Here is a 288,358-nt window from a genome sequence, read left to right on the forward strand (position 1 = left end):
TAATATGGTAAAATATTATGCCCTGCCAAAACAGATTTAAATTTAATAAGCTTAAAGGGATAATAACTCTTTGTATGAGATCTATATTTCACAACAAAAACATTGTGAATAACTCATAGAAATATATTATATTCTGTTTTACCAAAAAAACGGCAGTTATAGCTATTATTCTGATATCTGAGCTCGTCTTTAGACCACGTGACCTCCATTGATGGCTATACTCTGTTAAAATCTCTTAAGAGATTTTAACAAAAAACCAAACCTTTTAGAAAAAAACCAGGGACTAAATTTGAATGTAAAAATGGATTCATTAACCACTGGTAAGTATTGGAAAATTGTTGTTTACTCCAGGAAAAAAATTTTTTTTGCCCGAAACGAAGAGTTATTATCCCTTTAAGAGTCCTTCAAACACACAAACCCCACCCTTTGATTTTATATTAAGTAACTCTTAATTACTTGTTTAAGTTCTAGAACATCTAGAAATTAAGTTTAAATCTAATGACTTAGAATGATCTAAATCATATTGCACCTCTTTTATTAAAAGTTCATAAAAGTTGTTCAATATTCAAAACTGTTCTGTCAAATTGTTTCAACTAGCAATCTAAACAGAGGGTCAACTATATGTAATCAGTACTATTCCATTTATGGCACACAGAATCAGCACAAACATATTGGAATCTTTCTAGTGTGAAAACAGTATTAATAGTATTTGTACCTTTTTAGTGCATTTCTCTGGAGTTGCACGGTCATTTCAAGCACTCATTTTAATTCAATTTACCCCAGCATTCAATATCATTTTTAAAATGCATTTGCCAATTTTTGCTCCATTATATTAAATATATATAAATTTTAACTACTAAAAAGTGTCACCTTTATAAGAACAACTAGCAAAACTTGACCACAAAGTTTGTGCATCCCTATAATGAAATACCTTAAATATATTAAAGAAAAAAAAAAAAAACATCTAGATCTTCGTTGCACACATTTCAGTGATAAGGTAAATAAATGGAATTTTGGCAAAAGAAAATTTCTGACCCATTCATAATCTAGAGCATCCAGAACATAGCATATTCTATCTCTGTGTAAAAAAGTGGTTAAATTCTCAACACTACAAATTAACAGAAAGTTACTAATTATCATTATGTAAATTTAATAACTGGTATATTTGAAATGGATCACAATTTATTCAAGAAAACTGACTTTAAGCACACAGGGTGTCTTTTCAAATACTCATTTTCTCAGACCACAAAAATTTCATCCTAGCTACCACAGTTTTGGAAAGGTCATTTTGACAAATTCTTGGTTTTTCCTTGCATCCCAGTATTTCCCAGAAAAAACAAAGTGCTCAGAACCATCCTCTCCTCTTTCTCTCCTGTAAATTAATTTAAAAAATAGATAAATTTTATTTATTAAAGATATTTCTGTATATTTCCAATTAATTCTACAAAGTGTCTGGCACTTTATTCTAGGGCAATGCTATTTCTAATAAATCCTTTTAAAAAAACTTAAAACAAAAATCAGATCATAGAGATAAACATCAAGGTAAATTGAAAGAAAAACATCTGCATACCTGAACCACATAGGCTCAGCTTTGATTCCTTCCGCTTCTCTTTGTTTACGACGATCTCTCTGTAGTTGTTCTACTCTCAATTTTTCTGTTTCTGCTTCTGCTATGTGTCCTTCTTCTAAAAGCCTGTAACAGATAAATGAATACAAATATTAAAAAAAAAACTGTTGACTGCACTGACTCAAAATTTTGATTTGATGGAAACATTTCTGAATCAACCATTTTTGTTAAACAAAACTTATGCTCAAGAGAATAATTTCATCAACTGTGTTGTGTTATATAAGAATGAAGTTATTTTTTTTCCTCAACCAACAGCTAAATATTGAAATATCCCTCATGAAGATGCTCTCACAGACATTGAAATATTGGAGGTAAACAATTTCAATATTTACCTATTGATTGAAGAAAAAAAAACTTTCAAATTATTCTTAAAACTAATGCTGGAGTGAGGCCTGAGAGTTCTTTAATACAAAACCAATGGCAAACTGTGCAACTTAGGCTCTGTTACTCAAAAACCTGCATAGCTACAGTGCACCCACATCTGACATGATAACAAAGTGGTATCAGTTTTTAAAGCAAAAAGACTTTACCTTTGGTCAGTTCTGAACCTGGTATCTGTGGGAGGCAGGACTGCTTTAAGGCTAGGATTTAGCTCATTTAACTCAATTGCAAACTTGGTAAAACCATAGTACAGTTCATAGTCATCTGGTAAAGCACCTGAAATAAAAAGTACTCCTGAGGGAATGTTCACATACATGTATCAAGTAGATGCTTCTTCCTGAAGCAGGAAGCAATCATGCCTTCATATTTTTCCAAGCCTTTAATATATTTTTTAGAATTACAATAATTTTAATTAGGATATTTTAACATCCACCTTAAGTGGCAAAATAAAAATAATCAATATAATTAATTTAAGCTGGGTAAGTTAAAAAAATTATGCTTTCATGACAAGATGATCAACTTTCTACTGCAGGAAGATGTAAGAAGACAAAATAATTAAAAACCCAGGTAAGTTCAAGTCATTACATAATGCTTCTCATCAAGATATGCACACAATATTGGTAATATTGCAGTTTCTATCACAATATTTTCTTCATATCCACCATACCTGGTCTCCATATACATTTCACAGAGGGCGCTTTTCCACAGTACAAGCCCTCTGTCCATTTCCCAAACAGGTACTGCACAACTTTACCATCTTTGTCAGTAATGTTCCCATAAACTTCATTTTTCTTGTTGGACCAGTATGAAGCCTGCAAATGAAACAGCAGATTTAGAGAAAATACACATTTTACAGGATTCAAGGCAACCCTACATCGCTGCAACTTGAGACATATATATATATATATATATATATATATATATATATATATATATATATATATATATATATATATATATATCAATTTCTACTTTAGTATAAGTTCTCATAGCATATTGAATAGAGCAATGAAAGTGTCAACTATTACAGTATTATGACCTGCAGCCAATTTGTTTTTTCATGACGAATGAAAACTACATGCATGTATATACAAGTCTTTGTATCAAATCACCTTAGCAAAAGTCAGTTTGCAAGTGATGGACCCTGCAGTGATGACCATCTCTCCATATTGCTCAACCCATCTTTGGCCACTCAGAATATTATGTATACATGAGGTCACTTTGTTCCATTGGTAATGGTCACCATACCTACACAATAGAAAAATGTCAACTTTCATTTCTGTTTGGAAAATATAAATTGAGAAGAGGTAAGCCGTTTGCACATTCAATTCTCTCTTACTGAATTTCTTCTTTTATATGTAAAAAGGTTTTACAGGTATGCCTTAAATGGTAGTAACATGTGGCCAAAAGTTAAAATTTTTTAACTGTACAATAAGTGAGAGTGTTACATGTGCATTATCATATTGGATAAAGAGCTTTACACTTCTACTCATCATGGACAAACTGAAAAATCTGACTAAAAAAGAGTCATCATCCTGTTTAAGTGTGTTCTTCTGTCTCCTGGTTTTTGATGTTAGTGTACAATCCTTTTTAGACAGGGAGAATATATTTTTGGAACATTTAATTATGAAAACCTGTAAATGACGATACAAATGAAATGCAGCACCTACTTTGGCAATACTAAATGCACTGTTCCTACAGGGTGGATTTCCATGGATCTTCCCCAAAACTTGTTTTTAATACGAGATTCTGAAATGAAACACAACAAACAATACAGTTCTTTTGCACCTTCTTGGTTCCTTTGTTTTTTTTAAACACCAAATCATAATTAAATTTGTATTTAACCATAAAGCAGTGTAACTATGTAGTAGTAAAAAGCATTCACCTGTGGTTCTTTTACTTGAACAAACCTACCTTGCCAAAATATAAAGTTCGGGGAATCACAGTGACATGCTGAGATTGGAGGATGATGACTGACCTAAGGAGAAAACAATTCAGAAAAAAATTATTCACTGAAAAAGTGTTCCAACAGTAAGTGATTGAAAAAAGGAAAAAAAAACTTCAGTAGACTGCATAAGTTAAATTATTTTTTATATCCAGCAAATCTTTGGAACATTTTTCTTTAGTTTTAGACATGCCACTAAATTGTGTGGGAATACAATTTACAGTGGTAGAGACCACTGTGTAAACTGGTCATGTAATCCGATCAGTTGGCATAAAACATAAAACTGTAAGCTTAGTCTGATCTAGTCTGAAGTTCAATGACGATTATTAATATGAAATTTCCAGTAAATAAAACCAATGCTGTGGTCCTTACAGTATTTACATACAACATTTCCTTTCTTTTAGAAATAAAAAATGTACATAACCACAAACCCCCAAAAATCATCTGAGCAAACAAGTTTCATAACACATCTGCAGTTTTTACCAAACAAATTAACGAGCTCTCAATTGTAAGTTAAATGATTGCTAGTCAATTTGGCCAGGCAGCAAGGGTTTTCCCAGCAAACCATGCAGCCGTCTGGACAGCCACAAGCATCACTGGACAGCCTATATTTTCAAAGACAGCTGGATGGCTTAGAGATTTTTTGGAAATATGATGGCTTTAGGCATACTTGGACTCCCTAAAATTTTGTTGGAAATTACAGGGGGTAATTTTGGACGGTCTGTACCCCAACCCTTAGAAAAGCCCAGCCAGGCAGGAACTTACCTGCTCTGCAATGAACTTCCATCCCTTGTCTTCTCTAACGCATTCATATGTCTCTCCCAGCAGAGGGTTGAAAGGTTTCTGTCCTGCCCTGCAGGAGGATGAGGCATATGCGCTAACAGCAAATGCAGCCACATAAACCTGGGCAGGTACACATCATATTGTTAAAATATCAAATAAGCAATAGATGTCTAAGAAAAGTGTAAGAAGAAAGTCTAACAGTGAAAAAAAAAAAAACTTGCAAAATGCAAAGCATTCTTGCAACAAAATTAATTGATGGATTATTAAAATCACTATTTAGAAAAAAAAAACTGAATGATCAATTTTTCTTTAATGTTTAGTGTAAAGAATTTCAATTCCATTACACACTTAATCATTATTTGTTTATTATCATTATTTACATTATTTAAAGTTAATAAGTTAAGCTTTATGCATGTTAGAACAACCTACAGAACCTACCATTCTATCAATTGGATCATCAGTCTGTGCAGCCTTGTCCACAAGCTCACTATACTCCAACTCTTCACACAGCCACTGAAATTGGAGCAAAACCATGCCCGTAAAATGCCATGATCCCATCTGACACTACAATTATGTGCTTGTAATTATGTCCAGGCATAAGTTTTATCATTTTTGCCAGAGCCGTGTAAATAATCTCCACTCTAACATCGACAAAAATTCCTACAAAGTACCGCTCTAAAATTTTATCCATGTTTTTGAAATCCGTAATGCTGAAAGCAAATGTCAAGACCCACTGCTCTATGCTGATATTTAATGAAAATTTCAGGAAATTGGTTCTAACTGAAAGAGCATTCAGTTGACTATGGCTGAACCCACCTGTAGTATATTAAGAGGTTCATTGAGGGTGACTGGCATTGAGATTTTGGACAAGTCCTTGCCAATATTTTTGCATAAGAGATTCCACAAATTGAGGTCTCCAGCGTCTGTTTTGGGAGCAGGCAGTTTTTCTCGATGGCCAGTTGCTTTGGCAAGGTCTATGTCTGGAATAGTAATTCATTATGTTATGTATTAAATTTATGTTTATCACATACAGATGTATTTGATCTCTAAAAATAACTCTAAAAGCATAATATTTTACAACATAACCTGATAATCCATTCAATAACCTTTTAATCATTACCTACTAGTAGTAGTGTTCATTGAAATTCTATATCATATTAAATTCTTTTTTTAACATTGCAAGCATATTTATCTTCAGCATTAAACTGAACTAATCCAACAACAAAAAGAAACTCATATTTGCAATACTGTACTGAGGGCAGAACATTATCTACAAAAACTGCCACACTGGTCAGACTTAAGACCTCTCTTAGCCATATGGGTCAAATAATGATGTAATTTAAAATTTCTCCTTCTTTAAGCAAAAAAAAAAAAAAAAAAAAAAAAAAAAACATCCATCAGCTTGCCACCCCCCCCCCCTTAACTTAAAAGTTAACTAACCCTTTAATGAAGTTTTTGAATGTCATCAGATAAACAGCTGACATAATACACAAATAAGTTTTTTAACCTATTACTGGACTCGAAAATGTTACAACAGTGACAATGTTACATCCATTTAAGGGGGATATCTGCTGCTCAGGGACTCTTTCCATATCATTGCTCATATAATTGATTGAGCATAAGTTATCAATCCATCAGTGACCTGAAAATTCTCAAGATGAGGATGCAACTTTCTCATGTTGTAACACTTGATAGTCCAATAAAAGATGTTACAAATATTCTTACGTACTTTAAATGGAAAAGATGTGTCTTAAAACAGAAATACTTTCGTACATAAACCAAAGTGCATGACAGACCTTCATTCAAATAAAAACCATAAATAAATGAAATTGTGAGATAAAATAAACACTACCATTTCCTTCTTGGATATCTCCTGCAGGAAAGAACAGATGTCCCTTAATATTTTGAAACTAAAATCTCTGAGTGAAGATCTTTATTAACTTGTATCTATATTTCTTGGCATTACCTAGAATCTTATATCTTATTTTCTCCTTTTTTTCCAATTAAGTTTGATGTCTAACTATTTTACGAAAAGGTTAAAATGACATTTTCTTATAAAAATGGAAATGATGTTAAAACACTCCTATTGTATTTAATAGTATCTTTTCATAAATAATATATAATTACCACTTGAAGGAGGAGTAAAGTCAAACTCTTCTCCATCTTCTACTTCACTGGAGTCTGATTCTTCATCAGAACCCTGTACAGAAAACCCAAGTAAAAATTTATAATTTTTGATTTATATGACAAGTTTAGAATATCTAAAACAAAATATTTACAAAAAAGTGCTTCCAAATAAATCTTAATAAAATTATGTCTAAATTTCAGGTTAAGTGACCAAAATCCATGATTAGTTTTCATTTTCTACTGCATGTTATCGAGGTTTAATAAATCAATTAAAAAATGATAAATAAAACTAAAAAATTTCACACTAGTCTTTTCTATGTTAGAATCCATTATCAATATCACATTATCAGTAACTTTTATCCAATTTTTCTTACCTCTGATGAAGAAGCACTAGGTGCTATATACTCAGCTGCATCAAAGAATTCTGATATAGAGGTGCTCTCTAAGGACAGTGATTGGGATAATAATTTGTTGCCCTGGAATTTGAACCAGAAACTCAATTGAACTGGTATAAAATTCATACAAAGCGTAACATCTTTTAAAAGCACTTAAGCAACATATGAACACATATAATTATAATCTGAAATTCAACAGAAAAAGATTTTGCAATGTGAGAGAAGAATTTCATTCTCAAAACAGAGACATTGTGAAACATTTTCACTTACAACACAGTTATAGAATCTAAATACTTCTATGATAATGTATCAGATCACACCAACAGACAGCATTACCATCTCTGACATCATATTACAGCCTAGATACAAGGAAACTTACTGCTTATAGCAATAAGTCAGATCAGATCAACTTAGTACGCATTTCAGAAACCATATTTAATTTGCTTATTTTTCCATAATCTATATATTTAATCTTCAAACTTCCTAATTTTGATTAGAACTGGTAGTTTTTTTTTATTCCATTCTGAGTAGACTGGTCACAATGGTAATTACCTGATCACTGTCAAGGGTGCTCTGAGGAGAGGGCAGGACAGAGAGATCAGACTCTCCATGGATACGGGCTAGTCTTGAACGCAACTCTTTATTCTGCTGATGAGCCTGGGAAAAGAGACATCTGGGATTACTCATGGATTTATTTAAGTTCGCCACGCAAAGAAGGAATTTATTTGGTCATGAAACCCAATATCTTATTTTATATGCTTAAGCTTTTCAATTTCTACACTTACTTGAACTGTACCTAAACAAAGCAGACTCAGAGGAACACACACTGAGGAAGGTCATAGTAGTGATCAAAAGCTACAGTTCAAGTAAGTGTAGAAATTGAAAAGTTTTTGTGTATAAAAGAATAAAAAATCTATACAGATGAATTTCCATAAAAAAAACTAGTATCTGTTAAGTTAAAATAATTACAAATTATACATTTTTGCTTTTTGAATTTGCTTTATTGATTTCTAAACACAAAGTTAATTAAAAAAAAAGCAACATGGCAAATAAGATTTTCAATTTCAAAAAATTAAAACAAAAGCATGCAAGCTATGTACTTCATCAGTATACTGTATTTGCAGTACTGCAATTACCAGTATGGCATTTAGTTGAAAACAAAAGAGAAAAAAAACTATTTACCTCACTTAGTGCCTGCCGCAAAGTCTGAATATATGCAGCACTACCTTGCACATTGGCAACACCTGCATCCTGCTCCAATGCACACTTCAAACGATCTCGCTCAGTGTTCAGGGTTCTCACTAGTGTTTTTAAAGTTTCACCAACTAGAACAGGAAAGCATAACCAGTGTACAATTCACAAAGACAACCTTTTTTGTTTATGAAGATAATTTTAATGTAAGAACAATTGTATGCACACATCTTTAAAATTTTTTTCTATTTCACTTTCACAACGAGTTTTAAATTTCAGAGCTGTTATCAAGAGGAGAGAACTTTTAGACAAATACAAAAAATTGCATAAAAGCAAGAATAAATATATATAATTTTTTAAAGAAAACAGATAAAAATTTTTCACTAATGTTTGCATTCTTCAGGCTGGAAGAGACATAAAAGTGTCACTTCACCTTCTCGAGCACTGGACAAGAATTCTTCCCTAAGCTCAACTTCCTGCAGACGTTTATCAGAGGAGATTCTCTGCAGAATGGACTCTGGCATACTGGAAGGGCGCAGCCTGTCCGTCTCGTTGGCAGCCAAGTTGGGATTGGATGAACTTAGATGGGGTGTGGCACTACCCACAGGAATGCCTGCTACGCTGTTCACCATAAAATTTGAGACCTGAAATGTCACATCTAAAGTGTCACACTTGCACTAAAATTTCAGACTCATTAACTCCAAGAGATGGAGGAATCCCAGTCTTGCATACAAAAAAGAAACATAATAAGCACTTGTCTGCCATCTGCAAAGTAAATAGCTGGTAAATCTGGCTTACGGTAAATGCAGAGGTTAAAGCAAGGTTTGGCAATAAAAAGACAAAGCAAAGCCAACAAGTGGAAATGTGCGATCTTCACTGTCTCTGCCTCAACGCTTAAGCAAGTTCTGAGGAGAATTTTAACGGGATACACGTCTGGTCCTGATCAATTTCAATGCTCATCATGGGAAATAATGTTTTTCACCCCAGGTTACACTTTTAATAAGCTTAAGCTCTTGCCAGGATTAGTAACACTGTATGTAAGACAAAGGCAATGATTAGTGACAGATGATTACTGCAACTAACATCTCACAGATAGATGTGTTAATATATCAGACAGGCTACCCTCACATAAAGCACATCATGAAGGACATAAGCATTTTTAAAAAATATCCTTAGATGTCAAATAGAAAGGCAGACAAGCTTGAAAAATGGTTACATTTTCAGTAATTCATCACCTTTGACACATACCAGTTCTAAAAACTGTCAAGTTAGTTCTTTAAGATTTGCATGACACAAGTCCTGTAAAAATATGTTACGCATAAATATTTGCCTCAATGCAAAAGAAAAAATAAGATGACATATGCAGGGAGAAGCACACTTCAGTAGAAGGCAATCTGTTAAACTGGGTTCCCATACCTAGATCGATCTAACAGGATCGATCCATCTCCGGGGTTTTTTTGGCTAAATTGCTTTCAGCTTCAGCGGCTTAGATGTCTGACACGCCTACTGAAGCTGCTAAACAATAATTAATTATCCCAAGCAGCTTCATTGTTTCTCAATTTAGCGAGAATCCCCTCAGAGATAGCTTGATCCACAGTCAGTACGATAGTGTCTGGGAATGGTCCCTTAGGTTGAAATTTAGTTTCTGTCACAGCAAAGGGCACATGTACTCACTAGCACAGCAGTAGTATGGCGTCGTTCACGATGGCGCTGCGTGCAGAAACGGGGCAGATAAAAGGTCAGACAAGTGCATTTAAGTGGTGCAATTAAAAGCTAGGTCTGCATTTAAAAAAAACTAAATTTATATCTTTACTTCACATAATTAATACCTGTCATGGCCAATTTCCAAATACATTTCCATAACATTATCAATAACACCAAGATACAAATATGATTTACCATTTTTTTTAAGTTTACCTAAAAGAATTACTAAATACTTATTCTGGTGATGGTTTACCTTGAACAAGCTCAGAATTAATACCATAGTTTGAAAACAGAAAGAACAACACAGGAAAGTAAACCAGCTCACTCCCCAAAAAATAAAAAATGATAGTCAATTAATTTCAAGTAAGTGGTAATCTTCACATACAATGCTGAGCTTATCAATAATATATATCCCTGAAGAAGCTTATCAGAAACGCGCAGGGGAAGGTAGGATCAATACCACAAAGGCCTAATTAGCCTACATATCACCTACACTGGATGACGTGGGAAGATCTGCTCCACCTTTGTCCTTTTTCCCTCGGCGAAGAAATCCTTTTCCTGATTTTTCTTTTTTGGTTGGCGTGTCTGGTTCCGTCTGCTGCTATAAGGAAGGTGTTAGTATAAAAGAAGTTTAAGATGACTGAAAGTTGCAGTGTGAGTGTGTAATTAAGTTGAAGCCACTCATAAGCTATATAAATATGTACATGCAAGAAGGTCACATGAAATGTACACTATTGTAAAAGAAAAAGTGGTGCAAATAAATAGCTTTGTAAATCAACCGTCTACTAAATTGTGGTTAAAGTGTCATAAAAAAATTTAAAACTAAAATTTTTATTGTGCACAATATTTTTGATTATTATGATCATTTCAACACAAGATACATGCTGGATATTCCATTTAACTTCATCTGTTAAGACTTCTATAATTATTTTTCAATCTTACAGTAACAGATATCTATGATTAATATTGATTTTCCTAAGATCTTTCTTCTTCACTGTTAACAGTTTTCCCAAACCAACAGTGACCAAACTAACCAATGATAAGGTAAAACAGTTAACAGTGAAGAACAAAATAATAATAATAATAATTTAATTAATTGGATCAATAATAAATTAATATATAAATATTATATGAAAGAAAGAAAGATGGATTGATTGTGAGTGAATATTCATCTACAAACTAAGACCCAATGAACCTCTTCATTCATCCCCATTATGGACTACCAACTTAATGAACAAAATAGCAAAGATTTAATCATTCCATGATTAACCCCCCTCCCATTTTCAATTTCAAAATTAGATGCATGCAAAAGAGTTCTCTCACCAAGATAGGTTTTGAACTGATAATAATAATCATAAAAAATCTCAAGAACTGGAAATACACAATAATCATACAGGCCATTAATGTAGATTGTGTTCAACAATGAAAAATAAAAATGCCATCGACTCGACTGTACTTACAGCAACCATTTGATCACTAGTGGCTTGAATGTCATGTAATTTGGCTAGAAGGTCAGTCAGATCAAAGATGCGGCTTTGAGCCTTTTGAAGTTCTGTAATAAAAAAAAGAAATGAATGCCATTTGATGAAGTCAGAGATGATTTTAATCAATCAGTGCTGCCCTTAGAGATCAATATTTCATTTATCTCTAAAAGGTTGTTAAAAGAATTTCATCAGATTGATGAAATGATATTAGTATAAATATTCTTTTGTCACAAACTACAAAATTACCCATGAGATATTTCGATGGACTATCAGCCTCCTACATACAATGCAAAATGAACCAAAATTTGCATAAAAATGACGACATTTCAAGGCAAAGCTGACAAAAGAAAACAGCTGATCACCATCAGCTTATCACACAGTGTCTGCACATAAAAAACATTAACCAATATAATAAGCATGAACCACAGAGTAGTATTGTGCACCTTTATTGCACTGCTCTATCCCTGCTGAATCCATCAACCAGGCCGCTACTCGTGGAGGCTGCGTGGTGTGAAGGAGACTCGAGGTACGCCCCTTAAGACTGGCATTACGCTGGAGGGTCTGCTGGCGCTCAGCAAATTGCTCTAGAAAAATACAGATATAAATTGATATAATTTGTATGTCTATGTGGATAAATATAGAATAAATAAGAAATGCACAAAATGATCTGGCTTACTCTGTGTGTCACACTATTTAGTAAATAAATTAAAAAATAAAAATAAAACTTCAGTGCTATAGTACTGCTTTAGACTTTTATGTCAATTTGTAGCCATAAACTGTTGAACGAGCACTGTGAATATCTGCAGTCCCTCATATATTTTCCATCATGCCCAACTGTAATCATCCCTCAATACATCCCCCTGAACAACATCTCCAACAGTCATCCTATTACAGACAGCACTAATACTGGACACTACCCTTAGTCTAGAATATCTGAATCTATTTTTGAATCAACTTTTCCTGGAGTCTACTGTGATTTTCATAATCACCTGGAGACATGGGGGGCAGGACAGTGAGCTCCTCCACGGGACTAGCGATCCCAGTAAGTTTTGGCACATCCCTGCTTCCAAAGGCGATCTCATGTTGCCGGTACAGACGATGTTTCCTCAGATTCTCTACCCATTCCTCAAAGAACTTGGAATGTTTCACCTGCAGGGTAAGCAAACAAGGGGGACTGCCAAGTTAATTCAAGAGCAACAGGTACGGAAGGGAAACTTTCATCACTTAAATATATGACACATTTAAAAAAATTACAGATTAATGAGAAATAGATTACCAGAGTTGGTCAAAGATAAAAATCAAAAACACATTTAGACCCTTTAAATATCACCATATCTATACTATAATGCATAACAGTTATCAACTATCAAAAATTCAGACATTTGCTAATGAGTCAAACACTCTTTTATAGTTTGCAGACAATACACAGGTGTAAAAATTATGCACATCTGGAAAATAGTACTGTCTAAGAATAGTAATATATGAACAATACAACACTGCCTACCTTGAGATGGAACACAAGGTCTTCTGCATCAATGTCTATTCTCTTGCCATCCCTCTTATAGGACAACACTGACAAACCTATATCTATTACACCATGGAGCTTACCCTTTTGAATCTGAAAGATAAAAAAAATGAACTGCTTATCTATGATTCTCTTGGTTGAAACCCTCAAGACACTTAAAGATTAATTTGTGTCTTGATATAAGGATTTTGGGTAAACTGCATATAAAAACCCAAGTCATTTTTGTTTAAAAACATGAGGAAAAAAGAGCAATTGTTTGTAATACCCTCTTTATAACATGTAAAAAGCAAATATCAGATGTGAAAAAAACATCATCTGGTTACCACTTAAGCATCCTTCATTTACGTATATTTTACACTATTTGGGCTGAAAATTCCGACTATTTACATTCTCTTAATGAAATTTCTCCTCGGTGGTATTATAAGCTTTTTGCATCTGCACTGAGTTAGTGGCACTGGAATTCTCCATTTCATTCTAATCACCTGATGCAACCTAACATGCGCTAACAGTAACAAATACCATTAGAGAATAGTGCCATGGGTCTACAAGATAGTCTCTCTCTCTCTCTCTCTCTCTCTCTCTCTCTCTTTTCAAGTACATTATACAATGTACATGTATGATGCACAGAGAATCAATAAATTTTTCTTTTATTTTTGCACAAATAAGAAATAAAAAATCAGCAAATAAATGATGAATTGAGAAGGCATAACAGAATCATGACACTAAAATGATAATTTTCTTTGTCCAAAGTTAACCATACTACACATTTATCACCAGGCCAAATAATTATAAATGCTAGAGTAAGTCTAGTGAAAGGATGTAGGATTATTTTATTTTTCCTGTGCATATTACATATAATATACATATTTCCTGTGCATATTACATACAATATATATTCTACATATAACATCTTTCCTGTGGATGTTACAGGCGATGAATAATTAATATAGATAGGCTTTGAAAGTCACACCACTGAGCAATTTGAAATAGTCTGTACATCTTATGTCAGCCCATGGTCTATATATATTATTCATACCTGACTAGGGCGGGGATAAGCTACAAATATTATATAATGCCCATTCCGCAAACAGTATGGAGTATACAAACAAATACATTCTTGAAGTCTGCAAACAGAAGAAATACCTGGCAATGGCACTCTACAACAAAATTATCAGCATACAAGATATGCTACATATGTTTATAAAGATAAGAAGTGACAATAAAGATAACAAGGGACGATAATTGTAAATTTAATGTGCAAATTGATGTTATGTTGCGACATCAGTCCTTAGTAGAGATGACGAGTCATAGCTGTGTGATTCAATTTACTTATCACCAATAATACCTTGAGGCTTTAGTATTTCACTATGCTCACTCTATTATTTGCAAAAGCTAATGGTACTGCATTTTGGCCAATAATTTGATATTTGAAAAAATTTAACTTCATTACTTATTGTTGTTGATTTGAATAAAAAATCATTTGGCTGAAATAAAAAAAAAAGTCATGAGAGATAGAGAATAAAATTCTCAATTGAATAATAATGATAGAAAATTTACTTACATCTCTTGGGTATTTTGCATAGCTTAAAATTCCATTTTCCAGACTGAAATATCTCTGAAATAGTCAACAGTGATTCCATAATCATACATATTTCAATATTATATCAATAAAAATATGATGAAAACACAGTGAATTAGCTAGGTTAATGCACACACTGGGTAAAATAGATATGTACTACAAGTATCATTGGGCTTTTGTATAATCACATTATAAAGCACTTAGCAGCAATATAACAGCATGTATAATTTAAAATATGGACATTCGGCTCCTTAATTTGATCAATACAAAGTCTGTTCATGTGAAAAACATGAAAAATGTAATATAATCTTATAACCATAATGACTGTCACAAACCTACTTCAATTTTTATTTTCTCTTTGGTGCCTTGTAACATTCATATATGTTTACTACGCATAATTTTCAGACTGAAGGCAGATTCTCAGAAGTCATGCTACTGAAAAGGGAAATCCAACTACTAGCAATTAAATGTTTCCCTTGCATGATGCTTTGATAAAAAATACTCTAAGATGGTAGTTTTGTATTTCTGTGAACCTTGAGAAGAAAAGGTTAAACCGAAAACCATTCACCACAGAATTCATCTTTCTAAAACAAAACAAAACAAAACAAAAAATTATCTGTAATATTTAGAAAAAAAATTGTCGATGATCAATATAGCAGGTGAAGTTAAGAGAGAGCAAAATAAATATAAACAAAAAATTTATAACAGATACAATAAATAAGGAAGTCTAAAAAAATAACTTAACTCTGTTGTAGGGATATGGTAAAGCCATAGATGAAAATCAGAGGCAACAGAAAAGTTCCCTAATCCCCTGCTGATGGCAACTATGAAGGATAGAACCCTTAAATGGCTCTGCAACTGATGGGCATTATTCAAAGGAAAAAAAATCAATCTTTTTCGGAACAGAAACTTGCAACTGTGAGAAAAAGGAAAGTCTCATAAAGGTCAAGGCATGGGTTCTTAAAAAGTGGTCTTATTTCCTAAATGGCAATCATGGTCAGGTATTGTCTGGACCCCAGGGTTGGCATGTGTGGTGTGGGTGGGTGTGGGGGTGAGGGTTAAATAGAAGCAATTAATAGGCCTCTCTCCAATTTGTGCTTTCCACATGCATCAAAATATAAATACATAAAAAAAGACAAAAAGACCAATGTATCCAGTAAGACCGCAGTTCATATTTAGACAAGTGTTTTGCTCATGTCTACACAGCACTTTTAAAAACCTTTTCACACATTATCTTAGTCAGACATTTAAGTTTCAGTTGTTACTGAGAATCAGATCTACCAGTTCACACACTCATGTACTGACTGTATAGGGCAATAGTTGCCATCTGCTAAAGTATAGACAGAAAAGAAAAATCTAAACCACAAACTGTAAATGTATACAGAAAGACCCTTGCTCACATCTTTGTAAGGGTTTTGTTCAACCTGAGATATAAAAAAAGCTCAAGATGCTTCATTAAAATGTTCTAAGTGAGCCAGTGACACATTCGGGTACTATAGTTTCTCTAGCCTATGTAGTGAAATATACTTCAGTCAGTGGCCACATGCTAAATTATAGTACAGGTGGCAACCACCAAAACACTTTTTTCTCTTAATGTAAAACAGTTACAAACACAACAAATAAAATATATTTAACCATAAATCAATAAGATGGAAATAAATCAGCCCATATTTCTGTAAGGATTTTCTTCAGCACATGATATCTTTAATTAAACAAGCCTTAGTGACCAGTCATTTTCTTGGCATACAAACAAGCACTATAGATCAGTGGTTATAAAAATTATGCAATAATATAGGTATCTTTTTGTGACCTACTTGCAAGTGTCTGTGCAGTGTGTTATTAATAATTAACACAGATATACTCTAGCATAGGATATATATATATATATATATATATATATATATATATATATATATATATATATATATATATATATATATATATAAGTTTTGTGTTCATTGTCTACCAATCTGAATCATGCCTTTACCATCAAATCTGATTTTATTGACAAGGTGGAAAGTGAAGTCCTACATTAATTCATAAATTTAAACATGGTATATGATAATTAATACATTTAGCTGTATGCTGCCCAGTTATTTAACAAGCTTACTCACCAATAATGTATGTGTATATATATAATATAAAAAAAGAACAAAAATTTTGGACTCCACAATAATTCTGTCTCACAAAACTGGAAAGATTTCAAGGCACATTAAGGTATTGTATTGCAACGTCTGGGAATCTTTGTGTTAATTTGAAGCGGATATCTTAAACCCCTTGGTGAGAGTAATTAGAACCCCATAAAAAAAAACTTGCATAGAGAACTGGAGTTTGGCCAATAAGGTTGTTGTTATTAACAACATGAATATGTACTGGAGGAGGATTACTTGATGTATTATCAGGCTATGTTTTCTTCAATCAATAGTGAAGATTGCCAACTTAAGGTTTAAATCAATTTCACCTAACAGACAGTACTTGCACAGAACTAGATTCCTGATCCAAAAGATCTTCATCACAAATGAAATACTTCAAATTCATCAGGTCAAAACATGCATATCATAATGTGAATGCATGAAGATATATGATAGATATATATATAGCTCATCTATTGTACATGCAAACTATAGCCAAGTGGACAGGGAATCGTATGCCAGAGTTCTAGCATGGATGCCCTATGACAGAAATACTGACGCATCCTATATTAATAAACCTTGCAAAATGATCTGTACACTAAGAACACACAGGAGTTAATCTCCTTCAGGAAATATGAAGCTCATTCTAAGCGTATAGTTGCCTCTCCATAAAATAGATACCTGTAAAGAACTGTCAGAACAGGAAATTTATAGGCATTTCACAGGAGGACACAACCATTTCATATGGGTAATAACATTAAAACTAGCTAATTTGTTAGACACATATAAATGTTTTTCATACCACATACTACTACCAGTAGTCTTCATTGATTTATATTTCATTAGGACTGAAAATCCTATTGAAGGGCATGTAATATTATGAACTCTTTTACAAACATTGGGCATTCCATGTAATAATAACAACGTACACTTTTATTGATGTTTATAAAGTTAACTTCCTAATATAATCAGGCTAAGCTAATCAGACTAAGCTAATGAGTTGTCAAAAACAAGGATCAACTGTTATACACAGCTAGAGCAGCTGAGGTCATGTTTCATGTAGATGTAACATTCTAATTAGTTAAATTAGAGTACGCCATGTATGGGGGCGTGAGTGCACGCATGTGTGCGTGCATGTGACATAACTGGAAATTAATATTCCTAATACTGTTACAGAAATCTTTTAAAATTAATTAAAGGTAAATTTATAATCTTAAGCTACAAATAAACATAACCATCTACTTTCACCCTAGCTTTCTACTATGAAAATGATCACAAGTAGCATATCTGTGCAAAAGGTCATTTTTGAAAAACATAAAAAAATCAAATATGGCCACTGAGATGAAAGGGTTGTAAATGTGCTTGTTTGCTCTTAAATTCATTTAATTTAAATGGTCTCACAGAACAAACCAAAAACCAGAATCAACATCTACACGACGTAAGGGGTGGGGGGTGGGGGGGTGGGGGGGTGGAGTGAGGGGGGGGGTCACCCATAACCAGCTCACCTTGTGCCAACCTTTCAAAGGCCATTTTCTAGTTTTCAAGCAATACCCGTCGAATTTTACAGGCTTGCTGCGACCATCAAACTTCTGCCCGTCCCTGAGTCCCTCTATAATGATCCACTCTCCCTTGGACTTCTTCACCTTGGCGGTCCTGGGTTGCCTCCCCTCCAGGTCCAACATAGTGGAGGAGGAGACCGACAGGCTGTCATCACTATCCTAGAAAGCAATAAATCATGTTATGAATAATTATCATAAGTATTATAATTATCATTATTAAAAATGCTGCTATTTGGAGATATAATATAATGTAGATGTCTGCTCCATCTTTATACAGAATTTATGATAAAATGCCATGTACGATTGCACTTCATATGCAATATGCTGATCAATCATACACTGGGTATTAACTATTCAAAATTCAACAGTTGTAAACAGTTGTATTCCACGCAGCTAAAATTTCACCTGTCTTTCTTCATTCATATAAAATAAAAAAAAGATATACTTCTAAAGCATAAAGACACAGAAAAAAGATTTTTCAAACTGACAAGATTTGTACCTTAGGAATACCTTAAAAAAGCAACAATACCATAAGTGTCTGATTCTAATCTTTATACCCTAGAATTTCAGGTCCACCATTGATTTAATCCAGTATCATGAAGGTTGAAGTTTATCTACATACTATCTAGCCTGTCACTAATATCAAAGTTAAATGGAATCATATAATTATCTTCTTCAGAAACACATTACTATCAATCTGAAAACTTCCCTATGTAATGCAATATATTCATATAACAAAATCAATAGAGTTCATTTTAGGTCTGAAAACCATAAAGAAGTCAGAGCAATCAAAACCCTAGCTGAAGAGATATATTTACAGAAGCTCATTTCCTAATGACACAATTGTGCCGCTAAATGCTAAAACCATTTATTAAATCTACTGATAGCAGGTGCTGATGCCTACTTACCATTTCTTCGATCCTTACGATTCAGGTACAATCAAGTGAAGACCTCACTACTACAAAGAACGAACACCAACATATTTATCTCCTTTTTGGAATGACTGTCTTGTTCCGACAAGATCACAGAAGTACACACAGGAGTAGTCTCCCGGAAGCAGTAAGGCTAACAGAGGTGGCGTAACCAGACATGCACTTTATCTCTCTGTTTGGACCAAGCCACCGTGCCAAGGATTCTGTTCTGTTTACCCCTACTAGCATGCAGCATGCAGCAGTTAAGCAGGTCTGTTGTATTAAACCAGGTTATTCTGAGCTTCTCAAGGGAACCGAGAACCAGGTGTCCATGTGTAGATATGATTACTCTAATTAAGATGTTAACATGGTAAAACAGGCTCAAAATTCGGTGCCATGACCAGACCAGCAAGAAGCAGTCAAATTAAAATCCATTCTTAAAAAAGATTTTCTCATAATTTCATTGAACAAGGGACGTTATGCATACACTGATTCTGATACCTTCAATGCCTTTCTTTTTACTGGCTGATTAAAATTGCATTAATACCTCCTAGGGGTAAGGTGATTATATAGAATGCCAAATAGTACATGATACTGATTAATTATGATATTTTCTGTAAGATATATCTTGCAAGGAAACCTGTTAAGTTATTTAATTTCAGATTACATGAAAAATTAATTTAAAGATGTGTATGTCACTTAAATAGTCACCATTAAGGGTCTACAATCATTCTAAATATTGACTTAGATTGTTTACTCTATGTCATTCAATTTAAGCAGGGAAATAGATCTTCTCATTGCCCAATCTAAAGTTATTTAGTCAGTGTCTAAACTAAAAGGCAGCTTAATTAACTCTTTTTTTAATGAAACTATGCCATGGTTAAAAACCTTCCTGCATATGATCCATTTCCTTAAAACCACCCAGAATAATTTCTAAGAGGAAGTTATATCCACATCCCAGTATTATATCTAAGATTAATAGCTGCACATTTCCAATTAACTTCCTTTGAATTCTATGGTTAAAATATCTATGATTGCCAAGGATAACTTGGCTTAGCTTGTAATTAACTGTAAGTCAATCTGGGGTAGCACTAGCAATTTTTTTCGCTTAGCCAAATCACAACTTTTTTGTCAATTTGTTATCCAAATGGTTATAATTTGACTAAAACAAGTCAAATCAAGCCCTTTTTGTCTAGCCAATTTATGTCAGTTTTAGCATTTGGCTAAAATGGCGAGTGTTAGCGCTACCCCAGTCAATTATTCTAACTGAAAATTCTATAAAACTCCTTTAATACTGTTTTATCACGAACAGGGGTTTACCCAGGATTTGGAGTAAAGGGAGTACAAAATGAGAATCATGAATTCACAACCCAAGCAAGGCCAAAAAAAAACAGCCTAAAGATTTTGTAAGCCATCCATCAGTTTTTGGAAATATAGATCGTCTTTTGAGGCTAATGGCCATCCAAATTAAGGCTGGACAGCTTTCTGGGGAAAGCCTTGATCACAAATAAACTTAAGATATTAAAGGCATAGGCTCAATACAAGTAAGTACTTTCTATTTGTAATTATTTGCATAATCACACTATAAGTCCAACAAGGCTTAAAACTACCGAGTTTAACACAACAGTAAAATAAATAAATAAATAAATAAATAAATAAATAATTATTTAAAATCTTAGATAACTTTCAATACCATTGTCTCATCCATGTCAGAGGAAGTTTAATTCTTTAGATATATAAACAAACTGAGGGCATGATAAAGAGCAAGACATTAAAAAAAGTTGGTCAACAATCCACCATTGGAAATCGACACTTACAGAGTCTGATGCATCTGCTCGTTGTAAATGTTGCCTTCTTTCCTTTACTGATTTCTTTGTCGTTGTTCTACCATCTGGTGCAGGAGATCTTTCAATGGGCCTTTTTGGTGTCACTGCATCACTTGAGGAGGACATCCTGCAATCACAATATAAGTGTATGTTATAAGTTCTGTAATAAACAGTGTGTGTGTGTGTGTGTGTGTGTGTGTGTGTGTGTGTGTGTACACAGACGTGCATGGTTGTGTTCGTGCACACCACATGCAAATACAGTACTATTACTACTGTAAATATTTCACAACTTCCCATTTGATATATATGTCATATTGTAAGCACCTACATACATTACAATATACTAGTATGTCAGTGATCAGTCGTTATCAGAAAGATGTACAGTTTGTCACCTGAATGAATATATATATCAGTGTCCTATACCATATTCACTAATTCAGGTGCATGTAATAGTAATAGTAAGTCAGCCCTTTACCATGATAACCATCAAATGTCCTATGACTCATCCTGTAACCTTGGATAATTTATGTTTCTCTATTGTAAAATAGCGAGCAACATATCATATCAGTGTCACTTTAAAAGTATCCCATCATACAAAGAAAAATAAAAAATATATAACATACAGGTGAGACATTCAAAAAATTTAATATGAGGCTAAATGATGCCACCACCCACTCTTTCACATTTGTAAATGGTGTGTTTTTCTGTGCAAGTGAATAGAGCTTCATCTTAATATGAACAACATGGGTGTAGTCCGGCTTTTTCGTTACAACAATCACTCCAAATGTCATTTCGCAATCCTTGTATTACTTTTTGACTGTCCCATATCATAAGTGACACTGACACACTGCCAGCAGAGACATTAACGATTAAGCCTCGGTTCTTGTATGTGTCAGCTGTAACTGCGGCACAAAATTGCTTTTAGAAAGTAACCAAAGTTGTCACTTACTTACTTCTGGTGTAACTCTACTCTGGGTTTTCTTAACGGGTTGTTATTTCCTGGTATATCAGGACTTGACACGGGTGACGAGCTCCATCCAACTTCATGACTAGTGTTACGTTCTCCGATTGTTGTCGTGCACAGACTGTCAGAGCACAGGCTGTTCGGCGAGGCGTTTACTTTTTTCAATGTAGAACTTTAGATTGAAGAAGTTTTGATCATTACAGATTATTAAGCACAAAATAATATGCTAAGGATAGCTTTAAAACTACTTAATAAGCGGAACTGTGTCAAAAATCAATAGTTTATCCAGGTAAATTTCAATTTCAGTAGGGAACATGTAAAGAACGTCACACGAGTTCATTGAATGCTGGGATAGCCGGTGACGTCACAGGAGGGAATCGCCTCATAGTTGTCTTTTTCCGTCTATATTTATTCAAAATTCGATCACTGGTCTCATGTCGATGCTTTATTAAACACTATAATTTTGAACAAATATATCATTTCCCTGTCGCCAATAAGATTGTTCTTCAAGAATAATGATAGCATTAAAATACTCGACACATCCTTCCAATATTGCAGCAGGTGCGCCAAGAAGCAATCGAGGATGAGAAACGGCGGACTTAATTTTTCATGGTAAATTTTCCACAACTAACAACCTTCATTGTCATTAACATTCTCACACTGTGATCTAACAATGTAATATCCCCCAATATGTGAAACCCCAAATGCTACGGGTGTTATGACCAAGATTGACAAAAGGCTTCAACAGCTGCCCACTTAAAAATTTAGAATGCTTTTCCAACATTCTCCCTCAATCAATTAAACCATCGATTGGGTATTCACATCATGCCACTTCTTTTTGTTTTGCTTTGCATACTGTAACAGACCGTTTGAACAGGAAAAATGCCCCCTAAACCAAAAGCATTATTATTAAAGTACTTCTTGACTCTGGGAAAACACTGATGGAACACACAAGATTATCTGGAGTAGTCATTTATTTTCATTTATAGCCAACAGTACATAAACAAAACCTTGCATTTCATATAACCCCAATTTAACATTTTGTGGTATATTTTTTTGTATCATGTCACTGTACCTCATGCATTTTATCCCTTTATCAGCCAGTTAAATGCAGGCAGGACTACCACTACAATACAGCTAGCAACAATGTCTAAGTTATCTTACATCTGCTTAACACTAAAATCTGTACAAAATTTACAATTTAAAAGTTTCGGTGATGATAAATAATACCACTTTCAAGTATTACCTTTCTTCCCTGTGACATATGATAAATAGATACAAAATGCACATGCAAATAAGTAGGGAAACCAATTGATCTTTCATGTCTACCCAGTCAAATATCAATGTTAAAAGACCAGCAAGCAGAATTATTATACTGTGCACTTCAACAGGAAGATAATTATTACATACATATTTATTTATGCTGGACAAAAAAAAAAAAAAAAAAAAAAAAAAAAAAAAAAACTTTTACTTGACCAGCTTCACCACAGTTAAACTTTAATTTGTTCAGATATTCAGACAGGGTATCATAACAATCGAAGTGCAGCGATGAGAGAAGTTTAAACCTCTATAGCAGGTCTTTGAAGTGTCACACAAAATGGCACCTCAAATCTATGCCGTCTACTCATGAGGACAGTTTTCCACCGGAGCTTTAGGTTAACAAATATAATGATATTAAAAGAAAAACCTGGCCTGTTGACCTTATTTCACAAAGAACTGAAAAATGAAGTATCGTGAACTCTTATTTTACCATTAGATGACCATTTAGTTTTTGCTTTGCTGTACATACAGTAAAGGTTGCACATTATATCTGAGATAAACTCTTTGTAGCAAGACTGCTCATGTATTTCACAGCACTGAATAAAATGCTGCAGTCCTTAACATTATAACAAAATCACCTTTCCTAACCCTAAAAAAAAGAGCATCCTTTAACAAACAGCTATGGCTCTTTGAACACCCGTGAACATTTACTCAAGTCACAAAGAAATGCAGCTCGACCTAGCTTCATTTGGCACTGGTGGTAGCAACTGCCTTCTATCCATCAATCCAAACCCCTGGGCTTCAACTCTAGTGTTAACCAGTACACATTCCTTTCAGGACAGTGATCAGTGTTTCATAATGCTGGTCACCGAAAAAAAGAAGTCCCATATATGGACTGTAGCTATGTGGTTGATGATGATGTCTGATTTGATGACATAAATGAACTTGGCCCTTTTTCCAACTCGAGCACTTGTTGCCTTAGGAACAGTATTCTACAATACAAGAAAAGAAGGTATATTAGAACAAGGCAGCAAAGCTGTCAAATGTACAGACAAAAAACAGGAAATAACTATGCACAAAATAGGCTACTGTCAATTCTGATGCAAAAATACATTATGTTAAACTGCAAATTCAACATCAAATTTTAATTATCCTCAACAGGTAATACCAATGTAATTAAAATATGTGACAAGTTTACACTTTGAAAATGTATAACTTCCAGAAAAAGAAGTCACTTAGACTGCTTTTCCAACTCAGACTGCATTTTAGTCCTGTATTTCTTTTTTGAAAGTTTGGCAATCATAAGTAACATGGTTTTCCCATAATGGTCATCATGGCAGCAGCACCCAAAATTGTGTTTTCTTCTATTCTGATGCCATATTACATAATGGTTAACAGCATAATGACCATCAACTTTAATAAAATATTAGTATTATGGATATTCAGAAAATGTGACTAGCAAAGGTCTTCAGGCCCATGGAACTTCAAAGTCACAACTTGAAAATGCCAAAATGTAAACGAGACAGCACTGTTCTGAAATGTTTTTTTTTTTTCCATTTTTAACAATTTTTAACATAAAACAAAATTAACAGTTTTCTGCCGTTTTTATATGATCAACTAAGAAAATTGATGAGATGGGAAAAATATCAACAGAGCAGTGTTAAATGTCCAATCTCTTCCATTCTGAGATTCTGAACATAGTGAATGATTGAATCTGACAAACTGCAATGATATGAGTTTATTTCCATTTTTGAAACTTTATTACACAATACACGATAACAAGTTTACCATCATTTTTACATAATCAACTAATAATGTTGTTAAATTGCAGGAAATGCCAAACAAACACTTTTACGTATCTTATTAGTTCAATAATGAAACTGTTTACATGCCTAAGAATTGAATCTGAGGAAATGTGAAAAAACTGCATTTCTTTAAAATAATGGCCCGATTATGCTGATTTTTGAACTCAACCTGCGTTTTAGCAGGAATGACCACTCCTGTGAGTTTAATGACAATTGGCCTATCTGTTTTTCTTATATTGTGTTTACAGTGTTGCATATATGCTGAAAAGTGAAAAAAAAAGCATAACTACTAAAATAGTGGCCCGATCATGCTGATTTTCGAACTTGACCTGCGTTATAGTAAGATCGATTACTCCTGTGAGTTTCATGACAAAAAGCTTATCGGTTTTCCTTGAAATGTGTTTACAGTGTTGCATACATGCTGAAAAGTGAAAAAACAGCATAACTTCTACATTAATGGCCCGATCATGCTGATTTTCGAACTTGACCTGCATTTTATGAATATTCATCAGCTCTGTAAATATAAAGCCAAAAAGTAAAACTGCCTTCCACTTATCGTGTTTACAATGAAAGTGCATGGCGCCGGCGACAGCGACGGCAACGACAAACGCAGGTGATGGCAATATGTACAGACACATCTGTACATACTAACTGTACTGTTTGAGAACAGTAAGTGACATGGTTTTTCTTAAATGGTCATCATGGGAGCAGTGCCCAAAATAGTTTTTTTTCAATTTTTGATGCAATATTACATAATGTTTAACAGCATAATGACCATCAATTTTTAATAATAAAATATTAGTATCATGGACAAATAGTAAATGTGACTAACAAAGGTTTTTAGGCCAATGGAACTTCAAAGTAACACCTTAAAAATGCCAAAATGTAAACAAGACTGCACTGTTCTGAAATGGGTTAATTTCCATTTTTAACACTTTTTTAACATAAAACAAAATTAATAGGTTACTGCCATTTTTATAAGATCAACTAAAAAAATTGATGAGATGTGAAAAATATCAATAGAACAGTGTTAAATGTCCAATTTCTTCCATTCTGAGATTCTGAACATAGTGAATGATTGAATCTGACAAACTGCAATGATATGAGTTTATTTCCATTTTTGACACTTTATTGCACAATACACGATACAGGGCTCGACATTAGCGCCTGTCCGCCTGTCCGGGACAGGTAAAAAATCAGTTCGGACAGGTGAAGTTGCAGGGTTGGCTGTCCGACGGACAGGTCATGTTTTGTGAGAAATTTGGAGCAAAAGTCTTTAAAAAAATATATTTTGTTGCATACTAACGTCTTTTATTCCTTTCCTAGACGGCATTGAAAAGAGTGACCTACTTTTGGCACAAAACACATGCAGTCGCAAAACGAAGTCTGAGTAAACTTACCGCCAAATTATGAAAGAGAACACCCTCCAGAACTTCATCAGACAAAATTTATTCACTTATCAGGTTCTTTACTTTATATTTATTTAGATCAAAGTCTACGTGCTCTAGTAATAAAGACCGTTCCAAAAACAGAAACTACACAAGTACTGTGCTGCCTGGGTACAAAGCCAGACTGAACTGGATGAACTGGCTATATCTAGTTTGTTGTCAAGGCAACATACTGCCTGTCAATCAAATACGTTGTATGCTATCTACTCACTACAGAAAGTGAAATCTTTTGGACTGAAGATCTTGTTGAAATGTTGTTTATTTGCCAAAATGTAACCTGAAATTTTGTATGATGTTTTCTTTAATGTTTCTAGTATCACCTTTGTTATTTACAGTTAAAAAATAGTGCTCAGCTGGAATATGATAAATTAACATTGCTGTCATATACCAGTATGATATTGATGTAAGGAAGACATTAGTAATAACAAATATGAGAATTTAAATAAAAAGAAGGAGAACATTTTATACTTATTTAATTCATATATTTAAAAAAATCAAACACATGATAACCCAAAAAAGAAGTTAAATTGTTAACATAGATATAAGTATTATAAAATGAATATTATTTAACTTTTCATTGAACTATACTCAAATGTTATTAATTTTGAATATTTTAATAAAATTAATGTAACAGTACCCCCTCCCCACTTCCCGCTCAGGGTATTTTTTTTTTTCTTTTTTTTTTTTTTTAGCTGTGGTTAAACTTCATGTTATCTGTTATCAAATTGCAGATTTACAATTAGTAGACCCTGTACCCTAAATCCTAGGAGAAGCCCTGATTGGAACTTTGTTAAATCAGACTTAGACCCCATTTCCAGAGATTAGATCGATCTACTTTAGATCAACCTAACTCCCTGGGGGTTCACACAAAATAGCTGTCAGCCGAGCAGACACGAAAGTTAATTACCCCCTTACAGCTTGTAGTAGGTGGGACAGACATTTAAGCCGGATTATCTGACAGTAATCTAGTGAGACTCCCCGCGGGGATAGATCAATCTAAAAGCTCTGGGAATACAGCCTTATATGCAAGATTTAATCTTCAGGAGTTCACAAGTATGAAAAAACAACTTTTTACCTGAAAATAAATGCACTTTGAGGTGCATTTTCCCAGCTCACTTGATTGAGTATTTTGGTAATAAGTACATTAAATGTATGACTACACATATCAATTTACAAAGTTCTGGGTATGAATAGAAAAAAAAATTGGTTTTGTTGGACAGGTTGGTTTGAAAATCGGACAGGTCAAATTTGTGACCACCTGTCCGAAGGACAGGTGCTCATAAAAGTTAGTGTCTAGCCCTGCGATAACAAGTTTACCATCATTTTTACATAATCAACTAACAATGTTGTAAAGATGCAGGAAATGTCAAACAAACGCTTTTATGTATCTTATTACTTAAATAATAAGGCTATTAACATGCCCAAGAATTAAATCTGAGGAAATCTGAGGAAATGTGAAAAAACAGCATAACTTCTAAAATAATGCCCCGATTATGCTGATTTTTGAACTCAACCTGCGTTTTAGTAAGACTGACCATTCCTGTGAGTTTAATGACAACTGGGCTTTCTGTTTTTCTTATATTGTGTTTACAGTGTTGCATATATGCTGAACAATGAAAAAAACGCATAACTACTAAAATAGTGGCCCGATCATGCTGATTTTCGAACTTGACCTGCGTTTTAGTAAGATTGATTACTCCTGTGAGTTTCATGACAACAGGCCTAACGGTTTTCCTTAAAATGTGTTTACAAGGTTGCATATATGCTGAAAAGTGAAAAAACAGCATAACTTCTACAAAAATGGCCGGATCATGCTGATTTTCGAACTTGACCTGCGTTTTATGAATATTCATCAGCTCTGTAAATATAAAGCCAAAAAGTAAAACTGCCTTCCACTTATCGTGTTTACAAGGAAAGTGCACGGCGACGGCATCGCCATCGGCGACGACAGACGCAGGTGATGGCAATATGTACAGACACATCTGTGTCTGTACATAAAAATATCAACCACTTAATTACCAGAATAAATACTTCCTTAGATTTCACACATGTGCAGAATATTCAGAAATTTTACAACAATATTACTTCATATGCTCAACTGAACATAAAAATCAGATACATTATCAGAATGTTGCCTCTACAAAGTTTCTTATAATTCAAATTGATGCATACCTTTGTTCTTGAATTGTGGCTTGAATTTCATCAACCCTGACTAATGACCTGGCCTTCTTCAACTCTGTTGAAACTTTGGTACACAAAAGGCTGCCAACATTATGAGCTTCCTCAGCATAACGATTTGCCTAAAGCAGAAAAAAGAAGTAGGCTTATAATATTTGGCCAGAATATAATATGGATTAGACAGTGGGTTAGAATTCACATATTAAAGTTGTTCACTTTCACGCAAAAATTAATACAAGCATCTGTCACTTTGATTGAAACATATATCAAAATATGTACAGGTCAAGTTCACTTACACCTGTAGCATCTGTACTAATCAAATTCTGAAGAAAAACAAAATATTCTCAAAATATGACAGACAAAATATTCTCAAAATATGACCATCACTGAAATCAAGACACCAATAACTGGTATAAACAATTACACCATGTCTATAACTGAGAGACAAAATTCAACTTTCCAACTAAAAGTTAAAGTTTGGCTTTTTTTAAACAACCTCATTAAATTACCTGTCTTTCAGCATGATCTGCCTGCCACCCTTTCACATGCTCAGTTAGCTTTTCTTTGTAATAGTTGGCTAAAGAAGGTGCCAGCTGTGGTGTAGAGGACTTGACAGCTGACAAGGATGGCACAGATACACCCTGGACACTACTGTGGCTGGGTGTAGGACTAGCCCTCCTAGAAATGTGCAGAAATGGAATCATACAGCTCTTAAAGATCCAATATATAACTCAGTGGATAATGAAATTTCACATCAATTGTTAAATCTACTGTCTCCATGAGCTAAATAAAGAATACATCAAAGGAGAGCACGTTAATTGTTAAATCTACTTTCTCCATGAGCTAAATAATATAATATATAAAATATATAAAGAATAAAGAATACATCAAAATGAGAAAGTTAGTCCCAATATTTCTTGACCATCATTCCAGCTCACTGAATTTCTAAATGAATTTTAAATAATAAATATCAAAATGTCTTAACTGTGTTACTGGCAAACCGAATATGACTGAGATTGTATTGTGTTGATTTAATTGATAAGATATACTTACCCTGAAGACCGTACACTATGTTCTGACCGCGGGCTATCTCTCCCTCCCCTACTGTCCTCTTCAGGCTGTAAGCGGGAAACTACTGGCTTCTGATAAGAGCTATTAACTGATGGGGATTGATGAACTGATGGGTGGTATGGGGATGAACTAGGAACATCAACTGCACTTGTCCTAGGGGAGTGGCCTGGAGCTGAAAGTGGAAGATACAGAGTAGCAATTTTTCTTGAGGCCTCTCGAAGCATGCCATATTTAGAACAGCACTGACATGTCCCAAGCAAGAAAAAAATAATGCAATACAATATGACTCAGATTCATTAATTACTAATTTCAAATAAAATTTAAGTTTGTGCAGTATGTAAAAATAAATATCCTAAAGTTAGGAACACACATTGGTTACAGAGATCCTGAAAATGAAATGCCCCTGTGAAACTTACTGTTTTGTGCTAATGTAGTCTGTCTGCTTAACAAAGCCTGCTGAAGCTTCTGAAGCGTTTGCAAAGCTGGAAATATAACACCATATATTAAATGAGAGCAGATATTCAAGAGCATTCAAATAAGGATGTAAAGATACTGTAAAATATATTTGAGAGAGAGAGAGAATAGCAGGAATGCATACAACACTGCTACAAACAGCCACAGACCTACCTTGTTCTGTCAACTTTTGCCTATCAATATTCTGCAGGGCCTTCTCTCCTAGCTGGGATATTAACTGAGGTAAAGCATTGACACCAGCCCCTAGATGTTGCTGATTCATTCCAGATCCAGGACTGGAGGTGGGTTTGCTTACGCTACAAGTGGGGGTGGCTGAACTTGGTGTGCTAGCAGCGACAATTGGCGTGGTGGACCGTGAAAGGGGTCTAGAGTTTGACTGAGAGTTGCTGGGAGAGCTCCCTGGAGAAATGTCCATGTCTTCCATTTGTCGGCTATCTATAAAAATGATGATAACAGAATGCAATTGTTGAATAAAACGACCATTTTATATTGTTATACATCATAGGTATTGACAGTACAAGTGCAGCTACAAGAGAAACCTACCACAACTCATTTCTTAAATGGCTCACAACTTTTCAAAAGCAGCAGTTATGACAATTTAGCAATGAGCTCATTTGAAAAAGTTTTCAAGTTGCATTAGCCTTACTTTTGTCTGTCACAAAAAAAGTTATACTTTTTCAGCTCACATTGATTTTGTCAAGAACCAATCAGCTGCAACCATATCACAAAGCATCTGTCCCTTAACAGAATAATTACAAATGTTGCCTGTTCTTTTCTATCAAGCTATGCAGTGAAATCTTAACAAGAATTCATCTTAAATATCCTCTTTTCCAACAACATGCCCCACACATTGTTTCACATCTCAATTAACATAACCCACACTTAAATCCAGGGTCTGATTACAGAAAGCGCTACCAGTTAAAGAAGTGATCTCAATTGGTTAATAGTCTGGAATTAAACAGTAAACAGCCGCATTTTGACAGCAAGGGTGATGGTAATGTAGTATTCAATACAAACATCAATGATGGTATTTTGCTTTTGTTAAATGTATACCTACTTGGTAAGCAAACACTTCACTGAGTGCAGTGACTCGAGAATGGTATCAAATGAAATTGGCACTAAGTCAATCATGGAAAATGTTCTTTCTTTTTTCCAGAGGTCTTCCATAAATACAATCTATTCCACAAAAGAAACATGTTCTGTGTTCCCCTTTCTATTAGTATTTTCACAAAAATTTAATATCCGATGCATGAGGTTCCACTTTTAACTCCTTTAAGACTATTGACAGAGGCTAAATAAGAGGGAAAAGTTATTTTACATTTTTCTGAAACATCTCCCAAAAATTTTGCAGAAAAAAAATGAGTGGCCAAATTACAGTTTATACTGCCATTTCTGTGGCCATCACTTGGGAGTTGGGCCATGCTCTGCTCAGACCCCAGGCTCCATCAAAGGGAATTACATGAATTTTTTAAACACAAAATGGCAAATATCAAAACTAGTAAGTTATATATATAATTATTTCTGAACTCAAAGTTGGGGCAGCTTCCTAGTCTTCTTAGTTATTTGCACATCTAACAAAATACCCATTTGACATTTTGCCATTACTTGATGTAAACCAAAACATTCTTAGAATATAACCAATAAAATCAGTGTCATTGAAAAAAAATTGCTAACGACAGTCACTCATACACTGCACTGCAAAAAACTGGGCATCTTAGAATACCTAACAGGTCCTGAATGAACAATATGGTTTTGTTTTGGGCGTATGTAAGTCATAAATTAAGAAAATAATATTTGTTTTTATTATTTTAGATAGGCACCCTACTCTATATCTTAAGGGACATTTGTTGTAATTTTGCACCCTCATAGGTACATCATGCCTGAAAATGAAGACAACACTTGAACGGCACAATGGTGCAACACTGAATAACGCTACATACAGTAAATCTACCATCAACTGAGATATATACCCTATATGGAGGAGAAATAAAGGACCAAATCTGTCAAAAAGCTTCCAATAATGCAAACAATTCTTTTCTTTTTAATAGCCCAATGTTCACTCAAATGATCTGAAGCCCCTGTAAAACAAGCTGCCTTACTAAAATCATGAGCCACCTGTTTTATTTTGACCCAATCCCTACCCGGCTGCCAAATTCTAAACCAATTCATTCCACTTTGGCAATAATTTGCTATGGTTCAGAAATGGATATATGTGTACTCATAAGTGTTATTTTAGAGACAACTTTTCGGGTATTTTAAGTAAGACAGAAGTAAATACACACTATCATTTTGCCAAATGATATATTTTAGTATAACAAGCCCCTTCTGGTATGGCATTGTGGAGAAAACCATATTCTCTAACCTTCAAGAAATCCCACAAAAGCAAAATAAGTAAATCCCAAATAACAAATACAGCAAAGCAAGACAAATCATGCAAAGAACTAATTTACTGGACAAATATATCAAGCAAACAGATGCTATAATAACACATTACCAAGTCCTTACCTTCATTTTCATTCCTCCTGTTTTCTGTACTTGTATGAGTGGGTTTTGATATAACAGTAGGAATCCTATTGCCATTAGTATCTGCAGGTCCATTTTGATCCTTACTAGACCACCCTCTTGAGTATGGGGGTGTATTTTTTCTATAATCTGCACTTGACTGGCTGGGCACATGTGCTGAATAGTCTGCATATGTTCCAGTTCTTGACTGATGTGATGAAACAGGCCTTTGTGCATTGTTCTCCTGATTACTACTTCTAGATTCCATAGAGGAGGAATTTTTGTATCTATCGTGTGAATTTTGTCTGCCCGACTCTGGATGCCTCGAGCTGCTTGAAGATGCAGTCTGTGTATATGATGGGGAGGGTTTATGGTTCCTTTCATAAGGTCTATCATTTCCATGGCCACCACCACTACCACTTGTGGAATGTTTATAACGGTTTTCTGTGGCTTAAAAAAATAATAATAACTTTTTCAATTCCAAATAATAATAATAATAATAATAATAATGCACAAGTCCAATTTTTCTCTACATTATGCCATTAATTCTTTTGAACATAGAAAGCTTTCCTCACCTCTGTTAGTTGGTGCTGTTTGAAGGGGCTTATCATTACTACACTTTTCTGCATCTTTACTGGAGCTTGGTCTGAAAAGGCAAGCAGTTTATGAAACATATATCAGAAATCATGAGAAAAGAACATTTCACATGCCAAGACTCTAGTAATATTGTTCTCTTCCATTTCATGCAGAAATATAATATTTTCATTGCACTGCTTTCATAAAAAGCAATTTCCTTCAATACTTACAGGTCCAACCATTCCTTTGGTTTTTCCCACTGTGAAAACTCTGTCTTGCAGTTGTAATAGTATTTCTTGCCTGAGGAGCTAATATGTTCTGACCAATCCCCAACTGTTTGCAATGCTGCTTTTTGCACCTGCAAGATTAAGATGACAAATGTTATAGATGGCTTCGTCTTAAAATACAAATCAGCAACTTAAGCATGTTCGGGATGATATCAAATGAAAAAGGTCAGTAAACAGGATAATTAAAACTTACTTAGGTAAACATTCAGCTATTATTGTTATTCAAAGGAGGAACACAGGCCTATTTAATAAATTACTATTTTCAGTGATTATAAGTCTCGATGATATTCCAGTGCACTTAGCATAGACTAGTATATCACTCTGACATTTTCTGAAACTAACAACTGCAAGTCCTAACTTTTGTTTTAAAAGCCATCAATATGGATCAGCTTTTTAAAACGCAAGTAGCTCACATTCAGATCACTATCTGACATTAAAAAATTCAGTTCTGGTACATCTATTCCTGAAATACTATTGCAGATACCAATGACACATATTGCAGTGTTAGAAAATAATCATTTCAATAAACATTGTAAGACTAATTTTCAAAGATAGGTCTCGGGGCCCATTTTTCATTCCTGTCCCCATCAATGAACACTTTCCAAATCATAACAGAGATGCTGCCCATGCCACATATGTAGAAACAGACCATACTTTTATAACTATATAAGTATTTATAAAATATTCTCAAGAACTTTAATACAACAGCAAATAGTTACAAGGATTCAAACATCCCCCCCCCTCCCCCCACCTCCAAAATAATGGAAATCTTGTGGAATGATTCTTCATCAAAAATAATTTAAGACTGAGCCAACACCCAATACTCTAGATCAGTTTGATCTTTAAAATTTTTATATGTCGCTCAGAGAGAACAATCCCTTCTTACATGGATGCAAAGTTGAGGAGGCTAAATCATGAAAGACTAAGTGTCTGAAACCAAACATTTGCTACATATTTCCCCCTTTTTCATTTTCAATTATAATGTAATACTCATTGGTCTCTTTCATAGTTTATTTCCAGTATTCCAATCATTGGCGAACAAGAAAAATCAGCTTTCCATGTACCTTTGTATAAACATGCACAATGAATGATACTGAGGGCATCCCTGTTATCAAACTTACATCCTTGTCCTTCTCTTTCCTAGGCTCCTTGTCTCTGTGATTCCTATCAACATGATTGCTATGCCTATCATCATCTCCTCTATCACTGTACACCGCATTCTGCCTCCTGTCTGGTGTACCACTGGATCCTGGACAAATAAGTTTTTTTTTCAAATAAATGTAACTGCTTTCATACTTGCCCTGCACTGGACCAGTTTTAATTTAGCCACATCTTTCTGTACATTTCAGTGGAAACTGGACCATATTAATTCAATGATTTAGCCACGTCTTCCTGTTTTATTCAGTAGAAACTACCCAGGTATATAAATATTTGAGGGGTTTTATAGTTTTTGAAGCCTGAATTGGGTAATTATTAGCAATTGGGTAATTATTTGCAGAATATGTAGGCAGAAAATATGACTAAGAGAAAATTTCAAACAGCTAAAGTATACTTTTAACCATAAGCATTTTTAAACAACTCAACCTTACCCCCCTCTTTTTCTCTTAAATATTTTTGTGTCATACTCCGGCATACCTCTTTCCACTCTGTCTTTTTGTCTTTCCACGTAACTGGATTTGTTGGCATATCTTGGACTGTCCCTACTATCTCGAGTATTTGGACTGTCGTTCCTGTATCTTTTAAAGTTTGGTGAGTCTCTTCTATCACTAAAACGGTCTCCATAATTGGCTGATGCATTGCTTGATGGGTATCTATCCATATTCTAAAAGAACATATATTTACGTGTTAAAAAAAACATGAAATTTTTAAACTATCTAAGTAATTTTCTCACGTAACAAATGGTGGGACTGTATTCACCAAAATATTAACCAAGATGACAAAATGGCAAAGCACAGAACACAACTACAAACAGTTGGTTTCACTCATCCTTTTCACTTTGAATTTCACTGATCTATGTTTCTCCACATTATTGGTGATATTATCATTCTCTTTGTAAAAACTGTCGCAACAGGCCTAGTCTGATCATTGCCATTACAGTTCCTTTGCTTAAGAAAAAAATACCAACCATACTTTAAAACCACCAAAACCACAGAAATCAAATACAGATTTCTGAGCCTTTTCATCTTAAATGCAATACTAGGAAGTGGGAAACACTACTGCATCTATATTGTAATTTCTATATCTTTTTTATGCATGATATCACAGTTGCAGTAAGTATATCATGTTCAAACTTTTAACTTTTTCTTATATACAGACATGCTGAAACTGTTGGTCCGATCGGTCATGACCAGGAAAATTTGTCTGGACCGGTAAAATATTGGACTTGGTCTGGCCAAAAGGCCGATAAGAGTTTAAAGGGCTGCATTTTTGAATTTACAGTCATCATTCGACATACATCACTAATAAAATTATATGAGACCCAAAGCGTTTTTTTCCCTTCCATTTCCAACCTATCACATTCCCAAACAAAGCAAGCTACCCTAATCGTACTGGTAGCATCTGTTTCAAATGAATAGGGCGATTTTCAGTCCGACAAAAATCCATTCGGTCCGGCAAATTTTACATTACTGCCGGTCCAAATGTCCAACCATTCTGAAAAGTTTTCAGCATGTCTGACATTTCTTATATATTTATCAGTGCATCAACTGAAATTAAATGAGACGGGTCGGACTAAAATCATGTGTACCTCGAGTATCATGCTGGTGGTACAATTAACCAAATCACATACTTTCCAACGAAAGAAAAAGCAGAACCTTCCTAAGACATGTTTTCTCCTTTATAGTGCTAGTGTAACATTAACAGGAGCTTAAAAATGCCTTCTTCTGTACATCTCAACAAAAAACAAATCATCATGATAGCTCGGAAAGCCTTTTCAATATAAAAATATTCTAAGGCTGGGGAATCCAACTTACTGTATACAATGCACATACTGTGAAGCCTACAGAATATCTCAATTGCTACATGTTTATTAGCAAGTTACCCAAAAACCATGCTGTAATTAATGCCTAGCCAATGATGATCAGGAAAATAATTTACAGGGAAGTACAAGAAAAAGAGATAGGCTTCTATAAATAGGAAGTATCTTTTTAGATTTGAAAATGGGCCACTCTTTATCACTTTTGCTTCAATGACCATAAGCAAATATTCAGAGTTCTTTAACTTATATCTGCTTTTTCTCGAAAGGGGTAATGTATCGCTTTTACTAGTTTTAGTGATTTAACCAAATCTCAATTTGAACCCATTCTTACTATGTGTATCTAAAGAGGACTTTTGAACGAAAACTAATAGTTCCCAAATCACTGTTTGTTTAAGGTGAATCTATAGCCAACTTAATGTGTCAAAAGGGGAGGGGGCTTTCCAACTTCCATGTACTTCTTTCATCAAACACTTAATGCAGTGCAGTGGTTGCAATGAAGTCATCTCTGCAGTCAGCTGCCATTCCCTCATTTACCTGATATGGACTCGGTTTGTTTCTGTCATAGTACCTGTAAAGGCGAAAAAACAGACATGTTATACAGTAAATGCATGGATTTGGTGTTTTGAAATCGAAATCAATTGCAGGGCAAATTGACAACAAATATGGCGGTTCCAGCCTTGAAAGTGGCAAGGGATGTCTGACGAAATTACCCATCATTAAGTCTTGGATGTTTCCTTCCATACATCACCATGAATACGAGGTTTCGTGGAGTAATTTACAGCTTTGATCTCCCCAAAACCGTGCATCAAAGCACAGTTATCACTCCACTTCACATAATCTGCACTCTTTCACAGTGAACGCCATGATAAAATACGGGTATTTATCACCAGCGGAAGTCCACGAACATCAACAACAACACTAGTTTTTCATATTTTCAGCTGTTAAATCAAAATCATAACAAATATAATCATTAAGCGAAGAAATATACATAAAAATATACATATTTATGTATTTAAGACAAGATACATTTATTTTACGGAAATATACGGAATGCAGTTGGTGTTCACGTGACATATAAGTAGGTCAGATTGTAATGAGTTCAAGTCTCATGGCTTGCAGTGGTTAAGTTGCTTGTGCAAGTAGAGCATCTGGTAAGGTTTCATGTCATTCAATTTGCACAAATGAAATGCATTCATTTGAACAATTACTACAGTAGAGGAAAATGAGTTAAGATCAAAAGTGAAGTAAGACAAATGTTATATTAACGCGAAAAAGCCTTAGTAAACATGGGTAATATTCTGTGTAAACAAAGTACTGCATTGGTCAATCTTGCTATGGCTTATTATCAGCACTGCACAAGTGCCAAAGTTAACATTTTAATAAATGGTGGGCTTTCTGTTTTGTTATATGTTTTATGTACTTCAACAGTCTTTCTTTGTAACAATCATTTTAATTCCAGTAAAAAAGGAATTAGATAAAACTCTCTCAATGGACCCAGGTTCAGGATTAAGAAGTAAATGTGTGTGTGTGTGTGTGTGTGTGTGGGGGGGGGGGGGGGGGAGTTGCACATCGTTCAACTTGCAATTCTTGGAGGCAGGAGGTCATACCACCAAAAGACCCCATACATGTTTCTATCAGAAAAGTAAGATTGTAAAATATGACAAAATATTTCGTACTTTCTTCAATATGAATATGAGCAAAGTGCAAGTCAGAATAGTATACTCTGTTGTTGTTTGAAATATTTACATTATGTATATAGCATTATATACAGAGTAAGTTTGTAAGCTTTTGGATAGAGATTGTCAAGGCCTTAGCCAATCCATTGCATATTTTAAAGTTCGTTTATAAAATGTTCATAAAGGTTGGATTTCTTTATAATATTCTCATATACAATGTAGTATGCATATAGAAACATTTTGGTCTACAGTAATTGTACAATTGCTTTCAAATGAAGGATCAGTTGCCATATGATATCAGCTAAAACAATTTCTTTGCTGATCTGCTTTAGTAAGGCTATATGCCTGAGGGTAATTTGTAGAAATGCTATAGTTTATTGTTGCTAGGCTGCAACCAGTAGTATTATCAGGTACATTCTTATGTTACATCATCTAACATATCCACTGGGTAGAGGGAAATCTGCATGTAAACAGCAGTGTATTCTATTACAACATAGAATAGACCAGCTTTATTATCTTTTGTGATAAGATTATAGCTAGGCAAGTGTTATGTTATCTTTGACCACACAAGACTTCTCGTATTCTTTAGCTCTGTGGTTACTATAGTAGTCTGTTCATGAATACAAAAATATTAGTAGTATAATGATAGCCAAGACTGGGTTCCCATGCCTAGAACGATCCATCTGGATCAACCTAACTCCCTGGGAGTTCATGTTAAAATGCTGTCAGCTTAAGAGGCTTAAATGTCTGTCACGCCTACCGAATCAGCTAGAGGGGTAATTAACTGGGACTTGCCGATAACAGACAACAATTTAGTGAGGCTCCCCGTAGAGATAGATGGATCCAAATATCTGTGGGAATGAATGAAATGAAACAATTTTAGACCAGATCATCATTGGATTGGCAATTATAGTAATTCAGATATTAATTTTGCTACTTATTGTTTCAGATTCATGCACGATATATATATATATATATATGCATGATTCAGAAATGTTTTGAAGTATTTGGAGTTTAGATATATCACTTTGAACCTCAGTTGAAAAATTTGAAGATCTGCATTTTATTTAGTGTCAGAAATAAAAGGAAAGACAAAGTATGCCAAGAATATACCCAAAATATGTGCCAACTGAAACCCTATTGAGAAAGATGTTTTTAAATTTAATGCCATCTTAGTTTTATATCAATACATATTAAACTTGTATTTATACAGAGTGAGCCTGAATTGCAAAATAGTTACAAGTACTAGTACTAAATTTCAAAGAAACAGATAGTTTTGCCCAAAAATGTTACCTGTGTCACATTCAAGATTCTGAACTTTATTATAAAATTTGTAAACTTATAAAGTTGAACTTCATTTCATGTACAGATCTGTGCTCAATATTGGAACTTATAAACCTATAGAATATGATTCTGTACATAGTGGTGGGCTTGGGACTTGAAAACAAATGAACTGAATATAAACAACTCTTTCTTATGCAACCCAGTACTAGTACATACGAAGGAATATATTTGGAGAGGAAAATAAAAACTAAAAATATAACATAATTGACTTAATTACTAGTAGATACCAAATAGTTAAATGTAAAATGGAGTTTACTCTACCTAGCTATTCAGACCACTGAACAAAGCAGGATTGATTCATCTTCAACCAAAACATGTAGTCATTTATTGGAAGCGATTTGTAATTCCTTACATGCATTTGACGATTAATTGTATTGATCATTATGTCAGGAGTGCTCTTTGTTTTCTCTCTTTAATGTAGTGAAGCAGTTAGAACATGGTCGCAATGTAAAACTATCATGTAGGCAGAATTAGGTTTTTCTTTGGAGCATCAGATATAAAACACAGTCTGTCCATTTCCTGTGGAAAAAAGTGGAAATGAATAACAATGCATGCTCTCGGATAGTTCAATGAGAATGGTCACAGATAGGTTTCTGGTAATTTTCAGTGTTGAGCGGGATGTTGATGCGCTTCCTGTTATTGCCTGTTTTGTCTGTGTGGGATAACTTGCAAAGGGGCCAGAAATCAATATATTGCTGTAATTCACTGATTTCCCAGCATGGTATTACTCGGATATAGATAAGCCAGTAACTGAAGGGAAACAAAAAGGATTAAGGATAGATTTCTAAAGATCTGACTCCAGCATATTTTGAAAATATTACTGAGCTAGACTGATCTCATTTATTTTGAATGGGGTGTCTTATTAATAAAGATGAAATTTATGTTTGATTTGCTTTGATGCATGTGTTTCTGAGGTGTCTTTTAATGTGGGTTTCAGGTGCTGTCTAGACAAACTACTACCTGAGAGTAGAAGCCCATATGTTGGTAGCTTCTACGTGAAAAAAGATGGAGAAGACACTCTTGCAACTAGCCATGCTTATTAGGTAAATATCAGCCGTAACATTTTTTTAAATTTTGAAACGGCACTGCCAAATATGAGAATGTAGGTATGATAAGCCTTTTTTCTCCTGTTTGATATTAGTGGGTAATATTGTACATTCTTGAAATTCATAAAATGCATGATATCTAATGAATGAACTGTAGTTGCCACTAATAGATCTTGAAAAGATAATTAATATGCTTATACTGATAGTAATGCTAAAATGGTAAGAATTTCACCTGTATTTTATGGACCAAAAATTCAAGTAACAAGTGTCAGATTGAAGCATGAATAATTGTGCAAACCAACAAGATACCACAAAGGAATTATGTGAACCTTATTTCATTGTCTCCTGTGTCATTAATGATGTAGTGTTTTATTCTGTATGATTTGCATTAAGACATCTGCTTACTTAGTAAGCTGATTTACATGGAGACTAATTGCATGCCTGGGTATATAAGTGCTTGACAGGTTAGCACATTTTATGAACTTCATGAATGTTGTGAGACTTGCACTGAAAGGAACTGCCTTTACATATGTTTCATATGTGATGTACCTTTGCTGGTACAGAAATGAGTGCTGCATTTGAGTAAAATACAATTTGTTTTTAATTTGATTGCAGAGGCACGTGAAACTTAACCTAGCTGAAAGAATTTTGGCACATACAGGTGAGTGCAAAGAAGTCTACTAAGAGTGACAGCTAGGTAGAAGGGATGCAGAAGTATAACAAAACTGAGTGGGTCTATTTGTTACATTTTTTTTTTTTTTTTGTATATATACAGTTTTTCAACAAAATTTCCATTTGTAAATCAGGAAGGATACTTTAGATGTTCCCAGACTTTTGCTAAATTATTTACTCTTTGGTCAGTATGATGATGGATTTATCGACACTTTTGGTATCTTAAGATTATGCATTTATCTAGAAAATTAAAACTATAATTAACAGCAATGGGACTTATTGGGAATTCATTTATTTAAGGCTGAAATATGCAAATTCAGATATGTGCTATGGTATTATCATTCTGTGGTTACCATGTACACAGTGTGCCAACTGGCTCAATCTCAATCTTCATTTCCTTGCCATGTGCTTTTTTTTTACTTTCACATTTTTAAAGATTCCTTTTGATTTCATCCTATAATGCTGATTTTTAAGTATATAATAATTTCAAATTGCAAAGATTTCAAATTGGTTCTGACAACATTTTATGAAACTAGTGGTCTGTTTTGTAGGTGCTGCATTTATAAGTACTAGTGTATGTGTTTAGAGTTTTATTTGATTAGATATGTTTGGATACTGAAGGTTGTCTAGAATTAGAATTTGAACAGATGGCTGGCTAAGAGAGGATGATAAATAGTGATTAATTGGTAGAGGATATTTTGGGTTTGATGCAAGACTGCTTCCATATTAATCTACTAGCAGTGCATGTCCACTTGATCAGAAAATATGATTTATCCATATATACTGTAATGTAGGCATTAGCCATTTACAGACTGTGCCTAGTTGGGGAGAGAGAGAGAGGGATGTCTTGGGGGAGGGGTTCTTGGTGCATTTTACTGGATTGTCTGTAAATTTGTTGAGGAGTATGATTTCCCATACCCTTTATCATGCCAATAAATAGTCTAAAGTTGAGTGAACTTACTAGAATGATAGTCGGTGAAATAGCTTTCATACTGTATATTTACCATCGATTTTCCACAGAGTCTTTATTATACTAGCGAAAATACAGCACATTACATTCTCTGGGCTAAAAAGAAATAATTTGGGGGGTGGAGTTAGGCCCATAGCCAGCAATTTCCCCAAAAATTGACCTTTTACAATGAAACCCTTGCGTACCTAGATCAAATTTTACCCAGAATGGACCTTTTCCTGGCAAAAAAAGGGATTCTTTTGAACCCTTCATGGCTAGGGGTCTGTAGAATGCATTGCCTTAATCACAGACCCAAAAAAAGAGAGAGATCGGGAAAATAGATGTATCCCCTCTTGGGAAATATGTGACAAGCAGAAAACCCATCTATTTCAGACAAGAATCTATTTTTCTCACTTAACAGCTTGTTGGACTATTGGGATATGTGCTTGGCATTAAACAGGATAGGCTCAAATCTAATAGTGTTGAAACTCCATCTTGCTCAGTGTAAATACCTGGGGGAAATGGAAAGTAAGTCCGCTGTTAGCTTAAAAAGTGGGATTTAGCAGAAATTATATGCAAAATGGTACTTATACATCTTCATAAAACCTATAAGCAGACAAGATTTTTTCCAATTGGTAGAAATATAAGAGTTGTGCTTGCAAAACATAGTTCCATTATGACATCTTAACTGTAACATTAATACTATAACATTTTTCCTTTATGTGCTCTTTTAATAAAAGTATGTGTTTAGGGCTGTTTTCCCCATAATGGTAACGTCTTTTCCTTTTCTTTACGTACTTCTGTACACACTTATTCAATTGACTGTAGGAAACATTAAGCACAGGTGCTAAATATGTTTTTCTAAGTGGATTTTAAAAATATAGAGTGAAGAAAATGTTTGAATAGTAAAACACCCTGTGTTATAACATATAACATATAAATATACGCTGGGTTGTTTCCTTTAAAGGAAAAAATTATTTTATAATGCCTAAAAATAAATGAAAAGGTAATGTCTAGTCATTTACTGTCTTTTTCTTAATATTTTGGAGTTACAGAAAGAAGCGTCAATTAACCCTACTGAAGTCATTGGTGCAAGATTAGATCTTTGACTAATGAATGAGACATCTTTGCAGTTGTTCATAAAGCATTTTGACATATTAAAACCAGGCATTCATCATTATCCCCAGCATATTTTGTTCTGTTTTAGGTGTACACTTACTATACACAGGTGAACTAGCTTAGCCTTAGGCCTCAGATTGTGGTAGTTGGCATACCACAGGCATTGCTGTAGGTTTCATTCACACCATTTAAACAGACTTTTTGTGGAAACCGTAATACTTGTAGCTTATATTTCTAAATATGTCAAGAAGTCTAAGATTCATTGAGGACTCTAAAATTTTATTTCTTTGTTCAGATTGGTCAAACCTGATATATTATGTAAAGAATAAGAGGCTTGATAGCAACCACCTGCTGTCCTATCTCCTTTATAATCTTGACCTCTGCTTATGTGCTGATGGCCAAACACAATGTTCTGACTGCTGAACTCAGGGAAGTTACATTGTACACCTTTGACATCATTTTAGATGAGTAAGACTGGGTTTCCATACCTAAATCGATCCAAAAGGATCGATCCATCTCTGAGGGGTTCCTCACTAAATTGCTTTCAGCGTAAGTGGCTTAGATGTCTGGCACGCGTACTGAAGTTGCTAAACAATAATTCATTACCCCCTATAGCAGCTTCAGTAGGCAGGACAGACATCTAAGCGGCTTAAGTTATTTGCAATTAGGTGATAATCCCCTCGGAGATAGATCGATCCACAGTTAGTACAATAGCTGGGGTAGTGCTAACACTCGCCAATTTAGCCAAATGCTAAAACTTACTTAAATTGGCTAAATAAAAAGGGCTTAATTTGACTTGTTTTAGTCAAATTATAACCATTTTGATAACAAATTGACAAGAAAGTGGTGATTTGGCTAAGCGAATAATATTGCTAGCGCTACCCCAGAATAGGGTCTGGGAATGGTCCTTAAAAACCCTCTACCCCCCAACTTCACACCCCACTACACCCCTCCCTACCCCACCCCACCCCTGTTTTGTTGATGACACCTAAGAAAGCATGCCATGTATTAAAGACTGATCAGATGATCCTACCTTTTCCATATATTTCAGAGAAATTATTTTCAATAACTTTGACCAAAAGATTTGCTTTTAACTGTTACAGTTTATAGGTTGTTAACACACCCACTGGTGTATTGTTCCATTAACTATTAAGTGGGCTTATATTGATTTATATATAGCCATGGGGATATTTATCTTTCAAAAATGTAAAGCTAGGGAGTATGGCTCTCACACAAAACAGCAAATATAAGTGGCATTTGTTGTTATACTAATAATTGGAAAATTTGGTATAAAGTAACTAGAGGGTTTCTCTTGTGAATTGTTAATGTTCAAAAGAAAATGGTCTGCTGAAAATGGTCTGATGTAATTTAGATAATTCCAATTGAGACCTGAATGGTAGATCTGTTTTTCATTGATTTATGGAATAACTAAAATTTGATGCATTCTCTCCAGCAATATATTGCCTTGAATAGAAAAAGTGATGGTAAGATGATATCAGGAAAGTGTGCTGCAATCATGCTGTGCTGAAACTGTATTTTAGTCAAAAATCCCAAGCAAACAGCTGAAACAACCAAACTTTCTCAAGCTCGGCTGCCCTGTTGCCAACGAAATCGGAATTTCATAATTGGAAGTATAACAGCGTTCAATTATTCACCAAGAGGTCCGATGGTGTGCCTGTGTTCTCAAAGGAAATTAGGTTGTTTATATCTGACAGCCAAGCTGTGTAACAGTTTTTGATGTCGGGGCAAGACGGCAGAGGTTGAAGCGAACCCAGAGCCGCAGAAGATGCTCCTTTCTCAGAGAACTATCTGTGGCAGCAGTTAATTCTCTCACCATTGATTAAGGATGATCTCTAAGTACAGGTAATTAGTGGTTACATCTCTTGCTCGAGGGAAACATTAACTTAAATCTTTAACAGCAGATGAGTAGATGCTGGCAGTGATTTTTGAATGCTCACTTCAGTAGACATGAGTAAATGTTTTGAATAAGGTGCGTGAGCTAGGTCAGCAAGATATAGGGAAACATATTCGCTATTGTTGTTCATTGTTTTGTTTTTGAGAAGAAACGGTAAAAAGGTAAAATATGTAGTAGCACATGTATAGTTGAGAGAAGTATTATTATGAGGAGGCATATTTATTGTCTGTAGCATAGTGCATGTGTGCAGTGTTCTTGTTTAAAAAACATACATATGACATTGAGGTTAAAATTGATAACTTAATTAGTACTGCAGCCTTGAAGTTACTGCAGGAGAGGTTCTTTCCAGAATAAGCTATTCTGTTTATGATTTACCACTTAAAGAAACATGACAAACTTTTATAGTATTGGCACATATTTGGAAGAGTTGGCATTTGTATACAGTAACAGTATAGCCGAAGTTTAAGATTGATGAAGTTTCACAAAAGCAAACTTCATCCATGGACACATGCTCCCACAGGTGAGGGTTGTTAACATACACAGGTGAACAGCAGGTAGGTGTAAAGGTGAACATATTTTGGTAATTTTCCTGAGATGCATGCTGTGTGTATTGACGCTTGGTTTTACATTTTCCATGAAAGACATGAAATAATGCACTCTGAAATATTGTTATTTCAAAATTTGGGTATGTTTTTAATATACGTAAGATGCACACTTATGGAAATAATGTGATTTACAGCAAATGTGTTGTGTTCTCTCTCTCTCTCTCATTGTGTGTGTTCTAAACATGTTACCATTGCACACTAGAAAAGGAAGGAAACATCTAGATAACAGTTAACAATAAAAAATGTCAGAATTCTTATCTTCACCAATGGCCTGCCTGTCTTTTCCTTTGAGAAAAACAAGGCTCTTCCTGTTTGCTTAGAGTAACTTTTCATAATGTGGCTGAACCATTTGGCCTATAACACTAAGCTATTAGTTTGCATCCCTTTTATGCATGGCTGGTGGAAAGACAGATTCCATTCTGCAGAGATGAATTTTACTGAACACTGGTATAATAGCATCAGAAAGAATTTTGCACATTCATGGCTTCATATTTTGTACTTCACAGATATATTAGCTATGAAATATTACATAATGATAATCTCTGGAAAATAACGTCAGCAAGGATAGTCTTGCTGATAACTCATTATTTCTTATAACTGACATTGAATTATAATGCCTTATTATATAATTTCATGACAACTCTTAGATCATTTTTGAAGAAGAAAGCTCATATTTCATCAGTTTCATTTAATGTATTTTAGAATATTTCTTATTAAGATTATAATGTTAATAGAAACACTTTTCCCCAGCTTTCAATCAACTGGTCCGGATAAAAATCTTCATGACAAAATCATAATTAAAGCATAAATAGATCTTTTTAGTTGAAATATTTATAGATAATGATATTTTCTGTTCATTGATGTGTTACTGTTCACAATAGATGAGCTTCTTTCTTATGCAAATAAACTGCTGCGCCTTATATAGGAAAATGGAATGGCATCCTAAAACAGAGCAGAAATTCTTTATTTATTTATATCTTTAGCTAATGATAAAATGCCTTATTTGTTCTGTCTGGTAATCTTCTCTCAGGTAAACATATATATATATATATATATATTCTCTTCTCTCAGGTGTGTGTGTGTGTGTATATATATATATATATATATATATATATATATATATATATATATATATATATATATATATATATATATATATATATAAAGAATTCCTTTGGGCCAGTAAAGCTAAATCTGCTGTATTTAATTATTGGCTCAAAACCAGCCAGTCGGTGGTTATTTTTAAAAAGTCCATCTTATCAGTAAAAAGAGATATGACCACTTGCTCAGGCCTGGCAAAATTTTGAAACCATGCTAAATGTTTTTATGACCAAGTGCAAAAAAAAAAAAAAAACATCTGCAGACAAATTTTTATATGGAAGACTGCCATAGAAATTTTCTTCAGAGAAAAAAATAAACAGCTCACAAATTTGTGTTTATACGAGAGAGTCACATGTAGGTTTGACATTTGATTTAGATAAACAGTTGGCTTCAAATATTGTAAGGGTTTGTCAGTACTTGCATTCTTTGAAAGTAAGTAACTTGTATCTCTGTCAGTGATTTCAGATTAAACAAACTCTCCTGAAAACATAAAGGTGTAAATTAAGTGAAAACTCCACATTCATTTGGAATGGCCCTCAGGTCTGCTTTCCTATTATTATTCAACAGTTCCACTTTGATCAGTCAATTACATGGACGGGTAAATTGAAAGGAAATCTCTTTGACATCCTGACTGATAGATGGAGGAAATGAACATGGATATCTGAAAGTGCCAGTATTTTATTGTTGTGACATTCACAAGCTCTCTCTTATTTCTACCATTATCAGTGTTGTGCTCCAGTTACAGCTTATACAATTTGCAGAAAGTACCACAACTGGCCCCTGGAAGTATAGGGTGTTTTCTTAGATGTAGGATGTTTAGGTTGTAGAGGAAAGAGCCAGCATTTATGCTCTCTGTCCTTTTCAATGTGCATTAATAACACACATGTAAACCAACGCAGTTCAAAGTCCAACTTTGCTTGGTTTGGGCTTAGTTTCACTTGGGCGCAGTTTGTGCAGTTGAGAAGGAAGACGAAATACATGGAAATAGATTTTTGCCGTGCCCAAGGATGGCAGCATACTCCTATTTGCAGTGTCAGGTTGCGCTGATTTTGGAAAATGAGAGGTGTCAAAGAGCAAAGGGAGAAGTAGCAAAAAGGTTGGTTAATTTAGAGTCTTTTTGATCGAAACCTCGAGCAGAAGTTTCTGGTTTTCAAAAACTAGTAGTTTCAGTTGGGTATTCCATTACTGAATTAAAGCATGATTTTCAGCCACGGGAAAGCAAGGCCTAGGTACATTTGCAAATAAAATGCTTCTGCAGCACTTACTAGAAGTATTTACGCTGAACCAAAGCTGTCAAGTGAATATTTCCTCTCTTTTCACACAAAAAAGTGAAGCATAGGAATAGATTAACATGATATTGAATTCTTTAAATCAAAACTACATTCACCATTTACTTGTTTAATGATCTTCCTGTACATTTTTATATTCTGAAGTATGTAATGTGTCAAGCCTCTTTCTAATGAAGTAATTTTTGAAGGCCAACAAACAACAAGAACATAATTGCAATTGATAAGTGCCACCAGGAAAAGACTGTTGTTCCTGCATTAAAGATGAATATGCTGAATGTTTTATAACAACCTGTGCAGTAATTGCATCAGTAAATGAAATATCTTAATTTCAGCAGTGGAGTTTTGGTGCATTTCATTGAAGTATTTATCAAATACTTAATGGTGGCGTATGAGAGCCATATATGGCACATGTGAGGGGGTACAATATGTCTGTTTTGGAGAGAGAGAGAGAAAGAGAGAGTGAGAGAGAGAGAGAGAGAAAGAAAGAGAAAGCAATATATTGCTCAGTGGTGTAAACATATCCATGTATATATAGATGCATTGTCCTTTTCTGAGCATTTGCGATTGGAACCAAGCAGGTGTGTGAGTATGTTATCTGGACACTGCTGTCTTTTATCATTGTAAACCAAGAATTCTGCTGTGTTTTCCTTGTTAATTCTTTACAACTGTCCAGAATACTCCCTTTACCATTCTTCCGGAATGAATGTTGTCTTAGTAATAAATATATTTATGCCTCTCCCTTTTTGTGAATACACAAATGTGCAAATCAGTGCAAACAAACTTTTTCTGTGACAGCACAAAAGATGGTTGTTTATTTTGTGGTAGCAGTGGAAGTGGTTGGGTCATGTGTTATATCATGGTTCAGGGATGGGACGATTTTGTTTATGGTGCATCAGAGGCACTAATGCATGCCAAAAACTTTTTGTCGTTGGAAACAAAAAAAATTTTTTTTGGGGGGGGGATGTGGTTTATTTCACATACTAGCACCAGTAAACAGTGTAATTAAAACCTTACAGTAAATATGGGACAATCTGTGTTGTGTTTAAGGAGAAGTTATGTCTCTATTAAGAAAAAAGGTTAATCAGGATACAGGGGTATATTTTGTAATTTAACTTAATGATAAAGTTAAAACTTGTAATCGTTGCTTTATACCTCTGAGAAATGCAATGGTTACATTACCCATTGATTACAGAAGACTTAAATGTAATTTAATTTGATAATATGCTGTTTTAGTTAAGATTTTTTATGATCAGAAACTTATCTGATTGTATATGATGTTAAAGAACTTGAAAGTCTTTCTTTTTCTTTTTTTTTAAAGTTTCTTTATCATTTGCATTAAAGTAGTATCTTTAATATGATCAGTAACATTTTTAATGAGAAAACCACTTTTAAAGTGTTAATCATCTCAAATTCATGACACTAAAAAGTTGGTTTCTAAGATTTTACGTTTGGCAAATTTATGGCATCACGTTCTGCTTTCATGTCCATGTTTTTGTGCTATGCTAGGAGCCGTGTTTAAAATGTCCAAAAGAGTGAGCAACAATGTTGGATTTATTGCAGGTTGAAGAAGGCAGGTGGTTCCAGAAAGCAGACCTCCCTGTGCTGCGTCATGCCTGCTGCAGTGAATAACACCAGACAAGGGGGACCAGAGCCTGGTGAGAACGAAATTTATTTATTTATTTATTTATTTATTTAGTGGCAGGGGAGGGGTTGTACAAAATCAAAATGATTGTTTATTGAGTTGTAAAAAATGACCAAGTTAAACTCAAATTTGACAGGGGGATTAGATTAGTCGACAGGAAATGTATATGTTGATTAATTGTAAAAATAATTAAATAGAATGTTAAAATTATCATTGTGTGAAGTGTTCCTGTATTCAACAGGTTGTGATTTTTTAACATTTTAAATGTTGGAGTGGATAAAGCAGTCACCCTAGAAAAGCACATTATTTGTTTTCTTTAAGGTGCCAGAGGTTTTCATTTCTGTTTTTTGCCTTCGAGGATAACAACACTGAATGTATTCAATCAGGCTCGACTGATCATAATTTAAACATATTGATCATTATGCAGCCAAGCAGGTGTTATGAAATTGATTGATAACCGCAGGAGAGGGCAAAATTGAAGAAAGGTGTGCTGTTAAAAGTGGTCAAGTGCTTAAGAAGGGTCAGTTGGTGGTATTTTGTGAAAACGTTTTTTTTTTTTTTTTCAGGAGTGCAGCGTCTGCTGAAATCTCTGGATCAGATCAGCAGCAGAGGCACAGGCAAAGAGAAGGATCTTATGTTTTTGAGAGGAATGTTTCAGAGTCAGGACCTCCAGGCCTTATTACAGGTGAACAATACATTAAACCAAGTAACAAGTGATAAACAAAGCCTATTTCAAAAATTAAGAAAAAGTTCGAGTTAAAAATAATAAATGTATGAGGTTATCTTTACCTGTGAAAATAAAAGGGAGAGGTTTATTACCAAATACTTGAAAAAAAAAAAGCTGAGTAATTGGCAACTTGGAACAGGTGGCCTACCTAATGAAGACATGACTTGTGTTATCATTATATTTGTTGAACCACAGGTGTGAATGAAAAACAAGAGGCAGTTTGCATTAGGATAATAATAGGATATACTTACTGGCTGAAGAACTGAAGCGTCAGTGGCAATGCCAGAATGTTATGATAAGAGCTAATTTGTAAATGTATACTTTCATAATCTAGTTCTTCATTATTGTAGCAGAATATTTAATGTTGGGCGTTGACATTTTTTTTACCCAGCATTATTTTGTAGGCTAGCTTAATTAAATATTTTTCTACCTATATGTAACTGTTTTTGCATTCTGTATCAATTTTTACAAAGGTGGTGATTAATAGGAGTACTTGCCAGTCAGCCAATGTCAGTATATTTCTATTCTGTACCTCTTTTTTTTTTCTTATGTCATTTGATAACATTTCCATGCCCAATTTAATGGGAAGTGATCAAATTATAAAAAAGTTGTGCACCTCATTAGTATGATAATTTGATAATATCACATATTCCTCATAGGTCCACCACAAAGTGTCTTCCCAAGAACACCTGGACCTCAAACCTATGGCCAGAAATAGCTTCCAGATTGCTGCTCAGGTATACATAACACTATATGGTAGTGTACAGTTCAGGAGTTTACAAGTAACACACAGTTTTTGGCGGAGTTGTCAGCGTTGGCTTATGCCATCATATAATACATGCCAGTTCATTATGTAGATGTTTAACATCTTGAGATAAAAAGGACAAGTTATATAGTTGTCTCTTAATGTATTCAGGCCTGTAGACAGGGGACTTTGGAAGGGGGGTGTATGAACTTCCCCTTTAGCCAGTAAACATCCTTCTTTCCAAATAGGTTCTCACATTGGCTAGATTAGAGAGATAAGATGGTACACTTTTTCAGAAAAAGACACCCCCCTCTCAACTTTTGAACTTATGAAGTTGCATGCCTGTCAGTATAATGCTGTTGGTTTTGTACATGTCAGCATTTACCCAGACAGGGAATGTGTGATATTTGAATTATCCGGATCAGCTTCAGTGCAGTATGAAAGAGATGCACTATTGCCCATCCTATGTAGTTGACAGTGCTCTCTCTGAATAATGGCCATCTGGTCCTGAACAAAGACTGCATTGGTCTAAATCAACTAAATCAGTACTTGCTTTATGGGCTCAGTCATGCAGCAGTAACAACTACATTGTGAACGATGGATTGATTGATTATCAATGTTAACTATCAGTTGTACCCGGTGCAGTGCTTCACTGGTGGTGGTTACAGTACATGATTGCGTTGAATGGAAGCTTTTCAGCTGGCTATACAGTGAGATGAAACTTAATGTTGTCTTTGCAATATTGTAAACATTGGCTTCTGAATTTGAAATCATGTTCCTTGCAAATTGATAAGAAATCACTCTATAAAATGAGTGTCTTGATAAGGTTTAAAGACTCCTTCTAAAAAAAACTTTGGTTTGTGGATGCTTACTTTTGCTTTATTATTATTATTTATCATATTTTATATTTCTCACCTCAAAAAGCTCTTTGCAAGTTCACAATTATAGTTAAATATATGTGCACTCTTCCTGGGGAAGGTCCCAGTATCTTATTTCATTCATGTGTGTGTGTGTTCCCTGTACTGTAGGTCTATGATGAGCTGAGGACGCATCCCCTGACCTCTGAGGTTAGACAGCTGCTAGATCTGTTACTCAGTCCACACTTTAAGGTAGATACATTTCACTTTTATATGGTATTTCAATGTTATTTTGAGATATAAAGCAGTGTGAACCAAATAAAGGGTGTTTGAATGCGTAAGGGGTATTTGAATAAAAACAAAAAAATAGCGAATAACTTGGAGGAAAATTTAGTATTTTTTAGTCATAAATCAGAATTTTGGATTTTTTTTTTTTTTTTTGCCCAAGTTAGTAATACAAATCAAAGCAGTAATCACCTTTGTCTGACAGTAAATTATATTAAATTTTACTACTGGGCTGGATGAAACTGTAAATATTATGTTCCCATTGAAGGCTTTGCTGACAGCCCAAGACAAAGTTGCCTGCCAGGACTATGTGCCACAACTGCCTTCCATTCCACATGAAGTTGATGAAGATGAAAACCGTGCTGTGAAGATTGTAAGAATCATGAGGAAAAATGATCCTCTGGTGGGTTTTTAATGCATTTTACTTAACAGATTTGTCTTTAATATGAATTTTATTGTGAATTCGATAACTCCATATTAAATAAAGAAAACACTAAAAAAAACTCAGAGAGTGCAGACTTCTGCTAAGAAAGATCAATCCCCCTTATTAGTTTAATATTTCTTTAAGTAATGGATCATCTAGTTAATGGCTGTTAACTAACAAAGGTAAAAACTTTTAATATGCTAGCAAAAGCACACTATAGCACTGTACATAGTATTCAGTGAACATTTGTGTTATATTATTAACTATGAATATCAAAAATAAATCATGAGTAATATTTATCTGTACAGGGTGCTACGATACGATTGAATGAAGAAACGGGTATGATTTATGTTGCTAGAGTGATGATGGGCGGAGCAGCTGACAGAAGTGGTAAGTCATTTAAGAACCCATATTTCCGTATTTGTTCACATTTCTTGTAGTTCTTGTATAGTATTAAATTAGACTTTGTAGTGTGGTATTCCTAAATAACATGTAACACACAATCAATCAGAATATTTTCATTTTCCCTTGTAATGTTAGTTCTAGATATTTTTGAGAGTTTGTCATTGTTGGTATATTAATCACATGCTTTCAACTGACTACTTTCGATTTTTATGTACAGACACAGATGTGTCTGTACATATAGCCATCATCTGCGTCTGTCGTCGCCGTCGTCGCCGTGCACTTTTACCGATAACACGATAAGTGGAAAACCATTTTACCTTTTGACTTGAAACTTGCAGAACTGATGAATATTCATAATACGCAGGTCAAGTTCGAAAATCAGCATGATCGGGTCACTTTTAGGGAATTTATGCTGTTTTTTCACTTTTTTCAGCATATATGCAGCACCGATAACACGATAAGTGGAAAACCATTTTACCTTTTGACTTGAAACTTACAGAACTGATGAATATTTATAATACGCAGGTCAAGTTTGAAAATCAGCATGATCGGGTCACTTTTAGGGAATTTATGCTGTTTTTTCACTTTTTTCAGCATATATGCAGCACCGATAACACGATAAGTGGAAAACCATTTTACCTTTTGACTTGAAACTTACAGAACTGATGAATATTCATAATACGCAGGTCAAGTTCGAAAATCAGCATGATTGGGCCATTTTTAGGGAATTTATGCTGTTTTTTCACTATTTTCAATATAAATACAACACTGATAACACAATATAAGAAAAACGGATTGGCCAATTGTAATTATACTCACAGGAGTGGTCAATCTTACTAAAACGCAGGTTGAGTTCGAAAATCAGCATAATCAGGCCATTATTTTAGAAGTTATACTGTTTTTCACATTTCCTCAGATTCAATTATTAGGCATGTTAACAGTCTCATTATTTAACTAATAAGATGCCTAAAAGTGTTTGTTTGATATTTCCTGCATCTTTACAACATTGTTAGTTGATTATGTAAAAAACATGGTAAACTTGTTATCATGTATTGTGTAATAAAGTGTCAAAAATGGAAATAAACTCATATCATTGCAGTTTGTCAGATTCAATCATCCACTATGTTCAGAATCTCAGAATGGAGGAAATTGGACATTTAACACTGTTCTATTGATACTTTTCCCATCTCATCAATTTTCTTAGTTGGTCATATAAAATGGCAGTAAAATGTTTATTTTGTTTTATGTTAAAAAAGTGTTAAAAATGGAAATAAACCCATTTCAGAACAGTGCTGTCTTGTTTACATTTTGGCATTTTCAAGGCGTGACTTTGAAGTTCCATGGGCCTGAAGACCTTTGCTAGTCACATTTTCTGAATATCTGTGAAACAAATATTTTATAATTAAAAATTGATGGTCATTAAGCTGTTAAACATTATGTAATATTGCATCAAAATTTGAAGAAACCCCTATTTTGGGCACTGCTTCCATGATGACCATTTAAGGAAAATCATGTCACTTACTGTTCTCAAACTTACAGGAAAGAAACATGGGACTAAAATACAGCTTCAGTAGGCAATGCAGTCTGTTTGGTATTTTTATTTATTTATTTTTTTTTTTGGCAGTTAAACAGTTTTTTGTGAAAATTTAATTTTTCACATATTGGCATTTACAAGGTGTGACTTTAAAGTTCCATGATCTTGAAGACTTTTGCTTGTCACATTTTCTGAATGTCCATGTTACTAATATTTTATTAATAACATTTGATTGTCATTATGCTGTTAAACATTATGTAATGTTGCATCAAAATTTGAAGAAACCCCTATTTTGGGCACTGCTCCTATGATGACCATTTAAGGGAAATCATGTCACTTACTGTTCTCAAACTTACAGGAAAGAAACATGGGTCTAACATACAGCTTCAATAGGCAACGCAGTCTGTTTGGTAAATTTTTCTGGCAATTTAACAGTTTTTTGTGAAAATTTAATTTTTCACTTATTTGCATCTTTATTTTCTGTTCTTTGTCTGTACATTTGACAGCTTTGCTGCCTTGTTTTTTTTTTAGGATCAATTCATGTTGGAGATGAAGTCCATGAAGTAAATGGAATCAATGTCCGTGGCAGAGATCCAGATGATGTCGTACAAATACTGGTATGCGGCTTTATAAGGTTTATATGACAGTAAAAGTTGAAAACCATTTTCCAGATAAGTGGTAAAGTCGTTCATACATACAAGAATAGATCTTAAATTATGTAAAGATATCTAAAAGAATTCATCTATTATGCAAAGATTGTATCTAAAAAATACATTTCTCATACATTCCCCTGATGATTCCACAATCTGATGCAATTCGAATGCTTTGACAAAGATAAATGCAATAGTTGTTTGCAGAGAGCCTAGCAGTTCTAAAAATGAGTATTGAGAAGCGAGGGACTTCATCACTTTCATTTTTTGATGAAGTGATTGTTTGAGAGAAATGCAGATATTCTCAGTGATTTACAACTTTGTGATTTTCAGGCAGCTGCGCAGGGTCCCATTACTCTTAAACTTGTGCCCAGCAATGTGGATAGTAAAATATACAGAGAAAGCAGGGCAAGTTGTTCTTTTTCATTGACGTCTGCCCTTGTTTGTGTAATTGTTGTATCACAATATACCATACCCCCTAGAAGTTGACTTTGTGATATTGCACTAATTTTGAAGCAGCAGGATTTCAATGACTATCATTTTAAAGACAAGATCTTGTATATCCTATAAAACACTATAATGCAAATATGTGTGCATTAAAAAGTGAGGCAGAATTGAAAACCTGAATCTTTGAATGTAACTCAGTCTGTGCAATTTACATATATTTCTACAATGTACATCTCACAACTCTTTTTGTAACATTCATCATCAACAGCCAAACGAATGTCTAAGAATCGAAGATAGAATACATTTACATTCATGACAACTGCTTTGGCTGCTCCTATATTTTGTATGTCCACTTAAAGTTAAATGTCCACTCACAATACACTAAGTTAAAGCCATGGGAATATCTTGGGCATATTCAGTTCTATTTACAATCCGCAGCGATTAACATCCATTTTCTTTTGCTTCCTCAGGTTCGAATGCGAGCTCACTTCAACTATGACCCCTTCAAGGACACCCTTATTCCCTGTCGAGAAGCGGGACTGCCCTTTAAGAAGGGGGACATCCTGCACATAGTGGACCAGACTGACCTGAACTGGTGGCAGGCCAGGAGGGAGGGGGACAAGAATATGAGGGCGGGGCTCATACCTGGGAAACAGTTACAGGAAAGGTGGGAGATTTATAAGTTTTTAAAAAAAGTGAAGTCTGGTTCTTATGTATTTCTCTGTACTATTTCTCAGTGTGGTTTACAGTACATCACAACAGGGCCAGTTTTTTTTTTTTCTGCAGACTGGCTGAAGGTATTCTGTCATCACAGGGGAGGATACAGTAATAATAAAATATGCAAATGATAGTGTCACTTTTTGACGTTTGTTTCATAACACACTGTTTTGATTAACCTTACAGTATGATGGTTAACTATGTTGGTTCTAAAATTGACAGCTAGCTTTATCATTTTAAGTAAACAGGTAACATTAGACAGCCTATTAGTATTTCACATACTTGAGTATGCATTTACTACAAAACCTGAATGGTACTGCTCAAGTCATGCAGTCGAGTATTCAAATCTAAATGTGGTCTTCCATGTTTCAGAAAAGAGGCCATGAGACGGACAGTTGGCACATTAGATGGTGGATTGTACAGAGAGAGAGAAAACAAGGGCATCAGGAGTTCAACAATGAATGGCTCTTTGGATGGTAGGAAAGCAAGGAAAACCAAGAAAATTATGTACCAGTCTGAGAATAGCTCTGGTAAGAAATGTAGAATTGCAGTTTCATCACAAAATATTTTTTTCGTGGTTGAAAGTTTTCAGGATTATGCCTGATTTCCAGATTTTTAGTCTTCATTTTGATCGTTCTTTTTCATATGGCCTAAATGACATGAATTTTACAATATGACATAATTTTTACAATCTTCACCCATGCTTTTTCTGCACTGCAGAATGAAAAACAAAATCTTGCAAGAAGGCCAATTTTTATATCAAAGCTTGCATGCAAAGAAAAAAATTCTTTAATAAAGACTTATTATGGAAATATGCATCAGCAGTATGGGTTTAAATTGGAAATATGAAATTTTATCAGCTGCTTTATAAGTTATTTCCAGATTTTGACAATGCTGAAAATATATGTGGAATTTTGAAACTGTAGATGATTTATTTCCAGATTTTGACAATGCTGAAATTATCACCTATGAAGAAGTTGAAAAATATTATCCAGAATCTGGCAGATACAGACCAATTGTACTCATTGGTGAGTTTGGATTTGGATGTTTCATTACTTATGGTATTTTGGTATTTGTAAATTAAACTGAATTCAGCAGAGAAAAATAAAATAAGCTTGTGTTGATTAGTACGTATTATTTTAAATGTAATGTTTTTATTATGCTGTTTCAGGGCCTCCTGGTGCTGGGAGGAATGAATTGAAAAGACGTCTTATAACTTCCAACCCAGAACATTTCTCAGCCACAATACCACGTGAGTCGACTTTATTACATGATGCAAAGCATTGCTTTCATCAAAAAGACACTGTACTTCAGGTTCTTCATATATATTTAGTCTGCAAACTCACAGAGGACTACATGGAATATGTAATAATGATGTCTGGGGTAGCACTAGCAATTTTTTTCGCTTAGCCATATCACCACATTTTTGTCAATTTGTTATCAAAATGGTTATAATTTGGCTAAAACATGTCAAATCAAGCCCTTTTTCTTTAGCCAATTGAAGTCAATTTTAGCATTTGGCTAAATTGGCAAGTGTTAGCGCTACCCCAGGATGTCATTTATAAGTTTTGTATGCATACCAAAGAATGGTTTCATTTGATATTAGAATAAGGGTTCCTATTTGTATGTGTTATAGACACTTCTCGTCCCAAGAAAACATCCGAAGTGGATGGTAAGGAGTATTATTTTGTCTCCAGAACAGAAATGGATAGGAGAATAGCAGAAAGAAGGTTTGTGTGGCATAAATGAAGTTTATTTAGTCTTTTATCTTTGAAGTATATTCAGTATTGTCTTCACTGCCTTACAAGCTATATAATAATAGTTTTTAATGAAGTATCTTAGCTTGACAAATGCCAGCTAGCTCATGTATAACGTTGTCTGGACAAGTGCATATTTAAACCCCATTCCCAGAGATTAGATCGATCTACTTTAGATCAACCTAACTTCCTGGGGGTTCTCGCTAGATAGCTGTCAGCCGAGTGGGCACGAAAGTTAATTACCCCCTTACAGCTTGTAGTAGGTGGGACGGACATTTAAGCTAGTGAGACTCCCCACGGGGATAGATCGATCTAAATATCTGGGAATACACCCTTAGAAAATCAAAATTATACCATCAATACTAAATATAAAACACATGTATTATATTTTTTCAGTAATAGAAAGATTCTGAAGCAATGTTTGTTACACAATCTTCTTTTTATGAAATTTACTCTGATCAGGCATCATTTAGCTCTTAACTACCGGTACTTCATTATGAGGTTGTGTTTACAAACGGTCCAAAGTGGACCAGTTGTGAACACAGCTTTTTTTTCTCACTCATATCATAAATGCTGATTATGTTTTGTTTTCTCAGATTTGTTGAGTATGGAGAATACAAGGGCAACCTGTATGGTACTAGTATAGAGAGTATAACCAGTGCTCTCAATGCAGGAAAGGTCTGTGTACTCACACCACACCCACAGGTAAGCTGAAAGAAATAGATACTGTATTTATGTATATGGAATTGCATGTGCTTGGGAATTAGATTACTGTGTGTGTGTGTGTGTGTGTGTGTGTGTGTGTGTGTGTGTCAAAAAAATTCACATTTTTATTGGTCTGCCAATTCAATTTTTTATTTATGATACTTTGATTTAATTAAATAATCTGGATCTCTTTACTTTCTTAAGTGATAATATATGCTAATAGTTGTGCACAATTTATGCATCTATAGCCAAAGGATGTTCACAAATAAAGTAGTGAAATTATTCAAGTAATTTTAATTATAACTAGCTTTTGAGAGGTCCTTGATACGTGAACACACTCAAATTTTATTTTAGAAAAAAAAATGCAGTTGACTATTTTAGTATTAGCTTCTTTCTCTCTCTCTCTCTCTCTCTCTCTCTCACACACACACACACACACACACACACATACGCACACACACACTGTGATTTAGGTGGTAGAAATAAGTTGTAACAGAGCATTTACATGTTGAGGTTATGTGAGTTGTAAACATGTAAACATAAAATTCAAGAGAATGTGCAAATTTTTTTATTTAACTCAACAACAATAACATCAATAACATAAATATCCTAAGACTGAAGGCATGACGCCTCATACTTGGTGATCTGTAGGTTCAATTATTTCAGAGGCAGGTTTATGTTCAGAGTAACCTGTCACTGTCATGAAGATGATTTAGAATAAAATTGAAAAATTTTCTTTCCCAAAATGCACAGTTACTAGTACATTGTCCAGTAAATGTTTTAGATACATTTTGACTTCCATCATTGACATTATCATTTACATATTTTATTCAAAGTTTATGCTGTTGCTTACTTTGAAATCAGCGATTTGACCTTCAGTTTTAATTTTGAAATGCCTTGTTTCAGCAAAGATGCTTTCAGTTTTCTAAGAGCAAGTTTTTGCAGCAAATGAAAGTCATCTTCATTTGCATCTAGGGCATCCATGTGATAGATGCCTGCTGCTGATTCTTTAGAAGATTCTTTATGAAAATTGACTGCAACACCAAAATTTTCCAACATTCTCTCATAATCAACTCCTTCATCTTTGGATCCAAAGAGCCAGATGAATTTTGCCTGGACTGCAGAAAAACCTTTCAATTTTCGTTTGTGTTTTCCTTTGATCTGCTGTTGTCTGGTAAGCTGTAAACCAGCGCCCTCTAGAGTGGGTTCTGGTTGGACAAGGGGCTGGACCTCTGCTGGACTGGTAGCAGTTTGCCACGTTTTCTGATTGAAAGGTGTGGTTCCCATCGGTGGCAGGGGAGATGTAGAAGAGGATGGAATAGGCATATCAGGCAAAGAGAAATCAAGCCTGTCCTTCAATGTGGTTGCATCGTCTAAGTTTCCATCATTTGTGCTGTAGGGATTTGTTGAAGTGCTAGTACTGGTAGGATCTGTAATTAAAATCCAGTAAATAAACTCAGATAAGATCAAAGAATTTGAACTCTCATCAGGTAGTATTTCTAAGATTTCCTTTGTGGTTCCATACTGTGGAAAGTATGCTGATAATGCGAGATTGAGTCGAGGAAATAATAGCCCTACTTTTTATCATTGTGTAGACTTTGATGGAGCTTAAGATAATGATAGTTGATGTGGAAAATACCGTTATTATTAAAGCCTGTAATTTACATGTAGAAGAGATATGAAGAGTACCTGTGGTATATTTTGAATCAGGATAAGAATTGATGACAAAAGTGGTGGCTGGATCTACCAAAGTCACCCTCGTGGAACAGAGTGCAATAATCACCCAGCATTTTGTAGCCTGAATGAATAAAAACAATAGACGAAAAAGAAGTTTATTTTAATAACAATAATGGAAATCACTTATTTCTATTTGAATAGAATTGTCTCAGTCAGTTGTTCATTGTAATTCTCCTTTGTATGTGCATAAAAAATAACTCATTATCTATTAGGTAACATAGCAAAAAAAAAATGAATTTGTAATGAAAAGGTTTTCAGCTTATTATAACCAATAAAAAATGTTGAAATTAATAATTAATAAGTGTAGATTAGCTCTCATGAAACACATAACACTGGGCCATGATAACACTGAGAAAAGAAAACGTGCTTAGTTTCCTATCAGACCATATATATTCAATTTACAATGCATGGCTTCTCCACTTACCTGCATTATGGATCTCTGACTGCACCCTCAGCAGTAGAACTATACTGAGTGTAATGTGCACTAGCTTTGACAGTTATATTGAATATCCCTCAGCAGTAGAGACTCCTTTCAAGTACAGGGCATTCTGTCGCTACCTTTAACTGTCTTTTGGATATATACAGGAGGTTAAAAGAGACGATTAATTACGAGATGAGTGGTCCTGATAACCCCTCAGTCTGTTTCATGCTCTCTGACTCTCAAATGACTACCTAGGCGAGAGCAATTTTACCACTGAAATTAGGACCATTATTTCTGGCCAGAAAAATGAGCCATGTTGTCAGAAATATTTTTTTGTGATAATTAGGATTTCAGCTCTTATTAAATGGCAATATGCATGGGCTGATTGTGGAATTTTTTTTTCAAAAAAGCAATTAATACATTACATGCTAAATGTACATCATAAGATAAATTATCCAGTTATGTGACACTCCATTTAAGATATCTTAGATTAAAATGAAAGGTGAGAGATGTAATCTTCTTACAGTCATTTCAAAGCAATTTATTTTAATAACTTCATCAATAATAAGTTCACATTTCTTGAACAGAATTTAGAAGAAAAAAGGTCAGGTTAATGAGGGAAAGATATGGTATTGATTTTTCACTAGGATGTCATTTCAACAGTAAAATGAGTTTGATAATCAGTAGCTAGATGTCAAAGTATTGAAAGATTTGGGACGGATGAGCATCTTTAAGAATAGAATAACCATCAGGGCTTTTATTATGACATTTTTATATGCCCCAGTATTGCATTTAGCATCAAAGTTACATAAAAGAAAATAGATTTTCACTATTAGTCTGTCATTCAACGCTAACTGGTAATGGTTTACTTATATAATATGTTGTGCGTACAGATGGAATAAAGGGAAACATAATGGCTTTCCATTGTCATGAAGATCAAAGGAAATAAAAAAAAAGTAATATCTAATAAACCATGGACGTCAAGGTAGCCCATGTTGTTTTAAGGCTGGAGAAACTCAACTTTATGGGGGTGAGTGGGGGGGGGGGCTGGCGTCAGCTGTTGGGAGTAGTGCCGTCTAAGTGTTGCGCCGGGCGTGTTGGTTTCAGAGAGATGTGCTGACGCCAATCCCTGACATGGTACCCAGAGAAGAAATACACCAAATGATTTGGCAAATACTTCAGCATGTTATCCCTCTTTTTCTAAACATGAAAAAATAATCTTTGAATTAATTAAGAAATTTATTTTTCTAGGCACTGAAAATGCTGAGAAGTGCAGAGTTAAAGCCCTACGTGATCTTTATCAAGCCTCCTTCCATTGAGAGGCTTCGAGACACGAGACTGGTCCCTACCACCAAGGGCAATACAGATAATGGAATGATACAGAAGACATTTTCAGTGAGGGGTTGTTTTTTTTTTCACCTTTGATGTTGCGAGGGAGAAATTGCTTCATTTATGTTGGCTTTCGATATACACTAGTTCAAATTACTAAATTGCTGTTGGAGTACTTAAGTGGTTTAACCTTTCATGTCGTTAGGAAAATGACAGTTGTATTGGATTTCATAACATTTTTTCATTACTTCTGAATCTAATTGAATTATTAAACAGAACTGGTATTTAATACTTTCGTATTCTCAGTTGCCTTTATCATTGAAAGTATTTTGATTATTCTAGATACTCTATACACCATTCTTTCATAGTTTCCAAGTTTAGGAGGGAAAAAAGTCTTGTAAGACTGCTGAAGAATTTAAGTTCATTTGCTTGTAGCATATTTATCTATTCCAGGATGAAGAACTCCATGAAATGATTCTAAATGCATCCAAGATTGAAGAAAATTACAGTCACTTCTTTGATAAAACAATAGTCAATGATGAACTTACTACAGTGTTCACTGAACTTTGTGCTGCTGTGTACAGAATTGAGCATGAACCGCAGTGGGTGCCCATCTCATGGGTACGGTGACATGACAGAACATGAACCCCAGCGGGTGCCCATTTCATGGATACAGTGACATGACAGGACATGAACCCCAGTGGGTGCCCATCTCTGGGTACAGTGACATGAAAGAACATCAACCACAGTGGGTTCCCATCTCTGGGTACGGTGACATGAAAGAACATGAACCACAGTGGGTGCCCATTTCATGGGTACAGAGGCATGACAGGACATGAACCCCGGTGGGTGCCCATCGGATGGGTTTAATGCCATGACATAATGTGAACCCCAGTGGTCTGTTTTAAGGTTTTAGGAAAGCGTTTATAATACATTGACATAGTAAATGAAAATCTATTTAATCATACAGAAAATGCATGAACTAATGGTCTGTAGTATTAAATGGGCCTTAACTGGGATACAGTCAGATGAGAATGTTGTAAAAAAACCAAACTGCCTGAAACTGTGTTCATTATGCTAAATACTTTATCTTTGATCAATTTTGATAATCTAGATGCAATAGTCTAAGAAAAAAAAAAGAGAATGCTTATTTTTAATGACAAGGACTGCAATATATTGGATGAGGAGATTGTGACAATCTGTTGGTTAGAAGATGTTATATTTGTATTGGTCTTCCATCCCTTGCCTGGTTTTAAGTCTGGTTCACGTTCACATTTGCCCTTTTTGAACTGTTTAATTTCTTAACATGATACTGTTTGTAGAAAAGGGCTTAGGGTTGATTGAAGGATAATAATCTTGCACATGATGTACAATACATATAGTTTCTATCAAATGCCATCTTCAGAAAAATCAAACACCTTTTTCATAAAAGTTGCACGTGGTTTGTCCCTTGTTAAAATTAGTCATTGGTTTGATTTTTATTAAATGACATCTGCATACATACAATAATTCATTCCCATTACCTGGGTGTTGATTCATTCAGCAGTTTAATCCTTGGATGTGCCATTGAATACTCTTGAGAGATTTTTTATAGTAGGGCAGCAAAGTGCAATATATTTGATAGAAGCTTGTTGACAACAATCCATCAATTTAATTCCTTCTCTACAGCTATGCAAATTATATGTAGCCAACACATTGATATTCACTCCTCTTTTTTTTTTCATGGTTACTTTGAAATTGCTCAATTTATTTGAAATTTCTTAACCTTTAATAGACTATAACCTTGTTATAATTTTAAATTTCCTTATTTGTTAAAAGCTGTACAATCGCCTTATTCTTCAAATGTGCCAGTAAAGCATGACGTGAAATTGATTAAATTGAATTTTTAATTGGGACATTTGATATTGACACAATTTATCTTTTCTTTTCAATTGAAAGATTTTTGTCATATAGATCTTACATGAGGGGAAGTATGTTTATTTTTCTTTTTTATGTACAGACACAGATGTGTCTGTACATATTGCCATCACCTGCGTCTGTCGTCGCCGTCGCCGTCGCCGTCGCCGATCATGTCGCCGTGCACTTCCAGCGTTAACACCATAAGTGGAAGACAGTTTTACTTTTTGGCTTTATATTTACAGAGCTGATGAATATTCATAAAACGCAGGTCAAGTTCGAAAATCAGCATGATCAGGCCATTATTGTAGAATTTATGCTGTTTTTTCACTTTTCAGCATATATGCAACACTGTTAACACATTTCAAGGAAAACCCATAAACCTGTTGTCATGAAACTCACAGGAGTAATCAATCTTACTAAAACGCAGGTCAAGTTCAAAAATCAGCATAATCGGACCATTATTTTATAAGTTATGCTGTTTTTTCACATTTCCTCAGATTCAATTCTTAGGCATGTTAACAGTCTCATTATTTAATTAATAAGATATGTAAAAGTGTTTGTTTGACATTTCCTGCATCTTTACAACATTGTTAGTTGATTACGTAAAAATGATGGTAAACTTGTAATCATGTATTGTGTAATAAGGTGTCAAAAATGGAAATAAACTCATATCATTGCAGTTTGTAAGATTCAATCATTCACTGTGTTCAGAAACTCAGAATGGAGGAAATTGGACATTTGGCACTGTTGTATTGATATTTTTCACATCTCATCAATTTTCTTAGTTGATCATATAAAAATGGCAGTAAACTGTTAATTTTGTTTTATGTTAAAAAAGTGTTAAAAATGGAAATAAACCCATTTCAGAATAGTGCTGTCTTGTTTCACATTTCCTCAGATTCAATTTTTAAGCATGTTAACAGTTTCATTTTTTAATTAATAAGATAAGTAAAAGTGTTTGTTTGACATTTCCTGCATCTTTACAACATTGTTAGTTGATTTTGTAAAAATGATGGTAAACTTGTTATCATGTATTGTGTAATAAAGTTTCAAAAATGGAAATAAACTCATATCATTGCAGTTTGTAAGATTCAATCATCCACTACGTTTAGAAACTCAGAATGGAGGAAATTGGACATTTGACACAGTTCTACTGATATTTTTCACATCTCATCAATTTTCTTAGTTGATCATACAAAAATGGCAGTAAACTGCTAATTTTGTTTTATGTTAAGAAAAGTGTTAAAAATAGGAAAAAAAACCTTTCAGAACAGTGCTGTCTTGTTTACATTTTGGCATTTTCAAGTTGTGACTTTGAAGTTCCATGGGCCTGAAGACCTTTGCCAGTCACATTTTCTGAATATCCATAATACTAATATTTTATTTTATTTTATTAAAAAATGATGGTCATTATGCTGTTAAACGTTATGTAATATTGCATCAAAATTTGGAAAAAAATATTTTGGCACTGCTCCCATGATGACCATATAAGAAAAATCATGTCATTTTCTGTTCTCAATCTTAGAGGAAAGTAACAGGGGACTAAAATACAGCTTCAGTAGGCAATGCAGTCTGTTTGGTAATTCTTTCTGCTAGTTAAACAGTTTTTTTTTTTTTTTTTGTGAAAATTTAATTTTTCACATATTGGCATTTTCAAGGTGTGACTTTGAAGTTCCTTGGGCTTGAAGACCCATGCTAGTCACATTTTCTGAAAATCCATGATACGTATATTTTATTATTAAAAATTGACGGTCATTATGCTGTTAATCATTATGTAATATTGCATCAGAATAGAAGAAAACACAATTTTGGGTGCTGCTGCCATGATGACCATTATGGGAAAACCATGTTACTGATGATTGCCAAACGTTCAAAAAAGAAATACAGGACTAAAATGCAGCCTGAGTTGGAAAAGCAGTCTAATTGGCTTCTTTTTCTGGAAGTTATACATTTTCAAAGTGTGAACTTGAACTGCCATGGGCCTGAAGCCTTATGCTTGTTACACATTTTACTTACATTGATATTACCTGTTGAGCATAATTAAAATTTGATGTTGAATTTGCAGTTTGACATAATGTACTTTTGCATCAGAATTGACAGTAGCCTATTTTGTGCATAGTTATTTCCTGCTTTTTGTCTGTACATTTGACAGCTTTGCTGCCTTGTTTAAGTTAGCCAAATGACCTTTTGCCACATAAGGTATACACCCAAGTATTACATTTCCTTTTACATATGCTATTATTGTTAACTTTACTAAATAGAATGGATATCACAATCATACAAAATAAATTATATTTTTTTAGTATGTGCCAGTTGTTATTGTTGTATATAGATCTCTACTTACCAGACAATGTCATTCAGTAATATACCCAGAATAAAGTATCTGAAAATATACATCACTCAATTAGCTGATTTACATACAGTGCTGAGGGTCCACGACTCTCTACCGTACAAAAGAAAAGACCAATGCATACAAAACATCTGAGAAGTGTGATTTTGGCACCATTGAGATTTTTTATCTTTAAATGTTGTGAGCATTTGATTGAAGCTAGTCTGAACCATTCCTATGCATAAAAAAAATTGAGCCAAGGGACTGAATTAGATCTAAGGATCACAGTAGAGCCATAACAAGTACAGGAACCGAAAATTGTAGTCATTTCTCTGCTAATTGTCGAATTGTATGTTATCCCAGTATCACTCACCAAATGGCCTTCTGCTCAAAAGCACTTGTATAAAATATACGTTTATGAACCTATACTGCCTGTACAGACACATATATTTTTTTATATTCACAGTAAATGATTTAAACTTTACATTAATCATGCAGTCTTACAAAAAATAATGATCATCCTGTGAAAAAAGGGCCCATCATTATTTAGTTGGCATATATCATATACATACCTAGGGTATGTTATATACAGGGGTCCGCCATATAGATAAACGTCCCAATAAAATATTCGTTCCGATAGATACGTCTCTATACATACACGTCTCAATAGATTTACGTCTCGTTAAATTTACGTTCCGATAGATCCACCAACAGTTTCCTATAAACCGACGTATCTTTAGATCCAGGTACCGCTAGATCCATCTATCTGACATCGTAATTAATCGGCTAAAATGCCGATATAAACTTGAGATACAGGTATGAGGCTTTCGAGAGATAGTCTGGATGCGAGTACTGACCCACTCAGTGAGATATGACTTAATTACAACCTGATATTTATTTATTTATATATTTATTAGGTGTTCAAACAAGATATAGGCCTACATGTACGTTCGCGTCTACACGTCTTTACTATCGTTTACTATCATTTACTCCATTCCGCAATGTACGCACGTAACTTCATCAATGTAAACTACTTGGACATAAAAACGACACAAATTCGTTATTATGTCCAAGATGTAAGTAACTTCTATATATATACAGTCGATTTTTGCCTGCAAACATTGGGTATGTTTGTCAACCATACAGTAATGGTTTCTATCAAGTAGGCCTATACAAGACAGTTATCAGGCAGAATCATTCATGAAATGCCCAAATAAATCATACACAGTATAAGAAGAGTTTACTTGTAAAACTCTTAACATTATTTCATCAACTTTTGCCGAGTTCTTAATTGACGGGTGTGTGTGTGTGTGTGTGTGTGTGTATGTGTGTGTGTGTGTTTTCTTGGATTAATCGCTATGAAAAAATATATAATCTTAGGTTCCTGTCAGAAGCCTTCGTAGTCAAAACTAAATGAATGTAACATGAGAATAACAAAACATCTAGTGAAATCATAAATTTCTGTCAGATAATGCATTAGTAGGCCTAATGTAAATTACCCGAGTATTGCGTAAAAACGATCTATAGTAGAATAATAAATTGCTGAAAGGATTAATATGTGTACTCTCGTTTTAAACAGTGCATTTTATCAAGGAGTTGTTATAACTCCTTGATTTTATGTACTGAGTAGTATACCAACCATTTTGAGCAATAGTGTACCTGTAATGGATCTATCGGTATTTGGATCTAAAAGTATGCGGATTTTAAGGGGCGTGGGTTTATGAGGACGTCGTATCTCTAGGAACGCAAATTTATAGGACGGTGGTAAAAAATCGGATCTATCGGTATTTAAATCTAAAAAGACGTTTTTTCAGTTTTCCCTTTATGTATCTATCGGTAACGGGAGTATAGGGACGTGTAATATTTTGGGACTAAATTTTATCCGTACGTATGACCGTGGCGATATAATGATCACTGAAGCCTGTCCATGTAGCCAAGCTTCAGTGAAGATCGAGGGCAACCTCGAGCCGCTACCCAAAAATGTCTCGCTTCACTCGACATTTCTGCGTAGCGTCTCTCGGAAAACTCGGATTTAACCTAGATGTAGTCTAGAATTTCACGACTACATCTAGGTTAAATCAGTCGAGGTCTCTTAAATACTGAAAGCCAAAAGACAGTGTGATCATGTGACCTTCTTGGCATCAAGAGAATAGTGACGTTGTTTGCGTTATATACCTACCAGTAGACAAATTTAAAATCTCTCACACTTTTAGAAAAATTAGCATAAACTTTTCACGTTTAACAATTATTATCTATCATTTTATGACACTAAGTCATATCAAATGGGTATGGTTTGAAAACGGGAATTAGTATACATTTAAGCCACACGTGCATACAAATTATTTGTAAATCTATAACTTTTTAACGAGGGTTGTGTTATTTACCTTTTGTTTTTAAGCTGTTCATTCTTCCTCTTTATCAGATATATCGGTAAAAGTCAAATGTATTCCCCCTTTGAACTTGTAATTACATGTAGCACATGAATGCTCTGAAAACCAGCACATGTACTGAGTATATTCCAAAACCGCCTCGTAGTAAAAAATGTCACCAAAACGTAGAATTATTACTCCTGTGGACTTGAAATAAACATCTATTTGATTTGGACTATATTCCGTAACCGCCTCGTCGTCAGAAATAACAATAAAAAAACTAGAATTATTACTCCCGTGAACTTGTAATAAACATCCGTCGATTTTGACTATATTCCGAAACTGCCTCGTTGTCAGAAATATCACCAAAAAGTAAATTTCTTTCTCCTTTGCACTTGTAAAAAATTAGTTTGACTATATTCCGGTCCGATGCTCCTTTTTTATCAGAAATGTCACTAAAAAGTAGAGGTTTTGCCTTTGGGCCTTTTTTCCGCAGCAGTCCCAGCCAGGTGTGGCTCAGCTGAGACGCACATGGTCAGAGTCGACGGTTGAACGTCCACGACAAGTATTTAGCAAAAATTGACCAAATTGGTCAGACATTACGTAAGAATTTGGCGGGAGTTTATTCCGTATAACATCTCTAGAGCGTGATATAGGGTCACTTTATTCGGTTTTAGGGGTGTTTTAGGATGAAATGACTGTATTTTTTCTCGGTATGTATGTCTCACACTTATCAATAAAATCCACATCATATGAAAAAGTAGTCATGTATCCATTCACATATTTTTATTTGATCATAAATACCATGTTTATTTTCCCCTCTTTGGGCCTAGCAACCAGTCTGAAGTATACTTTCTACAAACTGACTTTGTACAGCCATATCCTATCAGTATGTTTATTTTGTACAGTCTTCAATGGACACTTCTATAATAGACCGTTTGAAGTCTAAGAGTGATTTCTAACCAATAATTAAGATTCAAGTTGAGAATAAACATTTACGTCTAAGCAGAGTGTATGGACCCAATCCCCATGAAACTATGAGACCATTTCCACAGATATTTAGATCGATCTATCCCCCTGGGGAGTCTCACTAGCTTGCTGTCAGCTTAACCGGCTTAAATGTCTGTCCCGCCTACTAAAAGCTGTAAGGGGGTAATTAACTTTTGTGCGCACTCGGCTCCGGGAAGCTGACAGCAATTTAGCATGAACCCCCAGGGAGTTAGGACGATCCAGATGGATCGATCTAAATCTGTGGGAACCCAGTCTATCAGTCTAGATAGATCAATCCAACTCCATGGGGACTCTCCCTGAATGAATCAGATTAAGACATTAACACACCTCCCCATTTCCAACATACTCGTACCAGCTTTTCTGTATTCTGCTCAACGCCAGGAGGTACGTTAATCTGATTGCACTTAGTGAGAGTACCCACAGAGTTAGATTAATCTACGTAGAATGAAAGTTCCATCGGGAATGAGCCCTACATAAAACGGCTCTTGACCAGAACTTATACTTAATGAGAACATTTACATATTGCACAATGCAGATCATCACTACTAAACATTTTTTTAAAATTGTCACTTGGTACACTTGCATCTATTTATTCTTATTCATTTTAATTGATAAATTTATAATGTTTTCACATTTATTTTTATAAATTACAATGTTTCCAATTTCTAAAATGTGCACAATGTGCATCAGTTGTTGAAAGGTCTTTAAAACTGCCATAAAGAAATCAAATGGTACAGTGTAAGCAATCAACAAACATCCAAAACTTGCCATCACATTTGGAGATACAGAAATTTTTGGAATGATTTTTCCTTTCTTAAGGGGTAACTTACTTGGCACAACACACAATGTTTTAAATCTACTGTGTACCACTGAATAATCTATTTCCTCCTCCATCTCGACAGTAATAATTACATGAACTTTTCAAGAGATCAGAGGAACTGTTTCCTTACACTGAAAAATGGAAGCTTGAGTTCTTCACAGTTTGTTCAGTTGATTAATACATCAATCCTCTAATCCACCTTCCTCTTGTAATAGAGTAATCAGCTTTGGGACTCTTTCACCCTCCTCCGTCTGAAAAAGAAATATATGCTAGCTTTATGCCATCTTATTCAATGGAATGCCTTTCACAGCATATCAGTCTGTGGTGTCAGCTTAAAGTTATGGTCCAAGGCAACTGACTCATTGATTTGGCATCAGACTAGTAACAAAATAAGATTTTTATGTTACAATATTTGTCCCAAAGGACTATAATTTTAAAAATCAGCAATTTTTTTTAAATCATACATTTTCATCTGTGATTGTTATCTCTGGACTTACTGATTTTAATTTAAACTTGTAACTTTCTGAGGACTACCAGTTAATCTACTTTACAATTTTAAATATTTTCAAAAATATTTATTAGATATTTACAAAAAATATTCCTCAAATATAAATGTCATCCTAATACATTCAGAAGAGTAATTGATTTCAGAGGTTCTTACAAAACATTTAGGTGCATAACTTTTTGCCAAAAGTTTTTGCCATGTGTTTTTTTAGTTTGTGCCAATAATACTTTCAAATACTACTAGTAGCACTTCAGATAATAAAATGGCTGATTAAATGAAATCAGCAGATTTCACTAAAATTTTATCCTGTTCACCATTTTTGACTGCTATTAAAATAATGTGATTTTAATAGAGAGGAAAGTAATATGTACTCACTTGTCTTGCCATTTCCACCAGAACCTGTAACTTCTTGATAGCAATGCACAGCCTGGAATAAAACGGACACAATCTTTATAAAAGGCTTGTTTTATTATTGTACACAGTGCAATTTAAAAGAACTTTCATTACAATTATTATTATTATTATTATTATTATTATTATTATGAATTGAGGTAATAAACATACAAACACAATGAGGTAGTGATATACTGTGATGTCACCACTGTTTGTGTAGGCATAATCGCATAATCTTTTCAGGTAAAAAAATACCATTTCCCTTCCACCCTCATAGTAATCTCTCTTCCATCTTTCATTTTGTTAATAATTACAAAATTATTGTTATGTATCTTAAGTAAACATGTACCTTAAGTTACAAATAATACCTTTTGCCATCCACTGCTTTGGTAATCTCCTCCATCTCCTTTTTGGTGAAGGCGTCCATGCCGTCCAGAGCTGCCAGCAGCTGTTCCCCAGTGGACAGATTATACGCATGGATCCTGGCGTTGAAGACATTGGTCATCTCCAGGTCCTGCAGCACATCTCTCCTGCTGCTGGTCGCTATCACAAGCAGTTTTCTGCCCTGAAAAAAAGAAGTCACAGAAATTCTATTTTTAATGAACTTCAACATGTAGGTACTTACAAAACAACTTTGGAGTAGAAATGTATATATTTCATGTTCTAACAAAATCATGGTAACAATTCATATACCATGTATTTTGTGTACTAATGACTGAGAAGCTGCTCTATACACACTCTACCCAAAAAAGTAATAATTTAAAAAACTATGTAAGGAAGTGGGAAAATCTTCAGTGTATATAAAAAAGTGCATTATCCACCAATATTTGGTTGAAATATTTACCTTAGCTCAAATGGTTATTTTATAATTAAATAATCATTTCAGTTGTTTCCAAACTTTTTTGGACAAGTGGATGTATAAAATGTATTATATTTACATTTTACACTATATACTATTCAATAGAGGAATAACCTACATGTGGTGGCACTTTCTTTAACAACACCAGCAGGGCTTGCAGAACCAAGTTGGAGAAACGGGGGCCAATAGGAGCATAATCTGGAAGCCATAACAATAATTATAATCCTTTAGTTTTAATACGTGATCAAGCCCAATTTCAAAAACTCACAGCAAACCATTTCATACTTATCTGTACTTTAAACATTAAGAACTGGTATTAAAGTAAAACTGGTAATTTACACTGTATTGAGCTCAATATAATAAAAGCTTTACCTAGCAATCTCTCAATATCATCAACAATAACACAACTGAGCTGAGACTTGTAGGCATCATCAAATATCTAGAAAAAAAATCAAAATCCAACAAATACGATTTAAATTGCACCATCACATCAAAAGACAATCTACTAAAATTACACCTAATTTATAAGCTGCCATATCAATATTGATTACGTATTCTCTTCAATGAATCTGATACAAAGCTCTGCAACTTTTAACTGTTGTACTGTAAAAAAATCCATTGTTTTATATGCTCAGTTTCTATTATAACAGTTTCTTCAAAATAAAAGTTTCAGTCGGAGTAAGTTATTTGCACTATTATATGTCAGTGTATATCAAGTCACCTTCAACAACAAAAAAAAAAAAAAAGATGGGACTTGAGGAATTAATTTTTCCCTGCAGATGACATCTTCATATCCACAGAAATATTTGAGTACAAATAAGTATAAATTTACTTTTTTGTTTTGAAGAAACTGTTATAGCATCCTGCTGTTCTACCTTTTTGATTTGCTGACATTTGGCCGACTCATGGAATCCTATCATGTTTTCTGGGGAACAAATCTTGAGGAATGGAAAATCTGAATTCTTGGCAATTTGTGCTGCCAAAGCAGTCTTCCCACTGCCAGGGGGACCTGTAAGAATATGAATGAGAAAAGTAATGCAAGGCAACAGGATATAAGTTGTTTAATTGCAAGTCTGAATGAGATCTTCATATAAACATAATTAATTTGCCACCTTGATTCTCATCTAAATTGAATTTAAAATCTTGGAAAATCTTCCAGGCATGTTTCATTTTGTGGATTCAGATGCCAAAGAGGCTTTTCAGGGCACATCTACTATTTCACTGTCATCAACCTCACGAATCTAGTTTTTTGATCTTCTTAATTTGAAAAAAAAACAACAAAAAAACAAAGAATAAACTGCAACCTGTCCCATCTTCTCTTACCCTCTAACAGCACTGCAACCAATGGGGTTCTTTCGCTTTCCTTCACTTGTTTGGCCAACAGTTCTCCATCTTCCAGAATGCGTGCCACTGGGGCTCCCCAGGGTATTATACCATTGGCCACATAAGCACTGACCTCTGTGGCACTGGTACCAAAGGCCTTAAATGTTTTTAAAAATACTGTTATCTGTCTATATTGAAAAAATTTTATTCATGAAGATGAATATAAAAAGGAATGAACTACCCCCCCCCCCCCCACACACACACACAAGTTAAGTACTTAAAAACACTGAAAAAAGATCATATGAAATGAGAATATAGCTATAAATACTTAAAGAGGTACTGTCTTATAAAAATTTCCCCACAACCATGCTATAAAATAAGATATCTATCTAGTCTAATTAAATTTCACTGCCTCCCCCAGCCCCCCCCCCCTCCCCCCCCCCCCCCCCCACCACACACACACACACCACTTTTTCTGATCTTTTAATATAAAAATAGTTCAACTCACTGGCTTGACATCATTCTCCAGGGCATTCATAAAGTCTGCCCAGGTGACCTTGAGCCTGTCAGGAGCATCAGGATCTATCTCTACCTTGTTTGAAGCCTGGATCATAAACAGTACAGTAAACAGTAAAAATGTTCATACATGAAAATTATCAAACACAAGCCTAAATATTTCCGCACTGTTAGCTTATGGCCAACCTGGTCGAAGGCCTTCGTCAGACTGATGTGAGTACATGTTCACACTAGGTGGTATAGCGGCCAGGACCCTCTTATAAATGTCGGGCAGATCAACCCCCCATCCCTATTCATGGGTGGCTGGTGATGGCTGATGTTTTTGCTCAGTAAAAATGTTCACTGACTGAAAGCTTTTTCATCTCATTTAAAGTTAAACCACTATAAGCAATCAAATATCTCAGTTTTGAAGTTTTATTACAGTATTCAAAATGTTTAAAATGTCAAAAGATTTCACTTTTAAACATACAAATAATTTTACATTAAGAAAATTACATATTTTTTTATGAACCTGAGCTTAATATCCAGTAAGTGACTGCATTAGGTTTCAAGAATTTCCACATATTTCAACATGACAAACCTAACAAGTTCTTATTAATGTCTTATTTACCTTTATAAGTCTGTTCATTGCTGTTGATGTGGCAGCTCGTACCAATCCCTCAATCTCAGCCCCACTGAAATTCTTTGTTAGTTCAGCCAGCTTTAAATTATCGACATCATTGGCCAGTTTTCCATTCTCACGCATTGTAGCTGTGTGGATATTCAGAATCTGAACACGGCCATTTTCATCAGGTAAACCTAAGGAGGTAAAAAATCATTCACTTAAATTTCAAAAGCATTATATATATATATATAGTGTGTGTGTGTGTGTGTGTGTGTGTGTGTGTGTGTGTGTGTGTGTGTGTGTGTGTGTGTGTGTGTGTGTGTGTGTGTGTAAATCATATTTCTTTCTTTCTTTCTTCATACAAAATAATAGGAGTTCATTTAATTCATATTTCAAATTTTGCTTTTATACAAGAAGGATACTATCATATTATGAAAAAAAAAACAATCATGGAAAAACATGTCAGCAAAGTTTACCTATTTCCATCTGCACCTCCAATCTTCCAGGTCTTGTCAAAGCTTCATCTATCATGTCTTTTCTGTTCGTCATACCTTAAATGAATATATTTGACTTATGGCCAGAAATGGTAAATTTAACAGCATATACATATAAATAAGAGTAAACATTGTGAAAAGATTATAACTCATGGTATAAATATATAAGAATAAACACTTTTTCATAACTGTAATTAAGGCTTTATCACATACACTCACTTATATTCATCTAAAGTTCACAAAATAAGTTAAATAAAAATAAATTAAATAAAATATAATAAATGAAAAATACAATGTTTATCATATACTAACTCACCAATGACAAGGATATTGTTCAGTTGCTCGACACCGTCTATTTTGGCCAGTAGCTGGTTGACCACAGTATCATGGACACCAGTGTTGCCCGCCACGGAACCTCTGGACTTGCATATGGCGTCTATCTCGTCAAAGATGATGATGTGTAATCCACTGTTGATTCCACACTGAAGAATACAATGTAAAGTGGGAATAATTAATATGCACCCACACACAAAATGTATTTTGAACATTCATCCACATGTACATCATAGAAGGTTCTATTGTAAAGAAAATGAAGGGATATCTCACAATATATGTTTACTACCTGTTCGATATTGTGCCTTTTACTCATAAATACATCAATTCAAATTACTTGTGATTAATAATGTAAATTTAACCATGAATTCCCATGCCATATACTGAAGGTGAGTTGATCAGTATTTACTCATCATTTTTTTAAAAATCAAATTACTTTTACAACCAAGGCAAATCTTCAAATTAGTTGAAGTGTGTTAATCTTAACAATTATTTATTAACTGTCTGCTTTTCAATATCAAAATGTTTACCAATATATTTACCATAGAATAAAATTATAGGGTAGTCTGCTTTTTAATTTTGTTGTAACCACTCAATAGGAATGTTGTAATTTTCAGAAATTATGACTAACAAAATACAGTAAATAATGTAAAATTCACAGTTTTCTCCCCATTGAAAAGATTGAGTAATTACTGTATGAAATTTTTATCTGCACCTACCCTCTTTTCCTCCTCCTCTGCTTCCAAGAACAGTTTCCTCACATTAGCCTCTGATTCACCCACATATTTGTCCAAAATCTGAGGGCCGTTGATGATCTTAGGCTCCCTAGCATTCAACATTTTACCTATTTGTCTGAAATATAAATATATTAACAGTGTCACAACAAATACTTTTGTCTTTTAGATCTGTATATTAGGCTATAGGGACATCAGAGCAAGCTGCCATAAAGACATATGGGCAGATGACAGACTATAAAAACTTGATGAACTGTTCCTTAGGCTGTATTCCCAGAGCTTTTAGATCGATCTATCCCCGCGGGGAGTCTCACTAGATTACTGTTAGATAATCCGGCTTAACCTACTACAAGCTGTAAGGGGGTAATTAGCGTTTGTGTCTGCCCGGCTGACAGCTATTTAGCGTGAACCCCCAGGGAGTTAGGTCGATCTAAAGTAGATCGATCTCATCTCTGGAAATGGGGTCTTAAACTACTGTTTATCACATGGTAATATAAACTAAATCAATGTTACATTTATCAATATTATATAATAAAATTAATATATTCTGCAAATATTTTATATCAGCAGAGATGCATACTCTACCTGGCCATAAGGGTCTTTCCTGTACCAGGGGGTCCAAACAACAATATACCTCTTACATGTTTCATGCCTTGAAATAAAGAGAGAAATATTCAGTTGATGCACTTACAATGATAAAATATAAAATGACTTTAAACAACTATGTACATGTTGTTGAATACAAAGAGTAAACAATTGCATAACAGAAATTGTACACATAAAATGTAAAATTACTTCAATTCGTAACTGCTTACTTGTAAGTAATAAAATATTAAGTATTTAAGTAATAAAATTATATTAAGTAATCAAGTATTTTAAGTATTAAAACAGATGGGATAGAGACTATTTGTAGAAGAATTTGATCTGATAACCCACCTAGTTGTTCTACTACCTCAGGTGGAAAAACCCTGGAAGCAAACGCTCTCCTAAAGATAGCTGAGAATTCATTGTCCAGGCCTCCTATACCCATCTTGGTGAAGTCCCAGTCTGGGTTTATGATAGACTGGAAGGACTGTTTTCTAAAAGGCAAAACAAAACAAAAAATAATAAATAAATAAATGTTTATTTTAAAATAACACTTCAAAGGTTTACCAACAATATTTTAACCTTAATTTTTATTTCAAAATACCTGGAGTACTATCAAAACAATGGTTTATAATCTTTCATAAATTAATGATGACAAATAACCTATTTTCATGATCATTTTTCTCATAAATGATAACACCACATCATACTCACGATTTTGCTTTGCCAGTCAAGTTGACTGCAGAATTTTCTGCCTTTTCAAAAAACACATTTGTGTTTGGCATAGTAATACCAAGACGTGCCTGAAATATTGAGAATGTGAAATTTTACTTTCTTAAATGGAAGATATAATGGCATCATCTGCAATTGCCCAAAGTTTGGTGAAGTGGCTTATAATCAAGCAAGATTTAACAGATTTGGAGGAGAGGTTAGAATTAATGGCAGACTAGCGAGTGCAGTACGACAATGAATAAAAAGTGACAAAATTTATCCATGGATGTATTTTTTTCTTAGATTGTATTGTTGCTGTCCATTGCACTACAGTATGAATTCATCATGTTTTGTGTGCCATTTTTGTATTGCTCTCTACGACAACATAACCAATGCATAGAATTTTAACTGTTTATATAACAGCTTCCTCCACTATTTCCCAATTCTGGCAATTATTCTAGACTCCAATGGCATCACGCACTGCCATCAGCCTCTTTTTACATCTTGAATGATGCCCATTTCATTACAGATATTTTAGACTTAATACCTTATTTTTTACCTTATTTCACAAGCATTTATGAAAAATAAGAAAGAGACTCGGCTCTTGTATTCACTTACTTGTTTTGGTTTTCCAGATCCCATGTCCATCACTGGAATATGAAAAATGTTACACGTGAAATTCACAGTTGACTAACTAATTCTAATTAACTTGTACAGTGTACTACAGCAGTAGATGCTAAGAAAGCCCATAACTGAATAAACTATATTTTGTAATAAAATAATATGTAATGTACGGATTAAAAAAAAACAACTGTAAATAACAGTTGAAAAGAATTTTAGCGATTTTCTAATAAAACTAGGACAAATTTTTGTAACTGAGAGTGCCTGCTGCAAATATTTCAAGGGTAATTCTCTCACCATCTTTGGCTTGATGGAGTGCATCAAGTTTAAATCAAATCTAAAAAGACGCACTGTAAAATCTGTTTACCTTCAAGTTCTTTGATTGTCAGTCCAAGTAATTTCTTTCCCTGAAATTCAAAGACAAGCTGCTGACCCTGTGTGAAGGCTTGCTGTGGAAACTGCATTAGAAACTCCATCGCCATCGTTTCCGTGTTGTAGGCTTCTGTTGTGGTACTAAGAAAAGATGAAAAAAATCATGAAATCTTGAAAACAAAAGTGTAGGGGTAATTTTCATCCCATCACTATTTATCATGCAATCACTTTTCTTTACACATAACTATTAATGTACAGTCACATGTAAAAAAAAACAATACTGCACTATATTTCTGCTTATATCATTTTATCAATTAATGATACTTGATACACTTCATTATATGTTTACAAACATTTTGGACAACTTAAGCACTTCTTTTATTACAACTCACCCAGTCAGCTATGGAAAGGTTGTATTTCATTAATGCTAATCAAAAGAGGAACAAGGTCATAGCTGGCAAATTGACCACTCAGAAATACACTAAAAATGACCAACTGACCAATTATTTACTCTCTAGGTTAAGAATAACTTATCTTATCATCTTACATCTGGACACCATAAATATATTTTCTGTAGCACCTTCCATTAACTTACTTTTTCTTTTGTAAGAAGTCAACTTCTAAAGTTATGCTACTGATATACTGAGTGTTGGGGTCAAACTTATACGGCATGACTCCAATCTCCTGATTGAGGGACAACATGGCCCACTTTCTCTGAAATTTGGAAAAATAAAATATAATAATGGTTAAGAGAAAAATCAATATAATTGTATTACTCTGTCTCGTTTTCAAAGAGTAATGCATACTGCAAGTTGGATGACATGTTGATGAGAATTGCTTATAATGCCAGTGTCATAATCATATCAATAAATGGCTTTTCACTTAGATGTAATGTTATGCATTGTTACGAACAGTAACAAATTTCACCAAATAATTTAATTACAACATGCAAAGGCTCTTTGGCTCTTTGGTGCCTAGACCAATGTTATTTTTGGCTCCCAAGAAGTCGGATATCTGCCAAAAGTCAGATATCTGCCTGCATAATGGACTTTTCATGGTGTTACTTTGTATTACATACTACACGTTATCTCCATGGCACACACAGTTATAACACGTATCCCTTACCTGAGGCAGACTAAAGCCCACAGTTCCCGGTACAATGGCATTGTGGCTCTTGATGGTAAATATATATGTGTGGTTAGGTGTAGGGTGAACCTTGATATGTCTGAAATGTATAAAAAAAATCATTCACAAGTTGGACTCAAGATGCAAATAGACAGAAGATCTTCATTCTCACATTGAGCATTATATCTTAAGAGTTACACCTTCAGAGCCACTTCATTACACTGCACAGCACTTAACAGTAATGGCTTGACCATTTCAACTGGGGAAAATTGTGCATTTTACAGACACTGTATTTTGTTAAGTGATACATTCTTAAAATTAGAAGTACCTCATGAGTGATTGCAACACAATTGAAAAGCAAACTACCTAATAGTTTTATTCATACTTGCTTTCACAAGTTCAGTTCTACTGTTTTGATTAAAGTATATATATATATATATATGCTCTTTGAGACAGTAGCAGTATGGTGGACAATGGGCAAAGTATAAGTTAATCAAATTAGCTTTGTAAGAAATTACTTTATTTAGGTGATTTTTTACATAACAGCAGCTATAAAGCTGTCAATCTCTCAAAACATTACCTTTTTGATGGAATTCTAGGACTTTTTTAACAAGTGGCACATTTAACAGGACTGGCCAACTATGAAATATTGACAGCTTAATAATCTGGCTATTACAAAAGAGAGTCGATCGCCTAAACAAATCCCCCATGCTTGAGACTTCCAATAAAATAAAAGGAAGCAAACTTTTGGAACACCTGTCGAAGGGAATAAAAACCTCTGGTAGTGAAATTACATGTTAGGACCTCTCAAAATGGTCTCTCTCTCTCTCTCTCTCTCTCTCTCTCTCTCTCTCTCTCTCTCTCTGGTGCCATGGTTAATATAACCCTCGACAACTTATGATGGCAGTTTCAGCATCTAACTCCTTGTTGAGTTCCATATTTTTGGTCCAGTAAAATGTATTGCTTGAGCGACATGAGAAGTGCCTTAGACAGATTGCTTAATGTGAAAAGGCTTAGAGAAATAACTGTCAGATAAGACACTTAGACTGCAGCTCTTATTCAAAATAGATCTCATAAATTGGATTTTCTTCTTCAATATTCAGTTGTTTTTTTTTTCTTTTTTGCTAAGTTGAGAAGCAAGGGATGGAGAACCTTTTTTGTTTGTTTGTTTCTGCCATGTGCTAAAAAAATATAATAATAATAATAATAATCTTTATTGGAGAAATCGCAACCCGAAGGTTGAAGTTATACAATTACATATATGAATATTTAAGTCAAGGAAGCCTGGTCATTTTTGCACTGGTGCACTCCGTAGGCGGTCTCACCTCCCTGGGGAGCATACATATGGGGATAAGAGATATATCCATGTGGTATTTTTGTGTTTGGAACTCACCAGTGTGATAGTATTGGAAAGTACAGTGCATGTGTCAGAAAATTTTTCCAATGATACATTAACTCAAACATATGTGCCCTGTATACTGTCTCTGTAGGGTTTGCTGTAAAGTGGAAGACAAATTAAACGGGAATTTTCCTGATGTCATCACAGGTGGTTGAATGGGCACAAGAAAATGCATCCTGACTATACTACTCAGTAGTATTGTCAGGATGAGAATTTTCCTGATGTCATCATGAAATTTTCCTGATGGGAATTTTCCTGATGTCTCATCACAGGTTGTTGAATGGGCAACAAGAAAATACATCCTGACTATACTACCCAGTAGTATAAACCATGGTCAAGGACATGGTCAGAGGGCAATCATTTTTGCCCCAAACACAGCAGTGAATTTTCCAAAGTTTGTCATTTTGGGTCATTTTCCAGCATTGAATGTTCGAAAGATGTTTCTATGGACCCCGGTATTTCTTTTCAGCCTTGCTAATCCTGGTGATGGATTTGGGCTGAATGTACATGTATCTGTACACTACAAATATCTTAATTAAGACATGACTGCCACAATGTGGTCCAGATACAATGCAGTCAGTTCAAACAATTGTCTAAATACAGTATTTGTTATAGATCTATTTGATCAGCAATTGTTTCAAGTTCAGACATCTAAATAAACTGCAATTTTCTTTTATGGTGTGAAACTAACTTGCTGCTAGGTGCAACCTATCCTTCTATGAAAGATGAATGAATAATATGAGCAGAAAAAAATTAAGATTAGAATTCTGTTAAAATCAATACCAATGAGCAGATGAAAGTGAACAAATAAATCTGAATTTCCAATCAATTCTTCCTTGTAGCTACCAGACTGATTATCAGGATTTATATTTGTGTGCAATGGTTCCACAATCCACAAAGGAGCAACAATATCGGACTGGTAATTTAGTGTTAGTGCAGTGAAGGTAATGGCTGAAACCATGTGGGATTTCATCGCTGAAGTGTTTCAGAGCCAATGATATGTGCCTTGGAGACTTATACAATGACAAAAATGCAATAAATCTTCAGCATATGCCATTGATTGATCAGATTGTTGGATATTGCCATTGTGGAAAAAAATGAAAAAAGTATGAGATAGGGCCATAAATCATATCATATCATTTCACTTTACAGTTAAAAAAATAAACTGTGTGTGTGTGTGTGTGTGTGTGTGTGTGTGTGTATCTCCACATTTTCTAGGAATTTCTAGTTGTAATCATGCTACAAATCATTTCAGCCAAGTGCTGATTATACTGACAAGCATTGTGCAACTGCACATGGTCTTGAAGCCCATAAAATCAGAAAGGTTTTATCTCGAAATTAATCAAATTGATTCATGCACTCAAGTTTTTAGATTACAGTCTGGTACTATATTCATAATTCAACACAGGTTCGATATTTACACTCAGCCGGAATACATGTACATCACTGAATGATAAAAATCTTTTGTATACCTAAAAAAAATCTGTTTTTCCAAAAATAAAACTATGGTTAACAAGAATAAATTCTATGTTTTCTCATGAAAATCTCAATTTTCAAATCTGTGTTTTTGTCATTTTTTATTCAGAAATATTGCCACATATTGATACTTAACAGTCTATTTATTTACTGGGCAAAGAAATCAATAGAGAATCCAGTCTCTGGACACATCATTTTGGTCAATAAATGGAGCTACAATAACCTTCTAAAGGCCACTCGCTTGGATGAGCTTCCACACGCTAGAAATGAAGCAAAGTAATTTAGGAAATCACTTTCATTATTCAATCATATGTTAAAGTAAATAATGAAATGAGTTTCCATCCACAAATGTCAACTGCCGTTGTGAAAAGTGTGCAAAGAATAAAATGCTCTCAATTAATTAATTAATGAATCAACAACTTCATGACTGCAAAGCGGCAATTTCACACCAATAAACAGGTTGTGAATGGTCTTTGATATCGCGATAAGTACAGGTTCCAATTTAATATCTTACATTACATCTAATTTACTGGGTAATTAAGATCAAAATTAATTGACAGAAGAAATATAAAGTAAATAATTCAGTGTGAACAAATTCTTTGTCTTGAGCCCTGTAAGGGTTTTTTCAAGGCAAATTGAATGAAAATGAATGAAAAAAAAAAGACAAATAATGAAGAATATTTTTCACAGTTCTCAGATTGTTAAGATTGGATGCAGACCAGTGGGTTTTTTATTTACACTAGGAAATTGATCCAGATTTTGAGGCATAATGGGATATTGGGAAATCAATAGCACCACAGCTGAAACGCTTTCTAGCCTTGCATCTGGTAGCAAAACTAGCCTTTCCCAACTACTAGTAAAAGACTACCAGTAAATGCTTGGATGAATCTTTCTTTCCACTACTTTAATTAAGCCTTATCCTGTGTGTAATGTATCAATATAAATTTAAAGGGATAAAAGCAGTTTATTTTGGCCAAAATGGAGACAATTTCACATTCTTACCAATGGTTAATGAACATTCAAAGTAAGTTCCTGTTTCTTTAATAAAAAAAGTTTTGACTTTTGTAATAATTTCTTAAGAGATAACTTCTGTTTTGGTGGTACAATAGAATTTATTATATTTTTATGAGTTGTTTACAATGTATTTGTTGTGAAATATGCATCTCATATGTATTGCTTTTATCCCTTTAATAAGTAAACAAATGTTAAGTGCAGTGGATTAACATTTTGTTAGTGTCTTTTGAGCATAGGTTATATATGCCATTTTTGAAAACCTGAGAGAATTAAGAGACTGATAGGCAAAAAGAGCATCCTGGAAGCCCAACTTCATTCAAAATGGCACTTATCGCATCAAAGTTTGTTTCAAAATATTTTGCTGCCACATGCAAGCGCCAGCAAATTAGATTACTAGTAATACACTGTATCCATTGATTAATGTACTTATCACCACAACACCAGAGAGCAATTAATTGTGACCATCCATTTGTCTGGATGCAGGTCAGCAAAATTCAACAAATGCTACTTGTATTATCCTGAGAACGCAAAATCATTTAGTCACACAGCTTCCAAGACAATACACTACCAATGTTGTCAGCATGACAGCACTCAAAATGCATATATATTTGTTGTTTATCTTTTTTAATAGAAAAGAAAGACAAAGACAGTCTATCCAAAATAACATATTGAATATGTGCACTCTGAATGAGTGGAGTTGGCAACTGTGCATTTGAAAAAAAGCAGGTCACTAACAATGATCTATCTGTCATTTTGCTTTCATGCTCCGTACTGATGCCGCTTGGGGAATCATATTCTGAGACTAGTATCCAAGAACCCAAATTACTCTGAAGCATGATCTGGAGAATAATCCATCGGGGAAATAACAGAATGAAAATATCATTCAAAGTTTAGATTACACGTTATATGTTGTATAAATACGCTGTATTCTATCAGCAAAAAATATGTGAGTCAGGCAGCCTTTCCATTCCATGTAATCAATGTATATGACCGATGGAGAAAATAATCAGGACATCCATTAATTTCCAGCACTTTAACCACAAGTTTTTGCACTTCAAGCCTGCAGTGGTTAAGGCAGTGGTCTTGAAATATGTTAACTGCTTCAATTCCTGTGGGTGAAACTGAAACCAAGTTGTGAGAAGTACCAGTGTGCAAAATCAATTTTCTCTAGGTGGTTTGAGAGACATGACTTGAGAAAATCCTGGACGGAATGTTAAATATCTGTTCGCTTTCAAAATGACAAAATTCAGTTCACGGTAAAACTAATGTTTTCACAAGGCTGCAGGGCAAATTCATAAGTACATATCCACTTCCTCAGCTTCCAAGTGATTGACAATAAAATAAAGAACATCAGGCAGAAATGACAATGCTTAGTGATTAATAACTTGACTTAGTCGATATAACATTAGATTACTTGCTGAAAGAAAATGGCAGAACTAATCCAATAAATTCACAAGGCACAGAACCCATTTAGAGTATAAATGAGCACTTGCAGAAACTATGCAGACTTTCCTAGCTCTGAGGACAAAACTGCCTCTAAGATCCAGGCTAAGATAACATTAGCTTCACATCAATATACAAGGCGAGTAGTGCACATAACGGGTTCTTATCTTTGTGTGCAAATAACTGCATGGAAAAACAGCTCCGTCATCAGGGGGTGTGTTCAGGGTTCAAACAGCTCTTTTATTGTTCAAAATAGCTTGGTAATGCCAGAAATCAGTTTATATATATTTATATGTAAGTTTCTACTGAATTCGTGGATAGGAGTTGCAAGCTGACAGTTCCTGAATACTTAGTTTGTTCTTACATATATATCTAGGGTAGCTGAAAATAAACTGATAATCGCTATGGCATAAGGTGGTTTATGCAAAAAAAGGCCTTTATCCGGGAAAAGGTCTACTCTGAATCAAAATTTGATCAAAGTTCAATGATCATACATAGTAAACATTGTGAAAAAGGTTCACTAATTCAGAAAAAGGACCCCCCCCTCTTTTTGAAATTTCTGGCTTCAGGCCAGAAAAAAAAAGATAAAAAAGAAAAAAAAATTAACTTAATGGTACTTTTACAATATTTTACAATTGGGTACTTACTTTATTTTAGTAACATCTAAGTCCTTATCATTGACTACAGCACAGTTGGTGAGTGACAGCTCATCCGTGGGACAGCGAGCAACTTTCATGGTCTGTAACATAAAATATCAAATAAATTACAATACCAGTAAGTTGTTAATACCTATGCATAAGAGTTGAGGATTGTTAAATGAGGGTGAATTTAGTGTCTTATTAAGGTTTTTAGCCTCATTCCATGTCCCTCATTCCACTTATATATTACTGTTAGAATGACTTGGTGCTATAAATAACAAGAAGTCATAAATTTGTATGTGAGCTGGAACAAAACTGTCGTCAGATTATCGATCTTCAAAAGATTACAAAAAAAGAATATCGGAATTGGATATAAGGCATGTTAATCACAAATAGATATAATTGTTCGGTTCAGAGTGCCATCACACTTAGTACAGTATATTCCCGTCTTTACTGTGCTTTTTATAAAACAGTTCTTTTTTTTTTAAAGTTGTACGACAATGTGGATTGTAAATAACAGCTATTTGGATCCACCGGTATTCTGTTACAGCAAGATAGTGCAAACATTGGACTGTCGAGAGATCATAAACACTGTAAAATCTAAAAATTACAATTAAATCAAAGCAAAATCAAAGGCACGTATCCAACTTCTTGTCCATGTTATCCACCGCTCAGTGTCAGAGAAAGACGGAAGAACAACACGAAGTGCTGCAAATATTGACTGATATTCATGTCTCTGTGTGATAAAACACCTAAACAGATTTTTATACATGCACAGACGTGATATGCCAAATACATATAGAAAGTCATTAGCATTTTAACACTCAAAGACCAGCGATAACCTGCTGGTAACGAAAGCCGACTTACCAACGTCGCCATTTTGGATCTCTATCGTGGAAGTGGAGTAATGACGTCAGCTAGGAATCCCCGCCTAAAAATAGCACACTGGTAAATTCCACGTGGCATATTCCACGTCACAATTTCCACCTCTCTCACTCTTCCAAGAGCCCCAGCAAGCCCCAGCTAATCGGTTTTTGTATGGTCCTTTTGTTGATGAGATCAATAATTTTCGTAACATCAGATTAATTTGGATGGGTTAAAGATCTAACCATGGACTTCTTATTTTAGTATATGTTAAACAGCATAACAGAGCGAACATGTAGTGTGTGTGTGTGGGGGGGGGGGGGGGGGGGCACGGTGTGTTATGTTTTGCTTTTGAAGTTGTAGACCTACAGGTCTCTAGTTCACAGAGGACTTTTTTTTTGGGGGGGGGGGGGGGGAGGGGGATCAAAATAAAGCCATTTATGTGAGTCATATTTGCCCAGCATTAACTGAGATGAAACAGAAATTCGATTTCACACAGGGGTGCTCGTCAAAATGTAACTATGAATTATGCATATCGTTAGGACATCTGAAAAAATGGACTAGGAAACGCACCTGTACAGTGTTTTGAATGGATTAAGTGAAGTTTAAATTGGGGGTTAAAAGAAAGTGAACAACACAACAACAACAACAACAACAACAACATCAAAACATTAATTTAGTAGTATAGGTCCTATAAGTGTAGTATAGGTCCTGAGTTTGGTATAGAAAAAGACTTGCTTGTGTTTTGAGGTTTTGGTGAGACTAAATTTTAAAAATGGCGCCGTTAAAATGCAGCCAAGTGCCTAACTTCCACATTTATCATCACGTGGCAAACTGCAGCAAAAATGGGAAATTCCAATTTCATGAATTACGATTACACGAAGCATACTTTCCGAGAGACTGCCTGTTTTTCAGTTGATTGATCAAAGTAAAAAATGCACTATCGAAATTTCAAGTATCACCCCTTCAGGTTCTCGCCACCCACTTTGACTCGATTTAACTACTAGAGTAAAGTCGTGCGAACCTAATGTTTTAATTCGCAAACATAGGTAAAGCGAATATGCAGCCGAATGTGGTAGGTGAGACAGCGTGGTTGTGCTTTGCTGAAACATCTGGTAAAACTTACATCAGCCACTTATGTGCTTTAATCGCACTTGAGCTCCTTTGATCAAGGCTGGATTTCAAACCCTATCACCCTTAAACTGGAAAGATTGCTAAGTTGTTGCTTCCTTGCTACAGGAACGTGCAGGAACACCCCCACGATTTGAGGTAATGTTAAAGCACGAGTGATTGAGTGCCGTGCCTTGGTCTGGGTTCACTTAAAAAGCTCCAAAACCTTTTACTAATTGGCATGTTTAAAAGCAAGGTAATTTTTGCGGTCATAAAAACGGTACAGCCGTCTTGGTACGTGTGAATAAGCGTCTTCCCTCTCTTTTTTGTCCTCAATTTTTTAAAGCATATGGAAAATATTATCTTAAATTTTGGATCTCTGACCCGTTCTTTCTCTTTTTTTAATGATACAGGTGTTGTGACATAGTGATCCAGATGTTCTGGAATTCTGGACAGGGAAATGAAAAGAAAGTAAGGAACTGAATAAGATTTAAAAAGAACTTAGCTAAAGTTTTACTTAAATTTTATTATATTTGTCATTAATTGATAAAACACATGTTCCGGGTTATTGGCGGAGAAGTTGAGGTTATCTATGTCAAACCGTTTTAATCAATTTTTAACAAAAAATAACTCACAGGTTAACAAAGCATTGAAAACGATACTTAATACAAAATACCAAGCATGGAATTCGACACTATGATAGGCGATTTGCATAATCTTTATTCTTTTATAAATACTTGTATAAAATTGTAAGCTTTTTGCTCTCAATATTTAATATTCATATATTTACAGCATATATAAAATAGTTTAACTATTATTAAACTAATAACGGCTTTAGCAGAATTCATGTACAAATATTGCAGAAAAAAATAGTCATATTAATTCAAGTGAATAGACACTCGATTAAATTAACGCATTAGATTTATAACTAAAATTAACAAACACAACCTAACGTTACCATTTTAATAACAGATTCATACAGGCTTCACCTGCGGTCGTCGCCTCATGTATAACAAAGTTACGACAGAAATAGAATCGACAAATCGAATGCAAAATAATAAGCCATTGTGCGCTCCTGGAATATTTGCTGTTGACGTCTTCCAAAGCCTTCCAACTGAGAAAACGTGTATTCTACACTCGGAGTAACGCTGTTTTACTTGAATAAGATGCTAAATTTGCCCATAAAACGGGGTAAAACGTGAGGGCATCACTTCGAAAGAGGTGAATATACCTGCTGCAGCAAGGGTCCCCATAATATTTATCAAATGATTTCTTACACTACGTAAATTATACTTCAGTTAATAAGCTTTGCATTCATTTTACTTTGATCAATTTACTCATTGAGCACAGTAAGTCTGAATACATACATTTTTCATCTCACGGTTATAAATATTTCGATTTCTAGACTTTATACTGCCGGAAAATAGGTTTAAATTCTTTTAAGAATTCAAATACCGCTGCACCATCTTCATTCAAAAAGATGTCTGCGAACAGATTGAAAGCGTTATAGTTATTTCGAGATAACACGGTGTTCACACGTCAGCAGAACTAAGCAGCGTAATGTCTGCATGACAGCAATGGTCGCACTATACACTTTGCTCCCCGATCTTATGATTGCCTACGTTTACATGTTTTATCTAGAAAATGAAAAATAATTCAGTTTGAAAAATGAAAAAAAAATTCAACGTACTTGGTACGCATGTACATGTTGCAACTCGCGGGGATATTTTTGTTTTCGGCGGGCCGTTCAATGACCCAAAAGATAGGCAATATCATACAAACGTTACTCTAACATTATGGTAAGCCTACCCATGAAATTTCTGAACAAACATCGTGATCTCCCGCTAAGACATACAGTGGCGTAAATAAATATAAATATGACACTCAAAAGAACGGTCCATGATGCCATTTCAAATGACTTCTTAATCTTAAGCACATTGTATATACATAAACATGGAATTAATAATACCTCTTGATAACCTGTCATTTTGATAACACACATTTCTTGATAACCTGTCATTTTAAAGATAAGGGTCACAATCTTGACATTGTAATCTAAATCAACTTGTCTAATGGTATATTCTGCTGTCTATGGTGTGGAATTTCTTTACGTGCTACGCACAGTTCTTCATTTCAGCTAGTTACGGTATACAGTCACAGCGCATTCCTTTTTTTGCTATTCTATTCTTTTTTTCAGTGAGATTTAAAGCTGCGACGTGGCCTAGGAACGTCGGGCCGAGTCACTTGACAAGGGAGACCAAAGTGTAAAGCGTCTCTCTCAGCAACTTTCTGTAAGGGGATCTATTTTTGGAGCGGTGCCCATGGCATTCTTTGTTAAATATCCCCACAAAGAGCATTTCTTCCGAATCCCACTTCATTTAAACACTGAACACATCGGACTATTGTGTCCGGTATCAATAAACTGACAGCTTTTAATGTTATCGGGTCTATTGAATAAAATATCCGACAGATAGGTTTCAGATTTTTGGGGTTCACCTCCTCTTTATTTGCACATATGAACGTCCATTTGCGTCTCGCACTGTTCGCACTCTACGTAACAGCACCACTGGACTTGGCAGCGACAGGCCTTCTTCACCACATTGCTGAGGACGTTGTATCCTCGCCCACAGCACATAGCGTCACAGTTCCTTGTCTCCTTCTGGCATTCGCGGCCCTGGGTTCCCTTTGAGTACTTAGACTTCCGGCAAAAGGACGGCGACTCCTCGATGTGGACCAGTTCTTTACTTTTGACGCGCACATCGGCGTCATTCGGGTTTCTTTTCTTCCGAACTAGCTGAGTTTTTCCTTTGGCCTTATTGTTACTTAGTTCAACTTTGACGGATTTGTCATAGCGGTCCTTGAGTTTATTGCCCATTTCGTGAAAAGGGGCCAATTGTCGCCAGCAAGTCCGCACCGTGCAAGACCCTGACACACCGTGGCACTTGCAAGTGGTGTCAACCCCATCTTTGACGGCCTGTAAATACAAATAAAATTAAAAATATTATAAATTATCAAACCAAAGATAATGACAGGTCTTAAGATAATAATAATAATAATAACATGCTTGTTTTAATGATTCCGTATCTGTGAAATATTCTTACTATATATAAAGCTAATCCAAAAAGATTCTTTACAAATATTATGATGAAGCAACAAATAAAATAATATGCTTATTGGAAGTCCAGAAAAATAAAACATAAACGTAAGTCAAAAAGATAGCATGCAGTAAAGATAATAAAAAAGAGGCTAAGTACCGAAAATATCAAATTCTTTCTAAAAATGACCTTATGGCAAATATTACGAAAACAAATCGCTTTGGTATCGTGAGGGCCACGTATTGCGGTTGACTTAGGTCTCAACCTCTGACGTTCTGAGACTTTAATCCGCAATTCTTTGCCACTCGACAATATAATAGCACCTATTTATTGCCTATTATGAATCTCATTTTATTATAGTTTTATTGGTATTCACGACTATAATCTAAGGATTAACATTACTCCTACTGATAGTGTACAAACAAGGGACTTGACCGACCGTCTAAGAAGTAAAGAAACGACACAGAGATTATTTTAAACTGGAATGTACTGGACAACTTATTCTACTTGGACTGGGGGATAAAAAAAAACTTAATGTTCATTGAATAAAGTTTAGAATTATTTTTAAAGTCACATGTTTTAATTTTCACCAAAAAATAACAAAATTTTTCAAGATTAAAAAGACAGTCATGGATTGATCTAGGTGTAAAGGGTGAGTCAACGGCGCGAAATACTCGATTGAAAAATATTATATTGCGTTTCAGTCTCTTTTCACTAACACCCGCTGTAAACTACACCCTATTAATTCGTCTAAAACACTGTAATCAAATGCATTTTCCGGATCTTTTTTTATTTGTTTCTGTCCCGAATGATATTCATTACTATTTCTTGTCATTATAAGCGTCTGCGAGTGTTATCGAATTTATTTAAACAACTAATGAAAGTAAAATGCTGTAAATTTCGGATGATTAAGTCAAATGTTGCTTATCAAGAACGAAACTCGCATCAATTTGATACATAAAGTTTGCCACTTATTACGTTATTAGGGGGAATTTATTAGTATACGGCACGCATGAGTGTATAATTTTTATCGTTTATTATCAATAATCGCCTTAAAATATAATCCCTCAACAAAATGATGTTGTAAAGCTCAGCGGCGACTCTAAACAAAAACATCGGACAAACGTTACGAGTATCAGTAAAGAAACAATATGGTCCATCAGTAGAATTTCGCTCTCCCGTTCCTTGAACGTGCCCCGCCGTCATTTTCTCAGACACGAATCAAGTATGATCCATACATATAACACGTTTACCACGGGAAATCAAAATAAACCTACTAGAACAAAGTATGGTTTTTGGAAAGGTGGTGGGCTCTTTAAGTGCCCATCTGTAGCCGTTTTCTACTCCCATCCATCAAATGACGGTGTTTCACTCACAGGTTACTGTAATCATCATATATACCAACTGTGGTTAATTGAAGTGAGCAAGGCATAAATATCATGCATTCAGATATTTCGGTACGTTTCTCCCCCACCCAAACCCCTTTTTAACTTGATCGTCTGCAGCTGATATTTTATTCTTTTTTTATTGTTTTCATTTTTATCGGGAAGTAGGTTTAATAACACACAATATTCTGATGGATTGACAAAAATACTTAATTCACTTAAATCAAAATTCTTGTGTAGCAAATAGATTTGGCTTTGATTACCAATTGTACTTTGCATATGTGTTTGCATAAATATATATAGACGCAATTTATTGCTACAATTTTATCACCTTTGAGTTAAGTATATGCCTGCAATGGTCTCAAAATTCGCAGATTTAAAAGAAATTAAAATTAACTTTCATGTTTAAAAATTCTTTTAAAGTAATGGTCATCCAGTGGTTTTGAATTAACAAAATGAAAGAAAAAATCAGTATCATTTTCTTCAGTTAAAGGACAAAAACAGACAAAAAAAAGCTCTTACCTTAATCCCAACATTGCTATTATGTTGGTCCATTTTGGCACGTAAATCCTGACCAGATTTTTTGGCCGCTTTGAGAAATTTCCTTGCAAATTTGGAGCCAAATTTAATATTGTCTCCACAGCCACCCCAAAGCCACGCCTGCCTGGTCTTCTGGTTGTTGAAAGATTCATCACAGGTACATCGGTCCAGCTGACCTCGGCTGCAGGCGCGGGAAAAAGCGTGGACGAGGCCCGCAGACGATATTGCATAAAGAAACGATGTTTCCTTGAAACCTAAAAAAAAAAGAAGGAACTTGATAGAGGTTTTACTTTTATTGGCGATTATTATGGTTATAGAGTGGACTGATGTATTTTTAAAAGCTGAAAAAATAAAATGATAGCCTATTAGTTTCGATCCTCTTCTTATATTTTTTGCGCTTAAACAAAATTTATGGAACAAAGAATAAATGACAAAATTGCAATTAATTAACGTTTTAGGAAAAACGGTTTTTGCTTTTTACGACAGGGGCTATGTCGAAAAAAATCAAACAGATATTAACTGTGAGTGCCGAAAAAAAAGTTACCATATCAAGAAATATTTTTTATTTGTAAATATTATATATCGTGTATTAATGAAAGAAATCAAAAAGATTATCCTTTTTTTTACATTTGCAGTTAATACGCCGCGTGTCTACTTGCAAAGCTTTGAATTTCTGTTTTTGAATATTTTATCAAAAAGTGATATATCTGTACGTAATGACCAGATCAGAAGACTTATTTTCCACTCAATATCCTCGTCTTAGTAAGATTTGGGTCTAAGAAAACTGCGTGGCCTCTTCTCTCATTGGCCGACGGTCTGGTATTTCATTGATATTTCTGTAAATTTTGGTAAGAAAACCCAACTTTTACTATGGAGGCGTAGACTGAACATGGACTATCAGCCGAAAGCCATGGGGTTTTTCGATAAAACCTTTACTTAATAACCTGCCCGGACTTAACTGAGGTAAGCGAAAAAGGAAATAATTTCCAAAACTCAAGTCGGACTGATTCACTGACAAAGTCATTGTCAAATTGTTAGATGTGAGAAAGGTGGAGGTTTTAAGAAAAACGCATTCTTTTCATTTATTGGCATTATAATCTGAGTCTCAGACGGATCAGTTACCGTAAGATAAACAGATTGGCAGGTAACAGATAAAGTTTAAAACGAGCCATATCGGATTGCTTGGCTAACAATTATGTTGCGAATGACTTTTCGTAGCGGCAAAGAAAGAGCAGCATTCTGTTGCTACGTTTTCCCAAAGTCTCAATGCACAGTTCGTGATGATTTGAGACAAGCTAGACGGAAACACCAAAACTCCTTCATTTGCGTCTGAGACATAATTCAATAGACACCGACCAGTGAAACTATACCAAGCTATTTCATCATTTACAAACCTTTATCTAGCAATTAAACAGTAGAGAAATCTAAACAAATCGATTAGACTTAATTCCAGGACTTAACTTCGCTGTCACTAATGGGACAAGATCGATACCCCCAACTGCGACGTGAAAAACCGAAGAAAACTGCAAGTAAAACGTTGCAGCGTCATCGGCACATTTTTTGTTAAATAGCCGGGGATGTGGTTTGGCCTTAGAACTGTCCACCAACCCCTCGATTTGCCCGTGCGGCCACGGAGTGCAGGAACTGCCCGGCAAGTCAAATCGCACTAGACACCCCTCCATTATTTTAAAATACAGTATTCACAATTGTCTCAACACACGAGTAGCCCTACTTCATGTAGCACCAGCTAATTATGTTTAATTAAATAGATGTAGCTATCTTAAGTTACGGCAGCTAGTAAAATAAAATAGCTGGTTTGTGTTCATTAGATCAAGGTTCACGAACAAGTTAGAGTCTTGCATAAAAAAGTACTCAATTGTACTTAAACATCAAATGCGTGTATCTTATGTTTTAGTATTTAAAAATAACTTTTTGACTGTCAAGCAAGAGGTTTTGCGATGCCTTCGTGTTCCACGTTGTCTAAATATGGTTTTGGAAACATGTATCTACCATTGCATCGTTTCATGGATGTGACAAGTTAGTATTTTTTGTTTTCCTGCTACAAAAAGCTAACAAGGTTAATCTCATCTGGTTAAACAAAATGTGTATCATCTGAAGATTCCCACGAAGATCGCCTGATTATCAAAAATAAAGAGATCTTTCTTAGCCATTTTAAACGAACGTGAAAGCCCGGTAATGTACTTACGCAAGGAAGATATTTTCTACGCAAATAAAGCATAGAAGGGTGGGAAAAGAATAACTATTTATATTTAAATGGGAGGGAAAAGCTTTGGGATGACCTTATTAACATGTAAAATGTAGCTATCTAGAGTGTGTATGTGAGTGCGTACACGCGCGTGTGGGTGTGCTTGCTTGTTCACTACTGTGTCCAGCTATATATATTATATTTATTTGACCATTTAAATTAACAAATCTGCTTTCGTGATATGTTGTAGGCACTTTTCTTCAGGAAAAGCTACATGTATCTACCTGGCGCGATCATTCTCCAAGCACGGTCACTTCGAGGGCAAAGAAGAGGCTACCACTACCCCTCATTCGCCATCCATCAGTTCAAGCGCTTGTCGCACAAAAAACCACAAACATGGCTGAGGAACTGAGTCAGGTGCAAAATTACACCTGTGGATGACACTTGTTCATTAATTTGAGTCATCGTGGGCTTAATTCGGAGACATTTGAGTTCAGCTTGACTTGTTATTTTTTGTTGAAACGTGCTAAATTAATGATTGGATTAATAGAAAAGACGGAGTTGCTTTGGTTGCGTTCTAAACATGACAGGACCGTTACCACAAACGTTCGAGATTTGAGAAATAAACACCAGGTTTGCGGAATTACAAAATGAGAAATATTATCCCGCAAAGATTAATTTTATTTCCTTTTATGCTCTAAGTGAAAGATGCACAGTTACTGGTATTTTACGAAAACAACCACAAAGAAGAAATACACTTGGTGGTGGCATCTTGCGTTTAAATAGTATATTGCCATAGCATTGTCTTTCTATCCTGTGATGTGGAAACTCGGTAAAAGAGAGATATTGGTGTTCATAAAAAATATGATTGACGGGGACTTTTCTGTGGAACCTAAGTATACCTACCACAAACTTCAACCTGCGTTCACCAGGTAATCGATTTATAGGTAAACAGAAACAAAATCTGGGGGTTGGACAGTGTTGAAGTGATTGATTCCCCCCCTCTGAAGTCGACGCCAGGGATGTTTAACATAGGATTATGTGTAGCAGAAGACAGTCAAAAACTTCTGTGACGGAGGGCAAATGGGCAATAACAAACACCTCACTTTGAGAGGTACATTGACGATGAAGTCTGGGTAGACCTTGCTGCCAGTCGGGTTGACATGGACGACGGAGGTGTTCTACAACATTGGGGCATACTGCTCTGCGCTGATCGGGGCGACGACAGGATTCACTTCATTTATCTACATATTAAGGGAAATATTTGATAAACAAAATGTCGAAAATACTTCAATAAACCCCCTAACCCCTAAAAGTGATACTGTTGTAGATCGAAACCAATCTTCAACCTGTTTTTCGATAGAAAAAAATTCTTTTTGATAATCAAAATTGGCAGGCATCACCTCTCTATTTAAACACCGATGCAGTCATAAACCATGTCCAGATTGTTGAGAAACGAGCTTTCGATAACGCAATAACATTTTTCATTAACTTTCTTTATAGCACCTTTTTAAACATAAAACACCAACATTATTTAAGGCGTCTAAATATTTACTTGCTTGTAGTTTTTAAGATCAGTTAACAGGGGAGGCAGTTTAAACCAGTCATCAGTCTCAGCAAGCTTAATTCAACTTCATAAAACAGCAATAACGTTGTGCTTTATCAACTCTACATTGTACAACGTCAAGTGCACCGATAATTCAACTACTCCAGTTTGGTGCATTAATTTCAAAGAATTGTCTCGGATCTAGATTAGCGTCTTATATACAAGGCTATAAAACAGGCCCGTCAAAAATCAAAGGACTTTGGCAAAAACTACGTTCAGTCAAAGGAAATGCGTTTCATCCGATTCCCTAAATCAAAACGTTGGTAATTCGTTGACAAATATTGCGCTATATAGTTTCCAGAGTTTCTCACAGCCCTAATTTACTGGAGCAAAACATGCGCAGCAGACAATATTGGAAAGCTTCCGCGATTGTCCGTACGCATTTAGCATCCCTTTGATCAAACAACTATACAAGTAACATTGCTATAAACGCTTCTTTTTTTACGTCACGAGATTTGCAGTTTTTGGATGCCCTTTTCTCAGAACGTATTACAAGTGCAGTGTGATTTTTTTTTCCTTTTGTTTTTGGGGCGTTTTTGTTTTCTAAAATTAATTCCGTCAACGACTGTGTATTGTTTGCCTTTGTCCAGAACTACTTAACCCCTCACCCACAAATGTGTAGTTTAAGTATCAAAGGGAGCTCTCCTAGAACTACTTTTCGAAACCACACACCGGCATATTAAAGGCCGTGAACATGAACAGAGATATGCTTCCTTTCTGTAAACGATTACCATTAAAGAGAAAGCAGAGAAAGATATAGCACAGAACATTAAATGGTATTACAAAATTATTTATGAATTAAAATATTAATTTGATTCTTTCATTTTACCATGTTCTATCGATTTTTACTGATGTTCGATGAATATGAGTATCTTAAAACATGTGAAAATTCCCATTGATACTCGTGAAGTAACTGAATATCCAATCAGCAATAAGAATGCATACTTAACATCATATATGGGTTTTCTTCAGCATCGATTTTCATCACACCCTTAAAACACATAGTGGATCGCACTTAATTTAAAATTGCATGCGGCATTCAGCTAGCTTGGCCCCATTAAAACGCAAAGTTCTCGAAAGTATCTCATGGTTTCAGCAGCAAATGTTGCTTTAATCTTATTTTTTTAAAAAGCAAGACCTAGTCATATGTTTTCCTTTGATATGACAACTAATGGATAAAAGCCACGAAAAAGGTCGACCGTTCGGTGTAGTTGAGAATGTTGCCGCTGTAGCATTCAATCTGTTAATGTGAATTAAAGACCATAGTCAAACGTCGTCTTCGTTCAGTGTTTCAGCCCGTCTGTCATTTTCGTGTTTGTGTTTTACGCTACAAACATCCCTCCGGTTGTTTTTTATTTCCAAGACCTATTAATTCTGGGCAAGTTCCCTAGAAACGTGTTAAGACTATTTATATTTAAAAGCACAAGAGGTTGGCTTTCATTTATTGAAAACTGGTTACCTTTTAAATGGTTTATGAAAACTGGAGTATTAATGATAGTATTTGTCTTTTTTTATTCTGTAGTAGACAATAGAAATTTTTAAAAATGCATTTAGAAAAGCATGCAGATATTGTAACAAACCTCATTAACCGCGAGAAAAAAACTTCCACCGTTTGAGTTACAGTGAATTAAATTGATCACTCCGTTTTCTCTAGCAACAATACACGTGATAATTTCCGACTTTAACCGCTCAAAAGACCACTAATATCTTAGTCACCTGTTGTTTTTAAGGTTAGAACAGAAGCTTTCTAATATATTTCAGCAGCAGTATATGAACGCGTGGCCTGCTGGTTGGGAACTTACTCAGCCTGGTTATCGCCCAGGAGTTTGATACAAGCTCCTATCAATGTACATTCTTTTCTGTGTGAGGTTCCTTCAAAGGAGACAAACAACATAAAAAGAAACGATATCTAGCCATGATTGGCGGCATTTTCGGGATTTCTTTTTTCTCTTTCCAACTCCTATCACTGAGAAAGGTCAGTCGTGTATAGAATGACTGTGTGATTTCTAGTGAAACAACACCAAAGGGGATTTTCTATTTTGCGCTTTGCTAGTCAAGATCTACTCACTTATATATATATCTTGTTGCGTCAGAACCGCCTTGAAAAAAAAATCAACTATAAAAAAATGAAAATAAATAAGGTCAATGTAGGCGTTTGGACTTATGAAAAGGCTAAATACCAAAACCCATAGAAAAAAAGATGAATTAAAACTAGACCAAAACATGCGTTTCTCCGAATGATTTACACATGTACAAAAAGGAAGTTAGCAGATACGTACTTGTTTTGTGTCTATCTTTTTCTATGTGGGAAGTTAGCCGTGTTGTTTAAGTGACTTGGTCACTTAAAAGTTATTGCCCAGGAAGTAACTAAACGGGGAAACGGTGGGTAAGGTCGATTATCTTCAGGGGTCAAATGATGCCAAAGTAGTGATTCGCGTTTTGTTAAACTTTAATGACATTTTAGCAGGGCAATATTTTGTATGATAGTTATTTAAGTCACTGCATAACGAACACAGGGGTTGGGTACATTAAGTGACTAATGTCGTAAAGGGATATTAAAATCAACAACTGTCCAGCTTAATCAATGGCAAAGTAACCAGCGTGTCTTGCGTTTGGATTCTTTTTTTTTTTTTTTAATCACTTTAAAATTTGTTGAAAGATAGGAGTGTAAAATGAGGGGAGGAAACAAACAAAAAAACCCCTTACCGTACAAGATCCAGTTCAAAGGTCGACCCATACGTTCGAATAACAATTAGGAACATCAAGCTCTTAACGTTAATCAAAGGGGAATGCACCGGTGCAAAAGGCCCAAAGATGTAAATGGCATAAATATCTATATAATTTGAGGTCCATCCCAAATCAGAGCCGAATTAGGCCAAAAACTGTTTCGGCTTGTTTGTTAAACAGTGCTTGATAAATCGTCTTACTGCACTGAGGATCCTCTCTGTTTATTGCTACACCAGTTCTTGCTGAAGATAAATTGCTCATAGTATTGCACGTTGGGCGATTCGGTAGATAAATCTTAAATGTAATTACTTCTCTACTCGCACCCACGAGCAATGAGCATAATTCAAATGTTTCGACTGAGTAACAGCGTGTAATTTGCAGCAATTTTAACTGTACTTTTTCAGTTGAATAAGATGCAGCTCGCCTTGCTGTAGTGAATGCTTTAAATTTTGAACAGATCGCGTCGTTTCGAAACAGTTCTTTAAGACCTGATACAAAAAAAGAGACTGAGAGTATGAAACAAGCCCAATCGTCAAAGAGATCCTTGTAGTATTTTATTATTTGATTTTCCCATAAAGAGAATGATAAATACAAATAAATATCTTGTTAACATCAAAAGTTCAATTTGAAAAAAAAAAAAAAATACGGCGCCTTCTGGACGCAAAAATCCCAAGGACCCCTACCTTAGTCTGTGGTGTATTTGATACATCGTATTCTTAAATAACGCCTGCACTAAATTTCCCATGCCTTCACCCTTCTCATTTCCTCAATCACACCATTGTCATCCCCCTCCAGACGGGAGAATAATCCTGTATCAAAAATTTGTTCGTGTATCTCAGTTTCATCCATTTTACATAAAACAGATATAATTTTTCTTCCATCTCGCCACCCTAGTTGTTTTCTATACAAGGGCTGGACGTAACGGAGAGAAATCAAACCGACCATTTTTACAGAGAATAATACCGTTCGGTAGACAACAAAGGGCCGTGTGTATCAGACTTGAGATGAAGATTTATGGTGCCCACTTGATAGTATGTAGTACTGATTCTCACTCCCTCACAACTATTTTTTGTCAAAGGCTCCACTTCAGTACATAAGAGCCCAGCCTAAAATCACACAGTTCTCAAGGAGACTAGGAACTCCAAAGCATTTTTATATCTCCAAAACCGTGGGTTATATAAGGACTCAGATGTGAATTTGCCAATACGAAACCGGCGTTGTTGCTATTCGGTATAATTTTAGATGTAATAAAATATAAAAAGACAAAAACAGATTCTTTTTCGTGCTGTCAGATATATTAAGTTCCAGCTCAAATTTAAATTAAAACCTCGTCGAGCAGAAGCCACTACATGGACTCAAACATGTACTTCCCGATTGACTGATGCACTGAAGATTCTTTATGAAGAAAAGTTTATTTAACTAATTAGCTAATTAGTAACAGCTGGATTCCTAATGGAATTACTAGTTTGTAATCATATGGAAGAAGTTGCTGCTAGCTGGGCGTTAGGCACGTGCCCAAGACGAGAAATGTAAACTCTCAAATAGCACGCTTCCAAAGTCAAACGGTAACCCGTCACTTTGGTTGTTTAACTGGTTACGACTGCGGAGAGATTTACATGTTTTTCCGCAGCTACTGTGTGTGTGTCTTGTAACATGAGTTGTGTGGTTTGAAGTTTGGACATGGCTTTGATAGTTAGAGCTTCCACTTCAATCACTAACCCACCTTGATACCAATGTTTTGACTTTTCTCACACAGGAACAGAGTGGTTTTATCCTAGTTCTCAAATAATGCCAAATACCAATATGTTCGACACAGACTATATTTACCTAGCAGAGCATCACGATCTCCCTGACATGTCTGGCGCGAAAAAAAAAAAAAACGCGTGGCCTAGCTCTCATTTTATTAACCATCCAATTTCGTGTCCTTACAGGCAGTGCAAAATTGACACTTCAAAATTGATAAATTTAAATTAACAGAGGAATTTCTGGTATGCATAAAAAAACTACCCCACCTGCAATACTTGTGTTTTTTTACCACAGACTGTTGTAAGATTATGGCAGTGTGAGGAACTTTAGGTAAGCCACCAATTTTGATGACCACCGATCCAAATTAATACTATAGACAGGCAATGCAAATAATTGAACTTGACACAACAATGCCCGGAGAACAGAGCTCTAGCATTTTCCTTATCTTTTGTGATAACTGAAAGTTGTAAAAATGGATATATTGAGGAAGAAAAACACAACAAACTTTTACGCGCCAGGGTGATTCGGTGGACTCAATAAGCAAGCATTTGCAAGATGCTGCATACAAACACTTACGGAAATGATATTTGAATTTTAAGCAAATCTTATGTGGGATATTCAACATAAATAAATACATCAATGCGTATGGCTACCTACTCCAATTTGCGCTACTTGTCCAGGAAATCTGTCCTGAAATTTGAACTCTGTTAATTGTGGTCAAGTGGCTGCCCTCACTGACCCAGAACGGAACAGGGTAGCGAAACCAACCGACTTAGGCGCCCTCGGGGTGTCTGACCACTTACTTCAACGACCTTTTTGCTCAGAATGCCCTAATATAAAAATGTTCGACAGACATGCTGTGCATATTCTGTTTGATAAATCGTGAACTGAGAGTATCGGTGAGCTTCTCTCGGGAAAATGAAAAATGAAATTATTTCATGCCATCCTTTTCTTCTATTTTCGCAGTGTGTGTTTGTGTGTGTGTGTGTGTGTGTGTGTGTGTGTGTGTGTGTGAGAGAGAGAGAGAGAGAGAAAGAGAGTAAGAGAGAGAAAGAGAGGAAAAGAGAGAGAGAGTATTTAAACAAAACTTTAACACGTCGACCCTATCATAACTCATCGATGCAGTCCCAGCACGAACCACGAACCTATTTTCTGTCAGATTCGCCGTCAACATCAAGCGAAAAGTATGGTCCCCGTGTCAACTCATCAAGTCTCAATGTCGAGGTGATAGCGAGTGATAAATAACGGGGAGTTGGGCGGAATAGCTCGACATAAGCAAACAGTGTAGGAATGAGAAAGCAATGGTTAACTCGTTTGTTCAAGATAAAGACTGGGTCCAAATCTGCCTCCTTTTTGTAATAAAGTTTACCTCAATAAATCACGGATTATCTCCCAATTATTGCCAGTCTATATAAGCTCAAAGAAATGGCGAAAAGACAGCGAATGAGGTGTTCTGAACTTAATACACAAATGACACGAACCACATGAGAGCATGTCTGCCTAATACTCGATACACAAACAGTATACGTTCTGTTTTTCTCTGACCCCAGTACGTAATCTACGACAATTTTGTCTAATAATCCAACTATATAAACCCATTGACATTTAAAGCTTATATATTTAGTGCGGCGTGTTCATGATGTACTTTTTTTAACACGTGTATTCTACATAAAGCCACTGAGGTTATAACGATAAGGATACTATTGCAGGAAAAACAAACTTTTTACTTGCCTTTTTTTAGAATATTCAATCGATACTGGCCAGAGGAACAGTTCCATCGCTCATATCGGAACTGAAATTGGCACTCCAGCGCCGACAGCCTCGTGGCTTCCACAAGTGTATCGGCGACTCCTCCGTTTTTGTCCCTTTTACACATCCTTTTTTGTTTCGTGTTCAGTTTTAACATTTCGCAAATCTCCGGGTCTGTCTGCGGGCCGGCGGAATTTTTGTGGCGGGGTTGACCACTCCCGGACACCCGGTTAGAGACCCCTAAGTCCAGCTTGAACGTGAAGAGCGGCTCCGACGCGGCCAATCTGTGGAGAGATGACAGCAGATACAGTAACAGTATGCAAGGTGGAGTACTGATGGTGGTGTTGCGGGTGGCTGGTGGGGGGAGGAGGCGAAAGATTAACATCTGCGACGACTACTGGGGCACAACATACGCAACAGCAGGTTATCAGGTCCGATACTTCCTTTGAAGTGGAGGTGGTGGTGGTGGTGGTGGTAGTTGCGGTGATGATAATGGTAATGTTGTAATATGGTGCAATAAAAACAATAGTCAGTGTCCACAGAAAAATAAATTGATAGATTCTATCAATAAAAGAGTTTTTTTTTTTTTTTATTTTTGTAATGTCAGTTTGACAGGAGGAGGAGAATACACGGCACTTTACTCACCCAAAGTAGGCAATTGTCTGTGGAAAGAAGCAGAGTGCCAGCCAGAACCCGCTCAGGCCTTTAGCCAGCCATGTGCTCAGCCTCATCCTGGTGGAAGAAGTCCCTGTCCTGGCATACTAACGGGAAAATGTCATGTTCTACCGAGGCTGGTGTATATTATCAAACACTTAATGGGCTTCGTTTTTAGCTCCGCTGACTAATTAAAAATCCAGAACGTTTCCGCGTGTTAATTCTCCAAGAATGCCGGGTTTTTGATCCCCTACTCGGGTTCATTCACACGCTGCATTCTTTGGCGTTTCGGAAGATGGATGTTTACCCTGCCTGTTTTCAGCACGTTAACTAGACAGTGCTCTCTTCTGGGACTTTTTGCCCTTTGCCAATCAAAACTTGAAAAACGTCGCACTTCTTAAACGACAATACGTGGTGACGTAGCTCGGCCTGCCCTTTGACCGCTGACGTAGACCCTTGCCAGGCAACTCTCGAAAATCTTATCTCCAATATTTGGCAATAAACTTCACTCAGAATTATATAGCTGAATATTACCGCAACGCATGCGTTTTTGACAAGGCGATATGACAGACTACTCGAGGCCAAGCTATCTTCGTCTGGGAACGAAGCGTCTTCAGAAAAAGGTTCCTTCCAAAGGTTTTCAACAAGGCGCAAACTTCCTGCGTTTTAGTAGGTGTATCCGGCGGGTTCTTGGAACTAAGACAACAAATATGTTGCTTTCCAACTCATCTGTCGTTTTTACTTTCCACTGCAATCCTCAATGTACATAATTAAACTCCGTGAAATTCTTCGTTCAACCACTACATGGTACCTTCCGACTGACTGACTAAGAATTGAAACTTCAATTGATTGGTTTCGCCACGCGGTTTTAACATGCAAATGCCTCCCAAACGATTCGCTCTCTCTCCTCTCTCTCTCTCTCCTCTCGATTCTACCACGGCGGTGTGGTGTGCTCTAAACAATCTTACAAGAAATCCATCACTTCGTGACGTAGGAAGTAGCGAAGTCTTTGAACTTTTGCCGCACGGAGAAAACGGACACGGTGGTGGGCAGGTAAAGAGGAGGCACGTTACATATGCCTCTCCACTCACCACGAACGTAACTAATAAACACGGAGGGTGCACCCGCTATCGCACGCTTCCAAGTTTAGGAATATACAAGATGTGACTTTGGAACCTATGTCAAAACCTTACTTGTCCCGATTTTACATTCTTGGGCGCAATCTAGTTGTCAGATAGCAAGTCTACAGATAATCTCTCTGGTTATTGAAGTATCATCCACATATCTTGACATGCTTTATCGACATCGGTTTTTTTTCTTGGCGAAACAGTTCAAATATTGTTATTGTTGACAAGAAAAATATTCGATTTCGGGCTGCATTTTTTCTCTCGTTGAAGTTGACTTAATTCGAGTGAGTTGAGTTAAAACGTGTTAATGTGATAAGTGGTCATTAAATAGGAATATGCCAGCAACATATCTCATTAAATCTTTTTGATGATTACAGCAGTAATCCAGAGTTTCTCCTGATTTCAAACACAGGCGACCACTCAGCTAAATTACCTTTAATACTTTGCTAAGCCCAGTGCGGTTCCCCTTCATATGTGAAATACCATCATTCACACTAATGGCGCGGTAATGAGGAAACTCACCATCACTGAACAGAACACTCAACTAATTCACAAGGAAGTGGAAGCTACTTCTGTTCGTGTAATTTATCTTTACCGACATTCGTAATGCTAAATTTTCTCCCTTTTTTGTCATCTGATTCATTTTATGTCTTATACATGCGTACTGTTTTTTTTTTTATGTATTCATAGTCGAGAGCGTGCCTCCAGTTTACACCACAACGGCTGCTCCTCCCACGCCTCTCCCTCTCCCCCCCCCCCCCCCCCCCCTCCACCAACAACCTCAAACTTAATTTTCCCTTATCAATATCGACAAAAAAGACTTAAACTAATAAAATCGGGTCAGTTGCATGGTTTATGGAGTAAAAACATCAAAACGATGACAAGTAAAATTCCGGTTGTTTAGATGTTTAGCCACTCTGTTATATAATACAACAAATTATGTCTGACTAAAATGAAGACAAAGTAGGGTTGGTCAGCACCGGTAGGATGACCATTCATCACCTGTGTCTCATGTAGGAGGCACCTGAACTTAGCACACGTAGAAGAGTCTTTTGATGTTCCCGCAATGTGTCTGCGCATAGAATGTCTCCACAGACAGGCGTTCATTGAAACAAGTACCCCACGCCTACATCGTTTTCTTCATTCACCCCTATCGGCTTCCATTACAGTTGTACCGAATAAAGGATTATGTTACCAACCATTCAATTTGTTCGTTAATTAATGCTTATTGCAACACTTTGACAGTTTTTCTGTGCTATCATTTTTTATGTGCTATCATATTAATCCTATGGCGGAGACCGAGAACATTTATAAGTCTCATTTTTGCACTTTTCGCATTTTCTTCACACATGCAACAGTCTCGCTTACTGATTACTTAATACACGAACCCCGGTGCAACTATTCTAATCCCCCCCTTAATACGCAAAGTTGTTTAATCAAGACCCTAGACAAGGAAAGAGTAAAGTCAGATTCGTGTATCCAATCGATCCAACAGGGCAATTGTCGCCTTGGCTGTGATCAAGGGCGCATAATATTAAGTTTTTCACTGGTGGACGGGTGTACACATTGCAGGTTGTTCTACACGGTGGCAAAAATTACACGCCGCACACCAAAGCATTTTAAGAGACGTAGTGGAGCTGGACTAAAACATCTGCGGTTGACAGTTTTAAAGTATTAACTACTTCGACTAATTAATCCAACAGGAGGAATATATCAGACGCATTTTAAGTTAACGTTGAGTCAGGCCGTGCTGAATTCGGGTATGTCGCACTCGTCCCACTCGTCTAGGAGTTATAATTTACAGCAAAAGGTGGATTGTTTCATGCCATTCAGCATTTTGCCGAGCAGAATGTCATGATCACCTCCTCCTGATGAATGCGCCGTACGGAGACCGCTACACAACGCCTATAATTTTTCAAGGTTGTTGAAGTGCTAATTAATCAGAATGTTGTGCCCGACATGATGGAGAACTGCGAACTCAATGACATGGGCCCGTCCATGGCGGCATGCTGACCCGAAGCACGTGAGAGTGACACAGTAATAAGATAGCTGAATAGTTTTCAGAAAAATGAAGGGCACGTTTTAACCAGTGGCTAAGCAATTAAACGGGTTCTTCTGATAGTGAGGTGGAAAGACAGTCAGGATCACTTCCAAGGACACACACACACACACACACACACACACCGAGAGCGCACCCTCACTCACATAACACGACTTCAATAGATATATGCAATAGAAAATGTGATCGATGCCCGACAGCATAAAGATCTCTATACTACATAGCTTTATTGCCAGTGTTAGGAGCTTTGGAGAGGTCATATCTTTAACAGTTGCACAGAGATTGGACACTTAATTTTCCTTTCTTTATAATGTGTAAAGCAATAATAAAAATGCGCCTACGGTGGCCTTTGTCGAGATATGGTTGGGGCAGATGTAGACACCAGTAAAAGGACATTTCCTCGAGCTGCGTTTGTTCATGTGTGTTCTAGGCTATGTAAGGACGTTGAATCAAGCTTTAGAAAATGTGTTCGTAGAGTGAGGTGCGTTCCTCCGTTATTTAGCAAAAAAAAAAGGAAATAAGAAGACTCCGATGCTTGTTGAGTTCACGAAAGATTAAAATAAACATCTGCAAAATAAAAGAATATATATTTTGACAGTTTAAAACCAGATTACCACCAAAAATTAATCACTTCTAAGTTAACCCATTTCTGACCTACCCTGAAAATTTCATCAAAATCGGTCCATAACTTTTTGAGTTATGTTGATGATTGATTTTTGATCACTGATTATTGATTGATTATTGATCCGGATCACCACCAAAAACTGATCATCCCTTCTTTGACCCACTTCAGAAAGTTCCTGAAAATTTCATTAAAATCGGTCCATAACTTTTTGAGTTATGTTGATGACAGACAAACAAACAGACAAACAGGGGTGAAAACATAACCTCCTTGGCGGAGGTAAATATGGAACTTCCTTTCAACAAACCTGTACCTCTAAATGTCTCAAAACCATGTGACAATAATGTAAAATATCTTTATATGATTTTAGTAATATAGCAGTAGTATATTTTCTTAAGTTACTTGCACATCCATTCTACATTGACAAATTGGGCCTATCCGTCATCTACAAACAAAATCGTTTTCTTATACATGTATAAGGAAATTAAACAAGCACACATTTTGCGTCCGTGATATAGCGACCATGCAATACACATTCTACGTATATATTATGATCGCCTGTGTCTGAAAATTTATGTATATTATGTATTTTGAAAAAACATACCTGCCACCTTGTTCAAAATTTATTTTCTCAAGCTTTAAGAATAAAAGCCATATACTGTGTATACAGTTGAAGAAACTCAAGACGTACCCATTGCAGATAATTTTATGGTCTCAGATCCCAAAATCAATCACTTTTATATGTAGGGCCTACCAATTTTTCGATGTACAGTTAATTCTATGTTTCTTTCGTATGTGTTTGGTCATAATGATATAATTCGTTATGAAAATCAACATGGCCCTCTGACGAAGTCTCAGTATGGCGTGAATTGCGTTAGATGAGACCACCCCCATGGGCACAACCATTGGCGTATCATTCCAAAGAATTAACATTGTGCCACTGTTCTTGGAAGTCTTCAAATAAATCTCAACATAGGCCTATGTCAAATGATTCAATATTTTTTTTATTTAATTAGGAAGTTTTACTTATATCTTCATATTAACATGCTTAAATAAAAAGTGTGTATCTCTTTAAACCTTTTCAATTTCTAAAATATGCTCCAAAAGACATATGTGAATGACAAGATGTTCTATAGTAGGCCTACCATATTGTTATGTTGTGCTATGCAGTTTTGCCTGTAACACTTATTTGTGTGTGTGTGTGTGTGTGTGTGTGTGTGTGTGTGTGTGTGTGTGTGTGTGTGTGTGGTGGGAGGGGGAGGAGGGCTCTTGAAGCCTTTTCATATATACAAGTAGGCTATGTATGGCTCTGGTGGGATGGCAGAAAAGAAAAGGCTTACACTTTGTTGTTCCCTACAAAAGTTGAAAATGTCCTTTGGGGAGGGAACCCCCTTTCCGCAGCACTAATTACCATCGAAGAAAGGTAGGGCCTACTAGGCCTACTTACCATCAATTTCTGAGCATTTTATATTATCATGATCTAAACAGCCCCATGTTTTCTATAGACGTAAATATTAACAAGGAAAAAGAAACCCTTAGACCGTGTAGGCCATAATGTCATAGGCATGCTACTGTCATTACTGATTTCCTCTTCAATATAGGGCCTATACTTATCACTACCGAAAAATTATTTCTAATTTTATAAAAGCGTCAGTGTAGCAAGTAGACATATTCTATCCATTTAAAGCCAAATTAATGGGATGAAATAATATTTGTCACTTGAGAAAGGAAAGACCGGGGACAGGGCGTTGGCATAGGCCTGCGCCCACTGGATCTCTTTGTGAATATTCCTGTTGTGTTTTAAAATGCACAGCATGTCACAGTGGCACTGCTAGAGGCACTGAGCTTTCCGTTCTTCTATGACCGGGGCGTTTATTTTTTATTTTTTATTTTTTTTTATTTTTATTTTTTTATTTATTTATTTATTTTTTTTTTTATGGAATCTGTTCGTGCGGTGGCTGTTTCAGCGACATTTGAACTGGTTGTTTTCGTAGAATCTACATTTTTATATAAATAATGCCCCGGTGATAGGCCTATCGTGTGCCATCGTACATGAGGTACATGTATATATTGTTATTCGATAAACACCGGCAGGGATATTTACGTTTTGGATATTTCGCGGATAAGGAGGCAGGTGCGGTGAAAGTTTTTTCATTGGAAAACAGGGGATAAGGGAACTTGGGATCACACACGCACACATGCGCGCCTGCACGCACACTCACACACACACATATACTCACAAATCCCTAATATCCAACATGGTAGATCAGACCTCCCTCTCCACGGACTAATATATCTTTTCAATCAATCAAACTCCCACATTCTTGGATATGATGGAAAGGATAAAATGCTGCCATTCGCTACTATAGTCCCATTGTATTCAGGACAAGCCACATTATATCCCAAGAGAGAACGGATATCGGCATATAATTTTATCGAGATTCTATCAAATCAAATTATACATGGAAACAGAAAATGGACTAACAAGCTCGACTTTGTTGGTATTTAGACATCAAATCAAATAAATGTTGCTCATTCTACAAGTAACCCATTTCATTTGCTTTTCTGGTTGTGCACAATAAACAAATGGTTATCATGATTGCACCTATTTTACAACCCTCAACCCACCTCCTCCCGCCATCGCCAGCGCAACACCCACACATGTATAATATGTGAACAAACCCCTACTCCAAAAGCTGGGGGGATACATTTCGAGCAGCTATTGAGACAGTTCGCGCGGCGCTTTAAAAGAGGATCAAAGCTATTCAAACAAAGATTTGACTAGATAATCAGTGAATACGCTGTTTGTTACTTCATCAGTGTAAACGCCGCGTATACATAGTGTAATCGCAGTACAAGACCGGTAACACCGAGTCCATTGATAGAAGTATTACAAACATGTAGGTCTGTGCTACGTATAGATGCACTGGTACATATACATATACATATATGTACACCACACGATGGACGCACCTGAGAAGATCACGACTGTAAAAAAAGTCGAACTTCTGGAAATGCCAACTTCTTGTGTATACACAGGTGAGTGCTAGTTGGCTCTATTGAGAAAGTGTCGTTTTTCATTATATATTCTGGTCAAACTGGGCTAAAAATTCGGTTCTAGGCCCTGTACTAGTACTGTTAATCGGGGTACCGTTAGTGAGGGCTTTTTAGGGTCATTTTCTGAGTAATATATGTATAATGTTGCGTATCATACGCCACTCAGTTTGATCATAGGTTGAAACGCAGTTATGTTCGTATATCAAAATAGACCGACGTTTATAATTGTAAACCAGTATTAAATTTTGAATTCCACCAGTCATCAGAAAACACCTAAGTTCGAAAATGCACAAGATGGTCTATAATGACAAGAGATGACACTGGAAATAATAATGATAAGAAAAATATATTTAGATACATTGCTTCAAATGAATTAATAGGGTGATCTGGCATTGAGGTAAAAGTACCATAGTGTACTTTTTATGGGGTTTTCCAAGGCAAAAAGTCGAGCTTTACACAAATCGTTGTTTATGGGAGTTGGTAACTACGGTACAATTCGTTAAATCGTTGGCAGTTACGGGGTAAGAACGAAAGACAATAAGAAGATGCTAGGGGATGAACTAGAACACCATACAAAACATTTATCATCTGTGTATGAATTCCCCATAGCTTTTAGTTAAGAAGGGTTCTTTTTTGTCTATCTCACTTATTCGACAATCATTCGGAATCATTTAGAAAAAATGTTAAGGGAAGGCAGCGCAGTGCCCCCCCCCCCCCCCCCCCCCCTCCAGCACACTTACACAAACACATACATAAAAAAGAGCTAAGGCTGATTTTTGGTCTATCGCCTATTAATTGCCTGAAATCCATACATTAGATATAGGCGCACATAATTCTTTTATTTATACATATATAGGGTTTTTTTTTAAGTGTTAAATATTTTTCGTCTTATTCTTTTTCACGTTTACAGCATATTTCGAGAGAACAGCTTTTGCTAACACTTATACATTACACTGTAAAAAATTGCAAAAAAAAAAAAAAGACCTCAGAACATAAGAAAATAACACATTTAATCTTATCAACTCAGCAGTAAGATTATTTAGGCATGTGTAAGTTATCAGTTCTATCCCATTTTGTTATCGTCATTGCATTGCGCCCGAACAGTTGTACCGGTGAGATTGTGTTAGGAGTGACTGGTTGAGACCACGTTAATTGTGATTTTGTGTGCAGACACCGAACCCTGAACAGACAATATATCATATGCGGGCGTGTAAATAATCCCCATAAATGGGCTACATTTACCCACATTCATAGGCTGTATAAAAGCAATTGGCTTCCAGTGACTTGTTATGTGGCTTGTGTATCACGGAAAACTTATATATTTCTTTCAACTGTCTTTGAACGGCAACAATCTGAAAATCACAACCAGTGAACCAGATAAAGTAAAGAAAGAAAAAATATGTTAATAATATGCCAATGTATCTATTTCAATGCATTCCAGTTTTTATATACAGGCGCTTAGAATAAGACTTTTTCACCTATGAAAAGTTATACTTTTGACACATATGAAAACGTATTCTTCTGAACAAAACCATTTCGTGTGAGCTATATGTAGAACTAAGATGGTATGCTGAGTTCTTATGGGTTGGCCTTACTAGACATCGGTTGCTGAAAAAAGGATACACAAAACAAAAGGTACTGACCACAAAATTCGCTTTCATTTTACGAAGTTGTAATCTTTCATTTACTGTAGTAACGCCAGGCTAACTTTGATATGATAAAAACTACACGTATTAAGACACGGATGTACAATGCTTAACTAAACATAAAGGTTAAGTGGGTAAATTATTTGTGCTCAAAGTAATGGGTTTCTGTAATTTTAATCCACATTTGTAACTATGAGACACCTTTCTAAACAAGTGGACTGTGAAAACAGATGAGAAACAAGGCCACGCAGGGGATTCTAATGACAAAATCAGTTGAAATCCGGTTGACCGAAATTTAAGCAATTATAAAGAAAAAAATCAAGGAATAGCAAAAAAAATTAATCAAAATATTTTTGCATGTTGTCCGCCAACATAACGCCTACATTATCTTCATGCAAGGCAGTGTTTGGATTTAAGATTGCTTTGAAAGAAAATCAAAATGCATAACATTCTTGTCCAAAAATTAAAATAGATAAAAAATAGACAGACAGATACAAAGGTGATCAATTAAAGATTACAAAAAAAGACATAATTTTTTTCGATGTAAATAAGAAAATTTTGCGTGGGTTAAAAAAACAAAGAACTTATTATGAATTATGCGTGCTATAATCAATATTAAGTAATGAAAGAGTGGGAGTTGAGACGGGGGTGGAAGATAGAAATCGTCTTTACCTTCACATCATTTGATTAGCATCAAACAGCAATCAAGTCTAATAGTTACATATCGCATAAAGGTAAACTTAATTAGTTAGCAATTGAATCATCCAAGAGATGTGATAAATTCTCTAATGAAGTAGAAAAAATTAATGTTTTTATCGTGTATTAGGGTGATTCAATTACATGTCTCCATTGGTCACACAGATATGAGTAATGGAGCAAAGGAAGAAATGGCAAATAGCATGCGACACTGCGTAAACCATTAAATCTGTTTATTCTGCAACAGGTTGCATACCGTGACGAAATAAACCAGCTATCCCGATGCGCGCTAGAGCATGGTGGTGCTGCTCTTCCTCGCTCGCTCGGTCTCCGGTGGAATTTTCTCCTGCAAGATGATCTCGTGGAGAAATGCTGAGTAGAGAAAGAGAGATACTATTAACCGGGTTAACAGGGTCTCATCAATCACCGCGGCAATCTTATATACAACACCGCTACTACTTCCCCCCACAGCACCGTCAAAAGACAGGGACCACCGAGAGCACACAATGTAAATGGTTCATCACTCGGGAGATCAAACGCCGTTCAGGTAACCCAAGTTTTCATTCCTCAGCGTGGCGTAATGTACTGGTTCGGAGATTTAAGGCCTGTAATTAGAAAACAGGTAGGCACCGATGTGGCCGCGTGCTCCGTCGGTTTAGATCCCCAGTGGGCAAAAGCCCCCTCTACAGTGCATATTTAGTTACCTGTAGCGTCTGCCTTCTGCCCGACTGGTCAGACAGGGGCAATGAGGAAATTCTATTAAGAGAGGCGGGGACTCTTTTTACAAATTAAGGCATACTAACAAGGCGTTTGGTTAGATTCAATTATACGGCTTCAGTAAATTCCGTTTTACTCATATTGACACATTGTTGGATTCAATTCAATGGTGACAATTTGTGCACACAGGTAGAATAGTAAATTGGTTTTGAATTAATCACTATCTCTAACAAAAGACCACATATCTAACTTTCCTATATTACATATCTTTCCGCACGCCATTTAAAGAGAACGTTACAGAGCATCAAAGTGTAGGCAGGTTATTCGACAATAGGCTTGAGGTAAGGTAGTGCACGTTTAGAGGGATGATATACGGGGAGGTTTCATTTGGGGTTAAATGGTTATAAAATTGAAGCAGTTGTTGTTAATTTCTGCCGACAATGGGCTGTAAAACTTTCGGACAGGAAGTCTTTTGCAGATCCAATCAAGATAGAGCGGGGATACAATTAGTTTAGAGGAACGATATTTGAGTCACAAGACGGTAAGAGGCCATAAAACCCGAAGTTGAGAACTTTCGAAAATCGCTACAAGATTTCGCGGCACCTCGTAGGCGGGGCTTTCTTGCAGATTGAATCAAAAGTGTGACGTTGTATTCATGCAATTCCGGTGTCTGGTGTCCGCTCTTTGAGGTGGATAATTACGTTTGTTAGGACACCATATCTTACCTTTTTAATAAAACAACGATCAGCTTTGCTATTCACTATCCTATTTGTTTTTAACAGGATTACAAGGACGTTCAGCGGGGGACCTACAAACACCGGCATTGATACCCCAGTACTTTAAGTGATTCTAAATGGCATTAAGAGGCACAAATGCGGACCGGGTAGAATCCAATGTATTTCAATGCATACTTAATAATCATTGGTTCGAGCCGAGGCTGTCAAGCGGACATAGCCTATTATATTCGTACAATTTATAGTGTGTCATCTCCTGGCTTAGCCAATAAACCCCTCAGCTGATTGACGCACCACCGGGGACCTTTTGAAGAAAAAAATGATAGACAGACAAAGTGCGAAAAAAGGACATTAAGCTAAAGACCCCGGTGTTAGATCAACGCTTGTCGATCCATGGTGACTAAACGCGACCACATTGGAGTTCACAAGGCGAAGAGACGTTTTACAAGAATATACCTTCTTACTCGCTGCTAGAAGTATTATCAGCGAAAGGAAAGTCTACAGGCACTAGGAGATTATTTTTCGGTGGATTATATGTACATGTATATATATTCAGCATTTTTCTTAATATTATCTTAAATTGTTCTGACTCTTTTGAGAGGACATACGGCCAGGTTTAAAAAACAGTTGCATCATGAAGCTGAATAACTTGATAGTTTTTCTCTGTTTTCTAATGGCACACATGTCAGCGACCAAGAAAAGCCGGCTATTAAGAGGAGTACGATGGTGGTAAGTTTTTTATTTATATTTTTTTTAATATAAATTGGTAATTTTGTCACTGTTATTTTTTGGCTTTATTTTTTATTTAATAATATTATTATTATTTTAATGTTTTACATTCAATACACACGAAGAAAAAAATTCACTGAAGTTCTATATTTCCAGTTTGATAATACGTATTATGTGAAATATTTTCCTCGTGTCTCAGCGCGCCAAAGTCTACATGGGCAGTGGCGTAGAACGAAGCTTGGTACATTTAGATATCTTTTTGTCCTTCTTTTAAATCGAACACCCTGATCATGGGCTCAAATCTCGGCGTGGAGAAGGCTTTCAATTTGAAGGTGTATTGTTCCGTTTTGGCACTTCCATATCATGTTATCCTGATTTTCCCCTGTTTATTTAAGAACTTGTATGAACGCAGTTCTACATGTCGGGTTCAATTTAACGACCGAATTGGAAGATTCATGGTGTGAAGAAAAAAGTTGTCCTGTTTGTTTTTCTCTTCCTTTTTAAGGCGATACTTAGTTGTGGTATCGAATCGCTTGCCGACCATAAATGCGCGTAAACTGTCGCACCGCATGGATTTGCTACATTCCAAAGCTTAAATGCTTTTGTCATTTTATTTAATATTTTCCGTTTGTGTAGTAAAGTTACAGAAAGTAAATAATCGCCGACATTGTACACACTTGGTTGACTAACTTAAGAAAATATTTTGCCCATTCAGGCACTAAGTCAAGAAACTTTCGCGTTTTTCATTTCTCAGGCTTATCAATAATAAGGTGTTGTGAAAATTTTGGATACTTGCGGTCAAAGATTTCACCTACCGCAAACGAAAGGTTTTCATAACTCCTGAAAAGACCGGAAAGATAAACAAATATTGCATTCATATTTCTGTCCTTGCGTGTAAGCAGGCCTGAATGAGCGTTAGTTATCTATTTACTAACATACACTAAATTAGTTTTCTAAAGGAAAGTAAACGTCTTCAAGATTGATATTATAACAAAACAGAATAGTACGTCAGGAAACGTAAGTCGACATGAAAAAACGTGCGATTCTTGGCCCATGTCCCCATCTACCGGTGGATGTCCTACATATGTCAGATTCTGCGGTTTGTGCTTATTTATCTGTTTACTCAAAGTTGCTACCTCGTACCTATGGAAAATATAAATGCGCTCATTAAAATGCAAAGTTTCAAGCCAGGTAGTTTAATCTGAAACACCGCAATTTTTTTACCTGTACTCTGCAATATTGGCTGTGTAAGTTAACCGCAAATGTACATGTGCTTTGGCATTTTCACGGGCCTTTGAATGGACAACATTCTTCTATTTTGTAGTCTGGCAAGTATTTTGAATCATAACTTCAATTTGGCGTTAAGTTTTGTTTAAATTTAAATAAAAAATTGTGTTGTATTATTTATCGACTAAATTTAAAATAAATAAATAAATAAATAACTCTTGATAAATAAAGATTTATGTCTAATTCAGACTCTGTAATTTACCGGTCAGTTATGATTTGAACCTTACGACGGTTAAAATACGTAAATCAGCCTAAAACGGACTGATAAGCTTCAAGGCTATTCGTGCATTTCATAAATGATATTGTGAACTTACAATATCCCTTTCGATCAAAGAAGAAAGTCAATTGGATAGTCACCCAAAATCCGAGCATTGTTTCCTGACCTGTAAGAAGAAAAAAAGAGCCCTTCCTTTACTTGTCCCAACAAAGCTTTGATCAGGGAGGCGTCTATTGAAGTGGTGAAACGCATTTTCATGAAGAAAAACCCAGGAACAATATTTATCTGAAATATGTCGCATGTAAGAACCCGTCTTTACATGCCAAGTGGCCCGTGCTACGGAGAGGTTTGATTCAGATTCTATTTCAAAAGCAGGTCCGCGCAACCCCCCTCAGTACATATTTGATTTGTGTTTGCTCACAGTCAATAGAGTTATGCACGCTAAAAAACTCTGTGTAATATTATCACACTTTCATGTTTTTATACACTATCACATCCGTAACAATGCTAACACCGGAAATTCAGTAAACGCCGCTGCTTTCTTAGATTTTCTACCCCACGCAGCAACAATCCGGGTTTCCATTTTCAATGATCTTTAATTTATCTCATGTGCCAAACTAGCTTATAACTATATTTCACGTTATCTAAAGAGTTATCTTTAAATTCAAACTTGATTTAAAAAGGCATGCGACAAACCTCGGACAAAGATATATATACAAACTGGGAAATCATTTGAATGTTACTGACAAAGGCGGTTTTGTTCAGAATCTTCTTTCTGTAACCTTATGATCTGTGCTTTGCGGTACTCTATAACCGAATCTAGTTAATGACTCAGAGCTTATTATTTTTTCATTTGATTATAATCTATCCATTTTTCTTTACATCTACATCTATCTATTTAATTTGTCGGCGATAAGCATTTCTAGTGAATAGCTTTTATTTGCTTCTTTGATACGATCAGTTTAACCCTTCCTTCATAGATCTGCAGAAATGATAATCCAAGATCACAAATGTTCTCTCTCTTAAACGCAAGAGACTTAATATATACAAATAACTCTTATACATATGCTAACTATCTTGGTTTGTGATTGAAGGCAAACTGGTGCATCATTTTCATTTTTCTCATGTCAAGTATTCCTGTAATTCTTTCTTATTTGTATGTAAACTTTCCAACATGGCTGAAATGAAGATGCAACTATGCTAGTTATTCAAATAGATTTACCGGGCACCTGATTTTTCTCTTTATATTAATGTATGTGTTTGCTAGCAGCTTATTTGCTTACTAATAAGATGTATTTTTGGCAAAGACCGTTTATCATATGAGTATTATATGTAAGGCATTCTTGTTTCACACACACACACACACACACACACACACACACACACACACCGAGAGAGAGAGAGAGAGAGAGAGAGAGAGAGAGAGGGGGAGGGAGAGAGAGAGAGAGGGGGGGGGGAGGGGTGCAGACGGTGTCTCTGATCTTAAATTCCGGAAACCGAAGGACCTCGTATGAGCGGCTTATCTAGATTGAGTAGATACAGTGATACCGAAACATTGTCAGTAATTGTCAACGTGATTAGATTTCAGTAATAACGATTTTCGTGCACGCACTGTTCCCTCATAAAGTCCGGACAATGTGTCTGCTCACAAAAATTATATGATTATCGCTACCTTTAATGAACCCACCTAAACTTTTATGACACATCTACTTCTTTATATACCGTAGATTATCATAACTGCTGAGTATACATGTAAATACTGCACTGATGTGCCTTAAATTGTGTCTAATTCTCTCATGATGTTAATTCTTTTTGAAACCCAGACGTACGTAGAATCGTGTGGAGAAGGTGATGGTATTGGTGAATGGTGGTCCCTTCGTTTTGCGTATTACAGTGGGGCGGCTTTACAGCTCAGTACAAATGTGCTAGTCACCTGTACATTTTGACTGTCCCACCCAGAACAAACAGTATGACCAAAAACAATTATGTTGTCTCTTATCCCCTTTCAACTCCTCTGACCACTCGCCGCATGTCGTGTAAAGGACATTGTGTGCTTTGTTTTTGATGCTAGAAGACATCATTAAATCGGGATCGCAATGTGATATATGTCTGTCGTACCTGCACCGATTGTGCAAGATCTAAGCAGTGAATCTGATAACATCGATCTTCGCACGAGAGCACTGGAACTGTGTTTGTGGGAGATAACGTACTGATCAAAAACAACTACAAGATAAGCTAAGCCCCTTTCTCTCTGATTGTTAGCTGTTTCAATACACAATTAGGTGTAAGTCCAAACCGGAGCTCGCGAAGTACTTAAAAGACTAATACAGCCAACATTTACAAGCTACAAGATTTTATCTTGAAAATCGGTATCCTCATATATTTATTTGTTTATTTGTTATCGCAGGGCATTCTCAGTGTTAACTTGATAGACACCAGCATGATTTGTGTACAGTTTACAATCGATAAACGATTCAAATGTCACACCTTAAGAGTGGTTCTTTCGCAAATTACAGGGCTTTGGCAAACGTGCCGCAACCCCAGAACACACTGCTGAATCCTAGCTCTACAGTCCTCTTTAACCCCAGTCTACAGCCCTTATCGAGGAAGCAGAGAAAGCTGGTCGCAGAAAACCAAGGGACAATCATTGCCATAGCAAAAGGCGCGCGTCTAGCCGTCGACGAATGCCAGCATCAGTTTAAGAACAGAAAATGGAACTGTCCAACTTCAGACGACAGCCATGGCGGGAATATTTTTGGAAAAATTATGCTCAAAGGTAAGATATATTTGTGTATTTGATGTCACTCTTATTTTTCTTTCTTTGTTTTTCTATTACTGACAAGGTATTTGCACTACGGGAATTTCGTTTGAACACTAGTACTAGTATTAGAACTATCTACTGGACACCCCGCAAGCAAAATGATGGAAATCGCCACCCTACAAAAGTGTTTGGGTTAGAAAAAGGTAAAAAAACTTAGCAAAATAATTTAACGAGATGTGCATGTGACACTGAAATACTTTATCTGTTCAATTTAGTTGACCCCAGAGCTCTCACTGTCACACACAAACATACTATGTTTATTGGAAGAAAGACATATTTATATTGGTGTGGTGGCCTCAGTACTTACCCTACGGTTTAACAGTGAAACGTCACTGTCATCGGACCTAGGGCCTGCCTGAAGTTTTCATAATTTTAATACGGAGATACCAATTTTATAGGCGACACGAGAGAGGAAGTAAATTACGTGAAATGTTGTATTTACAAGTTCAACACGTCAAAAGCGAAGCAAAAAACGCCATTAAATTAAAAGTTTTGATTTATGAAAACCGCAAAATTTACATTTGATTAAACCACGACCATCATTTCTACTAGGCATGCCCTGACAGTGGGACATAAAAACTGAAACTGGTGAGGTGTGGACATACGCTCGCCCATAAACCTCTGATATATATACACATATACATGTAGAAACACAGATGAGTGTAAAATTAACTTTGATATGTAGGTCTATTTTTCAAAAGAAGAGAGAATCTATTGGAATAGAATCACACGTTGTGAGACAACTTTGCAACTAACACAGTTCGTCGTTTCAAAATGAAAATGTTTTGGACCTTACGTCTTTTAACGAATAGAATAGAATCCATAGTGGCATGTGAAATAGTTTGCCTACGTTGATTTTGAAATGAAAATGATGTTTTGTGCGCGCCCGTATTACCGTTAAGTATCACATGCAAAACAAATGCACAGATTATAGCCCATGTTCTTACCTTTGGCTCAAAGTACACATTAAACGAAAGAATTGACAACACGCTGACAGAATATGTGAACATTTAATGTGAACATTAAATAGACATATCTTGAATATGACACCCGGGTTAAACCGTCCTCTGTATCATTCAGACGTTTAAATGAAATGCCCTACATAATAATGCGCGTGAGGATATTAGATTGATGACTTTTAATTGCCTAAACACCCAGAGAAATAGATTTAAATTGGGTTTGTGATCAGTGCGCGAGGCGACCTCTGCACTTAATTCCCCAGGCCTCAGATTTTTTGATTGCAGACCTGTCATTTCTGCTGGGACCTCGTAAAACAGAGAACAAGTCCTGCATTTGTCTTAAAGTATGAACATATGCATGTGTGTCGAAAAAAAAAGACAACTTCGTATGCTGTCCATGAATGTGAAATGAAGTACAAATTGATGTACAAATGCTTATCAAACACTCGACATTGCCCCATCGAGTACACGAAGGTTAAGTCGTTTAACCACACAAATCTTGATATTTACAAACAACCAAAACCGCTCCCGACTAGGTCTCTTTTATCTATAATATTTATGATGCTTAAGTTCTAGTGGTTTTTACAGCCTCAATGCTGATGAATTTAACACAAATGATTGGTCTTGCATCTCACATCATTCGTTTTCTATCTTGGGGTCTATAACTAGCAAGGGCCCACTGAAACACGTTGTTTAGTGGTTCTAGGTTCGAGCGTACTATAAAACTCAAGGGGGCCTGAAGGAGAATTCACAAATTTGTTGTTTCCACTATCTTAACTCCTGCTATCTCTCACGTTTCCCTTGCTAATCACATGTCTACCAAAGGTATTTCTCCCATTATACTTCTACGTTTAGCCTAAATAGCGATAGATATATATTTTCTTTTTTAAGGGGGCAATCGGGTTAACTTTGAAGAAAACTAGTTTAATTGTTTACCTTTATAGTTAAATCGCTTTTTAAAATGAGTAAATAAATGAAAATATGACGAATAATCGACAGAAAATTCTTAATTCGAAGCGGGAGTGTCCCCCATTGCAGTGCATTCGGTAATTAAAGCGGCTCATTTCTTTTAAGACGTTCACTATTTCTCATAGTTAAATTATCTAGTCATTACAAAGCGTTACATGTGCATCTGTACATAGGCAAGTAGAAGTTTGTGGAAAAATGCTCCATAGGTCGCGTGTCACAATATATGTACCATGCCCATATAGAATAACACTTTGAGGTGGTTTGAATTTTTTTTTAATTTGCTGTTTAAAGTTACGCGAAGAGAACGACGGCTAAGGTGTGATTTACTCTTATTCCAGACACCTGTTGCTTGAAAGAATTCACTGAACACAGGGAAGGGTCCCTTTACAACCTGTGTACGCTAATGTAGAATGTAAGACTTCAATTTTGAATTGCAGCAGGCAATGTTATACGCCCAGAAATAAAACAAACTGGTCAACGCGATTCTGTGCAAAATTGTAAGAAAACAAAATCACAAATATCAACATAAAATCAATCACTTAAGACGAATCAGAATATTTTCTGCTGTTCTGCTTTTGAAAACAAACTAAAGCTGGATCGCCAAAAATCTTTTCAGCTAATACACTATTTGCTTCTTTGTAGTCTATACAGTACTGCATTTTATTAACTTGACACAACGAAAGCTTTACAACTTGCATTCCAACATTAGCTGGCTCCACTACCTCACAATAGGCTGGAGCAACGCAGGACGAGGTAGAACTCCAGTAGGAATGCTTCAAACAAAACCACAAAATTGACCATTTATTTAAGGTTTCAAGTGGCCAGCAGACCGCCACCAGCTAGGTGGGCTTTCTGGTGTTAACAGGTACGGCGTGGACACTGGTCACAGACGCTTCGGACCATATTTCAATTTCCCACGAAGGGTGCCCAGAAAGTCCCCCCTCCTCAACGTTGACATTGTTGACTGCGGTAATCAAGTCACCTCCCTTTGAAGATCAACACCCCCTAAACATCGTGCTTACCTGTCGTGCTTTCTGTTCGATTAAAAGGGACACTTAATCAAAGATGACACGTTGACATCGTTTGTTGATCAGACGCTTTGAAGATGACATTAAGCAAAAATTTAGGGCGGCCTTTTAAGAGACCTCGACTGATAATTTTCTCAGTTACCTGAGCTGTTGTGGCTTATGGGGAGCGGGTTTTATGGCAGTAAATTCACAAACCTCTTAAAGAAAAGCAGATGCGGCAAAGTGTTTTTAAATCTACCTTAATGTCACCCGAAAGTGAACAAGTGATTTGGGCAATTCTTGTTTGACGTAACAACCCTTTGGTGACTATAGGATGACGGATCCCTCAGTTTTCAACATTTTGAATTGGTCTAGTGAAATTAATTGAATGTTTTCTGTGGATTAAAATGGTTAATGTGATTACAAATAAATATATTCTTTACGATTTCTAATCTTCTGGTACATTTTGGTGATATAACGTTCTTATATTCCATTTTTAATTTGATTCTTTACAACAGAAATTAGACCATTGTTGCCAGATGTGACATGGATATTTTAAACGGGAATTTGATGGCTAATTAATGACGCGTACAAATGTATTTCTAGTTATTCTCCTTAAAGGATGTTATAAGGTAGAAATTGCGCACTTCTTATGTCACTTAGCATGCAAAGACTGAGGCATTATTCATTATCAAAGTATTTAGGGTAGGATCGTTATAGGCGAATAATATGGACGCTGTGATTGGATTATAATTGTATTTAAAATGGCAAAACAGACACAACAATGCTCTACCATCACTTTAGAGGCGTGTGACTTCAACTGAATGTGTGTTCCAGTGGCTTTGCATTCTTTCTTGTATGAACGCTTGTGAAAGAATACAACCTGGTCAAATATAGGAGAATAGCGAGGAATCTAACTTAATTTTCTCCCCGACTGATTTAGTAAAGAACAACACAGCACCTGACATGGTCAGATTTGTACATCAGATAAAAGGAGAGTCTTTAAGTCCACTTTAGTATCAGGAATGATCATTTAATATACGCACATACATACATGCATACCTATATACCTAAAGCGCGTAGCCAAAACGGGATGACGTAAGCTGTTGTGAGACGCGCGTAACCAGCAAGCTGACGCATTTAAGGGGTCGGAATACGTGTATTTTGATCAGCAGAAAATAAATAAAATCAATGACAATAAGAATATCAAATACTCAAGTGATACATATTTCTCCATAAATAAATTTCTACAAATAAGCAGCGATTTTGCTCCGAAGAATGGTCTTTGTGCTATGCTGCTTCTTTAAAAAGGGATCGATTTCAACCATCTATATCGGTGTCACAGTTTTCATGTCATCTGTTACAGTTTCACATAAAAGAAAAAATACTTTTGTCGATTCTTTTCACCATTGTTGCAATTAAGTTATTGAAATGTCGCCAGACGACCTTTAAAAATGTTGCCAAAGGTTTTTTTCTGGTGTGTTGTGACCAGTTATGTTATTTCGTTCTATATACAGGCAATGAGGAAAATTGGCGTGTCAGATATATAGTTTCTGGACATAGGAAATGACCCGAGCGTACAAGGTGACGGTCAACCACTGATGGTTCAATTTCGAGAGCTTATTTTTGTTAAAGACTGAAATGCTTGGCCTATGAAAAGGACAGACCAGTCTAAAGCAGAGGTGAATAGTAGGGAAAAGGAGAGCACGAGGTATAGGTCGTCAACAAGGACAAAAACAAAAAAAAAAGCAATTAGCGTCCGTTCCCTTTTGATATATTTCAGACTTCTTGTCATATTTTAAGGAGGGTTGTGAAGAGTAGTGGTGGTACACCCGAGTTTTCTTTCTAATCAGGCGATATTTGGGGTAGAATTTCGTGTCATTGAAATCCTGGGTCCTCATGACATTGATTAATGGGACCGACTCAATGTGAACCCGTGGAGACACCGAACGATTTTAAAAACCCTCATACGGCAAACAGCTAGCAATAAATAAGAGGCACTAAACTTTTACAATTCTCTTCAAAAGTTGAGATATCATTACACACAAATTTCTCTGATTCACTGTTTGAAACGGGCCTTAGTGTATCAGTGTTTTTTCTTCTCCCATTGTCTGGGGGCTAAATTTGATACTCCGCTCTAGCAGATGGTCTAAAGGTAATGTCTTCGCATACTATCACGACCATTACACAACACTTGGCATAGCAATATTGATGTGCGGCAAAGACGTTTGTTGTGCACTGAATTTCCTTGGAGTATGATTTCAGAACCATCCTAGATTTGATAAAGAACTTAACCTCAATTTCAACAGTTTTGCTCTCTCTCTCTCTCTCTCTCTCTCTCTCTCTCTGTGTGTGTGTGTGTGTGTGTGTGTGTGTGTGTGATGACGGAATTGAGCTTTAAAGACCAATAAAACATTTAAAAAAGCTTTAAAGACCAATAAAACATTTAAAAAAGCGGCCCATATTCGACAATCGGCTGATAGTATACCGGGACGTGTAACAAACATACATGAAATGCCCTTGCAAACGTATTTCACTCCAGATACTTATAATTAAAGGAAATTTAAGGTATAGACCTGCTAATTTGCTAACTAAATTGTGATCAGTGCAAACTAGAGCACTCTCTTACTGCATGTTTTTATATATATTTTCATACAATACCCGCACTGCATAATTTTTTTCATTATTGAAAAACAAAGTTTCAAAATATGATCAGATTCAGACCACATTTAAAATCGATTTACTCTACAAATACGGTAAGAAAAACAAAGACAACAACGGCGGATAAGAAAAGCCCCAAGGAACAAGTTTTCATAGGCCATTTCAGTAACTCGGCGATATAACCATTCAAAGGTTTTACAAGACACATGACTCGCACTTTAATGACCTTGGTAGTTTTCACCTACAGCAGCACGGCGTTGCGTGGAGTTATTCTCCTACTGGTATAAGTACGCACCTGGTTGCCGTTCATCATTTTTAGAACTGATAAGGCTGACAAAAAACAATTCATAAAACAATGAATATATTTTTGGGTTCATTTTATATAATGCGACACGGAAGGAAAGCTCTTTATGGATATTCATTTAGAAGAGCCAACTTTTGAAGTTGCCGAAGTCGTTGGCATAAATAAAGTTATTTGGTGATGCTGATTATCTGAATTTTTTTCTTTGGGATTTTTTTTGTTTGTTACCAGAATGCAATATAAAAGTACTTATCTCGCATGCCCAGTGATATTTATAAATCCCTAAGTATATTTAAAATAAACACGGAAATAAACCAAAGGTAAAAAAGAGGTTTTGCCAATCACAATGATAATGTCCTCTTTTGTTTTTCTGGTTTACCATATTATTGACTTTGTGGTCAGGCCCGGAAATCTTCACAGAGGTTGTATCACATCAAAGCGTACTTATATACTGAATAATTACTTTTTACATTTCCGATTTTCAAACGAGGAAAAATGTAACCGCGCGTTCAGTGTAGGCCTATCACTTTTTTCAAATGCATACATACTTTTTATATACTAAGACGAAAATCCTTCTATTTTTAGGATGCAGAGAGACGTCTTTCATTTATTCTATTACAAGTGCGGCAGTGACGTATCAGCTCGCACGGGCGTGCGCCGAGGGCATCATCTCAACATGCACGTGCGACTACAGGCAACTCCGGTACCCGAGTGTAGACCAGAGTGGGAAACCCTGGGAATGGGGAGGTTGCAGCGACAATATGGAATTTGGTCTGCGGTTTGGGAAATCGTTCACTGACGGCGTTGAAAAGGGCAGAGACTTGAGATATATAATGAACAGGCATAATAATGGCGCTGGACGCCTGGTAAGTATTTTTTTCCAAGATTTAAGTTGTAACAAAGACAAATAAGATTCCACAAAACTTTATAAACAACGACAAAAAAATTGAGGCACCGCTCTATGAAATATCGAGAGAGATAAAACATGTTTAGTTTTCGATTTTGATGTAAAAAATACTTCCAACGGAAATTTATAAAAAGAAAAAAAAACATTGACGCCCACTACAAACTGCCATACACCCACCCACTGTGTAATAGGCCTAGAGAACGATGGTTATAATGAAGCACAGTTAGAATAAATGTTACTTCAAATTAGATTATCCGACGAGATAGCCACGCCTTTTGTTATGTGGTCCCAAGACACGCCAAACTCCCATATATTTTGTCAACGTACAACCATGGTCTCGTTTTCAATCCACTACAGTCGGCTGCAGATGAATGGACCCAGCGTTCGATTCTCTTCTCTCTTTTCGCTATAACCATTCATCATTTGCCCCATTTACCTGTTTTGTGGTGACTTCAAATGTTGTAACCACATGCCATAATATAATGATTTTATAAAAGATGATAAGATATAAGATAAGTTAAAAATTATGAATGGGTCCGTCTCTCTTTTTCAGTAAATATTTTTCATGAAGTACACGTATGGGATTTATATACACAATGATTTTACTGAAGTTATTTCAGTTACATAAGCCCCTTCTGATTGCGGATCTTTTTTTATTTCACAGCTTCAGTTTTGTCGAATGCTTTAAGTGGATAGCTCAGTTCGCAATGGGCTGTTTTCGATTGATCTAATTGGACGCCAAATGGATTGATGATATTAATATATGTCATAGGACAATTAAGTTCGATTACATTTGAATTTTTGTGTATTTTTGATTGGTAAAATGGTCTACATGTACTCTGGCGAAAGGGGGGGATTTGGCGTTAGAATTTCATCAATGTATAACTGAACTAATGGCAAATTCGAATACTCTAGGAAGACAAAACATAATGAATTAATCCAAAAGCTTACTGGCATTATTTTGTTAATCATCAGTACGAATACGATAGTAAAACAGATGAAAATTAGACCTGCATGCGCGGGACCGCATCCTCTTTCCACCGTACACATACCCCCCCACCCCACCCCACCCCCCACCCCCGTAAGTCCGAAACTATTTTGAAGAAGGTCCAAAATTAGTCTATTAAAAGTATATCCCTCATCATAAATGCAACGTTAGCCAATTTATTCGGGGATATATATAATTTATTCCTGTGACCGGACGCTTGTCTGGCCTCGTTAGCCGCTTCAAAGACAAAGGGAGATCCCAGAGATGCACCTATCTCTTTGAGACGCTACACCTTCAGACAGGGTGTCGGGGAATAATAGTAGTGTAAGTCTGGCGTGGACTTAACTGGAAGGACAATCAAGCGTCGTGTCGCCAACAAGCCCATAAATTTTCAATTAATTTCAACATTGAAATTCTTTCCTGTCTTAGGCATATATCACCACGGTATTAAAACAAATTAAACGTCTATGCTAAACAGTACCAATTAACAACTTCTACGTGAGAGTGTAAGAGATACCTAGATAATGGCTTTTGATGAATTGCATCAATTTTTATTCTCGGCTACCTTTTGTTCCCCCTTAAATTACACATTCCATTTCTTTGGCCATAACCCTCTTTATCTAGAAGATAACATTTTTGACTAATAGGGTATAATAAAGCGAAAACCTATTCTAATGTTTTGTCTCAATGACAGACATTTTGGTCTTTTCGCCCAACGGTTTATTGCCCTGTAAGAGACACCATAGTGAATCAGTTGCGTCATAAAGCTTACACACCGTGAAGGCGTCAATAGCGGCGTTAAGACATCCTGTAGAATAATACCAGAAACTGTAAATCAGTCTCATTGATTACCACTTTACAAAAAGGAAAATGCATTTTGTCTGAGGTTATTGCTTACAGCTTTATTTATACGATAGTAAAACAGGGTGTGCCCTTTGCTAAGAAAATAAAAAGGCCCGCATCCAAACCCAAGGTGATTAGAATTCTGAAATGTAACTCGTTGTGATCAAATTATCAAGAGCGATGAATAATAAATTAACAATAACTAGAATGGTTCTGGCGAATTTTTAAAATTGTTTAATTGTAATTATTTTAAGAAAGGAAGAAAAATTGGATAAGGAAGAGAATTTGCAAACAATATAGCTTTTTGAATTTCTTTTCGGGGGGGGGGGAGCGGGTCTTTTTTTCGAACGCGTGAAGCACTTTTGTTGTTGTGGTTGTTACTGCATCAACAACAACACACTACTATTAATAAAACGCCCAGAACTTATTCCTTGATTCTGTGAATATATATCATAGCGGTAGAACATCTACGAAAAAACTATAATTTATTAAATGCTTAATATCCTCTTAAATATGTTTGCATATTTCAGTTACGTAAAATATTCACTTATCTTGATTTTGACAAAAATTTTGATTGTGATTAAAATGGTTATTTCAAGACTTTTAATTGTGAGATTACAGGACCCAAAATGATTTTCGGCTAATATATAGTCAAAGGAAAGGGTCCTTGAAAATGGCGATAAAAACGTTCAGCTTAATATTTGATCAATTTTACATAACAGCTATTCTTTTGTAATATTGTGCATTATGCATTAAACATTTTTTTTTCATTTTTTAAGCATGTACAAAATCAAATGGAGAGAGACTGTAAATGCCATGGAATGTCAGGAAGCTGTACAGTAAAGACATGTTGGATGAGATTGCCAAAATTTAGAACAGTGGGCGATTTAATAAAAGGACGATTTGACGGAGCATCGAGAGTTTATCAAGGTAAATCAAACGATGGTCGATTGTTTCTCCTTTTCTTACTTGAAGAAGTAAAGGGTTTGTGCAGTGTTTTTAAAGTAGATGGTTTTGATTTATTGATATTCCTAGTACTTTTAATTTCAGTTTCATTTATGGCTTAAAAGCACCGGTGTAGGGTTGTTTAAGAAATTCTTATGATTGTTTTATTTTATGGATTGAATCTGATATCTTCGTTGTTGGATACATATACTTGATTAACAACTCTATGATAGGTAATGTGGACAAATATTAATAGTTTTTTAATGGGCAACATATCCAACCCCACCGTACAAACCCGCATGCGCTTTGTATAGCTTAGTATCAAGCTTTACTCTTGTCTGGCAGGTTTGGTCGGCAAATAAATAAATTAATTTGGGCTTGGGGTTTTTCTAAATTTAAATTTGCGTCCACTTGATACCTAGGCCACCACGAAGAGTCGCCATTAGAGCATTTTTCATAGCTGCGGTGGCCCATGGTTTTGACGACGCATCTTTCAAGAGGTGACGGTGTCTTGGCTAGTAAAATAACGACTTAAAATGGGCTCCCCTATTAACAACGGGCAGAACTAACCAGATAAATCTTCCTTCCTATTAAAAAGAGCGCCGAAATAAAACAATTTCTGCCATTCCCTTTGAACTTTGCTCGCACTAGGGGTCTGTCTGTACATCCTTCATTCAAGCAAGCATGTAAAATGCTCCCGCTTTTCTTCCCACACAAAACCGTGGTCAGGGATGAGGTATTTTATTATCAATCAGGGGTAAAAACGGTTTTAAAAGTTCACCCCACTTTTTTTACAGTAGATAGCTATGATCTCTGGTTTGGTGGCCACGCATCTAGAGGCGGGGTCTCCCTGTGGTCAAAAGATCATTAAGAGCTTGAATCTCAACATCAGAAGGATAAACACTTCACACAAATACACTGAGTGGACAATGGGCGACTTGGAGCCACGCCGTTGCAATTTAAAGTCAATTGGAAGAAAGTATACCCTGCACACGTATCAGGTTTTCTTTCAAGGTCCTAAGACCCCGGTGGATAAAGTGAAATATGAAAGGATGAGAACACAGACAAGTTACAAAACGAGCGCCATGCACAATGCTCGATGATAGGGTATTCTGTGTCATAATGATAGCGTAGAGTTAATATTTGAATTAGGAAGATAGCTCTCCTTTAACTTCAAACAAGTGCCGATATAGGTGACAAAACTGCTGTCTGCCTGTTGAATCAGCGTGGTTGTTTATGCCCTTTCCGTGCGCTAGGGGTGGGGGTGGGGGAAAAAAGGACGGAGATAAAGCGATTGAATATGTTTACTTTTCCATTTTCGTCCAAACCAAAATAAAAGCTCGGGTTTTATTTGCGTTCCGTCTGTTTGTTATTCAAGACCAAAATGGCCCGTCGTGTACGCTAAAGTGTACACCGTTCAAGAATGCAGCCTTGTGATTTTTCTAAGCGTGTAACATTTCTTACTTGTCCACTTCTTGTATCCGTGTTTTCTGAACCAGATTCCCCCTGTTTGTCACTGTCATTCGATCTATCTCATCTTACCTTCGTCTTGCTTGCCTACACAAGCAGATAAACTGCTCTTTCAAACTTACTCATGTTCACATTTTTCTTTCTGTTCTCGGCGTAAATTTCGCCCTATCTTAATTTCAATCAAAATTGCCAGGTACAAAATTCTTATAACAACGGATACGGGTGGGAGATCAGAGGCATTGAAGGCTATGTAACTATTCACTTTGTGTTTATTTTGATCCAAAAGTAACACTAACATGTATTTAAGTGTTCTCGGGGGTGGTTGATTATCCTGAATACTGGCAGATGAATCTAGCAGGGGTATGACAGCCCAGGTATTACAAAAAGAGGATTATAATCATGCACAACAGGTGCCCTTTAAAGGATCTTGTTTGGGACGAGCATGTATAACCCCATAGAACCATATATGTTAACTGGCTTATGTGAGCAAGAAAGGCGCCATCGCCGCACCCAGCGCGGTAGAACAGGAAGATGTCCGCCTGAGTGAAGGACATTAGACAGTCCTTCAGGCGGCCCAGTCGAACGTGATTCTCCCACATATAGCACACTTGGGTGCTATCGTCTAGCACCCATGCTATTTCAGTAAAAATCAAATGCTGTCGGCTTTGCCACCTTTAGATTGTTGGACTCGTTTTGAAATTTCAATTGATATGCCTTTCATCTTATAAGTTTGGACTTGTTTTACCTGTCATCAACATGATTGCTTGATACGTAAGGTACCCATTCCCTGCTCATAGTGCTACTTTAATACTAATCATTCAACTAAACCCTGTTTGACTCATACGTCATACTTTTCGATCTGAACTAAAAAGATGGTACAACAAATTTCTCAGTGCATCTTTTAAGCGCCATTTCTCTCCATAAGAAATTTCCTAAGATTTTCTTTCTTGGTTGTTTCTATATAATGCCATTAATAGTTCTAACCAGTGGGTGTGGTCTACTACATTGAGCTGGAATTGTGCACAGGGTATATAAGCTCTAAATCGTTCTCAACAAAAAAAGAGGACGCTAACTTGACGTTATTTTATCATCTCATCTAACTGAAGCTAAAAACGTATATTCACGTATATACAGTTGTGCACATTGCCAAGCAGAATGATGGCTGAATATAGATACTAGCTGTGGTAGCAATGTAAGGTTTGTTTTTTTCTTGTGGGGCCATGTTAATTTTCACCTCCAAGCCCCTTGGTTTCTGTAGAGGAAGGTTTGCTCCTGCCTGATAGCAAAGTGGCGGTGCGCATGTGTATGAAACTAATACATGTACAAGTGATTTTGGTTCAAACATGCACGTGAAATGTGGGCTTTACTAAACCCTGCCATGCTATATGGACTTATGAAAATAAGTCGTATGCATGGGGTGGAAACATTTGAATTGAAAGAAAATTTTTGGTCCTCAACAAAATGTATTGGTTTTCTTTACCAGGAAACCAAGGGGGCTTGGAACAAGGTTAGTATGGCGCTGGACATCCCTGGTTTTGCTGGGAAGTCCATGTCTTCAAGCTCAGTAAGACTATGCAAATGCATTTGTAGTGGACCGATTAGAAACGGTTATAGCGCAATTAAAAAGCACAGCAAATGACCGATCACTCACACAAGAAGTATTATCACTTAGTATGGCCACATTTCATCCCCCAAACCAATAATAATAATAATAATAGTGATATAACTGCTTTTAAACGATACTTTGTTTCCTACACTGGTGTTAACAGAAATACTGCTTTTTCTTAATATGACTACCTTATATATGCTCTTATATATCTGCTTCATTTATTTCCTCTATTTTTGCAGGGAACTCCGGTCGAGGACGAGGACGGAAACCAAATCTGCTTCCAGTCAATGTTAACCACAAAGCCCCTAGTAAAAAAGACTTAGTTTACTACGAGGATTCTCCATCTTTCTGCGAATACGACCCCAGCACCGGGTTCAAAGGAACGACGGGAAGGGAGTGTAACGCAACGTCCATAGGGGTAGACGGCTGCGACTTACTCTGCTGCGGTCGCGGACATAAAAGTGAAAGTTATACTTCTCAAGAGAGATGCAGCTGCACGTTTCAGTGGTGCTGTAAAGTACATTGTGAGATATGCACGAGGGTGAAAATAAGACACACGTGCAAGTAAGACAACATGACAATGCGTGTGTGTCCCTGTGATTTTTTCATTCCGATTGCCAAAAAAACCCCGCAGCGACGGCGAAAAGTGAAAGGTGCTTAACTGTAGAACTGAGACGCACAAGACTTTACCAGAAGCTGAGAGCGTCGACAAGTGGAGTGCATTTTTATGTGAAACTAGTTTCGAAATCAACGGGATTGTCCTTTTATTTTCTGCCAATGTAATGTTGACGATATTTGGAAGTGGCGACACAGGTCATTGACTTCACACGATCGCCGATGTTTACCTCGAAATGGCCACGTACTTTAGAAGTAAAGGGAGTGTCATAAGCATAAACCATGGCGGCGTATAGTGCCTTAAGTACCATCGTGCCCACCAAACCATTTCACCTCAAACGAAACACAGCTAAAATGTTTTTACGAAAAGGTAAATCGAGTACAGAAAATGATGTTGTGGTTCAACCGTTTATCAAGTACTTCATTAACCTCCTCTGTTTCTCTATATCCTGTCATGTGGAGAGGAAAAAAAAAAGCAGTAGTTCCCATTTATATTCAGCCGTCCATACCTGTTGAGAAAATTAATGTTCAAAAGATTTGCTGCTGTCCATTAAGACACGACACACCAAGCACAAGTTTGGTTTTCAAGTAAAGAGGGGCCTGTGGAGGCCCCATTAACCGCACCATAAAATCGAGAAGGACTTTGCAGCCAGGCGGAACGCCGTAGAACAGGTACATGGCGATTGTTACGGTGAGTTGACGTTTAAATGCAGAGACGAACTGATTCCACCCACAAAAAAAGCCGATACTTTAAATGACAAGAAAAAATAACGTGGGTTATTTTGTCACAAAATACTCCAATATTCCATGAACCTTGTCTGCGTATGTAGGACACGTGCGTTCTCTAGTCTGTTAATGCTGTTCGCGGCAGCGACATCTCTAGCATACCGCAAGGTCATTGAGTTAATTGTGACAAAAGGAAAAAAAAAGATAACGCAAAGTTGACCACCGGCTACATACAAAGCACTACAAACGTCGCATCATTTAAAGATTTGGGTGACCCTGGGCTGCATTATCGGAAAGGGTATCAGATGAAGCCGGTATCTCTTTTGAAGTTTGCAGTAATCGTTTTCATCATGAACACTGATGAAGTATTTCCAAAGTGTTGAGTTACTTAATGGTTTGTACATACTTCCCCCCTCCGAGTTATTTTTGCTCACCTGTAGTGTTCACAGATGTGATATCTGTACATAAGCATGTACTGTATATACAATTATGCATAGCGCCTAATAATTTTTAGACAAGTTACGCGTGTTAAATTATATTTATTGTCATCAAAACGAGACTAAATGGCCCTTGCCGACGCCTCTGATTGCACAGTTAATAGTGTAAAAATGCATTATTGGCATACAGTAATTTATTGTATATAAAATTATTTTTATATGTTGATTTTTGTGATTATGTACATAATCAAAATGGAAAACATTTAGTAGTTGCATATGCATACGCAGTGCATCGGTTGCTTGCATATGTATATAACAGCACAGTGAAGGATGGCGTACTGTGAAATGTTTTGGGGTCGAGTACTAGCCGGGTGCGCGTGCAATTAATAAGCGCATCTTCTTTACACCAGACCTTAGGTATTACAGTTCGGGTTAATCGGAACATTTATCTTCACCAGAAGTCAATTCATGTATTTTCTTCCAAGTGCTTAATTTTCAAGATATGTACATATATCAAAGCCCATGTTATTACATGTATCATCGGTAAGCTTATCACAATGATTAAATTTCAACTGGTTGTGTCTGGGTTGTGATGAGGGGTACCAAAAACTCTGTGTTGATATTTTTTTTGCATTATTATTTTTTTGTAATTATGGAGTTGTAGCAATGTGAACGCAAGGCTACTTGGGGGTATAAAAGGTAGGATGTAGGGGGAGGGGTGGGAGTAATGCATGTTTTGGTTTTTGGAAAAGGCGAGTCCATTAAAAATAAACTCCTCCTATACTGTTAAGCTATTCTTGTTTTAAAAGTAAGCTTAGATGAGTCGAACGCATGAAAGTTTTGCCAAGAATGTACAGTTATTTAAAGATACCTGGGAATCCTGTGGTTGTATTAATATTGGAATTCTCATCTGTAGCCAATGCAGCGCTGATGTGCACTGATCTTGTCAATTTTAACTTAAATATTATTTTAATTTTTGTTCACTATCAATATCAATTTACAAATCGACCAATAGTATAATTTATTTATTACTAGATTTTTTTCATGGGAGTTTAGGACTAGCTGTGCATGACCAGTCTTTTACCTTCGATCTATTAGCCTATGAATAAGTTAAAGAGTGTGTGACTTTGTTGGTAAAACCGATAGGAGCTGTACAGGATCTAAATTATTTTGTATATTTTTAAAGCTAATCAAACACGACATAGCTCATTTCTTTCAGTGAGGGGGTTCCAAGAGAAATTAAAGTAGACGTACATGTAAATGCACTTCATAATTTTCCCTTTGCTAGTATAAGCAACCAATATTGTCTTGTCTCTGTTATGTCAATTCAAAGTTTATTATTTATTCATTAGAAAAAATACTTTTTAGAGAGATGCATAGCTTAATTTAAATCCTGTGTTAGATTTCAAAATTGTTGGTTACGTTAATGTGACGCAATTATTATATCGTAGAGAGTGTTCAAAACGCTTACAGCCGTCTGTGTAGTGTAAGTCTTTTCCTTTTTAGACCTTATAGACATGAAATAATATTGTTGAAGCTAATTTAATTCTAACTGCTATATATTTATTGATAAATACATAAATTGTTGAAATAAAGGAAACCCCAATTATGTGATCACTAGTCGTCACGTTTTTTTAATTTATATTTTCAATGAGGTAAACAAAGACACAAATGCGTGTCCATTGTGCTGTATATGTACAAAAAAAAAAAAAAAAAAAAAAAAAAAAAAACAGGAAAATGCACAATAGATAAGAAACATATTTTTAATGACATTTTGAAAATTTTCTGCATACAATTGCATACTATTGCTAATATGATCTCGAAAGACCCAGCCAGAGAAGTTTCTCCGAAGCTAAAGGATTTCAAGATCCTGTGACTGGTAATGGTAAGCTTGAGCTTCTCTACCGCACTTGTCAGCTGTGCTTTGGCGAACATGCCGCTATTTCGATATTGTTTTACGACTGATGCAGCCTCGGTTCATTATTGCACTTACAAAATTACTGGCCCTTAACTAATACAAGGTAGTAGACGCGGTAAAGATCAGGTGATGCAGATTCTTTAACCTTACTTAAACATTAGCAGTTCTACTAGACCGAATTATGCCTAACCGAGTTGTGCCTATTAAAAATCAGTTAATACAATACAGGGCGTTGTGTCCTGGGTACAAAGGAAAATTTTGGACAGACAATTGCAAGATGAGGACAGAACTGATTTGAAAAAAGAGAGAAAAGGTTATTGTATCTTATACCTAAACTGTTCTTTCTACCGCACATGGCGTTACTTAGCCCCAGGAACCGTTCGTTTACCTTGAACCAACGCCAAAGGTAACAGATCTGAATGCCAGGTTTTCCACCTGTACATTTTTAAAACACAGAGGAGAATAACGGCTGGCTAACTCATAACAATATATTCATAAATGTCTTTGCTCTTTTACGTACATGATAACTGATAGTACTAGTCCTTTAATTCCTTCTGCTAGAGTATTTGAGACATAAATATGGAAGCTACGTTTAACCTACTTAATGACAATGAAAGGACGTATCTCAACATTTTAAACTCCATTTTCTGTTACTCAGTTGTCTGATTTTACTTATTAAAATATATCGTAAGGATATTAGCATTGGCATTTGATGTAAGAGTAAGCACTTTACAGGCATGCGGTATAAGCAAGCGAAACTAACTCGAGTCCCCTGAAAAAAAAAAGAATACACTGCAATGTACAGGTTAGATTATCACGATCAATATAAATTTGATTTTTGACACAGATGCGACTTGGATGACAAGTAATGGATATTACATGGAATAGTGGAACTAGAGTACTCTTGCCCCACTATACGTATACCATGTGCTGGGTAAAAGGCATAACTAAAAGCTTTGAGATGGTTCTGTCGTCAAATTAAATAATTGATGCACAAATCCTGGTCTATATCAAGGGACCCCAGTCTACGAGATCTCATGTACCGTAGACGTAGAGCTTATAAACAATCATGGTTAGAACGAATTTTCGAAGGTCAGAGATTACACGTGAAGGAAATTAGCTAATATAAAAAGGCTTGCCCACAGCTATGGTAATTTCTGAGGCTAAACTTTCGAATAAAAGTGAAAACAACTTTTGATCATGTCATTTATAATTGCATTAAATAAAATCAAGGGCGGACCAAGGGTCTCAGAAAACAAGAAAGGGCGCACAAATTGATTGTATGCTAAACGATTCCAACCGAAGGTTGAAAGATCTTGGGGGCTCTTTACAAGTTTTAAAAATACAATTACGGTATTGTGCAACCTGTGTTACCAAATCATCGTGTAATACAACGTAGACCAATCTGCAAATATAAATAACGATAAAGGTACAACAAAGGCAAATCAATTCGACCAAAGAAGAATGCCTTTGTTTTCAATTAAGACAGATGTTTGCAGATATTATCTTAAATGAGGCACGTTAATTTGCGTTTGAAAATCCTCTGCTATTTTTTTTTTTGTAATATATACCAACGGAATTGATTCATTGGCGACAGAAGGAATATGTATTACGCTTATAGTGCACTCACAGTTAACAATCTAAACTTACATTTATACATATGTACAGTCAATAAATATGTGTCTACGATCTCTAAATACATGTATATCAATATTCATGTTGTGTAGACAGTCACGCGAAGTAATTACGTTGATTTTCAGCACAAGATAGAAACAACTGCGACAGTTAACAAGATCGTGTCGTTGTTTGTCTCCAAAACAGATGGAAGCGACGATTTCTGTCAAGTTCCATTAAGAAAAGTCATGTGCAAATTTCCCATGAATAATGACGTTCAAAGAAACCACTGGCACTGTTTCTCAAAGGTTTTTTGCCGCTGTTTTTCACAGTCTTGGCCTTAAAAGAAGGACACCACAGAAAAGAGTGTCCAGACGTCAACATGTATTTTACCTTCTAACTAACCAACGTATTGGCCATGAATAAGTCATGAACTAAACACCAGTCCTTACTGAAAGTGGCAATTCAAATATCAAGTAGGCCGTTGGCATGAATTACCAAGCTCGTCGTTAGCACAGAAACATAATTAGGTCCTTGACACCCAATGAAGGCCACAAAAACCTTCCATAAGGTCACTGTGTGAACGTAGGTCACAAATAGCTGGAAGCAGGTCACAGTTACCTGTGATAGTGTGTCAATGGCACATCTTTTAATAGGTCATAAACACCTGTATATTGTTTTCACCGTGACACACGTTTTACAATTCACTTCACAGCACCATTTGAAAACGCATCTGCAATTTTCTCTAACTGTCATTTGGAATTTCTTGAAGCCTCTTCCGCAGCACAGAATATCACAACCGCCCACTCCTTTTGACAGTGGGTCACAGTCTCTGTCGCGCGTCCCCAGGGACCCCACTCTCCTGTTGGGTTTGCAAAAATCAGGAGAGTTCTCAGAGTATATTAAATCTTCCGACGCTGGATGCTTCACTGTTATGTCCTCCGGCATTAAGCTTTTGCCATCATTCGAGCCAATCATTTTCGTAGCACCATCAAATTTTTCTTTTAATATATTCCCTACATCGTTAAAGATGGGCATTTTCCTCCAGCATGTCTTTAATGCACAAGATCCAGAGAGACCATGGCATTTACATTCTTTTCTCATGTGGTTTTGAACGGCCTGGAACAAATACAAATATAGTTTGTAACATTTCAAATGGATATTAGATTTATGCTTAAAAACTGTAACTCAAAGTGTTGATGTGGAATACTGAATTTTAAAATAGCGTAAAAAATCATAATACATTGAAAAACTGAATAAAGTCAATAAACGTGAAAAAGATAAGATAAACTAAGATAGAATAAAACGATTTAAGTATATTTGATAATCTATGTAAACACATAAAAATGCATTCCTAAAACATTTTATCTTTAAGAAATTAATTAAAAGCATGACTTATTGGTCAGTAAAATTAACACCGTTGGGTATATCCTGTAATTTGTTTTTCGAAGGGGAACCTGGAAATTTGAATAACATGCTCCTTACAGACAACACGTGAAGGTAACTATCAGCAAAATCAGTATAACTTTTGAAGTTAGGTTATTGTTGACCTGTTTTAGCATCAAAGGCAAATGCGTCAGAGAGGGAATTATACAGAAGGCTTGTATTTGAAGTTTCGCTGGGACAAAAAACGTAAATGTCATGCATAGTTTTTACAAATCATTTCAAGAATATGCAATTTTTTTTCGATTAACGTGCAGGCCAAGTTGGAGATACTTTGCGGTCAAATATTATCGCTTTTTATAATAAGCCATTTTTTTGCTGCATTAACTGACTTAGGCAAACATATTCCCCAGAATATTAGCGTTATAAAAGGAAATTGATACCAAAGTTAGTTGTAATCGGATGAATTGGCAACTCCGCGAATTCACAAGCTTCTCGTTGTTGTTCTATACGGGATTGGGGGCGCAAAACGCTGGTGTTTATCCAGATAAATGAGATACAGAAGTGCAGGCCACAAAACCTACTGAGCGCGGGAACAATGATAGATAGGACTCGTCTGCTTGCAAACGATTGTCCGCCAGCTCACAAATGATTGGCGGATTGTCGAGACTGACGGCAGGAATCTATTGACGTGGGACCAACTCTTTTCAATCGCAAAGGTGATAAATAGATATAGATTTTCAATTAAAATACTTTGGTTTGGGATTCAGAAGAAAGAAATGAAGGGTCTCTTTTGTACTGCGTTTCTGATCGTTCTCTGGAACCAGGGTTTGGCCATCCGACCCCGTGTGAATGTTCCTTTTTTTGATGTTTATCGCCAACCCAAGGGTCACGTCGAGCAGGGAAACGGCGTAGGGGAGCCAACCGCAACGCCAACGACTCTCAGCAAAATTACACTGTGCACTAACTGGTAAGTCTTTATTTTATTTCTCTATTTCAGTTTAAGATAATAAATTCTTGCACGGCGTTAGATTCAAGTACGCAAAACGTCAATGGCCGCGTTTTTGCGTTTAGCTACGTTTTCTCACGGGCAGACAATCGGCTTCATGGTAAACTGTTGCACAAACCTAATAAACAATCATGGGGATCTGTCCAAAATGACAAGATAAAGGTTTTTCGAAACAGATGTTTAACTATCACAGGAGTCAAAGTAGTGATCGTGCTCGGAACACATCATGCAGAATGCGACTCAACAACATTTATAGTTTCCGTGGGAGTTGGCACAGTTTGGATGCCAGAAAAATTGGTTCTGTTCGAAAGCCATCTGCAAACAATACTAGTTGCATATACGCCAACTGTGGCAGTAAAGGGAAACAGACACAGCCGCAGGTGATATAACTGTGTAAAAGTTCCTGCTTGCGTGTGGGTAGAAGGCTGGGAAGCAGGGATACGCATGCTTTGGTTAGTCGATCAATTTACTTCCTGGAAAACGGAGTCTGGGAAAATTTCGTACGTAATTAAACTACACGTTGTATATGTACTAATGACAGTGAATGATCAGCTATAGCTGTAGCAGACGCACCATAGCCTTTTTCAAAATGATCCTCTGTGTACTAAGGTGTGGTTATATCCAAGTCCCATATTGCCCAACACATGCTCTTGATTTAGGGAGCGGGGACGTCGTTGGCGGGCTACCTTAAACCGTGACTGCCCTCTCTAGGAATCCACGACTGTGTAAACCGGTTTGTTTTGTTTGGGGTGTAGAAGCAGAATGTGAATACAAGTGCGATCAATACTTGATTTGTTAGTACTTTAAATGCACTATGTATGTTCTTACGCTCCCTCCTCTTATCATTTAGAGTATTTTCCTTTTCGGTGGTATATTAAAACGATCGTACACAAACTTATATTTGTTTTCTGTAGAGTGTCCGCAGAATTAGAACCCAACATAAGAACATTAAAGAGTTTTGCCACTTTGGTGTTATTTCATCTTTTTTGGCACATTTATGAAAAACAATTTAAAAGTTTGTATAAAGTCTGGTTAAAACTTGCAAAAGTATTGCATGATTACCTCTACTGTAATCCAAGTTTTGTTCGCACTGCCATCTATGTGGCGAGGTGTTATGTCACTTAATTAAGGGACGTTATAATGAGGCTTTCTAAAGTGATATCTCTTAGATATTAATATGACACCAACCCATAGCAAAACGAAAAGTTTGCAGCAATATTTCAGCAACGAGTTTGCAAGAATTCTATTGCCGCTTATTTGCAGTCATATTGCAGCAAATTTGCAAGAAAAAATTGCAGTTTGAAGCAATATTGTAGTATATTTGCTGCAAAATCGCTACGAATTTGCAGCAGGTCTGATATTTTGCTAAGGGAATTTCTTATTGTGAACAACATCGCAGTTACAGTACTTGCAACACTTCTATAACCTCTATTCAGCATCCTTTAATCATGGGGAATTGTAACAGATATATGCAAATTGAAACAAATATTAGTTTGATTTAATGAAGCGATTAAGTAAAGTCTAGTTCATTGTGGCAAGACTCGTTAACAGATCGATTTTCTATTCATAAAATGACCATTTGTCTCAGTGTGATTTTATTGACATTACAATAAAAATCTATTAACCGAACTAAATAAGCAATGAGAAAACTCATAATTTTTTAACGTTACTTAAAAATAACTGCTGACAAAAAAAAAAAAAAAAAAAAAAAAAAAAAAAAAAAAATCTAGTAAAATAATTATTTTAACTGTTCAGTGTTTTGGACAAAATGCTGGTTAAATTTAATCTTTCGAAAACTTTTATAACAAAGCGGCATCTAAACTGTCATGTGATTTACAATTGAGACGAACAAAAGATAATTCAGATTTTAAACGGATAAATAGCATTGCTGAATTTCTTTTGAGATTAAACTTCATTGCAGTGGTGAGGTATATTTATCAAATTGATATATGAATGAAGGCTCCCTGGTGTCCAAACAAATATAATTTGGAAGGATTTCTTTTAAAATTTAGGCCATTAGGACCATTTCAATGAACTTAATTTGTTACAAACGTCACGGGATTCCAATTCTATCCCTACCCATATTACACTTGATGAAATGTTAGAAATAAACCCGAGTCATCAATGTCTTTATACCTCTTCAAGCGGAGAAAAGGCAATATTGAAGTCAGTGGGTAAAACATTTTGGCATTGTTCAAATTGAAAGAATCTTTCTCTCGATCCCTATTAAAACTATTACAATAACCCCTCGGTTGTAAATACCTTCTCTGAAGCGAATGAATTGTCGTGGTTTCAAATTTGAACCCATGGGAAGCAAGCATCTTCAGCTGGGACTATTTCTTATATACTTATTATCCTCATTATCCTCATTTTTATTTTTCCACATATGATTGTACTTAGTTCACGAATTTTCGTTTTTTTTTTTTTATCTGTTCAAACATGTAAAAAAAAAAACGGGATCAACAGAAATACCACCCATATGTCACCGGACTATTACTCACTAAAAATTCCTGATGTTTGACAGAGTGATGTCAGAAATTGATAGCTTCAAAGAGGGTCTTGGTGCACAAGAAAGTGTCAGTTCACGTCAGTGCGCCTCCGAAATCCGCATTACAACGTTTTGGTTGTTCGCCCAAAGTGGTAACTCATCCCTTCGTGACGCACCGTGCTCCTCACCCACGCACCCCAACTTTGCAAACCACAACACAAAATTATAATCTAAAACCCCAGTTTAAATTTCATTCACCACTGCGTTGCTAAATATAAATTCCTGGGAATATAAATAGGCTTGCTTTATCTGAGGCGCATCCTGTGAGTAAATATTGTGTTTGAAGGGGGATGTGATAAGGCTGTTGCATCAGGTTCATTGTTACATGCGTTTTGACGTATATGGCCGTGTCGGACACTGTTTTACTAGTGCGCTTTGTAAAAAGCTCTTGCATTGAGGTTATGCATTACAGGGTGTAACGAATAAGCGACTTGGGCGATCTCTTCAACTTTTTTAAAAGTCAGATCATGTTTTGACACGAGAAACAGGAGTTTCCTTCCATGGTGAAATTTATCAATCTTGTTCCTAGGTCTCTGTTTATAATGTTAGCAGACATTATCAATTAGTGCTGTCCGCATCGAGCACCCCGCTGTCTAGTCCGTACAAGAAATTAGCTATATTCAGGAAAGTCTTTTTTTTTACGAAATAATTTGTGTTCAGCCTCCCCCTACCCGCCTCCTGATTGGCACTGCTCCATGGTCTAGCCATACATCAAATACGCAAATCGTCTGCCTGTATAATTCTGTCAACACGAAGGCGTAACCAAGCACAGGCAGCACACTGCTAACATGAGAAAGGAAATTTTGGGAGAACAGGGCAATATAAATCAGACGCTTGATGCTTGCTTCTTCTAGCCTTGTCGAAAATTATATGCGCCACCTTTTAATAAGATGCTGTCAAAATGAGAATTAAATTTTATTTTAAAACACAAAGTTAAAACACAAAGCGCATATGAATTGCATGTTTACGCGTTCCGTTTATCGGTTTCAAAGATTTTGAAAACCTGAATTTTGAAATCGCCTCAGCATTTTTTCAGTTCTAAAATACGTACCGCTTAGTCACAGTAACTTAATTCTTCTGTCTCTGACTAATATCATCATGACTAGTTTTAATTCATTATTGGGTTCGGAAGGGTGTGGGCGCTCAAAAGTTTATCACTCTTTGAGGTAATTTTCACTTTATCAACATCATTCTTAATTAATGATGGGATGAAAAGCAAGTCAACATGTTTTTGTGGGCAATACATTTGAATCAAACATCAGCTCATGGGCAATAAACTTAAATGTTTGAGTGTTATTATTCTATATATGAGATAATCCATATCAAGACTTACTGTATGCCAGGCTCCACAATATTGTCATAATAATGCAAAACTGCATTGACATTGTAAAAGTGAAAAATAAATAAGAAATGGTAAAAGGAATGAATAAGAAATAAGAAAAGTAAGGCGGATTTAAAGTGGCTTTTTCAAAGGACTTGCATGTTGCAGCAAGGTGAAAGACGATCCGAAACAAACAGGCCTAGCCTAAATATCATAACTGAACGCTGACAGCTACAGCAATAAGGACCTGTTGATGGATAAATTCGCAGGGTTGCCAATACTTAAACGAAATGTCAAGATTTTTGGCAGTAAAAATATAATAAAATACTCGGGCACTTAAAAAGAATCGAACGGCGGCATATTAGAGCAGATTGGGCAGCTTGCCATTTTATTTTTTTTACTTACATGTAGAAGGGTTGGTAGGGCATTTTGGATTAAAGAAAAAGCCTTTTGAATTTATAATGAACCATAGGTGGGGGGAAAGGTAACTGAAAAAGAGACGTTTAGCAAAATCCCATGTCTTATCTCACTCACCAATCGACCTGCTTCGTTATTATGTAACTGTATTAATGTCCTCATGTCGTTTTGTCTCTTTTTCCGCCTGGCATCCATGAATGCTTTTGATTTTAAATATCCGAATTCCACATTGTCCCCGCATCCTCCCCACTCCCATTCTCCATCTGTCTTAAAATCGCGTATTTTGACGTCAGCGCACGTGCACTGAAGTAGCAAACCCATGCTGCACGCTTGTGTCACTGAATAGACCACGCCTGCCGCCGTTACTGCAAACACAAATGCAGTCTCTCTAGTATCTGAAAAAAATATTTGAATATTTCATTATAATGATACAAATCAAACTCTCTCTCTCTCTCTCTCTCTCTCTCTCTCTCTCTCTCTCTGTGTGTGTGTGTGTGTGTGTGCACGCACGCGCGCGAGCTTATGTGTGTGGGTGTGCGAATGAGGAGAGATGAAGTGAAGGTCTTATTCGTCGCACCTACCGCATTTGTAAACTAAAAGCAAACTCTTTAGGTTATACTGTATGTGGTGCATTTCCAGAGTCTTCAAGGTGAAGTATAAGAAAATGAAATTTAACAAAATTACTTTTCAAATGTAGACACTCGCCCAACTAAAGAGCTAACATAAAGGTATTAAGGAATCGTCATAAAACCAACTGGAAATTAGCTACATAAAAGTTGAACATTTATGTATGAAAATGCATCGGGATATAGTTATCATACAGAAAGTCAACAGAATCATTTTAGACGTTTACAATAATAAATATATCGTGCTTCGTCCTGAGCGATGCCACTTTTCCTATCACATCTTTTCCTTCGAACTTCTGACTGTTAAAAAATAGAACAGATGAAAAAATGAAGCACTTCATCCTGCAACTTGTTTTACACGTTTTCTAAACTATTTCGTTGCCCTTTCCAAAGTACCATGTGTGCATTGGCTGGAGAGTATGAGGGTATATGTATGTGCATTCTTTCGAAGCTTCTGGCCAATGTGAGAGCAAAAATCCCTTGTGTATCACACGTGGAATGAAAACCTTTAGTACAATATTCACTGTAAAAAGTTGGACAAACTTCACAGCAGACTTGGAGAAATTCAATAATTGAATACAATCTCAAAGAAAAATGTCTAACTTAAATGATCAAACAAACAATTCCTGGGATAAGGATTGTTAAACTATTCAAATATGCTCTCTAGTCCCGTGTCAGAAACAATGACCATAACAAATATAAAGACAAAATTTTACTCGTATAATGATAACATTAATAATAAATCACCGAAACGAATGTTTTCTTTTTTATATGAAACTTCTATATGAACTTCCAATAGGCCAAACAGAATAAATGTGCACATATCTAACCGAGATCAAGTAGGAAAAATTATTTATTGCTGAATAAAATAACATTTTACTATATTGTTAAAATATATATGAATAACCAAACTAACCAATATTTCAGCCCAATACGACTGCCCATACTTCTTGAAAGGAAACATAAATTAATTTAAATTAATTAGTCGGATTCCGGGACGCCTCTCGGTTTTACATCCGGAAGACCCGCAAATTAACATATTTGATTTATCTTCTCTGCTTTTAAAGTTTATCATTAATAGCTTGTTTATTTATGCCCAACTCTTCGCCCTACGATGTAATTGATTGGGATCATGCTCATAATTGAATTCCGTGGTTGCACTCGGATACAGAGTACAACATTCGGAGTACCCACAGGCGTCTATTAGAACTTTATGGAAAAAGTGTGTATGGGTTGCTCGTTAAAAATAACTCCGAGAAGAAAACATCCTTTGCCTTCTAGCAGAAACGAGCCTCTCCCAAACGACTAGGTTATGATTTTGCAGCTTGGCGTTGCGCATTTGTCTATATGACTTTTTTAAATTAACACCGTTTTCTAGTTTTCCTGGCTGTTTTACTACATGTACAATTTCTCCTGTTTTTAAAATCATGATGTCTTTTTTTTAAGTGCATTTTTTTTCATGTTTGGCAAAAATGAGGTGTTCTATTTTGAAACGTATATTTCCCAATATCTCAAGTTTCAATTCAGAATTTGTGCATGCTTAACTAGTTTTAGTTATATTGGTTAAATTTTATGAAATAACCAAAGGGCGGACTTCATATCAAAATATCAATCTTGAATTTTATTTCACAAATATTTATCTAGAATTAAATTCCTAAAATTCCCCGTTTCATTAAGAATTTTCTTCAACATCAAACCAGTAGAAGTCAAGGTGCGCTCTATATTTGCAGATCCTAATTAAGTTAATAGAAACGAGCAACAAGTGAGCCGACCATATTGCACGGCCGACTGCAGAGTGCGCTACAATCAGATCAATTTAATTTAAAAAACATGTGAGGGAGTTTTCAACCTGGCGTGAATCTTGACTTGCAGCGTGTATAGAGAAACAAAGCGTGTTGCTTGTCTAGGGCGACCTGCGGGCAACAACAGACCATGTTTTGAGACAGTGAGGAATGCGGCTTCTTGCTGCGAAAAGGCAGTGTTTTATTATTTTATTTTCTTTCATGTTAACTTATCGAATCAACCCTAGATAAATAGTTGCGTGCCCGCGCTGGTGCAACCAAATGTTTATCTTCAGATCGAGAAGATATCTTGTATCCCCAATTGTTGCGTTAAGTTTTTCTACACCAAATGTATCAAAGAATGAATAGATTTTTGTAAGTGGATTCAATGACGGATAAGATTGCAAATAGGCGAATGGATATGAGAACAAATAAGCCCTAGTAAAAGTTTTCTTTTAAGAAAAAAAGTCTCGCAAAACAAATATCGATTTAAATTTGACAATGCTGCAATATTATATCGGGGCCAGCTGAGTAAAACAAAACAAATAAACAAATACCATTCACCAAATATTTGTTTCAGGTCAATATTTCGAAATTAAAAATACCCCATTCGAGTACGCTAACAACTGCCCTGTATATATCACGCTTGCATATTTTAATACGTCTCCTCAAATGAAAACCAGATCAAGTGCATACGTTTTTTTTTCTACTACAGAATTGTCCCGCGGGGAAAGAGTCGGCAGTGTGCTTGTACAACACGCTTTGTACACAGTTTCTCTCTGACCACGAGTAACCTCAAAGCATATGAAAAAATCAGCAAATTTGATACAGCGTAAACTGAAAGCAGAAAGAGTAGGGAGAGCCCGGTGGTAACGCTGCTTGTCCTACTTCTGCCCTGAAGTTTTACGTCCAGAAAGATTCGTGAAGTTTACGTCATATTTTCATTAAAAAGAAAGCTGCTAAAGCAAGTGTGTTTTCCACCACATGGTTGAGTTTAAGGGAATCCAACTCTCCAGAGAGTCATACCGTTAAGCACTTAATTTCATGCAAGCTTAATATTAATCACTTGTTGCATCGATAGTTGCGTCATAGTAAATACACATATTTTTACAATTAATTGGGAGAGAGAGAGAGGGAGAGGGAGAGAGAGAGAGAGAGAGGGGGGGGGGGGACGGGGGGCAGAAAGATAACGTGGCTTGACTTTTTACATTTGAATATTTCACATTTGCATTAGGTTGATAAATTTCGTTAACACTCTCATGATAAATGGCCAAAATGAACAATAGAAATATTTTGATCACAGTAATCGAGCGCTCCTAATTAGACGTCAGTTGTAACTTCACAAAAAGCATAAATCGCCCATCTGATTGTTCTTAATAAGAGTAGGATATTAATTGCTTCCAATTAATTAGGTTTCCATGCCTTGTTCTGGCGACTGGTAAGAAATAATTTGTATTATAGATGCGTGCAGACATATTCATTACATTCAACTGCCCTTCCATTTACTTGTGATGTAACAGGTAATGTAATACAGTATTCCCCAGATATTTGATTTCCATTTTGATAGGGAGGGATGAAGCCAAAAGACGAATGATTATGAGTTGGGACCAGTTCTCATTCCTCTTCAAACTAATTTTTCAAAATGTTTGCTTTCGTTTGATGTAATCGGGCACATTTCTTTGACTAAAGACACAGAAATAAATGCCAAGGGAAATAACCAAATTTAGCTTCGTATCATTAAATTATCTTATTTCTAAATATCCAGATATGATATTAAAATGTCCACCACGATTTTCAGGTCCTAGTTTATATTGACAGGCACTCATTAAAAGAGTCAGGCTTCGTATATAGCTTTATTCACACACTTGAAACTAAGCAGATCTCACCGAAGTTAACAAGGCGAAGGGATTGTTGGCGGAGATTTGACAGCCCCGTGTCAACACTAGACAGTAGCTATGTGTGGCCCGGCCATAGAAACTTTCAATTTAGAGCAATTAACAAATCCACACGAGACCCTAGGGCAGAATTGTGTGTACATTTTTCAGCTGATGTTTCAAGTATGATACACATCTAATGGACAATAGCAAACTATCGGAATTAGACAAAATGTAAACTTTGGTAAGTGCGTAGATACACAAGCACTACGACTGTGGCGTATGGGAGGTTCCAAAGTCGGACCTTTGTATTATGGAATGAAGTTTCTTATTAACTTTTTGAAAAAAAACATTGAAAAAAAACTCGTTTGAGATTTCATCAGAAATTACAATACTGCGCAATAATTCGACAGGGGGCAACTGAGATGATGTGGCAGAAACGCGTGCGGCCGGGATTGCTATAATGGGTGGTCGGGCCTTTTTCTCCAATTTTCTGAAATTGCAGTGAGACTGTATCTGAAACTTACCGAAGTAAGTTCACAACGCCTACGGCACCGTTACCATCTAACCCACCACCATATGTCGTTGTCAATAATATCTGTTGTGAGCTTTGGGTAATTCACCTGACTAAGGAAGTCGAAACAGACGTTTCTGTCTTGTAATAAACCCCAGAAATGAAAGGGAAAAAAAGCCGAAGGATCCCAAATTCCAGACCCATTGCATGGGTCTACGGTGTACGCACTCAAAAATATTGGAGCATTCTGTGTCACGAAGGACACGGCTAAGAAGTTAGTTTTAATACTGAGTGACAGCAGCAAACTGAGCGCATTTGAATCGTAATCCAAAGAATGCATCTAGGATTGGTTATGAAGAACGATACTATAACTCTTCAGTAACAAAAACGACAAAAAACTTTTTAACATAGAACCTTCAGTCAGTTCTACTTGGCTTGTGGCTTGACTTTCTGACTTGCCTCTTTGTTCTTCTATTTTTATTTCATATATTTTTTCATGGATGATTAATACATCAATATATCGTTTTGCAATATATTGTTCGGATATGATTATAGCATTATCACATTAAATCTAATTTCATTCTTTATTTACTAAAGACAGCTGCATTGTTGAAAGCAATGGGTCTTTTTTAATACAAACGATTCGACAAAGATAGAAGGGTGTCTTTCGGTCTCCTTGGAACATTGTCGAACGAATTTAGTTTTTATCTCTTATGAAAGAAGTGTACGAAAAACTGTTCACTTTTAAGAGTACCTTCTTTCGCTTGGCCAAAATATTTGATCATAATTTTTGGGGAGCGGTAACAGTTCTCTAAAACAAATAGAATTTCAAAACGAACCACCAACTTCTTATTTTCACATGTAATTTAGGTACCTTAAGTTTATAATAGAATTCATTCGTTCCTATATCTCACCAAATAAAATGCAGTGACTGCAGTTGGAAGGCATAAGGAAAGGATGTTAGGTACAGTCAAAATATAACCTAGGCCATAATAGGGCCTAATTAGCTTTACAGCTCAATCACTAAATACGAGAGAGAGAGAGAGAGAGAGAGAGAGAGAAAGGTGACAATTTCTTAAAGACGGTTTTAATAACAATATATATACATGTATATTCTTAAAAACCTGACTTTACCTAAATTGAGTATGCGCCCAAATGACTTGTGCTGCGTAGAGCAGTTCCACTTCCTGTGGCGAAACTGAAATTGGCACTGAGCAAGGGCGAGTTGGGCCCCCTTGGCCACCTGCGAAACCACTTCGGGTTCTTTCTGGCAAATTTCTTGCTGCTTGCCGACCAGTCTTCGGGTTTTCCGACAAATACTGTTGGGGTCCATAACCAGTGGGCTTCCCACCGCCCTGGAATGTATAAAAGACCTAGTAAAATAAAATTAAGTCTTATTTTATCATAATTACGCTCTCCCCCACTTCTCTCTCTCTTTTAATTGAAAACAGTCCCAAAATCTCTCTTTTAATTGAGAACAACCCCCAAATCTCTCCCGCTTTCTTATCAAACAATCATTCTTATCATTACCTAAATATTAAAAACAAATTATTCAGAATGCAGTCATTGTACATGTAATTTGTCTGTGTGTGTGATTCTTATTTAACAAAATACAAGAAACCGCGTGATTAATTTTGATTGTTTTTCTGTCTGGTATGCACAAAATAAGGCGGCCCTTTTCAAGTGACAACTATGAAATATATTAAGTATATCGCTTCACACCTTCTTAACCCGAGATATAAAACTACTTCATAAATATTCTTCACTACTTCATAAAGTGCTTTGATAGTCTGTTTTACCGCTAAAGGACTGTTATAGTACCCTTCCCTTGGTTAAGTGGTGGTTAAGGAAAAGATGCAAAGATGAATATTTTATTGCCATTTCCCAAACCATTAATCAAACCAATGTTAGGTAAGTTGGCTTTGTGAAAGTTCTATTTCGTCAACGCGTACCCGGGACTTTTTGATAGATTTTATATCTGTCGTTCCCATTCAAACATAATTGTATAAGTATTCCATCGCAACTCATTACAGAAAAGTCTGTTGGGAAAGCTTGTCTGTGTTTGATGTCCTCACCCTGCTAGTCTTGTAAATACCACAGAAAATCATCAAGCACAACTTAACTAAGTCTTTATCTGATTTTACAAATTACAAAATCAATTCATTTCTAGTGAAAAGAAAATACAAGGAAGTATATTATTTTAGTATCGTTTCTAAGGTGTGTATATATACGTATGTATGTAAAAATATGTGCTAAAATGTTTATTAGCCTTCCTGCTATTGAAAGCTACAAGGTAGAGTGTAATCTAAGTTTCCCTGGTTTAAAAGAAGCTACAGTGTGATATTTCATAATATTTAGGTCTCAAGACTCCATTCTATATATACATGACGTAACTCTTTCTTTAAGGGGAGTCGTTTACAATACGTAATCCGCCATATTGAAAGTCTTATACATGTAGATGTAAGTCAATGGTCATAGGAATCATACATCTAAGGGACTGAAATATAATTGTCGACACATATTTATGGTTGAAAGTCTTCCACGAGTCCATAAATGTTTAAATGTTTTTGTCAGAAATGAGTACAGATGCGAGGCGGTTTTGATATGAAGGGTTGTAAACATATAATTGGATTTGACGAGAAACCGTGCAGTTCGTGGGCCCATGTTGCCATCGCTTCAACATTATTTGGTTGTTACTCTGGCATACCATGCGATTGTGTAGTCTATACTGTTGTTGCATACATTTCGGCTTTACCATCAGCCCCCACATTTCCCTCTGGGGAAGTTCTCTGATTTGGGGCTAATTTAATACTTCTGTCCAGTAACAGGGCTTAAAATAACAAGCAGTGCTTCCTCGTCGTATGCATCTGTGTCCACTACGGGGCATGCCGACGTCGTATCGCTTTTTTTTGGTTACCGCCATCATTTTATGTGTACTCTTAACATTTCCTTCTTTTTTTAACTGTTCTTCCCTTCAAAATCGGCTCGGGAGTAGAACTTTTGACACAAGGTGCTCATAAACAACCAGTTACTTCATACTTTTCATAATTGAATCAAGTTCAGCGAAGTCCCTCGATCGCTACATACATAATATATAGACTGCGAGGATTGCATGATATTGCATCGGTACCAAGTATAAAGAACATTGCCAGGAGAAGAGGTAATCAAATATGGCCAGATACTCAAGGGAGTCTAGGGATTCCAATCTCGTCTCTCAGAGTCTGAGGATTTACGCTCGGGCCCTTGCCTCCGCTTTTAACAGTCTGAGATAACGGGTAATTGGCACAGAATTATCTCAATTTACGACGAAGCGCTCCTTTCCTTTTTGCTGGGAAAGAGATTAAAATCAGCCATCCATTATTAAGGGCACTTTGCTGTACTTGACTATGAATTTAAAAAAAGTCTACATTAAGGCTACGGGGATCGCGTAAATTTCTAAATTCATCTTTCATAAGATGGTACTCTGCTCGAGAAGAAGCGTCGTTTTTCAGGATCACAATCCGCCCGCCCGCGGCATCAGAGGCAGAAAGTGTATCTCTAAAGCTGCTTCTTTCCAACTTGTTAATTTCAATTTGCATCTACCTGTTACAAAAAGGGCGCACAATTAACCAGTACACGAAACGCATGGCAAGACAGTATAGTGATACCCGATGGGAAGATAGATACATTTAACAAAATACTAGATTAAGGGAGGATATAGACCAAACAAACACTGCTACCTGCTAAAACGAGATTACGGAATCCCGCAGATTTCTCAAGTAGATAGAAAGGTCTACTTACCACCAGACACCTCCTATGTTATCCGGGCACATGAGATAAAAGAATAAGCACACTAAAACTCCCTGAAGATGCATTGTAATCAATCAAGTGCCGTTATTTTTTTCTATCAGAAACCCATAGTCAAAGATAGATCGACCTGAAGACGTAGATCCAGAAGCGCCAGTGCGCCATGAATGTGGTGGCAACAGTAACACATGTAATCATCAGAGCCTGCGGGTCCGCTTTGATGTGTCGAGGAGCCTCTCAGCGAAATCTCTCCAATCTTTCTCCCTGCCTCTTCAACTCCCTCGCCCGCTGTTCTTCGGTTTAGTGCAAATACAAACAAATTATGGTAGATGATTGGCCTAACGGAGTGAGTTTCGTAAATATGCCAATCACGGGAGCACGTCGATGAGCCAAGCGAGGAGACAGTGAATGCTTGATTCAGTTCCGGGAGGTCAAACACTTCGTCAGAGCAGGCTGGAATTCATTCCTGTCAATTTTACTACCCCATATTTTCATCAAAAGCCTTGGAATTACGTAATTGTGCAGCAAACGGTTTTGCCTGAGCAGTGCTGCGTCTTCTCAATGTCAAATACCTAGGGACTTAATGCGCAGCGTCTTAACATTTCTAGGAGGCCGATTTGACCTGAAATTCACGTGGTTCATTATCAAATTAAAATGGCGCGCGGTCCTAATCGAATTCTACTCTTGGAAAGGTTACCCAATGCAATGAACAATGGATAGTGTTTTCTACACAGAAAAAAAAATTATCGGAGAAAATAGCGGAAAACTAATTCGTATTCGTAGATTCGGTCCCTTTATTAATGTCTTTTGTGTCTGGTTCGTGTCACAGTAACGTCCTTTTCACCTTATTATTCAAACATTCCCGTTTCATGCTTTGCGCTTAAATCATATAAACAGATCTTTTATTACAATTGGTGGTATAAAAGAGTCGTTGTCTATTCAGTGCGAAAGGGCCATTAAACCTAGATATTGTGGTAAATATCTCATGACTTTTATGTGAACATACCTGACAAAGCAGCAGCATCTAAAGGTGCAGCACCGTTTCAATCGGCCTGTTTGTTTCAAGTTTGGCCTATGAATATTCCGTCCTATATTTTAATTGTTTACAGTTTGTAAACATCAAAATATAAGCAACGAGAAAAAATAATTACAGAATATGAAATGAGAGAAATTAATAGTTAGGGTATTCAGTTGAATTCAAATTAGTGGTTGAGTTGAATTCAAAATTGAATATTGACCAATCAAAATAAATAAAGAAAGAAAGAAATAAAAACTAAGAAAAACAGAGAAAAAAGGAAATCCTCTGGAAAATTAAGCAAGTTTATTTGTCAGCGAAATTTGAAAAGGAAGACTTCATCAGGTGAACTGTGCTGTACAACCTGCACTTCGAGAGCAACCAGTACAGGTGCGTTGATGGATTCCGATCATTCTCTGCTAACCACTTGTTGAGCCAGTGATAATTGTATAAAGCAAAATAACACATCGAAAAACTGTAGAAATGAAGACGGCATGCGTTGCACGGACTCAGTTCTGGACCCAAAGTTTGCTTTACCAATCATATTAATCGTGTAACTAAGCAAATCGGTTTGGATGGGCTAATTAGGTAAAAGGGCGAAAAAAGAAAGAAAGAAAGACAGAGAACGAGAGGAGAGAGAGAGGGGAGAGAGTTGAATGTCGAAGTATTCCAAAACGTTTCATACAACAATGTATTTTCGTAGTAAATTGCGAAAGGCTATTAAAGCAGAGTTTCCCAGTAGCAAAACACTTAATCACGTGGACTTTGTTTGGTAAAATTAGGTAAAAAGTATATCAGTCCTTTAAACACAATGGCAACTGGAAATCACGCTGGGAACTTACGTTTTATCTTGACACGGCCAATTGAAATAAACATGCCTTATGAACCGTAAATGTCGCGGCCTTATGGTCATTAACCATGTAAGTACTTTAGTGAGGCTTCTCTTTCTTCTTTGGTTATAGATACTTAAACACAAGATGCTCACCCAGGGTTAAAAAGACGAGGACCCCCTGTGTAGTAACATGAAAGAGCACAGCGCACGCGCGCTAGGAGACGCGGCGTGCGAAGATGAAAGGTGCACAGTCGCATGTGCGTACTGAGCGATTGATGCAAATATAAAGACACAAACTGCCCATATACTCTTGCGTTGTATTGAAAATAAGAATTACCGCTCCAGCCACTATCATATGTACACGAACTGGAATACTTTTGGTAGTCAACAACAACAAAAAAAAAAAAAAAAAAAAAAAAAAGAAAAAAAAAGAAAAAAAAAAACAAGACTGAAAGACTATACGAGAATGATTTTAGATAATACAAGCAGGGTAATATTCTTTTGAGTTTCCTACCTATATAGAGGGTAATGGCTATTATGTCTTTTTTCATATCGATTTCTGTATGCAATTGAAAGAAATATACATATTTTACCTGTGAATTGAATTCCATTTCATACTAAGCTAAAAAGATTTTATAAAGCACACCTGAATAAAGATAAAGTAATAAAATGTCAGTTTTTCTCCATTATATTTTAAAAAACATATTGCTGCGGATATGCAATAAAACACGCACAAACAGTATATAGCAGAATTTTTAAAAAAAGCTGTATTGATTTGGTAAATTGTTTTTAGAATTGATATGCTTATTGTAATTTCGCATTGCTTCATTTCGTATAAAACAGAGCAACGTCTCCTATCTATTTATTGAGCATCAATTAGTTGGTAATGACAGTATGATTTGATAAGGCAGGCACATTGAGTAGTTAGCCTTAAGATGTGTTTCTTATATTTTTATGGTAATAAGGTTTGTGGATCGAATGATACACAACATGTTTGATATAGAACGAGACAATCCATTCCAACGTTTAGATTGATCCTCTAAGCGTTGTGCAATTTCAGGAGAGGGACACACGTACACTAAACCTTGTGACACCGTTCACGGACATTTTTCTTAAATATTATTTCCTTTTACATAACATTGTTTACAAATACGCAGCAAAAACAGAGAGGTAAAAGAAACAAAATGAAGGTTATAACTTGAGTGCTACAAGAAGTCCAAACTGTTTAGTCCTCGTGCTAGAAAAACCTGGTAAAAACTGGATATGTGATGATATAGAGTTGCGTCTATCTTAAACACAGCGGCTCTCAGTGTTAAGAGTTAAGCTTTGCCTAATGTGCGTTCAGTAACATTAACCATACCAGGCCAATAAAGCTATCACTTTGACTGTTGCAAATGAATATATCAGATGGGTAAAATTGATGTAAACCCGGGGTGTGCTGCAAAGCTAAGGTAAATAAAGGTCCTTTACGGCTACCGTATTTACACCATAAATCTAAGACCGACCCTGCTGCGCCGTAGTAAAAAAAAACGCGGCTGATCTGCTTCGGGGCGATTAGAAATGCACTTATTGACCTTTCAAAAGACTTAAACAATTGGACGAAAACCCTTCTTCATGTTGACAGCGCAGAATCAAAACTGTGCGTCAACAGATATGATAAGATTCAACATATGAAAATTATTTCACAATCGCGTCAAGGAGAAGACCGTGCTGCGCCCTATCGATGAGCGGCGTCACCACAATTGATATTTAATCCCGTTTTAGACATGTAACTAATGATAGTCATACAGCTTTTAATTTCCCACTAAAGATACTTTAAAGGTGACTGGTATTGAAAGAAGAATGTTTAAATATTGTTCATTGACGGGCAAGACTGAAATGATCGGTGTTCTTTCGCTCGCAATGTATAGGCCTACTGGGCGAAACAATGCGCTTAAAACTTCAGCTAAAAACTTACAGTGTTTGTATTGGGCTTGAGTACTTTGAATTTTTTTTAATTTTAAACTTTTCATTTTCATTCTGATCTGTTCATTTTTCCATGACGTAAGAGAGCAAGATAAATTGTCTTCCACCCAACATTGTTTTCCACTTGTCACCCTAAAATAACCCTCTGTTTACATTTACCAAGGTCAGTTGGGGCTGTCGGTGATTTTAATGCAAAACGAAAAACGCGTTGTGTATTCGATTATGGTGAAACGAAACACAATGCTGTAGCAGTTCCGGCAGGATATCAAGAGGGATCCTAAGTCGTTCTCCGTCAAAGAGGAGATACGTTTGACCCCACAATTACACCAAAAACAGATAAATTATTTAAATTCTAATCATCGACTAAATGTTTTATTCTAAGGAGTCATCTGTCGTGTGGCACATTTTCACACGCGCGTATAATGTGTTCAAACACACACACACACACACACACACACACACACACATATTGAATGTTTATTAAAATGGATGGCGCAGGGAGGGACACCTATTCCATCTTCTTTCTTTCCCACCCCCCAAAAAGGAAGAAATAAAAAAAAAAGAAAATAATCCAGTACAACAAGCGAATTGTGACAAAAACAAACACCTTCCCATCTCTATGCCCTGCATATAACAGTAGAATTGTGCTTGCTTCCTGTTTTTTATTGTTTATTCCTATTTTAATCATTGCATCCCCTCCTCCATTGGCAAAATCCTGAAACCGCCAAAAGACAACGAAGGTTATTTTGACGCGACGAATTAAATACAATTAACGATTTTTTTAGTGGTGGGGGAAGGCTTCTTCGATGTTTTCGACAAATGAGTTTTGATTTCAAAATGCTCTATCTTACCCTGCCCGCATATCTAAATTTTATATTTATTCTTCGCGTAGAAACGCAGAGTTCAAGCTGGGGATATTTATTTTCCGACTGCGTGCGACTGTCATCATCGCTTACTATTTAAAAAGTGCGAAGTTACCAGCTCGTAATTGAATTCATTTAGGGTAGATAGATACGTCAAATCGACTAAAAAGAGGAGGATATATGGTCGCTGCTATCACAACTGCGCTTAACTTTGTGTTTTTTCTATCCTGATTGAATTATCCACTGTTGGGGGCCACAACGACTCTGAATTTTACCGATACCAAGGATAGAAGAAAATATCTCTAACTAACAACTTATAGCCCAACTGCTACTCCTTTGACCGCATAGACCTACGATACTTTGAGATTGAAACCGTCCCTATCGGACGGAAATAACACTTGATGTTCTGTGAAATCTGTTCGACAAATATAGCGAATTTCAAAGCTACTGCATATAGTAAGTAATTGTGAAGTATATATAGATCTATACGGAATTTAAATCACTCAAAATACGTCAATAAAAGTTTATGTGTACAATTACAAATGAGTAGATAAAACTTCACTCGACAAACGAATCCGTAAGGGGGGGGGGGGGAGAGAGGCAGTGATGACTCAAGCAGACGCACCCTTCATGCAATTTTTTTCATAAAAACTTTTCAATTTTATTTACAGTTTCTTGTTATCGTTCTTGGATTGCGCCCAGAATTCGAGGAAAGCGATTATTCATTTCCGTTTCTTGTTATAGCATTTTTTTCTTTGAGCGACATGCACCAGGTACCAGGAAAAGGCTTATTTATTTCTTGCTGTTTACCCAAAAATCTGTTGAGGACTTGTCACCTGTCCAAAACCAAACCGGGAGTCTTATGATTAATTCTACTAACGCCCCTATATATACTTTTTTGTTTTAGTTCTACCGCATACAGCGTTTAAGCACCATTGTTGTTTTAAATACTGAAATGAGATTGAATAACGAAGATTAACGATACTTAACGCCATCATTATTTAATGTGTGCCAAGCAGAAAATCATTTAACAAATGCGACTGCTTGTAAATCAGCCTAAACATGCCGGTAGTTGTATGAAAGGATAAGCAAAACAGGCACACGGACCAAGCTTTTCACTCAACTTTTATTTCTCTCTGTCATAAATTCCCAGCAGAACTTTGAACCGACCGTAAATTCTGCTGAAGTACAGCGTAAAAATACCCTTTATTGACTTGTATGTTTGGTTGTTTGTAAAATCACCTATGTTGAATGACTTCAGCCAACTGGTTTTAAACTGAGAGATTTTTTGGGTTACATATAACATGGAGCTGCATTGAACATTTGGTCTCATTTTCTGTTGCTGAAAATATACGGTTGATTGCCTGAAAGAGGCATTTCGTGTTAAAAGTATCGATGAACAATTTTTGTAAATGAAAAAGTTTCAAGGGACCGTTCGTAAAATTTTGTTGCAAAAAATGCCGAATCCTCCTGGCTTCATTGCAAATATTTTTATTTAGTTTCACTTTTTAGAGCTCAAACTTTAGACAGAAGAAAAATGCTATCTAGACAGAAAACAGAGATTTACAACTAAAAAAATCCACAAAAGCTACGATACTACTAATCATTTACCAATTTTAACCTGAGATTTCATGCTAGTTGGTAAGTCGTTAGCCTTTGATACGTAGTGTGCAATTCCACTTAAATACTCGGGCAAAAGGATAAAGGATAAAAGTCATATTACATGTACCCCTACTCTCTGTCCCCTTTGACTGGGCAACGGTTAATTTAGAAGATGAATGCATTGTGTTCATATAAACACGTGGAGAGAGAGAGAGAGAGAGAGAGAGAGGGAGAGGGAATTGCTGATGTTCGTGAAAGCAAACGTTCACACATTTATATGTGTTTATATTTCACAAGTTAAGTGATATTTCTCGATTTTTTTACACATAAAATGTTGCAATGCTGTTTGACGAACAAGTCTAAACCTGCATCATTTCGTTTGAATTCTCTGTCCACTATATGCAAATTCCTCTTTTAATTACGCAGTATTACAAGGGTACGAATTTCATTGTATTGAACACGACCTCTCACTCCCTTTATATGTATCATTGTTCAGGAATCTCTGTGCATACTTTGATTATCGCCAATCGGAAACGATCCGGATTAACTGAAGTTCTGCAGACGATTGAATTACACTGTTAATTACTCGGTTAATTTACAAGCATGTTTGTATCTATTAATTACAAAAAGCCATGTTTAAGAGGTAAGGGTTTTGTTGATTTGTTCAGGTATTTGAACTTTTAGGCAACGAGAAATAGATAGCGAGGATTAGCTGCTTGAAAAGGTCGAAATATTAAAAGTGACGTTCTTAAGATTACACAGACCCATCTCTTGCTTTGAGAAAAAAGAAAGCAATAGTTTACAAACATTAATCCATTGCAAACAAATTCGTTTGTATATCGGTAATCCTGCGTAAAAATTCCACTCTGTCATCACCCGGAGAGTAGATCAGAGATCGTCTGCCATTCTAACACATCATTTTCGCTCTATTTTGCGTGTTAAACTTGTGGTGCTATTCGCGCCTTTTCACATTAAAGGGCTTTCGTCCAAGAAGAGACCCCCTAAATGGCTTTTATTTAACAAATAATACTATCTGCTTGACGTCTGCTGAACGAGGGACTGATCTGCATACAATATACAACACTGATCCAATTTCAAACAGACGACTGAAACACAAGCAAATTTTAAAAACAAACCATACTAACGGGGAATTTTTAACAGAGGACATTTCTGACGAAAACGTTGTGGCAGAAGTTCATAAAACCACTTACACCGCTGACAAAACTCATACAGCGCGTGGCCTTAGGGTCCCTCTTCAAAGAAAATCGATGTTTATTTTTTTCTTAAACAATATATTTCTTTAACGTTTCTGTGGCCTGTGTGGCACAGACCATGAATTCCAACATGCCAGCAACTACGAGTCCAGCGCAATAACCGTTCTAATCATGCATGTCGTGCCTATTGTTTGCCTACGCTCTAAATGCCTCATCTTCTAACTGAACGTGACGCGGCTATACACGGAGGCAGGGTACACCGACTTCTCTGTGTTCTCGTTGTGACGACAAGCGCCTTGACAGCCGGCTCGACCTCCTCCCTCGCGGTTGAGCCAACACCCCCATTTGGAAGCTGCGCATCATTGATAAAGGGACGGCGCTAGGGTGCAGCGATGACAAGAGAGTGCACGAGCAGGAAATAATCAAGAGGGCAATTAAGAGCAATTTGCGGAAGCGATTCGGTTACCTGGCCCCAACCGCGGTGTTTTCATGGGGTTTGGTTCATAGGGAGTGCTGCGCATAATCAACACCGCTAAAAGTTCCAGAAATGGGAAATATTTGCAACTTGTGTAACCACGTTGGACCATGATGTTGTTTGCATAGTTGAATCAGTAACAGGCACAAAAACAGACTATTCCTCGGCTTGCCCACGTGATGCAGTTCAGATGGCATGCGCAACTAAAAGAACATCAGCGGCAGAAACCAGTGCACGAGAAACATTTTTCATTGACGGCCTCAGGAGGGGGTTCCAAGATTAGAGACGAGAAGAGAAGAAGAGACGAAAACGACTGAGCTACGCCTGATTAATGCGTGTTCTTCTTACGCACGATGTAGATGAGGGAGCTTCTCCAGGCTACACCACCATAATCCATCTGATAGTGCGGTACTATGTTTATGACAGAACTGCCTGTTGTGGTTGCAAAGAACTTTAAGTGCAGGGTCAGACGACGAACTCTGGAGTTTCAGCATGCAGGCGTTATGCCCAATAATTATATTTTTAACAATACTGGGTCAGACAAGAATGAGGTAGGTTCCTCCATCTTCTTTTACATTTTGCGCGCCAACAGCAATTTTTGCTTGTCTGCCAAATTACGGCGATACGCTAGATTAGACTTAGGTCTGGGCCAAAATGTTCTTAAAATGAGAAAATTTTGGAGCTATCATCACTTATCAGGGGTTAGCCATTAACCATGACTTTCGGCAAGACGATCAATAACACACCATAATTTGCTTCCCTTACAGGCTTCGGGCACTTTGCTCTTCAAAATATCACCTCCCTTAGGAAACTTCTACTGCAACAACCCATCAGCTTCTGCATTCGCTATTAGATACGATTGCTGAATGCTATAAAAACGTGCCAATTACATAAAGTAACCCTTTACTTAGCAATTTAAGTTTTTTCCCTGAGTGGATCGAGAATATTTTCTAAATGCGAAAAACAGAATGTGAAAGGAAAATGCTTCTTACTAGAAATTGGGCGACCATGAGCGACAGCAACGTCGTCCATCAATGAGCCGAAGACGTGAGCATGTCGAAATTTATGTTCAAAAATGACCCCAGGAGTGCCAGAAAACGTTCAGTATCCATGAACAAACGTAATAAATAGCGAACTTTATAGAAACAACTATCGTAAGTTCAGATACTATGTGCAAATATTTTGACAAGACCTCAGACTTGCTACGGGCGAACAGCATAGCAGAGGTTTTTCATTCACGTAGGGAAGAAGTACGGCAATAATTATGGTGCAGAGTTACGGGAAGAAATTAAACCACGTGTTCTGGGAGGTAAATTTCTGTCGACGATATAAGAAAATGAAATATCAGCACTGTCACATAAAAATCAAATTCGCCGATTATCTAATTTTTCTATGTCTTGGTAAAGATAAAATGTCCAGTGGGTACAAATGATTAACGCTTATCACTTTGATATACACGTTTATAGAAGCGCCACGTACTTTTACCTATTTTTTCTAAACATCATAGACGGTGAAGCGTATATTTAGTAAGTCTCATGGCCTCTGCCTAATGTTTGAAGGCACAGCACACTGAGATCGTCTTCAGAAGTGTAACAGGAATTATCTGACAAGATGGTTTTTAATGTAACCAGTCCCAAGTTTGCTTGAGGGGGTGTACTTTACGTTAAGGTGCGGTACTGAGCAACTAGAAAACTTTATTTACTTTGGCATGTGCTCTTTTGACACCTTTTTGACATCCTTTTTTTCTGCAATTCCCAACAGCCACCTTCCAATATACCCTTAGCAGGAGGTCTCAGGATTTTTGGAAGCGATGAGAAAAATGTTTTTACGCTTATTTAATTGTCCAGGAAACGGTTTACTGACTAAGAACGATTTTATTGTTATTTATGTTGCAAGGCTGAGTTTTCTCATTAGGCGCTGAATAAAGATCTAGACCACCTTGTGATCTACGTCACTGAACGTAACTGCCTTGTAACATGTCAAGGGTGGTTTTCTATTAATTGGTCATTTTCTGAAGAGGTCAGCTGCATGTACTGCTATGGCTATTGCAGTTAACGTGTGACTTCGGTACATATACATGCAGATAATATATTGCGGTAATTTATCCTTACTTCAGAGTTCCGCGAAGGGCACAGTAATTCATGCTTATGTACCTTTGCTTGAACTGGTGAAAGGAAGGAGAAATAAATCCAGCGTTTATGTCAGAATACCCCTCCAACAAGCCAGTTTGTCATGTAGGTTCGGTGTTCATTTCATATTTGGGATCAGCAGGTGCAAGACCAAGTATTCCAGACTTAGAGCACAACAATACAATATTCCCTTGCCAGAACGATCAACTTCTTTTTTTTTTTTTTTCGCGCGCGCGGTTTGCCAACGTTAACGTCACAACGTAAATTAATGGACAACAGTTATTCGTATTTTGGAGAACTATTCCCTTGATTACGTTAATGATATAAGTCACGGGCTTAACAGGTGAGAAAACAATGTCAAGCACTTATAATCCCCCGTGCTACCTCTCCACCTCCCAAGTCTCTTTCTAGACGTATAAGCAACTACTGTACCAGGCAGGGGTTACTATGGTCTTGTTCTACCTCTGGTACAGTAGGCCGAACATATTGCTTAATTATGAAGACGCACAAAAACGGTCAAACCAAATACTAACACAACTTGTTCTGTCAATCTGGGCTATGTCCGACTGAGAACACCACGGGTTTTCAGCCTTTCCGTGCCATGTGTTGAAGGAAAATTTTAAACGAGCCCGGCCCAAGGTTGCCTCCCGTTAAGTATTGGTGTAAGCCCAACGGATGGGAACTGTTATAAGGTCAAATAAAGATAACTGCCTTTCGTTTTTATATTATTTTTGTTATCATTTAGTTGACAAATGAAAATGTGTGCTTTCGTGCTGCGTTCGATATCTGAATTACCGAAAACAAGAAACAACGTTAACTCCACTGCGCCGAGGTAGGACGAGGAGAATTCAGTTTGATGGAATAACAGAAACCTAAACGAGCACACAAAACGAAAACTGTGTTGTCAAGTTTTTTTTATCTCACTTAAAAATAACATGCTTACTTGTCAGTTATGTTACAGTTCAGAGAATATTAATACACATATTGCTAAGTTACGCCTTATGGTACAAAAAACGTACCCCCATTACTTGAATAACATTCGTCATTAAGTATATTTTCATGTTAAATTTAACTTCAACGCCCATCCCTGCAGCCCCGGTTGACCCCCCCTTGTAAAACAATGTGAGGTAGTAGGCCATAGCCTTTGCTCGGTAATCAATAGCAAATTGGATGTGATTCCCATAGCTTGGGGTCGGCGTGAAAAGCAACAGCATTACATAAGTGACAAGTAGCGGCTGAAATCTACACCATATTTCGCTGACAAATCGCATCGTGTTTGCCGTCTAATCACTGGAGAGCAGCGCGTTCTGATGCCCCTCAGTTGCTCAAGTGTTAAATGTTATGCTAAATATGATAAGACGTGGCATAGAGCTGGCGTTTTTTATGTTTTCTGAAGTTGCTTCTCGGTTTTACAGTGGCCGACCACAGCTCCGTTTACAGGTCTTTCTACATCATTTACCTTAGGCAATCTTTTTTATTACCAAACTCTAACTATTTAAGTCTGGAATAAATGGTAAACAAGAACTTGTTATATGACCTTAAAATGCGCCGCTGGACCTGGCTTATATATGTACAATATTGAAAGGGCCAAGATAGGGACATTCTTCATGAGGAAATACTATGTACTATGACTTATATTTGGAAGTACATACATAATAATAATAAAGCACAATACTAATGGTGTTATTAAACTTTTAGACTTCTCCAATAACAATCAATTCCAATATCAACACTAAGCTAATGGTCACAATCAACCTGCACGGTGGATATTTCAAAGAAAAATTGTAATAACTAAAACAACTTTTTGTAAAATACCAACCTGAAGCTTTTTACATGTAAATGCCGCAAAATCTCTCCAAATATCGTTGAGTAAACTCTTTTACTGATCGACATATCGACACGCCCGGTGGTTCATTTTTAGGGACACTATATACACGTAAGTGTGTTTAAGATTTATTCCAACGCTTGAACCCATGTAATGTTATAACTCTTCAAAAGACGTAAAAGAAGATATAAAGAAGAAAAATATGTTAACGGCGAAAACAAACAATTTGAGTCACTGAAATAGCGATGCCAACAACAACAACAATAATAATAATACTGTTAATAATAATAATAATAATAATAATAATAATAATAATAATAATAATAATTATTATTATTATTATTATTATTATTATTATTATTATTATTATTATTATATGTAAAAGAAAAGGTTACATGTTAAAAATATAAGTATTTATTTAGTTCTATTTTGTTTGAAACATCAATTTTTTTTTAAATAGTCTCATGCAAGATATATGCAATCTTGAAATGCCCAGGCATGACACATCTACACAATGACAGTGAATACAGCGTGATTCCTATTCCTGTTTCTTTATTTTTCAGAAGACTGAAAGCAATGTATAGCTATGGTACTGATTACTTATACTCACAACAAATGTCTTACAAACCATTGGAGGCATAGCAAAATAAGAATGAATTTGTCATTTATCCAACATAATAATTTATTAACACTCAGTAAAGACTTTGGTACAGGTTGACTGTGGTCATAAGGCAGACTCTATACATTACAACTTTCTGTTTTATTTTCAGTTCCATGCGCAATGATATTTTAAGAATTCCGATACCAACAGAGCCCGATGATCCCAAGTTGGACCCGAACGTCGTCTGTCGAACGTATCCGGACTTGACCCCGGAACAGTTCGAAATGTGTCTCCAATACCCGGATGTAGCAGCGTCTGCCATCCAGGGGATCCAGATCGCCATGCATGAATGCCAACATCAGTTCATGGATCACCGGTGGAACTGCTCTTCGTTAGAAACTAAGAATAAAAACCCGCATTCTAGCCCGTTCTTATCAAGAGGTGAGTTTAGGCGCAATTCATTTATGTCTTCCTTTTTCCATTGAAATAAATTATATATGCAATCAGTGAATGAGTTTCAGGCATTCGGGTGACATGTATGAAAATCATATTCTGGCAAATAAATCGTAGAGGCACTCCATTACCAAAAGGGGATTGCTCTTCATCCCTATTTAAAACTGGAGATTGAACAATGCCATATGGGAATTTGGATTAAACCGTAATTTTCACAATTTGTTCCTAAAAGCACAACACAAATAACTTACAAAGGGTTGTCAAAACTAGTTAAAAAAACAATTCGATTGGCGATAGTACAACTCTTTAATCGAAGATGAAGAGCTGGAAAATATCTTAAGTCTGAAGCATCATACTCATATCTGCTGGTAATTTAGCTTCAAAATGTGTGCATGTACCTTCGAGGAATTGGTAGCGTCACGAACGTTACTTAGCCTAGGGGTGTCCAGCATTTCAAGGTAAAAATCACTTTTACTAAATTCCACCTGGGCTATGTGATGAGATTCAGATTCCAGTCCTTAAGTCTCATTATCCACTTTAAAACAATAACACCTAGTTTACAGAACCCTCTTCGGGTTCAAGTGGCTTCCATGTAAGAAGATCGTAATCAGGCAATCAGTTACAAAGAATGATATTTTTTCCATGTTTATCCCAAATAAATAACACAACATTCCACACGCAAAAGTGAGCACCACGACAGGTTCCACTTGTTAGGAGATGATTTTTTTTTTGTCGAAAGAATGAAGTAAATGAGGTGAGAGCAATGTTGAAAACTGGGCTGGCCTACTAGGAACGTCGCTAACAACTTATAGAAATGTACTACCTATGCTTTCGTTTGGAAGTCTTCGTAGACAAGGAAAGCAATTATATGATGATATCTTTCAAAATTGCAAAGCAAGCAACGCCAACCTTGAAATCGTATAATGCTATTTCATTGAAAAGTATTCGGCAAAATTTTATTATGAGAAACTTACAAATCCAAAAAAAAAGTAATAATAATAAATTTCAAATTAAAAGAATGTTTATTGTCTTCCTTTTTCAACTAGATAAGAGAGGACGAATAACCTTGACTTTCTTCTTGACTTTCTTCTTGTCCGACTTCAAGGATCAGGATTGCTGGCACGACAGTATGCAGAGGCCCTTTAACCTGCCAGATTCTTTATATTTGTGTGACTTTTCCCCTTGTTCACATAATCCAGAGATTGGTTTGATAAGTCAAAGGAACAGTTTAACAAGGAAAACTGTTTTCCAATAACCTCCAGTTTAGATATGCTACCATTATAAGTGGTTTGTATATTCGAACGTCTGAGCCTCTGTGAAGTTTGCAAAGTGCCTGGGTTGAAAAAGTTTCAAACTTGATATTATATTGTTCTTAACAAACTCACTTCGTGGTCTTTAAGAATGTCGGAGAAATGAATGCCCAAACAAGAAATTATGGGAAATGACGGCAGTAGATAATTGTTTTTCACTTAGCAGCGTGAAAATGATTATTGTAAGTACGTAGTAGGAAAGCTCAACGAGCTAGCTTTAATTTAAACCTCCCTGCCGCACAGAACTCTTTGCCTTCCTGGGCCTGCGATCCCGGGGCTATTGTTCGGATGTTGAATTCAATTTAGTTTTTCTTCCAAGGTATGAGGAAAAGACCCAGTTCATTTATCTTATTAATCAAAAAGAAACACAAGACGTTGACCATTTTGTCTACAGACAGGCCTGGTGAAGTCTGCAAAATGGAGACGTGTTTTCACAGTAGAGGCGATCCAGTTGTCAAGGGAGCTTTTAAAAAGCAGACATATTACACATCAATTAGCTAGGAACTCTTTAATATTTGTCCAGCTTTTTTCTTTTACGTCTGCTTTTCTTACCAAAATCATGGCAGACGTTCCCACCTTCAAATTGTTTTTGCTAGGCATGGTTTCTATTTTTTAATGACGTAACATTTTTGTTTAATAGTGTGATGAATTAAACGGTCTTGTTAAGTTTGTGCGACCTTGCATGGTACATGTATCATAAAGAACATACGTATTCTAAGCAATACACCAGTGCAAGCAGATACCACAAAAACACGTTTGTGTTTTCGTCATATCATTTTAAAATTATGTTATACGGAATTCAAACCGACAGCGCAATTAAACTGATGTGATCCCTACAGTAAAAAAAACCTCTTTATACCTCGAAGAATATATAACTGAGATTGGAAAGAACAATCTAGAACATACATGTAAAGGCACTGGCTGCTCTTGTGCTGGTCTACCGAGATAGTCGCTGTCTCTTATGTATTGTAAAAGGACAAAAAACATAGGATTCAGGCTAACTCAGAAAAATACACAGTTTTGCCTCATCGTAGATGCTAGCAATTGGACAGAATATGGTTTTTGTACAGCAGTTCATGTAGGTTTATAGACACAGCCCGAAATTCATTGAGTTTGTTCATATTTGTTACAAGTATTTAACTTTTTTATCTCTGTAATGCCAGTTTTATGTAAGTCTTTTAAGACAGTTTTATAAAGCCTACTACCTTAACTGTTACTATTATGTTTGTTTCTTAGTTTTAGAAATACATAATGCTTTTTTGTCGATATATTGATATTTTGTGTGTTTAGTGGTAGGTTTTGGTTGTTGTTCCTAAGCAGTCATAACAATTCCAGAGTTAAGCACAAAATACCCACAAAAAGAAAACATTTCTCAATTTGTATCAAGGTCCAAAAGGACCACCTCCTAGAGATGGAATTGTTTGTAAATAACTAACCAATCACACATTGGGTTTCAAGTCTTGCCGGTACATGTACCTGCTTGCGCTTATTTTTTTAATTCATTATTGGTCAATTTCCGAATTTGCAAAAACAAAACACAATTTATTTATACAAGAAAGCATTGTAAGCAACCGACGTTGAGAATGAACTTGAACGGAATACGGTATAAATGGATAAAACGACTGATTTTTTTTTTTTTTTTTGAGGTTTTAATAAACTAGTATGTGTGTCCCCTAAATGACACCGGAGTGGTATTATCAAATTAATTTAAAGATTAGAGAAGTACGTGATTGAACGCAAACAGAAGGTTTTCGTTTCCGAACTTTAACCCTACCCTGGCCACACAGTATGTGAATTTGTCTGCAGCCTAGTAGACTTCAATAGCACGGTCCTCCCCTCACCAGAACCAATTCAAGGTATCACGAACCCTGTAACAAGCTGCAATTCAGAAACGCCTTTACAGCGGCGCCAGTACTTTTTGCTGTTTCTCCCCTTGATAATTTGCCATTTGTATGTGTTTGCAAGTTGAAGACAGTAAATCGTTTTGATGGCGTATGGTTACAATTGTGCCTGCGTTTCATGAACGCAAGGTTAAGCAAAAAGGATGGTTTACCGCCAACGTTTTTTTTTTCCATTTAATTTGGTTGACCAACAAACAGAATGGACTTGCTATATAAATCTACTAAATGTTTTGCATTATTCAGCCTCGTACTTGGCCAACGAAAAGCTTGAGTACTGGAGAACATAAATGCCCAGAAAACTCGGTAAACGACCTTAGTTTCGGAGAAAGGCAAAGTAATTTGTGGCGCTTGCCCCTGGCATTATTCTGAGTAGTTCAAGGCAAGAAAAAACAGGCTAAGTTCAGGTGACTCGCGATAAAACACAATACAAGACTCCATAGAAATCACCCAAAGCAGTAACGATCTTAATGTGCTCTCTTTAGCTTAAGTGCAGTGCTTGAACCGGTCACTGCCCTCCGAAAAGTGTGCAGTTCATTCTCCGTTCATTCGACTGTTTGATTTATTTGCAGTATTTTTCCACAAAAATAAATATATTCTCAAGAAATGTCGACGGTACTTTGACATATTTTTAAAAATTGCGCTTACTCAGTGATATGTTCATGACATAATCCCTGTCTATAGGTTCTCGCATAAATCTGACAGAGGATTTTTGGTTTAGACGTCTGATAATTCTGATATTCACAGAACTCGGTGAATGCTAGAACTGTTCTGCCTATTTGTCTAAACTTTCTCTGCCCCTCTCTCTCTCTCTCCTTCCCTCCCTCCCTCTCTCTCCCTCCCTCCCTCTCTCTCTTTCTCTCTCTCTCCCTCTCTCTCTCTCTCTCTCTGTCTCTCTCTCTCTCTCACACAAATGCGCGTGCGGTCACACATACGCAATCCCACAAACACACTCTCACACACACACACACACACACACACACACACACTTGGAGAGAGAGAGAGAGAGAGAGATTAAAATTTCACCAAATGGTAGACAAAGAAAAGAGTAGATTCCGATATCTGGGTTTGGAAACGACTTTCGACAAGGGAGATTTGTTAAAGTCATCGGCGAATCATTTTCATTATCTAACATCCTATTTATGGCAGCGAGGATGGGTCTTTAATTGACTCAAGATTCCACGTTTAATGAACTGGCGATTTTAAAGGGGAGTCGCGTCCATTTTCCATGGCGAATCGGCTACTTCCGTGGCGCTTGCCCCTAATTATCGTCAAACGTTGTAAATATCAAGAACATACGATGAACCGGTGTTTAGCATTTCCAGAATATTGGAAGGGGTAGCTAATTCAAAACATGAAAAACATAGAATGTTATTCTAGAGAATTGCCCCAACAGCTATTACAATTTTGTTCAGGTCGCCATATTTGATTTGAACGAGCTAATAACAAGGGCAACACGACAGAAACAAGAAAATGCCATCCCCTTTTTGATAATTTTACAAATGCGTGATCTGATCAAAAACATTTAAATATGATGAATGAAAATAGACATTTTGGTCTGCGATCAAAAGAAAGCGAAATAGGGGACAAATGGAAAATTAAGTCATGCGTGCCGTTACAAATAAGAAATATTGATTTAACAACAGGCTACAGAAAACTTTGCCAAAACTTAATTCTACATTCAATAGCGTTGTGTGAAAATTCTAAAATATAAAGTCACTGAGAGTGTTTTTTTTTCTGATGATTACCAAATGAATCTTGAATACTGTTTTTTTCTTTTTCGAAATTACGTTTATGTCGTCGTCAATTTCCTGTGTTATCATTCTAAACACAACATTCATTTTAATGTAAGTCCTATTTCAATAAGTGTTCTTAACTGGTAAAATACTCCGTTGGTGTATTTTATTTTAAAACGTTTTCCCATGGACGAAAAGGAACATATTTTTGGTTTAATTAAATCTTTTGCCTCTTTAGATATTGATCTGAGCTACAAAATAACTTATTGATTAATAGTTAATATAACTTTTTCACCTTTGTTTCAATCCATTGTTTCTGTTTTATATTCTTTGTAGCAGGATTCCGAGAGACCGCTTTTGCCTATGCTATCTCTGCAGCGGGGGTGACCGCACAAGTTGCAAAAGCATGTGCCATGGGAAAACTAGTATCCTGTGGATGCGACAGTAGAATCCAAGGAAAAATAAACCCTACAACCAAAAAATGGGATTGGGGAGGATGCAGTCATAACGTCAATTTTGGAGAAAGTTTCACAGAAAAGTTTCTGGATTTCAAGGACATTGTTCATTCCGACATCCGGGCCCAAATAAATTTACACAACAATAGGGCCGGGAGACTGGTAAGTAATTTTGTGTAATCCTGTTGGTTATTATTATTCAGTATTTGGGCGACTCACAGTGTAGAAAAATACTTCTTATATAACGATACACTACAGTATACACCCGGAGTAGCTTTGTAAATTTGTTATCAAATCCACAACCAACAAATTAAAAAACGTACACGTATATTGTACCTTCTCATGCTACCAAAATACATGTTACAAATCTTCTTTTAACAACCCTATGCGTTCTTAAGCGTTTAACCTCCAGCTTTTCATCTTTTATCTTGAATGAAATCAAACGATATCTTTATTGCTTAAAAAAGAACAAATTAGAACGGAAATAGGAACAACTAGAGAAATTGCGTCAGCGCGCCTATGGCTAATGCACAGGCGGTTTTCATTTGTGGAAAAACATAACGAAGATTACGAAACATCAGGTGCGTATTTCAGTGAGTTTAACGCACCCACGCAGGCTTAACGATGATACCACGACTAGCTTGCGGTTCTATTTCACTATAATTCTTAAAGGGGTTGCACATTATACAAATTTAAATTAAAAACCTGAAAGAAAAAAGGTTAGAAAAGTTTATTTACTGCGGTACGATGGACTGCAATAAAAGGTCTTGAGTCTGACTTCATCACTGTCATTCACTGCAAACCTGTGATTGCTTTTTTTGTGGACGTTAGGGTGTACCCTTGTTGTCAATTCATCAAAAGACGGTTTTCAAAAGCCGTATGCGTGCGGCGTCCGATTCAATCACATCTTTCGACATTCGTGAGCAACGTTACTTTTCAATCACTCTTGGATAAATGACTGCCTCGGTCGATCTTTTTTACCGGAGTCCCATTACACGCATGTCTAAACAAAGTCAACTTTTAAAAGAGGGTGAAAGGTTGGGCGAATATTAGATATGGTTCAATTGGGGCGTTAACTGAACTGCGATTTCAAAAAGAGAAAAATGTTGTTCATTAGAACAGGGCTTTTGCTTCCTTCGTTCCCAGGCGTGTGCTGCTGTTTGCCTTATTGTTTCTCTTTGATGGGCCAGGCTTTTGACATACATTTTATAACCAAGCATAGTTACACGGCAGCTGTTGCAATACGAAGATCTTATTCTTATTAAATACGCGTTCGCGTATAATGTTACAGGCATAAGTTTTCATAGAAAGACAAAGTATTTTAATAATTAACCAGGACAAGAAAAAACATTGACATTACCGTTTTCGCGTGCATGTGTTTACATGGTACCTGTCTAATTCCTATTTCAAATTTGAATTTTAAGATGTTATTTTATTTACGTGGCGTTACTAAAAGTGACATGACTATTGTTACGCAATATAGGTTAAATAATTTTGACAGTGTTTTTAACTGCCTTTTTTAAATTGTAATTAATGAACTGTGTCAGACAATTGTGGTTAAAAAAAGCGATCCCATTTGTAGTAAAAAAAAAAAGTAAATGCACCTCTCACGGGAACCCTCTGCCTCTAATCATGCTATAGAAAGCAAAAAGGGTTTGAAACACTCTCCGCTTCTCGCTGAGATGTTTGAGAGGTGTAAGATTTGGATACTTAATTCTATTGTTTCTCTTCCAGTTAGTGACACGTGGCGTGCGGACGCAGTGTAAATGTCACGGGATGTCAGGGAGCTGTGAGCTGAAAACGTGTTGGAAGGCTACCCCACCGTTTCGCAATGTCGGCAACGAGCTCAAGCAAAAATACCACATGGCTACTAAGGTATTCCAAAACAAAATTCGGCATTTTATTTAAAAAGCATTGCTTTTTTTTTCTTCGTCAAGTTACAATGCTCTTCTTGTTGTTGTGGATACTTTTGTGCTTGAGCTTCAAATATTGGTCATATACCATATGCCAAGTTGCTGGATTTCACACTTCTATGTACGTTGTTAACACAAGCTAAAATGGGGGTGGTTTACTTGATTGCGTTAGCTGTGTCAAGCGAACTAGGAAAGCTTTCCCCACTGTACATCATGGTTACGGTTCGTTGAGTTATTAAAATTTGAAATGAAAGAGCGATTTCTTTAAATTCACGTCGAATTAAAAGTAAATGCCTATCGGAGGCACTCTTAAACACACACACACACACACACACACGTGTTTTAGGTACATGTACATGTACGCACATTGCACACGGCTAAGCACACAAGCAATTGCAGTCATCTCACATAACACATCAATAAAATTAAAATCAGTTTAATCACCACTGAATATTATTATTTTTAATAGGTTGACACGACTAATTCAGCAAAAGGACGCCTGGTGCCTGCTTATAAAGGATTTAAGCGTGGTCCTTTCAAAACGGACCTTGTGTATATAGAAAAGTCCCCAACATTTTGTGAACCTAACCCAAAGCTGGACTCTCCAGGTACGGTGGGGAGGATTTGTAACAGGAGCAGCACGGGGATGGACAACTGTGACTCTCTCTGTTGTGGGCGAGGTTATGACACTGTACGGATGAAAAGGACGGAGAAATGTGATTGTAAATTTCATTGGTGCTGTTATGTGATCTGTAAAACGTGCACGTACAACGACTGGGTAACAGTGTGCAAGTAACAGGGACTCCCATAGGAATTACTTGTGCGCCATCAGTTAAACATTTTTTCAGTGATATTTGGCACAAAGTGTATGCGGTGGCGATTCACTGCTTTATGGAGAGAACGGATTGTCGTGTCTTTTACCGAAAATATCATGGATCCTGACAGACTATATGCGCCACTGGTAGAGATGGGGGAGATTTCACCTGAAAGTTTTGAAATGTTTTCTTCTTTTCAAAGGGACATCGTTTATGCCTTACGCACCATATCAAAAGTGACTTCGTTCGAAGAGAGATCTCTATTCACAGGGGAAATAAGTCCAGGCGAGGGTTTTTTCATTCACAAGCAATAGAACTGGAAAAGATTTACATGGATGAATATTTCCTAATGTGTCGAAGTTCCAGAAGATGGAATATATTGTTAGAACTTGGAGAATTCATGCGAATTCTAATACGAGTTTTGGTGGACGGATGATGGGACGTCATAAAAGCGGTGTTGTGCGTATGCGTTTGCAATGGATTTGTGACTTCACCGTTTGAACGCATGAAAATATAACCTAAACCTAAATATTTTATATGTGTATATTATACATCAAGATGCTCAAGGGTTCAAACACATATTGTTATATATTGTAATGTTATTTGAGAACTGCCCGTTTATTTTTTTCTTACTTCTCACTCTTTGTGTTTTTGTCGACAAAAGGTGACTCGCTTATGTCATCTTAAATATCTGTGTTTTACATTAATTTTGGTTTAAGAGGAATGATTACAGGATTCATTACACGTGCATACTCTTCAAACTTTTCCATGTCCAAATCACTTGTACAGTCTAAGTCGTCAAGGATAAACAGTCCATTTCAGTACGTTGAAAATAATAGACTTTACTACGTGAAACAGTTGTTTTACAGATTCAACGTTCCTTTTTGTATAATTTCTATTAAGTTATACTCTGTACAGACACGTTATTTATTTGCTTTTTACTGTGTACAGTTTGTAAATAAAAATCTTGTATGGTTGATGACTTGTTTTTTAGTGGGAAAGATGCCGCCATAGTGACGTACAACGTGTCACTTACTAGTCTCAAACTTACAAAAAAGAAACATATAAGACTAAAATACAGCTTCAGTCTAAAAACCAGTGTGATTGGCTTACAACATTGGTCAAAAAGGTTGTCCCGCCCCCATTTCCATGTACTTTTATTTACAAATGATCACCTTACAGCTGTAAATTGTTAGAAATAGTGTTTTTTATTACGGATACCGTGTCTAACATGATTAATGGTTTAAAAAATACAAAATAGTGGTGAAAATATACATATTTTATACCATTTAGTAAAATATATAAGAGGTACCCCCTCAAATCGACTGTTTCACTGTGACTTCCACAGATGTAAAGAAATGTCTATAAAATTGAAAAGACGCCATCAAATGTCACCAAATTCACACACAATTAGCATTAGGGTGTGCTCGTTAAAGATCACGTGCCTAACAGCGTGTGCGTCTACCGTGTACTGCAATTATCTCCTGTAGACGGCGCGACAAGCCTTCAACATGGGTAACAATTCTGTTTCGACAAGAGGGGGGGGGGGGGGGCGGAGGGGGGGGGGGGATTCGGCTTCGCATCCGCGGACCTGCCCTTCAAATAATCCTGGATCCGACCCCTGGACTACATCCCATTTTTTTATTTTCGTTGGACATGTATGACTATTTCTTGTTACTTTAATGGTGTCTCCAATACAAAATTAAAGAATGGTGAGTCAGTAATAATGATGTCGTTCATAAAGATGAGACATTATTCATATTTTATTCCTATTCTACACTTGTGCATTTTCCAATAAATTTTCTGCTGACACTTTCAATTTATAAATCAAAACTTATGTAGAAATTCACTGTGAAAGTCTGAATGTTTAAAACAACAATTTGATAGATCTGCAGCAGGATTAAAGACATTTTGAAATTGACAATTGGTCCAGGCGTCTGTTGTTGGACCGCTTAAAGTTACATATGAATTAAGGAGCATACATTCCATGTAACAGCATATAATTTAAATCACTTCTTCCAGTTTCTTAATCGACTGACATAAAGTCCGTCCGCCAAATTATAATATACATTATAAGATACACCAAAATAGTTATGCAGTCAGTAAAAAAAGCTTTCAAAATATACCTTCATCGAATTTGTGGTTGTTAATTCGACCTATTTATCTGTCCCTCTAGTTCGTAAAGGTCTGTCAAATGACGTAGTAATGTATGATATGCAATAGCATGGGTAATTCAAATTAAATGATCTGGGGTTACCGTGAATATAAAGCACAGAAAGTAAGCAAATATCCAAAACGAAACCCTTCAGTGTTTCTATAAGTTCTATAAATTATATTTGGAACATTATGGTGGCATGTGATATGAATCAGTGGCAATGATTTGACATAACAACTTGCTTCAAATGCATTTAGTCCCTTATTAAGGAATATAATTTAAGGAGGGGACAGTTTGTCTGATGGCTCCTTTGTATAATGAATCTCAACGCACTAATTATTTTTTATGGTGGAAGGTGCATTTACATAACCCCAACATACCTTTACATTTTTTTAAATCCCAACTTATAAAGTGAACTAAGATCCTGTACATGTATTTGGTGAATTTGTGGTTGGGTAAATGCATTTTACTGCATTATGAGTTAGCTTGGCAAAAATGTTTGGGAAGGGTAAAGTTTCAAAGCTCGGTGCCGTGGTGGTAAAATTCAACCATTTACAGGAGTTGGATTGTAAAAGAACATGACACCATATAGGTGTACATATTCAACAGACTGACACACAGAGAAAAAAAGAACTCAGAATTGAGATTTTTTCATGTATCCTCAAATAATAGGGGGGAAGATGATGTCACTTTGGTGAATCGTCTTTATTCAGCTCACAAGACGAATCTTACGTGCATAACACAGTTTAGGCGAAGTGAAGTACACTATTCACAGACGAAGACGGCTTTGAAGTTGTCTTTAATCACAAAGGTAAGTAAAAAAAGAACTACTTGGGTAGCTTAAATTCAACTTAAACATTTGTTGTGCCTGAAGCAGAATTTGAGTTTGTAACCAGAAGGAATTTTTATTAAAAAAACTCTCCTTTGACTTTTGTTTGGTTTTGGATTGAGAGTTTCTTTTAGCAAAATGATATAATCCAATTAATACACATGAAAAACATCTGTGCTCCTATGTCATGTTAGGTGCGGCTTCTCAGCAAAACTATAGGTAAAAAGATAAATTGTGTTTGTAGTTTGTTATCCTTGAAAGGGGTTTCCTTTGATCAGACAACACTCATAAGTTGATGAGCGACCTGTGCTAACTTTATTGCGTGCGTAACGACAGTAGTGTTGTAAAGTTAATGGCTTACATCTTCACTAATTGCAAATAACTGTTTAAGGACAGTCAAATCAGTAAAAAGATAGGGAGTAATTGAGTGCAAGTTAAATTTCTTTAAGAGTCAAAAAGTGTAGAAATTGTTTTCGTGGTAGAAAAAATGGAACACGTCGCAGTCACATATAGTTCGATTTGATTGGTTAATTTCTCAATAGATTTGCAAGTTTCTGCCACGTGTCAAACACATGCAAACGAAGGTTGGATATGGTCCAAGCATGAGTAATTCAAATAATATTTTAAATATTTTTAATTTTAAACAAGTCTCTTATAAATTACCTAAAACGAAAATGTTGAATGGTGGTTTGCCACAGGAGAAAAGAGAATTCCTTGTGGCTGGGCCCATTCTTTATGGCGTCTTTGACAAATATCATGCCATACAAACAAACTGGCAGCTTGGCTAATTAACTTAGTCAATTAACTTGGTCATTTAACTTGCCCATTATGCTGTTAACAATGCAAAGACACCATAAAGAATGGGCTCAGCCAGGGCGTAATAAACATGGGGTCTGGGCTTTTTATGCATGGGACTAGATTTGGTCCAGGCCTTTGACATATACACACACTGGACAAAAGAAGTGTCACCCCCTAACTCAGAGTAATAAAAGTAGGCAGATCTTGGGTACTTATTATGCCTGGTCTACTTATAATGTGACTAAGGAGTATAAAACCGCTATACCATTGAATTGTATTGTTGGTCTTGTACATGTACAGCAAATGTTATTCCTGTCTTCCTCCAATATGGCAAGATACAGGCAATTATCTAACGGTTATAGGTTATTAACCTGAAGAGGCGGAATATAAGCAATGTCAGATTATCGATACAATTGAATTGTTCAGTCAGAACCGTGCAGAGGGTGTGGTCTCGATATAGAAACACTGGATCAAGAGACAAATTGCCTCTGATAGGTCGTCCAAGAAAAAATACTGGCCGTGAAGACCGACGACTGATTTTGATGTCCAGGTTGTCTAAGTTCGACACTGCTTGTCAGTTGACAACACAGTGGAACAATTCCACACATAAGAATGTGTCTGTGAAAATTGCTAGGCGTCGGTTACATGCTCAGAGAGTGTACAGCAGGGTAGCAAGACTGAAACCTCTTATATCGTTACAAAACAGGCAACGTAGAGTAAACTAGGGTCAACAGGATCTGGAACTGGACAGTTCATGACAATTGGTCCTATATATTTTTCTGATGAGTGTCGCTTTGGTCTGACCTCTGATGACAAACGAGTATTATGCTGGCAAACTGCTGGTAAAGCATTTGAACCACATGCACTGAATTTTCGAACCCGGAGCAACATATTCATCATGGTGTGGGGCTGCATCAGCATCCATGGCTTGGGCGAATTGATAGTGGTTAATGGAAACATGAATCACTAGAAATATATCGATGTTTTGGAGTCAGGCTTGCTACCATCTATTACTAACATGTTTGGTGACAGGAATTATCCATTTGTTCACCAGGATGACAATGCTCCTTGTCACAGGCCCAGAGCAGTTGATGATTGGTTTGACCAACAGGACATTCGCAGGGTGATGTGGCCTGCCCAGAGTCCGGATGCAAACATAATAGAAAATGTGTGGAATGATATGTCAAAACTTTTTACAAATGCCCGTCTAACCAGCAGAGAAACTCTGTTATATTCAGTTTTTCATGCTTGGGCCAGCATAAGCCCTGAACGCATCAGACAATAATATGAAACCTTGCTTCGTAGACTGGCACCTATTATTAGGTCACGTGGCTATGCCACTAAGTATTAATTTTGGACTTGAAACTGCATATTTTGGTAGAATGTATATTTTGTTCTCATTTTGTGATTTTTTGTGAAATTTGATGTTAATAAAATGATACCAGGAGCATATCATTCCACAGTCATTTATCTCCCCATAGTATTGGCTCAGTAGGGGTGACACTTCTTTTGTCCAGTGTGTGTACATTCATTGTATTTCAGTCTTTAATTTATTTATAATTTCATTATTATAAATGTATTTCTATATTTTTACTTTTCACCACAACCAATACCAATAGCACTAGCACTTGCACTAGGTAGCACTAGCAGTATGTGTTATCACGTGCGTGAACAATAGATAAATGACTTGAAGGGCATGTTTGAGATTTCTTGATGTCAGCGGCAACTCAGACTAATCTATTTTTGTTGTTTCAGAGACATTGCAACAATTTTAAGTGGGGAGAAGGCTTAACGATTCAGATACAGGCTTAAGTTTGTGTATGTTTGTGTGTGTGAAAGGGGGGGGGGGCTTTTCTTCCACTCCCATGTAAGTCAAAAAATGGTGGGGTGCGCCTTGAAATGTGTTTTAATTTAAAAGCAGCAGCAACTCAGACTAATCTATTTTGTTTTTTCAGAGACATTGCAACAATCTTAAGTGGGGAGAAGGCTTAACAATTAGATACAGGATTAAGGTAGGTGGGGTATCGCACATCTAGATGAAAAAATTGTGTGTGTGTGTGTGTGTGTGTGTGTGTGTGTGTGTGTGTGTGAGAGAGAAAGGGGGGTAGCTTTTCTTCCACCCTCCTAAAAATAAAAATATGGTGGTATTTGAGGTGCGCCTTGAAATGTGTTTTGTTTTAAAACCACTGAGAACACGGCATGAGTCATGTAGTAAAATCCTTACTGTTTCAAAAATTACTAATTTTAATTAAAAAAACACATATTTATGATCATTTCTATTTATTATACTGCAAAGACTTTTTCATATATGGAGTGCTAAAGGCTAATAAAGTCTATCTTCACTCCAGCTTAATCCTTAGATTTGATTCCCAATCTGAGAAAAGAAATTTGAAAGTTATACTGATAATTGCTCTGGAGAACAGAGTTGATGGTTCAGCAACAGGGCCAGGGTCTTTAACTCATAATAAAGTTATATTTCGATTGTAAATTGAATTTCTATGTGAGGCAGAACAAAATAAGGATCGTACATAAGGACCCTAAATAAGGATCGTAGTCAGTCACACCTGCACAAAAACCAAACTAAAGTCATTATTTTGCACATAAAATACACTGAATAAAAAAAAACATGCATCATTTTGATTAATATGGTTCTCATTTATTAAATTTTCTCCATTTCTTAACATTCAAGATAAAACTTTCACTTGGCAAATAATCTGTCTGCAGGCGTTTCTATGGAAATTGTACCATGTGATTTCTTGTAGCCTACGATTTGGAGGTGTTTAAAAATTTTTGACCCAGATTGAAATTTTGGAAGTCCTTCCACGGTGAACCACCAAACAAACCTGTTACAGGTGTAGATGTAGCGTGAAAAAAAACATACATTTACTTTGAACCGAAAAAGTGCAAGACAGAAGCTTTTGGAGGCTGCTACCCTGCTCCAATATTATTATACCAGTAGACACAGGTTGAATAAAATGTCCATCTGAAATGACAATGACAATCAATGACAGAAAAGAGAAAAGCTTCATGCCTGGATTCTACTTCTACTTCGACCGCCGCATGAAAGTACAGTATTATCGAGGTGGCATTTTAACATTAGTTTCGCAGTGGTGTGGAGACCTTGTGTAGTAGAGATGCAGTATAGCATACTGCACGTTTTTTTACGCAAAAAAACTAGAAAGTTTAAAAAATGAAGACTTAGATAACGTAAATCAAGACGCACCTTTTCGTTTTCCTCGCTTTTTTACTCACACCCATTTTACCTGTTGTGCATAATTAAAATTTGGTGTTTGCTGTTAAGCATAATGTATTATTGCACCAGAATTGACAGTAGACTATTTTGTGCATCAATGTTTTCTGCTTTTTGTCTGTACAATTGACAGCTTTGCTGCCTTGTTGAAATTTTACATACATTTTTCCTAAACAACATGAACAAAGAATCATTGCTATAGAAAGGTTGGATTTGAGTTTTTTTTGGGCATTTCCTGTCTGAAAAATATAGATAAAAGCGCAAGTGATGTTTGTGGACGCCCCCCCCCCCCCCCCCCCCCCCCCCCGATATCTGTCACCGCAATTTTCTTTCACACGTGCAGTTGCTTTAACAACTGAATGAAAACAAATTCAGACGACGTCAATTGATCGTACGTCATAGCCCTAATATTATTCTGTTAATAGATGTTTTCCCAATTTAAAAGCAATGAAAAGCATTATGCAAAACGGTCACTATTCGTTTTCTAAACCATAATCAACGCAACAAACCGCAACGACTGAATAAAATTTAAATTTATTAAGAGAGGAGCAAAAAGACAATATCCCTCAATACATCTGTTGTGCCGCGAGAGTTGCCAACGTTATTATCATTAGCTCAGAATATTAATTTTCACCATTTTTTTTCATTTTTGTGCCCAACAGACGGCGTTGCATTTCAAGCGGAAATTGTTTAGAAAATCAGAATTAACTATAGCGCGAATTTTATTAGTCATCCAGACCTTGAATCAACCTTCAAGACCAGCAGGTCCACGTGAGGACACGCGGGTGCCACGTTGCAATAAGCTGGAATCATGGCGATTGTCACCGTGCTTTTATGTCTTATAACTCTGATTGTGACCCCACATCAGACAGCTGCTATAGGGATGTATGAAGAAAGTGCTGTCCCGAAAGAAGCGTACCCGTTACCACCACTGCCATATCCCTATGGTGGTCTGGAGCCGCACATGGACGAAAGAACGGTTCAGGCAAGTGACGTGATGTATTACTCTCCACATCCCTTCCAACTACTAGTGGGCCGTACGTGATTCATGTTGCAAGTGTTTGTTTTAGCAAAAAATAAATAGATAAATAAATAAAAATAAGAGAGAGAGAGAGAGAGAGAATATTCTCTATCTACCTCATAGATAGATAGATAGATAGATAGATAGATATAAATATATGCTATTCACACTATAAAACGGAGCTGGATGGTGCGTTATGATTGCAAATGATACCGATATGAAGATGTAAATTAGTATATCACGTACATGCAGGTGCATTACATATACCGGAACATGTCAAATGTAAGCATGTTCATCCTGCCTTTCAAATTGATATTTTTCTCTCGTGTATGCCCTCATGATTAATGCGTTAATAACAGAGCAACTCCATTTGATGTCGAGAGGATAAGGGTTGTTATCATTATCATTATTATGTTGTAACTGCATACACTGTTTTTTTTCTTTCTTTTTTTTCAGATTCACCACCAGGGACATCATGCAGCTTATACGACCAAGATGAATGCCGCATTAAAACAATGGAGAGAAGAGGTACTGTTTAAACGATTTCGTAGAAACATTACACTAAACAGATGTGTAGTTTTGTGTGCGTTGGTGACTTGAAGAATCCTCCGACAGTAGCGCCATCTGCCGCCCTAAATTGGCAGCCGTATATTTAGAGAGAAGATTCAGCTGATACTCTTTTGTCCACAGATAAACATATAAGTCCAATTGAAGAGATTTAGATCTTAAGATGTCTTAAGATGCCACATGATTTCCTTCAACAAAATACCAAGCTAGAGATTCAGATAGACTATGGCAACGTACAGTGTACGTGCTAATACATGTACAAGCGCATGGTGCTTTATACTGCACTGGATGGAGGAGACCTTCCCAATTTCATTTTTAACACCGTAGTCTGAATTTTTCATCACAAAAATTACCTTTTTACTGTCCTTTCCTGTAGTTTGCATCTTTATACAGCAACAACATCTGAATTTAATCTTAAGTGTGCAAAAATATATGGGAATGCATTTTGGAACGCACTATTTCTGGAGTACAGTACCTTGGGCTTCGATAGCATCTCCTCTTCGTCACCGCTCCTCTTCGTCACTGCGACGATTTTGTGGCCTAGCGATTGCCATCCATAATTTTGAAAAATGAATTTTCTGGGGTACCTGTACATATTTCCCTCAACCTGATGGGATCCATCATTAATTCTAGTTTGTTAGTGTTGTTAGTGATGAAGTGACGGAAAATTACAAGGAATCACTCACCTTGGTCACAGTCACAGTCTTGGTCAGGCTATTACCTTGATCAGTTAAAGGCATAATAACTCTTCGTATGAGGTCTATATTTCACAATAAAAACATTGTGAATAACTCATAGAAATATAATAGATTCTGTTTTACGACAAAAACAGCAGTTAAAGCTATTATTCTGATACCTGAGCTTGTCTTCAGACCACGTGACCTCCATTGATGGCTATGCTCTGTTATAATCTCTTAAGAGATTTTAACAAAAAATCAAATTTAAAAAAAACAAAAAACAGGGACTAACTTTGAATGTAAAAATGGATTCATTAACCATTAGTAAGTACGGGAAAATTGTTGTTTACTCTAGGAAAATTAATTTTTTGGCCAAAACGAAGAGTTATTATCCCTTTAACAAACAAAACAAAACGACTTAAGAATACTATACAGGTCTACTACTAAGCAAAAAATCGCTTTACAGAAGACTATAAAATAATGGAAGCTTCTGAAGCAAAAACTCGGAACACGCGCGATAAAAATTCAAATAAAAGAGAAAAAGCCGTCAACTTACCCTGAAACCAAGTACACCAATCCTAAATAGCCCATCTACGTTGTCCCAGTGCCGGCTTCGCTCGACTACGGAGAGTTCGACAAACAAAAAACGAAACTTTTCTTGGAGCTGGGATTTACAAACAAAAAGGGAGACGATACTTAAGGTGCATGTTCTTTGTTTGAAGGTGATTCTTTTGGGGTGTTTGTATCTTGCTTGAATTTTCATTACACGTGATCCGAGTTGTTTCCAAAGTTCCCTTTATTTACAGTCTTCTGCGGCTTATATGTGGCGAGTTTATTTAATTGATTAAAAATACTTAACCGATTTTGATTTTTTTTATTTTGCTTCATGGTAGACCAGTATGGTATTCTAAAGTCGTTTTCAGATTTTTTTTAGTTTTTTAAACTTTCAAGGTAACAGTCGAGTGTGGCCGTGGTTCTCGTGAATAGGGGAATATGCAAAAAACAATTTACAAATAAATAATTTCCAATTTTAATAGAGGCAAGTGCACAAATAAAAGGGGGAACATATCCTAGAATGGCTGAATATCTCTTTTTGGTATTTCTTTATTGCAGGATCCCGGAAACACGTTCGCCAAGAGCTCCATTTTGAACATTCTCCAAAATGTGTCCAATGTTCCTGAAAAATATAGGACAGCTTTGAGAAACAATGGGGGCGGGTGAGAAGTACATTGTCTACTGATTTCCAGCGTGGTATAGATTTATTCTATGCAAATTAATAATCTTGATAATATGGCAGTGCATTAAATATCTAGGTGTTTTACCTTCAGTCTTAAAGTGGTAAACTTGTAGATACACTGTATCACATATAACACTGATCAATTTCGAGTTAAATCGGTCCGATTTTTGACTTACAAGTACCTTGAAGTTTATGCATTGATTTAGAGTATATATACTAAGGCAAAGCATATTTTGGTACAAACAGAATTTACTATTTGAATGTTAATATGCATATTTTTATTCAAATTGGGGAGGCATTTGGTATTTTGAAACATCTGTTTGATATTTGAACATCTTATCATGGTTGAACAGAGACACAAACAGTTGCAAGATGGTACCTGACCCGTGAGATACGTTTATACTGCCTAACAAACGGTTATTATTTCCCACCAGGTATTTCAACCATGCTATATACTGGGCTTGTATGTCCCCCGGAGGTGCAGCTATAACTCCAGATTTGAAAAGTGATATAATACAGAATTTTGGGACATACGATAATTTCAAAGACCAGTTTACAACAAAGGCCATGGCATTGTTTGGTTCAGGTGAGGTTAGCACATATCCAAGTCTACTGGCACATACATGTATTTACTTAACGGTGATTATTGGCATACTTGTATCTATTAAAAACAAAACGGTGCATTAATCGCTTTTGTATATTAAAAATCCTGCTAGCACAGCATCATATTTCTCTAAAGCCATTCCTGTATGAGGCCATTCGAACGAGAAAAGTCAATTGCTAGCTAGGCCACGACCTTAATATGGCGGTCCTACATTTAAGGAAGATCGCTTAATCCTGTAATGGTCTCTCCGCCTCCCACACGGCTCCCCACGCGTCGTCCCTCGACCGGTTGAATTGAGCCGAGATTTAATTACTGTGCCCCTGCAGGGACTACCTAATTAGGTCGTGGCCTAGCCAGGACTCGGCTCTTCTCATTCTGAATGGGCTCATTTCTATTCAAGGATACGTGTGGCTATCAAGAGGAGAGAATGAACAGCTAGTCATTTCCACAACGGCAAATCAGGACTCGCCTGTGACTGAGGATCTCCACCCAATTCTGGTGATTGACATCTGGGAGCATGCGTACTACCTGAAGCACCAAAACAAACGTGCAGACTTCGTGGCAGATTGGTGGAAATTGGTTAACTGGAACGCTGTTCGGGATCTGGACCAGTGGTGGAAGAGGATCTAGACTCGTAGCGATTGATGGACTATCTGCACCAGGCCCGTAGCCGGGGGGGGGGGGGGGGGGGGTTCAAAAGAACCGCCCCTTTTGCTGGGAAAAGGTCCACTCTGGGTAAAATTTGATCCAGGTCCATGATGTTTTTACGGAGAAAGGTCCACTTTTTCAGAAAACGAACCCCCCTTTTGAAATTGCTGGCTACGGGCCTGTGCACTGATAACATAAATGGACTGATTGACTAAGGACTTTATAATTTCTGCCCTTCCTGAGACATAGGCTGTGGAGAGAGGGGGGGGGGGGGGTGGCGGGGGAGTGGTTGAAAAAAGTTTCTTTTGGTCTTAATGCTAGTAGGTGTAGTACCTTTTTCTTCCCCTCGGTCCAACAGGCTTTTTCCCCGTCTCCTACTTTTCCTTCAGTCCTACTAGAGGAGTGCTACAGTCGTAAGGTTATTATAGACCTTCAACAACTAGCTGCGCGACCCCAAGTGTGCCTACGGCACTAATTTACATTCGAAATATTAAAGGGATAATAACTCTTCGTTTCGGCCAAAAAATGAATTTTCCTGGAGTAAACAACAATTTTCCCATACTAACCAATGGTTAATGAATCCATTTTTACATTCAAAGTTAGTCTCTGGTTTTTTTCTAAAAAGTTTGGTTTTTTTGTTAAAATCTCTTAAGAGATTTTAACAGAGTATAGCCATAAATGGAGGTCACATGGTCTAACTGCCATTTTTGTGGTAAAACAGAATATATTATATTAATATGAGTTATTTACAATGTTTTTATTGTGAAATATAGATCTCATACGAAGAGTTATTATCCCTTTAATTGGTGTCAATAAAAGAATGTCTGAAATTTTAATATCGATGAATGTTACAACCTTTAATGGAAACCAGGAAAAAATTACATGTAAGAAAAAAATGAAATTTCTTCCCAAGAGTCACCCCCCCCCCCCCCTCCCCCCCTTCCATAGCTCCTGGGCTATATAAGCCAAATTCTAACTTGTTCAATTATCAAAAACAACAGACACTGATTTTGGAATTTCACTTAAATTGTACACGATATTGTATTTTGGAAGTAAAGCAACAGATCTGTCAATATTGTGGTTTTTGTTACTCTACTAGTAAATGTACCAACAATCATTTTGAGAGGTAATGATGCGCTTTAGGCGCATATATAAAACGTAAAACATTTTATAGAACCTCTCAAAGAAGGAATAATCAAAAGTAAATACACAATGAAAAAATTAAAATAAGATTTGAAAGAAGCAATTAACCATGTGATTACTCCTGGGCCCTGTTTTACAAAATGGCCAAAGTCAGTTTTCGGGATAACATCTTAGCCTACTAACATTTGGTTGACTACACTGCGTTTCACAAAAGAATCTTAAATGCCGCTCAGCTATTTTATTGTGATGATCAAAATAATCTAATTTTTACTGGAAATTTAATTTCGACATTGTAGTATACTAGTTGACCGCTAAAATATTTGACTGTTTAAAATCTCTAAAGATCAGCATTCGACAACTTTTTTGATAGAGATCTGGAATGAGTTCTTAATTCTCACTCAGTCACGCAGGAAAAACTCCAATACTGTGACCATCTTATGATAGGCGCATGGTTGGCAAGGCACTGGTTTCTGCCTACCATCATGCCTGCTACTGAAAGAAAAACTTACGCTTAGCAGTAAAAATTAAGTAAAAATACATTTTTCATTTTAAAAAAGATTGCTACTGCGGGTGCCATATTTCGTTAGGTAAATTGCATAATTTGAGAAAGGCTATTACTGGTAATCAATCAACTTCAAACAATTATCATTTATGAAAATAACAATTTAAAAACAAATTAAAATTTAATTGGAACAAATAAAAAAAGAATAGGACGCTCTCTGGTGAAATGGGCGATGTCCCCTGGTTATTAGGCTACTAAACAAACAAACAAACAAACAAACACATAAGCTAAAAAAGAATTCTCTATCTCTCTCTCTCAAAAAAGAAAAAAGAAAAAAAAAATATATATATATATATACAATCTCCACTATAATCGTTTGGATAGGATATTAACTTAAGACCAACTGTAGTTGGGTTTATAACGGAGGTATGCTGAATACGCGACAGTTATGGCCGCCGAGCCGATGCAGCAGGTCCCTGGTAGAATTTCACGGTGGAAGCTATATTATTGGAGGAAATGCTCTGAGGAACTTGACTGATTATTTTCTGTTATATTTGTCAAAGCATTGGTTGTGGATACAAATTATTCCATTCGTGTTGTTGGGTACGCGTTCCACTAAGAGCTGTTCACTCACCAATTTTCAAGGGAGGACCAGTGTAACGTGACAGAGGGTCCCCAGGATAGAAAGTCCGCTTTCCATTCATTTGTACAGGTGAGCCTCGACCTAGATTTTGATCCACTTAGCTCAGGCTAACCCTAACTATTATAACTGAATGGAGGATGGACCTTCTGTTACACGGACCCTCAGTTCCGTTGCACTGGGCATAAGAGTAGGCTGTAAGGTGCTGACCCCTATTGCTGATAGGAAGTATTAAGTAGCATATAGTTTCTTTTGATTGTCTTTTAATGAGATTCCTTGAGGGGGTTTAAATTTCCTAGCCAGAGAGCACAGCACATTCCTTTGTTCTGTTCTTGTCGAGAAGAAAACGTGTTTTCATAATCCCAGAAGTTATTCAACCCTAGTGTATACCTTTCGAGAACCCTGTCCAACCAGGAATGTGAGTAAAATTGTTTTTAATGTCATTTTTTGAAACTAAGTGAATTGTTGTTTTTGGCTTGTTTTTGAGTTTAACGCTTACAGAGAAGCAGTTTGACCCACATTGATTTTAATTGATTTATCTACACTGTACTAGTTCTTTGCTGTGAAATTAAATTGTTTTTATGACACACCTTGTCTTATGCGGTAGAATTTTTATAAGTAAAACATGTTTAAGGTTCAATTAGATATTCTGAAGGAGTAATGCGCTTCATGCTTTCTCTGCTGTCTCATGTTACACAAATTGTGCTAGTTGTCTCAAAGATGTTGGGCGCCTAAATTGTGCCATATTGTGCTATTGCAGATTTCTCAATTACAGCATTCTAGATTATTCTCATTGTAATTATTGCATTAAAGTAGTTAAGTATTTTATTTATTTATTTATTTATTTATTTATTTATTTATTTATTTATTTAATTTTTTATTTCAGTTTAAACCGTCGTTGATTGACGACTATTTTATGACTGGTTAAGACAGAGAGGAGAATAAACATCATATACTATTCCAACAAGACTCTATTCCTTATCTAACACTTCGGGTGTTACACTACCAATAATCAACGCAACAAACCACAACGACTGAAATAAAATTTAAATGAATTAAGAGAGGAGCAAAAAACAATTTCCCTCAGTACATCTGTTGTGCCGCGAGAGTTGCCAACGTTATTATCAATAGCTCAGAATATTAATTTAAACCATTTTTTATTTTTGTGCCCAACAGACGGCGTTGCATTTCAAGCGGATGCGGAAATTGTTTAAAAAATCAGAATTAACTATAGCGCGGATTTTATTAGTCATCAAGGCCTTGAATCAACCTTCAAGACCAGGTGAGGATACGCGGGCGCCACGTTGCAATAAGCTGGAATCATGGCGATTGTCACCGTGCTTTTTTGTCTTATAACTCTGATTGTGACCCCACATCAGACAGCTGCTGCAGGGATATATGAAGACAGTATTGTCCCGCAAGGAGCCTACCTGTTACCACCACTGCCATATGCCTATAATAGTCTAGAGCCGCACATGGACGAAAAAACGGTTCAGGCAAGTAACGTGACGTATTATTCTCCACATCCCCCCTTCCAATTCCCGTACGTGATTCATGTTGAAAGTATTTGTTTTAGCAAAAAATAAATAAATAAATAAATAAATAAATAAATAAATAAATAAAGAGGAGAGAGAATATTCTCTATGTAGATAGATAGATAGATAGATAGATAGATAGATAGATAGATAGATAGACATAGATATAAATATATGCAATTCACACTATAAAACGGAGCTGGATGGTGCCTTATGATTGTAAATTATACCGATGTGAAGATAAATTAGTATGTCACGTATACTGAACAAAAATATAAACGCACGAAACTAAAATAGTCAGTCAAAATGGATAATTATGATATATGCCAAAGTTGATGGTTTATTTGTGAATTGATGGATTTGTATTGATCAAGTGTAGTGGTCTGGCTTCACTTGGATGCTCCCCATGAGTATACTTTTAAGGTTTAGTTTTTCCACCCATAAGACTAATGGAGCATGACCGAGTGGAGGTCAATCTGCATGACCAATACACAAACACTCCTTACAGTCTAGGCAATAAAAGGACACACATTTCTGCATTACATTACATTCTGCATTGCATGCAGGTGCATTACGCGGGTACCGTACATTAAGACTTGACATTTAATATGGAATATTTTTTCCAAGTCATTTTTCATTAGTTTTTTTCCTATTTTGCTGACTGATAAATGAAAATGAGGATTAAAATCGTGCTTTAATAATTTTAAATTATCTCTTTAATGTCATGGTGACATCAGCTCATTGGTTGAATTCGACATTGAAGCAAATTTAAACAGAAATGCATTGCCTATTCTATGTCATACGGCATCCATTAAAAGAGATATTTTGGATCTCCATATTTTATAAATTATCGTCTGTAAAAGAGTTACACGCTCCACAAAGGACCCTCATGTCAATGTCTAGTCATAGTAACGGTCGCTGTTACGCCTGGCCTCTTCTGTCTGTTACCAGCGCTCTCAAGCGGCAAGGCATTCCTTGGGCTAGGTTTTTAGAGTTCAATCTGGAATATTATTCCAGGCATAGGTCCAAAATTGTCCAATTTGGTCCAATTTTGATGAAGGGCATGTAGGCAGTTGATTCGTCGAGTAATGGCTTATTTTAATGACCAGGGTAGCTGCTAATTCCCTTGGTTCTGTAAGTTATCTGCTGTTAAAAGTGCTCTGTGTAAACTGGCAATCTCACCGTGCAACCTAAAATTGTTCCTAAGGTGCCCCCTATCAAATGATAGTCAAGTGGTTCCCAGATTATTCCTTTACTTGATCTGGTTCAGGTTTTCGTCAATGACTACCTTTGGTGTTTTGGCACCAATGTGGTATCCACTCCAAATACTGACGCTGTCAATGACCCGTGTCACTTCCGACGCGGCACATGCTTCGTCGTAGGCCTCTTCTGGATGTCTGTCAACTCTGTTTTGACTAGTTGGGCGGTACAGGTGAAATCTGACCTCAATAAAGAAAGCCACGTGGTTTCAGTCAGAAACGGTCATGGCCCCCAATTCATTAAAGAAACAGACGACGATGTTTTGCTGTTTACAGTGGGTACCTCGGAGGTCGTCTGGTATTCTAACCTGCTAAAACCAGTTTGGTGTTCGTTAAGGGCCTTGTAAAACGCATTTTGGTGGCAATTTGCCCCTCGTTCTGAACGGACTAGGTGACTTTTGTGAAATGTCAAATACTGGTACAAGCATGTTGATCGTGCCTTTCAAATTGATATTTTCCTCTCGTGTATGCCCTCATGATTAATGCGTTAATAACAGAGCAACTCAATTTGGTGTCAAGGTTGTTATCAATATCATTATTATTATGTTGTAACTGCACACACTGTTTTTATTTCAGATTCACCACCTGAAACATCATGCAGCTTATACAACCAAGATGAATGCCGCTTTAAAACAATGGAGAGATGAGGTACTGTTTAAACGATTTCGTAGAAACATTTCACTAGACAGAGACGTAGTTTTGTGTGAGTTGGTGACTTCAAGAATCCTCCGACAGTAGCGCCCCTAAATTGGCATCCGTATATTTAGAGAGAAGATTCAGTTTACTCTCTATTGTCCACAGATATATATATATATATAAATCTCTTCATTTGGACTTATATATATAAGATTCAGTTTACTCTCTAATGTCCACAGATATATATATATATATATATATATATATATATATATATATATATATATATATATATATATATATATATATATCTGTGGACATTAGAGAGTAGTTCTGAATCTTATATATATAAGTCCAAATGAAGAGATTTATATATATATATATATCAGTTTACTCTCTAATGTCCACAGATATATATATATATATATATATATATATATATATATATATATATATATATATATATATATATATATATATATATATATATATATATATATATCTGTGGACATTAGAGAGTAAACTGAATCTTATATATATAAGTCCAAATGAAGAGATTTATATATATATATATATATCTGTGGACAATAGAGAGTAAACTGAATCTTATATATATAAGTCCAAATGAAGAGATTTAGATCTTAAGATCTCTTAAGATACCACATGATTTCTTTAAACAAAATACAAAGCTAGAGATTCAGGCAACGCACGTGCTGGTACTAGCGCATAGTGCTTTTTACTGCACTGGATGAAAGAGACCTTCCCAATTTCAATGTTAACACCGTAGTCTGAATCTTTTATCACAAAAATTACATTTTTACTGTCCATTCTTATAGTTAGCATCTTTATACAGCAACGACATCTGATTTTGATCTTAAGTGTGCAAAATATATGGAAATGCATTTTGGAATGCACTATTTCTGGGGTACCTTGGGTTTCGATAGCATCTCCGCTCCTCTTCGTCGATTTTGTTGCCTAGCGATTGCCATCCATAATTTTTTAAAATGAATTTTCTGGGGTACCTATACACATTTCCCTCAGCCTACTGGGATCAATCATTAATATCAGTTTGTTAGTGTTGTTAGTGATTAAGTGACGGAAAATTACAAGGAATCACTCACCTTGGTCACAGTCGTGGTTCTCGTGAACAGGGGAATGTGCAAAAAAAAGTTAGAAAGGAATGATTTCTAAATTTAATAGAGGCAAGTGCACTATGGGGCAACGCATCCTAGCATGGCTGAATATCTCATTTTGATATTTATTTATTGCAGGACCCCGAAAACACGTTCGCCAACAGCTCCATTTTGAATATTCTCCAAAATTTGTTCGATGTTCCTGAAAAATATAGGACAGCTTTGAGAAACAATGGGGGCGGGTAAGAAGTACATTTTCTACTGTTTTCCAGCGCGGTATAACTTTATTCTATTCAAATTAATTATTGTTGCAATACGAAAGTGCATTAAATGACTAGATATTTTACCTTCAGTCTTATCGTGGTTAACTTGTAGATATCACATATAACACTGGTCAAATTCGAGTTAAATCGGTGCGATTTTTGACTTACAAGTACCTTGAAGTTTATGAGCTGGTTTAGAGTATAGTAAGACAAAGCATATTTTGGTACAAACAGAATTCACTATTTAAAAATGTTAATATGCATATATTTCTTTAAATTGGGGAGGCGTTTGGTATTTTGAAACATCCGTTTGATATTTGAATATCTAACCATGGTTGCATAGAGACACAAACAGTTGCAGAAAGGTAATGCACCTGACCCGTGAGATACGTTTATACTGACTAACAAATGGTTATTATTTCCCACCAGGTATTTCAACCATGCTATATACTGGGCTTGTATGTCCCCCCGAGGTGCAGCTATAAATCAAGATTTGGAAAATGATATAACAAAGGATTTTGGATCATACAATAATTTCACAAACCAGTTTACAACAAAGGCCATGGCATTTTTTGGCTCAGGTGAGATTAAGGGTGCATTCCCATAGATTTTAGATCGATCTATCCCCGTGGGGAGTCTCACTAGATTACTGTCAAATAATCCGGCTTAAATGTCCGTCCCGCCTACTACAAGCTGTAAGGGGGTAATTAACTTCCGTGCCCGCTCGGCTGACAGCTATTTAGCTTGAACCCCCAGGGAGTTAGGTCGATCTAGTTGGATCGATCTGATCTCTGGGAATGGGGTCTAACACATATCCCAGTCTACTGGCACATACATGTATTTACTTAACTATGATTAGGCCTATTGGCATACTTGTATCTATTAAAAACAAAACGGTGCATTAATCGCTTTTGTATATAAAAAGTCCGGTTAGCACAGCACTATTTTTCTCTAAAACCATCCCTGTATCTGTGTGTAACATTTCTATCCAAGGATACGTGTGGCTATCAAGAGGAGAGAATGGCCAGCTAGTCATTTCCACAACGGCAAATCAGGACTCGCCTGTGACGGAGAAACTCCACCCAATTCTGGTGATTGACATCTGGGAGCATGCGTACTACCTGAAGCACCAATATAGACGGGCAGACTTCGTGGCAGCTTGGTGGAAATTGGTTAACTGGACCGCTGTTGAGGATCTGGACAAGTGGTGGAAGGTTATCTAGACTCCTAGCGATTGACGGACTATCTGCACTGATAACATAAGTGGACTAATTGACTAAGGACTTTAAAATTTCTGCCCTTCCTGAGACATAGGCTGCGGAGAGTGGGAGGGGTGGCGGGGGAGTGGTTGAAAGAAAGTTTCTTTTGTTCTTAATGCTAGTATGAGTGGTACTCTTTCTTTCCCTCGATCCACCAGACTTTTTCCCTGTCTCCTACATTTCCTTCGGTCCTACTAGAGGAGTGCTATGTACTTTTTATTTTGTTTTGTTAAATATTGTATTCTGCTCGGAGATGGTAAAAATAAAAAACTATCTATCTATCTACAGGCGTAAGATTATGATAAACCTTCAACAGCTGCCCGACCCCGAGTATTCTAATCAGCCTACATGTACGACACTGACTTCCTTTCAAACTGGTAATCAGTGTCAATAAAAGAGTGTCTGCCACCCTTTCTGATGTTTTGATATCGATGAATGTTACAACCTTTGATGGAAACCAGAAGTAAATTAGATGTAAGAAATATGAAAGGTCTTCCCAAGAGTCACCCCTCCCCCCCCCCCCCAAGCTCCTGCGCTATATAAACCAAATTTCTCAATTCAGTTATTTTAAGTTAATATTGTGGTTTTTTGTTCCTCTACTAGTAAATATACCAACGATCTTTTTGAGATGTAATGATACCGGTTTAGGCATGCACGAACGCGTAAAACATACATGTATTTCATAGAACCTCTCAAAGAAGGAATAATCAAAAGTAAATACGAAATGAAAAATTAGAATAAGATTTGAAAGAAGCAATTAAACATGTTCAAATGATTACTTCTGGGTCCTGTTTCCAAAATGTCCAAAGTCAGATTTCGGGGTAACATCTTAGCCTACTAACATTTGGTTGACTACACTGCGTTTCACAAAAGAATCTTAAATGCCGCTTAGCTATTTTATTACAGCATATTGCCCCTGAAATTAACGCCCACAAACCACAGATATTAGCTTACAAAGCAGCAGTCTAAAGTAGCCGCCCACTGAAACCAAACAGCTGAGAGTATTTTTAACCACTTTTCAATTTCAATTCAATTTATTAAACCTTTGAGCCCTACGGCTCATCAGAATATAAAACAGCGACAATATAAAGTTATATCTAATCAACTACCATTACTACAACTACTACTGATACAAACAACAACAACAACAATAATAATAATAATAATAATAATAATAATTCATCAGATTGACATATAACATATTCAGCGTCAGTCTATAAGTGATGATCAGTGATGGCTAGGCACTGTTTTCTGCCTACCGTCATGCCTGCTGCAGAAAGAAAAACTTACACTTAACAGGTTTGTCATTAAAACACTCTCGAATTTAGCAGTCTATAAGCTTAGTCCGTAGACTTAAGCCTTTTTTAAACATTAAACAGAGTCCAGATCTGCATTTGAACAAAGACTTTCACTAGGGCATGCAAGTACTTCATCAGTTGAACTAATTAAGCACATGTATGTTTGATTTTTACAATTCAGTATTCAAAATTGAGCCAATTTAATGTCTTATGATATTTTAAATTGGTGATCGGAGCAACTGTAACCATATTTTAAGTAAAATAAAATTTTCATTGAAAAAAAGATTGCTACTGCAGGCGACATATTTCGTTAGGTAATTCGCATAATTTGAGAAAGGCTATTACTGGTAATCAATCAACTTCAAACAATTTTCATTTATGAAAATAACAATTTGAAAACAAATGAAACTTTAATTGGAACAAATAAAAAAAGAAAAGGACGCTCTCTGGTGAAATGGGCGCTGTCCCCTGGTTATTAGGCTACTTGGTGAAGTTTTAAACAAACAAACAAACAAGCACACAAACAAACAAACACACAAGCTGCCAAAAACTCTCTCTCTCATAAAAAAAGGAAAAAGAAAAAAGATGTATATACATATCACACACACACACAACAAATTAATAAGAATAGTTAGGTTTATAACGGAGGTATGCTGAATAAGCGACTGTCATGGACGCCGAGCCAACGCAGCAGGTCCCTGAATATAATAAACCTTAGCAAAATGAATTCAACTGGTCATTGTTACGTGCACATTCAGTTCTGCTCATGAGATTTTAAACAGTGTCGGACAGACCGCGGCCATCCCCGTATCTTCATAACATACGAATATCGTACTCGCTTGGGCATCTCTCAATACTTCAAATTAGCTGCACCTTGCACACAAATAACGAATGCTACGCAATTCTTCGGTGCTACGTAAGAGCAAAACCACATTTATATAAGATTTAACGTGGAGGTACTTACAAGCGTGCCAAAAATTAATGTATAACATGTACTTGCATGTATTTGTTTATTTTGTTAATTTTGAATATTGAGTTGCACTGCCTTTCATTAAGTTGTTGTACCATCAACGTGTGTACAGGTATTATTCGGCCTGGAACCGCATATAGTGGAGGATTAACTGAAATCCCATTAGATCTGGACGATGATATCTCTTCTGTTTCAAATCATTTTGAGTTCATTTTCTAGAATTAAATAGAGAAAGATAAAGATAAATATAACTACGGAAAGATGAACAAAATGTGTTAAGCGGTATTTTAGGTGTAAAAATTATGCTTCCGGTAAGTATGATTTAGTAGTTTTCCTCATTAAAGCTTGAGATACACACTGGTAAAGTATGTAGGCAAGCAAAAAAAGGTAGAATTTGTAAGCGGGATAACGTTGTTTATAGCTTGGACCAAGATAATGTTTCGCATTGCGTGCGTCGCTTAACAAACAACAAGGGCGACCTGATTGCGTCACAAGAGAATATTGCATAACGTAAGGTTCCATTCCCAGACGTCTTGGAGCAATGTTATCCAACTCGTACCTAGTTTTTAATGCGTTTGCACAATATCTTGTAACACTTTGTAACGGACGTGTTTCGGTTAAATACATTCATTATAATAATTGTTTTCAGTCTGTACATCTGTCTTTAAGATTTTGTGCAAATTTTAGATAAAAAGGGTAAATGATACATGCGCTTACACTGCAGTATCTAATAACACTTTGTAACGGACGTGTTCCGGCTGAAGACATTCATTATAAAATTGTTTTCAGTCTGCACACCTGTCTTTTAGATTTTGCGTATATTTTAGTTGGTAAAGATAGATTATTTGTTGCTCGTAAGATTATAAGTTTAAACACTTCAACTCCATGGTGTCAATTAGTAAAAATAAACATTGTTAAGTGAAAAAAATTATTATGCAAATAAGAAATAATAGGATAACGTGTTAAATTAAAGTGAAAGTGGATTGATTTAATTGATCTTACGTGTAGTCATTAGTAGCTAAAATGTCAATATCAGAATTTACTATATGTGATCTTGGACAAATAAATGATTTAAACTTTTTTATGGGCGCTTGGAGAGTCAGGGAAATATAGTAATGAATGAAATATAGTAATGAATGAAATAGGCATTATTCCATTTGTTCTCTTTTGAATATAAGACCGCCTTCAACACATGATAACTGATTGTTTTATTACATTTCAGCATTGTGTTGTTAAGGTGTGTAGAGTGAGTATTGTATGTTTGTTTGCTAGTCTGTGATGTCAATAAAAAAAGAAAAGAAAAAAAATAATGATAATATTAATAATAATATTCACGTTATAAACGCTTGTTTTCCACACAATCTTTGACAAAAACGTACTACCGCTTAATCGATATTAATTATGACGGATGCAGCGTTATCGAAAGACAGCCTTTTTTTTTTTTTTTTTTTTTTTTTTTTTTGCAAAGCCGCTTCAAAGATGCATCAAATTCTATACACATTGGGCTTTATTCACACCGTATCGGTGACGCGAAAGGTTTAAGAAGCAGGGTGATGAAATAAATTCATCGGTCACTCATACAGTGTACATGTACCGGTGGATTCCTTAAGTCCGCTGCCGAATGTGTCAAATCGAGTCGTCACGAGGAAAGGGGTGGGGGGTACGATCACCACAAATTGCCATTTTGATCAACTGGAGCGAATGCTTTGTACAGAAGATTTATCAACGAGTTCAATCGAATGTAAGAGTGGTGAGGTAACAAGTATAAACCAGCTGAAACGCTGGTCAGTTGTGAAAAATGTTCACATTGCTCGAAAAAACTTTTAGTATTTGGGTATACAGCTGAAATTTAAAAACAAGGTCAATGCACTGATACATTTTTATTTCTAGTTATGAAAGCAGCGTGTGGCAGAGGGAGGGGGGTGAATAACAGGAGACAAAAAGTATGTTGGCACGTGCGCGCACGTGTGACAGATGTGCTAGGGACCACAGAGTTGGAAAATAATTTATAAACAACATTATTAAATCCTCATGTTATTGATTCAGTTATTATAAGTGGAAGTTTAAGTTTAAGTTTTGTCTCAATGCATAAATGATAATATTGCAATTTAGCATGTGTAAGTAGCTTTAGATTACATTTCATACCTTAGAGGTTCAAATTTTACTGTCGTTGTTTCAAGCCTAGTGGTTCATTGGATCTAGATTATATGGAGCTCTTGTGTGTGTCCACCTTGCCAGCGGACTTGGGTTTGAGGTAACCAATCGGTTTATGATTGATATGATTGACATTTTTATTTGATAATGCTGCATAAAATTTTAGGAATACTGAAGAGAAAAAAGGGAGAGAGTCTTGATTGAAGCTTAGATTTGACCATGCTCGTGCCATGCAACTTAAAGTTTAGTAAAATATAATGTGTTGGTGTTACAACATGAAGTCTTTTCATTCTTTTCCGTGTTCAGAGATAGAATATGGGAATCTCAGTAGCAGCATTAAGGATCGCGTTACCCAAAGATCAAAGCCCGTAGTGTTCAGCCTCTAGGGTTAAAAGTTTATTTATTAATTTGTTGTCGAAGGTCCAAGGTTAGATAGGGTTGGAAGGATATCTTCACAATGTAGTGACGAAGACCGAAGAGAAGTCAAGGTTATTGAAAACATGACGAGACTAACAGATCATGCAGTTCTTGCGTGAGTCCCAGTTTACCACCGATAAACACGTTGGGCGCTAGACATAGCTGACCAACAAAACATCAAACTCAAATGAATGAAAATAACCAACCAAGTGAGAAAAAATTTGGCGGTGGGAACTTACGGGTATAAATACCCAGGGTAGCCTAATTTTCTCTCATCACTCAAGACGACCAGATAAGGCGTAAGAAGAAATAGTGAGTTATTTGCTTTTTTCTTTTAGCGGAATATATAACTACTGTAACAGTAAATGATGCAAAGGTGTTTTAGCTTATTTTCATTTTTACCCTTTCAGCTGCAGATTTTAATTTTTTTTCTTAAAACTTCAATTTTCCTTTATTTTTCCTTTTCCTTTTATTTTTCCCTTATTTTTTAGCAAAATATACAATGATAATAATTATTATTATATCTAAACACTGCTAGTGTTTTTTGATCATGTGCATTTGATAGCTTTGAAAGCGTTTAGTGATATTTCATTGTTGAAGATATTTTTGTGTTATTCGACATTATTGCCTCTCTTTTTTGTCTCTATATAATGACATTGGCGCTAGCAAATATAATGGCAATGTCCATAGTTTGTTAGCCGATCTTTCACTGATCTTTATTTTCATAACGATACCAATATGTGACTAATTTGGGGAAATTCTTCAATTAAAAGATCACCCCTTTCTACTTTTTTAATGACGATATCGCATTTTCATCCGTTCAATTAAATAGGCTGGACGATACTGTTCTGAAATTGTTTTCTTATTTACTCGGCTATCTATACTCGGTTTCACACTGTGTGATAGACAAATGTATGACGATATATTTCAAGGTGGTCATTCCATAAAACCAATAGGCCGTGACATTGACAGAGAGCACTTTAAAAATCTATGAATCAACCAACAATATTACTTTCAATAAGATAATTTTGAAGATTAGAAGCAAACAATCATTTCATAACCATAAGTGAAACAGTCTATTTTCTGAACTATTGCTTCAAAATTGCTATATTGGGAGTCTTTGGGCGTTCATATTTCTCTTTAAATTTTTCTGAGAATAACGAGATTTGCCCTGTCTATTAAAAGGTATATTTCTATTAGTCATATGAAGTCACACTTGTATTATTCCAATAAAGGCCGTGATGTTGGACTTCAAATATCGCAAATAACAATTTTGGACCATCAAGCAACACTTTTTTCTTTAACAAAAGCTTAAAATTGGTTTGTGTCACACAATTAATCCTCGAAGTACAGGCTAAATAATTAAATATATTAAATATTTAAAATAACGTAATTTGTCATCAAGACATATATTCATATTTTTCATTTAAAGTTACACTTGGGAAAGTAATGCATATCGCAATGCCGCATTTCAGCAATTTTGACTTATACCTGTACAGTGGATAACTAATCAATGGAACTTCGAACAACCTGAATACATATACCAAGCCATTATAAAATATACAAAATATTATTTTTGAAGAAAACATCACACACAATTAAGTCACAACAAAGTTAGCTTGTTTGGTGTTGTGAGTTTCGTGTGTGGTGTTGTAAGTTTTGTGAGTGGTATTATACGTTTTGTGTGGTGTTGTGAGCTCGTTTGGTGTTGTGAGTTTTGTGTGGGGTGTTGTGAATTTTGTGTGGTGTTGTGAGTTTCGTTTGTGTTGTGAGTATTGTACCGGGTATGTGCTGGTGTTGTGAGTTTCGTGTCTGTTGTTATGACGTTCGTGTGGTGTTGTGACCCTTACACGCTTCCGTACCTTTCAGTCTCAATGCAGTTGTCATACGCCTTCTGTGCGGTTTCTTTGAAAACCGATCTGTTGTCGGTACAGCCCCCTACAATTTTAAGCACCCACGTGGTCATAGTAAAAACAATGAAGGAGCAAGTGCCCTTTGCGTGTTGAGTACGGCGCACGCCCTCACAGCTAACGAACGAAGCCGAAAGCACACCGGGAATGCGTCGCACGTGCGTCACCCCATCGCCTGGAGTATATAAAAGGCGTGCTCACGACACACGCTCGTGTCTCGACAATGAACGTCGATTGTGCAACGTGTACAACATTTCTGTCGAGAATTAGGGGACCGTGACTGCCCATTTACGTTTCAGAATGATAATGCTATACTCCACGTACAGCTAATGCAACAGTAGTCTGGCTATATGCAAACCAGATCCACACTCCCCAATGCACAGCTAAATCTCGAGATGAGGAACTCATTGAGGATTTGTGGGATATCCTTGGAAATGGATAACTGAAGGATAACCCTGCAAACAAAAATGATCTCATACAAAGTAAAATCTTTGTACCGTTTGTGGAACGCCATCACTCTGCGGACGTTACAGAACTTTTTTGACTCCACACACCAACGCGTCAATTGCGTCTTCTAATCCAGATGAAATTGTACAAAATATAACAACATGGCTTTGATTTTTCTACTCTGGTTAACTTATTCATTGGTTGCACAATTAGTAATACAGTTTTGTGTAAAAAAAATCCCTTCATAAGTTGGTGATGACATGATTATTTGTATCACTTTATGAATTGCATAAGGTGTGATACTTATTGCTTGGAGAGTAAAGATTACTAAACTGGCTAAATTGTGACACAAACGCCCCCTTCTCTTATTCAGTTATTTTTCATCAAAACAGCAATTGCACACACGATTTTTAGTAAAAGATATCTTGTTTTTGAAACAAGAAAAAACTTCAAGTCTTTCCCTTTCCTTTTCCAAAGGAAAAACACACGTCCTTGAACTCTGGATCCAAAAATATGAAGGACGAGCCATGTTCTGAAATGGGCCGCTCAGACTCGGTGGTAGACTCCGTAGAAGAGAAGAAGCGTCGTACCTGGGGAGGCCAGTTGGAATTCATTATTTCCTGTGCTGCTGTTGGTCTAGGAGCAGTGTGGCGCTTTCCGTATCTATGTTACAGGAACGGTGGAGGTAAGTGCCATCGGGGCTAAAATCTCAACTACCACAATTTTAACAGCAATGGTACATCAGTAGCCAGGAATATTTTACTTTAAAAGTTACTCTTTCTCTTGGATTTTCTGAAACGGTCTATGATTCAAGTGATTACGTATTTCGACTAACGGCTGCTTGTGGTACACTGTTGCTCTGTTAAAATCCTTGTATTTCCAGGCGCGTTTTTGATACCATACTGCGTCAGCTGGGCCCTAATTATCCTTCCATTATACTTCATGGAGCTATGTTTCGGTCAGTTTGCCAGCCTTGGACCTATCGCTGTTTGGAAAATTAATCCACTGTTCAAAGGTAAGACTGAATTTTCGCATTCTTGTATGTTAGATGTCTTGTTTCCTTTTGACAGATATCTTATTTTAGAAGATTACATCGAACAAATAATTTTTCATCCGTATAATCCTCTAGGTATTGGTTATGGCATGGTGGTGACTTGCTGGTTTCTTACTCTGTACTACAGCGTTCTCATCGGCTACTGTATTCACTACTTCTTCGCCTCAATGACGGCCATTTTGCCTTGGTCTACTTGTGGGAATGTTTGGAATACTGAAGATTGTTTAGTTGGTAAGCATATCGTTCCCTGGTATAATAATGCTAATGATGATGATGATGATATACAATAATACAATGTAGTAAATAATAAGAAAAAGCAAAAACAACGTTTCTCTCATTTTTGCAAGCATTGAAAAACCGCCTGAGAGATTTATTGTGGTTACCGAGTCTCCTTAATTTGCTGCAGTTACAATAAAAGTTAAAAAATTAATGCAATTTTGCTTTTTCAATTATACGGGAGTCGCACATGTATAAATGTAACGTTTGTCATTTGTTTCTGAGTTGGCGGAGGTACACCAACGGACGCCACCAACTTAACCATTAGAACAACGCTTCTGAATACTACCGATACTACCGAGATTACCGTCACTTCACCAAGCGAAGAATATTTTTAGTAAGATAATCAAACTCTGAATACAGTGCTGCTTTTGGTCCCCTAGCCTCATTTAAGAGCAGTTTGGAAATAAAAAAAATATTGTGAAACCATGAAAACAGCATCAACTTTACACTCACGTTTTTAGATAAGAATAGTAAATACATTACTGTTGATGGCTGGAATATAACGGTTAATCCTATGGGCTACACGCTGTTTAATATTTGTAGCCGTAAAGTCCTGGAGATGACTGATGGGATAGAGAATTCAGGGGGTCTCAAGTGGGACCTTGTCCTGTGTCATCTGCTGGCCTGGGTGATTGTGTCGTTGGTCCTGATCAAGGGAGTCAAGTCCATGGGGAAGGTGAGCTATAGAGGCATGTGCATATAAGCTAGTAGATATGTGCTAACAGCGATGACTGCAAAGTAGGCCTACATTTATATATCCCTCCAAAGTTTTACCAGCTGGCTTGGCTTACATTTCGGTGTACATTTATATAATCTGGATATTTCCCAACTGTCTGACATGAACCTCTCGCATGTTCAATTTGTGGAAAGGAGATAATAAATTGTATATTGATTCTTAATAATTCCAATTTTCCTTTTTTTTTCATCCAGTAAAAACCGCATGGTATTTGCGATATCCTCACTTGCCGTTTCAGACACAAGTTCATTTCGTAAGTGTTATTTTTATATTTTTTTCAATCAAACTAGCATTCGTTTACATTCCATGTCTTTATAATTTACAGGCCATATATTTCACCGCCATCTTCCCACACATTATCATGGCCGTCCTCCTTGTACGTGGTGCTTTGTTGGAGGGATCTGCTGAAGGCATTAAGTATTATCTGACGCCTGACTTTAAGCGACTTCTTCACTCTGAGGTAATATTCAATTCAGTATATTCAATTTTCAGCTTTCCAATAAACAGCTTTCAGTAGTATTGGGGTTAAATATGTGTAAAGCCAGGGCCTGATTTAGGCTGTATACTGGGTCTTCCGGAAGACGGTCAGATTTTTAAGTTTATATGACGAGTATCTAATATTTTCTGTCGGAAGACGGTCAAAAATTGGAGAATGGATTAACAAAGATAATTTGGAAGACTATCAGAAAATATCTCTGGATCCGCTCCTGTAAAGCTTAGTTTAAGACATTGCTTGATAGGTATCTAGAGAAACCTAATGCCATTTTAACAAAAATGTTGTTTATACATGTATTGGTATAAAAGTTACCTCAGTTGACAATCGCAGGGGCGGATTTAGGGCGTCTTCTGGGTCTTCCGGAAGACGGTCAGATTTTCAAGTTTACATTGACGGGCATCTATTTTTTTCTGTCGGAAGACGGTCAAAATTGGAGGATGGATCAACAAAGATAAATTGGAAGACTGTCAGAAAATAACTCTGGATCCGCCCCTGAATCGTGACACTTCCTTAATTACACATTTGATTATACTTATATGTAGTTTCTACCATTTTACCTGTCAGGTTTGGGGTGACGCAGTTACTCACAATTTCTATTCGCTCAGCATATCCTTGGGAGGCCTAGTAATGATGTCAAGCCACAACAAGTTCCACCACAACTGCTTCAGGTACACTGGACTGTTAACAGAAACTGTTGTTAATGCTGTATCGGAATTTACAGCCTTCTCTTAATAGACTTAACTGGGTTTAATTGGTTTTCACCTCAGATTAATGACACTTTTGCAGTATTCCCAACCTATCAGATACATGTACCAATAGCTGTTTGATTTTCAATATAGTCCCTAATTTAATATGTGTGGTCACTTTGAGCAGTGTATCCGCTATTCAAATAAATTAGATAGACAATGCATTACTAATACCACAATACGTTTTACATGAACTGCGAAAATTTGCTGTAATCTCATTGGCCAAAGATCTTGGAGGTTTAATAAAAAAAATGATTGCATTTCCAAAATGGTTTATTTGAACAGCAGAGACATTGGTCAAAATCACCACATAAGCTTGAAAATTATTCAAGTTATAGTAGTAGTAGAAATAGCTGCAGTAGCAGTATAGTGGCAGTACTAGGTAGTATACCTAGAAGTTTGTTATACCTTTTGGTTAACGATTGTTGTATGCACCTAATATGCTTAAAAGTAAATTTGCTCGCTGCACGTTTGTTGACCACATCGATATCAAGCTTATTTGGAAAACAGATGTTCTTAAAACGCACAATATGATTATTTGTAGAGACGCATTTGTTTGTTCACTTGTGAACTGCGGTACTAACGTCTATGCTGGGTTTGTCATCTTCTCTGTGCTTGGCTACATGGCGCACATATCTGGCAAAGAGGTGGCCGAAGTTGCCAGTCAGGGTATGTAAATATAAGGAATTGTAAGTCAGACCTTAAAACGAGACATTCGGCATAGGCTATATTACACCAACACCGTTGACATAAACGAAAAGAAAAAATTATGAAACTAGCATAATTGTTATTATAAAGACCAAAGTGTACCCTCGCTTTGTTTATATATGTATGAGAAATATGTATACATGGGCTGAATTTTGAATTTTCAGGCCCAGGTCTTGCCTTCATCGTGTATCCCGAAGCCATATCCCAGTTACCATTACCGACACTGTGGGCCATTCTGTTCTTCTTCATGATGGCGCTCTTGGGATTCAGCGTACAGTTCGCTATGGTCGAGACCGTTTTGGGGAGCATAATGGACGAATATGCTCATATTCTACGTTCTCAGAAATGGAGGGAAATAATGGCGCGGGCGGTCGGGTGCGGAGTGTGTTTTTTGCTCGGCCTGCCAATGTGCGCAAGGGTGGGTGCTTTGCAAGGTCTCGTCCTCACTTCTGTCTCTTTTTGAATTATTTTCGCATTTGAGTCTTTTAAAAATTTAATATTGTTTATTAGTCTATTGGATGTAATGAAAATTGTAAAGTTATTTGTGTTGTTGATGGGAAAAGTGGGCGAACTGTTCTAGTCATGAAGAGCCCCACGTGTTATACAGGGTTTTGTTTATCTACTATCGCCGTTGAAATATCTACATGTAGCTTTACATGGGAATAGCAAATCGCCACATTCACTTTCAATCACGTACGGTTTCAGGGGGGTCATTATTTGTAAGACCTGATGGATCACAGTGTCGGAGGGTTCCCGTTGCTGTTTATTAGCTTACTCGAATTGATTGTTTTGCAGTGGGTGTATGGTAAGTGAGGGCTATTTTTTTTATCATTTTACTCTATTATCTGTGCATAGTCTGTGCCTTTTTTATCGTCAAATTTTGACGCATGTATATTGATAATTTCAAGCAAAAGGTAAATAATTTACTTTTAACAGGTAGCTAGCAATATATATATATATATATATATATATATATATATATATATATATATATATATAGGCCCTATATATATATAAATCGACACATAGGAAGTGGAGTTAAAACCATAAAACGAACACAAAAGTTGATGGCATATTTTAACATGCAATTGTTCTTTTTATCGTGACTTTTTCACTCCAGGATGGTCCCGCTTTTCTGAAGACGTGAAAATAATGCTTGGCAAGAAGCCTGGCATCTACTTTCGGATCATGTGGCGTTATATAACTCCACTTCTTTTGTTGGTATGTAACTATTGAAAGTATACCTTTAGTTTGTGGGGTAAATTGTGTTTTTATAATGTAAATTATTGCAACGATTTCAGTTTCAATGTTTCCTTCTTTCTTATTTTTTATTAGTATTTTTAAACTTAATTTTATTTATTTATTTATTTACTTATTTATTTATTTATTTATTTATTTGGTCGAAAAGCTTATCTTACTTCTCATTGCATTCTTTTTCAGGCTGTCATTGTATTTAAATTCGTTCAGCTGCAGACACACAATCATGAGGTGAATCCTCTGCCTGTCTGGGCTCAGGTCCTGGGGTGGATGATTCAGTTGATCCCCATCGCCCTCATCCCTGCCTTGTTCCTGGGCAGATACTGCTACGACGGCGGCTTCAAGGTTTGTGGAATTTATAGCTCAGCTCTTAAGGTTCCACCGCTAAAACTAAAAAGAATTACATTTTAAATAAGTTAATATTCATTAATTCATTTATCGTCGTATCGCGTGAGAAAGCACATAATCATATGTACTTTGCATGCAACTACTTTGAATTTTAGGTAAAGTATCCGGTAGTATGTTTGCAAGTATTGTGTTTATGTCAGGTCAAATATTCAAATGTGTAAACTGATCAAATTGTTTCCATATATAAATACGACATATAGTTACATTATGTGTGCATATGTCTTTTAGGCCTTAAAGAGAGCTGGATCACCGCAAGCTGACTGGGGACCTGCAAGAGCAGAAAACCGCGCCGGGACAATCTACGACACGGATTCCAAGGCAGAAACTCTCTAAGTCCAACACCGCCTATGCATTCTAGTATATGTCAGCCAAAAAACTGTTGAATGTGTACATGTTTTACGTCGTTGTTGCTTCAGAGGGTCGGCGCATCGTTTTTAATGTTCGGTAATTCTCGGACAAACTCGCCGTTATGTACACGTATTAAATTAGAGTGGTTCAGATATCCCTGTGCGACTATGCTAAAAACTGTGTTCCGCTTATAAAAGACAAGGTCAAAGTCTGCGTTAACGTGTCATTTTTATGCGAGAAAAATTCCGAACACAATAATGTCGTCCACACACTTGTTTTTCGCAACTGTTAATAGTTTTTCGAGGGCATGTTTTATTTAGATATTCACACTAGTCTTTTCCTATAAATATGGAATACCTCTTGCATTAATCATGCTGCAAATGAAACTCTTTTGTATATATAGATCAATAACAAGCTGAGGAAAATACGCACAGTTATATATACATAATAGTTTTAAATCCATCGATCCCTGAATGGATTACAACGTACACGTGGTTGTAAATGCGTGATTTGGCCATTCCAAGGCGTTTTATGATATCATTGCAAATTACAAAAACTGACATTTATCGAATGTATTTTTCTACACATAGGAATCACAGTTTGTAAGCTGCAGTCCATTAGTCACCAAAAGTGAATTTTGTTAATTTGGGAAAATGTCAGTTAGATGTCCGTTTTCCTTTTAATTTTTGTGGCTTTAAGAAATTCCCCAATTCTTCACCCCCAAGTGAACAAAATGAAATGCACATTCAATTTTGCATGGATCAACTTCTTGATATTTTTGTCCAGGGAAGCACAACCAAGCATAATGAACGTAACAATCAGCCTATTATAAAAAGGGTCATTTATAGAATTGTTCTCATATGAACTTTTGAAATTCAAAATATTGATTTTGTTCATGCATTTTTTAAATATTACATTCTGTTATAAAGGATAACTAAGAAAAATATTGTCTTTGTTGTTTGTTTTCGCATGTGGGTAATGTAATTGCACGGCCTTTGACGGATCAGGAGGGACTAGGATTATAAATGTAGATCTCGAAGGTCAAACAACCTTTCATTAGGTCTTTGCGCTCACTTCATTTGGTATTTTACATGTGCGTTAAACTATACAAGTAGGCCACCATATATATATATATATATATATATATATATATATATATATATATATATATATATATATATATATATATATATATATAAACCGATAAGAGGAGACTAGAATGCGAGAGAGAGAAGGTTATCTCATTTTGAAATTATAAATGCATTAACTCCTACCAACCAAACTCAGCAACCGACGCAGCAAACAAACACAATTACTTATGACACATCTACTGCAATGACAGGAGCGTTCCGGCTGTTTTACTAAAATAAAGTTTTTTTATTAAAATTACAATGATTCGCCTTTTACCAGGTCGTTGAGTCCACAAAAATCTTCAAACCTAATTGTATATCGTTACAAATTAGCCAAATGACGGAAAGAATTTTCAACAAACCACACCTAGTATAATTATATCAATCATTTAGACCTTCAACTAACCTGCAAGACCTGCAGTCGAGGAAGTAAACTTCCGGTTACGCATGCATGTGCCGCAACAACAAGTCATGGAGATTGCCAAGGTTTTGTGCTTATTAACGATGGTTTTGTCGTCTAATCGGTTTGTTGCTTCATGGCCGTATGATGACAGCGCTTTCTCAAAAGACACCTACCTGTTACCAGCACTGCCATATGGCTATGGTGATCTTGAGCCGCACATGGACGAAGCAACGGTGAAGGCAAGTGAAATGAAATAGGGGCCTACTGCAGTGTACTACAACCCAGGGATAAGTTTAACTTATTTAGCACTATGGGCACACTGGCCAGCAAGTAGAAATAGGTATTATTACTACCAGTTTAATTTTTGGCGTACATGTGCCTCCCCCGTCGTTTGAGTAAAACTTTAAAATCAGCATACATGTACCAGATTTTATACGTACTAGTACATGAACTATTACACGTACTGGGTATATATCGAAACTGAAAGCGAAACTTAACTGGAGATTTTCCACGTATATCTGGTACATGTATATATGACTAATGCAGTTGTCATTCGATATCAAAACCTGTTTGTCATATCTTTTTATTTGATTAATTCATTAACATTTTATTTTTTTTATTTGTAATGAATTTTATTGCTTGATTAATTCATTAATATTTTATGTATCTACCCAGTATTTTTAATGAATGGAAAAGCACCAAATGAATGATATGGCTTAATATTTTGTTGTGTGTTGCCTTTTAACTTTATATTGGGTACATGCATAAACATGATTTAAGTAACATATTTATCATACATTTATAATCTACTACCCAGTGGTACCAACACTATAAGTCCTTGTACTGAGTACACTGGTATATTCAGATTAACACAACCCTGTATAATTTCCATGATTTTTTTTTCTTTATTTATTTATTTCAAATACTAGCTTGCTTACATTAAAAGATGAGCAAGGTAATTTTTTTTTTCTTTTTTTTTTTTTGGGGGGGGGGGGGATAGTGACCAATGAACCTCATTTACTCAGTTTTGTCATTAATGTTTTTATTAATGATGAATTTTTAATATGCCAGTATCTTTTTTTAGGTTCACCATCAGGGGCATCATGCAGCTTACACAGCCAAGATGAATGCTGCATTAAAACAATGGAGAAGTGAGGTATTACATGTACAGTTTTTACATGTACATACTAACAGTGGTATAGGGTTAATTACTTGTATTTGGATACAATAAGGTAGTAAATTCAGTTCATACCACTGCATATATACAGGTACTTACTATGTACAATTAGAATATAACTGATATTTGTGCAATTTCCCCCAGTCTGTAAATCTAAATCTGTTTTTTTTTTTTTTTTTTTATGCAGTGGACTCTATGAATCTTTTATGCCACATATGCTCCAAGCATGGAACACAAAGCAATTCTATCATGTGTTGTTTATGCACAATTTTGGGCTTAAACTTTAGTCCACTCTATGATGTTGTTTTTCCAAGTATGTCTTGGGTGTCTGCATCTCCATTTCTGCTGGTGCCAGCTTGGAGAATATGTGGTTGTTTATGCCCAAATAATGAATTTTTTTCTCTTTTTTTTTATAGGCTGAGGGAGACAAATTTGCCAATAGTTCCATTTTAAACATTCTTCAAAAACTATCTCATGTTCCTGAAAAATATCGGATGACATTGAGAAACAATGGAGGCGGGTAAGGCATTGCTACTTATATAATGGAGTTTGTCAAAATTAAAAAAAGGAAATTTAGTATTTTAAAAATGGTAAGTGAAATTTATTATTTAATCAGTATATTTACTTTTTATACTGGTAGCAAATAGACGTAACAATCTTTTTACTAAAAATAATAAAAAAAAAATTTCACAATGTCAGGGGCTTGATGTTTGGGATGTTTAAAATCATTATGTGAATAGTAGTATAACATGGATGAATAAGAAACAAAAAAGAATTGATTATCATAAATGTAGAATGAGGTGAACATACTAAGCCACTTTCAAATTATTTTCTTCAGGTATTTCAACCATGCTATATACTGGGCCTGTATGTCTCCCAAGGGTGCAAGAATAAGTCCGGGTCTAGAAAAAGATATAAAAGATAATTTTGGGACATATGAAAATTTTAGAGAGCAGTTTACAGCAAAGAGCTTGTCTTTGTTTGGTTCAGGTAAGAAGTGGCAGATTTAGAGGGGGGGTCAGGGGGGTCTCCCCCTTCGATTTGTGGTCCCCTCTTAAATAAGAATTTTGACTAGCTGAATCATAGTTCTAAACCATACCAAATATCACCGTTCACCCTCTGAAATACAAAAAATTTCCTGGGCCTGCTGAAGGGCCCCGAACTCCACGGTGGGTTGGGGGGGGGGGGGGTGTGTCCATGAACCCCCCTTCAAATAATCCTGGATCCACCCCTGGGTAGGATCAGTATAAATCACTATGACTTTTGGCACATTTGAATGTGGCTAATGCTTATGCTATGAATTCAGTTTTTAATAAGGAAATTTGTTGCTTTTTCAATGGACTCTGGGAGAGTTAATACAACTAAATATGCAAAGAAGTTTTTGTCTCAGGGATATTAGGCATCTTTGTAAAATATTTCAATTCATCAATCTGACTGAAATATTTTCACATGACATGTGTAGCTGTCAAAAGAACTCAATTCATCATCTCACTGAAACATTTTTCTAGGATATGTCTGGCTATCAAGAGATCAAGATGGTAAACTTATCATTTCCACAACAGCCAATCAGGACTCGCCTGTGACTGAGAGGCTCCACCCGATTCTGGTGATTGACATTTGGGAGCATGCATACTACTTAAAACACCAAAACAAACGTGCAAACTTTGTGGAAGCTTGGTGGAACTTGGTTAACTGGAGAGCTGTAGAAACACTGGACACGTGGTGGAAGGAACGGCAGACACATGATGAGTTATAGGCCATTTCCACAACTTTTTATGTGGATGAAAAAATGGAGGATTGCAGTACCATTTATAAGCTGCCTAAAGTTGTGTTATTTTGCACTCATTTTGGAATTTTAAGTTCATGAGTTTTAATTGAGATGATATGTGATATTGCTTTATAAACTACGTTGTATTATGAATTGTGGACCTTCAACATCTCCCATCTGAAGTGCTAGTAAATGTACCGTAATATGTCAATTGAGTGACAGTATATTGTACATGTATGGTAAAAAAACCCTCCAAGATAAATTGTATCTGGAATAATTTTTATTTATTTATTTATTTATTTATTTATTTATTTATTTATTTATTTATTTTCGTTTTTTTTTTTTTTTTTTGTATAAAGGATACGAATAAAAATCATGGTTTGAAATGAATTTTTAAATATCTTTCGATATTTTTCCATATCATTAAATGGGCTTTTACACTGTGGTCCTATATCAATGTGATTTAGAGCGCAACAATCACAGCGTTTTATCGCTGACACGTATTAGTACCCTGATTATAAGAACGTGCTTTGGTCAGTGAACCTACTGCACATCTTGTAAATGTGAAAATGATAGATACATGGATTTTGTGGTCTCTTTTTACATACAGACTTTTTTGGTAACTTTAACTTTATTGTTAGCTCTATATTATAACTGCATAGATAAGAATATTGTCATTCGATACAAAGCACAGTTGAGAATTTCTCAGCATAATTAGTTTCCTGTATAGAATTTGACGTACCTGTGCGAGAGAACTGGCCAGTAGTTGGGAATGGCAGCAGGAAATATGCCGATATGAATAATTCTATGACACCTGATACTTAGGCAAATATAATAATGGGGTTTTTAGCCCTGAACCTGAGACGTTTGTTGAAGTAAAAGGTGTAGAGAGATAACCGTTCCACTTTGCGTGATTTAATTACACTGTGCCATACAAACGGTTTAATGTTCATTTGTAAGATTGCCCTCAGTATGTCTAATTTGCCTTCGTCAGATTTACTTGACTGTCAGTTGATTAACGTATTTCGGACTCCGAAATTGACCCTTTTCGGAAAATGGCCCATTTGCATTTTGAGATTAGCATTTGAAGAACGCGGATAATATGATAATGGTTGCGTTTTTCAGCGACGCAAGTAAATCTGGAGATATGTGAATTCCAGATGATTCGAAACATATAAAGTGTGCCTCTTCGCGATTCTCTAAATCCAGGCTTTCTTAGGGCGAGAAAATCTTACATCAAGACGATATAAAACACAGCATTTCGTATTTTGTTAGCCTCTATAACACATCTCATACTCCGTTATTATTGGCTAATCATTTAAGTTTTGTCATGTTATGTGAACACACGCATCTATAGTTCCAGGTCGGGTTAATACTTAGTACATAAAATCCAGTAAGTCATCCTCATTTAAACTTCTAAGGATTCTTTTGACATTTTGATATTTTGGTACATTTTCAGTCTTGCAATGCCATTCATGGTAAATTTAACATAAGTGTAACTGCATGTACCATTGTTGAAATAATTCTTACGCGGAGACAGGACAGAAAGTGCTGAAAACCTATCGTTTGTCCATCACATGCGTGCATTACTGTACTTTCTTGACTTACTGGTAGATGGATCATTCACAAGATGTCATCTAGCCACGCTGTGCAGTGTAATTACTGTTTAATTGTACGTGATTTTGTCCATATTACTGTTATGTTTAATTATTAGGTTAACGGCCACTTACATTGTAAATATGCTGTACGCACTTCTGTTCAAATCTCATTAACAGCTGTTTTGTTAAATCTCAATGATTCATATTTATTTACGTGCAATTTTGCTAATACAGGAGTTGCAGTGTTCCGCCAAAATAGTTATACTTAGGCATTCAACATAAATTCGTGACAGTCTTCCTTTGGGAGCTACGTAAATTACACCATATAATGCCACTGATTGAACTCCACAACTATTGTACCTTAATTGGGTTATCGGGTGTTGTCAAAACGCGTCATTTTTATGTAAGTGCACCCTCACGACTTGAAGACGAACATTAAAACATTAAAACCCACGTCATCTGACATTTTAGCTTTGGGGACGTACTTTTCCAATACGTCCCCAAGCTAAATCGTGCGTGTGTGAGTTGCTTTGTGGTTACGCTCACAGCGCTATTACGCCCAGTTCAGTCAAGCATACCGCTTTTCTTTCTTTCTCATCCTTCATCTCTGTCAAGTTTAAAACTTCCAGCAGAATGATAAACTTAAATTAACCTTAAAGCTGATGCATATCCTTGCCAGCGTGTCAGAGATAGATATCAGAGAAATAATAAACCTTCAGTTATATACATAGACATACGCAGTCATCTTAACTACAAGCTTGCCTGCAAGCACTTTTAAGTGTTATGTTAAAACATACATTGTGTGCACTGAGATCATGCTACAGTCAAGTTGCCTGCTTATTTCGTACCTGGACATGTCTGTTTTCTCACGGAAACGCTTATAACTGTTGTTTACTATTAAATGAAAATAAATCATGATTATCAGAAATTGCTTTGCACCATGGACAAATATTTAAGAAATCAACAGCGACAAACCATTATGATTATGCCTAAATCGATATAATAGATTTCAGAGAAAGTTCTGTGCCATGACTTTCACATTATATTCTGAACGTCTGTGATGCAACTTCAAAAATTTAATGTATTATTTCTATAGTCTGCTGTGGTTATTATTCACCTGAATGTGACTAAAATTGAATTAAACTTCATACAGAGTGTACAAAGCAAGATATTGTCGAAATGTCTATATCTCTGTAAAAACATATTGCGAGGAGAGCATAAAAAGGGGTAGAATTTAACAATTATTTACCACAGTTCCTAAAAGGTGTCGCTACAAAACATAAAGTAGCGGCCATTCCCCATTCACACAGTCGAAACGCCATTTGATACCCCCACCACGTCCAGGGTTCTGGGGTCTGGGTGGTCATTATACTGAAGTCACTAAATATACCCATTATATTCAAAGCTGTCACAGCGAGAAAGAAAAACGTGGCTACTAGCGTCACTTTGACGGCAAGGACGAGTCTTTGGGGGTGTTTTTCCACTTTGTGCTCCGCACTCGCTGGGGGTGCAGGTCGGCCCTCCTCCACCACGCCCGCGCTGCCTTTGTGGGTTTGGCTGCTCAGGCGGACTATTTCATTCCGGGGCCTCGTCGTTCTCTTGTAAAGTCTTTGGAACAAAGCAATGTACGCTATTGAAAAGATCAATCCCCACAGCACGAAAACTCCTTGACATATCACCATCAGAAGCCTTGCTTTAAAGAAAACTCCAACTACCATGTCTGATATAAATGATATAGAAAAATTAAACACCACGATGGAAACCAGCGCTGGGATGTCGTAGATGTTTTTGGAAATCGTCCTTATTTGGGTGGCCTTGAGCAGTGCAGAGAACAGAATGTAAAATGCTGATGTGAGGGCGGGCAACGACGTACTGATTAGAAAGTACGCCACTGGTTTAGGAAATATATCCTTATGATTGTGCGCATCTACAAATAACAGTACCATTCTTGTAACGCAGACCAGCAAGACGAGCAAGTTCAGTGCGATGAAATAACCCCGAGAAGGCAGCGAAGATAGGCGAAGAAGCTGGACGATATTTAACAGTGTTATTAACGCCAGTGCCGTGAACAAAGTCCCAAGGCCGTAGATATAAGCTGGCCAGGCTAGGCCCCATTCTGGTATAGCCGTATCCCACTTCGGTACGGGTTCGGCGAAAGGGATGAGATCGCCCGTGGTATTCATGAGCCAGCTTTTCGGCGAGGCTAGCCACTCAGGCTCAGGCTCTGGCTCGGGTTCAGGACCGGCGTAACCAGCCGCATAGTGGTCAGTAGTTACGACTGCCGTAGTGAATGGGTAAAATGCGTGCGAACTCGCTGTGTTCTCAAGTGAGCCCATCCGTACAATGGAGATAACAAATCAGTGCTTGAATTAATAAAGCTGATTCTTTCTCGAGATTACAGCAGGGGCTTTTACCTTGATTCCTCCGTGATCTGCACAAATACTGATCTTTACGGCAACTTTGGTATCAATTTCACTCCCATCGATCACCGATTGAGAATCGCATCGATGTAATGCTGATGCTGATAATTTTTCATCGATTTCTCCGGGCTTTTCAAACTCTATTACAATAAAAGTCAACCACAGCCACTGAGTGAAGCCTCAACTGCGACTAAATGCCAGCGTGACTTTTCTTGAAGCCAGTTTTGCATAAAGTAAGTTCCTGGTTAAGCGTCCAAGGATATCATCGTCACCATCAGCCAATGGAGTTCGCCCTAACTGCTCAATTGCACAAGACGCGAAGGATATTTAGGGGGAAATGCTTTCTCCTGTTCATAACAGGTGACAGAAGAATAATACCCAATTTGTCCGCTCTATATTCGAAGTCAGTCTCCGTTACTTAATGTAAATACGGAGTTGAAAGCAAGTCAGAGTGACATTACAATAGCACCTACATGCTAACCACGGTCAACTGTTGGTGTGAATTGTTTGGCTGGAAACGTGATAAAGGAAAGGGGGAGTGACCAGCACATTTAAATGATTTATATACCTCATACCAATTGACCAAAGGAGACCACCCTCACCACCTGGCTTTTCTGCTAAGTGTCACCGTGTCAAATAGCGTAACTGTTTCATATCAGAGAAAGGGGGTATTAGATAAAGGGCACAGGCAAGCCACATGTACAGTATATGCAACACATGCTTTACATGCTGGGTGCATTGTTTCGCTGTCCACCCACCTCTCACTCCACGGTTTATTCTTAGGTAAGGTGACATCATCGCACTTTAAGCCATAGTTCATTTTAGGGAGTAAATTGCTATTCGCGCCATTCAATCATCGGGCATTGTGAGACAGTGTCAGAGTCTTACGTAATTGCAGCCTTTTAATTGGATGGCAGAGGGAGTGCTGAAGAGACAGAGACACAGCGTGATATACGAGCCTACGTGGATCACAAGACAATAAGAATGACGTGCTTAGACCAAAACGATGTCCAGATTGACCTTTTATGCGTTTGCATACTTGTGTGCGTGGTCAATATGGTCGATAAAGTGGATTAGACCGAACTTCATTAAAGTTGAAAGAAAGCGCCGAACACAATCACATGGAGCAATGTTGGCTTACTGATGAGAAACTCCAGGACAAACTCTCTTGCTTTGTTTTGTTTTTCGAAATCGATAAAAAGGGCGGGAGTGATTAATTGAATTTATAATTAGTTGCGCCGTATTAGTATAATTACATAATAACTGTGCACAGCAGGGCATTTAAAATTAATTGACAGAAATTGTTCTCGTTGTAATTTTTGTTGATTCACTGTACATGAACTTTATCATATTATTTTCACACTAATGAAATAGGGAATTTTAAACATTCTAGCCTTCTTTATTTTTCGTTTTCTTTATACTTGCATATCATGTATTATACACTTCTTGGAGTGATGAAAATAATCTGATAATGCCGCACCCACGCCCATTGGCCATTATCCAGTTTGAGCTGCCATCTAGCGGATAAGAAAACTGTTATTGCAGCTTCTTTTTGTCTTTTATATCCGGTCACAAAAATGCATCTGACCACATCAAGTCTACCAAAAGTACTTTTGAAACACCGTTTTCGATCACTGATATGCTATGTCAGTGATGTCAAATAATGTCTAAAAGAATTAGTTACGATTTTATTGGCTCAAAATGAGTACTGTATGTTTTTCAATTATCCTACAAAATATTACTTCAGAAGCTATTCTTATTATATAAACACAAACAAGCACACTTTATTCAATAAGAATTCTTATATGTTCCTGGTGTGTATCAAGAATACGATACAGGAATACTTAAAATCAATAAATTTTATTGACAGTACATATATGTTGTTAATTTAAGTTACTTCCTTGTACAAAAGATGCCGAAGGTTAAGATTTTATTGGCTGCTGTTTAAAACCAGTAAGCAATAGTGAGATCAGCATTTCTGCAACAGGTCCCTTTGAAATAAATGTGAAGAAAAAACTATTACATATATGGAACTGTATCTTTGGACTTCGACACAAATCATATTCCGTAGGCTTGCAGTATTTTTTACACAAACCCCAAGATAGTTTTTCATATTCAGGCTACCACTTTCTTTCTTTCTTTTTCGTTTGTAATTTTTCACGGCATGCAGGGAACAGAAATAATATCAGAAAAGTGGCACACTTAAAACTTCTTCCGGAGGCATTAAATTAAGGTAGCCTTTCAATTTTATTTCTATGTTTATCTACGACATATTACCAACAAATACAACATATAAACAAATAAAAAATAACGTATATTAACATAGGTGTAAACAGCTGGGAGGATTGCATAAAATACTGACCCCGATATGCAAATTCTTAATATTCATGTACATCTGTTCAATAAAACCAAATTGCTTGAACATTCTAAAATGACCAGCGAAATGGAACGATTCACTTATGACGCTGCAGACACTACACTGATGCGGGACTTCATTGACTCCTGCTTTTTCTTTCTAAAGGGCTGCGAGGCCACAAGAAGTATTGTAAAACCCATGGCTACCTCCAGAAGTCGTGTAGCAAAGTGATACCCCCACCATGGCCAAGGCAGAGGGGTCTTATTCGTATACAGTCCGAATTCACTAGCTATTCCCCACAAATTCATCAACGCAATGCAAAAGTACAATACTGCTCCCGCAAGCGCCACTTTCAGCGCCATCGTCTTTTTCGGCTGCGGTATGTGAGAGTCACGTTTTTTGCCCGACTTGGCGAGGGGGGTTTGGCTCGTTAAGCTCATGCGTATTACCGTCTTCCGGTCTCTGATTGTAATATTATAAAGTTTCCGAAACAAGGCAATATATGCAAGTGAAGTAACGATTCCTATTAAAACATAGGTGGCTTGGCAGACCACTAGAATGGCTCTGGCCTCGAAGTGATACCCAGTCACCAAGTCAGCTGTGATAGCAAGAACGAAATTGAAAACAATCACTGTTATGATCACCCGGCCATTTACGATCTTGGGGGATACCAGTTTGAAGCTCAAAAGTTTTGTGAGCATAATAAATAACAATATGAATGCTGAAGTGAGACAAGGGAGTGTAACACTGATGGAAAAATACGCGAGGGCTGCTGGGAAAGAGTTGTTGGAATTGTAAGCGTCAGCAAAAAAGTAACAAGTTCTAAACAACCCCATTATGAACATCAGTGTGTTCATAGCGATGAAGAATGCCTTGCTTTTGAGTCTTTGCATCAGTAAAAGTCTTATCACGTTCACAATTGATATAAGTGCTATGAGGGCAAATAATGCACCCAGTGTGTATATGTGAACTTCCCAGGCTGCTCCCCATTCTGATTTAGCCTCCTTCCAGTTTGGAACCGGCTCTGCAAATGGCTCCACTGTGGTGGTGGTACTAGTGCTTGTTGTAACATTTTGGAAGTCCTGGCCCAAAGTCTCAGACGTCGTTTCTTGTGGTGCGGACGTAAGAACCGCCGCCATCATAAAGTTAGGCTAAAATAAATTTAAAAAAAAAACGGGTTTAAGAGAAAACCAATAAAAAGTACAATGCATTCATACGAAGATGACACGTATATAGACCATTTGGTTTATATAAATGTGTATGTGTTTATGTATTGCGTATTGGACAGCCAGAAAATCAATGCAACAGTAGAGTACGCGCGAGTAACATGAATTGATCAATCAGGGTTGGTCATTCAGTGAGTCACAAGGGAGTTAATAATAAAGACAGAAGGACTTTGTCAATACGAAACAGATTGACAATAAAATGTCTAAACACAACGTGTTTGTATTGTTTTCAAGAATTATCCGTAATGATGTTTACTTTTGACATAGGGCACGAATACGATTAATAAGCAAAAATTGGTTGTTCGGGATGCTTAGGCAGGTCCTCACCCATATGCAGTTATCATTATCCATTCAGCTTATATGCACTTAAATATTCTGATCACATGGAATTAATGCGACATTGGTCGGCATATTTTTATAGCATTGTTGATGGCGGATGCACTGAAACTTCTCCCAGTACCGGTGTACCATGAAAATCTGACTCCCCCAAAATTTGACTCCCCAATCAGATTTTCATTATGAAAATGTGACTCCCCTATTAAATTTTCATAATGAAATCGGACTCCCCCCATGAAATATTAACCCATAAGATTTATAAAGTTTTGTGAGGGGGAGTCAAAATTTCATGGGGGGACTCAGATTTTCATTATGAAATTTTGACTGGGGGAGTCAGATTTTCATGTTACACCGGTAGTGTTTCTTCGTTTTTCTACTGTCAAAACTGAACTGTTTCATGAAGCAACAAAACTTTACCACTATATTCGGGAAGTTGACAAGTCGTTTCTCAGGCACGGGTTTATTGTTGAGAGTCACACAAAGCTTTTTAACCACAGACATACCTGTGTAATAGTGCGTGCGAGTGTGATGCGCTTAATGCCCTGTTATGTGAACGCTACGCCCATTTTTACCTACGGTCAATCAATAGGCAAAGTACTTTTACATGTAGTTAAAGCAGGCACATGCTCGACTTACATGACTTTTGTAAATATCTACACGTACATTCAATCGACTTTTTCAAAGGCAACTGATGTGTTTACAATTTATTCTTAGACTGGGTTCCCATACTTAGATCGATCCATCTGGCATTTAGGTGCAAAATTCTCACTTAAAATGAAAACATCTGACTTATCACCAGTCAAATTTTACTTAAAATGTCGGCGTTAAAGTTAAGACAAACTTTCCGCTGATGTTATTGAGTGAAACTACTAGTCATGACTAGTAGGTCTAGCAAGCGGAAGATCGAAGCTGAATCAGAGCATATTACACTTCACACTAAGTCGTCAAACTTCTTCACTCACCTGTTATGTTATGTATAACGAAGCCCAGCCAAGTGCGATGGTTTTTCTTTCTCAATGTAATAGCAGGTAGAAGATGTATGTTGTTTTGATTACTTTAAACTCGTACTACTGTACGGTAAAAGCCAACGTTTTTCGTTCTTCAGAGTATCGCTGTCTTCTCAGGTAGACCAAAACATCGACCCGGAAGTTGACCTTTTGTATACAAGGACAAGTAGTATCGATAGTATATATATATAGGAACTAAGGTTTACGGTGTCTCCCGACGGGTTGCGGTGCTAAATTACCTGAAGTTATATTAGAATTTCAGTCCTCAACACACAGCAGTCATATGTTTCTTCTATATTGTATAACTTGAAGCAGTTAAACTAACGCTTCACATTTCGAATGAGGCATTTTAAACCAGAGAATGTCAATCGACAATTATTTGAAAACCACAGCAGTCTGTACATGTATTGGCTGATGTATGAATACATAATGGACAAAAGGCTCAATACGTCACGGATCTACGTCACGCAGCGCATTGAGTCAGCTCAATTGACTCTAAATTATGAAAGAGTTACGGTATTTGATCGATTAAAAATTTTTCCGGCATAATGGAGGAAAATGAAAGGGGTTGTTATGACGTGAAGGTGTGCAAACACATTTAAATCAATTGCAGTTGAATGAGTTGTTTGTTGGCATTTAGTGATGACTAACGGTTCACAAATAAACCTTGTCAACATCAACGTTTTAAAGAAAAGTATTCACCTCATATACGGAGGATGGGATTGCGCTTTATTATAACTTTTAAACTGTTTTACCACGCTAAAATAAAATTAAAGATCAAAACTGTATAAATTTACAATCCTGTTTTTTTTTTAATTCAACTTTTTTTTGTTCTATAGCAAAATGAAACTAATTTGTTTAATGTTTAACTTTCTTTTATTTCCTTATTAAAGTCATGATTATTTTTGACAGTTTTTTTTTCTACCGTGATTAGATTTATATTTGGTGGCTTTTCTATGAATACTTCAGTTTGAAATATGATCAGAAAAATAAAAAAGTGGAAAGATTCTGATGTAGCATTAAACCGTGTTTTTAAAGACCACAGTTGAACAAAGCCCGATTTTTTTATTCATAGAACACATTTTTTAAATTCCCGCTCTTTGAATTAGATGGAGATTATTACAAATGAAATATATTTCTGATTTATTCATGCTTGGACATGATAACGAAGGGACTAGAAACGCGGATCAAGATCAAAGGAAAATTGGCTGAGCGAGAGCTCTATTCGTGAAACCGTCGGAGTTCGGATCACTTGACCTCCCGAGCATATCGCGGTTGTCGACGACTTTTTTGTGTCATTTAGAGTCATTTAGACAGGTAGATGGCGATTACGCAGTCGGATGAGACAATAAACTTTTAGGGATTAAGTATAAGTACAATTTGTTCTATCAATTTTGAAGCTACTGTATGTGAGAATTTGATATGTTTGTTCATGGGGGAATTCAAAATGCCCTATGTGGTAAAGGTAATCTTGTTTGTTGCCGTAAAATGAGCATTCAAGATTGTATAATTGTAGTGTAGCATACTTGTTTTTAGCTATGATCCGATAGGAAAATATTTCTACTGTCGAAAATTTCTCTCTATGCGAGAGATTAGTCTGAGAAACCTTCAATCGTGTCTTGAATTAAAATGACGCAATTTCTCTCCGATTTCTTAGGCTCGCTGCCACCCCCCCCCCCCCCCAATGGAATGGACTCACCCCGCTATATTTGGTCATACAGCTGCTAGTGAATTTTGCATCTTTAATAAAGAGTCCAATCAAAAATTATGTTGAATACTTTATTTATATATAAAAAGTTTTAAAAATACAAACACACGAACACACATGTATGCCTTATTACATATATACAGACTTGACATTTAATATGGAATATTTTTTCCAAATCATAATTCATCAGTTTTTTTCCTATTTTGCAGACTGATAAATGAAAATAAGGATCAAAATCGTGTTTTTATAACTTATGATAAACTGTTCCATGTCATTGTGACATCAGTTCTTTAATTGACTTCGCCAATGAAGCAAACAAAACTACATTGCCAATCTTAAGTCATACGACAACCATTGAAAGCGATATTTTGGATCTCCATATTTTCCAAATTATCGTCTTTAAAATAGTTACACGACCCACAAAGAACCTTCATGTCAGTGTCTAGTCACAGTAACGGTCGCCGCTATGCCTGACCTTATCCTTCTGCTACCAGAGCTTTCAAGAGGCAAGGCATTTCTTGCGATAGTTTTTTAAGAATTTAATCTGGAATAAAAGTCCAGGCAACGGTTAAAGCTTGTCCAATTTGGTTCAATTTTGTTGTAGGACATGCTGGCCGTTGATTTGGCGACTATTGACCTAACCACATATTGTCAAAGTGGTTCAAATATGGCGATTTTGATGACCAAGGTAGCTGCTCATTCCCTTGGTTCTGTAAGTTATCTGCTAATAAAAGTGCTCTGTGTGAACCAGCAATCTGATCGTGCAACCTAAAACTGTTCCTAAGGTGTCCCCTATCAAATGATAGTCAAGTGGTTCCCAGATTATTCCTTTATTTGATCTGGTTCAGGTTTTAGTCAATGACTTCCATTGGTGTTTTGGCACCAATGTGGTATCAACTCCAAATACTGACGCTGTTAATGGCCCTAGTCACTTCAGAAGCGGCACACACCTTGTCGTAGACCTCTTGAAGATGTCTGTAAACTCTTTTTTGACCAATTTAGCGGTACAGGCTAAATCTGACCTCAATAAAGAAAACAACGCGGTTTCAATGTTCTACCCAGAAACGGTCATGGTCCCCAATTCATTAGAGAAACAGACTACGCTGTTCTGCTGTTTACAGTGGCCTCCTCAGAGGTGGGCTGGTATCTTAATCTGCTTAAACCAGTTTGGTGTTCGCTAAGAGACTTGGAAAACGCGCTTTAGTGACAATTTGCCCCTCATTTAAAACGGACTGGGTGGTTTTGGTTTAATTGCAGCAGCATATCCTGAAGGAAATTGAGTCCTGTATTCTGGTGGTAAGATATCGATACATTGGACGTGGTGTCTGTGTGGGTACATGAGCCTGGGCATAAGTCTGTGAAATTGTGCGGACCGTTTCTTTTGGGGCAATAATCTGTCTGGCAATGTCTGTCTTTTTCGCGCCATTCTGGCACATTTTAACAATTTTGAAAAACAATAATTAACTCATTTTACGCACTGCAAAACCGACCGCTTGCATGCAAAATTTCAAATTCTTCTATGCAATGGTTGCCGACATATGGATACTTTTTTGACAGAACCATCCCTCGCCAAAGCCAAGCTTTGACCAGCCCAAAGGAGCACTACCCAGTTAAATCAATGCATATTTAACAATGCAGCAGTGCATCAGACTTGGTAAGCAGTTAATTGGTAGAGACACACCTTTCTTCATACTTCCCCAGTCAGATATCTTATATGAGATCTGAGTGTTTTCAATAAAGAACGCATTTTTACCTAGGTATACCTTTAAAACTGAAATATTCCATATTAAATGTCAAGTCTGTATATATATATAAATATATATGATGAAAAACTATATACCAAACATATTATCAATACATCATTTCATAGGTGTGTACTGACTGTTTGAAAAAAATCACTCGCGTGTCTTCAAAAAGTTACTTCCAGCAAGCCCATGTTCTACAAAATTTCCTGAGTACATATATTTGAGAGATTTTTTTTCCCGTCAGAACTTAATCTTTCAAGAATAAACATAAAGACTTTTTTGTTGTTTCGGCTCTTTTGGACTTAAAATAAATCTAAAGTTTACATTTATAAATATGTATAATGAAATAAATTGGATTGAACCCGCTAGAAGTATAACCAAAAATAAAATTCTGCTTATTAAATGATAAATGTTACCGGCCTTTTCAAAAAAAAATTTGTCGTTAAGCTCTGTAATTTTTTATTCATCTATTCCTTATAATTGATTTCTTAAGAAATTGTTTCATGTATATGTAAAGTCTTTTGAACATGTTATAATGGATTTTAGACTCAAAATAAATTTATTATTATTATTTATTATTATTATTTATTATTAAAATTAATGGTTCTAGCTCATTACATATATCTTACACTGTATAACAAAGCTATAAAAGATGCTCAATCTTTTCCCCCTCTTTTCCACGAAAAAACAGCATATATATATTTTTAGGTCAGCTTTCACAGGTAAAATTCTATGCAATAATTTGTACTGATACCATAGTATCTTATTGTCCGGAAATGTCGTAAGCTAAGGTCCAATTTACATTTTGCCTTTAGAGTATCATAAAAGTATCTTCACCCCTTTCTACTTTTCAAACGAAAGCCAATTGCAGACTATGCATAAGGCTGTGTGACTATATTATTGTAAACTACAGTAGTTACTCGATCTTGGGGGGATAGTTAATTTTATAATGTATTTTTAAGTCTCTTCCATGCAGTAAAAACAACAAAAATGCGCTCCAGAAATATAATTTTGTGATACAATTTATGTATCTAAAACTTTGATAATTTTTATATTTCTTTTTAATCCCGTTTCCTTTTAGATGTTCAGTATCCCCTTGTATCTTTAAATAACAATCATTTGGTAGTTTGAATTTTCTCTTAAATTTATCAAGATTTGAAAGGTCGCCATTGATAATCAACAATTTTGCGACTGACATCTACAGTGAAACATTTATTCATTCCACGTTTTTGTTTTTTTTTTTCACATCTACTCGAATGATTATTGATCAAAGGCGGGATTGGATGTACCGTTGCCATGGAGAGTTTTTGCCTTAGAATCGGTGTCGTAGATTGTCCCCGCGCGGTCTTCTGCACGTGCAGGTCCCCAGTCAGCTTGCGGTGATCCAGCTCTCTTCAAGGCATAAAAAATCATACGCACACATTATGTAACTATGGCATATTTACAGGTATCCATGGAAATACTATTATCAGTCTGATTCAGTTTGCACATTTGAATATTTGACCTAGTATAAATCAAAACAGCACTTGCAAATGTACTACTTTACCTAATAATTCTATTGAATAGCAGATGACTGAGATAAAGAAGGACGGTTTGCCAGCCTTACAGTGCCCTTTTTAAAAACCCATTTTATTTTCCTATGCAATGTTAGGTGTAGAAACTTAGGTGCAAAACAAGGCTATGGTGAAAACTTAAGAAACTTGTTAGATGTAAAAAATGGGGCGATATACAATCTACTTAATGCGACAACATCGTCTTAATCTAATATATACCAGCGGTTTCACTGGAAATTCAATGCATTTTCACATAAGTGCAAACAAGGAAGTGCTGCTTTAATATTAATCGCTACCAACCTGGAAGCCGCCGTCGTAGCAGTATCTTCCCAGGATCCAGGCAGGGATGAGGGCGACGGGGGTCAACTGAATCATCCACCCCAGGACCTGAGCCCACACAGGGAATGTATAGCCATGATACACGTATGGCTTCAGCTGAATGAATTTGAATACTATGACAGCCTGCAAAATACGTACTTGAAATTATAGGTAAGACAAACTTACTTCACGAAAATAGTGAAATTCAATTTCCGATTTACCGTCTTAGCAATATTCGAAACTTGAATAATATCTTACTATGCATTTACATTTCACATTTAACGGTCGAGGTTTATCCTAATGGTCACTTACCAACATAAGAAGCGGAGATAAACAACACCAAGTGATCCGAAAGTAGATACCAGGCTTCTTGCCAAGCATTATTTTCACGTCCTCAGAAAACCTGGACCATCCTAGAGTGAAAACAAAATAAGACGTGATGAAAAGTGATAACATAATTCAATTTAAAACATTGCCATGAGCCTACAAATTTGCTTTGTGATTTTAACGCCAATTCTTCCCGATATGTGTCACTAGACGTGTTTCTCCTGTATTAATCAGATAATTTCTGGATTCCGTAAAACAACACGGGTCATCAAGCTATCGGTGCGACTGACCAAACCCTTCTGACAATATTTTTATTTATTTTTATATCCTATAAAAAAGATGGAGCGCATGAAAATATGTGATTCCTATAGTAAGAGATATCGATTACCTTTAACCTTGAAAAACAGCAGATTTTCGAGTAAAGCAAGAACAAATTACCCCTTACTTACCATAGACCCACTGTAGAACTATGCATTCAAATAAGCTAACAAACAGCAACGGAAACCCTCCAACACTGTGATCCATTAGGTCTAATAGATAGTGGCCACCCTGAAATTTGTGAAATGTGAAAAGATGTCCTTTGGTATTTCTTTAAGTTATGCATTTGGTCGGGTTTTGTGGCAAAAACTTGCCTTCAAATGCATCTTTAAGAATATTTACATTGGAATGCCAATCATTGTTACCAAACAACGTGTCAATACATATAACAAAAACAGATAAAGATCAGAGATTGTTTTTTTTTCTTAAATACGTATATGAACCGAAAGAGATCTTACAAGAAATCTTACCCTTGCACACATCGGCAGGCCAAGCAGAAAACACACTCCACACACGACGCCCCTCATGATGGTTTCACTCCATTTACTAACACGTAGAATATGTGGATATTCGTCCATTATACTGCTCAAAACGGTCTCTGCCATGGAAAACTGTGCACTGAATCCTAGTAACAGCATCATGGAGAAGAACAGAATGGCCCACAGTGTCGGTAACGGCATCTGGGATATGGCCTCTGGGTACACGATGAAAGCAAGACCAGGGCCTGAAATAACCAAAGCTCTGTGTTATCTTATGTGTTTACTCGTATGTGAGAATGCCACAAGTCACTGAATGGGAAACTTTTATATTTTTTCTTATCTGAAAAGGGTATTTTTACATTACCACCAACGACACGGAAACATTCATCACTATCATTAGTATCTTATTTTATCATTTATGCGCTCGCGCCATATCGTTCATGCATTTTGCTCTTGTGTCATCGTTTTCAAGTACAGACCATCTTAGTGTTACGAAAACCTCCTGAACTTGATATACAAATACACATACCTTGACTAGCAACATCAGCCACATCTTTTCCAGATATATGCGCCATGTAGCCAAGCACGGAGAAGATGACCAACCCAGCATAAACGCTAGTCCCGCAGTTCATAAGGGAACAAATTAGTGCGCCCCTAAGAAAAATATAACGTGTTTGTATTGTATTTCGTCGGTTGAACAAGTATAGCATTAGGTTTCACAGACAATCTTGAAATAATACTGTACCAGCTTGGGACGACAAACGTACACCACCCCGTTTTAAATGTCATGATGTCTATATTTAATGTATACCCAATTTCTCTTTACCTTTGTTTCAAAATAAGCTTTAAAACACAAAAACAGACATTTATCAATTGAGAACATATTTTGAAAACAGATGAATACAACAAATGGTATTTATAAAGAATTTAAAAACCCTCAAAGACTGAACAAGTATTTGGCATTTTTGTGCATAACGCGTGTTATATGACTGTAGGCCAGACACGTGAGCATTCATGTACCAAATTTCGAGCAATTAGGGTTTTTTACTTTCTTCAGAACACAAATATAATCTAAATTATCCGAACATCTCGTCTCAATGTTTACCAGTATATAATGTTGAAATAGCGCATTAATAAACTGAGATGAAATCCAACAAAACCATATTAAGCCTATTAGAGCAGAGTATAAATAATCATTCGTAACAGTTTTTGTTTAACAGCCCAGTTTACCTGAAGCAGTTGTTGTGGAATTTGTTGTAGCTTGACATCGCTATCAGGCCCCCAAAAGACACGCTGAGTGAATAAAAATTCTGAACGACTGCGTCACTCCACACCTGATAGATAAAAAACGGTAAAAACAGTTAACTAAGGTAATCGATTAACCGAATTAATTTTGCAGTATACTTATGTAGTCGGCATTAAGGGGGGGGGGGTTCGATACGTTGTAGAGGCCCACATTTGGCAAAATATCTTTTATGTCTCCTCCATCTCAGTGTACCACAAACTTTTATAGTCTCATTCATAGCAAGAAAGAAGGCAACAAGGAATATTGTTTGTTTGTGATTTGGCCAAACCAGGCCGCTTTTATTTTTCTTGTTTCTTTCATGTTAATATAAGTGAAATAAAGATAAAAATATTTAAGTGTAAAAAACCTTTTTGTTTTATTCACCAACCAATGTGCATCTGCAAAAACGCGTTAATTGTCAATTTAGTTGCTTTGTCCCTATGTGTGAGATAGTGATCAGATCCCAGCGAAACTCTATAACTATAAACTAGAAGGATATTATTATAAAATATGCCATATCCTTTACTAAGATATATACAGATTTATATAAAGCAACTTCTGCTTGTAGTATCACTTTCCGAACTGGTTTGACGGATAAAAGAAGGGAAGCTATACACTGACCTTAGAGTCTAGAAGTCGACTAAAATCAGGTGTCAGATAATACTTAAGGGGTCTAGGATATTAAAAATACGTCTAAAACTCGATTTTTAGTTTTTTATACGTTAGAAATAATCAATTTTGTATCTAATACTCAATTAAGTTATATTTGTGAAACACGGACTAAAAATATACATTTGGACGAGTTTTTCTACCTGTCCTGACTGGTACGGGTGGCAGGCTTTAGGCTCCGCCTCCGTTGTCAAGCACCGTTACTATGGGGGGCGGGGCAAGAATGGTTGTCTAACTTCTTAAGCTGTTACGCGTGCCCTGGCAGCTCATAGGTCTTACGTCAGCTAAGCAGAACACAGTTATATACAGTCATGGGAAGAAAGAAAGTCGTGAGAAAACGGATGAGCGAGGAAAACAAGAGAATTTTGAAAGAGAGTGTACGATATATTAAATTTTCTACTATAGAGTCTAAATCACGTCTAGGTAAAGACTCGAGATCACACTTGAACTGCTGAGTATTCGTACAACGTCTGGGGTTGTCAGAAAAAAATCGTTAGGCAATCATTTTATGCACAATAAAGATTGTAATAGCAAGCAAGTTTTTAAGTAATATTGCCACCCAAAACATTTTCAAATTCGCATATTACGGTCTTGGCACTCTGTGGCATCATGGCATATGCGTACCCACATTCGGCCATTTCTCGGAGTAAATCTTGCTTTGCTTTCTCAATTTTCGTGTCTTGGTGTGTAGAGCGGCGTCCACGCACGACGGGTGGCAAATTTCCTCTGCTGGCACGCCAAGTAATCCTCTTTTTGTTTGTAAGCGCTTCCTTAGACACTTCCTAGACAGTGCACAGACTCCTACTGCGTCAGGCACAATTATGATTAATTACGTCAGTGAAACGAGAGAAGGTAGACCTACTCAGCTGTCAATCATTTCTCAGGGAAGAGCGGCTTTCGTGGTACGAATAAGTTTGCGTACAAAAGTAAGATTTTCTGGCATCTAGATAGAAACAAACAACCCAATTTTAACACGTAATGGTGTATAGACCTTCCCGATCAACAAGATGATAACAGGTAAGGTGGAGGTGCAATTATTTTGCTTAAATAGCCCAATTACCTGAGCAAAATGGTTTAGGAGCGATTTCTCAGCTTTGAAGATTGATAACATAGTCTAAACTTCAATACCCATATCTCATTCTGTAACCGTCAGATTGACATGAAATTTGATGTGTCTCTGTTTCAGTATAATATCTAGTCGACTGAGTCTTGGTTTTTGGATTGACCTTTTATTTTTGAAGTTATTAATACTGAAATTGGAAGGTCCATATATATTTCGTAAAATTCACGTTTTATCAAAATAAAATCAAAAGCAAAAATAAAAAGAGAAAATCCTGACAGAGATCACTGGAGTTTGTGCTAACTTTTAGATAGCTATTTCAATCGTATTAATAGGGCTTTTTGTTTAAGAGAAATTCTTGATTAAAAAAAAGACAATTTTAGCCTCAAAACGCTGATATTACGTCACTCGTGTTACACTGTGACTACAAACTTTGAAAAATTGTTTGGCTTGCTAGACATTATCTTTAAGTTAATAGGAAATTTCATTAGCTGCATTAGTTTTGGAGTTTTTCGTTAATATCCAAGATCCCTTAATGCCTTCTGCGGATCCTTCCAGTAAAACACCACGTACAAGGAGAATGGCCAAGATGACATGAGGGAAAATGGCAGTAAAATAAACAGCCTGTAAAGTATAAATATATTAAGTGTATCTTTGTTTTTGGTAACTTAAAAAATGTGAACGGTCTGACTTTAACATGTACTGTACCTACTGTGCGTTCATTTGTCTTGAAGGACACTTAACTACACTAAAATACTTTAATTAGCCCCAACTGCAGGGTAGGCACATACCAATTAAGTTTGGACTAATCTAATAGAAAATGGGTATATATAATAAACAAAAGAAAATGACAAAATATGATCTCAAAAATGGAAGTATTTTAAAACCAAGATTAAGTAGAAATGCCTGGAAAAAGAGGAGGTACATGATGTATACATGTACAACTTGTTTCTATTATGTTTTACTAATAAGTGCTTGGTCACAAAAAAAAATTTGGAACCGCTTCTGCACCACGTGACACAAACTAAAAAAATAGATCGACAGAAAGTTGGAAGGACATGCGTTTATTTGCTGCCATTTTGCTCACCTTCCCCAGGGACTTTATTCCCTTAATCAAGACCAGGAACACGATCAACCAGGCCAGCAGAAGGCACAGGGAAAGGTCCCATTTGAGACCCCCTGAATTGTCTATCCCATCAGTCATCTCCAGGACTTTACGGCTATACAAATAAAAATGAAGTGCACGCAGTCAAATAATCTAAAGTTTTTTAATTAGTGTCTATTTATATTTTAATATAAAAATATAAAAATATTCTAAATCTTACGTTTCTTACGATATATATATTCGATTAAAAACTTTTTTGCGCCAAGAACAGCAATAGGCAGACTTTTCGGAAAGCACTCATCAATCTTCATGGTATTATTATCTTACTAGAAATACTCCTCGCTTGGTGAAGTGGCGATGACCTCGGTAGTATCGGTAGTATTCAGAAGCGTTGTTCTACTGGTGAAGTTGGTGGCGTTTGTTTGCGTACCTTCGCCAACTTTGAAACAAATGATAAACAAATTTACATTTACACGGCTCTTGTACATAAACTGTTAACAGCACAATCGTGCTTTAAATTAAACGGATTACCCAAATAAACATGTATTCGATCATATAAAACTAAAGCAGTGAGACTTACTATAACGTGAAAAAATTACCGACTATGGTGTTTTATATGGATGCAAAATGGTAGAAATATTGCATCCGCTATTATTATTATTATTATTATTATTATTATATCAGCCACGATACAGTATTCATTTGCTTACCTACTAAACATGCATCCGTATTCCAAGTATTCCCACAAGCAGACCACGGCAAATTAGCCGTCATTGAGGCGAAGAGGTAGTGAAGGATGTAGGCAATTATAACATTGTAGTAAATACCGATGAACAAAGAAATCATCATCATCCCATAGCCAATACCTAAATGTAAGGCATAAAAGATGGAAAATTAAGTAATTAAGTATTGTTAGTGTGAACCAAATAACATATATATATATTGGTCAACTGTGAGGAGCAACCATAGCAAAAATAAGGAAAATCCGATTCCCAAAAGAGGAATGTGTTTGAGTTTTTTTAACATAATCTTTAAATTGTTCATTTAAAGTAGACAAAGAGTTCGCTTTAAAAAATAAATGAGGGAATCATGCACAGTCTTACCTTTGAACAAGGGGCTAATTTTCCAAATAGTGATAGGCCCAAGACTGGCAAACTGGCCAAAACATAATTCCATGAAGAACAATGGAAGGCCAACCAAGAACGAACTGACGCAGTATGGTATCAAAAACGCGCCTAAAAGCAAACGGTTTGTTATTAGTCAAGAGTATAAACAGGTCTTTTTAATCATAGACTGGTTAACGAAATTTTAGCAAAAGTAACATCGCCTAATGCATTCCTGACTCTTACACATGTACAAATGTTTTGGGGATTGAGGTAGTAGAGATTTTAGCCCCGATGACACTTACCTCCACCGTTCCTGTAACATAGATACGGAAAGCGCCATACTGATCCCAGACCAACAGCACAGCCGACACATGTTATAATGAATTCCAACCGGCCTCCCCAGGTGCGACGCTTGTTGTCTTCCAAGGAATCTATCTTTGAGTCCAACCGACCCATTTCTACGCAAGGGTCGGCTTTCACGGAAATAGGGTTTACCTTCAAACAATAAACGGATAAGAAGTGAAGACTTTCAAGTAAATAGATACGAGATATGTTTTTCAATAATCGTATATAAGATTGTTCCTTTATTTAAAATGTACAAAAAGAAAAAAGTGATTTATGCGTCTAAAAAATAAGTACAGATATTGAATGGATGAAACTGAGAAAGTAACACGGGACCAGTATAAATATGCAACCTTCTAAATGAAGAATGTTCTCCGAATATTCTTTATGAAAGTAAAATAAATGAAAAATCAATGCCATGGACACAACAGTGTTTTGATCACGATGAAAATAATAATGACAGGTCTTTAAAACGAAATAGTCATTAGTGATCACGAGCTTCGGATGGTAGCAAACGCCGAATTAACGACACAACCCCGCGATTTTGTGGCACGAACGCAAAATATTTGGTCGCGAGCACCACGATGATAATTTCAACTGAATCAAAATGTTTCTTAACTGTACATGCGTTAAGGTGGTTAATAGACTTTTTAGACTTGCAAGATAATAACAATACGAACGTTCCCGTTAAATTAAAAAAAACTGCAAGACGATTGCAACGTTTTTGGTTAAATCAAGTCCCACATTTGTATCAGCCTACATGCAGTTACGTTCGGATATCAATAAAAAACACACGCCGATATTCCAGTAAACATCAGGTGACTATGAATTTATATTTGTTACTTTTCAACCTGTAATTTCAATGACGCTACTTCAGTTTCACGTAAACGGCATTTTCTTCTTTATTATGAGTAAGTGGTAAGTGATGCGGGGTTGAACTTATCAAACACCACGCTCAATGAAAATCAAATGATTTTTTCCAACGTGAACGCCAAAATGACATAAAATGACACAAAATTTTGAAATGCATTTGTAAAGAATAATTTTTAAAGTATCAGCTAGCAAAAGGATAAAACTAAAAGATAAATATAAGTCATATCTATATATCATTTTCTGTTACGTGAAATGTATATTTTACAATAAGAAAGAAAGAAAGAAAATAACTTACTATTTCTTCCTGCATTTCTTGTAGACTATTGTACTTTATCTTGTCACCTTTTTCGTGCGTTGTGAAAAATTAATGCTTTCCTGGGTATTTATACTCGTCAAATACTTCGCACTTGGTTGGTTGTATAAGGCTTGTTTTTCTAGTTGTTCAGAAAAATCTTATCTAAGACCTTGTACGGTTGGCCGCTTGGTTAAAAACATCCCCAAGTGTTAGGAAATCAGATGGAGTGTTTGTGTTTTGAACCCGTAGTAGATCGTCACGGATAAATCACTACAACGCAGTGCATTTCATATTTCACACATCCCTAATTTCCTGTGATTTTTTCCAAGCAGAATGCATTTAAACATTAATTTAAAAAAGACTTATTAAATCACTCTTTGCATTTTTAATATTTTGGTCATATAATTGGAAAACTTCAGTGGATTCCGCTGTAAGTTTTGGCGTATCTGTTTCACGGTATTACCCGAAATTTTGAAATTTAATCACGCACTACGACGTGCACACGAAAGCAATAGAATGTTGTTGCATTGTGGGTTCTTTAACTCAAAATAGCATTGCGAAGCATTAAGTAAGTTGGCGATAAAAGTTGCGAAAGAAGTTCTTAAAAAATTGAAAGGAAAAAGGTATAAGTGTAAGATATTAGAACATTGGCTCGCGCAAAATAGTGTTAAAAGAACTTTGACAGGGTTCGTTAGGGATTTTTTACTTGTCCGTTAGGGATCTTTTACTTTTTTACTTACATAATGCGGATATTATCAATTTTCGTGATATGTGCAACAAAAATATGTCTGGGCGAATGTGCTTATTCGAGCTGTTAACATAAATTAAAAATTAAAAAGGCACTCATGTTTCCACTGATTTTTAAACATTCACCGTCTCGCTGTCAACGAGCCAGTGCAGATCAGTGCAGACAGGTCGACTTTTCTCCTACTCGGGGAAATAACTTACATGCAAAACGGTGTTGACATGACGAAAAACAAGTTAGAGCTAAAGCACATGTTGAGCACGTATTATATACAAATTAAAGTGCTTAATCGGTTGATCATCTCCGGCCTCAAACACGTTGAAGTCAACATGTATAATCTCGGACGAATAAAAACTTCTATTCGTCGAGGTTATTATGATAATACTCTTGCCTTGCAGAAGGATGGTACAATGAGGTTTAGGCGCTGACATCAGCCTTGTCGAGGCACAAGTAGCCAACCGAATAAAATTTTCGCATTAGTTACAAGACGAGTGAGTAGATTGAAAGGAAATTTTTATAAAGGAAAGAGCATTCAATCAAAACAACTACAACTCACAAAATAAGAAGGTGTTTACGATTAGTCGTCCAGGGCCGTCAACCGGGAAATACCGAACATGCAAAACGGCGTTGATAATTAATTATTATTATTACTACACATGTAAGAAGAGGAAGAAGAAATAATGATAAAATATTTATTTATATATTTATTTATTTATTTAAAGTCTACAATCCATAAAAAGTACATGTATGGTTTGTAGACCTTACAAATAAAATCTTAATTTAAGAAGATGTCCAAGTAAAATATTTTGTAAAGAATATTTTGTTCAATCATAATTTTAAACAAAAGATAAGTTTTCCGTTCTTATAAAAAATTATCTGTTGATCTTATATTTCTCAGCTCTGATGGTAACTGATTCCATTCGTTTTTGTCTCCAAATGTTTTAAGTCTTGCACACTGAGGTTTTGATAATGATTGGTTCTTATATCTTAACGTGCGATTCGTTGTGTACAGGGTGCATAAAAAGCAGCAAGGGTGTATATCAAAAGTTTCAATAAAATCCGTGCATTGACATAAGACGCAAAACAACCTAGAGCTACATATAATGGATACGCACGTGTTAATGATGGTCTCATCTACAAACTGTTTACTAGGTCGTTGACCTCTTACCCCAAACACCATATTTATGTCGTGCCACAAAAAGCAGCAGGTTGGTACAATAAGCTTTAGGCGCCGATATCCGGCTTGTTATAGCACAAGTAGCCAACCGCCTAAAATTTACGCAACAGCTACAAGACGAGCGCGCAGGCTGAAAGGGACGTTTTATAAATAATATAATACATCCAAAACAAGTCGAACTTTTATTGGATAATGTTTGTACAAAACAAGAACCCACAAAACAACTTGTTGTAAACATCAAGTAAGTGGTTCCTAGTACAAGTACGGATTAGGCAACATTTTAACAGAAACTCGGAAATGCAGCCTTGATTACGCTCTGTTCTGCTGTTATACATCGACGTCTCCCCGCATTTCTTTGTGAACCGAAACATTTAGTACAACACTACCGACTGGCGCGGGCGCACTTGGAAAAAGCCAAAACGTTATCTTATAAGTTAGCGAAAATGACGTAACGGCGTTATGATTTTTGTGCACAAACACACAAACATGCAGTAACAAGACAGTAGTACCCATGCGCTCATGACTTTGCAAAATACTACTGCTTTGTAAAAACGTGGAATGTTAACTTATTTTTTTTTCAATATTAATACTGTAAATCAACGGAAGAGAATAAGCTGTTTTTTCTTCGTTTTGATCAGTTTGCACTTTTTAAAATGAACGGTACTTTGTTATTTAGTGGAAGAAACTGACTTGTAGCATAACAGATTCTAGTATCTTCGTTTTATAAACTGACAACGTTCCATATTATTATCATCAGTTGTATACTTAAAATTTTGTTATATGAATTAATAGTCAAATCCATAACAATTAACCAACACCAAGTGCATTGAACAGAATGATATTATTCGCATTCTATTTCGGGGTCGCCTATATAATTTTTATTTGTATTATATTAGACGGGTTGCAGCGTCTGTATGTAGACCGTGCACACTACAAACCCTTTCTAGACATATTTCTATATTTTTTTAATCCAGATTATGAATCTACTGCAAATCTCAATAATCTAAAACAATGAACTTATTTTCACAAAATCCAAGGTCTCCACCAAAGGAGGGAAGGATACTGGGGGTGGGGTTAGGTGCACCTAAAACCATTTCCATCTGACTAAAATTTTCTTTTATCAAGTCAACATACCGCGTGCTAACTGGCATGGTTAGCTGTGCCCCACGGCGATATTACTACAATAAGATGAGGATTAAACATGCACTGACCAACGCAAAATAGGAACTTGTAAGTATGGCGACCACATGGGTATCTTTTTCACCTCACTGATACTCAGCTTGAGGTAAAAATGTGGTCAACTGCATCCCGTGACGATTTGATTACAGTAAAGCAGGTGATTAAATTTAAAAGCGTTGGCAAAGTTAACCAGAGCGCGCTTCAACGGTGGCTTAATAAACAAGCTGTATACCTCAATCTTCAATTTTTCGACTTTTTTTATTCATTTTTAAAGAACGACTGCCGTGGTTTCAAAGAACTGTCTTTTGCATCTTTCTGACAAGTATTCCATGATGGCGGACCGCAGAGGGGAGGGGGAGGGGGGGCGTGGAGAGAGCAAGAGGGTTCGAACTAACAGACGAAACGATCCAAATATATGGGAATTATTTTCTACAAGAAAAAATTGATAGTGCTGTTGGGTCAAGGGAGTACTGGGACGTCTTGTACTCAACCTGGCAAGAAAATTAACGGAATTCGTTTGAAAAGCGAAAATTGAGAACAGACTATTTAAAAAATTGACACCTATTCCCAACTGAAGTTTTCAAAGAAAGAATAGATTTTGAGGTTTAAAAACAGTAACTTGAAATGTTATATATTTTATAAGCTTTTTTGATACGCGAATTGCAGTATTGTAGTGTGAACGCAAAAAAAGGTCAACCACACATGAAAAATGCGAAAAAAGTCTTTCACCCCTGCACATATACTGTATGCTTATTTGAGGATACGCAAGGCGATGAGGGAAGACATTATTCCCTTTCACCCCGCCCTAGGATCATCCATTGCATTACACCATGATAATAAGCCAGCGATTGTAAAGTTTAATCGGACATGCAGCTTTGAATGAGGTGCCGACTTGCGTGATGACATGAAAATAACTTGTTTTGGGAAGGTCTGGTACACAACATCAAACACATTCAAAAGACGTACGTGGCACCTAAGCACGTTCGTCACAGCTTCATTTTCATCAAAACCGGGTGTCATTACTTTACGGTTAGCAGGACAAACGTAAGAGGTTGTGTAGCTGAGAACCTCCAAAAATTGACCTTTTTACCACAGATTAATTGTGTGCACTATTTTGTACCCTCTGATAGCAGGGGCTTCTAAAATAGAATTCAAGTATCGGCTATACAATAATTTTGTAACACCCTGTGGTCAGAGAGTAATTTTTCTGCAAGTTACAGCTAGACTTAGCGCTTTAGTGCCCGTTACTTAATCTGTCTGGGTCAGCTTTCACCAAGGCTAGATAAAAAATGGCCGCTATCCTCTGGATAGCTTATCAAGAGCATAGCAGTGTGACATCAACAGTGGATAGCGTTATCCAGAGGATAGCATTGTAATGCTAATTGTGTGCAAATTTGGTTATACTTTTTTTTCATTATGGGACCATGCGATATTTTGTGTCAACGGAAATTATGGAGCCATCCTCCCTGACCTATACCACTTTCAACCTTTGCCATGTTCTTTGATTGGAACAACGTTTGAAAAAGCACAGTGACAAAAGAATGAGAAAAATGTATAACAAGTCCTGACACAAGCCAAAGGAAATTACATTGGAATAAAATTTTTCTAATATCGATTCTTTTCGGAGTTAAGGAAAAAATGGATAGTATGTTCAACTAGTATCAAAATTCAAATCTGGGGATATTGTTTTTTTTTCTTTACATGTTTTATCAATTATACAGACATAACAGTTTTGACCAAAGACATCAAAGCTCAAATTCATGGCAATTATCAATATTCAAAATGTATGTTTGATGACCTTAGACTTACTTGAAGTTTTCCCCGCCGATGAAGTAGTGGTAACACCCTTGTTAATATTGGTGCTCGTAATAATAGAAGTAACCCTGGTAGGTCTGCAAGTTGGTGGCCTTTGTCGTTCTATTTTGACCGATTTAAAAAAGTAATAATAACGTACGCCCTCGTAAAAGGACTCAAGTAAATAAAAACTATTATCATATTTAAAGCACCATTTCCAGTTCAACAAAACATCGTGGATATAGTTACGTACAGTGACGATGCAAAAATCATATGCACAGACCAGACGGTTTGATGTTAAGTGGAACAGTTTATTTATTATTATACAATTAAAGGCTTTTGTAGAGGTTGATATGTTGTTTTCCAGGCTTCATTAATTCAGGCTACTACTTTTTACTGTCAGTGCCAAAAAATAATATGGGGAGCAAGTTAAAATCAAATTTAGCATTGATAATAAACTGTACAGTAAACGCAAAATATGATGCCTTTTGATTTAGTGGTACATGTACCTTGTACAGTGTATTATCAAGACTTCTGGTCGAACCGAAAACAGTCGTGATTAGCAAATAGTGTCGCCATTTAATTTGTTATGGACGCAGCATTAAATCTGGATAACATGAAAATAAGAATGTTGAGAAAGTTTTGTTCAAGAAGAGTTTTTTTTTTTTTTTTAGGGGGAGGGGATTTATTCTCCCGGTAATTCACCGTGTCATTTAAGAGTTCCCATCGAACCACTGTTTGTGTGTGGATGGTTATGTCACAATGTGATTTGCACAAGGGTGATACATGTATATATATGAGGAATAGCCGAGGAATGCAAATTGTGTTAGCTGCGCTATTCACAAGTAGCGTGTAGTAGTGTGCCACATGTAGCTGTACAGTGTTCTCTAATACAATAGAGATGTAAGAATGGGGCTGAAACACTATAGGACCTATTTATTAGCAGCTGAAAAGGAAAAAATGGATAGTATGTTCCCTTCTGAAAATAATGACAGAACTTTGTAGGATACCTCAAGCCATCACAAATTGCACCCAAGAAATATTGCATTTTGACAATCAAAAGTGTTAAACTTTCCTTTTTAATTCTTCTCGTTTCCAAAAAAAAAGTGTTCATGATTATTTCGTTGTGCACTGCTTGGGACACACACCAGCGTTGCATCTCGGCGTCCCAGTCCATGCAGTCAAGCTAAAAAAAATTCAGAGAGGGAGAAACATATTGCTTTTTTCCTGAAAATGATAAGACAAGGAGCACAAAGTTCTGTTGGCGGTTTCATAGGTGCTACATACCAGGATGAGTACTCGTGGTTTTAGTCCCGACCCGCCGGCTCCGCGCCATGTCAGCGGATACAAGTCACCGTAACCGCTTCTCCTCCTAGACAAGAAAGGCCTGTGTCCCAGTCTCTTGGATTTAGGCGACATATAATTTCAACTCGATCCCCATAATTTCAACTTGATCCCCTTAGATTTTGGGCGCTGTTGGTTCCTTAACCTAGGCGTGACGCTTGTCGCAATGCATCCTTGTCGGAGCTTTTGAAGTCATATATCATTGGCTAACTTTATTTTGAACTTTGATCTACTTTTCACCATAAACTGAACTTTGCAAAATTTTCGGCCTTTACATGTTTAACTCCAAAGATATGCACGTGGTTCTTGGATTTGAGTTGAGACCCCTTGACTTGAAACCCCATGCATTAATATTCCTATGGCAAAAGTCGGCGATCTCTAATTTTTCAAAAAGCCCCCAGAAACACGCTGTGCTATAGAAGGATTAGGGATGTGGAAAACATAGAGAGAAACAAACTTTTTTTGATGAGAATCATTGACGATAAGTATTTTTCAATAGAATCCCATAAATTGGCGGCCATCTTGGATTTTTTTACCAAACGAAATTATTTTCCTGAGGGTTACAAGGCTTATGTGATTAAGAAAACCCCATGCCAAATTTGCTGCTTTTATCCTCCGTGTCACGATTTAGTCTTTTACGCTAGGCCAATCCACTCAGTTATTGTCATATTATTTACGCAAATCGGCATCTCTTTACAGCTCCATGTCCGATAAGATTTGACAATTGTTAACTTATTAGCATGGTGTTATGCACTGGTTGATCCCCAACTCCACTGCCAACGTGTACTTAATTGCAGAAAATAATTCCCATATATTTGGACTATTTTGTCGGTTGGTTGGAATCCCACTCCCAACCACCCCACCCCCCTCGCCACCCCATCCCCCCGGCTACGGGTTTGCCATCATGGAATACAATAAAATTTTCTCAAGAGATCACAGGGACCGTGCACTGGAACCACGGCAGTCTTTCTTTTATAGTGAATGAAAAAGTCGAAACATTGAAGATTGGATATAGAGCTCTGTTTATTAAACCAACATTGAAGCGTGCTCTGGTAAACTTTGCCACTAGCTCTTCCAAACGCGTTTTAATTTAATCACCTGCTTTACTGTGCATCAAATTGTCACGGAATGCAGTTGACCACATTCTTACCTCGAGTTGTGTATCGGTGAGGTGGAAAAAGAAACCCTTGTTGCCTCCATACGTACAAGTACTTAAATTAAGCTTATTTTTCGTTGGTCAATGCATGATTTATTTTCGTCTTATTGTAGTAACATCATCGAGGGGCAGAGATACCCATATCCGTGTGTTGGTTAAGTGTTGGTTATGCGTAAACACAGTACTTTGTATGTGGACCGTTTCTTATCTATAAAATACAAAATTACGTCTGGCAATCAATATGTTCTCTGTGCAATTAATTGATTAATTAATTAATTTAAATCACTGATAATATTAACCATGACAATGATTGAAACACTCCTTACACTCATGTACTCCTAACAATATTTAAGGTAATACCTGCAAAATAAATAAAACCTCAACTGCGGCAGTATTGAAAGTGTAATTAAAATGATTAAAACGATGCGCTTTAACCATTTTATGAAAACAAATTTTAGTCAGATGCGAATAATTTAAGGTGCACCTCACTCCATCCCCAGTTACCCACCTTCCTTTGGTGGAGATCTTGGATTTTGTGAAAATAAGTTCATTGTTTTAGAGTTTTGAGATTTACAGTAGCTTCATAATATGGATAAAAAAGATAAAAAAGAAATATGTGTTCTTGAAAGGGGTTTGTAGTGTGCACTGTCCACATACAAACACTGAAAGACCGTCTAATTTAATACAAATGAAAAATAATAGAGTCCACCCCGAGAAAGGAATCGAATATTATCAGATTGTGCAATATACTGGGTGTTAGTTAATTGTAATGGAAACGACTTTCAAATGACATGAAAGAACTGTACGAATGCAATTTATGATAATAACCTGGCACGTTGTCATTTAATAAATATAATGAAGACACATGATAAGAAATCAGTTTCTTCCAATTAACAAAGTATAAAGTGGACAAAGAATAAAGTGGACAAAGTGAAAACTGATTAAAACGATGACAAGACAACTTGTCTCTTTTCATTGTAAAATAAAGTATGTCTCTTACAAAGTCATAAGCGTATGGATACTTCTGTTTTGTTACTACAGGTTTGTGTGTTTGTGCGCAAAAATCATAACTCTGTTTTGTCATTTTCACTAACTTTTAAAATTACATTTTTGCTTCTTCCTAGTGCAAACGCACTAGGCGGTAATGGTGCTCGAAAATTAAAATTAGATGACGGTAAAACAGAATTTATAGTTATCACCCAACCACACTATTTAAAACACTTAGCTGAAACACTATCTGTATACAAATTTTATATTCAAAACTAGGGGTTCCACCCACGCAAACAAATAGGGGTTTACTTTGATACCACCTTCACCATGGATGATCAGATAGCCAATGTAAAAATCCTGCATGAATCATACCCTCTACCAGGGCGACAGATTGATTTTTCACAGATATTCACAGATATGTCTCTAGATAAATAGACAGTCATTTTGGTCAGATGTCTCAGCAAAAAATGCCCACAATAATAACTGCGGCCCTGGTAGAGGGTACATGGATCATATGAAAAACATTAGCCCTCTGCACAGGATTCTAACCGACCCTGCCACTGCCACGATTGTCCATCCCCTACACACTTCAAAGCTTGTTTACTGTCTGTAACTCCTTGCTCTATATGGTTGCAGCATGTAGGAAGAAAAAAGAAACTTCGACGCAATCCATACATCTCAGCTCGTCTCCTTAATAGGACTTATTTAGGGGATCACATGGCACCGATTTTAAAAGAATTTCACTGACTGCCTGTAAATGCACGGATTTTATTCAAACCTTCAACATACGCTCATGTGGTTTTTTATGGACTTGCACCAGATTATCTATGTGAAATTGTATCTCATTGCACACCAAATGGCACGTTAAGATGTAAGGACCAACTGCGATTAAATCTCAATGCGCAGTCTTAAAACATTTGGAGAAAAATCTTTTGAATTTGCAGCTCCGTATGAAGGGAATCAGTTTCTACCAGAACTAAGGAATATACGCTCAGAAAATGACTGTAAAAAGCACTAAGAACTTATATTTAAAAAAAAATTTATGATTGAACATTTCATACTTTACAGAACCTTATAATTGGCCATTTTTTCTGTTTACTTTTCATACCATTACTCTTTAATCAAAATTAATCCTTTTAACTTTGCATTTCATTTGATAAGTCTACAGAAGATATTTTTATGGATTTTAGACTCTAAATAATTTATTATATAATATATTAAATGTTTCAGCTTATGAACAAATGTGGGAGACTTCGATGTATAAGAACAGCACATAACAACTGCAAGTGTCTGATAGAATGTTGCCTGACCCGTGTTTAGTTTTGTACTGGGATCCAATTAACAATAAAAATTCTCATAGCCACAAGTTGTTTTGTGGGTTGTAGACGTGGTTTGCAATTCATTGCATGATTTTTTCCTTTATAAAACTTTCCTTTCAATCTGCTCACTCGTCTTGTAACTGACGCGAAAATTTTAGTCGGTTGGCTACTCTTGCCTCGACAAGACTGATGTCAGCGCCTAAACCTCATTGTACCACCCTTCTGCTTTTAATTACAAGGCAAAGAGCATTATCAGTATACCCTCGACGAATAGTTTTTATTTGTCCGAAATTATACATGTGGACTTCAACGTGTTTGAGGCCGGAGAGGATCGACCGATTAAACACTTTGTAGATAACACGTGCTCAACATGTGCTTTAGCTCTAACTTGTTTTTCGTCATGTCAACACCGTTTTGCATGTAAGTTATTTCCCGGTTGACGGCCCGGGTTGGAGAAAGGTCGGCCTGTCGTCACTGGCGCTTTGACAGCGAGACGGTGAATGTTTAAAATTCAGTGGTAATATTTATTATGCAACAAGAGTGCCTCTTTAAAGTAATCTAGTAACAATTGTTTGATTCCAACCCAACTATAATACATGATTAATGTAACCAAATGTTCACAAGCACAACATAGCTCTCTTTTGCTTAAAAGTAAATAAGACTTATGCCATATGACTGAAAATTGTTATTTATCAAAATGGAGAAGAAGTAATGTGATACAAAATTTCAATAAGGCAGCAAGGCTGTCAAATGGACATCCGTAAAAAAGTCAGAACTAAAAAAAAATACAAATTGCTACAGTCAATGGCTTCACTGATCAGTCTACACTGCCATAGATTTGAATAGGCTTTATATCAATGATGTCTTTAAAACTGGTTTTGAGCATATCAACAAATCAAGTATATTTAAGACTGGTCTTGAATTGGTCCAGCTAATCAATATGAAAAACGATAAGCTATCTATTTAAAAAAAGTAGAGCTTCAAAAGAAAACATAGCTTTGGTTTGAGAGTTAGATCTGTATTTTATTCCTATAACTTATTCCTGCAAGTTTTGCAAAAATACTTTGTTTTTGGTTAATAAAGATTACTGTGCGTCATCATGAAAAAATGTGCAGGTTGCTGTTATGTCATCAGTTCGAACATTTAACAAATTCTCCCGGATGTATTTTTGTTGCAGCAGCATTATCACATAATTACATGTTATTGTTAATTTTCACAATATCTAAGCGGAAAAGGAAAATTTCCCAACTTATCGAACGCAGTTTGGGCTCTTTAGAAAAAAGTGCACCAGTTAATCTTTCTACAGCTTTCCCATAGACTTTATTTTACCAAAAGGCTTTTTATAATTTTTTTCGCAACTTTCACCGACCACTGACTCCCCACTACTCGAAGCCATTTAGAGTCAAGAAATCACATTGCGACAAGATATTATTGTTTTCGTGTTCACGCAGAATTGCAAGATTTAGGGTGTAGTCAGGAACGTAAAAAATTCATGGGAAATCAAAGGTGAAACATGGAACGTATTGGGTTGTAGTGATATAACCTTGGCGAATTATTGGGTTCCGAAACACAAACACTGGACATCAGTCCCAAACACGTGACGATGCTCTTACACAACGGTTGTGACATCATATCTTAGGTAAGACTTGATTTTGTGACCATAAGAACATTTCTGTACAACTAGAAAAAAAGAGCTAAAAACAACCAGCCAAGTGAAAATTATTTGGTAAGTATAAATACTCAGGATGAATAAGGAAAGCTTTATTTTCTCTCATCACACCAGACTGGTGACCAGAAAAGTGCAGGAAATGCCGGAAGAAATAGTGAGTCATTTCCTTTTTTATGGTAAAATATACATTTATCCTAAAAGAGCATTAAAGAGATGTGATTTAGATTAGTTTTATTCTTTGGCTGTCTGTATATTTTGAAAATATTCTTTACAAAAGCATTTCAAAATATATGTGTCATCATTTTGATAACAATTATTACAATGTTTCAACGCCTTGCGCATTTAAAAGCAACAATTTTTTGAGGAATTAAAGGCTTAACTTTGGAAAACTTCAGACAATAACACTTCATGTTTCTTCATTGAGGGCGTTAAACTTCCAACCATTAACTCATAAAAAAGAATATAATGCCGTTGATATAAAACAAAAGAAACGTCAATCGTCATTAAATTTTCATGCTGACAGTAAACAAATATAAATTTATATTGTTACCTGATGTTTACTAACATGTTTTATTGATATCCGAACGTAATGGTGCTGTCACATCTAGCGTATTAAGAGGCACGTATGGTTTGAAATCGATTATACGCATAACTTAGAGCGTATGAAATCACCATTTTTCAAAAAAGCAGGGTACAAATACCGTATTGATATATTGCGTATTTACACTGTAATTAATTGTGTTTGAATATCGTACATGTATGAGACACTACATGAAAGTGGCAGCTATTGTGAGGGTGATTTGTTGACTACATTTTCTCAATCCCGAACTATTCGCAATTCGGGGGTTGTGCGCTCTCGACAATCTCCGGCATATACGTAACATACCGTTCGGGTATTTCAGAAGATGAACTAATTTTACGTTTGTGCCATGTGTGAATTTGCGGGTTGAGTGGTTAATTTGGCGTTTGTGATCAGATATCCGAGGTTTGAACAACAATTTCGTTTTAAAGGCCTGTCATCATTTCCATCGTACTCAAAGCACTGACGATTACTGTGGTGTCATGGATTGGGGTTGCCTTTTATTATTTTTTTTTTACTTGCCCACTTTTACGTTTTTATCCATTTAATATTCTCCATTTTGTTCTTACGCTCTGTACGAATAAATCCCCCTCTGTTTCTAATTTGCATATTGCTTATTTGCAGAGATTGTGAACAAAACGTATATCATTTTTCTTTAATGTCTTCACTTCTTTTCCTTTCATTTTTCCAAAGGGAACCCTATTTAGAATTATTTGCTCATGGGTGCACTGGTAGACAAAAACCCTCAGCCATGTAAGTAGTCCTTCTTGACCTGTCAGCGGCTTTTAAACCATCAGTTGTTTCTCACTTTCCCAAAGGAAAACATCGGTATCAAAAGCAAACCCGTTTGAACTTCTCTATTTTCCGACCTGTCAGAACTAGTTCATGGTGTCCCCCAAGGAAGTGTGCTGAGTCCTGTCCAGTTTTGTATCTACAAACAACCCCCTCGTGAAATCACAAGCTTCCACGGAATTAACTTTCACACATTCGCTGACGATACTCAGCTCTATAATCCCTGTAACATCAAGAATCCTGAAATTTCCTTTACCAAAACGAAAAGCTGTATTTCCTAGGTGGGTAAGGACAAACAAATGATAAATGGCAGTAAAACTGAATAAGTGGTCATCACACAGCCTCATAAACAAACACACTGCAGCAACCCTTCGCATTGATATCAAGATAGGTGACAGTGTGGTCAATACTTCTTCTCATGCGAGAAATCTTGTGCATACGTGGGCACCTCTCCGTCTGTGGATAAATAAATATCACAAATGTCTAAATCATGCATGTTTCACATCAGAAACGTAGCTTTGTTGAGAAACCACCTAAGTGACTCCTCTACGGCTCGACTAGATTACTGCAATTCTCTTCTTTATGGATGTCCAAAAAAAGTCTGCAGCGTACAAAATATCTCTGGTCGAGTTCTTACCTGCACACCTGGCGACAGCCACATTACCCCTATTCTCAAACAACCTCACTAACTGGCTACCTGTAGGAGCACGGATTCTTATTTTAAACTTTTAGTATATGCTCACGTCCTTTTAAAACGTTGGCTCACCATATTTATGCGATCTTGCATTAACTCTTAAAAACGTGTAAAGCTATATAATTGTCTCAAATTGTCTGGTGACAAATCTTTTAAAGTCGCTGCACCTAGGGAATGAAATTTACTTACATTTTTTCTACGCACATGTAGGATAGACTGTCCTGCTACTTTTAGGGTGCATTCCCAGAGATTTAGATCGATCCAGAGATTTAGATTTAGATCGACCTAACTCCCTGGGGATTCACGCTAAATTGCAGTCAGCTTAGCGCGCACCATAGTTAATTACCCCCTTACAGCTTTTAGTAGGCGGGACAGACGCTTAAACCGGCTAAGCTAACAGTAATCTAATGAGACTCCCCACAGGGATAGATCGATCTAAAACCTATGGGAATGTGGTTTTAAAAGAGAACTCAAGTTTTTTGTAAACGACTTTTTGAAGGGAGTGATGAAGTAACATTTTCAATTTCTACTAAATTTGTTTTTATCAATTTTTTCTGTTTTAATAATTTTTCTTTTCTTTTACCACCCTATTTAATCATTTATTCACATTGCATTGTAAAGTCTACCGATCAAACTTGGATTTTAGCCTTGTAATGTATATTATTATTATTATCATCATTATTATCATTATCGTTATTATTATTATTATTATTATTATTATTATTATTATTTCCGTTAAGGCTGAGCCCTGCGTAGAAATGGGTCGCTTGGACTCAAAGATAGATTCCTTGGAAGACAGCAAGCGACGAACCTGGGAAGGCAAGTTGGAATTCATCATTACATGTGTCGGCTATGCTGTTGGCCTGGGATCAGTATGGCGCTTTCCGTATCTGTGTTACAGGAACGGTGGAGGTAAGTGCCATCGGGGCAAAAATCTCAACTACCACAATTTGCGCAATATTTGTATAAAAACCAGGCTCCAAATGTATTCGACGAAGTAACTGTCTTTTGCTCGACTTTTGTTAACCAGTCTATGATTGAAGTGACTTGCTTATGAAATATACTGTTGCTTAATAACAAATCATTTGCTTTCAGGCGCGTTTTTGATACCATACTGCGTCAGTTTGGCCTTGGTTGGCCTTCCGTTATTCTTTATGGAACTATGTTTTGGCCAGTTTGCCAGTCTTGGGCCTATCACTATTTGGAAAATTAGCCCCTTGTTCAAAGGTAAGATTCATTTCCTCATTTATTTCTGTATTTCTGTAAAGTAAACGTTTTGTTTACTTTAAATTAGAAGATTATATCCGATACTTTAATTTTCATCTCTTGTGCCTTAGGTATTGGCTATGGGATGATGATGATTTCTTTGTTCATCGCACTATACTACAACGTAATAATTGCCTACATCCTTCACTACCTCTTCGCCTCAATGACGGCTAATTTGCCGTGGTCTGCTTGTGGGAATACGTGGAATACTGATGCATGTTTAGTAGGTAAGCAAATATATACTGCCTCTTGTCTGATATGATATAACCCAGCGAACATAGAACGTTATTATAACGTTACCATAGCGTTTATATAATCAAAACACGTTATGGTAGCGGTAACATTATGGTGAGGTTATAAAACGTTCTGTGTCTTCTGGGGATAATAATAATAATAATAATAATAATAATAATAATAATAAAAGATTTAAAAAATGAAGACAATATTTTTGCTTCCATTAAAAAGAACATCAGAGTTAGCACTTTTTCACTTTATAATGAGTCCCACTGTTTCAGTTTTAAAATGATTTCTATTTCAGTTAATTAAAAAGAGCAGTATAAATGCACATTTGTTTATTATTTGTTTCAAAGTTGGCGAAGGTACTAGTAGGCTAACAAACACCACCAACCTTACCAGTAGAACAACGGTTCTGAATAAAACCGAGGTCATCTCCGCTTCACCAAGCGAGGAGTATTTCTAGTAAGATAATTAAACCATGAAGATTGATGAGTGCTTTTCAAAACTCTGCCTCTTGCTGGTTCTGGCACAAGAGAAGTTTTTCAACTAAAACATTCATTCACATATTGCGAAACACAGTCAACTTGAAAATTAGTTTATTAATGTTATTAAGTTATTAATTAACTGCAGATCGTTTGACTGCATAAATCGACGCTATCGTCTACGCGTTATTACCTCCGACAAATGAGGAGGTAATGTTTTTGTAACCGTTTGTTTGCAACTTCAAAATCTTTCAATTTCGAAGTATGTTGGTCAGTGGGTTAAATTAGTTTTTAATTTTTTATAAATTATTTAATTATGTACAGATTCTAAGTGCTTTACTGGTTTTATATTTGTAGCCGTAAAGTCCTGGAGATGACTGATGGGATAGAGAATTCAGGGGGTCTTAAATGGGACCTTTCCCTGTGTCTTCTGCTGGCCTGGTTGATTGTGTTCCTGGTCTTGATTAAGGGAATTAAGTCCTTGGGGAAGGTGAGCAAAATGACCTCGTGCACATTAGCTAATATTATGTAGTAGACATGTGATAACCTTGGGTATTTGTACTACGGTAGTAACCAACAGCTGTGCATTTTAAAAAGTGCATGTATACAACATTGGTCAAACAGGTTGTACATGTCTCATCTCCAATTCCATGTGCTTATATTTACATAGTAGCAAACATAAGCTACGCAGTAGATACACACGCTATTAGACGCGTGACCTTTTGCGAACACACCCTAATTTTGCTGATTGTTTGTAAATTTGGTGACATTGCATGGCAGTCGTTTAATAATCATTCCTTTACCTATGAAGAAAGCACAGTGTAACATCAGATTTGCAGGGGTACATGTTATTTTGAATAAATGGTATAATTTATGGATATCTTCATCGTTATGTTGTACATTCTGCACCACTAACGATGTTAGATATGGTATCTGGAATAAAAAGTACTGTTTATAACAAATGACACCCGTGAGATAATGATTTGTAAATAAAAGCACATGGAATTGGAGGTGGGGCAACCTTTTTGACCAATCTTATTTACATGTATTTATCCCTCCTAAGTTTGGTCAGGTTAAGGTAACTCTATCTTTTATCCGTATCAGCTGGACTCTATTTCTGTCTCACATAAATCTCTCACATACTCATTTTGTGCAAAAAAAAATACGATTCAGATATCTATTCTGACTAATAATAATAATTATTATTATGTAATGGGTGTTTAATCTTGAAAGTAATTATATTTTCTTTATGGTTGAAAGTTTTTTTTTATTTAATGCTTCATTATAATCACATTTTAAAGTTTAATAGTAAATTTTCTACCTGTCTCAGTTTGGTTCCCGTGGTGCAGCAGCGGGTCCTAGAATTTATTTTTCACATATCGTATTGTACATAAATAATTCACATGGGGTGTTTTTATTTTTGTCAGTGTATTTTCAGTATTATTCTTCCAAGACAGATTAAAATGCGTTTAAGTGAGATGGCTTCACGTTTTTTAAGTTACCGAAACAAAAATACACTTAATATATTTTTGTGTTATTCCTTCAAAACAAATGAACGCAGGTACATTTTAAAGTCAGACCGTTCCCGTTTTTTAAGTTACCAAAAACAAAGATACACTTAATATATTTATATTTTACAGGCTGTTTATTTTACTGCCCTTTTCCCTCATGTCATCTTGGCCATTCTCCTTGTACGTGGTGTCTTACTGGAAGGATCTGCTGAAGGCATTAAATATTATCTGACGCCTGATTTTAATCGACTTCTAGACTCTGAGGTAATTCTGTGTTCACATCTTTTATTATTAAAAAAATTTGGAAAGTCAAACTTAAATATGTATGTACATGTCTTGGTTAAGAATATTACTTAATATTGCGAGAATTTTAATACTACACAATCTGGTTGAAAAATTATTGTATTTAATTTTATAATTTAAAACATCTGAAGAATCCTCTACACAATTTCAAGAATGATTCATCACGGGCCGGATGTAAAGCTTTGGTAGCTTTAATGACTTTTCTGCAATTCGATTAAATGATTGCCTTAGTTTCTACCGTTTTCAAATGTCAGGTGTGGAGTGACGCAGTCGTTCAGAATTTTTATTCGCTCAGCGTATCTTTGGGAGGCCTGATAGCGATGTCAAGCTACAACAAATTCCACAACAACTGCTTCAGGTAAACTGAGCTGTTTTACTGAACTCCATTTACTTGTGGGTGTTTTTTTAACATATGTTTTATGAAGACATAGGGGCGAAAGTTAGTTTAGTTTAGAATAATTATACTGTATGTTTGTGTTATGAAAAAGGTAAATGATCCACATTTAACTTGGACAAGTTACGTTTTGCTTAATCACAAATTTGTTAAGACAGCATTTTGTTAGTAATGAAGCAATAACTGTTCATGAAGTGGTAGACGTATCGCAAGCGCAAAAGCAGTATATATATTGGGTTCTTTAACTTTATCTGTAAGATCTAGCAATGATTAAAACAATACAAATACATGCCATAATTATTCCTAGGGACGCGCTAATTTGTTCCCTTATGAACTTCGGGACTAGCGTTTATGCTGGATTGGTCATCTTCTCTGTACTTGGCTACATGGCGCATATATCTGGGAAAGATGTGGCTGATGTTGCTAGTCAAGGTAAATATATGCCATGTTCCGGTTTTCATTTCAGCAGGTTGCATAGTTTTTACTCAAATACGACACAAAAAGATGCATGCACACGCGCGCGCAAAAATTGATAAAATAAAATTCTTATAAAAGTGATAAATGTCACCATGTTGTTGGCGTTAATGTCAAAGTAAGGTCAAACCCTTTTTAGATTAGAAAAAAACGTAAATTTTGCCATTCTGCGCCATGCAATGTGCTCACATAACACAGAGCTTTGGTTATTTCAGGCCCTGGTCTTGCCTTCATCGTGTATCCAGAGGCCATATCCCAGATGCCGTTACCGACACTGTGGGCCATTCTGTTCTTCTCCATGATGCTGTTACTGGGATTCAGCGCACAGTTTTCTATGGCTGAGACCGTTTTGAGTAGTATAATGGACGAATATCCACATATTCTACGTGTTAGTAAATGGAGGGAAACCATCATGAGGGGCGTCGTGTGCGGAGTGTGTTTTCTGCTCGGCCTGCCGATGTGTGCAAGGGTTAGTTTTTTCTTTTTTGTAGGATCCTTTCAAATCATATAGATGTTCTAAAATTTCAAAATGATTATTTTTATCTGTTTTTGTAATCTGAATATAATGTGTGGTAGGCCTACCAACAATAATTGTCATTTAAACGTAAATATTCTTCGCGTTACTTCACATTGTTAATGGATAAAGTGGGCGAATAGTTGGCGCAATACCGCATTATCCGTATGCATTTTTCATAGCAATATCAACTGTATCTCTTTTAAACCTGTGTTCACAGACGCGTATCCTTGACCATTTGTTTTACCTGGCCCTTTGCGATGGAATTCCACCTTATCCCATGAAGAGCCTCATTGTCAATGTGTTATATCCTGTTTCGTTTAATAGCTATCTTAGCTCAAATAAAAAAATTTAACGCCACACTTACTTTTAATCACACGTGGTTTCAGGGTGGCCACTATCTGTTAGATCTAATGGATCACAGTGTTGGAGGGTTCCCGTTGCTGTTTGTTAGTTTATTTGAATGCGCAATACTGCAGTGGGTGTATGGTAAGTGAGGGGTAATTTGATCTTTTCTTACTCGATTATCTACTCATATACTTGTTTAAATCAGATTACGAAGCGTAAGAAATACATTTTCCGAACGCTGATTAAACGTTAGGCATACGCTAAATACGCTTATCCATCGTTACAGAATCGTTCAATACGTTACTCGTTCGCGACCATTACGTTACTTATGCGCTTCGCAAAGGCAAGCTTTTATCAGTCACCGTATGAGAAAACGTACCTGAACGTAACATAAACGCCATTCTACCTTATGTCTATCGTATCTGTAGCGTATGGATGACGTATGGGTAGCGTCCAACTCTGACGTTCGAATACGCAAAAAGTTTCGAACATTCTCAAAAAATTCCCTCTACGAAAGTGAACGTACACCAACTTTTACCCGCATACGCAAAACGTATAGGGTGATTTCATAAGCTCAAAGTTTTGAGTAAAATCAAATCCTTATACTCACTTTTTTACGCTAGATGAGACATAACCTTTACTACGCAACGACAGTGCGTGCCTCAGCTAATTGTTTAATCTAATATAGATCATATCATATATTATCAGATTTGCATTAAAGAAACACATCTAGGGATGCCTGTACATATTAGGAGGAATTGCCATTAAACCCATAAGCGAATGTGGAAGCTTATGGCATATATTTAATTTCGTTTCATCGCGACTTAAATGTTTTTTGTTTCACTCTAGGATGGTCCAGGTTTTCTGAGGACGTGAAAATAATGCTTGGCAAGAAGCCTGGTATCTACTTTCGGATCACTTGGTGCTGTTTATCGCCACTTCTTATGTTGGTAAGTGAACAATGAAAGTGAAAGCTTGGCCGTTAGAATTTATGTATAGTCAGACTTTTTTCATATTTCGAATATTGAAAAGATGTGAGCCAGAATTGAATTTTAATCTTTCTTTCCACGTCGGAAGTTTGTCTTACCTATAATTACAAGTGCATTCTATTGCAGGCTGTCATAGTATTCAAATTCATTCAGCTGAAGCCATACATGTATCAAGGCTATACATTCCCTGTATGGGCTCAGGCCATAGGATGGGTAATTGCCTTGACCCCCGTCGTCCTCATCCCTGCCTGGTTCCTGGGAAGATACTGCTACGATGGCGGCTTCCAGGTTGGTAGCGATTGACAGTAAAATAACAATTCCTTGTTTGCAACTTAAGTTCTACTACTAATATTAACTTTAAATAGGAGAATTAAGTTTGTTTAAACAAGGGGAACGGAAGAGCGTCGGAACCCATATTCCGTCTTTCATTTTTTCAGTCACGTGCAAGCTCCTTACAGGCGTAATCAGTTGTTTATAATGTGCACTGTCTATTTTAGGTGAATTACTTGTAGTATATTTGGAAGTAAAGTTTTGACTTATGCCCGGCCAAATATTGAAACGCATATCTTGATCAAATTACTTCCATACAGTAATAGATTGTTACGCCATAGTTATACATATATGATTTTTAGACCTTAAAGAGAGCTGGATCACCGCAAGCTGACTGGGGACCTGCACGTGCAGAAGACCGCGCCGGGACAATCTACGACACGGATTCCAAGGCAAAAACTTTCCATGTCAACGGTACATCCAACCCCGCCTTTGATCAATACTCATACGAGTAGATGTAAAGAAAAACTGGAATGAACATACACTGTATTCTTCACTGTAGATGTGAACATGAAGAAGTGTTTATTATTATTATTATTATTATTAAACAGTGAACATACTCATTTACAAGCGGGAACTCGCAACAGAATTTACTTGTATGACAATTCTGTGAGCATAGCACAGCGACGCTCACGACCGTTTCCTTTGCTCTGTTGAGTAAACACAGAGTTGAAACCAGGCGTTATTCCGATACACCACTGAAGGAGCGTATATGCACATATTGTGTCTTGAATTAAGTTTAAAACGAGAAACATTTTTTTACTTATTATTAACTTGATTTATACATAAGAGAAGATATTTTGAACTCTGCTGTGGTTTTAAAATATTTTAACACATTAAATGGCGCAGAAATGTTCACTTTTCTCATATAAAACAAGTACACTTTATTATGTGAAGAAGTATCTACAAAATAGAGCAGAGAAATTAAAAATGTTTTAGATTAAATCTTTATGCTTTTATCCGGTTCATTTACACATTGACGTATTAAAAAACTTTAATGTATTTTAACTCTCTATATTCAGGTTTTAGTCCCTCAAGAGTCATACAATGTAATTCTTTAAGAGACTAAAACCTGAACAGGGAAGGGTGGTTTTTGTATATGAAACGTGAGACGTTAATAAATCATCATCATCATTATTATTATAATTATTATTATTATTATTATTATTATTATTATTAAACAACTTCAAGTTGGGAAAATACATCTGACAGGTCGCCAACCCTGGGTTTTGGGGGTATAGTAGACGATCTTGTTGAAACTACTAGTTTTCATATGTCAAAGAAATGTAATGTAATTTTTCGGGATAATATTGTGATAAAACGATATTCTAAATTCATGAATAGCGTAACTAACAAAGATCGCCTGCTATAAAAATCGAAAGATTTTGCCAGATATTTTTCTAGCATCTTTCTGTAGCATCCATTAAATCGTACATACTTGAAGATATAAAAACATCGAAAGATTTTGACAGGTGAGATATCGGTCACATCAGTGATTTAATCAGTGGCCGACTACCAGCAGTAATTATGGGCCAATAATTTAACACTGGCAGATCCCAGGGATACATTTGATATCGAGCAGATCAAACGCACTCTCCCGTGTATGTCTGGGTGACAGTGGTAGGTCTTGCGAGAAATCTCCCCCCCCCCCCCCGTCAACTTCATATTTATTCTAATACTGACTGTCTGTGTCACTTTCATACGCCCTAACTCCCTGGACTCCAGTGAATAGCGTACCTTTGGGTATGATATGGTATGGGGAAATTTCGAGTTCGTCAGGTGTGTCTTCAATCCCGAATATCGAATAATTAAAATGTGCTCAAGTCATTTGACTGCATGATTTTATACTTAAAGGGATATTCTTTATTAAAGGCTTGTTAAAGAATAGAAAAGACATTAAATTAAATAACCCCCCCCCCTCCCTGCCAGAGAAGCGAATGGGTATTGGCTGCTATCTGGAGTTTGGAAACTCATCTACAAGACAGCATATATATAGTTTGATAGCTTTTGTGTGTGTGGTGGAGTGCTTATACCACATCTTTTTTCTAAAGATCGATTGTTTTTATACATGTAGGGTGGTTATCAATTTCAACATATCTCTATCTGTACAGATTGGATGCTGGTTCTCCAAAATTCGAGAACTGGATTTTACCCTAATTTCTTTTAAATATGCATACGAAATCTTTTTTTTTTCTTTTTTTTTTTTTGCTACAAAAGTCGACCAAATGTCACCACGTAGTTGCAAATATTTTGAAAAATACCAGAAGTCATCGTTTCATATTACCCGAAAAATGATATTTGAACGGATTTTTCTGCTTGCTCTCTCTGCTGTATATATAGGCCTAAATGGGCCGCCAAACATTAGTGAGGACATTCATGACACTTTTTAAGCAAGAGTTAAAGTCGATTTTTAAGGATATAAGTAGCTTTAGTTTAAGGCCAAAAAATTTAAAGGTGCAGTTTACAGCTCATTTATGGCTGATCGAGTGATTAATTCGGTTTATTCCTTAGCAAGTCGACTTTATTTGAATCGTATAAGATACTAATAGAAGTGATTTCTGGGGGGTCACTGGGAATCCATGCCCCACCATCGCTCGGTTCAATATGTACCTTTAAATTGAGCCTGAAGTTGTGATGAGAATACGTGAAGGGAGCTAGGCTGGTCGGTCACTTTTAGCTTGATGTACTCGTGAGCTTAGACGTTGTGTACGAAGACACGGATTTCTCAACGGTATAGTAAGACAAGCATTGTCTCTCTTGATACAAATGTACTATGGGTAGTAAAAAAACGGGACACAGTGTATGCAAGCGTGTTTCATATCTTGAAGATAACTGTCAATTTTTTTTTTAATATGTCGCTACAAAAATGAAAGTTTGGAGCAGCCAAACGTCAATTGATGGTTATGACGTTTTTTTTTTTTTTTTTTTTTTTTTTCTAATTGTGGTTTATGATTTCAGTAAATGTGTGTTTGATCGTAATCTTCCCGTAGCTTTTGCAATAGCACCAGAGGGTATCTTCAATTTGAGCTTGCGCATTTCGATTCGACCTCAGTCTCAAAGCAGACAGCGGCTGCTAGACGCATTCACAAGGGCTTTCAAGTAACAGAAAAAAATTCAAGATTATCGCAAGTAAGTGATCATGTCATTGTTATACTTGGTTATATACTAGTTCATAGACTCCACAGTTTTACTGACAGCAATTATGATTCTAGAACTTTTCCTGATTTTGGTTTCGACAGTATTTTTTGACGGAGCTCCAATTACGTGTGAGATAATACACTGTCACCCGTGCGATATATGCCATAACACCTCGAGCTTCAGCGAGAGGGGTTCATGGCATATATCGCGAGAGGGTGACAGTGTATTATTTGACATACATACCGAGAAAAAATATGGCCATTTCACCCTAAAACACCCCTAAAACCGAATAAAGTGACCCTATATCACGCTCTAGAGATGTTATATGGAATTAACTCGTCTACGTGCACTGGTCACCTCCCGCCAAATTCTTATGTAATGTCTGAGCAATTTTGTCAGTTTTGCTAAATACTTGTTATGGAAGTTCAACTCGCTTGAACAGTATTTAATCAACCGTCGACACTGACCATGCGCGTCTCAGTTGAGCCACACCTAGCTGGGACTGCTGCGGAAAGAAGGTCCCAAGGCAAATCCACTTCTTTTAAGTGACATTTCTGGTAAACCAGGAGTGTCGGACCAGAATATAATCAAATTAATTTTTCACAAGTGCAAAGTAGAAAGAAATTCACGTTTTTGTGATATTTCTGACAACGAGGCAGTTTTGTAATATAATCAAAGTCAGACGGATGTTTATTACAAGTCCACAGGAGTAATAATTCTACGTTTTAAATGGTGACATTTTTTACTACGAGACGGTGTCGAAATATAAATGTGATTTTTAAGAGTGTGAGAGATTTTAAATTTGTCTATGTATATAACGCAAGCAAAGTCGCTATCCTCTTGATGCCAAAAGGTTACATGTCAGGGTCGGATCCAGAGATATTTTCTGAGAGTCTGCCAAATTATCTTTGTTGATCCATCCTCCATTTTTGACCTTCTTCCGACAGAAAAAAATAGATACCCGTCAATGTAAACTTGAAAATCTGCCCGTCTTCCGGAAGACCCAGAAGACGGCCTAAATCCGCCCCTGAAAAGTTACGGAAGATAAACAAAATGAAAAAAGATTTTTGAATTAAACTCTTGAATACCCCACCATCCAAGAAGGCCCGTGGGTACACAAAGAAATGCTTCCTTAATCATCAAAGTGGCGATAATGTGCGACAGAGCTACATTAGTATGTTTAACTTCAACTGCTTGAGATGTTAACTAACTTTATAGTGTAAATTTATTGGGTAAGGTCTATCTGTATCTATCCAAAAAGTCATTGCCAACGTCTTTCAGTTCTGTGGCATGTTTTAAGTAAAGGAATTACCATTGAAAAGGATGTATACAACGATATTAGCGCGTGAATGTCTTAATCATGTGCTAATACATTTCTAAAATGAAATCGTATTTCTGATTGTGTGTTAATTTACTTTATATTGCAAATTTATTGGGTAAGGTCTACCTACATCTATAACATTAAATAACTTTTCTGTAACTGTATTACATCTACATGCGTTTCTGCACGTCCACATATTTGGCCAAGAGTTAACCGTGGGACCTTTACGTTTGGTTAATTTTACTGTGAGAATGAGATCGTCAGAATGTAGCATGAGAAGAAATTGAATGTAAGAAATTTGCCTGATTTTTTTTATTAAATTCTTGACCACTCCGGCATGTAAGAATACCCGTGGGTACAAATAAAACGTGTCCTTGATCATTGAAGTGGCGATAATGAGTAGGCCTATGTTTGACTTCATTTGCTCCTGCTGTTAACGTACTATAGTACATGTACGTTATGTTGTAAATTAATTGGGTAAGGGATATGTATTTCTATCTAAATTAAACATTATCGACGTTTTTCAGTTCTGCACAATCTACATAAAAGCCAAACAAACCAAGGTTCAGCTTTTAGTCAAATTCTACTGGGTCCTAATATGTAGTGGCAAACATTAAAACCCCAGGGAAACATGTGAAGAATACTAAATTTTAGAGCGACTTTTTTCAATATAGATGTTCATATATCTAAGCCAATATACCGATATTTTTGACGCCATCCCTGTTGTATATGCACAGCACTTATCCATGGAACATCGTTGCAGTATACAAAAATCATATTTCATTCATCCATACATTACAGATACATACAAGGTTTAATCATGTGATACTAAAAACATGGCTCATCCCCATCCCATACCCATGGCCAGTAAGTAATTTATTAAATTTCTATTAGTCTTTCAATGTTTGACATGCAATATTGGTTATATACATGTATCTAGTAAAGGATTTCGTCCGCTATTTTATTCATATCAATAGTTAAACAAGTTAATTTTTGCATTCCGATAATTCAATGTCCATCACGCCGCTTTCAGCGCGAAAGCTCGATCAGCTGCTTGCACACCTCAGGTAGAAGTGACAATCAAGCCGTTAGCCTACTTCCCTAAGTTACTAGGATATATTTCTTTCTGTAAAGTTAAGATTTCTTTGTAAAGCCCATAAAATTCCTTTTTTTAATTAAAAAAATTGTTTTATCTCTCAAACCTTTCGAAATCTGAACCAAAATTTGGTCTAGATACTGTGAATTTCTCAAGTCGGGTCAGCTAGGAGGGTTGTTGTCATTTAAATTTTAAGTGAGGAAGCAATTGTAACAAACAATGTCCAAGCACTGTCTCGGTTCCTTTCCCCTAGGCAACATGCAACAGTGTTTGGGACGGTGCTCAAACAAAGACCCGACGTGATTTTTTCTTTGGCATTTCATCCTCATGGCCCCATAAAGGTTACTGGAGGAGACATGATTGTGCCGGAAGTGCGCGTCGTATGACGTCGAATAGTGTAAGACGTGAAGCTGCCTGATCATTTTAGCTGGAAGTACACGGGAGTAGAGTCATGTGTGCAATGTTGAAGCGCATTTTCCGCATTTTTTCTTTTGGTCTTTTGGTATTTTGAGCAGAGAATACTTGTAGAAATACGGGGTGCCACGAAGCTTGAAAGTGCCAAACTGTGTTCATTTTTAGTCAGCTTGTCTTTTAATAACTTGCTGCATCGACCGGCAGCGCGACAAAGAACGTCACGATGGAAAATTCCCGCAACTATTATATTATTTGAAATTTTCTCTGACGAAATTCTGAGAATTATCTTCAACTACAGACATTTCTGGGAATATCTAGTGAAAAATCAATCTGTGGTCCTGGCAGAGGGTAGGGTAGGAGAAGGTCGACCGATTTAATAGTTTGTAGAACGCGTGTTTAACACGTGCATATCGTTTAGCTCTAACTTGTTTTCATCATATCAACACCGTTTTGCATATATGGTATTACGACCCAGGTCGGAGAGCAGTCGGCCTCTCGTAGACACCGACCTGGTAAACGTTTAAAAGCATATGCAATATAAACGTTGCAACATGGAATGCCTTTTAAAGGTAATCTATTAGCAAGTTTTTGATTGCAACCCAATTATAATACAATTTATGTAGCCAATTGTTCACAAACACAACGAGGTTCTCTCTGTTTTTGCTCTAAAGTAAATACGACTGAAAATTGTTATTCGTGAAAATACAAAAAAGCAATATGATGCTAAGTATCAAAATGAGACATGATCAAAAACAACATTAAGTTATCACACATGCGTTCCCCATACAAGGGAGGAAAATGTTGGCGAAAAAGAAAGACAATGGCTGCATCTCCTGCAACCAATAAATAATAATGATAAATCACAAAAACGAACTAGTGCTTAACGACTTTTTTATTTATAACGATCACGGCATTAGCCTTTTTTCTACTTTGATCATTAGTATACATGTTCTTAAACCAGATATCAACTAGCAGTTTTTTTATTGTATTCGTAACATGTCCTAGATAAAACACCTATATCCTAAATTACACAAGTGTCTGTTTGCGACAGAGACAGGGGGGTTTAGAGATGGATAGCAGGAAAGAAAGGGATGAGCGAGCTTGGGCAAGTACGAGTATGGTAGAGACGAACTACATGTATGCTCACGCAATATTCCCATCATTTGAAAAAGTCATCTTTGATATAAGCGCAATGAAAATAAACATCTTTACAGCACAAACTCACTTTTAGTTGCTCTATTCACCTCAAACGCGCTTCTGGACATACGTGGCCAAGAGTTAATCATGGGACCTTAATCGTCAATTTTGCTGCCAGATAGTGATTGGTTTCCGATCAGGAAACTTTGCCTGATCAACGACTAGGGTGATAACTGCAATCAAGTGTCTACGTTTGATTTTTCTTCATTTTGTTTAGGAGTTTTGGGATACTAATTATGATTTTCCATTAAACAAAGGCATTCAGTCCCCTCTCTATTGATAAAATCATAAGTAAACCTTTCAAGAAATCCCTGGCACCACATCGTAGTTCTCAATTTTTTGTGATTAAATCGGCGACAAAACAGTGCTGTCATCTGTTAAGGTGAGCGAAATTTGTTCGAAAGTAATGTTACAGTTTTAACCCCTAAAATGCCACTGTTATGTCATCAGCTCGAATTAACAATTTCTCCTGGATGCATTATTGAAGCGGCAGCATTATCACATCTATACATGAAAATGTTAATTTCTGCATAATAAACAGACAGGGAAAAATTCCAACGTACCGAACCCCAATAAGGCTCTTTTAACTAAAGTGCTAGAACCAATCTTCTTACCATTCGACTTTTATCGGCCACACTCTCCCCGCTTCGCTATTTTGAGTTTAAAAAACGCGATGAAAAAATGTATTGTTATTAACGTGTTCACGCAGAAGTGAATGCTTAAACACCGTAAAACTGATTCGTAAAAGCTCGCACCCAAATCGACCGAAGTTTCCCGATTATATGACCAAAATATAAAAAAAAAATTGCAGAGATTTTGAGATTTTAATAAGTATTTTAATTTATGATCATTGCGTTCTGCGTGGAAAACAAATCATAGGAAAGGAAGGGTATGTGAAATATGAATTGCACTGCGTTAAAGTGATACATGTACATGTATTTATAAGCGTGACGATCTACCGGGCACTAGGCCCCAAAACACAAACACTCGACATCAGTCCCAAACACGTGACGACGTTTTTAACCAAGCGGTCGACATCGTACGTTGGACATCAAATCTAAGATAAGACTTTTGATTTTGTAACCACGATGACTTTTCGAAAAAACTAAAAAATAAGCCTTAGACAACCAACCAAGTGAGAAGTTTTTGACGAGTATAAATACCTAGGATAGCCGTACTTTCTCTCATCACACGAAAACGGACACCAGATAAAGTGAAGAAAATGCAGGAAGAAATGGTACGTTACTCACTTTCTTTCTTATAGTAAAATATACATTGAATGTAACGAATAAATTAAAGTGATGTGGTTTAGATTTATCTTTTTGTTTAATCCTTTGGCTTCGTGTGACTTTTGAAATTATTCTCTACAAAAGCATTTCAAAATGTTTGTGTCATCATTTTGATAATAATTTATAATCAAGCTAAAAGTTTTGAAAGAAATTATAGGTTTAAGGTACGTGTAGATTGGTCGTTACGTAATTAGACGCTCTGCGCAATTTCTGCGCATCGCACATCCTTACCATCCTTACGTGATATATGATTCTGACAATTTTGTAAAATAAATTTTCATTCTATGTGAAAAACAAACAGTTCTACCTTTTGTATTTAAACCATGTAATATTAAAGGTTTAAGGAAGATCAGTCGTTACGTAATGTGACGCTGTGCGCAAATCCTGTGCATCGTCAATCCTTGCCAACGTAGTAATAGCTGATTTTGTCGATTTTGTTAAATAAAACCTCTTTCCGTGTGAAACAAACACCATTTTGTCTTTGTATTTATCCCGTGTAATATTAAAAGTTTAACGAGTGTGTTCCATGTGGAAAATGTTGAACGTACATGTTGAACGTACATGGACATGTAGGCCTATTTGCGGTACAGAACCTGCAGATTCACCATATCAATGCTGTAGTCGTGATTATTGCGAGTAGGGGCCTTCGAAGTGTGTTACGAGCCATATTTCAAAAACTCTGCCAATTAATCATTAGATATCATACAAGAGACAAATGATTTACTTTGGTATCTCACGCAAACACACAATATCAAACGACGATTTTTTTATTTCGACCAAAGCTTTTTTTTTCCGCTAGCTAAAAATAGCACACGAGTTTTGCCCCATTTGAGCCAGCATTTACGCCCCAAACATCAAAGAATTGCAGAGAAATGAGCATGCATTATATTTCATTACTTGTTCTTAATTTTATTTGAAATAAACATAATGTCATGAGGTAATTTTGTTATGATATCAAAGATTTTAAAAAGCACCCACTATTCCATTGATATGAATGGGCATTAGTGCGTCACGCAGGGTCTAATGCACTTCAACTGGGCCTAGTTCACTTATCTGATCAGTGACCCCCATTTTTTTCCACACGCACCTTCACTGCAGGGGTCTAGCAATTAAACCTCGAAGCCAAAATCGATCCGTGTGGAGGCGGGGAGACCATTGAAGGATTAGGCGGTCTTGCTTTCATGTAGAGTCCGCCATATTCGACCCGAGGACCAGTAGATCCGAGGATCATCTCTTCTGAATCCGACCTTACTCAAAAAAGAAAATGCAGTTGACATAAACCTAAAGTAGCGTCAAATGTCAGTAAATTTACATGTTGAAAATGAACAAATATTAATATATTTCGTAACTTTATGTTTACTTATATGCCGGGTATGTTTTATTGATATCAGAACATAACCGTAAACTGATTATCAGATATATATGTTAGACTTAATCCGCACACAATCCGGACTTAATCCGAACGTAATTATGGTTGTGGCAAGTATCACATAAAAGAACATGAACAACTTGGCCAGTTTTCATAAGGGTCTCTCGTTGTTTATATACAGATTCTTTTTTGGATTCTTTTTCTTAATCAACTTTCAATGCGGTAGTTATGCGATCTCGACAAACTCCGGCACTTACGGGCCATACCGAACGGGCAGTTAAGCGAATTGGCGGTTCGCATTTTTCATTGCGGTGCTCGCAACCACTCATTTTAAGTTTGCACCGTGTATAGAATCGCTGGTTGAGTCGTTAAGTCGGCGTTTGTGATCAGATAACCCGATGCTTGAAGTCCTATTTCGTTTAAAAGATCTGACATTATCTTTCGTTATCTTTTTTTCATTTCTTTTTTTCTTCTTCTTCTTCTTTTTTACTTAAATAAAGAATATTCATTTAAATTAAAAGATAGCATATTTATTCTGGTCAAATGTTACTTTCACATTTTTATCCATTCAATATTGTCGGTTAATTCTTAGGCCCTAAACCAAATAAATCCCAATTCTTTTTCTTATTTGTATATTTTAAATAAAGGAACAATCTCACGTACACTTGTGGACAAACATATTTTGTATCGATTTTAATTGATAGTCTTCACTTGTTATCCTTGAAGGCCGAAGCCTGCGTAGAAATGGGTTGTTTGGACTCAAAGACAGACTCCTTGAAAGACAACAAGCGTCGTACCTGGGGAGGCCAGTTGGAATTCATTATAACATGTGTCGGCTATGCTGTTGGTCTGGGATCAGTATGGCGCTTTCCGTATCTGTGTTACAGGAACGGTGGAGGTAAGTTCCATCGGGGCCAAAATCGCAATTTGTACAGCAGTCGTATAAAAATCACGCTCCAAATGCATTAGACGAAGCTACTCTCATTTGTTAGAATTCCGTTAACAAGTCTATGGTTTAAATAGCGATCTGCATATGCTGATTGTCTGATAACAGGTTGTTTGCTTTTCAGGCGCGTTTTTGATACCATACTGCGTCAGTTTGCTCTTGGTTGGCCTTCCATTATTCTTCATGGAACTATGTTTTGGCCAGTTTGCCAGTCTTGGGCCTATCACTATTTGGAAAATTAGCCCCTTGTTCAAAGGTAAGATTCATTTCCTCATTGATGTATTGATGTATAACTTAAATGTAAGCTTTTTGCATACTTAAAACGGGTAATTAGAAGATTACATCCGATACTTAAATTTTCGTCTCTTATGCTTTAAATGTAGGTATTGGCTATGGGATGATGATGATTTCTTTGTTCATCGCACTTTACTACAACGTAATAATTGCCTACATCCTTCACTATCTCTTCGCCTCAATGACGGCTAATTTGCCGTGGTCTGCTTGTGGGAATACGTGGAATACTGACGCCTGTTTAATAGGTCAGCAAATATATACTGTTTCGTTTAAGATAATAATAATAATAATAGATAAAAATAGCGAAGACAATATTTTGACCATTTTTGCATCCATTAAACAGAACATCATGGTTGAAACTTTTTCACTTCATAATGAATCTCACTGTTTTAGTTCTAACGTGATCGAATATATTTGTATAATCCTTTCAGTTTAAAACACATTCGTTTTGTTTTCAGTTAATTTATAAGAACGGTATAAATGCACATTTGTTTACTATTTGCTTCAAAGCTGGTGAAGGCACAAGTACACGGACAAACAACACCAACTTAATGAATAGAAAAACCCTTCTGAATACTACCGATACTACCGAGGTCATGGCCACTTCACCAAGCGAGGAGTATTTCTAGTAAGATAATCATTCCATGAAGATTGATGAGTGCCTTTCGGAAAGTCTGCCTCTTGCTGCATTTGGCGCAAGAAAAGTTTTAAATGCAAGACATTGTATATATGCACGAAACAAAGTCAACTTAAAATTAAGATTGTTTTAACAGTATATGAATAGTTATTAATTTTAAAATATGAATAGTTATTAATTAACTGTAGATTGTTTGACTGCTTTAATCGACGCTATGGTGTACATGTAGTTTAACAATTGTAGCCGTAAAGTCCTGGAGATGACTGATGGGATAGAGAATTCAGGGGGTCTCAAATGGGACCTTTCCCTGTGTCTTCTGCTGGCCTGGTTGATTGTGTTCTTGGTCTTGATTAAGGGTATAAAGTCCCTGGGGAAGGTGAGCAACATGGCAGCAAATTAACGCATGTCCTTCCAACTTTCTGTCGATCCATTTAGTTTGTGTTAAGTGGTGCAGAAGCGGGTTCTAAATGTATTTGTTACCAAGCACTTATAAGTAAAACAATACAAAAACAAGCTGTACATGTACACCATGTACCTCGTCTGTTTCCAGGCATCCAACTTATTACTGCTTTTGATGTTAATGTCAGATGTCAGATCGTTCACGTTTTTTAAGTAACCAAAAACAAAGATACACTTAATATATTTATCCTTTACAGGCTGTTTATTTTACTGCCCTTTTCCCTCATGTCATCTTGGCCATTCTCCTTGTACGTGGTGTTTTACTGGAAGGATCCGCAGAAGGCATTAAGTATTATCTGACGCCTGATTTTACTCGACTTCTAGACTCTGAGGTAATCATGTTTTCATTTCTTTTATTCTTAGAATTCTATTCAATGGTGATGTTATCCTTGGTCGCTTTAATGACCTTTGTGTGAAGGTTATGATTGCTTTAGTTTCTACTGTTTTTAATCGTCAGGTTTGGAGTGACGCAGTCGTTCAGAATTTCTATTCGCTCAGCGTATCTTTGGGAGGCCTGATAGCGATGTCAAGCTACAACAAGTTCCACAACAACTGCTTCAGGTAAACTGAGCTGTTAAACAAATTCTTACTATTCAATATCTGTTTACAATTGAATTATGCCTGTTTTTTGGTTTTAAACTTCTTTTAAAGCTTAAATAAGGAAAAATTGAATGAGCATATCGATAAACATCAAACTTAGACATAGTAAGTTTAATATGCATTTTTGTTAAGACAATAATTTGTTAGTAATAAAGCACGAACTCAACGGGCGCGGAGTGGAAGACGTACGGCAAGCACTAAAGCTCTAAAAGTTTGATGAAGTGAATAAATGTTGGCTTACTTTAAATTTATCTGTAAGATCTAACAATGTATAATATAATACAAACACATGGCACGATTATTCCTAGGGACGCACTAATTTGTTCCCTTATGAACTGCGGGACTAGCGTTTATGCTGGATTTGTTATCTTCTCCGTGCTTGGCTACATGGCGCATATATCTGGAAAAGATGTGGCTGATGTTGCTAGTCAGGGTACGTGTGTTTGTATGTCAAGTTCAGGTTTTCATAACATCAAGATGGTCTGTACTTGAAACAAGAGTAAAATGCAGGCACGAGATGACGCACGCGCGCATAAATGATACAATAAAATACACATAATGATGAATGTTACCATGTCGTTGGCGTTGGTCAAAGTACCCTTTTCAGAAAAGAAAAAAATGTAAATTTTCCCATTCAGTGACTTGTGGCATTCTCACTTGGAGTAAACGTAAGATAACACAGTGTTTTGTTTCAGGCCCTGGTCTTGCCTTCATCGTGTATCCAGAGGCCATATCCCAGATGCCGTTACCGACACTGTGGGCCATTCTGTTCTTCTCCATGATGCTGTTACTGGGATTCAGCGCACAGTTTTCCATGGCAGAGACCGTTTTGAGCAGTATAATGGACGAATATCCACATATTCTACGTGTTAGTAAATGGAGGGAAACCATCATGCGGGGCGTCGTGTGCGGAGTGTGTTTTCTGCTCGGCCTGCCGATGTGTACAAGGGTTAGTTTTTTTTTTTTTGTAGGATCTTTTCAGGTCGTATAGGTATTTGAAATATCAAAACGATTATATTGATCTGTTTACGTTATTTGTTATAGAAAGAAATCATATGTCACTTCTCGCCACAAAAATCCCAGATGTGCTATCCCCGGCCGTGTATTAAGTGACAGTTATGCCACCCCCGGCCGTGTATTAAATGACAGTTACATGTATGCCACTAACATATTAAATCCTAAACAAATTTTATTGAAATCATATATAGTTTAAAAATATTTCGAAACTAACAAGGAAAGTGTAGCACATATTGCCTTTACTTTTCGTATGGTTTCAGGGTGGCCACTATCTATTAGATCTAATGGATCACAGTGTTGGAGGTTTCCCGTTGCTGTTTGTTAGTTTATTTGAATGCGTAGTTCTACAATGGGTCTATGGTAAGTAAGGGGTATTTTTTTCTTGTTTCTCGGTAACCTGCTGTTTGATAGTGTTCAAGGTTAAAGGTATTCAATATCTTTTACTATATGAGTATTTTATTTCATCTTGTATAAAGCACCTAAATACAGAAAAATTAATGGCAGAAGTGTTTGGTCAGTTGCACCAATATAGCTTGATTTCCCGGGCTGTCTTCTGAGACTAAAGGACTGGGTTCCCGTGCCGAGATCGATCCATCTGGATCGGTCTAACTCCCTTACTCCTTTAATTATCTTTACCCCGTAGCTGATTCGGTAGGCGTGACAGACATTTAAGCAGGTTAGCTGGTAGCAATTTAGTGAGACTCCCCAGGGAGTTAGACCGATCCAGATGGATCGATCTAGGCATGGGGACCCAGTCTAGCTCTGTGCTAGAGTAATCATTGGGGCCAGTGTGATCTGGTTAACAGTTAATGCTGATTTCTGGAAAGCGAAGCACGACGTTATGATAACGTCAAGATACCTTACTACGTAATGACAGTGCGTGCGTCAGTTATTTGTTTAATCTGATATAGAAATTATATGATTAGTACTGAAGTAACACGTCTACCGACTCATATTGGGAGGAATTGGTGTTAAAATCATGAATCGAATATGTACGCTATAATAAATTAATTTTTTTTCATCGTTACCTACATGTATGTATTTTTTTTCACTCCAGGATGGTCCAGGTTTTCTGAAGATGTGAAAATAATGCTTGGCAAGAAGCCTGGTATCTACTTTCGGATCACTTGGTGTTGTTTATCTCCACTTCTTATGTTGGTAAGTGAACACTGGTAATAAAACCTTAACCGTTGAATGTGAGATGCAAATGCTGTTTTTTTTTTGTTTTTTTTTAATTTCCAATATTGCAAAGATGAAAAACCGTAATTGAAATTGGCCTTTTCTTTCCTAGCCGAAGGTTTGTCTTACCTACATGTATAATTACATGTACAAGTGCATTCTTTTGCAGGCTGTCATTGTATTCAAATTTATCCAGTTGAAGCCATACATGTACCATGGCTATACATTCCCTGTATGGGCTCAGGCCATAGGTTGGCTTATTGCCTTGACCCCCGTCGCCCTCATCCCTGCCTGGTTCCTGGGAAGATACTGCTACGATGGCGGCTTCCAGGTTGGTGGCGATTGTTGATAACGAAAGCAACTACGCCTTGTTCACACTTATATTAAAATATTTTGTATTTTCAGTGAAGCTATTGGCATCTATAAGTCGGAAACGACATTGTCGCATTTAGTGGATTGAATATCGATCGCCCCATGCAGATACAGCTTTTAGATCTTATCAGTTTCATTCGTGTCCATCTCTTTCTTGTTTTGCACTTGAGTTTCTACGCCTTATATCAACTTTGCGTAGGAAAATAAAATAAGATTTAAACAAGGGGCACTGTAAGTCTGGTAGACCGTATTTCGTTTTCTCAGCCACGTGCTTTTCAATAGAATCTCTAGGTAAAGTAGTATACTGGTAAGTACTATTGTGATTTATTCCAGACCAAATATTCAAATGTGTGACCTCATCAGATTACTTCCATATATTAATACGCCAAAGTAACATGATGTATGATTTTAGGCCTTGAAAAGAGCTGGATCACCGCAAGCTGACTGGGGACCTGCAAGAGCAGACGATCGCGATGGTACAATATACGACACAAAATCCAAGGCAAAAAATCTCTATGGCAACGGTACGTCCAACCCTGCCTTTGACCAATATCCATGCCAGTAGCAGTCCAAAAAATTAATAGAACAGTGGAATGGATGTATGTTTCACTGTTTCATATGTGAACTGCAGAGTTTGTGGATTAAAAAAAGAAATTAAATTCCTTTATTCTTTATAAAATCAGGGCATTTTGCCCCACCTGGAACTGTTGTTTTGTTCATTAAAAAAGACACACATGTGGGAGGTCTTGTAGATAAGAATGGCGACTTTCTAAACCTTGATGATATTTGTTGTTTAAAAGACCATCGAACGCCTACCAGTGAAAATTAATATACCTGTACAGTAATTGCTCGATACTTTCAGTGGGCAAAAATTATCACAGTTTCAGATTAGTAATATTATAATCGCAAATATTATATTTCTTTACAGCTTTTGTGGTTTATTTACTACAGATAATAGAATTATAGAGTAGGCATCTTTCTAATTATGTTGCCAACACTCAAGAGAAATGTTCTAATCAAAAGAAAATAAATACTTAAAAAATTCAGTATTTGTAAAATTTGACCCCTCCCCTCCCCCCAGTAAAAAGATCGAGTAATTTCGTGGTTCACAATGATATAAAACTCACAACGTTACATACAGTCTGTCATAGACATTTTTATAATGGATGTAAAATACTTAAATGCCATTTTGAAGGCAAAACTTTCAAAAAGAAAAAACCGAGTCAAATGACATGAAAAACTCTGGATTGAAATTTAGACATAAGCTTACGACCATTGACTCCCAACGCTAAGATATAATTAAGATAATGACAAGTGTTCTTTCTATGGAAAAGAAAAGGAAGACTTCATATCTATGCTACAGAGAAAGATATCTATGAAATGAGCTAGAACAAACAATTTTAAAAGACCGGTAACAAAGTATCGTTTAACATGCAGAATATTTTGGTAACACTTGCAGTAGGTTCAATCCAATCCATGATGCACACATACATGTATGACCAAATAGACACGGTGGGGTGAGTCCAGTCCATAAGAGGGGTGTTGGTCGGATTGATTTCATCCCATAGGAGGGGTGTCAGGTGGGGCGAGTCCATTTTATATGAGGGGTGTCAGGTGGGGCGAGTCCATTCCATGCAAGGAGTGTCAGGTGGGGCAAGTCTATTACATTGGAGGGGTGACAGGTGGGACAAGTCCATTCCATTCGAGGGGTGCCTGGTGAGAGTCTATTACATTGGAGGGGTGACAGGTTGGTCAAGTCCATTACATTCGAGGGGTACCAGGTGAGGCGAGTCCATTACATTGGAGGGGAGACAGGTGAGACGACTCCATTACATTTAAGGGGTGACAGGTTGGTCGAGTCCAATCAATGGGGAAAGCCTATTCCCTTGGAGGGGTCTCAGGTTGGGCGGGGCTATTCCATTTACGGGGTGTGTAAGGTGGGGCTTTTCCAATCAGTGGTAGGGGAAATTTTAAAGGGTTTTAAATTTACCTATTTTGCAATGAAATCACACAGGTTTATTGCACTTTATAAATGTATGAAGTTCAAAATTGTTTCCTAAAATGCGCGAATGTAGCAGAAATATACTTCTTATATATTATTTCTAATTATCTCAATTTGGTTGAGAACAAGAACTGAAAAAATGTTTTAAAAAATCTGAAAAAAAAACTTTCAAAACCTAAATTTAGGCAAATTTCAACTCTCAAAAAATCTGGTTTAAATTTACATGTCAATCTTTCCACTTTTTCATTTTTCTTTTCAAATTTAAAATTGAAGTATCAATAAAACAGTTCACGGTAACAAAATTCAGAACCCATTTCCGACTTTCTGCAACCCCACAAAATTCTTTCCTTACTTATTATTATTATTATAGTTTTGATCAAGTCATATTTTAGTACTCGGCAATAAATTGCAGATTTACTTTTTGTCTCGTGGCCAATTACTTAATGAAAATTTTGTGTTAATTCTCATAACCGTTTGGCATTAATAAAAGCGGCCTTAACTGGTCAAATATCAATCAGCCTTTATACTGTTTGTAAAGTTACTTTACTAATGCGATCATATACTACGCGATATGGAGGAGATATGAATCTAAAGTTATACAAATTTGATCTATAAACGTATGGTGTTGGGAACTATTTTGGATTTTTCTTCGGTGTTTTTAAACAGCTTAAATACTCAAATCCCAAAATCGCCAATCACAAAAAAAAACAAGGATATTATTTACAGATCGGAGTAAGCATATCGAATTTGAAAATTCTCAAACACGAAATAATAAAACTCATTTCATCTTATCATTATTTATATCTTTATCATCACAATTTCATAACAAAATGAAAATAAAACGTCTTATTTCAAAATTTATTCAGTTTTCATATAACGGATGCTCGAAGGAGGTTCCTATGTGTGAAACAAAGGCTAGGCACCGTAGGTTGCTTGCAGGCATGCTGTGCAGAATCCCGTTGATCTTCTGAAAAGAGAAAATAATGCTTACAACATTGGACTAAACAAACAGGCTTTTAACAAACGAATAATGCATTTTATAACGCAAGGAGGGGGTACTTATAACTGAAATGACGTGCCTGTTTATTGAATTGTCTGATGTTCAGGCTGAGCTTAAGCAAAAAAAAAACAACTAAGTAAGCCTTACGCCAAAGTTATGCTCTGGAATTAATTAATGATATAACTATTTGACCCCTCTTCCCAAAAAACATTGATAACACAACCTGTTTCATTTGCGGCATGGGGGATGTTATTACTGTGACTGTGTTGGCACAGTCGGCATATATATATATATATATATATATATATATATATATATATATATATATATATATATCAGAACCGCCAAAAGGAGTGCTAACACAAGAATTTTCGTGCTAGTGTAAGCGCTGCTATGAAAATAATTTATAAAACCTTAAATGAAAAAATTACAAATACTTATTTACAAGTGAAAATCAATAATAATGAATGAAACCCAGAAGAGACAAAATTAGCCAAAAGATCATTTTAAAGGTTTTTTAATTCCTTTTTATACTATCGCAATTGTCGTCAGAAGGGACGTTTGTGTTGTTGATAAAATTAATTTGACTATGACGTGATACACACGTTGATGTTTTACACTTATCCTTGGATCAGTAAATCAGAACTGTAACAAGCTCCATCTAATTAATAAATCAGTGATCTTGGTTGTAATGCTTACATTAAAACACACTCGACATTCAATTACATCAAAATATATTCGAAATCAAATGTCATGGGCCACACAAACTGTTCAAACAGAGCTTAAAGATTTCAAGCAAACGTGCCGGTAGGTTATCATAAAAAGTCGACTGAGAGCACCAATGCATTGCAACCAAAAAATTCTACCATTCTGAGTGACATACAATTAACAATGGTAATAGTATTACAAATATTCATGCCTATAAATATTTGTCGAAAAAATCCTTTCATTCGTCTGCACCTTTAGCATTTAATGGTTATTGAAGAAATGGTGATACTCACAAACATGATTTGCTTTTACGCCTTATAAAAGCTCGACCTTGTGACTGCACCACAGTGTTGCGTCTACACCCGACGCCGCCCAACTACCGAGTGAGGACTGGGGAAGACAGCTCGCACTACGGTGAGCAGCTTATTGTTATGCAAATTACGACAGGTATGGCTCATTTATTGTGAGAGGTCATTACTGAAACCCTCGGCCCCGTAACTCGAAAGCATCGCGTTTTGCGAATAGCGATATCACATAGAGGCTACAGTGTAGTATATGGGGCGAGTATGGGCGAGTTATGGAATCGAGACGCTTATTTATAAGACAAAATTGTTTTTATTTGCTACATATAGTAAATATTCAGATATTTTTGTTTCAGAGTTTTTCATTTTGTCGAATTTTTTCAAAGTCAGTTTGGGAAAAATAACTGAAGATAACAATCCGGAATCATGTACACATAAAAGAAACAAACGACTATGTCTAAGTCACCTATGGTATCTTTTGCGTGGTTTTCGGTGTGCCTCCGTGTCACTGTCATGCTCATTACCAAACTTTCATAGCTTCTTGTTGTACACGTAGGTCTCCTTTACCCAGTGTTTTTTAAAACACACTTTCATTAGGATTATCCTATCCCAAGAATGATATTTTTTTCTAACAAAATATCTAGACAATAAAATACATATTGTTACTCGCCAAATTTACTTCTAACTTCATGTTTTACATGTTCGAACATAAAGTCGGCATTGACTGAAAAGAAGACATTTGAATGTATATTAAAATATACGACCTTTGGTGGCATTTTAAGGACATGTCTGGTCGACAGGTAAAATTGCTAAACGCTGAAATTATAAGACAGTGCAAGGCACTCGTGTTATATATCCGTATGGAACACTGCTCATCACGTTTCAAACGGCAGGTTTCCATTAGGTAGGGTAGAAACCTCAATATATCTACCTCGTTTGAACTACTAATTCATCAAATACTCTAAAAATCAGTTTAATGAAATACAAATGTGTACATATACATTTCAGGGCATTTACATGGAATACTAGCTGTACAGTGTGCCAACTTGTCCCGACCCTGGGGCCCCCTTGACGTCAGGTATGGTTTTTGTCAAATTATGGGCCATCTGGCATTATACTTCAATTTATATTTCTTTTGCAAAAAAAAAAAGTAAATATTTGATAAAGCTTTCTGTGATTCAGTATGGTTTACTAAACCACACAGACATATAAATTGATATTACATTAAATAGTTTTAATCTTAAAGGACAACACATTAGAATCAAAGGGGACGTTTCTTTAATTTTCTCACAATAGTCGTTATTGAATGTATAGAATGGAGTATGCTGAATAATAATTACAAACGGCTTTGGTTTTTTTGTACATTTATAAAGAATACAGGTATATGTGTCCACTTTTAGAACATACAAGTCGCCGTGTAGAATAGTTTGTAGAATATCTTGATCTCTAGTGGCATAAAATAAACCCACACTATTCACTCTTTAAATGCACGCTTTTTCAAGAGCAAGTAAAGCTCCTCATCAAAGCCACATGGGTGTTATATTTCCATGCTAACAAGAAAACGGTGAGTTTGTCCAAGAGTTCTCGAATCTTCAAAGTATCTTTTACTCATACAAAAGTTCTGTGGTTGAGAGTTATTCGTAGGAATATTGATCAAATGCAGGGTTGGATGAACCATTGCCATAGAGCGCTTTTGCCTTGGATTTTGTGTCGTACTTTGACCCTTCGCGGTCTTCCGCATTTGCAGGTCCCCAGTCAGCTTGCGGTGATGCAGAGCTCTTCAAGGCCTAGAAACGAAACATACACATAATATTAAAAAACTAAACTATTAAATCTTAAAAATTAGGATAAGTTTTATTTGTTTGTGTTAAAATATCGTCGTTCAATATCAATCGCCACCAACCTGGAAGCCGCCGTCGTAGCAGAATCTGCCAAGGAACCAGCCGGGGATGAGGGCGATAGGAGTAAATGCAATCATCCATCCCATGGCCTGGGCCCATACAGGGTAAATGTAGCCCTGGTACACGTGTGGTTTCAACAGAACGAACTTGAATGCTATGACAGCCTGCAAAGAAAACATGAGAAGGATACAGGACATCAAGAGGAGGGACAATCCCCAGGGAACCGTTTACGTATTGTGTATTATATAAATTTGCGGCAAAACAATGCCAAATTTGAAGAAAAGTTCAGATTTTAATCAGTTTTCTACATTTTTATCCTGCGTTCTTCACTTTCGAGTTACAAATGACTAAACTACTGTAATGCTATTTTTGCAACATGGGCAGCTGTCTTAAAACTGACTGACAATTCAGTAGCAGCTTGCTACACGTAGTAAGACATTTAAACTGACATGGTAACTGTATTTCCACCAGTAAAGTTCTCAGAGTCACTTACAAACATGAGAAATGGTGAAACGTAAACCCACATAATCCGGAAATATATGTTAGGTTTCTTGCCAAGCATCATTTTGACGTCCTCAGAAAACCTGTCCCATCCTAGAAGAAAGAATTTTTTTAAAAAAAATCTGATTAACTTATTCGATAAATGAAACTGGAAGCCCAAGTCACTAGAGAGCAAATAATAGTAACAGTCATAATGACCATAATAGAAAAAATACAAATCTGGTGAAATCCTACATGTTAAAGGGCGGTTGATCGAAAATGGCACGTCAATGAGGAAACGACACATACCATAGACCCACTGCAGCACTATGCATTCAAATAAGCCAACAAACAGTAGCGGGAAGCCGCCAATATACGTGTCCACTAAGTCAAATAGAAAATGACCACTCTGGAAATCGAAAAAAAATACATATAAAGAGCATAATAAGCGGACACCAGTAGCATTTACAAAGAAAGGTTTCCCCATGTCCAATTTACGTGTTAAAATTTCATTAAATAACAACAATATTCAAAGACAACATTATATAGTTATATTAATTTTTTTCTATTCCATTCGTACCCTGTGAATTAAAGATGCCTGTAATCTGTATAAATAATGGAATTAAAGAGAAACAATATGAAGTGCATAGACTTACCTTTGTACACATGGGCAAACCGAGCAAGAAAAACAATCCACACGCGACACCCCGCATAAGGATTTCCCTCTTTTTATTAACGCGTAGAATATGTGCGTAATCATCCATTATGCTGCTCAATACGCATTCCACTATGGAGAATTGGGAGCTGAAACCTAGCAGCATCATCATGAAAAAGAACAGAATGGCCCACAGTGTCGGTAACGGCATCGTGGATATGGCCTCTGGATAAACGATGAAGGCAAGACCAGGACCTGAAATATGGCAATCACAAATCTTTGCAAAAATTCTAAAACAAAATATCACTTGCAATTCCACAACCATTTTCTCTTAAATTATGTCCTTCAAGTAATGACGAAACTCCCGTTTATTTATTTATTTATTTATTTATTTATTTATTTATTTATTTATTTATTTATTTGCAGCGGGATGAATTCTGATCCCTTCAGTTAAACGGCATACTATTTTTTTTACTTCTGTTGCACAACTATTTTACATGTACCACTTACCCAACGTCTCGGGTGGCTTTCTTTTACAGGCACACGTTAAATCGAATAAATGAATCACTCAGCATCTTTACTGTTTGTGGTCTTAATTTTTTTCTATATCCAAAAAATCATAAGAATTTCATATTGGCAAACAGGACTCAACGTACCTTGACTAGCAACATCAGCCACCTCTTTACCAGATATATGCGCCATGTAGCCAAGCACGGAGAAGATAACAAATCCAGCATATATACTTGTGCCACAGTTAATAAGAGGCACAATCAGAGCGTCCCTAAGAATATACAGTCAATTATAAATATGCAATTCGTCAATGCATCATTGATTTGCGTAAAGGCTTGGAGCAATACAAAGTCAAATAACACAGCAAATGACCACTGCATTCAACAGAAAAACAACTATGTTAGCCACTCAAAAGGTGTTTTTTAAAAATACATTTAAAAAAATGTTAAGCAAATAAACATGTTAAGATTTAGTAAATGGTTAGATTAAATATGGTCAGATAAATACTGTAAGTAGTTCTATTAAAGCCTCAGCGATAGGACAAATAATATGCAGGTATTAAAAAAGAACAGAAAAAAAGCAGTCAACGGCAATGGTGAAGTACCCGATGAAGATATATATAATAATTACAGAACTTGATTACTATACAACGTTTACAGTGCATGACATTTAAAGCAAAGTGCAAAACAAAACATGCAAACTCATGCAAATTATATAAAGGATATGTACGTCAAATCAGATTGACTAAAGAGGAGGGAGATTAAGAGGGACAGGCAAGCCCAAGCCATCGATTTCATATCCACACGAAGTGTGGTAAAATATCCATACACAAGTACCCAGGTATCCATTCACATAATATTCAAAGAGAATTAATCCCCTATGCATGCATGATTATAGGTATAAAAATCAAACCAAACCATGCTAAGTCTATCAAAAAAAAGGGTAAATTCCACCTAAATAAGGTACATCCCAATAGTCTGACATGGGACAAACGTTGTACTGTATTTCACAGTCCAGTCTACCTGAAGCAGTTGTTGTTGAATTTGTTGTAGCTTGCCATCACTACCAGCCCTCCTGAGCATGCGCTGAGAGAATAAAAAATCTGAACGACTGCGTCACTCCATACCTGGCAGGTATAAATGATAAGAACCAAGTCAACCAGGTCTACTCTAACATAAACTTATTGAAGATAAAAAAATATAAAGAACCATTTTATCATAATTTGTGCTTGCTGGATCTTATTTGGTATAATTTTCATCATGGCTAATTTTGTCTTTACGGGTCTCTTAGTATAACTTCAATCTATTGGTTGCCGTGATCTTAATCAAAATATTATTTAGATGTAACAGATCTGCATCAAGATGCACGTACACATAGCATTCCCTTGAACACATCACTGTTTGATAAAGGAGGTATTGGATTATGCCGCTGAAAACTTCCCTTGAAAGATTTAAAGACATCACAAAGAAGTGTCTTTTCTGTTTTTTTTTTTTCTATTTAAAACTTTTTTCATAAAAATAAATATATGAGGACTAAGAGAATTTGAACGATACATGTACATTACTTTATACGGACTTTGACAACACTTTTTAAGTCAACTTCTTTTGCTATTTTGTTTTTCAAATGATTCATAGATTTTAAACAATCATTTCTTAACGCTGTATTGGCATCTCAGTGCTTTTTGTACACCATATAAACATGTGAAAAATATGAGGATGTGAAACAACGATAAAGAGGCAGGTGATAGTGACCAAATGTATAGGTGATGTTGCAACTGTGCTGATGACAAAACAAACACTCGATCACGTACGGTGACAAAAATGATATGTCGTGAAGCAAACAAAAAGAACACTACGTTTTGCTGAGTCATGCCGGATGTGTTTTATATTACAAATTGATTGTGCTCAAACAGGGAGATGGGAGGAAGTGACATGCTGCGCGGCAAGTAGTCAAAATACGGTAAAACAAGAGCATTTTCAACAACGCGTCAAGCAGGCCAATACCTGAATGCGTTCGTACGAAATTTGTTAAAGCTAGCCATGGTTATCAGTCCACCAGAGGAGACACTTAGTGAATAGAATATTTGAACCACTGCGTCGCTCCAGACCTGTTAAAACCAACATGTTAGTATCTTTACGTGTCTGATATACACTAATTAAAAACTGTCATTCGTTTCGCTTTTTTCGTCTTTTTCTTTCTTCCGTTTCATATTCCCTATCAGTGTCGTCGATGGTGAAATTGCCTTTGTAAACAGAAAAAATGCTTTTGTTTGATCACATTTTTATGTCACACTATCTATACCCAAGTTTACTAGGAAATAATTTTGCGTACTTCACGGAAATATCACTTTTTTATTTGCGTTTGAATGGAATGGGCTAGAAAGTAGTCTGGTGTGTAAAGGGGATTGCACCTGAAACGTAATAAAATAGCAACTTCTTGCCAACTTCTCCATTGCCGTTTTCTCGCCATACCGTTTGTGTGTAGGCCAGTCAAAGAAACATGGCTGCCCGCTTTCTGCCGCAACTTGAATCATTTACCTGTAGCAGTTATTATGGAATTTCCCAAAACTAGCCATTACGATCAAACTTCCTGCACACACACCCAAAGAGTAGAATACTTGAACACATGCGTCGCTCCATACCTATTGTAAAGTCCAAATCTTCAAGTATTGAGGAAGATTAACCTTGACATGCCATCCTCGGGAGGAAAACCATGTGCAAGGTGCAGGAAAGCCAAGACGGCTTCATCAGCGACACGATACAGTTAAGTCAAAGTTTGTTCAAGCATAAACCAAGCATATATGTATCTTTTTGCTGGGTTACTTTTGGGAGACGCCTCTACACACATAATTTAGAACAAACCCATGCCATTTACTTTTTAGTATATACATATATAGACGGTTGAATATGGGACTAGGCATACAGGCAAAACGTACATTGCTCAAGACATTTTGCTTATCGATTGTTTTTTACTTTTAAATACTTTAAAGTATACATTTGAAAGATAACCATCATACAATGTTTGGAACAGTAAACATAAATACAAGTTTTAAGAACTTTATCTTATCCATATTAGCTGATACACAAACGAAAGCATTACCTCAATGTCTGCAAGACGTGTAATATTAGGCGACATGTAATATCGAATGCCTTCAGCAGATCCCGGCAGCAAAGCGCCGTTTACAAGGAGAATGGTAAGGATGATGTAGGGAAAAATGGCGGTGAAATAGACAACCTAAAAACCAAATAAAGTTATCTGTTTGACCGAAAACGAAAAAGTTTGAAAGAAGTAAGTTTTCTTAAACATCCGTTAATCTTGGTACGCAACTTTTTGTGTTAATAATGAAAAGAAGGTTATTTAATGAATATATATTACAAAAACATTCTATCACTATGCTATTAATCTAGAACGACACAGTGAGAAGATGTCAGGAAAATTCTGAGGGGGAAGTGGATGAGAGAGATTATTTTGTGAATGTTTTTTAGTACATCCCAGTACGTGAAATGACTCACTTTCCCTAGGGACTGGATTCCCTTGATCAGGACCAGGAACACAATCAACCAGGCCAGCAGAAGACACAGGGAAAGGTCCCATTTGAGACCCCCTGAATTGTCTATCCCATCAGTCATCTCCAGGACTTTACGGCTATAAGTAAACAACCATGTGCAAAGTATAGGGTATATGTGTAACAATCCAGTAGTGATTTTATATCTTTTTTGACCAGACTCTCAATTATAGAATTTTTATTTTGAGTAGATACTAAATGGTAAAAGATGAGATGCATCTTTTTTGGAAGACATAACAATAAAATGTTATCTTACTAGAAGTATTCCTCGCTGGGCGATATACGGGAACTGGTATTGGTAGCGTTCATAAGCATTGTAGTCATTGAAGAACTAGCAGTGGTGGTCACTGCAGAACTGACAGTTGTGGTCATATTGGTCGTGTTCGTCGAAACGCCTTGGCCAACTTAAAATTGGTTGAAATTTTTTCAAGATTTAAAAATAAAGATTAAGATAAGTACGAATATATTATCAAAGCAATGTATTACACCCTCGCAAACTTAATGAATGGGAACTTGAAAAACCCAATGTAACCATAATGCACATAATTTTAATTAAAAGGCCTGACATCATTTCATGGCTTTAAAATGTTTACTCTGACTCCCCCTTTTTTAATTTGTGTTCCAAAAAATCCATTGGCATGAGCTACAGAGCGGATCTCTTCCATGTCATTACCTTCTAAGCAATCTTTAGTGTTCCAAGGATTCCCACAAGAAGACCACGGCAAATTGGCCGTCATGGAGGCGAAGAAGTAGTAAATACAGTAGGCAATGATAACGTTGTAGTATAGACCCATGATTAGAGACACCATCACCATGGCATAGCCGAGACCTGAAGAAACGCAATGTGGGGTTTTAAAATCATTTTTTAAAATAAAAATGACTAAAAGTGTACTACTTTTTTTTTCACGAATGTACAGTACTCATCTTGCCAATACCCGTTCGCTTATTAACTCCTGTCTTTGTGATGTTGAGCAAAACAGAAATTGGTGAGAAAAAGCGGCATGAACATGAACATGAACATTTATTATCTTTATATTATTGATTATTAAATAATTACAATACACAACGTGTGTGCGGGGGGGGGGGGGCAATTCATACTTAGGCAAATAAACGAGATACTCCGCAGCTGAATATAGCTTAATAAAGATAACCTACCTTTAAACAGTGGACTAATTTTCCAAATAGTGATAGGCCCAAGACTGGCAAACTGGCCAAAACAAAGTTCCATGAAGAATAAGGGTAGACCCACAAATGCCAAGCTGATGCAGTATGGGAGAATAAAGGCTCCTGGAAATAGAAGGATACTGAGCAACAATATGTCACACGGCTGTCATTAATTCAATTCAGAGAGGTGTTTCTTCTTAACATCTACTCACAATACTTAATCACTGAATGTTAGAGATAGTTACAAAATTTCAACAGAGTAACGACAGCCCTTAAAGCATTTCAAGCTTAATTATCAAATAAGTTTGTTACCCGTATTGCGGTAGTTGAGATTCGAGTCCCAAATTGGCTTACCTCCACCGTTCCTGTAACATAGGTATGGAAAGCGCCATACATTTCCCAGACCTACGGCATAGCCGACACAGGTTAAAATAAACTCTATCTGGCCCCCCCAGTTACCGCGCTCATTCAATTCACTCGCCATAAGATCAGCTTGAGAGTCTAAGCGACCCATGTCGGCGTCAGCCGCGGCTTCCAATTCTTTGGAGACCGAGTTCACCGTGGTGGGTTTTCCCTGGAAAGAAATTTTGTTTTTACAACTATATTACAACTAGAAAAGTTGTCATAAGTGGCCCAAACTCGCTTTGTTTCGATATATAGATATATCGTTCATCTTTAATATAAACACTTTTGAAGTGGTATTACATGTATCGTTGGTTTCATCGTTTCTTAGATGAAGATATAAAAAAATCTCATGGTTTCATCATACTACTCATATTGATCCGCTCCCTATCTGTCACAGTTTAGATCAATGAATTTGAGAACCATCACTGCCTCCACATGCCCTTTCAATACCGTTATCTTTATTCATGTAAGACATGATTTGAAGTGCACCGCAAACATGTGACGTTATATAGCCAAAGTACCATTTGAATCTGTCGACATTCTGAAGAGATGCATTTTGCATACAATACGCTGCTCGTCCCGTTCCAAACCGCAGCCGTGAGACCGAATTTATCAACACAGATACTACACAGTTGTCCGTCTGTCAGCACTTGTTGACTAGGGTGATAAGAACGCTCAAATTGCACGCAATAAAGTTGTCAGTTTATGGAGACTATTCACGGGACAATAGCATAAAAACTACTTTTTAAATCTATATGATTTTTTATCGACCGTTGACATTCAAAAATTAAGAGATGAAATGTCATGAAATACTACTTATGAAGGTTATATTCTCAATTACGCCAGTTAAAGACTTACTCATAAAAAAGTAATGGAAAAAGAAAGAAAAAGGAAAGCCAAAGTTTTTTTCATTCGTGTGAGTGAACATATTGCTACTGAACTTCTGTTTTTCGTTTCAACTGCTTTTTCTTGGGGGGGGGGGGGGGAGGATTCCGGATAAAGGGTTGGAAAACGTGGGAAAGATAAAAATAAAATAAATTAAATATATATGCTTGAAAGTTAAAATAAAAAATATATATCAAGCACTTTTTAATTGTTATTTATAAGTGTGCCATGTCGTTTTCGTTTAATACGCAATCTATTTTACTGAATAAATGACAGCAACACGCTTTCTTCATTTTCTCTTCTATTTTCATTACTGTGAAACACAGGTCACGGTGCTTGGATTTCTTCGAGTGTCCTTTCAATAAGCCATAAGTAGCCTCAATAAATAACTTCCTTGGGCCAAGCTAATTCTAGCATGTAATAAATAGATAAGACGTTAGGACTTGTGTAAGAACGTGTGCAAAAGCAGAGATGATAAGCTTAATCCTGACTATTTAAATCAGTGTTTGAAAAGGTGGAAAAACTGACCATGCTATATTGACAAATTGACACGATGACAAACAGTGTGTTCCATACTTTTGAGCTTAAGAGAGGGTTTGTGGAGTTTCTACTGCCGCCAGTTACACCTAATTCCAGATATGCCTCTACACTTCACTGTACATGCCCCATTCTTGTAGCGATGCTTACTCAGAGTATTTACAATTTATACTTTTTGCAAAAAACATAGAAAGTGTACTGAAGGACACTTGGCGTTACTAAGCGTGTTTCCTTTGCCTTCTACCCCAGTACGTGCAGCTACATGTACGAAGTCACTTTTCCCATCTAAATAAAATGACGGCAACTCACCACGCAGATTCTTATGACCTTGTTTACCTCGATTTCCATCACCAAATCAGTTTTCGTACTGTAAGAATCAAATTACGCAATCACTCGGTGAAAAGTGATAAACTCATTTTCAGCCGAAGAAGCGTCAAAGCGTGCGCCGTGCGATTTGTCACAAATAGAAATTGTGCCATGAACTTCAGTGATAGGGCCAGGTTGATGGGATTTTATTTTTGCCGTGAGCGAGTAGAATGTGAGAATATTCTCAGCACAAAAAGTTAAATTAAATAAACGATTAATTTAGCGAACGCATCCATAAGACAAAACATGATGAATCTAACTTCACCTGGTTCGTCGGAGGGTTTTATTAGTGCTAGAAAATATTACGCAATCACTCTGAAAGTAGTGATGAACTCAATCCCAACCAAAGAAGCGTCAATGGGTGCTTCATGTAAATTGTTCACCAAAAACAAATGCAAGGTTTAATTTCATTATGGGGTCTACAAGGGGAATCCCAAGCGGAAAGTATCTTGAGTAGTTACGTGAGTCCTGACAATTTTGCCTTTCTTACACACAATATACTCATTTGATATCACCTTGATTTTCGTCGTCATACATGTAAAATGTAGTATAAGCTACTGAATGCCCCGATGTTAGTGTGCATTTAGTGAGCCTTCCGTTGCATCTATACGGTATATAAATTGAATGGTATATAAATTCCAAAATGAAATGTTTAAAGTGTATATACATATTAATACTGTTCTTAGTGACTCCTTTACACCTCTTTCTCGAGTCACCTATGCCAAAACTTCTAGAGCCACACCCCTTTTGTTGAATAGAACCCATCACCAATGGTAAAGAACAATGTGTCATTATTATTATAATGATAAGATAAGACTGGGTTCCCATTAACCTAGCGTACCAGCAGGATCGACATAACTCCGAGGGGGATTCTTGCATTCAGTTTAAGCGGTTTAAATGTCTGTCACGCCCATTGAAGCTGCTAAGAGGGTAATTACCTTTCGCGCATGCTTAAGCTGAATTCAATTTAGTGAAATCCCCTCGATCCTGTTAATACGATAGAGTTATGGGAATGATCCCTAAGTTACAGAGAGAAACTTTATCAACCAAGGATCCGTTTGTAAGCACCCCATCAACATATGTCAAACCCCCTGTCAGGGGAAAAAGGAAAAGACAATAGGAAGAAAGTTCCGACAAAAAGGTCTCATCATGACCTTCATTTAGCATAATAACCTGATATAAAATCATCCGTAACCATTCAAAGTGCGTAGTGAAAACAATGACAATATGTCCGTTGTCTTTGGATTCTGTTGACAGCTTTATGTAAAAACATCTTTGGAAATTGATATACTCGACTTGCACACGGAAAAAATAATTCTGATAAGACTTTTTAATTCTGCTTTATGTGGCATCACTAATATCAAAGGTTAAAGTAGAAAAGATTGAGAAAAAAGTCGAAAAAATGAAAAAGAACATAAAAATTGCAATTCAACAACAATTTCACATTTAAGAGACGGATATAAAAAGGGTTAAACAAAAAAAAAAGGGAATGAAAAAGTCCAAATTCGAATGTGCAGTCAAATATTTAATGTTACTATTCTCAAGAAAATGTACAGGTTGAGTTTAGATACCAAGTCCCTAACTATTAATTTTATTCAGTAGATAATATCTAAATTTAAGCCAAACATATGCTACAATCTTTTGCAGTAACACAACTCACGCCTATGAACCTTTTTTTACCAATTCAGTTGTGACAAGATTTAGATTTATAATCGCTTGTGAAAAACGGCACTTACACAGCTCAATTTTCATGTGGCATCACAGATATCAAAGGTAAAGTTAAAGTAAGAAAAGTGACTAGACAACATAAAACAATGTAATTCAAAATCTATTTCACGTTGAAGAGAGGGTTGAACCTAGGGTTGAACAAAAAATTGCTTAATCTTGTCGCGCAAAGGAATGAAAAAATCCTCAAATTGTTCAGCAGAAAAAATCAAAATTTTACACAATACTTTTGTGCTTTTCTTTAAAGTTGGAATCTCAATTGCTTTAACATTGCGTTGATACCTTTAAAAGTTTGGGAAACCTAACCTCAGTGTCAGCCAAGTCACCGACCCCGTATAAATGCCACGATAAAGAACTCATTAAAAAGCAGCCGCAAACAAAAACGTGGCGTAAAAAATGAAAAGACAAACCTTCTTATCATTATTTCAAGAACACATATACCCTAATTTTGAAATAAGAAAAGGAGAAAAGAAGATACCAGTACTCACGTTTTCTGCCTCCATCTTTCCAGGTCGGGTTTCTCATGTGACGTGCGGTAGACGAGCAGCTTTACGTATCTGCAATGTCGCAACGCCAAATAAACAACTCTGGTTGGTTATCTTAGACTATTAAAGCAGTCAAGTCTATCTGGCCAGCCGCACACCCCTTCCCTAAAGTAATCAAAATCTTAAGATAAACCCTGATATCAATCTGAAAACTTGGCGGCACGACAGAAAAACCTATTGATCGGTACCTCTGGATCCTGTGCTTGAAGTTCTACCTATGTCTACCCCAGTGTGATTGGGTAACATTTATACACACGCATATGCAGACCAGTGTCTCGACTGGTCTTTTGTCGCTCTCAGGCCGCATTCACAACAGCTGATTTACTAGTCCGCGGATCAAATATGGCCCACCCACTTGAATGCTTGTTGCGTAATTTCCCGCGAGGAATCGATTCAGTGTCTATTACGGCTTGGTCAAGACATCAACCTTCACTTGATTGCAATCACCTAAAGTGATCAAGACCACCGACATCCATAATGATACGTGTGAACTTGGCCCTGTTCAGCAACTCGCTGAATATGTAGATATTTTATTAAGAATACACTTTGAATCGCGATACACGTCTCTTACGCAGTGGCATTTCATAACAGCTATGTTAATTTCTATTGTTTTAACTGCAAACGTGCCAGAATGGAGTGCTTGGACAATGGCCTGCAGCTTTGGAGGAATGTCGGTGACCCCTTCCCGTTGAATGATAGAAGTAATGTCATATGTCGAATTAAATACTTTATACAAGGGAAACTGGACCGAACCTATCTAATCCGCGTTTACTATGAGACAGAGAGGTGGACATCAACTCATTTTACATCTTTGCGCAAATGAAGAATATTGAAATGATTACTTTTGTATTTTTACTGATAACAACAGGAAAGTAGTTTTCAAAATTTAAATGTCAAAAAAAGTCTCAATTAGAAAGAAAAATAAGGTCACAGTACAGATGCTGGGAATCTGCATATCTGAGAGGAAGAAAGGCAGAAGCACAGAGAATCAAAACGCTATCCAAAACAGACTCTTACCATCTATTTCTTATCAGCTGTTTAAACATTAAGCAAAACTGTAGGCCTAAACGTAATAGTTCAATGAAGCATGGAAGTATAACAGTCATACTTTTATGATTGAAGAAAGTTATTCTGAATAAGGGCCATTGGATTTCTTCAAAAAATAATAGTTTTAACCATCACCCAGGGCGTTATCTAGAAGATGACTGATCCCCCTGCCTGTGCCTTCGCAACATAAGTGGACAGGGACTCTTCAAATTCCGGACAACCTCTAGGTCAAGCCGCCTCCTAGTTACGGCAGTATTAGAAGCTTTGTTACCTGTATCTACTGGTCAGTAAATTGTGTAATCCCAAAAGTAAACAATGGGTCGGGCCCTCTTGTAAGGTTCTGGGGACGCATCCATTCGAGGGATAATAATAATAATAATAATAATAATAATAATAATAATAATAATAAATATAACAATAAAAATATTTATTTATTACCAAAAGTTGGACGGTACATATATAATACTAAAGTTTATTGTTACATGTAGAAAGATGTATTGGATAAAATACATTGTCTAAAGCACATTCTTTTGTATTAAGGAGAGTATCCTTTAAGACGACCTGTAATTTGTTTTTTTTATTATTATTTTTCATAAAGCAACATGTGTCACATTTTATGCGATACTTGATATTTAATGCAAAGTTTAAATGTGCCACATTTTTACGACAAGCGCAGATCCTTTTCACACATCAGGAAGTAATTAAGAACTACTTTATCAAATTCCGGATTTTGTAAGTTGTTCTAGAAACTAGGGTTCCACTAAGTTGTGTTTAAAAAAAATTGAAAAAAAAAAAAAAAAAACATTGCCAACTTTTTATGTGGTGAGAGAGCCGACTTTTACAAACAATTTTA

General features: G+C 36.3%; 18 protein-coding genes and 1 pseudogene across 36 annotated transcripts; 9 read left to right on the top strand and 10 right to left on the bottom strand.

Moving 5' to 3' along the window:
• Positions 1 to 518: 518 nt before the first annotated feature.
• Positions 519 to 22,459, bottom strand: LOC106156556 (oxysterol-binding protein-related protein 6-like). 5 transcript variants are annotated; one of them, XM_087007036.1, is made up of 24 exons: positions 22,123 to 22,459; positions 21,161 to 21,296; positions 18,379 to 18,591; positions 14,724 to 14,777; positions 13,142 to 13,255; positions 12,627 to 12,786; positions 12,081 to 12,221; positions 11,614 to 11,705; positions 10,647 to 10,754; positions 8,883 to 9,093; positions 8,441 to 8,583; positions 7,811 to 7,915; positions 7,238 to 7,339; positions 6,864 to 6,936; positions 5,553 to 5,716; positions 5,175 to 5,249; positions 4,719 to 4,856; positions 3,923 to 3,986; positions 3,679 to 3,757; positions 3,121 to 3,256; positions 2,676 to 2,820; positions 2,158 to 2,284; positions 1,571 to 1,693; positions 519 to 1,372 (listed from the first exon to the last, which is right to left on the bottom strand). In XM_087007036.1, exons 2-24 carry the CDS (start codon positions 21,293 to 21,295, stop codon positions 1,264 to 1,266), a joined length of 2,811 nt encoding a protein of 936 aa, XP_086863162.1. In that variant the 5' UTR covers position 21,296; positions 22,123 to 22,459; the 3' UTR covers positions 519 to 1,263. The 5 variants fall into 5 exon arrangements, with proteins under 5 accessions (XP_086863162.1, XP_086863163.1, XP_086863161.1 ...); XM_087007037.1 differs by having other exon boundaries at positions 10,647 to 10,751; positions 22,119 to 22,459; XM_087007035.1 differs by having other exon boundaries at positions 22,119 to 22,459.
• A 630-nt stretch (positions 22,460 to 23,089) lies between these two features.
• LOC106156827 (WW domain-containing adapter protein with coiled-coil) lies at positions 23,090 to 37,605 on the bottom strand. The gene is made up of 13 exons (XM_013532291.3): positions 37,422 to 37,605; positions 37,246 to 37,279; positions 35,370 to 35,556; positions 34,856 to 34,983; positions 33,678 to 33,805; positions 33,447 to 33,517; positions 32,875 to 33,321; positions 30,523 to 30,804; positions 30,312 to 30,377; positions 29,878 to 30,067; positions 29,334 to 29,502; positions 28,819 to 28,946; positions 23,090 to 24,385 (listed from the first exon to the last, which is right to left on the bottom strand). The coding sequence occupies exons 1-13, from the start codon at positions 37,460 to 37,462 to the stop codon at positions 24,295 to 24,297; spliced, it is 1,962 nt and encodes a 653-aa protein (XP_013387745.3). The 5' UTR covers positions 37,463 to 37,605; the 3' UTR covers positions 23,090 to 24,294.
• A 146-nt stretch (positions 37,606 to 37,751) lies between these two features.
• Positions 37,752 to 67,015, top strand: LOC106179610 (MAGUK p55 subfamily member 7). 5 transcript variants are annotated; one of them, XM_087007044.1, is made up of 19 exons: positions 37,752 to 37,862; positions 40,669 to 40,774; positions 41,393 to 41,438; positions 49,988 to 50,082; positions 50,636 to 50,754; positions 51,456 to 51,533; positions 52,570 to 52,650; positions 52,952 to 53,086; positions 53,416 to 53,497; positions 55,578 to 55,663; positions 56,030 to 56,104; positions 56,614 to 56,810; positions 57,233 to 57,390; positions 57,802 to 57,888; positions 58,032 to 58,112; positions 58,497 to 58,590; positions 59,214 to 59,322; positions 62,732 to 62,875; positions 63,263 to 67,015. In XM_087007044.1, the coding sequence occupies exons 4-19, from the start codon at positions 50,037 to 50,039 to the stop codon at positions 63,437 to 63,439; spliced, it is 1,749 nt and encodes a 582-aa protein (XP_086863170.1). In that variant the 5' UTR covers positions 37,752 to 37,862; positions 40,669 to 40,774; positions 41,393 to 41,438; positions 49,988 to 50,036; the 3' UTR covers positions 63,440 to 67,015. The 5 variants fall into 5 exon arrangements, with proteins under 5 accessions (XP_086863170.1, XP_086863172.1, XP_086863171.1 ...); XM_087007045.1 differs by lacking the exon at positions 37,752 to 37,862 and adding an exon at positions 38,193 to 38,224; XM_087007046.1 differs by lacking the exons at positions 40,669 to 40,774; positions 41,393 to 41,438 and having other exon boundaries at positions 37,820 to 37,862.
• LOC106179611 (uncharacterized) lies at positions 59,875 to 67,087 on the bottom strand. 2 transcript variants are annotated; one of them, XM_087007047.1, is made up of 4 exons: positions 67,053 to 67,087; positions 61,484 to 61,731; positions 61,012 to 61,120; positions 59,875 to 60,752 (listed from the first exon to the last, which is right to left on the bottom strand). In XM_087007047.1, exons 2-4 carry the CDS (start codon positions 61,487 to 61,489, stop codon positions 60,172 to 60,174), a joined length of 696 nt encoding a protein of 231 aa, XP_086863173.1. In that variant the 5' UTR covers positions 61,490 to 61,731; positions 67,053 to 67,087; the 3' UTR covers positions 59,875 to 60,171. The 2 variants fall into 2 exon arrangements, with proteins under 2 accessions (XP_086863173.1, XP_013418782.2); XM_013563328.3 differs by lacking the exon at positions 67,053 to 67,087 and having other exon boundaries at positions 61,484 to 62,491.
• A 3,090-nt stretch (positions 67,088 to 70,177) lies between these two features.
• On the bottom strand, positions 70,178 to 87,407 carry LOC106179612 (vesicle-fusing ATPase). Its single transcript, XM_087007041.1, has 21 exons — positions 87,250 to 87,407; positions 86,392 to 86,483; positions 80,413 to 80,512; positions 79,883 to 80,001; positions 79,283 to 79,428; positions 78,913 to 78,944; positions 78,298 to 78,386; positions 77,935 to 78,077; positions 77,584 to 77,650; positions 76,984 to 77,116; positions 76,248 to 76,413; positions 75,914 to 75,988; positions 75,444 to 75,631; positions 74,826 to 74,921; positions 74,318 to 74,474; positions 73,870 to 74,003; positions 73,367 to 73,433; positions 73,113 to 73,192; positions 72,504 to 72,700; positions 72,118 to 72,169; positions 70,178 to 71,488 (listed from the first exon to the last, which is right to left on the bottom strand). The coding sequence occupies exons 1-21, from the start codon at positions 87,259 to 87,261 to the stop codon at positions 71,420 to 71,422; spliced, it is 2,214 nt and encodes a 737-aa protein (XP_086863167.1). The 5' UTR covers positions 87,262 to 87,407; the 3' UTR covers positions 70,178 to 71,419.
• Positions 87,408 to 89,056: 1,649 nt separating this feature from the next.
• LOC106180549 (protein Wnt-9a) lies at positions 89,057 to 105,394 on the bottom strand. Of its 2 annotated transcripts, XM_013564557.3 has the most exons (4): positions 104,056 to 105,394; positions 103,393 to 103,694; positions 93,359 to 93,630; positions 89,057 to 91,330 (listed from the first exon to the last, which is right to left on the bottom strand). In XM_013564557.3, the coding sequence occupies exons 1-4, from the start codon at positions 104,139 to 104,141 to the stop codon at positions 90,860 to 90,862; spliced, it is 1,131 nt and encodes a 376-aa protein (XP_013420011.1). In that variant the 5' UTR covers positions 104,142 to 105,394; the 3' UTR covers positions 89,057 to 90,859. The 2 variants fall into 2 exon arrangements, with proteins under 2 accessions (XP_013420011.1, XP_086861543.1); XM_087005417.1 differs by lacking the exon at positions 104,056 to 105,394 and having other exon boundaries at positions 103,393 to 104,018.
• Positions 105,395 to 113,518: 8,124 nt separating this feature from the next.
• LOC106180562 (protein Wnt-1) lies at positions 113,519 to 135,830 on the top strand. Of its 3 annotated transcripts, XM_087004029.1 has the most exons (8): positions 113,519 to 113,818; positions 114,277 to 114,329; positions 114,771 to 115,451; positions 119,472 to 119,731; positions 126,259 to 126,539; positions 129,191 to 129,341; positions 132,310 to 132,333; positions 132,675 to 135,830. In XM_087004029.1, exons 3-8 carry the CDS (start codon positions 115,357 to 115,359, stop codon positions 133,001 to 133,003), a joined length of 1,140 nt encoding a protein of 379 aa, XP_086860155.1. In that variant the 5' UTR covers positions 113,519 to 113,818; positions 114,277 to 114,329; positions 114,771 to 115,356; the 3' UTR covers positions 133,004 to 135,830. The 3 variants fall into 3 exon arrangements, with proteins under 3 accessions (XP_086860155.1, XP_086860154.1, XP_086860156.1); XM_087004028.1 differs by lacking the exon at positions 114,277 to 114,329; XM_087004030.1 differs by lacking the exons at positions 114,277 to 114,329; positions 132,310 to 132,333.
• Positions 135,831 to 135,962: 132 nt separating this feature from the next.
• LOC106180551 (protein Wnt-6) lies at positions 135,963 to 153,695 on the bottom strand. 2 transcript variants are annotated; one of them, XM_013564560.2, is made up of 4 exons: positions 152,999 to 153,695; positions 150,353 to 150,591; positions 144,541 to 144,818; positions 135,963 to 138,864 (listed from the first exon to the last, which is right to left on the bottom strand). In XM_013564560.2, the coding sequence occupies exons 1-4, from the start codon at positions 153,070 to 153,072 to the stop codon at positions 138,403 to 138,405; spliced, it is 1,053 nt and encodes a 350-aa protein (XP_013420014.1). In that variant the 5' UTR covers positions 153,073 to 153,695; the 3' UTR covers positions 135,963 to 138,402. The 2 variants fall into 2 exon arrangements, with proteins under 2 accessions (XP_013420014.1, XP_013420015.1); XM_013564561.2 differs by having other exon boundaries at positions 150,353 to 150,573; positions 152,999 to 153,694.
• Positions 139,746 to 175,082, top strand: LOC106180550 (protein Wnt-10a-like). 3 transcript variants are annotated; one of them, XM_087004026.1, is made up of 5 exons: positions 139,746 to 140,098; positions 165,695 to 165,966; positions 171,262 to 171,539; positions 173,112 to 173,252; positions 173,760 to 175,082. In XM_087004026.1, the coding sequence occupies exons 1-5, from the start codon at positions 139,908 to 139,910 to the stop codon at positions 174,084 to 174,086; spliced, it is 1,209 nt and encodes a 402-aa protein (XP_086860152.1). In that variant the 5' UTR covers positions 139,746 to 139,907; the 3' UTR covers positions 174,087 to 175,082. The 3 variants fall into 3 exon arrangements, with proteins under 3 accessions (XP_086860152.1, XP_086860153.1, XP_013420012.2); XM_087004027.1 differs by having other exon boundaries at positions 139,787 to 140,098; positions 171,259 to 171,539; XM_013564558.2 differs by lacking the exon at positions 139,746 to 140,098 and adding an exon at positions 160,763 to 161,521 and having other exon boundaries at positions 171,259 to 171,539.
• Positions 175,083 to 181,705: 6,623 nt separating this feature from the next.
• LOC106180552 (uncharacterized) lies at positions 181,706 to 186,964 on the top strand. The gene is made up of 5 exons (XM_013564564.2): positions 181,706 to 182,122; positions 182,615 to 182,686; positions 184,516 to 184,619; positions 185,074 to 185,225; positions 185,644 to 186,964. The coding sequence occupies exons 1-5, from the start codon at positions 181,949 to 181,951 to the stop codon at positions 185,871 to 185,873; spliced, it is 732 nt and encodes a 243-aa protein (XP_013420018.2). The 5' UTR covers positions 181,706 to 181,948; the 3' UTR covers positions 185,874 to 186,964.
• A 4,417-nt stretch (positions 186,965 to 191,381) lies between these two features.
• On the top strand, positions 191,382 to 194,831 carry LOC147763513 (uncharacterized). The gene is made up of 4 exons (XM_013564563.3): positions 191,382 to 191,618; positions 192,878 to 192,981; positions 193,432 to 193,583; positions 193,996 to 194,831. Exons 1-4 carry the CDS (start codon positions 191,586 to 191,588, stop codon positions 194,223 to 194,225), a joined length of 519 nt encoding a protein of 172 aa, XP_013420017.2. The 5' UTR covers positions 191,382 to 191,585; the 3' UTR covers positions 194,226 to 194,831.
• A 7,135-nt stretch (positions 194,832 to 201,966) lies between these two features.
• On the top strand, positions 201,967 to 208,083 carry LOC106166113 (sodium- and chloride-dependent glycine transporter 1-like; annotated as a pseudogene). The gene is made up of 13 exons (XR_015333066.1): positions 201,967 to 202,142; positions 202,341 to 202,472; positions 202,587 to 202,742; positions 203,013 to 203,124; positions 203,334 to 203,466; positions 203,852 to 203,986; positions 204,587 to 204,690; positions 205,313 to 205,437; positions 205,641 to 205,894; positions 206,182 to 206,281; positions 206,597 to 206,697; positions 206,917 to 207,078; positions 207,370 to 208,083. The product of XR_015333066.1 is annotated as a sodium- and chloride-dependent glycine transporter 1-like (transcript).
• Positions 208,084 to 209,045: 962 nt separating this feature from the next.
• On the top strand, positions 209,046 to 212,863 carry LOC106180561 (uncharacterized). The gene is made up of 5 exons (XM_013564573.3): positions 209,046 to 209,261; positions 210,107 to 210,178; positions 210,616 to 210,719; positions 211,038 to 211,189; positions 211,708 to 212,863. The coding sequence occupies exons 1-5, from the start codon at positions 209,067 to 209,069 to the stop codon at positions 211,953 to 211,955; spliced, it is 771 nt and encodes a 256-aa protein (XP_013420027.2). The 5' UTR covers positions 209,046 to 209,066; the 3' UTR covers positions 211,956 to 212,863.
• An 882-nt stretch (positions 212,864 to 213,745) lies between these two features.
• On the bottom strand, positions 213,746 to 216,666 carry LOC112041846 (uncharacterized). Its single transcript, XM_024075556.2, has one exon. It carries the CDS (start codon positions 215,899 to 215,901, stop codon positions 214,807 to 214,809), a length of 1,095 nt encoding a protein of 364 aa, XP_023931324.1. The 5' UTR covers positions 215,902 to 216,666; the 3' UTR covers positions 213,746 to 214,806.
• An 841-nt stretch (positions 216,667 to 217,507) lies between these two features.
• LOC106180560 (proline-rich transmembrane protein 4) lies at positions 217,508 to 221,309 on the bottom strand. Its single transcript, XM_013564572.3, has 2 exons — positions 220,866 to 221,309; positions 217,508 to 219,492 (listed from the first exon to the last, which is right to left on the bottom strand). The coding sequence occupies exon 2, from the start codon at positions 219,481 to 219,483 to the stop codon at positions 218,443 to 218,445; it is 1,041 nt and encodes a 346-aa protein (XP_013420026.2). The 5' UTR covers positions 219,484 to 219,492; positions 220,866 to 221,309; the 3' UTR covers positions 217,508 to 218,442.
• A 4,314-nt stretch (positions 221,310 to 225,623) lies between these two features.
• On the bottom strand, positions 225,624 to 233,181 carry LOC106180555 (sodium- and chloride-dependent glycine transporter 1-like). The gene is made up of 14 exons (XM_087003239.1): positions 232,886 to 233,181; positions 232,581 to 232,712; positions 232,192 to 232,343; positions 231,805 to 231,968; positions 231,460 to 231,592; positions 230,909 to 230,996; positions 229,265 to 229,311; positions 228,589 to 228,692; positions 227,888 to 228,012; positions 227,350 to 227,603; positions 227,011 to 227,110; positions 226,547 to 226,647; positions 226,217 to 226,378; positions 225,624 to 225,755 (listed from the first exon to the last, which is right to left on the bottom strand). The coding sequence occupies exons 1-14, from the start codon at positions 233,037 to 233,039 to the stop codon at positions 225,624 to 225,626; spliced, it is 1,848 nt and encodes a 615-aa protein (XP_086859365.1). The 5' UTR covers positions 233,040 to 233,181.
• Positions 233,182 to 248,279: 15,098 nt separating this feature from the next.
• On the top strand, positions 248,280 to 255,485 carry LOC106180554 (sodium- and chloride-dependent glycine transporter 1-like). Its single transcript, XM_087003241.1, has 13 exons — positions 248,280 to 248,444; positions 248,628 to 248,759; positions 248,870 to 249,025; positions 249,389 to 249,497; positions 249,875 to 250,007; positions 251,158 to 251,292; positions 251,586 to 251,689; positions 252,033 to 252,157; positions 252,415 to 252,668; positions 253,103 to 253,202; positions 253,911 to 254,011; positions 254,177 to 254,338; positions 254,683 to 255,485. The coding sequence occupies exons 1-13, from the start codon at positions 248,291 to 248,293 to the stop codon at positions 254,833 to 254,835; spliced, it is 1,818 nt and encodes a 605-aa protein (XP_086859367.1). The 5' UTR covers positions 248,280 to 248,290; the 3' UTR covers positions 254,836 to 255,485.
• A 1,891-nt stretch (positions 255,486 to 257,376) lies between these two features.
• LOC106159037 (sodium- and chloride-dependent glycine transporter 1) lies at positions 257,377 to 270,754 on the top strand. The gene is made up of 14 exons (XM_087005859.1): positions 257,377 to 257,509; positions 264,931 to 265,102; positions 265,275 to 265,406; positions 265,534 to 265,689; positions 265,955 to 266,072; positions 266,325 to 266,457; positions 266,738 to 266,872; positions 266,998 to 267,101; positions 267,449 to 267,573; positions 267,836 to 268,089; positions 268,418 to 268,517; positions 269,215 to 269,315; positions 269,506 to 269,667; positions 270,121 to 270,754. The coding sequence occupies exons 2-14, from the start codon at positions 264,949 to 264,951 to the stop codon at positions 270,271 to 270,273; spliced, it is 1,827 nt and encodes a 608-aa protein (XP_086861985.1). The 5' UTR covers positions 257,377 to 257,509; positions 264,931 to 264,948; the 3' UTR covers positions 270,274 to 270,754.
• A 3,923-nt stretch (positions 270,755 to 274,677) lies between these two features.
• Positions 274,678 to 286,665, bottom strand: LOC106159039 (sodium- and chloride-dependent glycine transporter 1). 3 transcript variants are annotated; one of them, XM_087005526.1, is made up of 14 exons: positions 286,402 to 286,665; positions 282,350 to 282,569; positions 281,987 to 282,118; positions 281,505 to 281,660; positions 281,088 to 281,235; positions 280,779 to 280,911; positions 280,366 to 280,500; positions 279,804 to 279,907; positions 277,413 to 277,537; positions 276,758 to 277,011; positions 276,411 to 276,510; positions 276,115 to 276,215; positions 275,624 to 275,785; positions 274,678 to 275,507 (listed from the first exon to the last, which is right to left on the bottom strand). In XM_087005526.1, the coding sequence occupies exons 1-14, from the start codon at positions 286,414 to 286,416 to the stop codon at positions 275,355 to 275,357; spliced, it is 1,938 nt and encodes a 645-aa protein (XP_086861652.1). In that variant the 5' UTR covers positions 286,417 to 286,665; the 3' UTR covers positions 274,678 to 275,354. The 3 variants fall into 3 exon arrangements, with proteins under 3 accessions (XP_086861652.1, XP_086861651.1, XP_086861650.1); XM_087005525.1 differs by lacking the exons at positions 279,804 to 279,907; positions 286,402 to 286,665 and adding exons at positions 278,289 to 278,392; positions 284,132 to 284,150; XM_087005524.1 differs by lacking the exon at positions 286,402 to 286,665 and adding an exon at positions 284,132 to 284,150.
• Between the last annotated feature and the right edge of the window lie 1,693 nt (positions 286,666 to 288,358).

This window comes from Lingula anatina, chromosome 2 (assembly GCF_051362555.1).
Source record: "Lingula anatina isolate TDL-2025a chromosome 2, LinAna3.0, whole genome shotgun sequence".
NCBI classification, from domain to species: domain Eukaryota; kingdom Metazoa; phylum Brachiopoda; class Lingulata; order Lingulida; family Lingulidae; genus Lingula; species Lingula anatina.

Excerpts from the sequence above, each read along its gene's own strand:
- LOC106180560 (XM_013564572.3), bottom strand. The coding sequence starts at position 219,483 with ATGATGGCGGCGGTTCTTACGTCCGCACCACAAGAAACGACGTCTGAG.
- LOC106156556 (XM_087007036.1), bottom strand. The coding sequence starts at position 21,295 with ATGTCCTCCTCAAGTGATGCAGTGACACCAAAAAGGCCCATTGAAAGA. Across the intron at positions 12,787-13,141 it reads ACCTTGTGTTCCATCTCAAG|GTGAAACATTCCAAGTTCTT; the intron begins GTAGGCAGTGTT and ends CTTACCCTGCAG. Across the intron at positions 2,821-3,120 it reads GCAAACTGACTTTTGCTAAG|GCTTCATACTGGTCCAACAA; the intron begins GTGATTTGATAC and ends TTTCATTTGCAG.
- LOC106179612 (XM_087007041.1), bottom strand. Across the intron at positions 78,387-78,912 it reads GATCTGGAAAACCAAAACAA|GCACGTCTTGGTATTACTAT; the intron begins GTAAGTGAATAC and ends TCAATATTTCAG. Across the intron at positions 74,922-75,443 it reads CAATGAACAGACTTATAAAG|GCTTCAAACAAGGTAGAGAT; the intron begins GTAAATAAGACA and ends TTTATGATCCAG.
- LOC106159039 (XM_087005526.1), bottom strand. Across the intron at positions 282,119-282,349 it reads ATGTTACAGGAACGGTGGAG|GAGCCTTTATTCTCCCATAC; the intron begins GTAAGCCAATTT and ends TTCTATTTCCAG. Across the intron at positions 277,538-279,803 it reads TTCCATAATAACTGCTACAG|GGACGCTCTGATTGTGCCTC; the intron begins GTAAATGATTCA and ends GTATATTCTTAG.
- LOC106180555 (XM_087003239.1), bottom strand. The coding sequence starts at position 233,039 with ATGGGTCGGTTGGACTCAAAGATAGATTCCTTGGAAGACAACAAGCGT. Across the intron at positions 228,013-228,588 it reads TTCCACAACAACTGCTTCAG|GGGCGCACTAATTTGTTCCC; the intron begins GTAAACTGGGCT and ends TATTTTTCTTAG. Across the intron at positions 226,379-226,546 it reads TATCTCCGCTTCTTATGTTG|GCTGTCATAGTATTCAAATT; the intron begins GTAAGTGACCAT and ends CGTATTTTGCAG.
- LOC106180562 (XM_087004029.1), top strand. The coding sequence starts at position 115,357 with ATGAAGCTGAATAACTTGATAGTTTTTCTCTGTTTTCTAATGGCACAC. Across the intron at positions 119,732-126,258 it reads TGGAAAAATTATGCTCAAAG|GATGCAGAGAGACGTCTTTC; the intron begins GTAAGATATATT and ends TTCTATTTTTAG. Across the intron at positions 132,334-132,674 it reads CCAAGGGGGCTTGGAACAAG|GGAACTCCGGTCGAGGACGA; the intron begins GTTAGTATGGCG and ends CTATTTTTGCAG.
- LOC106156827 (XM_013532291.3), bottom strand. The coding sequence starts at position 37,462 with ATGGTGATGTATGGAAGGAAACATCCAAGACTTAATGATGG. Across the intron at positions 35,557-37,245 it reads ACAAACCGAGTCCATATCAG|AATATGGATAGATACCCATC; the intron begins GTAAATGAGGGA and ends ATGTTCTTTTAG. Across the intron at positions 33,806-34,855 it reads GGAAAGAGAAGGACAAGGAT|GTGCAAAAAGCAGCATTGCA; the intron begins GTAAGTTTGATA and ends TTAATCTTGCAG.
- LOC106180550 (XM_087004027.1), top strand. The coding sequence starts at position 139,908 with ATGAAGGGTCTCTTTTGTACTGCGTTTCTGATCGTTCTCTGGAACCAG. Across the intron at positions 171,540-173,111 it reads ACAATAGGGCCGGGAGACTG|TTAGTGACACGTGGCGTGCG; the intron begins GTAAGTAATTTT and ends TTTCTCTTCCAG. Across the intron at positions 173,253-173,759 it reads AATACCACATGGCTACTAAG|GTTGACACGACTAATTCAGC; the intron begins GTATTCCAAAAC and ends TATTTTTAATAG.
- LOC106180561 (XM_013564573.3), top strand. The coding sequence starts at position 209,067 with ATGCATGTGCCGCAACAACAAGTCATGGAGATTGCCAAGGTTTTGTGC. Across the intron at positions 209,262-210,106 it reads TGGACGAAGCAACGGTGAAG|GTTCACCATCAGGGGCATCA; the intron begins GCAAGTGAAATG and ends ATCTTTTTTTAG. Across the intron at positions 211,190-211,707 it reads CTTGTCTTTGTTTGGTTCAG|GATATGTCTGGCTATCAAGA; the intron begins GTAAGAAGTGGC and ends ACATTTTTCTAG.
- LOC106179611 (XM_087007047.1), bottom strand. Across the intron at positions 60,753-61,011 it reads TGATTCAAAATATACCACAG|ATCCTACCAGTACTAGCACT; the intron begins GTACTCTTCATA and ends TTTTAATTACAG.
- LOC147763513 (XM_013564563.3), top strand. The coding sequence starts at position 191,586 with ATGAATGCCGCTTTAAAACAATGGAGAGATGAG. Across the intron at positions 191,619-192,877 it reads TAAAACAATGGAGAGATGAG|GACCCCGAAAACACGTTCGC; the intron begins GTACTGTTTAAA and ends TATTTATTGCAG. Across the intron at positions 193,584-193,995 it reads CATGGCATTTTTTGGCTCAG|GATACGTGTGGCTATCAAGA; the intron begins GTGAGATTAAGG and ends TTTCTATCCAAG.
- LOC106180551 (XM_013564560.2), bottom strand. The coding sequence starts at position 153,072 with ATGCATCTTCAGGGAGTTTTAGTGTGCTTATTCTTTTATCTCATGTGC. Across the intron at positions 150,592-152,998 it reads AACATAGGAGGTGTCTGGTG|GTCTTTTATACATTCCAGGG; the intron begins GTAAGTAGACCT and ends TTATTTTACTAG. Across the intron at positions 144,819-150,352 it reads TGGGCGCATACTCAATTTAG|ATACTAGAGAGACTGCATTT; the intron begins GTAAAGTCAGGT and ends TATTTTTTTCAG.
- LOC112041846 (XM_024075556.2), bottom strand. The coding sequence starts at position 215,901 with ATGGGCTCACTTGAGAACACAGCGAGTTCGCACGCATTTTACCCATTC.
- LOC106180549 (XM_087005417.1), bottom strand. The coding sequence starts at position 103,795 with ATGTTAATCTTTCGCCTCCTCCCCCCACCAGCCACCCGCAACACCACC. Across the intron at positions 93,631-103,392 it reads ATTGAATATTCTAAAAAAAG|GTTTCAAGGAAACATCGTTT; the intron begins GCAAGTAAAAAG and ends TTTTTTTTTTAG. Across the intron at positions 91,331-93,358 it reads ATAGCAATGTTGGGATTAAG|GCCGTCAAAGATGGGGTTGA; the intron begins GTAAGAGCTTTT and ends TTGTATTTACAG.
- LOC106159037 (XM_087005859.1), top strand. The coding sequence starts at position 264,949 with ATGGGTTGTTTGGACTCAAAGACAGACTCCTTGAAAGACAACAAGCGT. Across the intron at positions 269,316-269,505 it reads TATCTCCACTTCTTATGTTG|GCTGTCATTGTATTCAAATT; the intron begins GTAAGTGAACAC and ends ATTCTTTTGCAG. Across the intron at positions 269,668-270,120 it reads GCTACGATGGCGGCTTCCAG|GCCTTGAAAAGAGCTGGATC; the intron begins GTTGGTGGCGAT and ends GTATGATTTTAG.
- LOC106179610 (XM_087007042.1), top strand. The coding sequence starts at position 48,146 with ATGGCAGCATACTCCTATTTGCAGTGTCAGGTTGCGCTGATTTTGGAA. Across the intron at positions 52,651-52,951 it reads TACTCAGTCCACACTTTAAG|GCTTTGCTGACAGCCCAAGA; the intron begins GTAGATACATTT and ends TTCCCATTGAAG. Across the intron at positions 56,811-57,232 it reads GGGAAACAGTTACAGGAAAG|AAAAGAGGCCATGAGACGGA; the intron begins GTGGGAGATTTA and ends TCCATGTTTCAG.
- LOC106180552 (XM_013564564.2), top strand. The coding sequence starts at position 181,949 with ATGGCGATTGTCACCGTGCTTTTATGTCTTATAACTCTGATTGTGACC. Across the intron at positions 182,123-182,614 it reads TGGACGAAAGAACGGTTCAG|ATTCACCACCAGGGACATCA; the intron begins GCAAGTGACGTG and ends CTTTTTTTTCAG. Across the intron at positions 184,620-185,073 it reads TTGAGAAACAATGGGGGCGG|GTATTTCAACCATGCTATAT; the intron begins GTGAGAAGTACA and ends ATTTCCCACCAG.
- LOC106180554 (XM_087003241.1), top strand. The coding sequence starts at position 248,291 with ATGGGTCGCTTGGACTCAAAGATAGATTCCTTGGAAGACAGCAAGCGA. Across the intron at positions 248,760-248,869 it reads AATTAGCCCCTTGTTCAAAG|GTATTGGCTATGGGATGATG; the intron begins GTAAGATTCATT and ends CTTGTGCCTTAG. Across the intron at positions 250,008-251,157 it reads GAATTAAGTCCTTGGGGAAG|GCTGTTTATTTTACTGCCCT; the intron begins GTGAGCAAAATG and ends TATATTTTACAG.